The 225,506-nt window shown below is 40.0% G+C and overlaps 13 protein-coding genes across 31 annotated transcripts; 9 read left to right on the top strand and 4 right to left on the bottom strand.

Annotated features, from left to right (window-relative positions):
* Positions 1-1,643: 1,643 nt before the first annotated feature.
* On the bottom strand, positions 1,644-7,944 carry LOC119490527 (protein lifeguard 2-like). Its single transcript, XM_037773981.1, has 12 exons — positions 7,682-7,944; positions 5,933-6,023; positions 5,659-5,747; positions 5,442-5,506; positions 5,296-5,349; positions 5,152-5,202; positions 5,017-5,056; positions 4,751-4,788; positions 4,420-4,507; positions 4,200-4,295; positions 3,206-3,259; positions 1,644-3,101 (listed from the first exon to the last, which is right to left on the bottom strand). Exons 1-12 carry the CDS (start codon positions 7,694-7,696, stop codon positions 2,952-2,954), a joined length of 831 nt encoding a protein of 276 aa, XP_037629909.1. The 5' UTR covers positions 7,697-7,944; the 3' UTR covers positions 1,644-2,951.
* Positions 7,945-8,884: 940 nt separating this feature from the next.
* On the bottom strand, positions 8,885-13,872 carry mfsd5 (major facilitator superfamily domain containing 5). Of its 2 annotated transcripts, none has more exons than XM_037773837.1 (2): positions 13,749-13,872; positions 8,885-11,186 (listed from the first exon to the last, which is right to left on the bottom strand). In XM_037773837.1, exon 2 carries the CDS (start codon positions 11,098-11,100, stop codon positions 9,652-9,654), a length of 1,449 nt encoding a protein of 482 aa, XP_037629765.1. In that variant the 5' UTR covers positions 11,101-11,186; positions 13,749-13,872; the 3' UTR covers positions 8,885-9,651. The 2 variants fall into 2 exon arrangements, with proteins under 2 accessions (XP_037629765.1, XP_037629764.1); XM_037773836.1 differs by having other exon boundaries at positions 13,609-13,865.
* Positions 13,873-15,977: 2,105 nt separating this feature from the next.
* On the bottom strand, positions 15,978-28,301 carry LOC119489534 (nuclear receptor subfamily 1 group D member 1-like). 2 transcript variants are annotated; one of them, XM_037772090.1, is made up of 9 exons: positions 28,113-28,301; positions 27,585-27,662; positions 21,339-21,662; positions 21,161-21,249; positions 20,909-21,053; positions 18,170-18,768; positions 17,887-18,072; positions 17,560-17,770; positions 15,978-17,432 (listed from the first exon to the last, which is right to left on the bottom strand). In XM_037772090.1, the coding sequence occupies exons 2-9, from the start codon at positions 27,604-27,606 to the stop codon at positions 17,236-17,238; spliced, it is 1,773 nt and encodes a 590-aa protein (XP_037628018.1). In that variant the 5' UTR covers positions 27,607-27,662; positions 28,113-28,301; the 3' UTR covers positions 15,978-17,235. The 2 variants fall into 2 exon arrangements, with proteins under 2 accessions (XP_037628018.1, XP_037628020.1); XM_037772092.1 differs by lacking the exons at positions 27,585-27,662; positions 28,113-28,301 and adding an exon at positions 22,147-22,282.
* Positions 28,302-31,079: 2,778 nt separating this feature from the next.
* Positions 31,080-75,719, top strand: rarga (retinoic acid receptor gamma a). Of its 3 annotated transcripts, XM_037772093.1 has the most exons (11): positions 31,080-31,242; positions 31,355-31,457; positions 37,846-37,905; positions 45,750-46,102; positions 71,022-71,170; positions 71,852-71,993; positions 73,017-73,180; positions 73,533-73,709; positions 74,008-74,212; positions 74,416-74,574; positions 74,788-75,719. In XM_037772093.1, the coding sequence occupies exons 4-11, from the start codon at positions 45,934-45,936 to the stop codon at positions 75,150-75,152; spliced, it is 1,530 nt and encodes a 509-aa protein (XP_037628021.1). In that variant the 5' UTR covers positions 31,080-31,242; positions 31,355-31,457; positions 37,846-37,905; positions 45,750-45,933; the 3' UTR covers positions 75,153-75,719. The 3 variants fall into 3 exon arrangements, with proteins under 3 accessions (XP_037628021.1, XP_037628022.1, XP_037628023.1); XM_037772094.1 differs by lacking the exons at positions 31,080-31,242; positions 31,355-31,457 and having other exon boundaries at positions 37,755-37,905; XM_037772095.1 differs by lacking the exons at positions 31,080-31,242; positions 31,355-31,457; positions 37,846-37,905; positions 45,750-46,102 and adding an exon at positions 56,984-57,586.
* A 6,165-nt stretch (positions 75,720-81,884) lies between these two features.
* On the bottom strand, positions 81,885-95,642 carry calcoco1a (calcium binding and coiled-coil domain 1a). 3 transcript variants are annotated; one of them, XM_037772973.1, is made up of 15 exons: positions 95,386-95,640; positions 94,100-94,264; positions 93,907-94,009; positions 90,565-90,767; positions 90,162-90,374; positions 89,714-89,862; positions 89,562-89,649; positions 89,293-89,448; positions 88,564-88,818; positions 88,162-88,287; positions 87,789-87,884; positions 86,826-86,913; positions 86,391-86,638; positions 86,008-86,099; positions 81,885-83,936 (listed from the first exon to the last, which is right to left on the bottom strand). In XM_037772973.1, the coding sequence occupies exons 2-15, from the start codon at positions 94,229-94,231 to the stop codon at positions 83,909-83,911; spliced, it is 1,977 nt and encodes a 658-aa protein (XP_037628901.1). In that variant the 5' UTR covers positions 94,232-94,264; positions 95,386-95,640; the 3' UTR covers positions 81,885-83,908. The 3 variants fall into 3 exon arrangements, with proteins under 3 accessions (XP_037628901.1, XP_037628903.1, XP_037628904.1); XM_037772975.1 differs by having other exon boundaries at positions 89,562-89,631; positions 95,386-95,635; XM_037772976.1 differs by lacking the exon at positions 86,008-86,099 and having other exon boundaries at positions 95,386-95,642.
* On the top strand, positions 91,483-162,375 carry hoxc13a (homeobox C13a). 10 transcript variants are annotated; one of them, XR_005207287.1, is made up of 6 exons: positions 91,483-91,615; positions 93,010-93,104; positions 124,012-124,120; positions 124,771-124,842; positions 148,880-149,094; positions 162,231-162,375. XR_005207287.1 is itself a non-coding variant. In XM_037772979.1 (2 exons), exons 1-2 carry the CDS (start codon positions 141,957-141,959, stop codon positions 145,182-145,184), a joined length of 921 nt encoding a protein of 306 aa, XP_037628907.1. In that variant the 5' UTR covers positions 141,764-141,956; the 3' UTR covers positions 145,185-146,183. The 10 variants fall into 10 exon arrangements, 1 of the variants encoding a protein (XP_037628907.1); XR_005207292.1 differs by lacking the exon at positions 162,231-162,375 and adding an exon at positions 102,969-103,107 and having other exon boundaries at positions 148,880-150,722; XR_005207286.1 differs by lacking the exon at positions 162,231-162,375 and having other exon boundaries at positions 148,880-150,722.
* On the top strand, positions 151,180-158,627 carry hoxc12a (homeobox C12a). Of its 2 annotated transcripts, XM_037772983.1 has the most exons (3): positions 151,180-155,173; positions 156,313-156,565; positions 156,727-158,627. In XM_037772983.1, exons 1-2 carry the CDS (start codon positions 154,540-154,542, stop codon positions 156,549-156,551), a joined length of 873 nt encoding a protein of 290 aa, XP_037628911.1. In that variant the 5' UTR covers positions 151,180-154,539; the 3' UTR covers positions 156,552-156,565; positions 156,727-158,627. The 2 variants fall into 2 exon arrangements, with proteins under 2 accessions (XP_037628911.1, XP_037628910.1); XM_037772982.1 differs by having other exon boundaries at positions 156,313-158,627.
* A 6,392-nt stretch (positions 162,376-168,767) lies between the features above and the next one.
* hoxc11a (homeobox C11a) lies at positions 168,768-172,092 on the top strand. The gene is made up of 2 exons (XM_037772978.1): positions 168,768-169,631; positions 171,049-172,092. The coding sequence occupies exons 1-2, from the start codon at positions 168,872-168,874 to the stop codon at positions 171,279-171,281; spliced, it is 993 nt and encodes a 330-aa protein (XP_037628906.1). The 5' UTR covers positions 168,768-168,871; the 3' UTR covers positions 171,282-172,092.
* A 9,306-nt stretch (positions 172,093-181,398) lies between these two features.
* On the top strand, positions 181,399-207,985 carry hoxc10a (homeobox C10a). 2 transcript variants are annotated; one of them, XR_005207285.1, is made up of 3 exons: positions 181,399-182,261; positions 184,600-185,938; positions 207,855-207,985. XR_005207285.1 is itself a non-coding variant. In XM_037772977.1 (2 exons), the coding sequence occupies exons 1-2, from the start codon at positions 181,529-181,531 to the stop codon at positions 184,875-184,877; spliced, it is 1,011 nt and encodes a 336-aa protein (XP_037628905.1). In that variant the 5' UTR covers positions 181,399-181,528; the 3' UTR covers positions 184,878-186,207. The 2 variants fall into 2 exon arrangements, 1 of the variants encoding a protein (XP_037628905.1); XM_037772977.1 differs by lacking the exon at positions 207,855-207,985 and having other exon boundaries at positions 184,600-186,207.
* hoxc9a (homeobox C9a) lies at positions 193,257-195,903 on the top strand. Its single transcript, XM_037772985.1, has 2 exons — positions 193,257-194,005; positions 195,060-195,903. Exons 1-2 carry the CDS (start codon positions 193,438-193,440, stop codon positions 195,302-195,304), a joined length of 813 nt encoding a protein of 270 aa, XP_037628913.1. The 5' UTR covers positions 193,257-193,437; the 3' UTR covers positions 195,305-195,903.
* hoxc8a (homeobox C8a) lies at positions 199,892-204,404 on the top strand. Its single transcript, XM_037772986.1, has 2 exons — positions 199,892-201,048; positions 202,715-204,404. Exons 1-2 carry the CDS (start codon positions 200,610-200,612, stop codon positions 203,041-203,043), a joined length of 768 nt encoding a protein of 255 aa, XP_037628914.1. The 5' UTR covers positions 199,892-200,609; the 3' UTR covers positions 203,044-204,404.
* A 5,489-nt stretch (positions 207,986-213,474) lies between the features above and the next one.
* Positions 213,475-216,688, top strand: hoxc6a (homeobox C6a). 2 transcript variants are annotated; one of them, XM_037772988.1, is made up of 2 exons: positions 213,475-214,538; positions 215,545-216,688. In XM_037772988.1, exons 1-2 carry the CDS (start codon positions 214,136-214,138, stop codon positions 215,856-215,858), a joined length of 717 nt encoding a protein of 238 aa, XP_037628916.1. In that variant the 5' UTR covers positions 213,475-214,135; the 3' UTR covers positions 215,859-216,688. The 2 variants fall into 2 exon arrangements, with proteins under 2 accessions (XP_037628916.1, XP_037628915.1); XM_037772987.1 differs by having other exon boundaries at positions 215,542-216,688.
* Positions 216,689-217,205: 517 nt separating this feature from the next.
* On the top strand, positions 217,206-220,475 carry hoxc5a (homeobox C5a). Its single transcript, XM_037772989.1, has 2 exons — positions 217,206-218,111; positions 219,340-220,475. The coding sequence occupies exons 1-2, from the start codon at positions 217,631-217,633 to the stop codon at positions 219,546-219,548; spliced, it is 690 nt and encodes a 229-aa protein (XP_037628917.1). The 5' UTR covers positions 217,206-217,630; the 3' UTR covers positions 219,549-220,475.
* Positions 220,476-225,506: the final 5,031 nt, after the last annotated feature.

The following is a 225,506-nucleotide window of genomic DNA, read 5'->3' as shown; positions in this document are numbered from 1 at the left end:
AGGCAGTAAAAAAGTTAGTAGTGCAAAGTACAAAGTACAAAAAAAATATACCAGATATAAAAATACAAGGAGATGAAGAAAACTGTTAAAACTGAATATATAGTGCAGGGTAACAGCTGTGATACACGACTATTAAAAAAGTGAATATAGTGCAGAAGAGACTGTTAAAAGTGAGTATAGTGCATTATTATCTGTCCTGCAGACCGTCCTCCTTTATCCCTCCCCCCCTCCCTAGAGAGGTGTTGTACAGTTCGATGGCTCGGGGGACAAAGGATTTCCTGAGTCTGTCTGTGGGGCACTGGGCGACTCTATCAAAAAGTGAGCACAACTACAAGCCAAGTATACCTTTCTGTAGGCCTATAAGACAATAATACTCAATTATATGTTTCTTAAGTGTATCTCGATCAAAATATTAAGTACAAGTATACTTCAATTTTTCTGTATACTTGTCAGTATGAGCTAAGTATACTTAGACTTTTCTGTATACTTGTCAGTATAAGCCAAGTATACTTAGACTTTTCTGTATACTTGTCAGTATAAGCCAAGTATACTTAGACGTTTCTGTATACTTGTCAGTATGAGCCAAGTAGGCCTAACCATAGACTTTTCTGTATACTTAGACTTTTCTGTATAGGCTACTTGTCAGTATAAGCCAAGTATACTTACACTCTTCTGTATATGAATTCCTGTCACTCACTATTGACAAATGATGAAGTCGATATGACTTCATGTAGTTCACACTAAATATATCATTAGTTAAGGAATGTTAATTGACAGTTACATCATACATTAATTGATATGTGAACTTATTAGATGGTTTCCTCTTTAAGTTTATTTCAAGATTTGATTCCTATATGAGAATTAAATAGTCATAAAGGTATTTTGTATTAAGTATTTGTGTTGTGGTTGAAACTAGTGGAGTGTAGCACGGTTCATGATACATCCTGCATTCATTCATGCATTAAATCATTATGAGTCATGCATTAGTTAAGCATTACTTAAGTATATGATTATATGCTTATTATAAAGTGTTACCACAATGAAAGTTATAAAATACAAAACAGAGTAGTATATGGTATAGGTACACTAGGTATGACATGACATAGTGTCATAGGCTGCATATTGGGGAATGAGTGAGGAGGCCCAGGAAGATCATCAGTTCACTTCTGTATAGGAAATTATTACGCCACCCATGCATCAAAATACAGAACAACGGCTATTATCTGCCCAAGCAGCACTACATGACCTTTACGTCCTTAAATAGGCCTTCCATTATCTACCCTGGTTAATTGCGTTGACCAATCAATTGTGTGCAATTATGTGTTCACAAATCAATACACCTACCTACTGAGCTAAACATTAAAATGACCACTAGTTTCAGGGAAATACTTAAAAAATAGAACTATGGCTCCAAAATAAACATAGAGGGACACGTTTATATATAGCTGAAATAATCAGACACCAGACACCTCCACAACATTGAGATGTTTAAGCTGAAAATATAAATCTGAAATTAAGCTCCCTTCAGTCCTAAGAAAAGGACTAAATTAATTTCTTGAATTGAGTTTCATGAGTAAAACAGACTAAAAATAAAGGTAATGTGAAGCATTAAAGCCTATTATTAGAGAGACCCAGTGAGTCCATTCATACACATTCACCCTTTAATAAATCAATACAGTAACACCAATGCTTCGGTGAAATGCAGGGTGCTCTACAAACAATATACCGCATCAATATCATCAAATAAAGGTAGTCCAAGGCCACTTTAGACAACTTAAGGATTCATTTCAAGGTTCAAACTCACCATTTTATACCACACACTTTCTGAAATATATCACTCTGTCATAAAAAAATAAACTTCAAATGTCATGAAATATAGCATTTAAGCCCTTCCACAAATACAGGCCTTATCAAAAGTTACAGTAAATTCATGCATGTATGGCACAGTCATGTTTATATTCAATTATCATATGTAAACCACGTCACAAAAAGTTTAAATAATATTAAGACCAAAACCTATAATGCCAACAACCAAGGTTTGTCCAAACTAAATGTCTTTCATGATAAAAAACAATCTTCATTCAAACCATTTCAGGTTCAAACACACGTTGGACAAATTACATACTAACAATAAACAATACAACAATGTGAGTGCAATGAATGACAGCCTCAGAGTTAAATGGAATAAAACCAACACATAAACCATACAGTATACACAATAAATATGAGTAACAAATCAAGTCATAGATGAGAAACAACATCCCAAATCTAATAAATAACACTTCTAGATTGTCATTCAAAAGCCCCCCCCAAAAAACATGTCACCTACCCCCCAAAAACAGTAAAGGGGTTTCTTGTAATTCACAGTATTGAGACAACATTGAATATGCTTGAAAACACAGGGAAAGTATTTTTTTTTAAGTTAAATTTGTGCTTTCTGTCAGTAAATCAACACCCACAGCAATAGCCCAATGATAGGATGTCTACACTTGGCATATGGGGCTTTTTAAGAGTCATGCATAATGGATTATAGATCACATACCTCTTAAAGAGCACTGACATCTATTGTTTGTTTGTGATATCTAGGCAGGCATGGACATAAAGACACCCATACAGCTTCAGATGAACACTCAGTATGTTTTATCTTAAATGGAGGAAGATCAATGATTGTTTTCTTGCTGGTAAACCTATAGTAAGCTAACCCCATAATGTGGTGTGGGTTCACAACATGCTGGAGAGGAGGGAAAGGTTGTAGACGTTTTGGACATACATCTATGTACATGTATAGCTGTACAATAGATTCACAAAGTGTTTGTGGCCTTATCAGTATCAGGCAAAAATAACGCTGTTACAGGTGGAAGCATTGTCATCACAATCACCAAAAATTTCTCTTATCATGTCTGCCTAAATTTCCATCCCTTGTCTGTAGGTAAGAAAGGTGAGGTGATGGTTTACTCTTGTTTTGTTCCAAAGATTTGGAGGAAGAAGGAGAAGATGTAGATGATATCCAGGTAGATGTTGAGAGTGGCGAAAACGTATTCTTCTGGACTCATGGTGTAGCGCTTGTTCCCCATGAGGAGCTGGGTGTCAAATGCCAAAAACTGCAACAGAAATTTAAACAGCAAGTAAGACATCTTTTTGTTTATTTGTGATTCTGGTAGAAATGGTCATACATGTTGACTATCAGTGATAACAGTATTCTTACCATGGTAAACAGTATGGCTCCCAAGGCAGCGTAGGTGGCATCCAACCAGGGAACCTAAATGGCCAAAATGACTTGATTAGATGCGATGCTAGTGTTTAGATGAGTGGTTCCCAACCTTTTTCCTTAAGGGACCGCTTTCCTATCATTTAGTAAACTTATAACCCCCTGACCAAGTGACATATTTTGTGGATATTTCATATTATATTCAATGCATAACAGTAAGAGTACAGAACAACTGATAATATGAATAGTGAACGCAATAACTGCAGGAAGTTTGTGTAATGCGAACAATTTTGTTGGATTTTGAGCAGATTATTTCTGGTGAATATTGCATCAGAGATGAGATTTCATGCTATTTTCTTTTACTTTTAATACAATTCTCTGTCTGTATTATGTATTTTTAAAATTTTTGACAATCATACATTCTTAATAGTCTTCTTTTTTGAAAAATGTTGTGTTTTCTTCTCCTGGATGCTTGGCTATTGTTCTATCAGCTCTTTGGTTGTTTTAACTGCGTACTTTTCTAATGCAGGACGAGGCTGTTTAGCAGAGCGGGAAGGCTCTGTGAATATAACTTGTGTTCAAGTCTTCACCATGCCTTTATTCTGTTTATATCTTAAATAATAATCCAAACTTTAAAAATAATTAAATTTGCTAATTCTCTTCAAAGAAATTAATGAAATGCTGACATATCAGCCAACTGTATCTTTTAAACCACTTAAAATAAAGAGGGCCTCGTGACCCCACGTGAAGCTATGGTAACCCCTAGTGGGGGTCGGGCCCCCAGGTTGGAAACCGGTGGTTTAGATCACCACATGAAAGGTCCAATATGTAACATCTGAATGCATATGATGGTACAATTCTTAAATATGATCTCAATTTAGAGTTGAGTTTGCATTCGTCTCATGTCAAATATTTGTCAGACTTTAAATTGACATAATCTTTCACATTTCAGTCTTACATGGCACACAACTGGTGTATTGCTTATACGTACATATTGAAAAGGAAGGACGAGTGCCAGCACCAGTCCAGAGACGAACATGACCATGCAGAAGACAAAGAGCACGCCTTGGTATGACGTCACATCGAACTGGATGGAGAAAGTGCATGAAATCAAACCGTTAATCCAACTGCATGATTTTTACTCTCAATCATCCATTCAGTTTATCAGATAATATGTAAAGCACAGTAGAGGAAAATGTAATTTTTCTCACCTTAGTTTGGAAGCTGAAGACTGTGACCAGGAGACAGACTGCTGCTGTGATGCCCAGACACATCACCACTGACTTAGTGTTATAGAAGCTATTCAAAAAATGAAACATGCAAACAAAATTTACTGAAAATGTTTCAAGAATTTCAAAACAAAATAAGCAACACAGTTTTATACAGGCCTACATCAATGGCTACACACACAACCTCACATTCTGTAAAGAAAATACATTGCTGCCTAATTATATGGATGCTTATCATTCTAGGTAAGGAAAGCAGAAAGAGACAATCCACAAAACAGTCACATAAAACTGTGAGCAAACAAAAAAAGTGTACCTGGACAACATCCCTGTCATGTAGGAGAGTGAGAGGGTCTGTAAAGGGATATATGATAGTCATGGGAAAATGTCATGACTGCAGGAGAGCATTAACTTTTGTCAAATATATTCATAAATTTGTTTTAGGTCATTTTCAACTTGCAATCATTTATGGAGTGAAAGTTACACATTGACAAATATTATTAATCTATGAATGTTACTGCTAATAAAGAACACAAAATTAAGTCTACACATTTATTACACATATATTAAAACCATACTTACAAAGATGCCAAGCAGAATCAGATTCCATGGAAACTGTCTCCTGTAGGAGTGAGTAAAAGTTTGGAATTACAACCCTGAAGGTGATTCAGGTTTATTTTTTTGATGATAATTCAATTTTGAGAACTTTTAACTTACCTTGGAGCGGAGCAGCAAGATAGGGTCAGATATGTGACAAAGAACACAGCGCTGTGAAACAACAGAAATATTGTTAGATATGTAAAAATGTACAGAGTATTACTGTGCATTACTGACTTGAGACCGACTCAACCTGTTACTTACTAAGAGGCCCAGTACCACCCAGGGTTGCTTTGAATGTAGTCCTTCACTGGATCACTGAAAGTAACACAGTTTCAAGTAAGATCACTACCCAGAATTACTTATTCAATATTGTAGGAGAAAATTGAAAAAAAAGATTGCACACTCACCAGAATGTGAAAAGAGACACAATCGCAAGAGTCACCAAAAGCTGGATCATCAAGATGGTGTACACCTAAAAGAAAGCAACATAGAATGAAAACATATTGCACAGTTGCTAGTCAGGCCTTTAAAAATGTTCTTTTGAGGTAAATTATAAGTGATACATAGTATTCACAACAGAGCTGATATTTATTAGCATTATTGTGCTGATGAAGCTTTTGATACCTTACGGATGAAGACCCTCCTGATGTTGCGATCATCCCAGGTGAACTCTGTGAGCATCTCAACATCGTTGTAGCAAGGAGCACTGGTGCCTATACACAACACATTTATTTAAGACTTTTTGGTGGTGAAAATGTACAATGCATAACAGCCAACATATATACCACTGCAATCCCATCACTACCACACCATCCCAAAACATGATAAACATTATTTGTTAAAAATAATGACACACTAACTTTATGATGAAATATAGGAGGATAAGGTGTTGTCATACCCGCAGTGGCTTCCTCATAGCTGGGAGGAGCTGGTGAAACTAAGGCCTCTCCGCTGGTGGATCCATTGGTGGTCTTGGTAGCAAGTGCAAGCTGACACAGTAGCACAAAAGATGACACATTTTAGGTGAGAGTGAATCAATATGTAATATATGATGGGGGGGGGGGGGGGGGGGGGGGAGAACTTTAAAAACTGTAAAATGTTTCAGATATTACCAGTGTTGCATTTGCTTTAGGTAGGCTAGGAGTAGGAGTAGGAGTTAGTAAACTAACTAGTGTGATACAACACATAGGCCTACACTCTCCTTGAAAAAAAAAAAGTAAACATATGTGGTGCAAAGAATCACAATGTATAATGCATACATACTATTCAGGATAATTAGGTCTACAAGTGAGTCATATTAAAACTCTTGAATCTTGAATCTTGAATATTGCCGGAGCTTCTCTATCTTGAAAGTTCAACTTCTTTCAGTGCTTAGGCTACACTTCAACTGATATTTAAAGGTCCCGTAATATGCTCATTTTCAGGTTCATACTTGTATTTTGTGTTTCTACTAGAACATGTTTACATGCTGTAATGTTAAAAAAAAACTTTATTTTCCTCACACTGTCAGTCTGAATATGCCTGTATTCACCGTATGTCCGAAACGCTCCGTTTTAGTGCATTTTGACAGAATTGCAACAGAATTGCAACAGAATTGCAACAGAATTGCGTTGCTAGGCAACAGCTTGGGTTGATGCATACTTCCTGTCAGCTGATGACATTCACATTCACTGCAACCAGGAAATAAACTGGGACACATTTAGAATGTTTACGTTTAACATTGTGTCAAGGGTCTAAATATTGTATATTCGTGACATCACGAATGGGCAGAAATCCTGACAGCTTGTTTCAAATGCAGAGTTTCTGAATACGGGCTGTGTGTATTTCCCTGTGGATTGAGTGTTTCGATACTTTCACAGTATTTATATAGGACTTAAGCCTGCTTTATAATAAAAAAAAAAAAACATGTCACTTTTTTATAATATGGGAAATAACAAATATTGTAACAGGAAATACAAACAAAGGGGCCCATTTAGAACATTTATGTTGTCAAGTTTGAAAAAGTGTATTATAGACTGTTACATAATAGTTTTGATTGATAGGTTGACACATATCCCATTGATATATAGGCTACAGTAGTCAGGTTACAGATAGCCTAGACTTGTGACTCATGTAGGCTATTAGCATACATCAGGGTCACAGAGTTAAGGCTAAAAGATAATTAACAGACGATGTTTGAAAAATCCAGAAGGTCGTATAAAAACACTAAACATTATGTGAACATATAACATTATTATGAGAGGCACAAACTGGGACTATAGGAGACATTAACGTTAGCCTAGTAGAGCTAGAAAGAAACGGGTTGTCATGGTGACGCACGATGGTGAAACAGCCTGTGACGCATTTCATTCACATAAACTCAGGTAACACTCTAACTGCATAGAGTAGCATTAAACACCACAAAACATCTCAAATCAGCATAAAATGACAACAGGATTAAGACACCATTGATAGGTTATAGGATACTGTAAAAGCATATCATGCATTACATCTGGTGGTATTCACAGCTGAATAGCCTGCATTTCACAATAGAGAGACTAAAAGAGATGGAGTAGACTGTTGTGTAATAATCTAGGCCCCATACAGATGACCCAATTACAGAACTGTTATATAATATTAACTGAATGACATTAAAGCAAACTCCTACCTTGCCCTTTGTCATGATGCCCGTCTGTCGTCCTGCAGTATAGGTCGTCTTGTTATGTCTGCCAATCAGTCAATGGGGCTCTGGTGTCTCCTTTCTTGATAAAGTAGTTCTTGCAGAGTCTAGAGCTATAAAGGACTGACAGCTGTGAGAAAAGGACCTCAGATGGATAGTGCTCTTTTGGGCTGCTCAGACTGGACACCCTCTGACGATATAGTGATGTAATCCCCCAAAACTACGCAGTTCAGACTCGTGCAGATACCCCTCCCTCACCCACACAGAGATGTTCTAGCAGCATCCAGGTGAAGCTGCACCATAGAGAAAAGCTGGGACTGTACCACAGCAGCAGGAAAAATGGGGGAGGATGGATGCCTGCATAAGGAGAGAAGTCCAGAGAAATCTGGAAATAGGGTCTGCAGCAAAAAAAACTGAGGGGGGAGATTTACAACTTGGCTCAAAAATGTTTTAAGTGAATTTAAAGAAGCCTCTTGCATTTGAAGTACCTGAAACACATTCTGTTGGATTTTTTCGGTAAAGGTGAACAGCTGTAATTTTAAAATGAATTGCCATTATTATCCATATTTACTTACTTCCTCCAGCTGTCAGGCTCCACAACTAGCACCGCTCCCAGTAGACCACTAACACTTACACACCAAAAACTGACAATAACCTGATATTTTCAGGTGGAATTTCATTTCATTCTCACTGTGCAATATCATTTTCCACTTGTGCAATTTTGTTAATAGTCTGTTTATTGTCAATGCTGTATATACTGCTCCTATTTTTATACTTCCTTCTATTTAAATGGTTCATATTTTGTTACACTTCGTTTAGCTCTTTTTTTATTTTTTACTGTGTTAGCTGATGCATCTTGTTTTTTGCACTATCCCCTTTGCTGCTGTACACTGCAAATTTCCCCACTGCGGGACTAATAAAGGAATATCTTATCTTATCTTATATTATTGTATTTTATTAATAATTGATGCAGAATGAGACTTAATGCTAAGAAGTTTTGTTAAATTCAAAAGTATATACAATCCACTTGGTCGGCCTTTATGGGAATACATTTCCCTTTAAAAATTAGGTAAATTAAATATTTGATATTGCGCCACTTTGGATTATTTGGAACCCAAACTGATGCAACTGAATAAATATTATAACTCATCGATATGGCACAAAATAGAATGTCCGATTATATCAAACAAATAAATATTCATTATGTACAATATGTACACTTTTATTTAAAAGTGTAAAGAGCACAGAAATGTGAAGACAATACAGAGAAAATATCCTGAATTATGGTGCAGAAAAAGCATTCAAAGTAAAACTGACCAACTGTAGATTTCTCATTTCAATAAAAAATACAGATGCTGGAGAAAAACAACAACATACAGAAGTACTGCAAGAACTGACATTCAGATACTGTTCTACATGCGAGTCATGACCTTATTTCTTTGTATATTCATTGAGCTCTCTGTAAACTCTCTTCATCATGACTGTTTTTAAACCTGTGATGGAACTACTATTACTGATCCTCATGGGGATACATGGGAAATTAATTATATTCTGTCAAACACATCACCCAATCTCCCTATAGGTGGACACAATGAGGCAATAACATTTTATCTGGCATAGTTTATGGAATGATACAAGAGTTTTGGACAGTTTACTTGATATATGATTGATATGGCCATGTTCCCAAAGCATTTCTTCATAGACATGATCAGTAAAAGTCTCTCCCAAAAAAATAACACAGAAGTAACAAGGTAACATATTTAAAAACAAAAAGAAATTTCAACTGAATTTGAATCTAACAAAACACCCCCTTTGGACTTTGATTTTCTTCACTGATGCATTTTGGCAAAATATAAACTATTCCAGTGGAACACACAAGCTCTCTACTTGCAGTCACACAAAACTGGCACATTACATTCGAAACCAGTCGAGCATAAATTAATATGTGGTCCATCTCCTCAGAACATCTCTCCCTCCCCTGAGGTTTCTTCCAGTCTCAGGTCTGTGTCGTTTCTGCCCAGAGTGAACAGACTGACTACAGCCATCAATGCTGCCAGCATCATAACTGCACAGCCTCCGAACATGTGTCTGGTGCCGCTGCCCTCCTCCCCTCCACCTGTTCCTGATATCTCCCCATGAAGCGCCAGCAGCCCTAGGCAGGCCAGCAGGTGCAGAGGCAGTCGGAACCAGGCCATCACACTGGCCCGCTTCTCCTCTGGGATCACCCTGCTCTGGAGAAAACTGACTGCAGGGAAGTAGAGCCCACAGGCCAACTCCAGCAGCAGGAAGGCCAAGAAGGATTCATGAGGTCTCGGTTGGCCTGGGGTAGTGGAGAAGGTCAGCATGAACAGGGAGAAGAAGGCCATCAGCACAGCCAGGCAGAGAACATGGCCAGGCTGTAGCCTGTAGCGTGTGGAGGTGGCGAGGCGGTAGAGCAAGGAGCCGGCCATGCTGGCAGCCATAAGGCAAGAGAACACTATTCCCAAAGGAGGCCCATGAGGGTCCAGTACCGGGGTCCACAGGAAAACAAAAATGTAGAGGACACTTTCAAACAGAGCCTGCACGCCACCTAAGAGCATGACTCTCTTGTCTGACAGCAGGCAGCGCAACCCATCATGGCAGCTGCGTGAGAAACGGGCCCTTGCAGACAAACGGGTCACACCTCCATTTGGGGTACCAAGAGGCAGTTTTTGTTTGTCCCCTTCAGGACCTGCTTCGGCCTCTTCCTTGCCCCAGTCTACTATCACCACCCAGGCACAGCACACCAAGCAGGGGACGGCCAGGAGAAAGGGCGCCACTGGCCCCAGGTGGAGCCACTCAGCCAGCAAGTTAGCCACTAGCCCTGCTCCCACAGCGAGCCCATGATTCCAGGTAGCAGCTTTGGTGAAGGTACTGGGGATCCACTCCTTGGGGAAATCGTGGACGTCTACATGGCGGTGCACGTACCAGGCTTCAAATGTGGTGGTGAGCAGGGATGTGGACAGACCCCCCAGGATGCGGCCCAAAATCAAAACAAAGTAGTCTCTGGACAGCTTGGTGAGACAACAAGCAGAGTAGGACAGGCAGAAGAGAAGACATGTCTGTCTGCGGCCCAAGACTTGAGGGAGCCAGCCTGAAATGGGAGCAAACAGGACACAGGAGGCCAAGCCACACACATATAAGATGGCTATTTGGGATTCCAGGAAACTGTAGTGGCGGTACAGTTTGTAGAGGTAAGGACCCTGGAGCCAGTCTGCCCACAAAGCCAATAGGTATGCTCTGAGGAATATACTCTGGAAGCGACGGAAGACTGGGTTGGCTACAGCAGAGGGAGTAGACTGAGGTGGGGTGAGGCGGCGGGCTGTGAGCTCCAGGCCAACACACAGGGCAAGCAGGACGATGATGGCAAGATATGCTGTCACCAACATAGTGGGATAAACTGCACCCAACTTGAGGTCAAACCTGAGGTCCTGGGGCGTTTTCAACTCTCTTCTTTCTTTCTATTTCTCAGCACCTGTTGGAGAGACAAGGTGAACAGGAAGTAAAGACAGACAGAAAAGCACTGATTAAGTTAGCTAGTAATTAGTAATTCGTAATTAGCTAACTTGGCTAATAAACTTTTAGTTTAAGATAAGATAAGATGAACCTTTATTAATCCCCGGAGGGAAATTCAGGTGTCAAAGCAGCAACATCAGCAAACAGAGTGAAACACAGGAGAGGTAAAGGTATACAAAAATTATAAAAACAATAATAGATATAATAGTAGTGGTAGTACAATAATAGAGATATAATAGTAGTAGTAGTACAATAATAAAGATATAATAGTAGTAGTAGTAGAATAATAGAGATATAATAGTAGTAGTAGTACAATAATAGAGATATAATAGTAGTAGTAGTAGAATAACAGAGATATAATAGTAGTAGTAGTACAATAATAGAGATATAATAGTAGTAGTAGTACAATAATAGAGATATAATAGTAGTAGTAGTAGAATAACAGAGATATAATAGTAGTAGTAGTACAATAATAAAGATATAATAGTAGTAGTAGTAGAATAATAGAGATATAATAGTAGTAGTAGTAGTACAATAATAAAGATATAATAGTAGTAGTAGTAGAATAATAGAGATATAATAGTAGTAGTAGTACAATAATAGAGATATAATAGTAGTAGTAGTAGTAGAATAACAGAGATATAATAGTAGTAGTAGTACAATAATAGATATATAATAGTAGTAGTAGTACAATAATAGAGATATAATAGTAGTAGCAGTAGAATAATAGACATATAATAGTAGTACTAGTAGAATAATAGAGGTATAATAGTAGTAGTAGTAGAATAATAGATATAATAGTAGTAGTACAATAATAGAGATATAATAGTAGTAGTAGTACAATAATAGATATATAATAGTAGTAGTAGTACAATAATAGAGATATAATAGTAGTAGCAGTAGAATAATAGATATATAATAGTAGTAGTAGTAGAATAATAGAGGTATAATAGTAGTAGTACTAGTAGAATAATAGAGGTATAATAGTAGTTGTAGTAGAATAATAGAGATATAATAGTAGTAGTAGTACAATAATAGAGATATAATAGTAGTAGTAGTAGAATAATAGATATATAATAGTAGTAGTAGTAGTACAATAATAGAGATATAATAGTAGTAGTAGTAGTAGAATAATAGAGATATAATAGTAGTAGTAGTAGAATAATAGAGGTATAATAGTAGTAGTAGTACAATAATAGAGACATAATAGTAGTAGTAGTAGTAGAATAATAGAGATATAATAGTAGTAGTAGTACAATAATAGAGATATACTAGTAGTAGTAGTAGAATAATAGAGATATAATAGTAGTAGTAGTAGTACAATAATAGAGATATACTAGTAGTAGTAGTAGAATAATAGAGATATAATAGTAGTAGTAGTACAATAATAGAGATATAATAGTAGTAGTAGTAGTACAATAATAGAGATATACTAGTAGTAGTAGTAGTAGAATAATAGAGATATAATAGTAGTAGTAGTAGAATAATAGAGATATAATAGTAGTAGTAGTACAATAATAGAGATATAATAGTAGTAGTAGTACAATAATAGAGATATAATAGTAGTAGTAGTAGAATAATAGAGATATAATAGTAGTAGTAGTAAAATAATAGAGATATAATAGTAGTAGTAGTACAATAATAGAGATATAATAGTAGTAGTAGTACAATAATAGAGATATAATAGTAGTAGTAGTAGAATAATAGAGATATAATAGTAGTAGTAGTAGAATAATAGAGATATAATAGTAGTAGTAGTACAATAATAGAGATATAATAGTAGTAGTAGTAGAATAATAGAGATATACTAGTAGTAGTAGAATAATAGAGATATAATAGTAGTAGTAGTAGAATAATAGAGATATAATAGTAGTAGTAGTAGAATAATAGAGATATACTAGTAGTAGTAGTAGAATAATAGAGATATAATAGTAGTAGTAGTACAATAATAGAGATATAATAGTAGTAGTAGTAGAATAATAGAGATATAATAGTAGTAGTAGTACAATAATAGAGATATAATAGTAGTAGTAGTAGTAGTAGAATAATAGATATAATAGTAGTAGTAGTAGAATAATAGAGATATAATAGTAGTAGTAGTACAATAATAGAGATATAATAGTAGTAGTAGTAGTAGTAGAATAATAGATATAATAGTAGTAGTAGTAGAATAATAGAGATATAATAGTAGTAGTAGTAGAATAATAGAGATATAATAGTAGTAGTAGTAGTACAATAATAGAGATATAATAGTAGTAATTTAGTTAACTAACTATAAAAACGACATTTGCTAGTGGCAGTAGTGTTAGGTTATCTGCATAAATGGCAGTGTGTCAATTCAGTTGTTTACTTAGACAGGTACAAAGGTGAAATGTACTTACATGCTATTGTTGTCAAGCCAACGTTAGCCTACAAGCTAACCTGCTGTCGACGTCAAGATAAAGCCTGTTGTAAACATGCGTCACTATCCTACCATATGTTTCCCCACTATACTGTAAGATAACTATATGATATATCTTACCGTGGCGTTTGACAGCGGTCCCATATTAGTTACACAACGTACACAAATGATAACATTAAACATAACTAGCCTAAGTGATGGTGTATGACATGCTAGTAGTAGCAAACAAACGATTCACTTCCGGGTTCCAGAAGGCATTATTTCACCACGAGGTGGCATCATTACTTTACTCTTTGATTTCCAGGGCATAGGAGAAAGATGTGTTGCAACTTTCTCAGAGGGTCAGTATACTCTTAAGGTTATATATGATTCATTTACTAATCATTTTGTTATTTGAAGTAAATAGTTCCTAAAAATATTCTGTAGTTTTTCATGTTTTATGCCTTTTATGTAGGCCTACAACATGCTATAATGATAATGAACTAGGAGGAGTAGGAGAAAGATGTTTCCAGACATCCAACTTTCTCAGAGGGTATGAGTACTTCTTCCACAACTGGTTAGGACTGTATGGATCTCAGAAATGAGTAGCCTGAAAATGCAACTAAAAGTTGTGCATTTGCTCATCTGAATAAAGTTAGATGCACATTGTCATTATCTTTCTGCACCTCAACACCAGCTATATTAGTAAAATGCTGCTTGCACAATGATGCATCAGTATTGACATCTTATAATAACATAATATATCCGTCACAGAGGACATTTTGCTGCAGAACAAGTAGGCTACTTTTATTTTTGATATTTACTTTAGTTGAGTTTTGCATGTAGAACTTTTACTTGTAATGGATGAGTACTTCTTCCACCACTGGTTAGGACTGTATAGATCTCAGAAAATGAGTAGCCTGAAAATGCAACTAAAAGTACGCATTTGTTCATCTGAATAAAGTTAGATGCACATTGTCATCATCTAACACAGCTTTATATACCCTGTGTGTTAGGATGTGTGTTCACTTTAAGAGGTAGCTAAAAAATCTAGGTCAGACAGTATACAGCAAGGTAGTTCATTATCATAATAGCATGTTGTAGGCCTACACATCTGTAGGCTGTCATGAAACATTTCCAGGGGTAGGAGAAAGATGTTTCCAGACATCCAACTTTCAGGGTCAGTATATTCTTAAGGTTATGATTAATTTACTAATCATTTTGTTATTTGAAGTAAATAGTTCCTGAAAATATTCTGTAGTTTTTTGTGTTTTATGATACAGATGTGTAGGCCTACAACATGTTATATTAATGATAATGAACTACTTTGCTGTATACTGTCTGACCTAGATTTTTTTAGCTACGAAGGCATTCGCCCCTCTTAAAGAAAAACACACACCCTGACACACAGGGTATAAAGCTGTGTTAGATAATGACAATGTGCATCTAACTTTATTCAGATGAGCGAATGCACACTTTTAGTTGCATTTTCAGGCTACTCATTTCTGAGATCCATACAGTCCTAACCAGTGGTGGAAGAAGTACTCATCCATTACAAGTAAAAGTTCTACATTCAAAATTCAACTAAAGTAAAAGTAGCCTACTTGTTCTGCAGCAAAATGTCCTCTGTGACGGATATATTATGTTATTATTAGATGTCAATACTGATGCATCATTGTGCAAGCAGCATTTTACTAATATAGCTGGTGTTGAGGTGCAGAAAGTATAATAACTTATTTATTTATAATACAGGTAGTTAATGCCAGGGGTTCCTAACCTAGGTGTCGCGCCCCTCCAAAGGGTTACAAGATAAATCCGAGGGGTCATGAGATGATTCATGGGACAGGAAGGAAGAAAAATCAAAGCTCTGCTACACAAATTAGTAACCTATTTATTTTCTGGACCCTTTTTTCTAATCTTTGATATTTTTTTTGGTGAAATATTTAATAATTTTAAGTTTGAGGGGAAATGTCTCTTTAGTGCTTTTATGTAAGAGGTCAGTGGTTTAATTTAATCTTAACAATGTATTATATTTTCTAAGATCATGTGTTTTTAATGTGAAATATTAATCTGCAAAGTAACTAGTAGAAACTATGGCTGCCAAATAAATGTAGAAGAGTAAAAAGTACAATATTTCTCTTTAAAATGTAGTGGAGTAGAAGTATAAAGCAGAATAAAAGCAGTAAGTACCTCAAAATACTTATTTACTTTCTACCAGTGGTCCTAACTACATCTTCTTTAGAGCTGCAACAATAAATTGATTAATTCCTTAGTTGTCAACTATTCAATTATTCGTCAACTCTTTAATATCTATTTAATAATCTTCTTTATTGCATTTTGCCTCATTGGACACAAAAGAATCAGACACAATCAGAGTTATACATATTTCAAACTTTATATCATTATATCATTTCTATTTAGGAACAAAGATTTACAAAATGTACAAGATGTGCTCAATCAGCCATAATCAAACAAGCAGACCAATCAAATATGATCTCTCACCCAAAAATATCTTTTGTGTTTGTATGACAAACATTGGGGGCATAGGAAGGTTGCATGTGGAGTGAGTGCTGGTGATTTCAGGGATTATGCTGGTTGGTTACATCAACTGATAGCAGGAAGTGCATCTGAGAATCCCTACTACATATTCTCCTGTGCAAAGCCCCCTTGGCACAGCCAAACCCCCACCTATACAGGAAGCTCAGTACATTCTTCTTTACACCGAACTCATCTGTCCGATCCATCACATCAATTCAGTCATTGATTCATAGACAATAGGGTAACATAATATTTACAGCAACGAAAATAAACAAAGGAAGTACAAAATCAAACATGCATGAGGCGTCTCCATCAGTCCAGCTGTCATATATATATATAGAGACGCAGACATGTTTTTGTGAATATGAAATGCCATTGACTTATAAAGTTGGCATATTTAAACCCAAGGTGTGCCAATCATTTTTTTCTGGAAGATTAGTCAAAAATAGTAAGAGAAAGAATGCATCCTATTGTGTACAAGTGACACATTAAATAAGTGGTCTCATTCCAGTACTAATGCAGATGGTATGCCTGTGAAACAGTGATACACAATTACCTTAATATTTCAGATTTCTCTATGTATTATATACAGGTTCCCTTTCTCTTAAACACAGACTGACATCGTCAATCATCACTAATGGTCCCTACGTAATAACTGTCTTTGTGATGGCCTGTTTATACTGTACGGCTAAAGGAATAAACAGAAGTGAACTGGCTTTTATTCTTAAGTACACTGGATATAATGAGCAAGTGTGCAGAAATGATTCGTCCAAACGGGTAATACTAAATCTACATGATACTTATATTTTTGTTTTTACTGGAACAATGTCTCTCAAGAGGTATTGTGTGCATTCATGAGTTTGTATGTTGTCCCAAAACATAGCATGAAGATCAATAGTGAGTAAAAAATATGTTCTCTACTGCCCTAATTCATCCTTTTGAAAACCAGTCCTCAGATTGGGCAATTCTTCGTTCTTCAATTTTTAGAAAGTCCTGTCTTTGGAAGATAATATCTGTGTGTGTTTGTTGTGTTCTGTATATTTTTTGTGAAACAGTCTGTCTCTGTGTGCTCCGTGAAGAAGCGGCCTGCTCAAGGGTCGATGCGAAAGGCCAAAAGTTTGTCGGAGTGCAGATTGTTGAGGGTGCGCAGGTCTGGGAGGCGCAGGAGGAGTTTGGGGAAGAGGGCGGAGTCATCTGGGCGACGGCGAGTGATCAGGGACCGCAGGGCCCGGATCAGACCCTCCTGGAGCTGCTCCACAGCCCGCATGTCCAAGATGCCGGAACGATCTGAGGAGCACAGAGAGATGCTGGTGTGAGTGGTTGACAGACACAGTTACTAGATTATTTGTTCATTAACAAAGTCACTGCTCTGCAGCTTTTGTCAATATTTTCCTACTCATTAAGCGTCTCTCACCTGCAGAGACCAGCACCACAGCCATAAAGAGGGCCATTTCATCAGGCTCCAGCCCCAGGGAGCCCAACTTCTCACTGAAATCAAACATTGCATCCAGCAGAGAGCCCATGCCCAAGGCCCGCAGGGTGGACAAGGGGTAAGTTTGGCCATTCAGGAAAGTTACTGTACGCTCCTCGGCATTGAACAAGGTGCAGAACCTCACCATCAGAACCTAAACACACACGAAACAGAGAAAAAAACAAGACAAGTTAGAGACAAATACTTACACCATCAATACATTTGGGCTCACAAAGAACACATATTTTAAACAAATCATCTGATATGTACCTGGAAGGTGCCTGATTTGAGCAGCATGACCTGGTCTTGTTGGCTAAGCTCTTGAAATCCTGGGATGCCCTTGGCAAACTCCACCACCTCCTTAACAGCAGGAGTGAAGCACTGCGAGAAGGATTCCCATATCTCCTGACTCGAGCGATCTGCGCCTGATACAGGCCACGCATTGAGAGGACAAGCCTTCAGGGAAAGACATAGAAAGAATCATTAGTTGTTGGATCAGACAAGATATATCACAAAAAGTCTTGATCTAATTCAGTAAGCTTCCTGCACTTACCAGCACTTTAGCTCCTGAAGCTTGCTTCCATGGGCAGGAGGACTGACTTTGGGTACTTCCTGCATTGTGAAAACTGTTATGATTGGCAGAACTGCCACTTTGAGAGGTCATACTGTTAAACTGACCATGATTCTGATTTGTTGACACCGAGTAAGTGTAGCGATTGTTGTCCACATTGTGGAATGTAGATTGGTTGTCATTAGGGGCAACTGGGCATCGAGTGGCAGACGTAACAGGGCAAGACTGGTATCTCTGGGCGGAGGTGGGGTGAGAGGAGACTTGGGTAAAGCTGGCATCCTGAGAAAAGGTGTGGGATGTGTTGTTGTTGTTGTTGGTGGTGGTGGTAGTGACATTAGCCGTCTTAGCTGCTCTCTCGTGGTGGTTGTTGCTATTGCTGCTGGTGAAGATGTCATGGTAGGCTCTGGAGATGGCCCCGATGGCCTCTTTTGAGTCGCCATCTTCTGGGCTGCTGGGAGCTTCACTCACTGGCGGCGAGTCCATGTCCATGGCAGCCGACTCATTGAGGCTGTTCATGTAGCTCTGCATCTCATCCAGAAGTCGCTGCTTCTCTCTCTTGGGGATGCGGCCAAAACGCACAGCTAAGGGAGACACAAAAGGGGAGGACAGATGTCAGTCATTGTGACAACATGGACACTTACTCTGGGCATGTTTTGTTTTTTAGCACTCAAATGACACCCAAGACAAATGTATTTCTTATAGGTCAAGAGGCAGGTGCGTCCTACCTATACAGTGGTGCCACTTAGGAAAGACAGGACTGCTACTGTAACTTATGCTGGCTATAAATTAAAGCTAAGCATGGTGAAACAGTTACCTATTACACCTCTATATACACACACATCAAAAGCACGAAACCTCGAACGAAAGTGTTGAACGATTTCAAGGAGAATCACGATAAGTTGCTAGATGAAACTTTCCTCTCCCCCATCCCACTTCCCACAGTAACCATCAGCTGGAGAGGCTATTTATAGACTCCCTGCTACCATCTGCCTCATCCTCTCCTCTATCCACCCCTCTGTCTCCTTCCACTTGTAAGTAGGGCAGTGGGGCAACGTCAGCGTGATGTCACCGGCACTGAGATCGTGAGAGGAAGAAGGATGATAGAGGTGGGCTTGAAATGAGTCACGAAGACAGTAATGGGAACATGAAGAGCACTGACATGAGAGACAGTGATGCATAGAAAGTGAGAGAGTGTGAGTGCACGCAAGGTGGAGTTAGATAAGGCAGAAAAGTTGAGCTTCAAAGACTTTTGCAAGTATCTGAATCTTTTTTTTAACATGTAGCAGAAAATTTGTATAGCAGCAATAATATTTGTACTGTTATATGTTAAACATAAGCAATTTACATAAAAACATAAAGCCGCAGTAATAGGCACAGTAGACTTCGCTATGTTTATCAAATATACAGTAATCTGTTCATTGCAGCAGGATCCTTTGATGAGGATGAGGCCAATAATGTGGCTTGAGACTAATCCCTTTCATCATGGTTAAAAAGAGGCAAATGCGGACTTGCGAGCCATGGTGCTCTAAAAATGATGCTCTGGTTAGAAGAAGAAAAGTGTGCCATTATGCTAACGGCGTACTTACTAATGGGCCTATATTGCAGAGCCGAAGTCACACAGCTGCCTGGTGTGACATCAGGGTGTACTGTTTATTGTGGGCTGCAGGCAGTTGCGTGCGGTTTTCCTGTTTTCGTAAGGATTGAGGCAGAACAAAAAGGGGTTTCTAGGTTGTGGTCCTTAACGCTTTCGAAAATCTCCTCTAAAAGGGTCGACCTAACTGTTTGATCTCACATCGAGTCGTATTTTGCCACCCCATTTTCTCTGTGCACCAGAAGTGTCAAGCACATGCAGAAATAACACCAACCTGTTTACTAGATTAGACAATGCGGGGTACTGGAGGGTGGAGATAAGCAGAAACCATACTGAGAGGAAGAAGGCAGGCAAACTGCACCAAGTAGGTCATGAGTATGTATGAGTACACTAAAGACCCAATTCTGTATTGTTTTTCTAGGTCAGCCCAGCTGTTTTTTTTCTTCATCTGCGATGATAGGTGATCAATCAATGTTGAGCTATCAGAACTAAAACGAGGTGATGTGAGCATCACGTCTGATCAAGTGCGTCACAACGGCTGTTTTCTGCATCCCTTGCTTAATTGTTGCCGCATTAATTGCGGTAAGATGTTCTATGGGTGTACACAAGGTAATCAAGTTGACCCTGTTCCAATTTCCTAAAATAATTCCTGTGTTTGCTGCAGTTTTCCAGATGATAGATAGCTTCGGGGATTTCAAGGCTCCTCTTCTCATAAATCATTGTCTGAGAGGGAGACGCAAGAGGGAACATGGTGGGTACATGGAGGGGAGGGGCTGTGCTGAACAAGAGCGTAAAGAGTATTGTGGGAGGATGCTGCAAAGGGCATGAGAAAGACGCTTAAAAACTTAAGAGAGCGATACGAGGCCAGATGGTAGTTTTTGGCAGTGCAGTGACACAGAAGAAGGGCAATGCAGGTGCAGGTCTGCTGATAAAGTGAGTGACTGAGCTACTGGCACCATGACCTCAAAAGACTTTCCGCATTACATTTTTCACACAGACCTACATATCAGTACCATGCCTCTTTCGGGGCCGCCCATTTCCCGGCTGCTTTGGCTAATCAGAACACTGTGATATGAACTGCACAAGGGCCCTCTCTCTCTCTCGTTAAAAAATGTGTCAGGATGTCTCACCATCTCTTGACATGCCGACAGAGAGGCATTTCTTGAAGCGGCAGTGCTGGCACCGGTTGCGGTTCATGCGCATTATCAGACAGCTCTCGTTCTTCACACACATCTTGTAGTTGATGTTCTGCTGGATGCTGCGGCGGAAGAAACCCTGAAACAATAAAAACAAAAAAATCACGTGAATTGGTGCACCAAAAGCAACTGTTGCATTGTTGCATCACTCCAGATGATTTTTTTCTGATCTGATCAGGGGCTTACCTTGCAACCCTCACATGCATGCACTCCATAGTGGAAACCGGATGCGATGTCCCCACAGACTTTGCAGAGCAGGACCATTCCACCCGTCTCTGAGGAAGGGTAAACAGACAGTTAGATAAGCTGCAAAAAAAACTTCCATCAAATCTTTATGCATATCAACAGTGAGGAAAACACTTACTTGTGAAAGTTCCCGTGAACCCGTAGGGCCTCTTTCCTGCGATGGGATGTGCATAGGTGTTCTGTGGAGTGGCTGCCGCTGCTAGGGGGGCATTGTAGACCTCTGGGAACTGGAATATCAGTTTGGAGGATGGGGTGGTGCACCCAGCTGCCCTGTGTTTCAACGCCCCAATCTCTGTGAAGGTAACCTCCTCTGGAGACGAGGGCTGGGAGTGCATAGAAGGTGACTGTGTCTGGTAGCCACTGGAAGGGCTGCCGGGGCTGCCGGATCTGGGGCTGCAGCTGGAGCTGGAGCTGCCAGAGGAACCCGCATACAGGATAACTCCTGCAGACAAGGAAAAGAACGGAGGACATTAGAGAATTTTTACTTTTTTATTCTTAAAAAAATAATCGATTATCAAAATAGCTGCTGATTAATTTAATAGTTGATAACTAATCGATTAATCATTGCAGCTCTACAAATTTGAATTCAAACTCAGATATTGACAAAAAAGTAGCATTATTATTTTGTATGCCATAGGCCTATACATGTAATTGTTGGCTGTTGAATTATAAATTGCATCATGAACTAAAGTTGGCCATCCATATATCTTTTCTGCGTCTTTGGGTGTGCTGATGTGAAGTAATGTTGCACAAGTTCTGAGCATGCAGCGAGCAGCTCTGAGAATTTGCTGCGTCGTTGCCTCATCCTGAGTGCAACAGGCGTGATGTTGCGCTCAAGCGGAAAAGTGGGCGCTAAAAATACTGCTGGTAGCACAGCAACAAAGCATACATGGCTTCCAGTAGAAGCAGCAAACGAAAAGTAATACCTTTTTTGTAAAGAATCCCTGCGTCATGCTAATGCGTCATTTATGCATTCATATTGGCACTGCGTAAATACGCAGGAATGGGGTTTTTTTTTGTCGTTCAGATGTGGTTGTTTCTGAAGTTTCGCTTCCATATCGCATCCCCCCTCTCTCTCTCTCTCTCTCTCTCTCTCCCTCTCTCTTCCAGTCATGCGTTGTGGATGAGCTGAGACACGGCCTCCTCACGTGTCTGCAGGGTCTGCTGCCTCCTCCTCTCCAATAATAGCCTCGCTCCCCTGGCACCGTGCCCAGCGCGCACAGCAAACAGCACGACACCTGACCACCGCCTCACATGCATGGACTCCTGACACGGTTTACTGCTGCCGGAACCAAATCCGCAGTCTCGTGTTGAACTACGCAGTAATCTCAAAGTCAGATCTGTGTTTACAAACACACGTTGACTGGGAAGCTGGTGGCACCAAGTCTCTGCTGCCACTGCTGTTCATGCGCTACTCAACCAGTTGGAGAATGTGAGTCACGTTTTTGCAAAAGGAAAAGCCTTTCAACTGTATGGACATACTAACAATTCAGTATGTCCAGCAGAAAGACGTTCAGAATGACAAACTATATGCAAACCAAGTGAAATATATATTTTATAACCTAAGCAATTATGGGTCCAATTTAAAAGGTCATTCATTATTGACTTGGACATGCACCTGAGACATTTCCAACATTTGTATGGTGTCCAACATTTGTGCCATGGTGCAGTGGTTTAACCAATTCATGCAGCCTTGTATATGGAAATCATGCATAAGTGCAGTATAGGCCTGTGTTGCTGCACATGAAGGTATTTGTTTCAGCCTTCTAATATTTTGATAATCCCTCACCCAGCACGTGTTGGCCGTTTGTTGACTCATGCCAGAGACAGAACCAGCAGACTGCAGGCCTGAGCCTCACCTCTTCCTGAGCTGTACATGCAAGACAGTCATGGCCCCACCCCCACTCCACTCCACCCACACACATTGCATGTCCACCTGGAGACTCACATGTACAGTAAGTGTTTATGAATGACCCCTACAGAGCCACTGTGTGCTGTAAACTCTGTCAATTAACAATCCAGGTTTACAGTCTGCTGCTTTCGAGTAGTGTTGGACGGATGCAATAAAACCTACACGTGTCACAGTCAAAAGGTTACCATGGTCAAATACCACATAAGATGTTATCAGTCCTCAGAGGGAAAACATAGCATGATATTGCCATTTTCTATATTTTTAATGCAAACATTGCAGAGCATTTAAGTATCTAAAATAATATGAATAAAAATAGCATTACTGTTTTTATTCTTTGCATTGGCAGCTTGTTGTTTTACATGTATTCAGTTATTTCAAACTGCATGAAATTCCTCCCTCAACGCCCATGTTAAGCTTAGCCTACCCGTGCAAACACTAATCTTTCCTGGGACTGGAGGCAGGGCAGAGAGAAACGTGAGCAGTGAGCACTGAACACAGCAGCTCCTCTCCTCCCTGTTCCGCTCGTGTCCTTTATCTCTTTACTTTCACTCGTTCACCTTATAATGCAGGACATGGAGAGACAGCCACAGGTATAGCTTACAGTGAAGGTGACTCCCTTGTGGAGTAAAGTTTATAAATATGGCATATGGTTTGCTTCCTATAAGAGCAATGCAGAGTTTATTATGCTATGTAGGCTATATGGCCAATAAAGAGTTGTGCTTCTGGCCAATCTGTTATAGCACTACTTGGGCGTTTACAGTTCATTAACTCAGGCTTGAAATCTGTAGTCTAATAAGCTAGGTTTTATGGTTGTTGTGGCTAAAATGGCTTCATGCCTGGCACTGTTTGCTTGCTTGACTGTCTGGATATTGTAATAGCTAAAAAGTTCAAAAACATTGGCACTATTGCATTACGTCTCTTAAGTTGTGGTTGTTGTTTTTTTAGCAGCATTTTGTTCCTTTGTGGGGTTTTTTTTGCCAAATGCAAGAAGAGAATATTTAGTTTTTAAGAAGAAGCAAACAACTGAAGGCATTTTCTATTAAGATGCCAAAATCCTACCATACCAAGCAGAGCTGGAACAGTGTTTTACAGACACGTTAAAGACATTACCTGTTATGTTTTACCATTTGTTTTGTTTTTTGTTATTATGTATAAATTTATGTCTATCAGTCATGGATTGAAAAACATCTTTTTGCATTTGGATTGTGCAGAGATGCATCCTCTCTTAGTGTTTCTAATCCACTCTCTCTGTTACAGCATCGTTTTGAGAGAGGATGAGAGGAGAGATGTTGTGTTGGATGGGAGATGATGGGAGGGTGGGGGCTTTTCAATACAAGCAAAAAGGGCGCATGTGGCGGCAAAACGTGACGAGAGAAAAACGCGCATGCATGGAATCGCTGACCCACTGACCAAGCTCACCATCATAACCGCAGGCGGCGTCAGCACAGAGAGCGTCCGTGAGAGAGAGCGGAGCGACGGGGAGGCGGGAGGAGGGCGCGGGTATCTCACGCGTCGCACGCGGCTCTGCGAGGGGAGCCACGTGAGGAGGCTTTTTTGACGTAGCGTTCAGTGGGAAGACATGAAGCTGAGCTCCAGCCAGCAGCCAGAGCTTTCTACAGAACAGCCCGCCAGGGGCTTATAATTAAAGAGCCAAATTAAATAGAGCAGCATGTTATGCGGTGGGGTGGTCTGACTGTGCACCAGCAGCAGCACCAGCAGCACTGTGTCAAGTATAGGCTATCACTTCATGTGAGGAAATGCACATGATAACATTCCTCTCTGATATCAAATCACTATATATTCTGGTGAATTAGTATGTTTAATATAGGTCTATATTGTTTTCTTAAAATCTCCCTTTATCATATTTATAGAATATGGGTTCAGTTGTCCATTCCTTTGCAGAAAACCTCCACCAAGGTGACCATAGTGTTTGTTTGCCCTTGTGGAGTAAAGTTTATAAATATGGCATATGGCTTTGCTCCCTATAAGAGCAATGCAGAGTTTATTATGCTATGTAGGCTATATGGCCAATAAAGAGTTGTGCTTCTGGCCAATCTGTTATAGCACTACTTGGGCGTTTGCAGTTCATTAACTCAGGCTTGTGTGAGGTCAATATCAGGAACTTGATAGATTATATGTACGCGCCTCCAGTATCTCTCCAAACTGATGCTGCATCGCACACTCTGGCTCATGCAGGAACTATATATTACAGTGGATATCCTATTTATCATTTATAAACACCAAAGTATAGCTTGAAATCAGTAGTCTAATAAGCTGGGTTTTATGGTTGTTGTGGCTAAAAATGGCTTCATGCCTGGCACTGCGCGCTCTGACAATCATGGATTGAGGAAATGAATATGATAACATTCCTCTCTAATATCAAATCACTATATATTCTGGTGAATTAGTATGTTTAATATAGGTCTACAGTTTATATTGTTTTCTTAAAATCTCCCTTTATCATATTTATAGGTGAACAATTCAGTTTTCCATTGCTTTGCAGAAAACATCCACCAGGGGAGAGTCAGAGGAGGTATACTGTATTGAGTGGGAACATACAGTGCAGGAAGTTATGCAGACAGTGGGGAATTTCAATTTGGCCTAATTTGTATCAGCTAAATTGACAGCTAAATGTAATCTAGTTATAGGCCTAATGCAACTGAGCAAGTCAATATCTGTGTCATGAAAGACTAAATAGGCTTCTTGTTGCAGCTGACTCCCACATGGAAGTACAGCTGACCCCTTTACATGAGGACAAGGATGTACAAGTTTCATAACTCCCCTATAAATTACATCTATAAGGGGAAGGAATACATAATAGACCAACCGTTATGACAGTACATGTCAGCATATGATGTATTTGGGTCTATTTTGTAGTTATATGGTATATAAGAAATGCAATTGTATGAATGAATCATGACAATGATGTTTGGATGAATTCTGCATTTGCATTGCAACCCCACAACACAGTCATCTCTGCAGGAGAAATGAGGGCTCTGTGTCAACACACACACCACAAACACACACAGACACACACACACACACACACATACAATCTCATTTGATCTAGACTTTATGAGCCTTACAGCCCACCACTGCAGCCATATTTTTGCCAAGTTACGATGATGTTTATGAGCTTTGTATACGCCGTCCTCCTGAGTGAAATGAAGTCATGTGCATTCCAATAACTTATTGAAACATTAAAGGTCAGGGAAACCAGTTCAAGGCGGTCATTTAGATTTAGATCAGCGAGAGCAAGAACAAAAAAAAATGCACTGCCATTCAAATAGAAAATAAGCAATTATATAAACTGTAAAATACAATCAAATAAAAGCCCCACCACTATGCCAAACATCAAATACTAGCAGAGCAGCCCAGCATGCAGCCTTCATCTTTATTGGCTGACTAATACTACAGCTATTATCTATGATTACTCATTAAACAAACACTGGCCTATACTTTATCAACATGAACACTAAGTCATAATAACTAGGTGAGAGGGTTTAGTGTTGCTGCCCTCTGACTCCAGTAACTGTGCACACAGGGTGCACCCATCACCTGTGCTGGAACGTGACTGTCTCTGTTGTAAATGATTCACCTTCAATTAGGAGAGAGGAAAGCATCCACACCTTTGGCTGACCTCGAGAAAGCACTGCCTTAATGCCACTTAAAGGATGGAAGTCCTGCTGTTATCAACTTTTATGCTGCAGGCACTTCATATAACCTTGATAGTAGAAACAAACACACCCTTTACAACAATGTTTTTTTCCCCCAGTGAGATGATAAAGTGTTTTAGTATGGGTAGTTAAAGTTCTGGCTCTGAAAGATTGTGATTGCATTGACAGCCAGTAAAGCCTACTGTAGCTCCACGTGAGTTTGTTTTCATGGAGAGAAACAGGAAGTGGCCAGCCTCAGTCCTACAACCATGCAGCCCAGGCTCTGCGTTTGCGTAAAGTCTTACTTTGCGTTTTTTATTGAATTTAGGAACAAGCTGATGTGATGATTAAATGCCCAAAGAATAAACTCGTGCATGAGCCCAGTTTAAAAAAAAAAACCCATTAAAAACAACACTTGCATGAAAAACTGTATTTCGTGCACCTATTGATGCATGTAAGAACTCAGGTTTCACATACTTGCCAATTATGCATATAAATAAAACTGGAGGTTTAAGTGTTTTACACAGTCAGATAATATGGAAATGGCACTTTTTAACATTTAAATTAAAGTTATATTAAAGGTTTAAGTTGAATCAGCTATATAGTTGTCTCCTATTCCAATCCAAATTCCAAATTTATTTATAAAGCACATTTAAAAGCAAGAAAAGTTGACCAATTGACCTATTAATCATTGGCAACTGAATGAAAACGCTAAACAATGACCCGTTAATCACTCTTATATCTATAAATCAACATTGCAGTTATAATGGTTATAATGTCAAACAGTTAAACTTACCACCACCGGGGCTGTGATCCATATTTCTGCTGCTGATGTCGATCACTTTTACTTGAAGATCCGTGAATGTTACTTAAAACTGGAGCAAAAGTATTTTTTGGAGACAGGTGAGAAAGTCAAAAAACAGCTTTGCGTAAAAACACCTGCTCCATGGAGCGCAAAAAAAAATAGGAATGGAAGAAGTGGTGGAAATGTGTTCCAGTAAAGTGCGCTTAAAAGTTGTCTCTCCCAGTAAATTGCAGAGAGATGTTTTCCTGTCGGTGCTCAGTTCTGTTCTGACAAGAGGTGAGTTCAGGCTTCTCAAAGATACCTGTGCTCGAGCGCGTGTGTGATGTGTTGCACGAGCGGAGATTAAAAGATTGTCAAGAATTCCAAGAAAGTAGAGTCAGCACATCCGTGAGCGGTGTCAGCCAACATACACACCCACTGATACAAATCACGTTTTTGCAGGTGAGTAGGAAAATGTGACCGCCTTTTCCTCTTCGCCCAATTTGTGTTGTGTGTGTTTGTGTGGGATTTGGCTCTCACTCTTTGTAATCTCGCGGAGTCCCTCTCTTTCTCTCTCTCTCTCTCTCTCCTTCACGCTTTTGTGCGTTTTCATTGGCGGGGATGTGGAGCGGAGGGGAGTTTGATGCGCTTATTCGACCGTGGTGGATGTGTTCAGTAAAGCCACGCTAACATGTGCGCTCTGCATGTGCCGGTGGAGCGCGCGCTGCCCTACTGATACACATTTTATGCAAAACACCGAGCGCGTGTGGTGTGGTGCGCGCGGGGGATGGAGAGATTGGAGGATGGAGCACATGGACAATAGGCGTGGCTCACCGTGACTGCTTGTTCTCTGACAGGCAGGCAGGGGCTGCCAAATCGGAAGGCTCAAAAACTGAGACACACTGACATGCTAAACAACAAGCAAGTGTCAAGTTTAAAGCCTATGTGCCAAAGGAAACCGTTGATAGATGCCCCAACTAAACCCATGTCACGCAAACAACGTGCTGTCGGAGCGAGCTGCATGCAAACACTCAACCTCGACCATAACTTAGATTTTTCCTATATTTTCCTATATATAGGTCAATCCTATATTTGATTATTTCAGCATGTATGAATGTTTTCGTGTTTTTTTAAAACCATAGGCTCACTGTGCGTTTGAAGGTGAAGTTTTTTTTTTTTTTGTTGTTTTTTTTTTCTTGTATAAGCTCCTCAATTTTTGCGCAACAAGAAGTTCTATAACATTCAGTCAGCAACAAACTGCAGCCTGCTGCTGTGTGACTCTGAATATGTAGGTCAGCTAGCGCCCCTCAGTGGCAATGAATGGCATTGACCTATATCCATCTATCTATCTATCTATCTATCTATCTATCTATCTATCTATCTATCTATCTATCTGTCTATCTATCTGTCTATCTATCTGTCTGTCTATCTATCTATCTATCTATCTATCTATCTATCTATCTGTCTATCTATCTGTCTATCTATCTGTCTGTCTATCTATCTATCTATCTATCTATCTATCTATCTATCTATCTATCTATCCGAAATTAGAAGTTTCAATGCAAGAGTATACACTTTCATGGTTATATTGCAGACACACAATTTTAGCTTTTGAAATGATCAAATTTCAACTTAGTCATAAAATATGTTCTAATGATATGTATTGAGTTTTCATTCACTATATAAAAAAAGACATAGTATTGTTTAAATGTCTAAGTTCTTTAGAAATGACGTATTGAGTTAAGTGTGCCACTAGTAAATTAATGCTTTTTTATTATTATTATCAGGTTTTGGATAAAAACCTAAATATAATAATATAACAAACCTAATATAGGCCTAATGGTTTTATTACAAAGCTGTGATAAAATAAATTGTGCTTTGTATTATTATATATTTATATATTTGATTCTTTTCCATCTAATAATTCATTGTTTTAGTGACTCGTTAACTCACCAATACTCTTTTAATTGCCTTTCTCATGCTTATGGTGTGAAGTTCTGTAAAGACATTTTTAAAGTTGAATAGCCCAAAAAGTAGATTATGCTCAAATTAGGCATGATCACAAGCAAGGAGTGGCAGATTTAGTATTTATTTACATACGTACACATCTTGATTTACTTATTTTGTTATTTTAAGTAAATTCAAATTCAAAGGGGCTTTATTGGCATGGGAAACATTATTGCAAAAGAAAGCGTGAAATAAAATAAAAAAACGTACTTAAAATAAGTAAAGCTCTATTGGAATACAGAGCTGTGTAGCATTGCAATATTTGCAATACAATACACAAGTAAAAATAAGTAAGGCTTAATAATACAAATGGAGAAATTGGGATTTTGCTCTTAAAGATGTATATGTAGTAGGTTATATACAGATAAGTAAAGTTAACTGTATTGTTATTGTTGTTATTATATATAAACTGGGAAAAAAAAGTTCGGAAACTTGTGTTTGGTGGATTATTTCTCTGTTGTTACAATTCTAATTGGCATTGTATTTTACATCGTTGGAAAGCCTGTTTATTTACCTTCGCAATGATGTCCAACTTGTAAGGATCATGCATTTGTGGGATGAGCAGCACAACTGATTATGTGGGTAGCGCCCAAGAAAAATTTGCCAAAATGCTCCGTCAATGGTAAACAGTGTGTTTTCCAGTATATATATCGTGTTCTAATTGTTTGTTATCATTATTATGTAGTCATATTATTTCTTTATATTAATCTTGTCTCAAAGTAGAGGCTTCAGATAAGCCCAGTGGGTTTTTTGCCTCTTCCTGTACTGTATATTATTCATTTATTTTTTTTATGTTGTGTCGTCTTAAATTGTGCAAAATAAATAAACAAATAAACAAAACTTGACATAAAAATAGAAAATTGTAAACATTGTCAAAAAATATAAATACAAAGAAGTAAGAATTATTATTATTATTTTATATATATATGTATAACTTTTTATCATTTTATTTAATTTTAATTTTATTTTTATTATTATTTTATTTTTATTTTTATTTTATTTATTTATTTTATTTATTTTATTTATTTTATTTATTTTATTTATTTTATTTATCTTATTTATTTTATTTATGTTATTTATTTTATTTATTTTTATTTATTTTTATTTATTTTTATTTTATTTATTTTTATTTTATTTATTTTTATTTTTATTTTTATTTTTATTTTTATTTTTATTTTATTTTATTTTATTTTAATTTTTAATTTATTTTTTTTTTTTTATTTTAATTTTAATTTAATTTAATTTAATTTTAATTTTTATTTTTATATAATTTAATTTAATTTTAATTTTAATTTCTTATCTTATTTTTATTGTATTTAATTTAATTTTTAATTTAATTTATTTTTATTTTCTTCTTCTTATTTTTTTATTATTTAATTTATTTTTTTAATTTTAATTTTATTTAATTGGTATTTTAATTTTTAATTTAATTTTAATTTTATTTAAATTTGTTATTATTTGTTTTTTTGTGGGGTTTCCATCTCATCTCCTCATTGCCAGGTCGTGTGTTGCTGCAGTCTTCCTGTCCTCCACGAGGTGGAGTCCCAGCGCCAGTAATCCTCCCGGAGGCCCTGCAGCTCCCATCGACGCCCCTGAGCTGAGCTGAGCTGAGTTGAGCTGCAGCCGGTCGGGACACAGTGACGGATTGGCAACAAAAACAAAGGTAATCTGACAAATGACTGAAAATGATCTCTGAAGCATGAGACCAAATGTCGTGATCTCTGTGGAGATTTTCTCTCAAGACTGTCCCTGACTTTGTTTTGTCTCCTTCACAGAAAACTTGTGCGTGTGTCTCATCCATTATTTATTTATGTACCAAACTTCTTCTGGGGGAATGAGTTCGCGTTTGAAGCAGCCGAGGCACACGCTACTAAGAAGGTAGGACTGTGTACTTTACATAAATCATCTCCTGTCGTGATTAATTAGATGTGTCGTAAGAATAAACGTAGCTCAAGCTGCGTCAATCCGGGTGTGTTTACTGTATAGCCTCAGACTCTCTAAGCAGCAGCAGTCATCATCACGAGAACACGTTATGGCAGGGCACGAGATAATTACAGGCTGCTGGGACTGTTTGGGGGGGGACTGAGCAGAACAGAAGTCGTTGCCAACATACACACCTGAAAAGCACTGCTTTGCCTGAGGCTGAGAAGACAGTCTTCATCACTGTCTGTCTGTCTTTCTGTCTGTCTGTCACCCACCCCCTCCCTCCCTTATACTCACCTTGTTGAATGTGTGCTTTATGTGAATGGTGTTTGTGCTCATGAGCAGTTTATCCCCTGAATTTCTTTTAGATGAGCTTCCAGGTCTGGTTGATTAAACTCAGGAAAAAGCAAATGACTAAAGAATGCAGCAGATTTTCCAGTAGTAAACTTTGTGGAATTAGCCTCACTCATGATCACCAGGGATTTTGTTTTTCTTCTTCTGTGCAGAAAAATAGCAAAAACAGACCCCCTTAACATACTAAATATATACGATATACATATTTATATACCAACCCCACATGCCAAAAAAGCAAAAAGCAAACGAAAACGTTTTTTTTCATGTTTCCTGCTCAGTATTTAGTGCCCAAGTTTCTCACAAGGGCAGTTTTATGTGCAGGGAAGGAGGCATGGAAAAGAAGACCTTTCCTTTTGAGCTCACAGATTTGCAGTAATTACAGAATCACTTCCATATGTGGCTCTCTGGCTGCCTTCTCGCTGCCCCCACCAACCCCTCTCTTCTCTCTCTCTTTCCCTCTCCCCCTCTTTCATTTGCATTCTCCCCTATTCCTCAGCTTTTTTTTTTTTTTTTTTTTTGGCTTCCCCCTCATGCACTCAGAGCATTTTTTTTTTTTAGTAAAAACCACAGCTTAAACAAAGTTTACGATAATCAGAACATCCTGGCATTTTTGGCAAACGGTTGTGCTTTTTTGGTGATTCAATTAGACCATGCTTGCCAAAAAAAAAAAAAAAAAAAAGTGTGTGTGTGTGTACTTCAGTGAGAAGAGAGAGAGAAAAGAGACATGGACGGGAGAGGGGAAATGTTGAAGAATACGGAAATATGAAAAAGAGGAAAAAGAATGGGAGCTCAGTGAAGAATTCAAGAGGCAGGAGCGGAGCGTGAAGGAGGGAGAGGTGGAACAGAAAATGAGGCAGCGAGAGGGAGGGCCGGAGTAATGCTTTTTGACAGAGGTGGGTTCAAGATGGGTTCATGGTGACATCATGGCTGATTTTTAAGGAAAAGTATAGACAGGAGAGCCGTTCACCTTTCATTGGACACACATGTTGGGGAATAGGCAGAGCGCTCATATGCTGGCACACACGCTGGTAGCTGCGTCGACAGCCTCTGAATGCACCCCAAAATATGCACAGAAAAGCCCACACTCTCCTTCTCTTTTCTCCCTCTCCCCCTCTCGTTTTCCCTTTAGTTCCTCCTGCCGTAAAAAAAGTCTCTCTCTCTCTCCAACTGTTCCAAGCTTTGTGCTCATTTGTTTTTGTTAGAGGAGTACATAGTGGTGTATGCCCTTCGGTCCCTAACACATACATTTCTCCTTTTGCCATGAGTAACTCATTTTCCTGTGAGTGGTATTCCTCTGTGTATGTTTTTACTTCAAGGCGGTTGGACTCTAAATGAGCGCACTTTGCCAGGCGGGATGAATGAGCTCCTTCATTTCACAGGATGTGTGTTTAAGTCTGTAACCAAGAAAGTGCAAGCAAGTGTATATTTGTGTGTTGTGTGTGTGTGTGTGTGTGTTCGTCCTGCGTCCCCCTGCCTTGTCTCAGTGTGGCACCAAACTTCACATGACATCAATCTGAATGTGGGGAAATAGTGATCTCATTACAGGCATCTTGTTACTGATTAAAACCCGCCGCCACAGGCACCAGCCACCCCACCATCAACCCCCTCCTCTCCCTCCCTCTACGCTCCATCCCTCTCTCCATCTCACCCTCCGGTTTTCTTACTATTTCACACCCCTGTCTCTCACATTCCCTCTACCACTCGACTCTCCTCCTCCCTCTCTCCATCTCACTTTAACCCCTCTAACCTCACTTCCTCCCTCTCTTGCTCCCTCCATCATCCCCCCTTTTCCTCCTTCCTTTCCTTTGCTGCTTTTCCCTCCGCCAGCGAGCCTCGGGCCTCTCCACTACCACGGCTCTGTGAATGCAAATACATTCGAATCTAAAGTGGAAACACACGACCGAGTACAATGTTTCCATGAATATTTCATATCTTCATAAACACACCCAGAGAAGCCGAACAATGCCTGTGTTTGCCGGATGACTTCCTGTGAGGAATTGCCTCTCTCGCGTTCGACTTTTTGTCAGAGCACACTGTGTTAGGATTGATGTCGGGGCAGTGCGTTATGATGTCACAGGCTGAAGTTAATGATACGAGAACGGACGGGGCCATAGGCCATGTTTCCAGTGGTGCCCGGAGAGAGAGATAGCACCCTGATCTATCTTCATTATCCCCCACTCTGCAGCCTCCCAGACACAATGATCATAAATCTCTGCCTGGAGCACACTTCACTGACACTGAAACACAAACACTAGTAACCTCTGACCTCCACGCTGCTACTGCCTACGCGTACTCATCCATGCACACACACACACACATATTCACAAGTGCAGGCGTGCGTGCTGCAAGAGAACACACACACATACACAAAGCCTAAACACAACCGCTGCTCAAGCTCACTGTCATAATTTAATAAGGAGCACAGCATGCCCCGCGCACTGACACACACGCGACTATCATCATGTACTTAACTGCACATTCGGACACAAACGGAGTCAATCTCAGTCAGCCTGATGGCATCACACTGACTTGAAAGTCACACTTTACAGTTGACATCACTCTAATTGCTGATTTAAGGTTATTACAGAGGCCTTTGGCCGTATTTACCTTATCGTTTCATATTGTTTTCATATTGCTGATTTAGCACTGCTATGTAAACAGTTAAGGGATTTCTATTAGCCTTAGTGGTCTCATAAGCAACACATAAATCAAATGCAAACAAGATAAGGATCAGCTGAAGTGCTTTTTGCAGTATGGCTTAGATCTGGGCTTCCTGAATATAAGGTTTCTGCAAAAAAAAGGCAACACTGCTTGGTGCTTACTGTATATACCAGCAAATCCACATAAAAAAATGTATGAAAGAACATTTCAGTCGGCTACTGTAGACCATATGTGGCTGTAAAGATCGGAAGCTATAACGAGAGCGAGGCCAGGCACTTGTGTTTTTTATTATGATGGCTTGACTTTATCCTGGAGACATATTGGGGTCAGTGTGTTTGGGGATAACATCCTCGCCTGTATCAGGCCAGTTACTGTGATTTACAAACACAGTGTGTTGCAGTTATATCAGGTCATAAAGCTTAGGTCTGTAATCTTGAGACACTATCAAGAGTAAGCTTGATTTTAAAAATGATCTAACTGAAAAACCCAGCGTAGTGTTGCCAACTCTTTTCCAATGAAAGCAGCTAGCAGCACTCCAAGTGTCCCTAAATCTAGCGAGAAAGTTGCACAAATGGGCAACACTGATAATCCGTCGCTTCAGGTCTCCCGCCAAAGCCACTCCCCCAAAATGATCATAATGAACGTAAACAACAAGACATAGCTATTGTCAGTACTCAGAGCTGTCAAGCTAGCAGCTTGTGGAAGACTCAGGTGGACAAGCAGGTAGACCGTCCAATCATTTCATTCAATCCAAATGAAATAATTGGATGGGCTTATTACATTAACAGTCCTGTGACAGCCACAGATACTGAATTTGTTTTCTTTTTTTTTGTCAAAGCATTTGATTTATTGATTGCTGTCAGGATGTAATGAGAATTTCAACAAATATAACAAAAATGTTTTTGAAGATCATTACCAACCCTAGCTTTGAATGTACAGATTAGGGCTGTCAATCTTAAGTATTTAATCAGGATTAATCGCATGATTGTCCATAATTAATCACGATTAATTGCAAATGAATAGTTTTCGATCTGTTCAAAATGTACCTTAAAGGGAGATTAGTCAAGTATTTAATAACCTTACCAACATGGGAGTGGACAAATATTCTTGCTTTATGCAAATGTATGTATATATTTATTATTGGAAATCACTTAGCATCACAAAACAATGACAAATATTGTCCAGAAACCCTCACAGGTACAGCATTTAGCATTAAAAATATGCTCAAATCATAACATGGCAATGATTATCATAAAGTGGGCATGTCTGTAAAGGGGAGACTCGTGGGTACCCATAGAACCCATTTTCATTCACATATCTTGAGGTCAGAGGTCAAGTGACCCCTTTGAAAATGGCCATTCCAGCTTTTCCTCGCCTTAATTTAGCGTAAGTTTAGTGCGTTATTTAAACTCCTTTGCAACAAGCTAGTATTAAATGGTTGACCAGTGGATTCTTAGGTTTTCCAGTTTCATATGATACCAGTATCTTCTAGCTTTAAATCTGAGCCCGCTACAACCTAAAAGTCGCAAATTGCATTATTGTGTTAAAGAAATTAGTGCCATTAAAACAAATTCACGTTAACACGTTATTATCGCATTAACTTTGACAGCCCTAGTACAGATAGCTGGGAAGACCAAAAGAAAAGTTCCACATGCTGCATTGGTTGGCAATTTTGCGTCAGACTGTGAGATTTGGGAGACTGTGAAGCGATGCATGGCCAATATGCCCGAAGGGCATCCTTTTAGATGAAGTTTCAGAATAAGTAGTGCATGTATAAGCTGGCTATTCTGAAAATGCTTGCTGCACTTACTTGGTTTAGATATTAATTAGACTAGATTTCTTCTTATGCAAGTGTTAAAGAAGCATGTGTGTGTATTTACATTGACTTGTTTTGGTGTTTTTTCTTCATAAGGATGTAGCCTTTTGTTTATCTACGCTCTGCTGCCGAGGTAAAAGTGCCCGTTGAGTTGCCAGTTGAGGTGTGCCCTCTCCTCCCAGTTCTGAGGTTTGAGGGTGCTCCTCATAACCAAAACAACTTGAGAAACATTACATTCAGAAAAACAGGGCACACGCCCAGAACCACAAACACATAAACACAGATCTGAAACATATGATCTCATATGGAGAGAGGGGCACGTTCAGGGGCACACCCAAATCTGTCGCTGCTGCTGCTGCCGCCGCTGCACGCTCTGCCATCTCACACGGGACTTCCCTGCAGCTGACGTGCCACCGCTAGTTTCATTTCCAGAGTGATTTTAGGTACCGAAATCTGCAGGCTTTGATTTAAAAAAAGCAACAAAAAAATATTGCTTACTGCATAATGTCTGGCAGGATGTTGACAGATGTTGTGTATCCTAATAAAATGTTAGATTCCAGCTTTGAATGCCAAATTCTGGTTTTCATTTATCCTCATGAGGATGTTTTAGATATTCTATCAGTTTTCTTTGTTTTCCAATACCTCCTTAATTAGTTACACAAGGGTTCAAATACTCGCTGTCTTCAATCTATCAGTTGTAGTAGAATCAGCAATGGTAATATGAGTAGTGATTCATTATAACTGATCTGGGAAGACTGTCACAGAAACATTAGAATGAACAAAACACACAAAAACAACCTCTACATGTCTGTAGTGAGCACACAGGTAGGGCAAAAGTCCATCATGATTTTTCCTTAAATTGATCACACTGGAAATAAATGACTAGTTAGACTTTCTTGGAAGAATAAAACCTATTGGCTTGCCATTAAAGCATCATCTGTGTCAAATCAAAACATAACCTGTGTTCAGGATACTCAAACATCCTCTCCTATTAGACTGTGAACGTATTGATTAAACATGAATGATCTAAGATCACGACATGGCCGCGCATTTTCAAAACAGTTTGTAGGTAAACCGACTCTTTTAGCCAAGAAGATGAAGGAGCGAAACAAGAATTCACCCGAGAGACAAAGAAGGGAGAGAGAATTAAAAACAGAAACTTAAGCTCTCTGGGCCTTTTTCTTCCCTCCAGGCATTTTGTGGCTTGTGAAAAAATGTGCTGTATATTTGAAGTGTTGGGTCACGTGACAAAGGAAGGCTTTATGAATCAGAGAGTATAATTATTTCTTAGTAGTGAGAGAGTGAGTGTGTGCCTGTGTTTGGGGAGTGAAAGAGTGATTTTAAGAGGTAGAGACTGCGAGAGAGGAGGAGGAGGAGGAGGAGGAGGAGTGAGAGAGAGGGAGAGAGAGAGAGAGAGAGAGAGAGAGAGAGGCTCACTGCTACTCTGTCTTTGCTGTCAGAAGGACTCTGATGAACGTACACACATCTTTTTCTTCTTTTTTCCCCGGCTAGCTCCGCTCATCACACCGTTCCGGCTTCATCCGTCCATCTGCCTCATCAACACCAGATCGGGTGAGTAATTTATACTTCAAAAGTTCACAACCTGTAACTTTAGTCATTGTTTGTCTTCCTTTTCTCCCTCTCTCCCTGTTAACAGAGAGACAGAAAGTGAGAGAGAGAGAGAGAGACTGCATTTTTTTGGGAACGGGTCGACACTTTTAATTGAAGACAGAGACAGAGTGTGCAAAACACTTGAGAGGCTCTGAAACAATTAATCATTGTTTTCCCCGAAATCCCACCAGATTTTGGAAACACGAAAACGTCCCAACACACATGTTTGTTTGCATGCTGTGTTTGTTTCTTTCTGCTTTATTAATGGTGAGACTGACACTGAGTTTATATGAAAACATACTTGAGCATGTGTGCCTGCATGTGTGCTTATTAGCGAGTGTTTCAAGTGTTACCCAGTGCCTGTGGAGCTCTTTATTATTAGCACATGTGTGTGTGTTAGTGTGTATACACTCGCATGTGTTTGATGTGTATGAATGTATTCACCAGAGGACTCACCAGTCCTTGACCTGTTTTGTTTTTTTATAAGCAACATAAGGAAAAGAGAAGCATTGTATTCCACCTTTTAAAACAGCAGAGGGTAATTCCTGTGGAGTGAGGTGTGTCTGTAACTCTGGTCCTAGTTTACATGGAAGTTTATTCATTGTGTTCCCATGGTTAGCAGCAGTCTGTGACGATTATTTATCGATGCTGGTGTAAGTGCTAGGTTAACAGGTTCAACTTGTTACAACCATGTGTAGCAGGTTTTCAAATCAAACAGCATTTAGTGCTGCTTGATTTGGATATCAGACGATCATGCAGCTGATGTCAGAGTGTAGCTCTCCACTGTGTTTTTGGTTTATTGCTCCAGCACAGCACTGACTGGTCACTAGGTAAACCGCTGCAGCTGGACTGCCTCGGCTTTGCACCTGCTGTCCACCGCTTATTTCCCCTGGTGGACTTGACATAAGTGTGAGGGACAGTTTGATTGAATTGAAAAAACACACCCACACTGGCTGAGTGAGGGATGCCTGCTTGAAGGCCAGTGATGTCTGCGGCGCCCTCCGCTGTCATCTGCTCTATCAGTTTGACTCGGAGTCGGTGACATCTGGAGTGGAAGAAATGGAGCTCATCTCTGAGGCAGAGTAATATCACTACACTCTCCTCCTCCAGAGCACCACCCGTGGGTCTTTTTTTCGAGGACAGGCTGTCCATGCAGAGCAGCTTCACCTTCATGGTGTTCAGTCACAGCAGTTTTTGCTCGTCTTCACTGACAGTTTGGAATCAATTATTGTTTGTGCTTGCTGTTATGTGCTCCAGATGGGTATGTGTCATTACTCATGATCCATGTACTTGTGATCGTGAGTGTGTCAGCTTTATCGGCGTCACCAAAACATTTTTGTTGTTGTAAATATTTACACGTTAGGCAACAGACTAGCTTTGAAATTCTTTTAGTCAATGCTCACAGACTGTCTGTCAGTACAGATCAGCTATAATAGTGGTTCCCAAACTATTTCCCTTGAAAATAACAAATACTTTTCCTTTTTTTTTATTAAAATCAACTTTCTTTAATGAATATAACTTGTCAGTTTCATCAGCATAAATAAAATGACGTCTTGATGGATTTGCCAAGCGAATGCAGATACATAATATGATCTTTTTTTTGTAACTATAATAGCGTTGGAGCCAAAATAGAGTTATTATTGTTGTGGTTATTGTTTGTTAGATTGCTGTTAGACCGCCCCGTTTGTGTGCGTCATGTGGGAGAGCAAATAAAAAACACGTTTTTGAAAGGCTAAACGCCAACGAATTTGGATTGATGCAGAATATTTTGTTAGATTTTGCTACTAAGTAGCAAAAAATATATCTTTTAAAATAGTTTTATATACAGAGTTTCGTACAAACTATCCAGTAAGTGTGTTATTATGATTTTAGTTATACATGAGCAAATCTAATCTTGACAACCTCAGAGCAGACAAATCCTGGCGCACCCCCTGTGATCTTTGGCGCCCCCCTAAGGGGGGCCCAGACCCCAGGTTGGGAACCACTGAGCAATAATACACTGGTTAAACATACTGTATGTCCATGGAAATAACTACTTTGGAACAAAAGCACAAAAGAGATCATTTTCTTTTATTGAAACAGTGTAATCAGGGTTAGTTTTTCAGGTATATGTGCTCTAGATTTAGACATGTCATGGATGAAAAGGTTAAACATCATCACAAAATAATAAAAACAGGAGAAACACTGATTTTAATAACAACAATAAATAATTTCATTTATTAGAATCATCCTACCAGTAAAACCGTCAAGGTTTAAACATGTCACAAAACAGTATTTTATTTTTACATAGATTATTTTAAACAAAATAGCAAAACCTGGTGTGTTATGTGAGATTATTTTCCAGGTTTGGAAGCATCTGAGGTTTTGTGGGAACCATTAAAACAACAGTTGCCACATAAAAGCTTCTGTATTGCAAAATCTGCTAACAGTCTTCCTTTGTGACACGACTCTGAGCGGTAAATCTGGGAGTTGTCGATACCTGTCTTTTGCTGGAATTTCTATAGCAATTAAGGCCAAGTAGTAGGGAGGGGTTAGACAGGTGGTTTTAGGGGAATCGAGGGGCTCTCTGCTACCACTCTATAATTAACAAGGAAACTATCTGCACTCCATTTCCTATGTCTATTTTTGCAGGTGTGCTGCTCCGATTGGGAGGATTTACATGCTCAGCAGTGCCTTCGAGCTCCCATTAAGAGATCTTACGGCACAAAGTTAAACTTGAATGTGTGTTGTTTTGTATGTTGCGCTTGCATGTGTGTGTTTGGGCCTGCTTCTGTTGCGTTGACTCCTAAGGCTAAAAGTAGCGATGGTGAAACTATCCATTATGCATCTCTTTATACAGAGAAAGGATTGTTTTCTCTCTGAGTTGAGGAAGGGAAACACCGTCATTGCCGCCTGTGTGAATCCTCTCTTTGTAATTACAAAACAAGACGCCAACTTTACCTTTCAGATCTAGAAGAGGCGCCATCACACTGTCGCCACTCTGAACTTTCTTCTACTTGCTTTATTTCTCAAAATGTCTTGCCATCCTCTGCCTTTGCCTTTTTCCTGTTGTGTTTTCCTGTGTTGCTGGACCCTCTGCCGACATCTCCATGTTGAGTACTCCAAAGAGCTCTACCACATCATGGAAACAGCAAGCTGTCAGGATGACTTCATCATGTCACCAAGTGTTTTATGTCTCACTGACTTCTCACTCTTTCCATACTTTCTCTCCACCACTGCAAGTCAACACAGCCTGTTTTTGTGACATTATGTTTAAACAAAGAGAAGAAAGAGAGAACAAAAAAAAGAAAGACTTGGGAATTAACTTTATTATTTAAAGATACAAAAGCAAGGATTGCATAATGACACTCCCCAGTTGCACTCGTGAAAAACAATACCTCTCTAAGTGACAAGCGATTACACAGCGGTGCTTCTTTGCATTGTTGCTGTAAGCAAATACGTGTTTGTGCGATGCCAAGAGCAGGCAGATGTCAAACAAGTCTGAGGCGAAGGAATGCCGCTCTGTTTGGAGGTGCTGGACCGTCTGTCATTATAGGTGTCTCTCCCAGAGCCATTAGAGAGCCACTTGTTGAAAGACAGGGAGCTGTCAGCTTTGCATCAGTTAAAAGCGTTGAGGATATTGTTTTCACCGCCTAAATACTGCTAACGCCAACAAAAAGATCAGATAACGCTCCCATGATGTTTCGATATGAACATTTTAATTAGTCTGTGACAGTAGACAAATGGGTGTGGGCATATTTAGCAGGGCTGATCACACTAATTGTTCATTTCGCCCCGAAGCAGTTGGAAAAGACAGTGTGTCAACTCAGGACAAATGGACCGTAAAATCATTGTGTAACCGCTGTAGTATGACTTCACTCACGACCCAAAACTTAAACATAACCCTCTTCACGTCAAGTCGTTTCCTTTTTACAAAGTCGCTGAAAATAAATCACTTTATGATGTTGATGATTGAAGGACAGCACCTGGAAGACATACACGGTTTTCTGTCAAAAGAAATGAGCAGGCTAGTCAGAGGTGGAAAAAGAGCGAGAGGACTCAATGGTTCTGCCAAGCTTTCCCTGCCAGGATACATGGTACAGTTCATTTGTCTCGAGGCTGTGAATTTACAATTCAATCCTTCCAGTAAAAGGTTTTGACTTGCTGCTCTGCCCGGTCTGACTGACATATACTGTAGTTTTTTTTTATTTTACCTCGCAGGAAATTTCTTAAAATTGCATATTGTGGCCTTCTGGGGAGTTCAGGAAACCTAAAGAAAACGTGTGAACTCACTCAAGCGCAGAAAAGTGAAACTATAAGTCTCTACAAGAGTCAGAGAGTTTGACTTCAAAGTGAAAAATCAAAACATGCAATTATAACTCAATATAACATCACAGTTACTGTGATTTTTTTTTCTTCTCTTACTGCACTCCAGTTAGCAACCCAGGCCAGCCATGGCACCCAGAATCCTGCTCATATACGCAGAGTAATCACCTGTGGTTTCGTGTGCTGACTAAAAAAACCCACTGCCTTTCTTGGTCGTGTGGTGCAGAGCTTCCTGAGATGCCGTGATTTATTTGTTATGTTTGACTGCAGTTCTTATTGCCTGAGGGGCCTCACTCGCTCCGTCACAACGGTTAAGGCACAATTGTTGTTTTGCTCACAGAGGATTTGATACTCTTTGTTTGACAGACATTCAATCTGTGGGAACTGTTCTCTCTCTCTCTCTCTTTCTCTGTGTCTGTTTCGCTCTTGCTCGCTCTGCTGCGTCTTTTTGTTGAAACCCAAACTCTTCAGCAAACAAGATAATCTCATTCTCTGTAAGCGTGCCTCGTCTTGCAGCGCCGTCTCCAAATTGTCGTCTTGATTGATCTCGTTTCATTTGCTACACGCCGTTTTGTCCCGATAAAATCAAACGACTTATCTAAAGTAACCAGCGAGCATGCTTTAACGTGATGGACTACTGTGAGGTCTGACACTCCACTATTTACAGAAACAACCAAAGTAAATTTAAACTGGTGAAGCACACCTCTTAGGGAATGATGGAAAGTCCCAGCAGCAGCGGCGGCGGCGGCAGCAGCGGCAGCAAAAGCAGCCGTGAACCCACTCATAGCTGGCCCTGGTGCTCCTCGCCTGCCTGGCTGCTTGCTGCCTCCTGTGTGCCCCCCAGGCTCAAGGGAAGTGGGGAGGCCCTGCATGCCCATTTGGCCCTGGCTAACAGGGGATGAGGTCACTCCAAATTCCCCTTATCCCCTTATAGCCCCAGACGGGCTGGCGAAGTGAGCCTACCACAGGACCCGACATAAAACATAAATGGCTCTGTAAAAAGCTGCTGGGCTGATGTGACTCATTAAAAAACACTGGCGCCAACTCTTTTATTAATTCATTATTGTGTTTGGGGAGAGTGAAGTTACTGGGTTCTATTTTAAAAGGCTGTGTGTCTCTCCGTACGACTGTGTGTCTCTCCGTACGACTTTCTTTCTTACTCTGTTTCATTGTTTCATGACGTGCGAACGTACAGTGACACTGCGGTTTAGGTAGGATTTTCCGCCTGGGTCTGTTGGCTTGGAACTCATTTAAAGCTTAATTTTTTGATTAATATACTGTTGTTTCCCCACATGCGTGCAGTCCTACGCTCGGCTTCTTTTTCTCACACATCTTCCTTTTTCCTCTTTATTGTTCTCCCTTCTCCCAGCACTCTCAGACAGATTGAGCTCTGCATTTATGGGGCCTGGTTTGAGTTCATGAGGCAGATACCCAAACGGGCCGAACGCTGGCCAAGTACATACTCATAACACACACGTGCACACACACACACATATATACACATTACGAGCCTGTGCGTTGCTGGCAGTTTTGTTTTTCCAGTCTGTACCTCTTCTCCCATTAGGCCCACTGTGAAATCTTTAGTGATGTTTTTGTGTGTTAGCCACACAGTGGAACCGCTGCTGCACAGGGTCATGGTACAAGTTGTATAAGCAGTAGAGGGATGGAAATCGAGGGGAGGCGGGGTAGAGGGGATCGGGTATAAGGACGTGATTATAGAGAGGAGATGTGGGGTGGGTCAGAAAAGGGGGAAAAAAAAGAAATCAAAAGTAGTTTAGATGAGGGATAGACTGAATAAGGGAAAGAAAGAAAGACATACAGAGAAGGAAAGAAAAAGAAAGATGGCAGTATGGCTGTGTTGGCAGGATGGGGGTGGGTGCCTATCGGCGGCTGCTCCTTCCTGAAACGTGGCCACCCGAGCCTGCCTGGGCCCTGGATGCACATGTGGAACAGTTTACTGTAATGGAACTCTAAATTAGTGGTGGTTTGAAGCTGCCTGCAGCAGTAGGGTGTAATTAACTGGCTCTGTTGAAAGAGAAAGAGCCAGAAAGAGAGGCAGGGAGGGAGCCAGAGCCCTGGAAAAGGCAAGGGGTGAGAGGTGTGTGTATGTGTGTGTGTGTGTGTGTGCTCACACATGTGTAGAGTTTTTTTTCAGTGCTTGATTGCATGTGTATGTGTGGTGCATTTGTGTGCCGTCTTGGAAAGCTCCCCCTCTTTTTCCTGGGCACGGCGCCACCTCTTAGTGCCCCCCAGTGCCCAGACTCTGTCACTGTTCCTCTGTGCGTTTTTCGCTCAGTTCAGCAGTTCACCGGTTCAGCCTTAGATCTTTTTTTTTTTTTCTCTCCCCCCCCCAACTCCACACCCCACTCATTTCTTTGTTTATACCGAATTCATTACCAAGATTTTTTCCCTTTCTTTTCTCCCAGATTCACAAGCCACAGCAGTTCCAAATTCCTTGGCTCTGCTCTTTTTCAAAAGCCACATTTAAAAAACAAGCTGATCACACCACCCACTCATGAAATCACGCTAGGGAAGGCAAAAAAAAGAAAACATGAAAAAGAAAATGGGAGGCTTTTTTGCTGGGAATTTTTTTCCCCCACTCTTGTATTAACAGTCAACAGTTGGGGCATAACTGCAGCCTTGTCCACACTTGAGCCGGACTTGTCTGTGCCTACTGTGTGGAGTCAAAGTGACGAGCGGGCGGCAGGAGGTTAGAGCCAAAATGACTCTGTGGGATGGGAGCCTGACCTCAAGAGAAGATAGTTGGAAGTGACAGCAGCAGTTAGCAATCAGTGGATCTCATTTTCCCTACCCTCTACCCCCCTCCTCCCTCCCTTCTTCATGCTCTGGACCCCGTGTCTGGGCCTCTGGTCCTGGGGGAAAGAGGCAGAGAGGCAGGCTGCTGTGCTAGGCTGGCAGCAGGAACAGAGGAGCTCTTTATAGTAGAGTTCTGGTGATTTAAATCATATGGCATAGCCTGGAATCACTGTAGAAGTCTGGAAGCTCTTCAAAACTGCAAGAACAAGAGCTCTCTCTCTTTTTCTCTCTCTCTTTTTTTCCCCTCCCTCCCTCCCCTCCCGCTCTTCCCTGTTATAACTTTTTCCAAACTTCTTTCTTATTTTCTTTTCCCCTCGCCCAGTCCCAGTTTTTCTGGCTTTTCCTTCTCACAGCTCACTCATTCTTTTTCTCTCACGTCTTTATCTGTTTTGGTTCTCGCCGTCCTTCCTCACTTCCTCTTTTCCTTCCCGTTTCTCTCATACCTGTTGTTGCACATCCTTCTCGCATTAAAACCCGTGGATAAACTATTCTCCTTCCCAGAGCGGAGATGGTCTCAGAGTTGATCGTGAGGTGAATAGTGTTTGTGGAATCCAGCGAGGATCTCAAGTTAACCACTGATAGTATCATCATGTTCATGCCAGTCACAAACACTTATCCTCGCGTTTTATGTGGTGGGATTTATTAGAAAGAAATAACAACTTTCTCTGCCTTCTCTTCCTCAGAAAAAGCCAATTGGATGACCCTTTGAAAGTGGATTCACTAAAACCTTTCGTCACTCACCCGTTCCCCACATCCTGAGAGTCTTCGAAAGGACACAACTTTTCCCGGGGATTTCCAGGTGTTGTGCGAGAGCCGTTCACTTCCACCCAGCGGCCTGCTGCGGACCCCTGGGTGTGCTCCGTCGCCATGGCTACCAACAGGGAACAGCAGGTGGGTCACATGACCGGCTTCCCACCTGCTGTCTACCCCTTCGCCTTCAACTCCATGAGAAGCCACTCCCCTTTCGACCTGCTGGCCAACAGCAGCCTGTTTGGGAGGTTCGGTGCTGACCTGCCCAAAGAGATGGCCGCTCTCTGTAAGTCACTCTCGTTACTGTATGTGCGCTTGTTTTCCTCCCTCTCACATTTCAACTCTAACTAAATATGTGGTCCATACCTTCAGTTTAGTCAAGTCTCATTATACAATTTGGACGTGCACTGGAAAGATGAAAATACGGCTCTTTAAATTGCACTTCATTATGTGTAATTTTGTGGAAATGGAAAACCTTAGGGTCTGTTTGTGATATAGGATGAGTGGTATATAAAAAAGGAAAATCCCAGAAAGAAACCATGAAGAAAAAATCCACTTTCATCAATACAATGATTACTCTGCTCCTGTGGTTTCCGTATAGATTCTAGTAGATGGTGTGGTTGTGACCACAAACTGTAGCTCTGGCTTCACTGGTGTGTGTGTGTTTGTATAAGTGTGTGTGTGTGTGTCTCCGTGTGTGTATCTAGACCTCTCACAGAGCTTTTGTGAGGCAGGCAACCCACAAGTCTGCAATTAGAGACAAAACAGCATTCTTTCAGTGTGAGGTGATGAGTGCTCTTGAGCATCAACAAATATTTGACAATGAGCACAATTGCAATTGAAAGACTCATCTGACTGTTCAGAGTACCACACACCGGTTTGTAGGAAGAAAGGTGAGCTGAAGGCTGAAGATTCAAACAAGCAGACGTACGCTCCAGTGGTGTCAGACTTGTAGTTTCAGACCTGACCACAGGGGGCACTGTTGTATGCTGATGCACTTAAATGGGATGGTAGCACAGAGCACAAAGAGGAGATTGTTGGCAATCCAAAGTGTTTTTCTGCCGTGGAAAAACTAGCCAGATTACACACACACACGCTGCCGACATACATTGCTCATTGTTCAAAACACCTGCTAGATTTAAAAGTCAGTTTTTTTAAATCAGCATCAGGATTCTGGGTCAGGGAGTATCCTCTTAAAAAAAAAAGCATTCGGAGGATGTGAGTGTGAGAGAGGGAGAGAGAACATGAGGAGTGCTTTCGTTGGGGTTAGGGCATGAGGTAAAGGTAAAGCAGGAGTTATTTGAAATCTTATCTGGGTGTAGTGCTAAAGGGGGCGGCAGGTGGTGGTGGGTGGTAGGTGGTGGAGGGGCTATAATGGGTGTGTGGTGGCAACAGCTGAGTGCAGAGCCCCCCTGCCTGTGTGTGCAGTCCCCCTCTCTCCCCTACCACAGCATGCCTGAGCACCTCTCCAGCCTTTCAGCCGTCAATCACTACCTCACCCCCCCCCTCCTCCCTTCCTCCTCGCCGCTGCTGCCCACCTAATCCTCAAGGTATTTTCACAGAACCAGAGCGAGAGAGAGAGAGAGAGAGAGCACCTGGGGGTAATGTCCTAGTGTGGTGGAATCCAAGAACACGCCCTGCTAGGAAAACACACAGATACACACATGCAAACACACTACCAGAGACACTCTTCCCACTCTCTCTCTCTCTCTCTCTCTGTGTGTCTCTCTCTCTCGCTCTCACACACACAGAGCACTTCTTTCATCTAAAAACTAGAAACATACCCCTGACGCAGAGTGAAATCCCACCGCACTGACAGATGGATTCCTTTTTGGTTTTCTACACTGGCATGAGTTAAAGCAAAAACAAGTATCAAAGCACTAACAGACGCAGGCAACCACATGCACTGGGGCCCTCATACATGACTGCTTGTACTGACACATCCACGCTGGCAGTCGTATCGCTCACAAGGGTTAAGGACTGCAGTTATTCAGTTTAAGCTCTGTGTCATAGCTTCAACGAGGCCCGGGGGGTCAAAGATTAAGTCGGGATCATAGTGGCAATTAGTGTTGACTCAGCTTTATGTGTGTGGATTGACTTTTTTTTTTTTTTTTTTAGTTCTGCCTCTTTATTAGCTGATCAAATCAGTGTCAGTATTGGTCTAATTTTATATACTGTGAATATTAGGATCAACATTATTATGATTTTTTTCCCTCAGATTCTCTAAACAGCAACAAATTAAAGGGCAAGTCCATCAGTGTTCTGTTTGTTTTTTTTTATTTTCAAATGGAAACGCGCACTCAGCTGTTGCAAAATGCAGTGACGTAGGTTACAAAAGTAATTAAGTAATCAATAAGGTTATGAATAATGTGAACGTCGGCACTAGCTGAGCCAACGTTAGCTGTGTTAAGTTTGGAAATAACTGATTCAGATTTTTTGAAGTGGGGTTGTATGTATACTCCCGCATTCTGCGAGGTAAAATGACTTACATGCTTTATGAATTGAGTCTGGTGATAGATTGTTTGTGTTATTGTGTGACTTTAAGATTCAAACTAACATGGCGTCCACACAGCAGTACATTGCTTAGCTTCCGTGCTGGTACTCCTGTCTGCTTCTCCAAACTGGGAGCGTGCCGACCACCATCTAAGTTACTGTATGTGACGTTAATACACTGACTATAAGGCTGTCTATATACTGTACATATTGTAGCGTCATCATGCAGAAACCTACGTCAGGTTACATGGGGAACATTTTCTAGAAGGGCTTGTGAAAAATAGCATTTTGACAATAAAACATACATACTTTGAGCAAAATTTGAATGTTGTTGTTATAGAAAACTACTGTGAAGCTACAGGATGATAAAACCTCAAAAAACAAAAAGAATAATAAACCCGCCCTTTAAACAATTTGTGTCATTTTTACCCAATTAATTACCTTAAAATAGATATATCAAGAGCTGTGACTAATGAGTAGTCTTCTGTCCATAACTGTTTACTCTATAAAATATAATTAGTGAAACATGCAAGATCCCAGAGCCCAAGTAATGTCCTTGAAGTTTTTGTTTTTTATTTGATTGACTTATCAGTTACAGACTAATTGTTTCAGCACTAGACATGCCTACTGCTCCTTTGTACTAAAGCTCATTCAATAATACTTACTCAGTATCAGTTTAGGTTTCGTCCAGTGAGTGGAAAATTATCAGCTGTTATTATCGGCTATTAAAACATCCCTTTTGGTGTATCCCTTCACAAGGAATGTTACAAGTCATTTTACTGACAGCAGTCTCTCTTAAACATTAGCAGGGAAGACAAAAGGCCTTGGTTTGGACATTCCCCAGGCCCTGTTTTTCTTCTCCTTCTACTTCTTCTCAGGAGTTGGCTCAACAGGCCTGTTCATTGTTGTCAGGGCTGTCTGCAGGCCAGACTGAGAAAATACCTTCCACTTAAAGGGAGTAGCACCGTGGCTGTTTCTCTGTGTGTATGTGTGTGTTTGTGTGTGCAGTAAATAGCGCCGCATTCTTCAGTGCTCCGTGCGTAATTGTTGTTAGAAAAGGTAGCCCGGGTGACACTTACCTTTTTGTTGGGCGTGCGTGCGTGCTGCGCCGACAGGTCGGAGCACCTCCCACGGCGGCGCTGTGTTTTGGCACCAGAGTGTCTTTGGAAATACCTGTTTTGCACAGAGGTGGGAAGAGACAGGAGAGGGGAGGGATGGCTGTGTTTGCACATGTAGAGATAGTAGGCTTTTCTTTATTCTTAATGCATAGTGGACCCAGAAAACCCTTCTATTCAACGTTCAATTCTTGTGTGGACGAGGTTCACTGACCATGTGGGTGTGCTGCAAGACTCCCATCCTTACCACCCATATCTTATAAAGGCGTTTGTTCATCCATGAGAGGGTCTGACGGCTCTCTGTGCAGCGTGTAGCAGAGGCCGTTATCAGTTGATCCCTGTCATTATGGGAGCCCTTCAAACAAACAGTTGGAAGCCCATTAAGGCCACTTACTATGTGATAACATCGCCACTGAGCCCTGAAACACCTCTATAAGCTTTCACCAATCAGGGCCGGAGCCCTGGCCCCAAAGCCAGCCACAGGGATGTTTTGAAAAGCTAGTAGGTCATTTCCTTCAGCCCACATGGCTCGGACCAAAATCTGCAAACCCTCTGCTGCTGGGCTCGGACTGGACTCCATTCAGGTCGTAATTTTGGGCTTTATGTTGAGTGTTGTAACCTCATGAGAGGCTCAGCTGTGTGAACGTTTTCAGCTGCATCACAGTGACATTAAAAGCATTGTATTAATAGAAAGGAATGAATAGCGGGTTGGAACTTGTGTAAAAGCTGCCTGAGTCAGCTCAGTTGTGCCTCCGGTGGAGACAAAGGGAACTGCTGTTTATGTAAAGTGTGGTGTGTTGGGCCTGGATTTATACGCCACACATGCACAAACATTAGCATACTGGCAGCCAAGCATATATGCATGCATCCGTGTGTGTGTGTGCGTGCAGACATTAAGTCAGACAGACTGTGAAAAGGACCAAAATGTTCCAGCAGAAACGAATATCCTCATGCAGAGTGACATAATTAAAAACACTCATTGCATTCTTAAACACACATACACACACACACACACACCCACACACACACAAGGAGGTCATGTTGGCTTAGGGAGCTAGGGGAGTTGCGTAAAGGAGCCATTTTGGTGGGAAATGTGGTACGAGAGGGAACATTAAAGCGAACCTTTAAATGGAGGAGAGGGACAGCAGGGAAAGATGTCGACTAGCGGAGTGAAGCCGTCTCCACTGGATGCGGAGCACAAACAGCACATTGTACCGCTTTATTTATTTTCATAAAGGTTGAAGTGCTGGGTTTCAGCCCAGCCTTGATGGAAGACATACTGTAGGTGGTGCCTCACTGTGAAGGTTCAGATTTTGCATAACATGCATGCTTATGTGTGCATACTATATATTTGATTAAAGTGAAGGAGGAAGACGAAAATGAGCTATGTATGGATATGAAAATGATGAGCTCAGCACTGATACCCCTCACTTCCCTATAGACGCAGACACTCCCATCTCTATTTTTTCTTTTTTGCTCTTTACAAACTGTGATGTCACCTCTCTCTTTTTTAAAACTGTGAAAGGACCTCAGAGACACCTGAGAGTTCAATTTTCTGTTTTGCTCTTGACCTCTGTCAATTTCGGTGTCATTTACTGATCTCTGTTAGATTTATTGAAGGGGCAGGCAAAAAAATGGCCTGAGCCTGGGGTAGAAACAATATAAATGAGGATTTCAAAGAATTTCAGAAAAACGTCAGGAATGAGAGATATATTTGACAATGATAGTAGTGTTTTATGTGGCTTATAATCATTTAAAAGACTGAAATAGAGCAGTGAAAGGGATCTGTAGTGATGTATGAGGTATATTTAGATTTTGCATGATCACCTGCCAATATTGTATTTCTTTCTTAACAAGAATAGCATTTGTCATGTCAGCCCGTTCTCATTTCCAGAGCATAAATTACTGACGCTTTGTCACGCTCATCAGCGTGTGATACCAACACACGTGTATGAGACGCACCGGGCTTTCCATTATCAGAGAAAGTCATCCGGGAGTGTGGTGATGTAGTTTAAAGAATGAAAAAACACATATAGGGTCGTTCATGTCCCGTGTTCACAACATTAAGTCACATTTTCATTTCACATACGTATTCATTTTAAGCCCAATCATGTTGTTTTTTCCTAAACCTAACTAATTGGTTTTGTCGCCTAATTCTAAGCAAGTGTTTTTGTTTAATTCCCCAACGTTAACCTCATGTTTACTGCGACCGAAAAGTGACGCTGAGGGGTCTAACAAAGCCTCAGTGTATGATGAGTTGGGATGAGCCTTTATCCAAACCAAACAAGAAATCAACTCTGGATCATTTCAGTGTAAAAGAAAATGTTTGTATATGTTAAATACAAATATAATCTCTATCCAGCAACTGTTTTGAATTCTCAAATCATGTCTAAGAGTACTACATCAAATTATGAAGCACCCACGATATCAATGTTAGCGGTGTTTAAATGTTTGACCCCGGCGTTCACCGTTACGACTGTCAAAACTTAATCAGAAAAAAAAAAGCGTCATTATAGAGCCATCTGCTCGCTGGCATCTCTGCTCCTGTCACCGTGATCTACATAGCTAATTAGCAATGCTAGGACTGCACCATTTGTGTGTGCTTGTGTGTGATGACAGCACGTATAGCGCTGTTTGGCCGTGTCCTTGATCTATCAGTGAGACTTTAATAAACAGCCCTGCATCGTCTGACATCCCTGCTTTCATCTCCCCTGGCAACTGCTAGCCTCGAGATGACAGCTCTCCGAGGCGCTCCTCTTCTTTTTGGAAATCGATTCCCCTCACATTGCTCTTTTTTTATTTTTCAACCATTGCTGGCTGTGATTCAATAGATGTGGAGGGAAATGGACAGAAAGGCCCACTTTGTTTTTTCCAGTCAGTTTAAAGCACCCACTGAAGGAGTTTTTGTGAAACTGAGTGGAATATCTGCTCCTCCGATGAGATCCACCTAAAGCCTGTCGGCTTATGCACTCTTGAATTCCCTTGCTCTTTTCTCTCTTTCTCCTCAGCCTTCACCTTGGATTTCCTCTCGTTATCCCTCTGCGCAAAGTAGGAGCCAATTTGCCCTAAGTGCTGGAAACTTTCTGAAACTTTGTGTATTAAGTGTGTTCGTGTGTGTGTGTGTGTGTGTGTGTGTTCTTGCATGTGCCTGCATGCCTGCGTGTGTGGAAAGTCAGCAAAGGTTGCTGGTAAGGGAGAGGCCACAGTACTGTACTACAGCTCTGACACGATGACAGATGAAGATAAAGAGGCTACTATTAAAAATGGGAGGGGGCTGTTTTCAGATGGGCCTTTGTGGGGCACGTGCAAGATGAAGAGCGCGCAATGGCGAGAAAAAGAGGGATGGGCCCTGAGAAGGCGTGGGAGGGCACACAGGCGCAGGGCGGGCCTATGAGAACAAGGCGGGGGGTTTCGTATTTTTGGCCACACAACTAAAAGATCTTTTTTCCCCCCCACAAAACACGAGTAGCGAAATGTCATGACAGTGCAGATACAGGGAGAGAGGAGTGAAAAAGACTTTGCTGAAAGATGGCCAAGACTGATAGCGCTCTGAAAAGTAGCTCTGTTAGGCTTTCGGTGGGACCAGCATGTGAACAGAGGCATACATGGCCGCCGCTGGGCTCCCTCATAATTGTCGTGGGGATCGACGCTGAGGCGGAGAGTTGGTTTGTGTGGTTGATTTGAGTATTGATGGATTAATATAGAGTTGGGGTAGGACTAGACAAGGATGCTGCTTCTTCTACTTCCGTTTCAGACATGAAATATTAATTTATATTGCTTATTGAAAGTCTATTTTATATGTTTGCCGTTATTTTTATTTATTTGTTTTAGTTTTTTACATACACATTTCTTTTTAAATATTCGAAATATAAAGTATATACAATTTGATTCATGCGTCACCTTTCCGACATCCCTCCTCAGTGACCAGCCCGTTTTCATTCCCAGGGCGTCAAATGCCGAGGCTTTGTCACGGCCGTCGGCGTGTAATACCGCCACACAAAGCACCCTTTAGCACCAGTATGAGACGCACCAGGCTTTCCATTAACTACAATGTAAACCCATCCGCGGCAACCATAAACGCATAGAGAAAGTGCTGTGGTGACGTAGTTTAAAGAGCGAAAAGAGACACACAAGGCAGGTGAGAGGGGTGGTGGTTGGGCCCAACAAACACAAGACTTTCATCCAGGAGATGATGGTGTTTGTGTCCCGTGTGTTGAGTTTTACTTTCACGTTACAATCAGCTGTTCGTTTGTGTCCCATGTTCACAACGATCAGTTTCATTTTCACTGTTTTGAAACCTATCTATAGTGGTTTTGTTTCCTAAAATAAAGTGACGCCAAAGAGCGTGACAAGCGGCAGTATGTGACGAGTTGGGATGAGAACATGTTGCAGTGACACATCCGGTAACTTCCAGCGATATATTGTGAGGGAGTGAAGTCGATGAGTGGATAAGATTACATGTCTTGTCAGAGCTGAGCATGTGTTAAACCTGCGGCTGGTGGAGCAGTTGATGGATGTGATGAGTAAGAACGCTAGGACTGCCCTCAATGAGTCCATAAATGACAAGAATGGAAAATATTTTTAGTTTGTTTTTTTTGTAGGTCCTTCATTAAGCTACTTTATTTAAAAAAAAAAACAACCTATGTTTTGATCTCAGTTTGTGTTTCTGAGTGTGTGTCTGAGTAACCTGAATCTGGCTGCAGTGGGAGGGCGCTCTGAACTGGTGTTCAGTGTCTCTATCATCACCGGCAATCTGTTTCAGCACGTCCACACGCTGCACACATGTTCACATCAGCAATGAAAAAGCTCCACATTCCTTTCAAAATCACCGTGCTGCGTTTAGCACAAACACGCCGCCTTTTATTGCCTCACACACCACCGTGTTGTTGACGGCCCGGCTGGAACCTGAATGACTGTATACAGAGGAAGTGGCAACAATGTGCTGTATACGTCTTATCTGTAATCGGCATCAGAGTGTCAGACAGTAGTAAAGCCTGATTTTCTTGGGCTCAAACTGGCCCACGTGGAGCTATAAGCAGTCTGGGACCAGCTGACTGAGCACCTTCCCCGTCTAGTGTAGACATAAAGAGATGAAACATCATATCACATGAGAAACATTTAAATATTTTGATATATGTGTAGAAGTGCAATTAAACGTGATTGAACGCAGCAGTCACACAGAATCACCAGTGAGTTGGCAGCCACTGAAAATGAAACATTTCCAAAACCAGAAACAAAAGCAGAGAGCTTTGTCAAATAAAACAAATCATGCAGTCAGGAAAAAAATGGCCATAGGGAAGTTGATGAAATGGGGAGAGTATTTGCAGAAACAGAGAGAAAGAAGGGGGGGTTATTGAGGAGAGGGATGGAGAGACTTGTGAGCCAGAGAGAAGGAGGGAGGGCAGGATAAGTTTGGGGGGAAAGTTAGTGGCCCAGTGGGGGTTTCTTCTAGAGTTCAACCTCTCTGGCTGGGGAAGGAAGGGGAGGAGGGAGGGGAGGCAGGGACCGGGGCCTGGGTCAGCAGCAGTATGGAGTATGTGTAGATTAGATGTCTAAACTCACTCCGCAAACCCTCTGAAGCACTGGAAGACTCTCAGCTCACAGCGCCGTGTGTGCCAAAGAGTGGAGAACCCGGGGTTAGTGGTCTGAATTACAGTCTCAAACACAGTAAAAACGAAATGTCAAAACCAGCGGAGTCGGATAAGGTCCATAAATCTCCTGAAAAACAAAAGGGGTTTCAAAGTGTGAGCACATGATATTATAAATCGATCGGTTTGCAGAGCAGCCCTGGCAAACAGCGCTGATGTTACAAAGAACATCAGGGGGATTCGCCAGTTTTTTAAGTTTCCAGGATGCTGTTTGAAACTAGCAGTGAGAAAAAAAACAACCCACAGGAAACAGACGAAAGACGAGTGTGAGAAGAATGCTTGTGGATCATAAAAATGTGACTCGTGGCAGTGATGATTTAATCTGAAATGCATCCAGATCGGGAATGATTGTGTAAATGGGTGGAGTGGTAGAAAAAAAGACTCAGTATTAACAACAAACTGTTAGCAGGGGCATCTTTTGATAGATAACAGTTTGTCATCCAGACTCACTGTTCTGTTCCTGCTGTCATAAAGCTTCCCCTTTATGACCTGACAGCTGTATGAAGAAACACATAAAAACTACTGATGTTGTTTACTGTTTGATGCAACAAAAGAGCTGTTAAATGTGTGACTCAGTGTGTATCGACCCTCTGCATATGTGTGTATGTGTATGACCGCTTGCCAGCTTAACAAAATAAACAAGAGATCTCAACTGGAGGGGAAAAGCTTTAAGGTCAATAAACATTTTAATTGAAATCATTCAAAATGGCCCGAAAATGTGAAAGCATGGTTTCTTTCACGAGACAGGAAAAAGAGTGAAGTGTGAGACAGACGAGGAGGAGGGAGGAGGGCACTGTGTGTTTATGGAGAGCGTAGCCAGCAGCACAGATTGACAGGAAATGTTGTCTTTTTTGCCTGCTGGGCCATACCACTTGTACTGGTCTGACAGGGGGGGAGATGAATGTATAGGGTGCACAGACTAAAGTCATTGTATTATCATATATCTCCCATTGTATCAAGCTGTTTGCTTTAGCCCATGCCAGAGTCTATCTGTCTGCTGAGGAGCAGTTAGGAACAGTGACAGGCTTTTTTATTGACCGCAGACCGCCTATTGATTTCCTTTGATTTACCATCACTGTGAGGCTCTGCTATGTTATAAATTGAATTATTCGAGCCATACACAGAACAGCCTGTGTTAAAGAAAAGGCTAAATGTAGGCTAAATTCAGGTGTCACATTAAAATCCATTACATCTGCATCCTTGCATCTCTTCGCAACGGTTGCTCAGAGATAAATCACAAACAAGGTCAAGAGAACCTGTGAGAAGTGTGTCCAGCACATGGTGTGTTTGTATATTGGGGGGTATTTGTCTGTGTAAATGCACTGCGGGGATTGAGCAAGGCGGCCCTCATTCATCACTGTTAAAGCACTTCCAGAGAGGGAGAGACTGCCCATCCTCTGTTCCCTCAAACAGACCGAGAGAGAGACAGAGAGAGGAGGGAGGGATTTACCCTGGCATCTGGTTTCTGGGTTCAACCACAGCACAATGTTCTTTCTCTCTCTCTCTCCTTCTCACACACACATACTCACCCGGCCAGTGGCTGGACTTTAATATGGTTATGATTAGAGACGGGGGCTCAGAGGAGGGAGGGGAGGGGGGCTCATATTTACTGCAAGGGGGAATTGTGGGGGGGGAGGTGCGATGGAAGAAACGGGGACCAGATCTGAATGGGACACGATGGGGAGGGGTGTTTGTTTGCATTCTGGGCTGAAATATGAAACACAAAAGCAGCACAGACAAAAAAAGTAAAAGAAGAATGGGAATAGAGTTTTGTCCTCTAACCAGATCAGTTCTTCCTCCAGTGCAGGCTCTGCTGGCCGGCCCCCTCTACCTCCTCCTCCTCGTCCTCCTCCTCCTCCTGGGTCCCTCTCTCTAGCCCTCCCTCTCTGGCATTCTCTCTCTCTCTCCACCCCCTCTCAGAGCGTCATGCCGAGGCAGTTGGTTCGCTCCGCCGTGTCTGGGGCTCAGCAAGAGCTGTGAGAGGCTGTTATTTAGGTCTGTTACAGCAGACAGGGAGCAGCTCACCCAAGGGCAGGGGGAGAGAGGAGAGAGTCAGAGTCACGCTCAGCTCAGCTCAGCTCAGCCCAGCCAGGCAGGAACCAGATCTGCATTCCAGCTGAGAGGGGAAAGAGGGGAAACTCCAGCATCGGCAGGAAAGATCAGCAGCAGAGAGAGAGAGTGTGACATCAGAGAGATAAGTGAAGGCAGGGAGGGGAAGGTAGCAGATCCAGCTAGCTGTTGCTGCTGTGTGTTGTTGTCACTGCCCCAGCGAGTGACGTGAGCGGTGGTGGAAACGGGGCAGGACGCAGGCAGGCAGGCAGGACTGAAGGCTCGTAGTGATTTTTTGCCGAGGGCGGGGGGTGGGTGCCATGTTCGACTGTATGGAGGCTCTGGGAATGGGCCCCCGTCAGCTCTATGATGTCACCAGCCGCGGTGCATGCATGCTGCGGAAGGCGAGCCCCTTCTTTGCGGGGCTGGACCCCTTCGCTTGGACGGGCAGTGCCAGCATTCAGTGTAAGTGGCATCCTGTTTGGATTTCTTGTATGACACAATCATGTCTGTCTGTCTCTCTGCCTCTCTATCACACACACACAAACACACACTCTCCCTCTCTCTCTCTCTCTCTCTCTTATTGCTGGCTTGCTTACCCCTCAGGGCTCGACCAAAGGGGGCTGCTGTCAGGGGCTACAGAGCAGCACAGGAAAAGACTGGGACAAACAGTCTGTCTCCTCTCCCCCCCTCACAGCCCACAGCCAGTTTGAGCTGCTCAGCCATCTGAAAGAAACTCTCTGCTATGATATGATATGCAATGTGTGTGTGTGTGTGTGTGTGTTTATGTGTGTGTACTTGTGGGTTTGAGCCCATGGAGTCAAGTTTCAGTGACAATGTGTAGCCACCTGAGGTTTGACCTTGCCAGGTGCTGTACACTAAGAACAAAACTATGCCCAGATGAAAGAAAGAGGAAAAGAGTTGGTGTGTGACAGGAAGAGAAAAAACACTGACACTTCGGATACACAAACCGGTTTAGTTCATCTTTCTTTCTTAACACCGGGTTTGTTTCCGGCTGTATTTCTCGTGAAAAGGCTATTGACTAATATCCTGTTTAATATTACAGATGTTCAAAGTTTTGCGTAGTTTTTGCCTCATAGGTCAGAGGTTTGTTTATGCTTCTGGTTACAAGCATAAGATGGATAATGATATTCCTCTGGAGCTATGAATTAATAAGTAGATGAATTATTGAATGGATAAATGAATAAATTAGAAATGTAGAATGCAGGCACGGTCTGAAAAAAAAGCTGAAGGATAATCTGGCCAGCTTTCTTTTTCTTCCTCTGTCACACACTCTCATTTTTCCTCCTCTCTGCTTCCGCCTCTGACTCTAACAACAGGCCTGTCTCTGGACAGACAAAACTGGGGTCCATTTCCATACACTTCCAGGGGGCCGCTGCTGCTGTGAGAGAGAGCGTGTGAGAGTGGAAAAGGAGTGGGGGTGTGTGTGTGTGTATGCATGGTATGGTGGGAGAAGTGTGGAGGGAGCCAAGGCAGATATGACAGTGGAAAAACAATTAGGAAAACAAGAAGAGATAGAGCAGCGGGATAACTCTGGACTTGTTTTTGGGAAGCTTTTTGAATTTGGTTGTATTTTTCTGTTTGTTCATCCTCCTGCTTTTTGTTCCTTTTTACTGCCTCTTGGGGGGGGGGGGTTGGTCATCTGTCTTCATTAATCGTGAAGACACCAGCGTTTCAGTGGCTGTCATGCACACTGGCTGAGCTTTAATGAAGACAGATGCCCTGTCAGTGGAGGCCGAGGCCAGGGGGGACTCCAGCCAGCCCAGCCTGCTCTGCTTAGCTAGGGGAGCCCTGATGATAACAAGATGAGATTTGTTTATTTAATCAATCAGGCCTCTATGGCCTCTCCGTTTAAACCCATTCACACACATTTGAAAATCAGGATTCCAGAGGTACATTTTTTTTCTTCTTTGGGGCTCTTTGTTCCAGAAAATCAAAGAGATAAAAAAAAACAGTCCTCAGAAAGCTGCCCCGAGGGTGAGGGAGCTAGCAGAGCAGAGCAAAGTGGAGGCCGGTGTGGTGTACTGTTTCAAGCCCTCTGTGCCCAATAACCTTTGTAAACAAGGCAGCCCTATCCCCACACGAGGAGCCATAATGCCTCTCTTTGCTGAAGCGGTTGCCCCTCATTGTCCTCATCAATGAGGCTGATGAATTGATGTTTGAGTCTGATATCTCATTAAGCCAGCCCAGCTGCACAACAGAGGGACCTGTCTGGCCTCTAATGCCACGCTCACACAAGCACCCACTCTCTGCACTGCAAAATAACCACCGCCGGGGGTTTGTAAAGGGAGTCACCTGACCCTGGCATGATACACAACAATGAATTACTGTGTTTTTTAAAAAGTGTGGAAAAATGTGCGCTCTGAGGTGAATTTCCTGAAAACACGTGTGTCGTTAGGAAACCTTGAAATGATCCGTGTTTCTTTGAGAATCTGTGGAAAATGCAATAAAACGTGTGTCCCCCTAAATCTTACCCAAAATGAGTACATCCTATTGTCTTGGCAGTAAATCTCCTGCGGTGATAAGTGTCACCGTTGTTGGCCGTTAGACAGTCAGAGGACTTAAAAGTGTGTGGTCAGTTTTCCTGTTTTTTTGTCCACCAGTGGGAGACCTCAATGTCAGAGGTTAGTGAGAGGCTACGGCCTGGCCAATGTCAGATCTTACACCATGTGTGGCGGCCTTGTCAGCTCGCTGAAAAGGACTCCCTTTCAACCAGCTTGGCTTGTGTAATGCTCTTAAGTGCCTTATACCACTGGAGCTGGTACTACATCTGAGCTGCCCCTGCGCGTAAGGATAATGGACACTGATTTAGTCATACGTCAATGAGAACCGAATTAGTCAACTGTCAGGGAAGCCATTTCAGAGAGCCTATGCAGACCGATCCCCTCTCTGTCAATGTTCATTTGCTTAGAAGAATGGGGCAATTACGCTTAGCGGCTCTCCAGGGTCAGAAGAAGGGGAAGTGTGTTTTTCTCGCCCAAACACACTCGTCCTAGCTCGATCTTTCTGAACACTGTTTGGATATTAATTGTGATGCTTGCGAGCGATACATGCAAGAGAGTGATGTGGCAGTGACAGATTGCTCCATCGCCATGTGTGCAATCACACACCCACGCACGCACACACATACATGGGCACACACGCCTCTTTGTTTTCCCTTAATGTGCTGTTCAAATGTGAATTGAGGAGCTAATTGAAATGGGGGTATATCTCGGCAGCAATGGCAGAGAAATAAGAGCTTCCTGTGACCGCTGGCACATTCTGGCCCCCGATCATTTTCTCCCTGATGGAAGTCCGCAGTTATTTCATTATAATTACAAAAGATTCAATTAAAAGATTAGAATGCCTGAGGGGGCAGGACTGGGAATAGATAGTGGTATCTTGGGTAGGGGGGTGGTGTGTGTGTGTGTGTGTGTGAGAGAGTGTGTGTGTGTGTGAGAGAGAGCGAGTGAAGGAGACTTATAGCACCACGGTTGCAGCTCTAATGAGGACTTGTCAGTGCTGTTATATATACATAAACCTTGTTGATCCTTTCACGATAATGTCAAATGAATGTGCTGAAGTTAAAAGGCTTAAGTAGTCAGCTGGTCCAAGGTCACTGAGTCGTAATTGATATGACCGAGGGAAAGGCCTTCACTTGTCTCTGAAACAATTATTCCAATGCAGCTAAATGAGCTGTTTGAAGCAGAAAATCAGTTCAAAGTGGAAAGTACAAAACACTGAAGCATGAGAGAAACCTTTTTTCTGCTCTGTAACACCAAACTGTAATCGAAAAAGCACCTAATTTTAGTGTGCAGTTAGTAGATAAAGAGCCCATATTTCACTAAGCTGCTCTCGAGGGAAAGGCACATTACTATGTATGTATAAGTATGTACATGTAAGTGTGTGTGTGTGTGTGCATAAGCTGATATATGTGTGTGTGTGTGTATACTGTGTGTATTTCTTAATAAGACTTTATTTTGAAGTAGCTCAGGTAGCTGCAAAAGTCTTTTTTTGCATTGTACTCTGAAATGACAATAAATTGAATCTGAAACTATAATATCAGATATAATTTAAGTTAATTCTAATAGGACTGGGCGATATATCAATATTATATTGATATTATGATATGAGGCTAGGTATTGTCTTAGATTTTGGATATAGTAATATGGCACAAGTGTTTTAGGCTTACAATAAAATTACAGTGAATTGATGTAATTATCTGAACTAACTGTTTTAGCTGTTCTATTATTTGCCTTCATCCACTTAATCATTATATCCACATTACTGATGGATTATTTATCACAAATCTCATTGTGCAAATATTTTGTAAAAGCACCAATACTCAACCCTACAATATCGTTTGCAATATCGACATTGAGGTATTTGGTCAAAGATATTGTGATATTTGATGTTCCTCTATATTTCGCCCTACATTCTAACCACATAATGATATTTACTGTATAATATTACATTACAAGATGAAAATCATGTTCATAGCATGCAGCCATTTTCAGTAGAAGGCCTACGTGTGCTGCAGTATCACACCACCTTGCTAACAGATCCGTCTCAGCTCTGCAGTAATGGCCGAGCCCATTAATAGGCAGCGCCGCCTATAAATAAACAGTCCCAATCCCTGCAGTTGCTTAAAGTTATTTTCCACAAGCCCCCTTTTCATGCGTGGTTTTTGCTTATGCATAAATATGAGCGTGTCGACCCGCAGTGCTTGCGTGTGTGGCGCCTATATGCGAACTCCTATATGTCAATGTATGTGGTGTTTACGTGTCTGTTGGGCTGGCGTTGGGCACCCAGACTGCTGTGTCAAATCCAGAGACGGACAATGTGCCAGGCTGGATTCCTCGGGCCTGTGCTGGAATCCAGAGCTGCTCTAATAGCAGTTTATAGCCTCTCAGCAGCGTCAGTCACACCGCTGTAAATAAAACTCATCAACCAGCGTGTGCAGGCTGAATCTGTCACCTCGGACTCTCTGTCCACCTTGGTGAAATTCTTTAGAAGGATTTCACCAGAGTGCTTAATGCTGAAACATTACAAGGAATCCTGTTGTGAGGCAACCGGGCCAACAGTTTGCCCTTTTGTATCAGCAGAGTATAAAATGTGGACTTTCGTAAGTTCTTTCACAATATGGTCACGGAGGTATTGTGGTTTCCCACCCTAACATCCGTGTCTGGCTGCTACTATTGTAGCTGTTTACTGAGAACAGCTCTTTGCCTGCCAGGCACATTTTCACTTACACAAAGGCGTGGGCAGTTGGCAGGCATGTGCGTGTGTGTATGTGCATGTGCGTGCACCTGTGAGAGTTTATTTCACTAGTGAGCACGCAATGTACTGTTTCGCATGTGTGTTTTGTGTACAGTATATATAGGAGTGTGTGTGCATGTCAGCTCGGAGCCATGTGAGTGTGAAGATAGCAGTTCTGTTACCAGCGTGTTATTGACTGACGGCTTGGCTCGAGCGTTGCTAGGGGCTCACTGTTATGAGAAGCGGAGGGCTCGGACAGCCGAGCCGGGACTAGAAACCCAGACGAGCCCCGACTGTCCTCCCTCTGTGTGTGTGTGTGTGTGTGTGTGAATGGGCTGTGTTTACGCAGCCGACAGTGTTTGGCAGGGAGTGGTGGGCGGCTGGTGTAGTACAGCTATTATCTGGGCTCAGGGGTGGAGAGTGATGGAAGAGAAGTTGGCCGACGGACGGAGGGGAGGGGAGAGGAGGGAGGCCCGCTGGCGTTGTGTTCGTTCGGACATTAGTCAAATGTGCATGTGTGCAACTGCCGTGGCCACTTTTGTGGAAATGGGGCATGAGTTAATTTGAATATACTTGAATAAGTTCATTTGTTTGTGTGTGTATTATTTTGCCTGTGTGATCACTGAGAGGGAGCAGGTGTGTGTGCGCTAACATGCCTCTAATTGTGTGCTTTGCCGACTGTTTGGGAGTTTTTACTGGGAAAACATGAATGTCAATGGACTTCAAAGATACTTCATGCATGCATGTGTGTGTTTCTGCGTTTACCCACCGACTATGTTTACACGTGCACATGAAACCAGGTTATTTGGAGAAATCAGGTTAAGGCAGGAAACAGAAGAATGTGTTCACATCTTGAAAACTTTACTGGTCAGTAGTCAGATTTGTCTCCAACCTACGGTCATATTTTTGAACCAAGACTCTCTGAGGGCTCCTTGACTCAAGAAATTCTTAGTCGACTAACACTCGTGATTTTGTCGGCTAATTGATTAGTTGATTTAATCGACAGATCTGTAAAACTGAGTTTCTCCACAAAAAATCAGACAAAAGCACCACTTTAAATCTTGTGCTTACCAGAGATGTGCTCATATGTTTCTTGGAAATAAGTCATTCCGCATGAAAAAGTGAAAGTAAAAAATGACTAATTTACTAAAGAAATCTAATTTGACTCAAACCCCAATGACAGATTAGTCCGATAGGAAGGGGGAGCCTCTACGTACCACAACGTTTTTTTCTCTTACCATGCGCAATTCCGCACATGTCTGAATTTTACATAGTAAATAGTCTACTCTACAACTCTGGAAACTGACTTATTTATTCTACTTTCTGTTTCTGTTTTAGTCAGATTTTGGATGTATTTATTTTAGTCATAGTAATGACCTTTCCTTTCATTCCACTGCACTGCGTTTACAGTGATACATTCCCTGTGCCGTCTCTTTGTCATGCAAACATGTAAAATCCCTGTTGTAAACCTGTGTAAACATGGCTGTGAAATCAGGTTTCTCCTGTAGACATTTAGCTATCTAAATCTATCTATCTATATAATCTACATATCTAAATCTAAAAAGAAATCAGGTTACTGCAGAAAAACCTGACAATTACCAGGTGACTGAACTTTGTATAAACACACTCACTGTTTCAGTGGTTGCCTGCAGTTCAGATGTCTTGCTCTGAATCTGACACAAAAAGTGCATTCACACTTACACACATGACACACACTCACGAGCTGCCCTGCATGGACACAAAGGGGGGAAAAAAGCACATGCTCTTCAGTGGCTGCAACCTAGCAGATAATATGTCCATGTCTTCACTGTGTTTTGATTGAATGAGAGCCGGCTGTAGTCGTCCTGTCAGTCGGCCAGGATTTATCAGCTCCATGCTCTTCTGCTGGAGCACCTCACATTTGCCAGAAAGCGCAGAGAGAAAACCAGCCAGCCAGACAGACAGCCAGTTAGACAGGAAGCGATCCAGCAAAGGAGTTAGGGGCTGCTCGGGATGATTTATGACTCGTTCAGGAATGCTGAATGAGTTCAGGGTGCACTACTGTTATGGGAACTGACTGAATGGGCATTGCTTCGTTTTTCTCAGTGACGTATGTGTATATCCTTTGAGTGGTATAGTACAAATGTCAAAATGTGACGTTCTTGCCCCATATTAATGTCACATGGAACTTCCAACACATCGACAGATAGACAGAGAAGGAAATGAATCACTGTCGTGACCCAATCTGCGTTTCTTGTCAGTGCTTTGACAGTCTCCGCCCCGACGCAGAGGGAGTTGGGCAACCTGTTGGCGGTTGGTTGCCAAGCAAAAGTGAAAAACTTTGATATGCCTCATTGCTCCACTGAACCACTCAAAGCAGAAGTTTCACAGAGTGACTCCTACATCTGGTATGACTGATGAGTGTTTGTGCCAGTGGAAGGGGACTTTGTGCCAGCGTTTCAAAAAATCACCGCAAATCAGGAAGCCCACAGGAAGTATTTTTTTGGTTGCTCTCTCACTGTTGATCTGTCCATCTTACTCTCAGTCTTTTGTCTCTCTCAGAGTGCTGCCTTTTAAAGTCCTTCCAAGTGAAAAAATGGAGGAAAACTGTAAATGCAAATTGTTAGATGGAGACGTTGGCTCGCCCTATGAAAAAAAGCAAGAGGAAACGCTTAGTGTAGTGTGTGCCGACGCCTGGGCACACACATTTACATGTTAAACTGTGTGCTACTACTTGTGGGTGTGCTTGTTCCTTCCAATAAGAGGTTTGTGTTTGCATGCTTTGGTCTGCGGTGCTTCCCCAATGAGCTGGAGTGAATACTACTGTTGTTGTTTACGTTATCCTCCTTTCCCCTCACTTCCTCTGACAGCGCGAGGCTGCAGCCAGGGCCGGACTACTTCTACTTTTGTAGGTTTCTATTGTTGTGGAGAGGAAGCAATAGCAATTGAACGAGCGCTATAGTGGCCTTGCCAGAGACAGACAGGTGAGAGCCAGGGCTACAGATGGTGAGAGGAAGTCTGGGAGGACGAGAAACAACCTGAGGATCAAAGGGTTTGCCTCGATGACTCCTCTCTCCTCTCTTCTCTCCTCACCTCGCCCGGCTGTCGGCCTCCGCTCGCTGTCTGCTTCCTCGCCTGCCCGCGAGTTGTCCTGTCTTCTTGACATGATCAATGGCCCAGGCCTGCGCCGCATTGCCAGGTTTGGGTTCACTCCGCAGTCACCGGAGGAGAGCTGCGCTCCTCTCGGTCTTCTGGTGGGCAGATGAAGAGTCAGCTGGAGCTCACCACGGGGATGAGGGGGCACATTTTTTCCGCAGATCTGCACTTGACTATCTGCTTTTTTCCCTGCGCTCGCCATAAAAGGCCACTGACTAAAATGCTTTCATTGAAAGTACGTTTCCTTTAATTTCCCCGCTCGTTTTAATACCTCCTTCCTCAGGTTTTGTTCAAGGACATTTGAAGGAAACTTTTTTTTTAGCTGGGTTCATGGGGGACGGGCGGCTCGGTGGGCAAGTTTGTCCGTTTGAAGCCAACTTGTGTGTTTCTTGACAGGGTTGTGTGGTGCAGGAAAAGGGGGTGGGTGTGGGGGGCGCTTGCTGCCAAATGTTGGCTTGGCCGACTCCATCAAGAAAATATCAAAAGGCCCTTTATGAGGTGCTGTAAAGAAGAAAGGGTGTTTTGAGAGCGCCACCAGACTGCAAGGGTAATTCCACTTTTTAAAATGTGCCCTGAGGATACAGGCTTATCCCACCTGCTGCCTTTCCTGCTCTGCTTGTACGCTTTCTTCGGGGGAGTTAAAGAAGTGTGAAGTGTGTGTGTGTGTGTTGGCAGGAGTTTGTGCGCCATGTCACGTTGTGTCGCTCTCAAAAATCCCAGAGGTTTGTCATTAGAGCTCACGGAGGCAACTACGAACATATGCCAAACTCCTTATATCCGTCTGGTCTCACAGATCATATGTGTGCATCATGTGCGTTCACACATGTGTCCGTCTCTCTCGGTGTTTCATGACTTTCTGCTGGTTCTGACAGAAGGGTGTAAATTCCTGGAGGGCTGTGTGTGTGTGTGTGTGTGTGTGTGTTAATGTCTGGTTTCTCACTATTCCTCCTAGCCAGCTTGGTGTCTTTTCACTGCTCAAACCTGAGCAATCTCCTGGTCGACAGCCCGGTTTTATCATAGCATCTTGTTTTAAAAGACAGCTTAGCGGGACCTCTTTACGGGCGTGTGAGTGAGTGTGTGTGTGTGTCTGTAGGAGCCCAGGTAATGAGCTTTCTGACAGCTGTTGAAAGGTGTTGCTACTGCTCAGCACCTTTAATGAAAGCATCCCCCCCCCCTCCTTGTCAACACATTCCTCCCTCCCTCCCTCCACCCTTCGACTTCCCCACCATATAAACCATTTCTTTCTAGGCAGGTTACATTGTGAGGGCTTGTGTAACTTCACACAATAGAGACTTGATAGACCTCCCACCTCAAAAAGCTCGCAGATGACTCAACTGTGTGCAACAGAGCTCGAACAGTATTATTCAACTGAGAGCGCATGTAAGAGAGGTGTAGCAGCGAGGGACACAGAGAGAAGTGGCCGCAAAAAAGCGGTGACGGAGATCCTCCGGAAAGACTGGTACTGACAAGAGGAAGGAAACGAGCCTGTTGTGTGTGTGTGGGACCTTGTAGCAGAAGCCTCAGAGGGATGGCAGGAAGACGTGGGTAGAGAAGGAGAGTGAAACATGCTGGCACCGCAGACAAGGGTGTGGTACTTTCTTTTCCTCTTTCACGAAGCCCAGTTCTTCATAGAAACCTTTCGGGTGTGTTGCTGGTCACTCGGTAGAGCACCCTGTGGTGCTGTAGCCTCTGCCACGGGGTAGAGGGCCAAGGGCACCCTCGAAGGCCCCACCTAGTGTGCCAGCAAGTCTTCCAGCTCACTGTTCACCATCCTCTCTCAATCTGCTCCCCTTCTGCCACTGCTGTCTGCCCAGTGCCCACCCCTCTTCTCCACAGCGAGCCCTACTGTGTGCCCCCTCTCTCTCTCTCTCTATCTCTCTCTCTCTCTCTCTCTCTCTCTCTCTCTCGCACACTGCCTCCAAGTCTCACACACTCTTTTACTGCCCAGTGCATTTGACAAGAACACGCAAGCTTTACAGGCTGTTTAATGAAGGTAGAGATGGAGACAAAAGGCCCCACATGCCCGTGCTTGCAGTTTAACCGAAAACAGGAAAAAAAAACACACAATGAGCTGCACACACACACACACACACACACACACACACACACACAGGAGGTTATTTTAATGGGAGCTCACTATAAGGCACTGTTACGAACAGTCCTGCATTTGCAAATCAAATAGAGGCCGCAGAGCGCCGCCGGCTGGAGTCTGTGCCACTCACTCGCGTACTGTACGTACACTTTTCCTCACATCGCCTGTGCATTCGCCGTCACATGCCAAGCTTAGACTCACTGAAGATTCAATCACATTAACAGGTCACGTAGGCAAAATCTGCAGGCCTATTGTGAAAGAATACTTGTTACACTGCCAGAATGTCATATGCTGCTCAGTTAAAAAAGGAGGGTGTTGCAACACACAAAAACACGAGCCGCACAGTCACGGCCTTTGCTCACATACATTAGAAACACTCCCCTTTCCAGTCGAGTGAACAACAGGCAGCTTTCAGTGTTACCAGAGAGTCTCCTGTTTTTTCTTTATAATCTCTTTCCTATTCACTCTTTTTCCTCCTCTCCTATTGTATCTAAAGGGACGTCAATTGGCCCAGTTGACTTGACCTAGAATTTAATGTAATTGACCTAGTTGAGGTCACCTTCAGCTAAACAGCTATTTCTGTCGTGTGCAGTTACATTTCACATCTAATGAGGTTGTGGAGAATGATGTACTGCATGTCCCACTCACGCTGAAGCACTTTAGAGTAATGTAGGGGAGGGCGGATTGTCGTGTGTGTTTGCCAGTTTGTAGCCAGTGAATATTATCCTCCTGTGTGTGTGTGTAGTTTGTAGCTATTGAATGGTATCTGTGTGTGTATATGACCGGGGGATTAGGCCTGGTCAGTGCAGCTGGGCCACTTGTGCACAGAGAGCATTGAGAGAAGGGATTAGGGAGTAAACTGATACTTAGCAGGAAACGAACAGTGGCTACTGGTAACTCAACTATCCCTCCTTCTTGCCCCTCTTATCCTCTTCTCCTCCCCCAACAACAGCAGCCACCCACCTATCCCACTCCTCTCATCTCATCCGTCCGTCATCGGCTCACAGGCCTCGGCCGGCGGATTGTCATGCAAATGGTGCCCCAGGCCTCGGAGCGCTGATAAGGAGGGCCTCTCATTTCACAGGGCTTTGTTTTCTAAACAGTGATGAGCTGAGTTGAGGAGACTGGGGGAAAAGGGGCTGCCTGAATGGGCCCTCTCACTGTGGCGCCCTGGGGTAAGTGGTGCGGGGGGATTCGGACGGAGCGGGCTGAATGAGGCGAAGTCTGGGAGGCGGGCACAAGAGTCATGTTCTCTGGCAGGAACCAGGTTCAACGTGTTGACGGAGCCTGATGTATTTTCTCTCTCATCGCCGCCCGAGTTTTCTCCAGGATGGCCTTTCTCTCTCTGGCTCGCTTTTCTTTCCTCCATTTAGACGGTGTCAGTCAGTGTTCGTTACTTGACGCCACATATGGTTTGTCCTTTTTCTGAGGGGTTGTCAGCGCTCGGTCTGGAGCCTCATTTGCTGCTGTTATTATTGCATAAACACAGAGGTTCATGGCACGTTCAGAGGGTTTCTGCTCTCCCACTGACCCTGCTGCTTTGTTACATTCTGGCCGGGCAGATATGAGAACTGCTGCAGAAACATTCAGCGGGTGTAAACTTCAGGTTTTAGATTGATTTGCACATTTGGCTTCGGGATCGCCTCTTTAAACTAATGGAAAACATCTTTGCCTCCAGCAAAGTAAAAGGCTTTCAAAGCAGGAATTTGAATGTGGATTCGAATATAAAAATGCATATGAAAAACAGATGTTTGAACAGCAGGCAACAAATGAAAAAAAATGTCTGACATATTTCTGTTACTATCATTAATGAGGTAGTAGCCGGGCAGTCGCAGCAGCTGTAACAGGAGTGGTAGTAATGGTCATCTTGGTCTTGAACAAGACTTGCCCTCAGGAGAAACTCTCCTCCCTCCTTTCTCCCCCTCTCTGCCCCTTTCTCTGTTTTTTATCAAATTCCTCTTTTTATGCCCCCTTTTTTTCTTCTTTTTGAAGTCTCCCCTCTCTGGTAAAAAGCCAAGCTGGTGGTTTTTGCTTCAGCCTTGGGTGTGAGAGAGGGGAGGAGGGGGGGTTGTAGGTTAAGTTTAGGCTAGCCCTCTGTGCTTTCCATTGAAGGTGCTGGGGGGAGGTGGGGGCAGTAAAAGTTAGAATTTTAGAGCCTCCCTGTTTTTTATTTTATGATTGGCTTTTTTTACGGGCTGGGAGCTACAGCTGGTGGTGTGAATAGCTGCCCAAGGTGACCGAGTCCCAATAAAGTGTAGGCCAGCCGGGCTGGGGCCTCCAGTCCAGCCATGGGACCGCCTTTATAGGCCGCCTTACGAGCCTGGGCCTCTATTAAAACCTGGCAGGGCTGCACTGAGGAATTTAGGGCCAGGAAACAAGAGAAAAATAGGGTTTGTGTGTCAGGGGGTGGTGGGATGCAGAGCTGGGGGGGGTTGAAGTTTGAGGGTAACTACGGGTGAAAGTTGAAAGAGGTGCTGCTGTTGGGTAAGTGGATGTTCAAGTGTGCGGCGTATGGATTCCATACTCCCCCCCCCTGAGCAACATGTGTGTCTGTGAGTTTGTGCAGGCGAGCATGTGTGACGAGGGTCTGGTCCGGTGTGTGTGCTTCAGCTTATGTTTCTCGGGGGAAGTATGGAATCCATACGCCGCACACTTGAACGTCCAAAAGAGCCTGTATGTATGCGCTCCCTCTTTGGAATAAAGTGAAGTTTAATGTACCACAGCAAGTATGCGACTCGAGTTTGCGCTGACGTCACAGTTGTGTTGAAGTTTTCAAAAGGTGGAAGGAGAGCTTTGCACGCATGTGTGTTTGACGTGTGTGTCTGTGCGTGCAAGATGTCATCGTGAGCTGTTGTCAGTCTGTGGAATGAGGAAGAGCCAGCTTTGAGTCTCGGCTGCAGCAGCTCACTCTGTTACCTGGTCTTATCAGACAAGCTGTCGATCAACTGCACTCAAGCTTACTGCAGTAAAAAACAGTTTGTGTCTGCTGTCGTCCATCCTTTGTTTCTCTGTGTACACACGAAACAATAATCTCCCCAAACATGCACCTGAGTGCTGCCCCTTAGGGTGGTTACTGGTGCCTCTAGTTCACACTATTCATCTTTATCTCTCTTGTCAATTCTGTCCCATTGATAGGCAAGCTAAAAAGGAATATGTGATAATGTATCTCAATCCACCTCCAGGCCAACTGAACGTAACTGTTACTCACCATCTCCTGCTTGCTGGCCTCACAAATCAAATGGCAGCGGAAACGCTGTCAGCTGTCATATCATGTTTGAACACCGTCCATTATCCACATCTGCTACATGTATTGACAAGTGCACATTTGACATTTCTGACTAGCCGTAGGACAACGATATGTGACATATCATGTGCTCATGTGTTGTCTCTTTTTTTTTTTTTTTTTCTCCATAGCGGTGGAGACCCAGAGCACCAGCTCAGAGGAGATGGTACCCAGTTCTCCGTCTCCACCTCCCCCACCTCGTGTCTACAAGCCCTGCTTTGTGTGCCAGGACAAGTCCTCAGGGTACCACTACGGGGTCAGCTCCTGTGAGGGCTGCAAGGTGAGAAGAACCTGCCGGAGCCTTTTGAGCTCTGCTTTGTCTGGATTTATTATATGCATTTAGAAAAATGCTGGGTTGCAAGAATTATTAGTTACCTGCCTTTTCATCACAGTAAGAAGGAATAAGAAGGAAAGAGTCTGAAGCTACCTCTATAGAGTGCTACAGAAATGAGTCCTAAAACCCGCAAATAAGTTATAATTTTAGCACTTCCCGTTCCCTCGTCTGGAAGTCAATGGGTTTTTTGAATGGGTTTTTAGTTAGATGCCTGAAATAAGGTCTGTGGTTAACACAAGCTTAAGAGATTTTAACGTTTTGTTCTACAACATAAAAAAACATCAGTAAATATCCCACTTGTGAATTTTTAAGCTTTTACATGTCTTAAAAAAGGCAGTTGTTAACAGGTGGCGAAATGACACTACTAAACATCATGTGTGAAAAATGGAATCACTAAAAAGAAAGAAGTGAGAAAGAAAATGCAAAGGCCAAATCAGGATACTGCAAAAAATGCTTAAAAAGCTGGATTCAAGTTATAAAAAAAGAGAGGAAAGAAGAGCGATTATGAAAGAGAAACTGTTGAATGTCACATACTAAATTTGATGACTTGACTATAACACACAATCTCTCTCTCTCTCTGTCTCTCTTGCCCTGTCCCCTTTTGTCTCTTGCTTCCTGGTGCTCCAGGGTTTCTTCCGCCGCAGTATCCAGAAGAACATGGTGTACACCTGCCATCGAGACAAGAACTGTCAGATTAACAAGGTCACACGCAACCGCTGCCAGTACTGCAGGCTGCAGAAGTGCTTCGAGGTCGGCATGTCCAAGGAAGGTGAGCCCTCCCGAACCGGCGTCCCAAGAGATAGAGAGACCCACTTCCAAAAAACATGGATATTCACTCACATCACATGTGAATGTCCACACACACACACACACACACACACACACACACACACACATACAAACACACAAGGCTGCAGACTCTGCCTTCAAATGTCTCTGACATAATTCAAGACACAGTATGACACACCCATGTACCTTTAGAGACATTGTCACGCAGTGGATTTTTAATTACCACCGTGTGAACTTATTGATTTATTAATGTTCAGTCAGAGACTCTCTGGGAAACTATGCAGCAGATGATGAGCCTACCAGGGGTGGTGATCGGGGCGAGGCTGGGCACTATACCAATCATATGACTAATCCCTTTACGAAATGATTTCTGACTTCCTGTTTCACCGCAAGAACCTCGCCCCTCTGGCCGGCACAGACACTGCTTTCATTCATAAAGACAACAGAGCAGAAAACAAGATTTTGAGTTTTGACGAAGCTTAATGGCGACAGGATTCATGCCCGCATTAAACACACAGTTTCGTGTGACCTCTTTAGTTTGACCTTGTGCGTGTAAGTGGCAGTTTGTTGCCCTTCACGCAGCCCGTGGGACATGTATGTGGGTGTAATGTTTGTGTGGGATGTGTGTTAAGACCGGGATCACATTGTGCCTCTGCTATTACTGGATATCCTGAGAGGAAGGAAAGTATGGGAGGAGGAGGGAGAGGAGGCAGAGAGTGGAGGACTGGCTTATGTGCACCGGTCAAGTGGATAGAGAGATGGACAAGGAAGAGAGCGGGGTGATAAGAAAGAGATAGCCAATGTCCGTCCAGTGCTAAAGGAAATATGTTAATACTGTTAAGAGCAAACCTCCGTTCTTTTTTTTCCACTAGCGAGCCCAAAGTCCTTGACAGTGGTGAAAGACACAGAGCATGTGGATGTTTTTACATGTGATCGCAGATAAAGAAGAGGAACATTCTGTAGCTGATCTGTGTTGCATCTTGTTTTTTTCTCTTTACAAAAGCGGTGCGTAATGACAGAAACAAAAAGAAGAAGGATGTGAAGGAGGAGCTGGTGCTTCCAGAGAGCTATGAGCTAAGTGGAGAGCTAGAGGAGTTGGTCAATAAAGTCAGCAAAGCTCACAAAGAAACCTTCCCGTCACTTACCCAGTTGGGCAAATACACCACCGTAAGTTGCAAACCCCTACACCGCTGTTCACTCGTACTGTGTGTGGCGACATTCTTTGAGCTATGCCGTCACTGAGGGGTCCCAGATTGCATGCAAAGATGTAAATTCACCGTAGCTTTCCCAACATAGTGGTGGTTTAACTAATTCAGTTCCCCATTAAGCCATCTGTGTGGCCTCTGAATGATTGATGCAACATGTAAATGGATTTTTTTTTTTCCCCCTTTGATTGATGTAAAATGTAAATGTGTTGTGAGGCTCGGACACGCTCGCCCTTGATGCAAACAGGGTTACACACAGCACCTCTGTGACAACATACTGATCTGTGTGTGCATGTGTGTGTGTGTGTGTTCAGAACTCCAGCTCAGACCACCGGGTCCAGCTGGATCTGGGTTTATGGGACAAGTTCAGCGAGCTCTCCACCAAATGCATCATCAAGATTGTGGAATTCGCCAAGCGGCTGCCAGGTTTCACCACCCTCACCATCGCTGACCAGATCACTCTGCTGAAGTCGGCCTGCCTGGACATACTGGTGAGGGACCAGTGTCTTTGTTTTTCCCCTTTTGTCCTCTTCTCTTGCTCTTTTTCTTACAAATAAATGTACTTGACAGATGAGTGAATACTGGCATCTGGTGGTGAAACGTGGTAGTGCAGGAAGGTTTGCCCAATTAAAACTGAGCCTACAGTGTGAGAATAGTTACTCACACATGACACTTTGAGCTGATATCTATGTGTTTAGCTACTCCAGATATTTTGTGCGGTTGTTAAATCACCATTACATCATATTTTGCTCAATGCTTACAAAGTTTTCCGCCTTCTTTTGCTCACAGATGCTGAGGATCTGCACACGCTACACACCAGAACAGGACACTATGACCTTCTCAGACGGCCTGACTCTGAACCGGACTCAGATGCACAACGCCGGCTTCGGACCTCTCACAGACCTGGTGTTTGCCTTCGCTGGCCAGCTTCTACCCCTGGAGATGGACGACACAGAGACCGGCCTCCTCAGCGCCATCTGCCTCATCTGTGGAGGTACTGCAGCGTACACATACACAGTGACACTATCACCTGTAAAGAGGAAGTGGCTTTAGTAAATCTGTGTTTCAGCATTCATGTCACTACTTTGACAGGATTAATATTGCGAAGTAAAAGCGTGCGAGAGAGAATTGATTATGAAAATGTCCAATTCTGATAAATAATAGAGAATACAATGTGTTTTCTTCACTCTTCATCAGATCGTATGGATCTAGAGGAGCCCCAGAAAGTGGATAAGCTGCAAGAGCCTCTACTTGAGGCTCTGAAGATCTACGCCCGCCGCCGTCGCCCCAACAAACCTCACATGTTCCCTCGCATGCTGATGAAGATCACCGACCTCAGGGGCATCAGCACTAAGGGTGAGTGTGAAGAGAGTGATTTGTAGGAACAAATTCTGATTTTGAAAAAGGCCTCGGCGCTGTCATAACTAATTCGTAACAGCGTCTGACAGAGAGGGCTTTGTCAGTACGACACTGAATCACTACTCAGTCTTTTGCTGTTTTCATTTGTAGCAGAGGAGCAGTGTTTTTAAAATATGATTACTGATTATCTGCCATGTTCTCTGCTTCCAGGTGCAGAGAGAGCCATCACTCTAAAGATGGAGATCCCCGGGCCTATGCCTCCTTTGATCAGGGAGATGCTCGAGAACCCAGAGGCCTTCGAAGACCAAACAGAGGACAACGAGAGCCCGCCGCCTCCGCCACCGCCGCCACCTCCACCGCCGCCCGCCCAGGTCAAGCAGGAGGCAGAGGACGAGGACGACAGCTGGGCCACAGAGAACGGCAGCGAGCCGTCGCCGGAGGAGGAGGACGAAGACGACGACGACGACGTGGGGGATGAAGATCGAGACAGGGGCTCGGACAGTGACGGGGAGCCTTGGGGCGTTCTGGACGCCATAGACGGGCCGAGGAAAGGCCTGGTTGGGAGGGCGCAGTGAACAGAGCATTTCATACATACACACACAGGTTCAAACACACACATACATAAAGACAACACAACCTCACTCCTTCTCCCACCTCATCAAAATGCTGGCCTTCCCTCCCCCCTCCTCTCTCCGTGCTGCACATCACTGTGTCCTCCACAGCGGAGCACAGCAGAGCCTTATGTGTACAGACACCTCTAACTCAGGCCACATGGTCCATGACAAGTGAACTACAGAAAAATAAAGTAAAGGAGGAGATGACAATAAATCATATGAACTCCTGGCGTAGCCAAGAGGGAAATTAAACGTGACAAAAAGAACAGAACCTCTTTGAGAAAACGAAATGTCTCTTTTTTTCCCACTGTTGTTGTTTATATCGAAATAGGGGAACGGCCAAACCAGACACCAGAACTGAGCAGTTGATTCCGATGGATTACAACAAGCACATTTCTCAAACAAGAGTACAGGGCAAAACCAAATCGAGTATGCTAATCTTTTGTTTTTGTGGTTATGAATATTGTTTTCAGTTTTACTTTTTTTTTTCAATTTATGAATAAGTCCATACATATCTATATACCATTATATTTTTTGTCTTTATTTGTTATTCTGGTTTTATATATGAATCCTTGTAGTTTTTTCTTGCTTTCCTGAGAAGATATTCCGAGGGAAAGAAGGGTAATCACAACTGGCTGGGTCTTCCTTATCAGCTACTTAGCTGGGGCTTTTATTGGGCACTTTGGCTCACTGTGGATGTCAATGATAATCAACCCAGAGGACTATTGTTATGTTGCAGTGACTTAATCAGTTTCTGTTATCAGGGAATTGGCATTATTCTATTTTTGCTCTTGTTGCAGCCGACTAATGCTGTCAATGCGGAAAGTAAGTATCTTTTGTGCCAAAGTTAGGAAATGTCATCTTTGGAGCATGAGGCAGGGACTCTCCAGCCGCGATCTGGTGACCCTCACAGTAGCACGCTCACTCTCACATGCACTAACACACCCTCGATCTCACGCACACACACACACACACACACACTCCGTTCGCTCTAACCTCGGCTGTAGCAGATGTGCCGACATGGCATCGAGTGCCCAGACAGATTTACACTTGACCGTATATGTAGCACTTTTGTGATCCTCTATTCACGTAAGGCACATCTCATCTGCTGAGCGTATAGAGTTACTGTCTGTTAGGGCTGACCCAAATGCTTCGAAGCTTCAACCGTTGCCATGGTAATCGACCTCCAAATTAGTATTCGAATGCTTAATTTTTTTGTTTTTCTTTACGCAAATATCTAATAGGTAAGGGATAATGTACAGCGAGCCGGTCATTGTTGGGAAATAAACCCCGACAGGGCGATGCGGCATCCCGACACCCTGAAGGGATTCATTTCACAATAACGACCCGCTAGCTGTACATTATCCCGCTTATTACACGGCTACTTACTTAAGAATCAATAATTTGTAACAAAAACGATCCGCCAGAGTCCGACATCAGAGCTGTGCCCATAGCAACAGTCTGTTATACATAGCAACAGTCTGCTATAAAGAAATAACAGACCGTAGAACTCTGTGATTGACCAATCAGAATCGAGTACTCAACAAAGCCGTGTAATAATAAAGTATAAATCCCCAAATTAGCCCTTGAAATAAGGAATAATCTCACAATATTATTCATTATTCATACTATACTAATTATTATTAGTTATTGTCAGACAGATATCGCTTTTATATGTGGCAGTGTGTGGCAGTGGCGCTGTCTCGGGCACTGAAACGGGGGAGATGGAGACAGACAGAAGAACATGTCAGCCTGCTGCTGCGCTGCGAAGCTTCGAATACCTTCGAATATTTCTCACCGAAGCTTCGAAGCCCAAAAAAAAATGGTATTCGGGACAGCCCTACTGTCTGTGAGCTTATATTTCCGTTAGCAACTGATGACAACATCAACATATAGAATACAATCAACCTTAGAGCACTCCCCGATGATGTCAGTAGACGAATGCACACTTTCAGCAAAAAACATCCACACGTATAGTAGCAGCATCATCATGCGTCAACACAAACGATCAAAGACATATGCAAGTCGAAAGCAGGAATCTTTAAGGAAGACATTTTGGAATCAGACTCAGGGCTTTTCAGTAAAGGACCAAACCCTAGCTGCTCTCAGGCACGCTAGAAACAGGCAATATTTATGTGTGTGTTCTTGACTCCGTTTCGATCAGCTCAACCCCTCTGCGTGTAGCCTACATAGAAGTGTGAGAAAAACAGCATGGATGCCAGTCGGACTCTCCCAGAGGGGGGGGACAAATCATCACCCGTCATCATCGTGTGCTCACGCTGGCATCCATGCAGCAAACTGCCTTCTCATCCCAAAAGCCATTATATCATCTTGTCTTCTTGTGTACATCCTCACCTCTCTTTTAAAGGAGCTGTGGAGGATTATGTGTTCTCATGTATCATTTCTTTATTGCCAAAATGTCTCAGTAGGCGATCAGCTGGGAGAGCGCAGCTGATATACAGAACAGAGGTGTTTTTTTTTTCTGTCTCTCTTTCGAAGCAATACGGACATTCTTTCTGAGAGGTCCCATCTCCTGAATATGGGCAGGTCTCCTCAGTATGTGTGTGAGCGTGCATGTGTGTGTGAATGCTTTTAACGTGTTTTTGAGTCATTGAGTGAATGACCTCATCTTCTCTCCCTCTCTCTCTCTGCTGGGCTGTCATGATGTTAATGACGGTAATGCAGGCAGATCATTGAGATTATGTTGTTTCATGTTTTTTTTTGTTTTTCCAACATGGCCAAGGTGTTGTCCACCCTCTGTTTATGTCAACTCTTGTCATACAAAGAAAAGCCATATAAACAGTAAGAGGCACAATAAACTACTTTTGTGAGATTATTGGACTTTTTTATTCAATTTTCCCTGCAAAAAAAAATGTCTTATATGACCAGAAATGTCTATCATACAAGCGAAACAGTCACTGTAAAGTAGTAGCTTTGAGTGACTATAACCATGCATTACCAGATGTATCAGTAGAGGGAGCTCTTGCACTGTGACTGCAGGGTGCACAGCATGCAGCAGTGTTCCCCCTGCATGCAGGATGAGAGCAGGGTCTGTTAGGTCATGGAGAGCTGTCGGTGCAGAGGCCAATAAATCACAGCCTCCTGCTGAACAAGGACATCAGATAAAGGTCTGCTCCTAAGATTTGTTCACTGTGCAGTTGGAGGTATAGCATAAAGTCGTAGTAGAGTTTTGTCTCAGAGATAGAGCGGTTTAGAAGTTAAGAAGTAAATCTGTCTGTTAGGATTTATTTATTGGATTTTAGAAAGGTGGACAGAAAAAAGACTTTGCACTTTAGAAAGATGTACACCACAGCACGACAAATGAAAATGATAGATGGATCAGATATAATTAATGATAGATGATAGATAGATGAAACATATCAGATATTAGTAGTCGATTAATTGGTTCAGTCATTTTTCAAGCAAAAATAGAGAAAAGATGCCAAACATGCTCTGATGCCACCTTCTCAAATAAGACATGCTGCTTTTTATATCATTGTAAATTGAAAACATTGGACCAGTGTTGGAAATTAAATCTTTTGTCCGCCTGCCACTGTGTCTGGTGGATATCAAAATCTACCGGCCACTCAACAGATTACCATTGTTTTTTTGGCTGGTGAGTGATGAAAATCTAGCAGCCACTAGTATATTTTACCAGCACTTGGCTGGTGGCTGATGCTAATTTCCAACCCTGCATTGGACATTTGAATACATCACCTTCTGCTCTGCAAAGTTGTGCACTTTTCTCCTATTTTTTTATGTTTCATAGACTAAACCGTTAATCAAAGAAATATCTGTCAGATTAATTGATAGTGAAAATAATTGTTATTTGCAGATATCAGTCATGTCCATATTGGAGTTCTGCCAAGGAAAATGAAAGTGATGCTTCCAGCTAAACAGTCAGTACATGGCCCAACGTGGGCTCAGATTTTATTGGACTTTATGCGACATTCGATCTTGTAGAAAGAGAGGATCCAAAACTGAATGTGGTTTGGTAATGACCTGTGAAATGTGAAAGGACATTGGGGGCCTTAAACTCAACTCAAAGTCAACAGAATACATTTGACACAAGCAAATGAATAAAACCAGAAAACCCTTTTTCAGATTTCTTGTAAATGTCACCAAAAATCCCAAGTTATACATCTGTCACAACTTTATTACCTTGAGTACATCACTGTCACAGATAAGACCAGCTCTCTTGACATCCTGATAAAGAACAGGAACCGTCTTCGTAAAGGGCCACCGATAGTAAACATCTCTTTTTTTTTTCCAGCGTACCAGTGTGGGATACTAATGCCTCACCTTGATTTTATTAATAGAGAGAGAGGAGGGTGATAAACAGAGATGAGATTCTATCAATTATATGATTGCTTTAATTAACTATCATTAAAGACAGATCAATAACGCCAGACTGGAATTAAAATAAGGTCCATACATTATACACTATTTTACAAGGAACAATCAAATGGCCTCATATACTGACTGAGCCCCTGCAAGGTGTTGCCATGGGAACCCATGGGAGGGTTTGGGTGTGCTTGGGGGAATTTAAAGGAGCCGGGCAAAGATTTCTATATACTCATCCTTCCACATCATTGATGCTAGATTAACTAATTACTCGAGTTAAGAAGGCTTATTCACTTGGAAATGAAACAAAAAGGATGAAAATGTGTATAGAAAAGCCCCCTGGGGGAAAAAAAGGTATAACTGTACAATGAATTAATAAAGGGGAAAAATCCCTTGTAATATTCTTGCAGCCTCAGGACATCAATTATTCATAAAAAATAGTAAAGAATCCATAAAAGTAGGTCATGAGTGCGGCATACCAAAGAAATTAATTTGAATATTTAAACACACAGAGAGAGCAGCTGAGTTTGCTCTGAACGTGAGCAAACTGCAGGGATAATGGAGCAGGGGAGGCTGGCTCCTCGGAGAGTGATCGGGAGGATAAAGCTCACTGAACCCAGCAGCAGTTAGGGAGGAAGGGCCCGGGCTCAGGGTGTGATAAAGGTTGGGCGTGGAGGTGCATGTGACCTGGGTTTGATGTGGATCTATATATAAGACAGAGAGGCGTATATATGTGCTGGATGTATGCACTGTTAAGAATTTCCCAGTAAAATAACAGTAAAGAACTGGCAGCAGGGTTGCCTTTATGTTACTGTAAAATTAACATTATTATACTGTCGCTGAAATTTACAGCTTTGTACTGTTAATGAAAAATACAGTTTGAACTGTTTTTTTTAATTAATTTCACAGTATTTACAGTTAATTTACTGTTTAAAGATACATTATATAGCTGTTTTCACCTTTCTTACTGATTTGTTTTAATGCACTATTTAGGTTGTATTTTTTACATACATTTTAATAAACATTATTTTTTGCCTAGATGAATAGACGTAGCAGGTTACAGACATAAGAATAGTCACACTAAATACAATTAAAGGCACTTGTTAGGAAAAAGGCTATAATAGACTTGTTGACACTTTTCCCAAAAGTGTCTGTCTATAGCTGGCTACAAGCACAGAATGCAAACCATAACAACATGTGAATGAAGAACAGAGCTAATTCACTGATTTTACAATCATGTACAATGTACAAGCCTCACATGTGCAGATCTACTATATACTGCATGAAACTGTTACTGATGATACTTTAGATAGTTGATCAGCAGTAAAGTGCTGTTTTTTAAGAATGCATTATATGAGTGTAATTTAACAGGTTTTCTTTTGTATTAACAGTAAAGCACTGATTTTTTAGCAATAACAAGTTAATACTGTTGAAATCCTGCTGTAAATTAACAGCAATTGTTTACAGTGTGGAGTTGGCTCACAATGTGAAACAGCACATCAGTTACAGAGCACCCTCCTGCTTGGGTCAAAACAGACAAAAAGGACATTTGTTACATATGCAGCGAAATCCATGGAGGGTTGGGAATCAGTCAAGGGAAGAGAGGAGAGGTGAAGGGAAGGTGAGAAACGCTTTCAAGTGCAGCGACCATAAATTTAACACCTTCCCCTGTGCGAGCAGAGGGGTAGGCGGGCCATCTTAAAGGAAAGGGTAATGGAGAAAGTGATGAAGAAACGGGTAAAGGTATCTGTGACCAGAGTGAGAATGGAGGGTGTGCCAGCCAGCTGGGAGGAAGAGGGAATAAACAAGGCCAGGTAGAGGAAGGGGTGATTTGGGGAAGGGGGAGCGAGAGCTGGGGGTCATAAAAACTAGGAGATGTGTTCTGGCCTCTGGGTCTTCATATCTTTTACATTTCTAATTAAAAGAGATAAAGAGTGAGGGAGTCATCAATCCCACAGTGATTTCCCAGTTAAGGTTTTAGAGGGGGCTGTAAACTAGGCAGCCCGGCATCATTGATTTTATAATTAGCTATCGTCACCCCAGACTTAAGATGGAGGGAGTGTGGTATAGAGGGAGCTTAAAAGAGGGAGCAGCAGACTGCCGGAGGAGTGGCGAGGCACAAGGATGGAGATGATGATGAGGAGGTCAGGCCTGAGGGGAGAGCGCTGGAGAGCCAAAAGGTGAGCGGAGAGAGAAAATCCAGAATGAGATCTGAGACAGGCAATGAGCCAAAAGGGAATATAGGTTATAGGGCTGTGTGAAAAGAAATGGCATAGTTAATTACCAGTGAAATGTCATGCGAGGATCAAAATATTGCTATGATCTTTGGCCAGAAAAAGACACATTAGATCCAATAATGGATACATAAACCATTTTATTATGCAGAACCCCGCCCAAACCCTGTTACATGACTGATGAGAAAATACACGGCGGCGTACATGTGGGATAACCTTCACACACAAAACTTCAAAACAAACCATAACCACTGGAGCTTTATTGCAACCGGAGACGGTGTTCCCAACGAGGAGCACTCGTACTGGAGCTCTCAGTGGAACAACAAAAAAAAACACAACTTCCCGAAGACATAAAGTCAGATTACAACCACAAACAAGGACTATGGAGAATACATGTAGTGTACTGGAAAAAGAATAGCTCCTCAAAAACATTCCCACTTCTATACAAAGAGACTCAACGTGAACTGCAACACCAGAAGACCCAGTGACACAAGGTAAATGAGAGGTTTCATGACCCTGTTCCTTCTGTTTAAACACTTAAATCAATCATCTTTCACCTTAAACTCAACATACTGCTATCATTCCCTTTCATTAGCACCGATATCTTGCAACAATATAACTCTTATATCAAATCTTAATAGAGTCAAAGTATCTGAAAGCAGAAGGTAAAAACAAAAAAAAAGTGTAGATAAAATATATACGTAAACACAGCACACCATGGTAATGATTAAGATAATGATAAAAGGACATATTATTAAGTATCCATATATCAACTTTTCATCTAAAAACTCTTCTATAGTAAAAATAGGGTGCAAATACAGCAGATAAAATCAAGCATCAAAGTGTCTATAGCAAATCTTCTTAGCCAAGCATGTCACACATTGCACAGACAGCTGTGTGAGGAAAAACATCTATTTCAAACTAAACCTGAATATAGTTTCATTGCAGCGTAACTCAAGTTAATTATAAATAGAAAATCATGAAAAATGCATACGGTATTGATTAAAAGGTAGGCAGCGACTTTTTATTAGGCAGTATATTGCCATATAGGACTAGGTGTGGAAATACCAACACCAGGTCATGGTGTCAGTATATCTATAAAGATGATTTTGCTTTGACTCTTTTTTTAAAAATTATTTTAGGCAGAAATTTAGAACTGCATGAATGTGAGATTTCTGTACAATACAAACTGTAACAAACATTAAATATCCAAATGGCCGGCTAGTAAATTTCATTTATGAAATCCGGGATCATTAAAAAGTAAAAACTGCTTCTGATCTATAGTGAGAAGCATTAATTTTATAATAATGATGATATTAAGGTACTGAAGTAGAAAGTTGCATCTGGCATCTATTTAATAGACTTTAAACACAATCTGTTCAATAAGCTTTCTATTTCAGACGCTTGTCCGTCTCAGAGCGCCTCTGCATCACTAAATCTCCTTAACTGCATCCGCGTGACAACAATCAACTGCTAATGCGTACAAGAAAGTGCATATCAAATCTTACTTCTGAGTAAATGGAGGAGAAATATGATGTCATAGACCTACATTACTGCAATATAATTCTAGCATGATGCTGTATCATTATTACTTTATGCTGCCGTGAATATAGCGTTCAAAGCTGCTGTGGAGAATTTAATGCTGGAGGAGAGTTTTGCCATGATTTCCAGTGGAGCCGGGGCCTGCACAAAACATCATAATTACAGTGCCTGTCATGACTCCTAATCACAAATGTCATAAAAACGACATAACATCCGTCGTAAAGCTCTCGACGTTGCAATGATTCAACGGAAATCATTCTGCTACAGCCTGCAAAACTCTCCAAACGCCGGAGCGCCATGTCCAAACGAGTGAGAGAGAGTTTCAAACAGTCTTATGTCAGTCATAAACACGGTGCTGACCTGTCACCACAAGCATTATGTCATTCCTAACAACGAAACAGCAACGATAACACAACAGTCAAAGAGGGGGAAAACAAAGTTCACTGGAAATATTAATGTAAATTGCATATTACCATTTTTGTCTGTGTAGTGAGTGAGCTGTATATGTGCTTGTTAGTGGAAGTAATGTGGAGCCACATTGACTCCAAGAAAGTTCCCCTTCTTCTCTTTTTTTTTGATCGGCTGGATGTCCACCGGTTACCATAGCGAGGTGTCGGCCAGATCACTGCAGGAGGACACAAAGCAGAGTGTGCGTGTGTGAAAAAGTGAAAGAAACACACATTTCTGGTTGAAAGGGGAGGTTAGACTGAAGGAGCGGCTGAGCGGGAGAGAGAGGGCTTTAATGATGCTGAAAATTGGCCCGTGACTGCGGTACACCCCTCAGGTAAATCATTGCTACAGCTTGCTGTCAACTTATCTGTCCCCTTGTCCTCCCATCTCGCCCCTCCCACGCCCCGGCTCTGTCTCATACAGTCTCCCCCCCACCTCACCCCGACTCAACTTCTTTTACGACCACATATTCAAAACTTCCATCTTCCAGCCATACTCACCCTGTCACCATAAATAATCGGTCGCATGTGTCTGTGTGCATTAGCAAGCTTTGAATTCATTGTGTACGCCTCAAACCATTTCTGTGTGAGGTGGAAAACCCAGTACTCAGCTACTATGCTTGAGTACAACTACTTCATTTTTTCCTTTTTGATTTTTTTTACTTCTCTACATTTAAGAAAGAAATACAACACTTTTTTTACTCCACTGCATTTGTCTGGCTGCTGTGTTCACTAATTACTTTGCCGAGTAAGGTTGTACACACAAATCAAGTCGTGAGCTCATAAAATATGACGCATTGCTGGAGTTTAAAACCAGCCCGGCGTGACAGGAAGAAATTTGTTGGCTTGTTTGGCCTCAAAGAAATTTTCATTTTAATATGCAGCCAGTAAAGCAAAGCTCCATTTTTGAGCATTAAATCTTCAACTGGTGCTCGATTTGTTGTGATTGTCTTATCGACGCTTGCCTTGCCCTTCATTAATCTAACCTAAATCCTACGATATATTTCAAAGGGAAGGCAAGTAGCATGTCCATGTGTCCGGTCACATTATTTTCACCTTTTAGAAGCTATAACCGCAGTAGTATATGACATGGCTATATCAGTAGCAACATTAAATACTTCCATCTGTAACAGTGTGACATGCTGTGGTGGAGGAAGTACTCAGATCCTTTACTTAAGTAAAAATACCACTTCAGCAATATAAAAACACTCTACTATACAGCTCATAGACAACTACAGACATCTATAACATGACAAGACACTGCTTGTTTGTAAGAAGGCACAAGCCAATAGGGTTGGCAACCACTAGTTGAATAACATTGCATTATATTTTATAAGAAGTAAAAAGTACAATTAAGGCTAATATGGCCAAAATCTTCTATCACTATATAGGTCATTTCATATCTTGATAATGATATATGTGATGATATAGCATGCTTTCTGGTAATTCAATAAATAAATAGTCTATATGAAATAACCACATGGTAAAGCCTGTTGTTGTATAATGTAATACTTGATGAATGAAAAGTACTGGGTATTTTCTCATTTTAAGAACTTGAGTGCAAAATGAACATTAACAGTTTTAAGGGAAATTATAGAGAAAAAGGAAATACATATAGCCCTAGTATATATAACAATAGAATGATATTGAAATTGCACGCAATAGACAGTTTTATATTGTTTTGATGATATACTGTATATCGTCATATTGCCAAGTACAATATTTCCCTCTGAAATGTAGCCGAGTAGTGGAGTAGAGGTCTAAAGTTGCATAAAATGCAAACACTCAAGTACCTCAAAACTGTACCCTGATACTTGAGAGTAATGGAGAAAAGTACTTTCCTCCACACCACCTGTGTGTGTGCGTGTGTGTGTATATATAGTTAGGTTTAAGAAAGAACTACATGGTTGGGCTTAAAATTACTACGTTTGTCCGGTGAAAATGACGTTGAATGTTGTGAACATGGGAAACGAACAAACAGCTGATTGTAACGTGACGCACGAGACACACACAGTGATCTCTTGGATGAAAGCCTTGTGTTTGATGGACCCATCCATCTCCCCTCTGCCAGGTGTGTGCCTTTTCGCTCTTTGAACTACGTCACCAGACTCCCGGCGCACTTTCTCAGAGCATTTACTGTTGCCACGGATGGGTTTCCAGTGCGTTTCAGACGCTCTGGGATTAAGAACAGGCTGATATATTCTATGTATGAATATGTGTGTTTAATGGGGGGGGGGGGGGGTTTACCTGAGAACAGCGTCCGCGTGCTCAGGCAGCAAAAGTGCTGTTTCCTCTCCAGAACTGTGCCTTCCACACTGAAGTGTATCAGATTCCTCCTCCTAAACCCCAGAGAGTAACACACACGCACGCACGCACGCACGCACGCACGCACGCACGCACGCACGCACGCACACACACACACACACACACACACACAGCAGCCATTACACTCTAATAACTTGAAGACTAGCGGCCTAATTGCTTCTAGGAGATAATGTCGGTATCAAACGATCCACTGCCCATGTTTAACTGGTGTGTGCGCGGCTATCAGCATGAAGGCATAGCTCATTTTCAGTATCACATGCAATTAGACTGTGGTGACGCTGAAAGGTTCAGATAGCGCGTCTCACCGAATCAGAGCTGTGTGCCAGAGTGTCAGGGTCGGCCTGGTGTGGCGAGGAGAGCGGGGCCGGCTGGTTGATGACCACTGCGCTCCTCTCCACCTCCCTGGGGGAGGGAGGAGGGGTGGCAAGGAGCAAGGAGTCGGGCTGGCCCTGCTCACACAGGCTGTAGTGTCCCAGAGGTCTTGGTGGACGGAGGGGCTGCAAAGCCTCTGGGTTCTCGTCCTCTGAGTCAGATAACGCGCTGCCAGGCCGCCCTGCCAGATAGAAAACAGAAAAAAAGAAAAGTGGTCACTTTTCCTCAGGGCGCTGCTCCTGTCACCCCCCCACGACATACAGTAGGCCATTCGGAGCAATATTTAGTGCTGCTGTTGAATGATAGTTAACACTTTTATTGTTCACATCTGCAGGGTGTACAGTAGATTAATGTGCGGCTCCATTCACCTGTAGAGGCAATCGGGGCAGCGCTCCACTTGGCACTGGCCACTGTTCCCATCTTCTGCTCCAGCTGACAGATGTACTCCATCAACTCCTGTAGTAGAAAAATACAGCCATCATATCACACACACCAGGGCCGGACTTTCATCATGGCTTCAACAGCCGACACCCTCATGATGTCTTCTTCTACTTCTTCTTCTTCCACATAAAAATGGTTACACAGTAAATACACAAACACTTGCGGTTATATAAATATCATTATTACTGTTCAATAAGCATTTAAACATTTGATTTATGATGTGTTACACATTGGCTGCTACGCTCCCTTGCATATAGGCGGATGTTAAATTTAAGCTGGACACTGATTTTAAAAACATTGACCATCTACTCAGCCGGTAGCGGGCGAATGTGATGGTGGTTAGCCAACAAAAACTCTGCAGGCACTTTAACAGCGGCAGCACGGACTGCCCTGAAATCCTCTGATTTATATTGCACTATAAACAATTTATATTGTACAATAACAACTAAGAAGACAACAACAGACAGAAGATTCCCAACACCTGGGACACTCACAATCCCTGTATATTGTGTGTATATGTTCAGTAAGCTTTAGGATAGGAATACATTATTAATACAGAAAAACAAATATTATTCAGAAGTGCACTAAAGCTGGAAAGTGGTACAAACTGTAACTAAACTTATATTCAATTTGAATCTGATAATGACTGAAGCACTGCAGTTGTGAGCTGATTAGGATAAAACTGTTACGATTTACTTGTTAATCCATACAAGCCATTCATTAGCTCTGAGATCAGCTGATAATACTAATAATACCTGTGACACCACACATGCGGTGTTTTCACATGAATGTACCATCTCACAACAGTATATTTCCCCCCTTTTTGGACATACTTTCTGTCAGCATAGATTCAAGTTGTCCCCTGTGACTAATCAAACTGTTTTTCTGACCTGTTTCTCTGCGAGTAGCTGCTCCTTCTCTTTCTGGCCAACCCTCAGCATGGCCTTCAGCTCCTGGAGCTCCCTGCGGGTTTCACTCAGCTGGACCTGCAGGATGACAGCACAACAGGATGTATCAGAACCTAGATGGGTCACATACTGTGACTTCAGAATGACAACTGTGTAGTATACAGAGTAAATCTCAATAAAGTTAAAGGGACAGCTCTAGATTTTGGGACATTTGCTTAGATAAAGATCAATACTACTCTCATTTCTGTGTGGTAAATGTAGTTTTATCTACTGCAAACACACTGAGGTGAATTCACAAAAACGAACTTATAACAAGAAACACTAAATACAATAAGTTCTCAGTAGTCTTTCTCACCCGGTTGCAATCCTTTTCTCTCCCAAGCTCAACCTCAAGCTTCACTCTCTCCATCGTCTCCTCCTGCAGCCTCTCCTCCATCCTCTGCATCTCTGCGTTGACTCTCTCCAGACGCTCGTGGTCCTTCTGTCAGGATGACACACGCATGTTTACTCATTATATAACATGTTCACCTCATGTGTAAAAACTCAACTTCACAGCTGCAGTGCACAATAAGATAAACAATGAAAGCCACTTAGGAGAGTTATGGGAACATTTCATCTCGAAGCCATCATAAATTGTTTTGAAACATCATGACATCTAGACAAAATATATTCAAAACTTTAACTCTACCACAGTAAAAATGTATAAAAGTTTTGAAATCCTCCACTTCAGATCATATGTTCTGCAGAGATAGAGTACCTCAGCGCTGCGTTGCAGATTCTGCCTCTCCTGGGCCCAGCGGGCTCGTCCCTCTCTCATGGCCAGACTGGAATCTGCGAGCTGAAGGGTGAGTTGGGCTGCCTGCAGACGAGCCTGATGCAGTTCGGCCTGCCCGTGATCCCTCTGGGCCACCATGCCACTTAGGTCACTTTTCAAGCCCTCTGCGGCACGCTCACTCATGTTCAGGCGCTCCCGCAGGCTCCGCATCTCCTTCAGCGTGGCCTCGTTCTCCGCCTGGCCATAAAGGGACAAGAAAGCGCACGTTGGCTACATACTGTATCTGTAACTGTAGGTGATTTGCTACATACTGTCAGCCCATGTTTTAAGTCAATTCTATCAAAGTTTTAGAATGTGCTGACATATAACTCTTATTTATAGCAAAGCATATTTATGAAAGAAAGAGCCTAAATCACAAAGTAAAGGTATAATAGGAAACAGCATCCCATCCCCAGCAATTGAGACCATGTGTTTGCCTCGAATAAATTCTGGTGTCAGGTGCAAATACGTCTCCACTTATAGGAGGTGCTGAATTAAAAGCAAGTATTCTTTGGTAGACAAGAGTGTGCTGATGGTCACAGCGCATCACACAATTGAAGCCTCTAGCATGCATATTTGCCTATAGTCCAGCTTTAACTATCAATCCATACATTCATTTCAACCCTCCTTTCAATCCCGTCCACTCTGATTTCCAAAGAAATGACCTCAGACCTCTTTCCTGTGGGCAGTGGTGAGTTTCTGGGTGAGGGTGGTGATGCTGTTTTGGAGCTGCAGGACGCTTGTGTCTCTCTGGGCCAGCGAATTCCTCAGGCCCTGGAACTCCTTAGACAGACTTCGCAGTTCACCTTCTGTCTGTTCTAGCTTGGTCTGAAAGAAAGACATGACACAGATGGGAAAAGAGAGAGTTAGATGTGGAAGAAAAGAACAACGGGGGACACAGGTTTTATTATGATATACAGCATGTTCTGAATCATAATTACCTGCAGGCTCTTTCTCTCGCTATCCTCGTCTTTTCTCTGAGCTCCTGCCCTCTTTGCTCTTTCCTTCATCCTGCACACACAGATTTGGCTACTGATGATCAAAAGTATTCATGACACCCACATAAAAAACTAAAAGAAAAAAAATGTCTTACCTTTCCAACTCGGTCTCTCTTTCAACAGTCCTCTGAGTCAGGGTTTTGATGTCCTCCTCCAGCTCTTTGATTCGCACTTTGCTCGCCTCCCTTGCATCCAATAAAGCACTTTTCTCCTGGGCTAGTGATTCTCCAAAAGCCTGCTCCTCCTAACAGACCAGAGGCATTTTTAAGTTTTTATGAGGAATTTTAATTTATCATGACATAGCCTAGGCTACCCATATGAAAATATATTACATCTAACATTTTAATATAACAACCCAGACATTTTATTGAATTACTGTAGATTTTTATATTGAAAAAGAGTGGATATTGTTCGAGCAGAGACGTGCTTTTCATCAGAGAATAAGGGCACAGATACAGAGAAAAGTATGGAAATGGTAGCAGGCAAATTGGTCCTATAATCAAATGATCTTGCCCGTCATTTGCCTATAGCTCTATACACCACCTTCTGATCCATCTCCATCTCCTCCATCTTCTCTTGACTCTGCTTCAGCTCTTCCTGCAGCCTGGCGATATCACTCTCCAGCCCTCTGCGTCGTCGGTCCCAGGCCTCCCTCGCCCTCTTGTACTCCTCCTTCTCTTTCTCCCTGTACCTGTTCGCCGCCTCCTGCGTCTGCAGCAGCTCGGCACGCTCTCGCAGACATTCCTGCAGTCGACTCTGACAAGAGACAGGAGGAAGCAGACGGCGGATGGGGAATCATAATTGTGCTCTATAGTCTTTGTGTGCCATGCAATAAACAGTATTGATTCCCAAGCATATGTGTTTTATCAGCACTCATTAATTTTGCAAAACTGAAAACTCTCCTTCACTACCTCATCTCGTAAATCTATGTATTTGTTATGCTCACCTGCAGCAGTTCAGCCCTGGGCACTACCAGCAACATGTCTGTGGCTCCTTCCTCTCCATGGGGCTCCTCCTCAAGGGTCACCAGTTCCTCAAGTGGCTTCGGAGCGCAGAAAATGAATGTGGAGCTGCGGGAGAACACTTCCCCCTTAGCATCGATATATACAAACTCATAGTCATAGGAGCTGGGCTTCGGCAGGTAGGAGGCTGGAAAGTGGTAGAAAAAAAGATGAGACAATTAATTTTCAGTGAAGAATAATTGTGTTTCAAAGTAATCCATTTTTTTGTTGTTTTTGAGTTGGCTTCCCATTATACTATATATAGTGTTGAACAAAGAACAATGTGGGAGCTAAGTGCACTTTAGATAATTAACCTCTAATTTTGGATCATCTTTTAAGATTACTATAAATCTTTTCCATTCATACAATACGACCCTTTTAATGAGTTTACACATTTATTTGACATTTCTATGGCTGTGATATTGTAATGCATAAAACATTACATTTACAAAATTAAATTGTATTTCCAATAGATTTTTTGTTGTATTGCAGCAACATTGATTTATGAACAGAGTGTTGCAATACACCTTCCAACCACTAGAGGCAGCACTCAGGTGTTTAAGCGCAGGTGGGCCATGGATGTAACAGGTGAGCGAGAAAAGAACAATGGCGTCACGCGCCATCTTTGATTAGACGGCGGTCGCAAACATTTAACGCTAGAGGGAATTACGAGTGATTTAGCTGCTTTACACCTGCCTGGAGTAGCTTTTCCTCAACCTGATACATCGTGGAGAAGTCCAGCTTGTCTCAAAGTGAGTTCCTGTTGTCATTATTAATCCGTAGAGGTATTTATAATAAGACAGAAATAGTACTCCAACGGTCCTGTATCAGGAGACCTAACGTTACCTAGCAACCAACCTTTGGTCCTGTATCAGGAGACCTAACGTTACCTAGCAACCAAACTTTGGTCCTGTATCAGGATAGCTAACGGTTAGCTAACGTTAGTCTTTTATCAGGACTAACGGCTAAGCTACCAAACTTGTAACAAGTGTTGTGGTAATTATAAATTATATATTACATATTGAATATTATGTGGTCTTACTAGGAGTTAGCATTGAATGTGAATATTGAGTTTTAGCTAACTAGCTCTGTCTGTTCAGTAGAGTGTCTGGTCCACAGGTGTTATGTTGAAGTCTGTTTCCCCTCCTGTTGAAATGGGTTCAGGTTTCGGTAGAGGGATACCCATATCGACGGGAAACGGTACCAGACACAACACCGGGACATGTTTAGCATGACGTCGCAGTAATTAAAGCAGGTGAAAACGGTTAACTTCAGGAGAAAAATGGTCGGTGTATCTTTTGGTCATTTGATTTTCCTTTCACAAACGGATATTTAAAAAAACAAATTAGTGGTTATTTGATTTTCATTTTAAAATATAAAAATTAAAATTGAAATACAAGGTGTTTTTCTTTATCAGGGTCAAAAAGGGACGAACTAAACTTAAAAAAACGGGTTGCTTTTCTTTTTCCATTTCTAAAAACGGTGCTGTGTAAGAGAAAAAAAAGTACGGTGCTGCTGTGTGACTGAAGGTGATGGACACGGATCAGTACGTAGTTTTTTTTAAACAAAAGAGTGTCTCAGGGAAGGAGACATGACTCCAGTTTTTCTGCAGTCATGTCTTTTCCCCCTCTCACATAGCACCGTCCTCATACGCGCTCTTACTTTGTAAATAGCAACTTCCGGTCGTAGAATATGAAAAAACAGGCGTTTTTTCCGTTTCTGTCTTTTAGTGATTTTATTTTTTGTTTTTAGAAATAGAAAATGAAAATCAACCCGTTTTTTAAGTTTAGTTCATCCCTTTTTAACCCCGATAAAGAAAAACTTCTTGTTTTTCAATATTAAGTTTTGTATTTTAAAACGAAAATCAAATAACCACTTATTTTGTTTTTTAATATCCGTTTGTAAAAGGAAAATCGAATGACTAAAAGATACACTGACCAAAAATACATCTTCCAGTGGCTCAACATTTGTCATAGGTGCTGTGAGGAGCAGCTTAACAGGGCCCTCACTGTTCGGCTATCTCCATTAGACACAGCCAGCTTCCATTTAAGTAAGCCTAATTAATGCTATTAGTTACACCTGTGTTTTCCCTTCAATGCCATGTCAAGATGGCTGCTGTGAAAAGGGCCTAAATACTGTAGTTAGTATGCTCCAACAAGCTAACTGCTCGTTAAACAACAATGTTTCCCAAATTTCATTATATATATCTATATATATATCTATATATATAGATATATATACCCCCGTCACTTCACAAGACACGGGAAACCTCTGTTGGTCTGGAGGAGGTGCAGCATTTATTTCTGCACAAACATCCATACGTGTAAGAAGGAAGAAGTTACAAACAGTCCCATTTAATTCTCTTTCTTTTTTATCCCTCAACTAAACAGGCAACAACTGATGAAGTTATGCCTCCGGGTTCCAACCACATCCATACTTCTCAGGAGCAGCCAGCCACAGCCCATGACTTCATCCAGCCCATAAAGTAAGCTAACCTAATACTATCCTTATCTCGCACAGGCTATAGCTTCATGTTTAGAATGATTTACTTTTCTGTTTCACTACACATGTACAGTAGAGGGGCCAGATGGAAAACAGACAGGAAGAATACAGCAAAGTTTATGACCTGTATTGTAACTTAAAGCACCAGCTTAGGTCACGGTGCAGGCAACCTTCTTTTTAAATCACTGCATCGCTGATGATAAGGAAGCATCAGCACTTTCTTTAGACTTTCCCTCCTCTGCTCTACAACAAATGAAGAATGACACTGTCAGTATGCTTAAGTTAGTGATAAATCAACTAGAGGTCAATGCCACACCTGCTGCACACATGCCCCTCACACTGAATCAGGCTTATCTGTTGCTACTGATAGACAGGACAGAGTGAGCACTGTATACTTGACTAGTAGTAGTCAGAGCAGGCTTTGACAAAGGCATTGTCTTTGTCATGCCCATTACTCAACCTCCTGCAGCCTAAAGAAATTCATTCAAACCATGACAGAGACTGTGCCTGTGTTAGAGACCAAGCTGAGGGGGATATTTGTCTTCTGTACAGGATATTTTCCCCTTTTACATCTGTGGAAATACTCTTTTAAGATAGAAATAATTAACATTTTCCTCCATTCAATACACCAGTCGCTAGCCTTTAGTGTACAAGAGAGCAATTCAATTTACAGAAACATCAATCTCCCGCTGAAGGTTTTATGTGCACATCTAAGCACCGTACCAGTATAGATTCTGGCTAACTATGGGAAATAAAATACAATTAGAAAACAAGGGCATGAGTACCCTGGAAGTGCACACAGCAGTTGACATCGGTGCCCTCTTGATAGTCAGGCGGGGCCATTGCCCAAACAAATGTGTGGTAGTCCTTCACTGACGTCCATCCAACCTTAGGAAGAAAACATGCTGTTATTTTGCAGTTGAATACATCTACTCTTTATTCACTTAATTTTTGTGACAGTCGTCAGGTTAACAATACCTTAAAGAGCCCTATCCAGTCATTGCTGGCCCAGTTGTGCTCTGGGCTCAGTGTGTAGTGGCAATCGACTCTGCTCTGAGGGAAGTAACTGCAGCCCACGTTTCTGAACTCCACACTGCAAGCCTTTTCCATGGCAACACAAAAGAAAGGCAGGCTATTGTGCACCTACAGGAAAAAACACAATGTTCAAACTTCAGTGTTTTTTTTTTGTTTTTTTTAGGTTATTCAGTACAATTTCAGGGTATAAACAGGCATGCATGATTTAGATACGCTAATTGTGCAATAGGTAAGATGTAACCTCTGGTGAACAAACAAGACAGTCGTCGGCCTGTGAATATTTATTTAGTGTAAGATGATATCCTGACTGAGCGCACACTTGAGGAGAAGACACCTCAGCGACCGCATGGCCTTTGAGCAACATGACATATTGCATGTTTGTCACTAGGGCTATTTCAGTAGTTGTCAACATCACTTGCTATTGTACACCATCACGTGTACGCATGCAGTACAAGACGTATTGGGCCTTCCTCCTTCATGTATAGGGCTCAAATTCTACACTTTTTTTTTAGAAATTCCTTCCTGCAGTTAACCACATCTCATGGAGACATGTGTGTCTCCACTGAGGGCATTATTTATTCATTTAGCATTGTGTTGGGTTTTGACTCCACCATAGGTCATATGTGTGTAACTGTTGGTACTGGATGTACCCTGTCATGCCAGAAATTAGACTATGCCAACATGTGCAAGGACAAACATTTAAAGGGAACTCTAAAAGCTCCTATTTGGGTTTACAATGTACATATACTGCAAACTGTGGATTAACTGTGACTTTTCCCATACTTTATATTTATCTCATGTGGTACAGTCATAATCCAATAGGGTAATTACAGAGTTTTCTGTCAGTAATGCATCCTTCTAAATTTAGGAATAAGGGACGAAACTTTTACTGTGTAAATATTGCAGATGCTGTCAAAAAACCACAGATCAGTGACTAAAATATAGAGTAGCTTTCAGGAGGGTTCACATTACACAGCACGAGGCTTGAGGCCCAACAGTGGCACATGTCGAGAAAACAGTGTGCCATGCACGTCGATTGCAAGTTTAGGAAGACAAAACGTGTAAAGAAAGCTACTAAAGGTAGATCTGAACCAGTACTCGTTAATTATCATTATCCAATTAGTCAATGTCCTGCGCGTGCAAGTCAGACGAGACAATAACGGGCTTTGTTAACTACAAAAGACATCTGCGCACATTATCTGTCGACCGTCTCGGATATCTTCGCTTACCTTTTTATCGCCCTCACTTCTCTGTTAACAGTCTAGAACGAGCCGTCTTTCTATCAAGATACAAGGAGTCACAATGCGTGAGAAAAAACAACAAAAACATGAGCGACACAGACGCGCGTTGCTCCTCGGTTGCTCAGTTGCTCCACTAACACGAAACAATAACACAAAAAAAAAACACAAAGCAAAACACAAGCATGACAGCTTCACTTCCACTGCAGGGAATTATGGGAGCTGTTGTTCACCACGTCGAGGAAATTACGCTGTTACACCGCACTTTGAACTACAATCCCCAGTGCTCAGAGCAGAATAGCAAGGGGGACGCACTGGACGTAATTTGATGCTTCTCATCGGCAGCTGTTGTTTTTCTCATCGCATGTCAAAGCACAGAGAGCCACTGGTTGTCCGACAGAGATGTGCTGACTGACCAATGGAATTAGTATGTCTTGTGTGCGATGAGGAAAACAACCTTACAGAGGTGTGCAGAGTGGGAAACAGCAATTTGACCCTTGTTCAATTTCTGTTGTGATTTCTTTTGCATTTGCAACCATCTCATAAGCTACAAATTGTATATGTTGCTGTCAATATTATTATTATTACACATTATTTCCCATGCAGCTGGATATGGACAATGTAGCCTATACACTGAAGGATATTTAATTTGAATGGCAGTAAAATACTATCTGTAGAGCTGCAACGTTTAACCAATTAGTTATTAAATTAATTGCCAACTATTTTGATAATTGATTCATCTGTTTGAGTCTAAATTCTCTGATTCCAGCTTCTTAAATGTGAATATTTTCTGGTTTCTTTACTCCTCTATGACAGTAAACTGAATATCTTTGAGTTGTGGACAAAACAAGACATTTTAGGATATAGTCTTGGGCTTTGGGAAACACGGATCGACTTTTTTCACCATTTTCTGACATACAAACAACTAATTGATAAATCAAGAAAAAAAATAATCATTAGTTGCAGCACAAGTCATCTTCGTCCTGCACATGATAACCTATTTAATTTTATAGTTCTATGTTTGAGTTTTTACTAATCAGTTGAATTGATGTCCTGCAGTTGCTTGATCCAATTAATAAGAATCAGTTTTTATTTGCCAAGTACATACATACAAGGTTGACTCCAGCTTTTATGCATCTTTGCAAACGTACTTACACAGAATAGAAAAAACAGCTAGGGACTAAGACAATAAAGCTGGAAAAATAAAGTTAAAGAATAGACAGGACTGTTATGTACACAAGTAGTGAAAGAAATAGGTGTATATATAAATATTCATTTATCTCACCAATGACCAAAAATAAAATAAAAAATAAAATAAAAACTTCTCTTTAAGTGTAAACAATACAAATAGTGCAAAGAATAACTACTGAATGGATAGATATGGGCTGGATTAAGCAGGTTTACTGAGTTACCTGTATAACCAGAACAGATCTTTTTGACATAAATCCATGTTCCTGATTTGATGGGGATTTCCGGTTTTATTCAAACACGGTAATCCTACTTTTTGAATCACTCAGCAGTTTGCCAATTGGTTTGAGAGACGCCTCACATCTCAAAGCATGATGATGTTATGGCGCCGGACAGCAGATGGCAGTATACCATCTTGAAAACTCATTGCTTTCAATTCAGGCTGTCACATGCAGAGCATATTCCTAAACCATCTATAACACACAGTGCATGTTTTTAGCCTCCCGAGACTGTCCCATAGCCTTCTGATGTCATCTTGGCACACATTTTTCTGTATTTTTCCTTAATGTAGGATACATTACATAAAAGGAATAGTAATTAATTAGGGTGAAGCACGAGATCCAAAATAGAAAAAGGAAGACGCTGAAGGCCGACATCTCTTCAACTTGGCATTAATTAAGCCTGGTGCAATTAAGGTTTTGCAGATAATATAACAGAACAGTAAAGTATATGACTGGCCGAGTGAGTAAATGACGACACCCCTGGATGACGAAAATATCACTGTAAAGTCGTTGAGTGGGAGCATATTACAGTAATTTGATAAATTATTTGTCCTTGACGAAAATGCCCAATTGTGAGTTTTTAAATTAAATGCATCTTTAAATTCTGGCTTTGTAATTAAACGTGAACTTGATTTGAATAGATTTAAATCACTATTAAAAATGATAATTAAGGGAGTTAAAACATTGCAGTACACTCAGTACAAGGCAGTTGGCTGCCTGTGACCACTAAAAAAAAAAAAAGCAGAAACCCAGATCATAGAAGTGGAAATTTAAATTAGTATTTAAGGTCATCATGCCTCAGTAACCGCAGCTTAAATAATGCTCATCCTACATTATTATAGTTATTGATGTTCCTCCCGTAGCCTGCTTATTTATCTCTGCTCATTGACGAGTCAATCCAGTCACACAGTACTTTACTCTCCTCAATTAGTAAGTCCAGTTTGGCTAATTTAGTCTGTTGAAGACACTATAAGGACGCTTCATGTAATTTTATGCCGACGGACAGTCGATGTTGAGACCCTATAAATTGTGTTTAAGTGGATTAATAGTGTGCTGTGCCTGTGTGAGCAAAGTGGTGCTGGAGGTAGTGGCTCTCTATGCAGTAGGATAATTAAATAGGTTGTACTGCAATGACTGGCTTATCCAGTAGCTATTCTTTACATGTGTGTTTTAGGCTAGGATGTTAGGAAATTAAAAAAATACTCTTTAATTTGATTTTGTTGCAATTGTAGGTTGTAGGTTTTAAATGGGTGTCTTGCTTCTGCTTTATTATTTCAATTAACCCATATGAAAAGCCATATGCTTTTGCTAATTGTCTGGTGTTTTTTTTGTCACTGTTTTTTCAGAAAACAGTATGGCAGACATCAGTTAGCCTTGACTTTGAAGCGTCCCTGTTAGAAGTTAGAAGATGGCTGTGCAGTAGGAATGTGAGGCTTCACCCTAATAGAGACTAGACTGAAAGTGGATTGTCCATGAAACTGCTTGATCTTGACCTGGCGGCCTGCTGTTATGGCTCCTCTGTCTGTCATAACCTCCCACCCCCAACACATGTACATATACACACGCACACATAATATGAATGTATAGCCTACTTTTCTTCTTTGGGAAGTGTGAGCTGGACTAATATAAACACTTTTAAGCATTAAGTAGTAAAACACCCCGCTATCAAGTGTTCTGGTACAAAAGACTCTGCATGCTGTTTATTTATCTGTTGCAGAACTATTCCACACAAATTTAATCCCTCGTCGTCTGCTGATTTCTAGCAGCCTGGCTTGGAATTCCTCCCAATATAAGAAAATGGTACAGCCCCTGAGTGCTACTGCAGTTTTATTACCTGAGGTGGTCTGTCTGAATATAGCTTACCACATGTCTCATTCAAAGGGAATGGCAGGTATGTGTCACTAGTCATAAATTGTAACTTGCCTTCAGCAGTAATCAGTTGCCAAGGAAACCTCAAATGGGATTATGACCTTCTGTTGTGTATAGGAGAGTAAACTGTTAAATGTTGTCAACATCCAAGAGACGAACATTAAAGATTTATGTCGGTAAACAATTTATTTTCTCATCATACTAAATTAAAGTGACGTGTCTTGTGTGTGAATAGAGCTTTTAGAAATCTTTTTTTTTCTATCAAGGATATTGTTTAATGTAATCCCAGCATTTTTGCGTTAAATGATGCCTATCACTGTGGGGTGAGTGATGTTATCAGTGAGGGCTGTGTGACCATGTAGTCAAGGAAAGGCATTAGAAGGGTAGAAAACAAAGAAAGAGGGAGCAGGAGCAGAGTGCCTGGAAGGAGGGCAGAGTGTTGGGAGGGCGGAGATGGAGAAATGGGGGACGGTGGTATTTAGTATGCACGGCCAAGCTGCCCCATCTGCTTAGCGCAGCAGTCCCTGTCGTATAACTGTCTACAGGCCGTGGGCCACATAAAGAATGTCTCAGATTTGATGTAATTCCGCAAAATTAATGACAGCTTTACTCGGTATGGGCCGTGAGGGAATGATTAGTGTTTGATCGTCCATCTGATCAGATCCCTTGGCTGGCTGCAGGAGAGATGCTCCACTATATGACTGCTGCCTATGGCAAGCACACACAGATATACCTATCCCAAAATCATCCCTGGGCCCCCACGCTCTAGTTTAGGTTTGAGTTCTGGTTCCCGTTTCCCTCAACGCAGACAACCAATATCCCGTTAAACTCTCCGTGCTGTGACACTTCACATCAAAATGAACACCTACTGATGGGCTGGATGCAGGTCTCACTGGTGGTGTGATTGTGTACACAGGGCAGTTTTTATTTCAGGCTGTGCAGTATTTCAAAGGAAAGTGGGCCAACCAGCATCCAATTTAGAGAACTCAGAGGTCACACTATGACCTTTTACAAGATATGCTTTACTGCAGCTGTGATTGGAATTGGGTATTAGTTTTTAAAAGAGATGGGGAATGGATTGGGAATTTGAGAGAAGAAATTGATCCACTGGATGGATTGCAGGAGTTGGACAAGTGGAATTCCTCTCCTCCTTTTTAATTCAGCCCCACCTTAGCCGGCCCAACCCCCATCTCTTTCCTCCTCCTGGGCTGCTGCGTTTACAAGCGAAGGGGGCATTCTGTTTTACAAGTGAGCCTGGTGCGTCTCGGTGTGCTAGCAACATTAAAATTGAACCCGTCTTATCTGTGCAAAGCGTGAGGCTTTACATCAGAGGCTGTCGTACTGCTGCCATGAGGCTCCTGTGTGCTTTTATGTAATGTGGTGCAGTCAAAAACCCAGTGGACAATTAAAGTGAGCTGATAGATAAACAAGTGATTGAAGGCAGGGATGTTAGTTTGTGGAATGTAAGGTAGAGTTGGGGGAGGGCAACTTCATTGCCGAACGGTTTACTATTGTTAACAAGGCCAAGTCCAACACATGACATGCTTTTCTCCGCCAAATCAAGTGTCATCATTACTTTATAAACAGCCTGATCTGAGGAGAAATGTTGTTGTTTTCAAAGTCGTACCTATTTTGTGCTGAGTTGCATATGGCAAAGCTAATTTCCCATCTGACCATTAGTACTCTGGTCCAGTACCAAGCACAGGGAGCCTAATTCAGCAAAGGCTTGGGGAGGGTTGTGTTTCTGCCAACACAGATTGTCGGACAGATTGGCAATCCTTCACTGTGTATGGATGCAGTGTTTTTTCCCTGAAATTGTTGGCCATTATAACAAATTACTTGCAAAAACACCATTAAAGTAAACAAAAAACCTCTTGCATCTGTTTTGATGCTAGGCCTGTTCCAGTTCAATTGCAACTCACTTCATTATCCTTTCTCAGTTTTCCTCTTTCCTCAGTATTTTTCCATTTTTCTACTCTCTTCCATAACACTGTCTTTCCAAATTACTTGAACGTATTTCCTCCCGCCTGGGTCCCCCCTTCCCAATCGGCATCCTCTGATCTCCTTTCATTCTGCTTCTTTCTTGGCCCACTCCTCCTCCCCCACTGCTTTCTCTTTCTCCTCCACATTTTATATTTTTGGCTGAGCTGAGGACCTTTCTTAGCGCAGTGACCTTTCTGGTTTTAAATTAAGCCCCACTGCGGCATGTCTCTCTTCATAGACCGCCGGTTACGAGCCTTCAGAGAACCGCAAAAAAATAACGATTCTGATGAAATGGCCCCTTTAAAAAGCTCTTCCAAATTCCTTTTACATTTTTCTTCCCCTCTTCCCTCTTTTTCTGGTCGCATTAATATTCACACTAATGAGGAACATCCTAAAGACCAGACCATGGAAAATATGAGATGAGACACAGGCACATGCCTCCCCACATGCACATCATACACACACTGTTGCTCATTGCTAATGGGTTCTAATCAAATGCCATGTATGTTTGAAGTGATTTATGAAAACTGGGCAGCGTATGCTTGCAATGTGATTGCTTAATCAGAAAGAGACCATTTTTCAATGGATAACCCAGTTTGTGGCCTTTTAGAAGAGCCCATGCTTTACATTATGTGATTAATAGGCTTCTAATAAATTGTATTTAGATGATGAAGAGTTTTTTTTACTACACTGAGGTCATGCTGTTACCTGGTAGTTTGGAATTTGTTTCAATACTTCATATACAGTACGTCCAGAATTTCACAGTATGTCAACAGGTCTGTGGTGTGTTAAGAAACAAGGTGATGATAAACCTCAGTGCAGCATACAGGACCTCCCGGGTGCTGAGTAAGGTTGTAATGGCCTTGTTCACTATCATCATCCTCTGGTCTCCTGTGCATAATCCCGCCTTGCTTTCGGTAAATGAAAATGAGGAATCTGACTCAGTCAACCAAAGCGTGATCCATAAATTCCCCAAATTTAATTGAAACAATATGAGCCGTGTTCGCTTTCCAAATTAATTTAAACCATACCTGCTCATTGCACCCCTATAAAGATCAAGACGGAGAAAGCAACAGCAATCAGGGCTCGGAATAATCAGAGCAATTAAGCTCTCCAGTCAGGGCATTGTTTCGGGCCTCATGGGAAAAGGCTTCCAGTGGGTGTTGTGGAAAACAACAACGTTTTACTTATGACTATACACTGTAATGGAGACATGAACTTGGTTGCGATGCAGACATATAACCTTTATTTAATCAGGTAATCTTGAGATCAAGATTTCTTTCCAAGAAAGACCAGAGTGCAGCTGAAGAAATAAGCAAAGATAGAAGACATCCCACTGTGGAATTTGTATGTTGTATGAGATGTTTAAGTTTGTTTAAGTTAAGTAAATTCTTTGTATGCCTAATTTATCAATTTTATAGGGAGCATAGTATTTGAAGGCAGTCTTTTCCAGTTCAATATTTATCTGAGCAGTAGCTAATCCTGAGATGTGGTCTGGTAGCTTTAACTTTGAGAAGAGATGTGATATACAAAGGCAGCTTTATTCATAAACAAAGATAATGGTGTGTAATTCACTTCTTGTTGCTAATGAGGACCAGCCTGCTTTTTCATATAGTGCACCGTGATTACTGTATAATGAAGCATAAGGAAACAATGGTGCTTCCAACATTTAAGACTTTTTTTTTTTTAATTCTGGAAGAGGTTAGCACCATACTGGGTTTATTGCACTGGGAGGATGGCTGTATTTAAAGACATTAGAGCTGCACTTTTTCCAGTTACATATTTTTCGTCATAAAATTTCCACTGACACCCTCAGATGCAGACACCGTACAGAGAAAAAAAAAAAGAGTGTGGAAAAATTCAGAGCAACACGAGGTGGAAATATGCAGACATTAATGTGCTGGGTTTCTCTACTCAACAGATTGGTCTTCTCCACTAAGGGATGAGCACACGATAGCCTTGAATATTAATCCCCTCCTCCCCTATATGGGCTGCATCTAACAACATGCAGAGATGATTTCTGGGGCCCTCTCTCCTAAGGTGCTTCTTGTAGCCTTGGTAACCCTAATGAGTTATGGGCCAGCCCAGTTAAAACATGTGTGGTATTACCCCATTCCAGGGTGTGTCCTCCCGTGTGTCTATGAATCACTGATCTCATCAGACTGGTTCTCTCTCTCCTCTTCACATCCCTCCCTTTCTCTCCCTCTCTCACCCTCCCTTCGCTCCCCTCCCCCATTCCCTGTCACACTCCAGTCCCCTGGGGCGTCTGTCTGGGATCTGCCAGGCTCATCAGTGTAGGAGAGGAGAAGGCTAACTGGGAGCCTGTACTGGCTGTAAATCTGACCATGGGAGGGAGGGGAACCTGCAGTGGCCACACTTCCACTGCAGCCCAGTAAGTCCAGCAGCCCCCCCAGTACACTGGTAGTAAACCTCTTACTTGCATCAACATGTGCAGACACACACAAACCCAAATACTCAACAAGGCAGTTTTTTACTCAGGTGTTCAGGTGTTCACCGAGTTCAAAGCTCAACTAACTTTGTGTCACTGCAATTAGCTAGACTTGTCTTAACCTGAGAGTGATAATGAGCTCTCATGCTATATCTTTACCATTTTTTCACACAATCAACCATCATGCATATACATGCTAAAAGGGCACGTGCCTTCCTATAAAGGAAAAACACGTTGTAGAGCTTGTGGGATCTTTTGAGCGTGTTTTATTGTCGACCCCTTATACTAGTATGTCTGTTTTTCTTCATGGTAAAAACTAAAAATCAAATCATGCCTTGATATGCCTATGTCTGGGAGAGAAGAGTCTCCAAATGAATACACATATTGTGTTTTTACTATTTCCTGGAAATAGGATGATGGCAAATGTTTGCTGCTGAGGAGGTGATGAGAGTTGGGTGGCATGCTATGCAATGAATGAAAAGTATTATTTAATCCATGGTGCTATGCAGAGGTAATTTCAGTCTCAGAGTCGCTATAAAGCCCTGGAAGCCTAGCACTGATCTGGACTGCAATGCAGTGAGGTGGGCTCTTCTCTCTCATACATACATTTAGCTGGGTGTGATACCATTCCATACACATAGACACACACCCTCCCTCTCCTTATCTGAGAAATAAGCATTTTTACAGAGTTTGAGCTGTAAAAGGAGAGGAGCAGATAGCCCATAAATCTAACCATAAAAACGTTAAGTTGTCAGAGGTGCCATCAGCTATCAATCGTGTGCGGCAAGCTGATGAAGGGGAAATAGGTGATAAAAAACAGCATTTTAGGGAAATTATGTCCAGTCTTCCATTTGCGAAGTGCTGCAGTCGCATCACGGCAGAATCTTAATCACTGGCTGGTGTGGCCAGGGACTGTTCCTTGGTGTGACAGTGAGGAGGAGCACACCCTGGTGGGAGGGTTGGATATTGAGGAGGAAAGGGGAGCCGTAGGGGAAAAGAGGGGGGGGGGGGGGGGAGCAGCGTTGTAGAAAATTATACAACTAGCATAAATCACTTCTACACTACCGTTTTTCTCTCTCCCTCATTTTCTCGCTTCCCCCATCTCCCTCACACGCTCTCTCCCTCTTTCTCTGTTCCTTTCTATCCTTCATGGCCGTGCATCTCCCTCTCCTCATTTGCACTCCCACCGCTCCTCACCCCAGCACAGTCCCCCTGGCTTTTCTGCCCTTTTATTCTTCTTTCAGTCCCTGGCCATGTGCTTCATTTGAAGCACTGCTGGTCACCCTCACTACCCCACTCTCCATCCATCTCCAACTTCATTTCCACTGTGGTTTGTTTACATGCTTTCTTTATTGATCTGCTTTTTGTTGCCTACCAGGGATTTATCCCCTGTCCATGGGACTGTATTAGCGAACCTTAGATTGACTTGTCTCTCTGAGATGGTTCAGATATAGTCTGTACTTGAAATAACAGAAAATACCATCTGGGCTGACGCTTATTTCACACTTTATCAGACAGCGCTGTGACGTGATTCCCGGTTGCTTCTTTATTGTGGAATTTTCCTCCTCAAACAGAAAAACAACCGGTGATGCTTTTATATCCAACAGCATTTTAATACAAGGCGGATTCACTGAAACGGCCTGCGAGGCGAAAGTAAATTTTGCTATAGCCCATAGCTTTTTTTCTGTTTTTACTTGTGTATAATTCAGTGTGCGTCTTATTCATGTCACTGTATGGGATTGTGGGCTTGTAGCACAGAGAAATGATATACAGGCATCATGTGAGAGTACCCTTGCCTATTGAGGTGATGAATGCCTTCATTGTCTGATCTGTGACTCCCCCTTTAATCTAAGGTCATTTGTTAATTAATTTGAATAGCCTTACAGGCTCTGGTTCTGCTCCAGTGGTCTTGGTTGAGTGATGTCATCCTGCACTGAGCAGACTTTAAGCACTGCGAAATGGATGCAGTGATGCATGTTCATCTGCAGTGGCCCCTCTAGTATTTTCTGCCCTGTGTCCATTTATCAGGGGAAGGTGTTACTGAGCACAAAGCAGTCCTTAAGGAGTGAAAAGTGGCAACGTTGTATTTCACACTTAAAAATGGTGACAAAGATAGAGTGGGCTATTGATTGAGTATATACAGCTAATAGCTCTGATGAGTTTTTGAAGTTATAATGTTCATGTAGGACTGGCACAACGCTGCTGGCTTCATTCACCAAAGTTACTGGTCACCGACCAAGTGGTTCTCTTTGGTCCTGGTGGTTTATGTTGAGACATTAAAGATGCTTTCTGGCAGTGATCACAGTTAGCCAAGTCTTGTGTTAGGGGCTGTGCTGCCACCCTTAGTTAGACTGAGGTACTGTAATGCAGTATCCATTCCCACGTCAGTTTTTGGTGGGCTACTCTGCAGTTCAGTCACACGGCATGTGTTTGTGACAGAGGGTAGTTTAACAACACATCCAACCTTACTGCATTACAGCTAGTGTACCAGGGAACATGCAGGCTTTATGTAAAATGAACTGCCACAAAGATATACTGTCCAACTGTGTTAAGCTTTTCTACCCTCTCAGTGCCATTAATGTTTAAAAACTAGGCATAGACTTTGTGAGCAGTGCTGTATTCCCGTGCTTTTTAGGTTTTGTTATACATTTAGTCCGTCGTGTGTCCCTTACCATGCTCGTATGTTGCTATTATTTGTTGATCATTTGATTGAAATCTTTTTTACACATGAAATTAGGGCTGTCGACCAAAAACAATCGTATTCACTCATAATATTTTGTCGACTAATCGATTAGTTGGTTTAATGGACAGATCTGTAAAACTGAGTTTCTCTACAAAGACTCACACGGAAGCACCGCTTTAAATCTTGTGTTTACCAGAGATCTGCTCATAAGTTTCTTTGAAATAAGTCAGTTAGCATGAAATATATAAAAAATGACTAATTGACAAAAGAAATCTTAGTCGACTAAGAAGATTATAGTCAACTAAGAGGATCAGTAGATGTCATAGAAGTAACATGTCATGTTACTTCTATATGTATTGGTGTGTTGCTGCATTAAGACTGAAGTCGTATGTTTTTCCCCACCATGTAAAGTCGATGCACAGTGGTCCCTGGCTCGGATTGAAACAGTTCTCCATGCATATATAAACTGTGAAACTGCTCACCAGCTCTCAATTCTAAGTTTTTTTTTTTTTTTTTTATGCATCGCCAGAAAATCTGAATGAAAAGGAAAGACTCTGATCTCAGTGGTGGATTACCTTAATATGTTAATGTGCAAGACCAAAGACCAGGAAATTTGCCATTAATCGTGTCATTTGTCAAGGTTGCAGTTAGTTTTAATGTGTTGTTTTTGAAAGATGAAGGTGCCAAAATCTAGCCATCACTTAAAGGTGTGCACTTTTGCAAAGCTCTGAATACCATTATGTATCTTATGTTTGTATTCAGAAGCTCATTGTTGTTGTTTTTTAAATGTGTTGTAAAGATTTTAAAGAAGTGATAAATCTCTTCGAGTTTCTGATGGTGTGCTTCCTTGTGGATCCTCAGACAATTGCGGTCCTTCTTATTATCCCCTAACAATGCAGATGGCATAAATGAGAGGGAGAATATGACACATTTGTAAGACGCAGGACCATTTTTCTGAGGTTTTCTGTTGTAGGGAGTGGTTTTCCGCTCTGGTGATATGTTAGTGCAGTGACAGCTGCATCTGCCAGGGGGCAGTCGAGCACACACATCAAGGCAGCACAGATAGTCCTGCCTCTGCAGATCTCTGTTTCTCCCTTTGTGGCAATATTACTGTTTCTGTCCTTCTATCAGGAGACATTTAAAGCAAGTCGCTAATCAAGCATATCTGTGTAATGTTACATGAATCATTGTTGAGATTAGCACTACTATTTGAATTATTTTGAGTCGTGGCTATAGTTCTGTGAATCTCTGCTATAATTATAAGCACTCACTGGTTTATATCCTCTATTAATGTTCTCTTCATTAGCATTAAATCATTTTCCATTTGGAGGTCAGAGGAGGCAAAATGAGGGATGGAGGTCTTAATGGTCTTATCTATAGGACAATGTCAGGAAAAAAAGCAATGTTAAGACTATAACACATTAATGTTAAAGCATTCAAAAAGTTTAAACGGCATACATAAAAAGAACATTTATTCACTCTCCAAAGTAAGCTTGCCAGTTACAGTTCAATGAATTCAAAATGTGGAGTTGTAATTTTGTACCCATAAAACTGTTAAAAGAATTTCATTCATTTCACTACTACTCATTTCGCTTCTCGGCTCATTTATGAGCAATAAGAAATAGATACATTAATGTTATTGCACATTTGAATAATGGTGCTGCACTAAACTCCTTACTGAACATTCACAGAATGGTTTTGTTTTTTTTCCTTTATTCTAAACCAAAGAAAGTAAAACCAACCAACTAATGCTTCCAGGCCACTAATGATAAAGTTTTGGAAACAGCCTCCATTTTTTTTAGTATTATTTATATTCGTTGTAATGCTTCTTTATGTGTTTATAATAGAACATAATAAAATTAAATATTGCCGTTTGTTTTCATTCACAAGAGTAATTTGTTTCCTGCCTCTCAGCACTTTAGCTCAGCGGGTGTTTGCAGAAAAATATGTTGATTGCTGAATTATGGTTGCAAAGCACGCTGTGTAGGTCTATCGGTTATTGTGCTATAAAGGTGATTATATCCTAGGTAAGTAAACTTGTTTTCTAAGCCCAATGTCACTTCTGTTTCCTCAGCCCTCCGTGGAAGAAAAGCCATAAACCTTTTTTTTTTTTGAGCAACCGTGTTAAAAAGAACACCTGTAACTCGACACACAGACTTCTCCACTCAAATGCCAGAGGCAACTTTATGACTCACGAGAATGGGGACACACGGCTAAATAGATAGTTTGTGTACAGGCCTGTCTTCTGGTCGAGCATTCCCTTGGTTTCAAACAAAACGTTCATTTGGACAACATCTGAATGGAGGCCATTTTGGTTTGGCCTTATATTTGCACAGCCCTGGGATTGTGCGGGCGCTAGTGGGGGATGGGTGAGCTGCTGCAGCTACCCCTACCCTGAAGACTCCTGTTAATGTTTTAGTCATTCTGGAGCCGCTGGGCTGGGAGACAGATTCAGTCAAAAAGCATTTGAGCACCCTCAGGTCCTCAGAGTGATTTACTGCGTATTTGGACATCTGCAAAGAGCTTTTGCACCTTGAAATTCTCTCTCTCTCTCTCTCCCTGACTATCCCTCTTTACTGTAGTAAACCCTTGGGAATGTTCTGTCATACTGAATCACCTTGAAGGTATCCAAGGTAGAGTCACTTCCTGTCACCTTCTCGCTCAATAATCCACCCCTCCCTCTCTTCCACCCTTCCATCTTACCTCATTTTTCTATCACCTTCAAACCTTCTGCTCGAGCCCCAACCACACCCCTATCGTCTCGGCCATCACATTTAATGTGTGCTGCTCCTGTGTCTCTTAGCCCACCTCTTGCTCACCAGCTGGACACATCAATCCATGTGACAGGTGCTTGTCAGTCTGCTCCTTACTGGGCAGCATCCCAAAAAGGAAACGCAAAGTCTTAGACGGCACAACTTTACCAGGGGTTGACAAAATGTGTCAATATATGAACACATCTTCATAGGATATCTATCTCACTAACAAGACAAGGGTAGGTAACTGATAAGCAGTTATGAGTAAGTTATGTTACCTTGACAAGTTGTATTTACTGCTTTGTTGCCTATGGCGGCCACCCTGAGTCAAGTGAAGAGGAGAGCCGTCAGTGGTCATCAATAACAGGTCTGTGTGGTGTGGGTGGTGCAGGCTGTGTGGCATGTGTTTTGGAAGTGATGGCCAGAGGCCCTCTGTCTGTGCAGTTCTGAAAATATGGTGTCATTAGCATCTGTGTCTCCATAACTGGGACTGTTGCTGAAGAGGCCCAAACATATCTGGTATGCAGTGTTTAGGAGGCACGCAGACAGGATAATTGCTGGGCAGAAACTGGCCGTAGCTCCAGACTTTCAAGTGCTCGTTGCCTTTTGAGCGTTTTACACCCCAAGTGGCTGAATAGCCCAGGGGAAACAAGGTCTGCGTTGATTTATTGCTCACCCTTAAGTCTTTTGTTTCTTAAGACCAAGGACGACTCAATCAGACACCTCAAGTCTCAAAATTAGAGTTTGTAATATCATTAATGTTTGACTGGTGAGTTGCTGCACATAGGAATCCAAATGCCATAGAAGTAAACATACAAAGAGCCAGTGTGCTGAGCCTTTATCCCTTAGTAGTGCATTACCTCAAATGTTTGGCTGCATTTCATAACCACCGCCATCTCTCTCTCTCTCTCTGCCAGTAACCAGTGATTAAACACAAGAACAAAGTGTTCTCATTGAGGTGGAGCAACATATGGAACGTTGTCAGGGTAAATCAGAAACAGTATCCGCGTGTAAAATAATTTGTCGGTTAGCTTTTAAGCAAGTCAAGGGCTACATTGTTCTCCATTCGGTTTCTTTACTTTATATTTTCTTTTTTTTGTGTATGAATGCACAAGTGAGACAGCTAAGTAAAATTACATAAAAAGATTAACTGTTGTGTCTCCCTCTTTATCTCTCCTCTCCTCCCTCACTTTCTTGTTAAAGCACACAAAAAAGAGTTCATAATTAGCTGCATATGGTGCTCAACTGGCATACCCATTTATTTGTGTGTTGGCCAAGACATATTTACAGTAAAATGTTATGTCTGGCTGTAAACAAATTTATTGTTATATTATACACTTGTGGGGATGACACAGTGATTGACACCACAATGAGGAAAAGAGTAGAGAGGCTGTGTAGGACTTTTCATTCCATTAAGAGCAATTTTATACCCGACAAACAGCGAACATAAAGTAACGGCATCTTTGTTACAATTATGGTTGTGTCTGTGTTGTCAAAAATAAAGTTTTATTTAACATTTAGCATTTATTTCCTCAATGGGATGAAATACAGAAGCTGGACGCAATAAAAGCAACACTCGTACAATGTAACGCAAATGGGTTGTAAGAAATCTGCCTTTGTATAAGTTATAGTTTTTCTTCTGTCAGAGAAGTGTTGATTCTACCCCCACCCCCAAATAATTTGTTTTTGAATTATTTTTCTTCAATACAATGCCAGCCAGCCGCCATAAATTAGTTAAATCAACAGTTCTGACTTAGTCTTAGAAAGAGCTGAGATGGTAATATTCATTGCAGGTATATTCAATTGCACTATATTATACAGGGTTTCTTTTATTGTATCCACCAAGTTTGAATTTGTCACTCAAAGTAACAAACTGTGCTCTTTCACCATGTCAGGAGACAAAGTGACACATGTCTATGTACATTTCTGAATCCACAGTCTTTTGATGACTACAAGGATATTGCTCACTTTGGCAGTCTGACAGTGAAAGAAATCCGTTAAATTATCTGTGCACAATAAATGTATTGTTTTTGCCTCAGCCAGTTCAGTCCAAACTGGGAAACGTTTGGCTTGTCTCAGGATTTAGCTAACATTAGAGCTGGAGTATCCGTGCGTTTGAACAAACCCCTGCTTAGCCCTCTAAGGTATGACTTGAAGTATGCTAAACCTCAGCCAGCAGCCATTACTTGCCAGCACTATAAATGCCCAGATGTCAGTACCTAAGCTAGGCTTGACATGAGGAAAAATGATTAAGACGAGCAGAATCTCCGATACACACAAAGCACAGCTGCTGAGAGATAAATACTTCCTCGAGGTTATCGTATCAATTAAATCCATCAGAACTGACAGAACAACTAATATATTTTCAAACAGTAGCTTTAAATTATGTATATGTTCATGGGATCCACAATGCTCTACTATTCCCGTAGAGATTAATGACTCATTTCAAATGTACTAAAAAGTTTTGATGGAAACTTGTACGTGCTGTGACAGATTGCAATATACATTGACGTATGACTTATTCAATCTCCAGCCAGAAATAAATAGTGACACAAGCTTTCTTGCTATTTGATTAGAGGCTTCCTAATGGCTTCCATGTTGCTCTGAAATGGTTTGTAGTGGTGGCGGAGACATAGAGTTGGACAGCGGTAGTGAAAAAGAGTGACGTCAGCATATGTAACTGGAAACACATGAAGTCGAATTAGTCCTTCATTGGCGTCATGGAACGTGAGGTTGAACTCCTTCACAGGTGTCAAAAAAAGACAGGAAACATTTCTGAATAATTGATATGGAAAAATCGTTGAAGAAGGCAGGAAAGGCCTCGGTGGAACCATGTTGTGCAGAGGCATATTTCCTTCATTTGGTCAGACGTAGAAGAGAGAAGGTGGAGCCTTTTCCGTTGGGCAGTTTGAACTCCACCCACATGACCAAATAAGTCCCCAAAGCCGCACTATACTCCACCTTTCTTTGATGCACAGCAACGGGTTTTTGTGGTCTGATTAAAAATAATACTTTTTTTCCTTTTGCAAGGATTTTACGACAATGGTATATGCAATGTACTCGTGTAATTATTCACAGGGACACGTTAAGGCTCCAGACATGGGTGTGTGCTCATACAGACATGGAAAACAGTGAAGTAGAGGGAAAACTGCTTAGATGAAGGGAATTAAAGACCTTGTCAAATGACCGTTAGTGGTTAACTCCCTAGAGGTACAGCAGTGGCAGTCAAGAGTGATACACCACAGAAAGTGAGTCAGATTCACAGCTTTTGCAGTTTTTGACGACTTTAAGGACGCGTGCCAAATCCAATCATAAATAAACAGACAACCTCCCACCGAAAGTTAAAACAAGCGATCGGAGTAAATTTCATTCCTAAATTTATAGCCTGAGTTCTTTATACAAAAACTGACAGTAAGTGACTGTTAAACAAGATTAAAAAAACAGTTTATTGATTGTAAAAGGTCTAGTAAAGAAGAGCTTTATTTTTTGAGTTACGATGTGATGAAAAAACTGAAAAGCTATGGCTCATGAAATACTTATAATATAGCCAAAAACCAGAGCCTAGGCTTTGTATAATAGTTTTTGTTACACCTAATTTGAAACGAGAACACATACTAAAACACATATTCCATGTTATACTCTATGCATGTGTCAGTCAAAGAGTATGCTACTAAGAGATTTTTCCAGGTACAAATCCGTCTCTTCGCATTTGCCCAATCACTGTACTAAAAGAGAAGATATCCTGCACCTTAGTAGACATTTAACTACCCTATACAGAACTCAAGTGAAAAGCATCCAGTAGGTAACGCCACATGCTCAAAAGTATGTATGCAGGGTTCCCGCTAGAAAAGTGTTTAGGCCCGGTGGCAAGTATTTTGAAGGTGGCGTGTAACGTTACTACCAGCCGGCGTCTGTGATGGTAAAGTGTATTTTTTAAGACAAGGTGATAGTCGCATTTGATTTTTTTATAATTTAATGACTTAATCTTAAATTCTAAAATCATGAACCATCGGAATCGTTACTTTTTAGCTGCTAGCCGATAAAATAAATTAATTGAAAAATGCGCTACTGCAGCCGCATGTCTCCGTCTGTAGCCATACTCAATGTCCCGCCCACAACACTATCTGATTGGTTACGAGTAATAGCTAATCAACACTGAAGGCCACTGTACCAGAGATGGGCAAAGACGAATGCAGACGTAGCTGCTCCAGTGAGCGAGCGGAGCTTGTGTCGTGGCAGGAGATATTACTGAAGTTGTAAACATCACAATCCAATACGATGAAGTATGGTAACGTTCTGCCGTTAGTAGACCTAATAGTAGTTCAACTTCAGTTGTATGATGACTGCATGGAAAGGAAAGGAAAAGAAAGTGAGACGGCATATTAGTTTATGAAACTGCAACACAGTCATGATACAGACATTTCATACACCAGATATAACGCAGACCTGTTGATGCACATTCAACCCATGCTGGACCCGTCCAGATGAGTCTGCTGTCACTCTGTTTGTCAGTTAGTAGAGAATCCACTCTGCAGTGTAGTTCACACACTTCACTGATAAACCAGATAATTGTACAGTAATACTGGGCTTCATGATCTTAATAAAGTTTTTTTATCATATCAAAACTTCAGTCCGTACACTCACTTGTGTTATTTTAAATTTTGACACTAAGATTAAAAATGTTACTGCAAATGTATATTGGTTATCTGTCTCCTTGATTACTAATAATTGGAATCGGCCCTAAGAAAAAAACATTGGTCGATCCCTAGTACACTTAAACTGATAGCGATATTTTTTTTTAGGTGGGCCTTTCTTTTAGGAGGCTACTTGTGGTACAAGTCTGTCTCTTTGCATTTGCCCAATCACTGTAGTAAAGGAGAAGATATCCTGCACCTCAGTAGATATTTAACTATACAGAACTCAAGTGAAAAGTATCCAATGTTATGCTCAAAAGTGTGAGATATTTAGAGGTGTTGTGTTTCTGTTGCACGAATGGCCACCAGTTGCTCTGTTCATTTGAAAAGATTTAAAACAAGGACTGATAATGTACAAAGGAAAAACCTAAGTATGATCAGAGTACATATATTTGTTTTAGTATAGGAGGCTTGATTTTATCTGAATAAACAAAACAAAATAGTCTTTCCAAAACATTTAACCGTCCATTGACTAATAAATTCACCTGAAATTGTTTTTTTTTTTATCCATTTAGTCGTGTTATCAAATCATTACCAGTTTTTTTTTTGGTTAGATAGTAAAACACCTTAAAGTAGAGAAGAAATCTGGAATATTTTGGATCTAAACTGCATTAAAGCTGAATTATTACTGTTTTTAGGATTGTCCACCTCCGCAACTCCATCACTTCTCAAAACTGAGAGAAAGTTGGCATTTTCATAAATTCAGTATTAAAATTGCAAAGTCAGCCAATGTACATTTAGCACACTACTCTTAAAATAGGAAGTTTAATCAATCCTTCTATTCCTCTCCATTTTTTATCTCTATATGTCTGTTTATCTGTACTGTAAACCAATCAAACCATTGAAATCATTCTTCTTGATTTATGGTTTTCACTGCAGCTGGGTTGAGTCCTCTTCTGTGCATTTATAGCCATCTTGCTTTGTGTGTGCGTGCAGGCTGGTGTGTGGTTCCTACAGCCTGGCTTTGTTGGGAAAACCTGTCACGTCTTGATTTGTTTCTATGTAATTTAGTCTTGCTTGGATGGATAGATGCATTTGATAGAATGACATGACTGTTATCTGGCCCCCTATGGGGATATGATGGTCTGTTGGTACATTTGTGTGTTTGAGCTTATAACGGTCTGTTGCTGTCCGTGCAATACTCTACAGCTAGGGGTTGGCAATATGGCCCTAAAATAATATCACAATATTTTAGGGTATTTATGTGATAATGATGAGATGACAAGATAGATACAGAAACAAATATTTTATTATTAATTACAAGAACATACAATTGCAACAATATAAGTTTAACTTTAACAGTTTGACTTCAAATATTCAGTAAAAACTAAACAAATTTTAGTTTGTAAACAACAATAACGCAGACTGAGATTCAGATTCTGTGTAAAATATAAATAGTACAACAACATAAAATCAACCACAAATCTAAAGTGCAAACAGTTGCCAATTACAAATGGGAAAGTTTGTGACCCAGTCGCCATGTTGAAAACAGTCGAGCCAAAAACTCTCATTTTACAGATATAAACAGTACACTACAAGATGTTTCTGAAAACATTTGAGGAAAGTAATAGGCTTAAAGTAAGTTTCTTGATTCATATTTGATGGGCGCTGTCTAATTTGACCGTTTGATCGGAGTTCATGAGCTTCACGAGCAGTGATTGACAGCTGCTCTAGAGACAACTCGGCTCTGATTAGTTGTTTTCCTTTGGCGCTGTAAAGTGTTGCAAATGCCATTAGCAACACAGGAGGACACAGAGAAACATGATTTCTGTCTCATGCACTACTGTCAAGATATAGTGACCGTTTTATAAAAACATATTTGAGTAAATTTACCAACTTCATTTTGTATCCTCTGCCATTTCTCCTTTACTCTTCTTGCTGTATCTTGTGTCACTCAGCGCTGACCATCAGACCCCCCTCCCTAACACACACATGCACGCACGCGCATGCACGCACGCACACGCACATGCACACGCACGCACAGACCTGCATTTGTTTTGACAGGCTGTTGTGTATCATACATTCACACATATTTCGTTTTTAGTCATGCTTCACATAGGCTTTCATGCGACAACATGACCTGGCGATGCCGATTTCCGTTACCATAGTAACTCAATCCTGCTGGCATGCATATGGCGAGAGGAAAGGGATTGATGCTGTGCTGCTGCCAGAGCAGCTGCTGACTGAGATTACTCTGAGCAGCAAGTCGCTAAAAGGGTCTAAGAAGTCAAGGACTATTCATAAAACATTCTGGGCTGGATCCTTGGAGGCCCAGGCATAACAACGCTACTGGTCCTCACTACTGAAATCGCTCCCCTTTTTGGAACTAACTTCTCCACCTTGGAGCCGGTAGCAATTTCGCTTTCAGCCATACTTGTTGTTGCTGCGCTTAACAGTATGACATCATTACGTAAACAAAACGGAATATTGCCATTATCACGTTACGATTATTTTTATCATATTAAAAATGATGCTGGTATTACTGTGAACAATGTGATATGGCACACCCCTAGTCTACACCTCAGTAAGATGGGATCTGCCTTTCTTTCACAATAAGAATAAATGGCTTCAGATTCAGTAGTCATAGCAGTGATGTGGCGTACACCTCCTTATGATATTAGATTCAATTGTCATAACAAAATAACCGGCTACTGGGTCCAGCTACATATTAACCATACAGAAATGAGAATGGCATTGAGTTTTCATCTAACTCTCAGCAAGAAATTGAATAACTCTTCAGGTCTTGAGCTCTAGATTTTTAGCCACGCTAATGGCATGGCTGCAGGGGTGGCTCTGTCTGTCAATTGGTCCAGACTGAAGTATCTCAACCACTATCCAATGGATTGTGAAATTCAATGTCCCCAGAGGATGGTGCCTCCTGAATTTTTGGTAATATCCTGGTTTTACGTCCAGCATCACTAGCAGGTTGACGTTATTGGCTTTTAGTGAAATGTCTTGACAACTGTTGATGGATTGTCATGCAATGTGGTACAGATATCCATGGTGTCCAGAGGGCAAATCCTAATGACTTTGGTGACTCCCTTTTAATCCAATGCCCCAATGAGATTCACTTGGTTTATTTGTGTTTTTTATTGAAATGTTTTTATGTGATTATTAGATGGGATGCCATGGCATTTTTACAGACATTTATATCTCCTTCAGGGTGAATTGTAATCACTTTGATGATCCCTTAACTTTTCTTATAGCTCATCATCAGGTATTTAGTCATCACTTTGGTTTCTGACTAAATACCTGCAACACTAATGACATTCCCATTAGCCTCAGCTGCACTTTGCTTAGTGCTGGTTAGAAAATGTTAGCATGCTAAACTAAGATGGTGAACATGGTTGGGATATATCTACTAAACATCAGCATGCTAGCTTTATCACTGTGAGCATATTAGCATGCTGACATTAGCATTTAGCTCAATGCACCACTTGAAGTGCAGAACCACAACCATGGCTGTAGTCCCATAGTCTTGTTTAAATATGACTATAACATTGTCTCGGGTAATGTCCCAAAAAATATAAGAATATATTGAGAGAATGAGATTTTCTCTGTTTAATTAACCATTGCAGAGTTTCCACTTGAAAAATTGTTAGGCCTGGTGGCAAGTATCTTTTGACGTGGGTCGGTGGCCAGAAACAGGCAGAAGTAACGGCACAGTAGCAAAGCAATGACGGGGGCAGCAGCGAAACCTATATTAGTCACCTAAAATAAAGACCTACCTAAAAAATTCAATATCGGTTTACGTGTATGTCTTTAGAATACTTTCACTGCTTTACCTTGCCGTCAGACGGCCTTTTCCGACTATGAACTGAAGCTGTTATCTATGCTCTCTTCAAAGCCAGACTCCATTGTCAAAATCAGTCATTTTACCTTGCAGAACCCAGAAGTTGCTGGTCTACCTCTGCCTTGATCGGTTAGTGTTATTGTATGACTTTGGTGAATCCAAACTAATCCTTTAAAACACCAAAGTCACACAATAAGACAAACTAAAAATCAAGGAAGCGGTAGACCAGCAACTGCCATGTTTTGCAAGGTAAAATAACTGTTTCTTTTTTTAAAAAACTGGCGGCTTTGAAGAGAGCATAGATAACGGCTTCAGTTCCCTGTTGGAAAGGGCTGTCCTTTGGCAAGGTAAAGCGGTGAAAATATCTAAATATAGTGTACACTTTTTTTTAGGCGGGTCACTCTTTTTTAGGTGGCCTGCTCCCATCCACAGCAGCACATTGCTTTATTCCTGTGCCTATACTCCTGTTTATTTCTCCAAACTGGGGGCGTGCCAACCGCCATCTACTATAGGTAATACACTGACTATAAGTAAGTACCTCATAAAACCACACTTCAAAAAATCCGAACTATCCCTTTAAGCTTGCTCACGGGCCATCTGTCTGTCATCATCTGTTCATGATTTAGATGATGCATTCAGATTTATATCACTCATCAAAAGAGTGACCAAAACACTATAGTTTTTCTGTTAATCTTTTTTCTTTTTAATCTACTTATGAATATTTCAATGTTACAGCCATTGCTTAGCCACCAATATGCTGGAAATCTGAATCAGGCTTTCATCTCTGTTACGTCAATACTGAACTACATATATACTGTTCCCTGTATTAAGACTTGATTTTGAAGTCATTTTGTGTGTAAATAAAGCTCTTGATGGCCTAGCCTGTACGGTATTGCAGAGTCCTTGCTGTTTATGTGCCTTCATGTTCACTCAGATCTTCCACTGTGGGTTTGGTAGATGGTCAGAACCACCGCCATAAGAACATTTGAGATGCAGCTTTTTTTCAACTCTACTCCCAAACTAGAACTGGAACTATTATGGTCTTACAGTTAAAAGAGGTATTATACTACTCAAATAAAACTAATGCAGCTGAATGTCTAATCAGTCCTGGAGATGTGTTCCAGCGACATATAAAAAATGATTGCCTATCAAAAATAATCTTATTTCTCTTTTTATCTTTTCAAGGCAACGTTTTGATCGTTTGATTGAGGAAGATCTTGTAGATTGAAATGTTACCTTGAAAAGAGAAAAAAAATATTTATTTAGTATTCATTTGGTACACTTGAATTTCTCTTAAACTTGTACCTGAAAAGCAACAGATATGATTACACACAAGCAAGATATATTTCAAAAGCAACTGAGGGAGTAGAAATGAACAAAGCTGTTAGAAAGCAGCTCTCAGGGACCATTGGACATCGCACCAGTGATCTTTATTGCATTTCACTTTACTGATCCAACATTTAACATCTTTAAAAAAGAGTGGATGGCCCACCAATCCCACACCCCTTTATATTATTGAATTAGTTTTTCAGTCAGCAGGCAGTGGTGACATAAAGGAAATATACTATAGGAGAGTGACACGGAGTTGTTAGAATTTCATACCTCCTAGCTAGTTTTACAGTTTTTCAAACTGTGCAACTGTCTTGCCCAATCACCTGTTTTGGGATATATTAATGTTTTGGGTGGTCTGAGGACTTTCAAGAAATGGCTTGTCTGCCACACATTCTGTCTGCCATACATTCTCTGAAACTGAGTCAGCCAGCCCTACCTCTGCAACACTGAGTCAGAGGAGCAGGGAGCACACAAATCATTTACACAACTGGAGGTAGCACCACCGCCACAATAGTAAAGTGCTTCTGCTCAGAGTCCTAGTATCTCCTTTGCCCCATAAACTGGTTGTATGTTGCCTCATTCATTAACAAGAGTCTACAGCCATGCTAGCAGATCTGTGAGGCTGTGCTGAGGGACTGCAGTGCTTTGAGCTGATCACAATGCTCACACAAATGCTCACAACAGCATGCGGACTTGCTCACAATGACAATGGTAACATTGTCATTGTCTTAACATTGATGTTAAGCAGGTATAGTGTTTACCATGTTCAACATTTTAGTTTAGCATTGTAGCCTGCTAACATTTGCTAATTAGCACTAAACACAAAGTACAGCTGAGACTGATGGGAATGTCATTAGTGTTGCAGGTAATTGGTAATAAACCAAAGTGTTAGACTAAAAAAAAAAAGACCTGATGATGGTGCTAAATGAACGTAAAGAAAAGCTACCATTACTGGAGGTGTCCTGGTGGCCTAATAAGCATACTATATACTGTCTGATCGCAAAGTCACGGTTTGAATATTGCATGCCATTCCCATCTCTATGTCCCCTTCACTTCTCAACTGTCCACTGCAGTTTGAATATTGTTATACTGTATACTAGGGCTGGGCGATATGGGCAAAATCTTCTATAGGTCATTTTATATCTCTAACGATATATATCACGATATAGCATGTTTTTTGGTACTCAATAAAAAAAATAATCTATATGAAATTACCACATGGTAAAGCCCATTTTTGTATACTCCTTGTGTGAATTAGATACTTGACAAATGAAAAGTATTAAGTATTATCTCATTACAAGAACTTGAGTGCAAAATGAACGTACAAGTTTTAAGTGAAATTATAGAGAAAAAAATAAATAACTATAGGTCTAGTCTACAACGCAATAGAAACGATATAGAAAAATATATATGATACATATTTTTGTATCGTTTTGACAATATATCTGCATATTGCCATTTTTATGTTTCATAAATACAGGGCGGAAATACAAGACAATTCTAGATGATGCATTCTGATTTCCATACCAATATTTTGTAGTTTTATCCTTTTTTCTGGTTGACTAGTTGTGTACACAGATGATTGTGGCTTTATGGAAAAAGCACTTTTAAGTATTACTGTTCAGTAATACCAAACAAAGTAGACCTATCACATTATGTCAATTGCCCAGCAGTTTTTTCAGACTTCATATACATTACCTAGTGATTGATGCCTGCAAAAACAGACCATGGCTCACTCTCTGATTGCCTGTTTACAGGGCTCTGACACTTTTATAGCCCTCCTAATACCATTACAAAGTATTACTCCAACAGCAGGGCTCTCGCCTTTCCTGTAGAATTAGATACAATAGGGTGGTTGCTGTGATCTCTTGAGGCAGCACAGTTGTGAAAATGAGCTTTTGTTGAGGCTGCATGAGGACTTATCGACATTTTAACTACCACAATGTCAGTGGTGGTCTGGCCGATTTCATTTAACAACCAAAAACACACTTACATGCCTGAACACAAAAGGTTATAAGTATCTCATAGTTGAAATGTAAAAATATGCACAATAATATCTTAAAAAAACTCTACTGTCCTCACTGTATAGGGGTTATAAAAATGTTAATCATGTAATTGTTTTCATGTAATTAATTGTAAAGTAAAATGGTAAAAAGCTCACAATACTGGAATTGTCATAGCTTGGAAGATTTGCTCTATGCATGTAAGGTTCAAATTGATATATCGGCAGTAGAGTACTGTAATCGAACAAATGGGTCTGCAACTAATTTATTATTGATAAATTCTATTATTTTTCTATAAAATGTTAGAACGTTTAGAGTGCTATATTTAATTTGTATGCCTCCGAACTGGCAACAGCCGTGGCCAGAGGCATTATGTTTTTGGGTTGTCCGTCTGTACGTCTGTTTGTACGTCCATCTTTATGTACGTACGTACGGTCCATTCTTGTGGAGGCGATATCTCAGGAAGGTCTGGAGGGAATTTCTTTTAAATTTGGCAAAAACGTCCACTTGGACTCAAGGATGAACTAATTAGATTTTGGTGGTCAAAGGTCAAGGCCACTGTGCCTCACAAAACAAGTTTTTGGCCATAACTCAAGAATTCATATCCTAATTATGACAATTTCACACAAATTTCTATCAGGATAAAATGATAACATTTTGGACAGACATGGATGTGAATTGCAATTTCACCGGTTGGTGGAGGCATACAACTGCAAGGCGGTAATTCTAGTTTTTTGTCTGACCAACAGTCTCAAAACCCAAAGTATTTTGTATAATATATTTAAGAGTGAAAAGCAACAAATCCCCACATTTGAGAAATTGGAACCAGCAAATGTTTAGCATTTTCCCTTTTAAAAATGACTCCAATAATTAATGGATTACTGACGATTATTTTTTTTGTCGAAAGACTAATAGATCTCCTCAATTTATTGTTTCAGCTCTTGTCGCAAAGTTGATCTTTACGAGTCCTTAGTAAAATCCTAGAGTGCGGAGGAAAAGGTTGAAATTAATGATGATATTCTCTGGATTTAATGCTTGATTATTGTTATGAGACAGATGTAACCAAAGTGGAGCAAAGCCTTTTGAGCACTTCTGAAACAAATTAATAAGATTATCACAGAATGCAACCGCTAGCAGCACACAAAAATGAAAGGAAAATGGGTAATGATAGAGGTAGCTGTGTGGAAAACATGTATGACAAGCTGAGGATATCCTCTTGGTTTGTGGGAATCCTAGTGGAGATCTTTTGACCAGAATAACAGAAAAATATAGACTACTGCCACATAAATGAATTTATTAGTGGGAATGCTCTTAAATCATTTTTTGCACTTGTATGTGCAGAATGGTTTTAAGCAAACTTGAGCATGACATTTATTAGGATTCACCGTCTGGAAACCATAAATGTTTGTACAAAATGTTGTCAATCCATCCAGTAGATGTGGGGATGTTTCACTGGATAAATAAAATCTTTGACTGGCTGGTGGTGCTAGATGAAGAGTCAGAGGATCACTAAAGTCATTAGAATTCATCCTCTAGATACCCCGGATATCTGTATCAAATGTCATAGCACTCCATCTAATAGTTGATGAGATATTTCGGTCCGGACCAAAGTGGTGGACCGACCAACAGACTGTTATCCCTAGAGCCACAGTGACGCGGCAGTGTGACTGAAAAAATAAGTGGCAGTCGGTTGCTAAGACAACACTTCCTTTAGCTGCCTCACAGTAAAAGCGTTCCAGTTTGTGTTATCAATAGCTTGACACAGCAAGGGGCGTTACTGCAGCTCAGACAGCACATCAAAAAGGAGGGATCAGAAAACAGCGAGGTTCCTATTTGTGAGACAAATGTCAACACAGCAGCAACCCAGGAGTGAAACAAAAATCCAAATCACAGAAACTCAAACACAAAACTACTGAAACCAAATGTAGCAAACCATTGAAAAATGCAGAGTCAGTCATTTTGCTGTGACGGCTCAGTTGCAGGCCGGTACCTTCGGGGCTCAGTTCTGCCGTCTAGCAGAATATACTTGGGTCACTGTGGTTACCCCCTGCTGTGAGGGCACAGTGGAAATGCCCAGGAGCTAATGCCACACCACAGTGCTTTAGTATGCTATACTGAGCGACTAAAAAAGATTGTGCCATATTCCCACTATTAAGACGCTGCAGATAGGGTTGTAACGGTATACAGTGGTATGAAAGTTGACATACCGTGCACATTTGCACATACAGAATTGAAAAAACTGACATAAGTGTGTGTGTGAGTTCAGACAGGAGCAGTCTGGCTGCACTGTTGCACTCCTACAGTATATGTTGATTGTTAATAATCATAGGAAATTGTTTTAAAAGCTCGAAGCTGAGGTTATTTTTCATTTTGTAGTTAATTACATGCTATTGTGCTGCCAACATGTTATGCTTCAGTTTTATGCTATTTTTTTATTAGGTTAATAATAATTCTGTTTATTAAAATTCTGTTCTCATTCCTTGGGTCATTGTAAATATTAATAATAGTAGTATAATACTGTGATATTTTCTGAGATGGTTATCGTATTGTGAAAATCTCATACTGTTACAACCCTAGCTGCAGATTTACTGTAATCTATTTGGAATTTTTGTGAATAAAGCAATTTTGCGGGTTTGTAACCATGTACTTTATATACTGCAGCGCATTAAGTTATTTGCTGTATATTTTACATGAATTGTTGGTATTGAAATCCTTAAATGTGATTGTGATTGTTTGTTTGGTCGTTGTTGTGTATATTGCCCCTCTTCTTTGCATTACTGCCAGTGATGTCTGTAAAGCCGAACCAGCCTGACATCCTGAATTTTACATTGTGGCCCATGTCTTCATGTTTTCACTTTCCACTTCAGTCTCAGGGCTGACGATTTATTACACAGCTTTGTTGAATACTCTATTCTGATTGGTCAATCACGGCGTTCTATGGTCTGTCATTTCTTTATAGCAGATTGTTGCTATATATAACAGACCGTTGCGATGGCCGCAGTTCTGATGTTGGATTCTGGCAGACCGTTTTTGTGTCAAATTATTGATTTATGTAATAAGTGGGATAATGTACAGCTAGCAGGTCATTGTTATGAAATAAACCCCTTCAGAACGATATGCATGACTACGCTTCGCGTCTGGGTTTATTTCACAACAATGACCGGCTCGATGTACATTATCCCTTACATATGTCGTCAAAACGATATAAAAATGTCTATCATATATATTTTTCTGTATTGTTTCTATCGTGATATAGGCTTGGCCTATATTTTTTTTACTCTACTATTTCACTTAAAACTGTTGATGTTCATTTTTCCATCTTAAAATGAGAAAATACTCAGTACTTTTCATTTGTCAAGTATTTAATTCACACAGGAGTATATAATATAAAAATAGGCTTTACCATTATTGAATTACCAGAAAATGTGCTATATCATGATATATATCGTTATTGAGATATGAAATTACCGAAACCGTGATAGAAGATTTTGGCCATATCGCCCAGCTCTAGTCTCAGCAGTGACATTTAGAAACTAATCCTGTAAATCTGTACATTCTCTTAAAATGTTTTCTTGATTTTGTGTTTTAGCTGCTGCTGTGATTGCTGAAGGCCCAGACCAGTAACGGGCAGCTGGGACGCCATGTGTTTGAACAGCCCCCAGACCTTTTACATAATATCTCCGATCAGCTCCCAGCAGGTAACCGCATCTCAACTGTCTTTAACCACATTTTCAGGACTTTTGTTAACCTCTAATTTGCAGATTTTGACATTTTGATTATTTTTCAATCCAGTACCAATACTTTCAGATTAATGCAGATTTCACCAGTCATTTTGATTTGCCTTTTCCTCTGTTCTATGACCAGAACCACAGTCTTGCTGCTTCTAGTGTAACTAAATGGAAAGTCTCAGAGAGACAGATACAAGAAAAAATACTTGGCTAATCATTCCTATTGAGTGGCTTTTTTTCTTTAACTATGGGTTTTATTTAGATGACATTCTACAGTTTGTATTTAATTCTACATGTTCACATCTCTCCCGAGGTATAATATACTATTGATTTGCTTCATTCAGGATACAGATTCAGGAGTTTCTCCTCTCTCTGTTAAAAATCAGAGACCGACAACAAGCATTAAAGAGTGAATTTGAACGTTTTATGGAGTTTTTGCCTACTTTAATATATACAGTATGCTCACTGTTTTATCTGTAGGTCCAAAACTAGAGTCAGAGTCCTAAATTCAGAAACACTTTCTCACTAGAATTCTAGTTTTAAGGCTTTAGTAGAAGTATATTAAAGTTGACTTTTTGTAAAACTGCTATTAATTAAAGTTTTCCCTCTCAAACTCACAGCCCAGAAAATCAGCGGTGAAGAAGGCATCTATTAGAGAGAAGAACCCAAAGCACCGAAGTAAGGATTAAGAGGTAAGTTGAAAAGGGGGAGAAAAACCAGTCAGGATTTATTTGCCTTCTAGCCATAAAATGGATGTAAAACCTGCTGTAGCCACTTGGAAGTTGTTGTCAGCGAGGCTGACTCAGCTGGACTCGAAGTGCCTAAAAGTTTGATGTCTAGTGAAGTAGAACTTTCATAAAATAGAAGAACATTTTTCTCCAAATACTACTATTATTTAAAGTTGATTAAAATAATAAGAGATAGAACATGAATGATCTTGATATAAGGTGGTCATTATAGCAGTGATTTTTACATGGATATAGAAAATAAAAATATATTACCAGCATACAGGAACAACTTAAGCAAATCAGAATGAAAGCAGGATGTGTATAAATCACGGGCAACATAAGGGCAGTACAGTATAATGCGACACGTTTGGAAAGCAGAGACAGATGCTAGTTTAACTCACCAGAAGTCGGCATATAAAGAAATGATTTAATAATATACAAAACATGTTTTCTGTAAGGTATAAAATATTTTCTTCTTTCATTGTACTCACAGTACAATGAAAGAAAACAAGATTTTACAGATTGTATTTATTTGGATTACCAGGTCAACAGAAGGCAATGCATATGTACTTTTTGCAGTGTGTGTACAGGTTTAAAGGTGTACACCATACACATAATCACTGTATCAGTAAATATATTAACATGTTCGATGTAGGCCATGTACAGGACACAAAGATACTGTATGGTGTAGTTGTGTTACTCCCCTAAAAACACAAAATGGAGGCAAAAGTAAAAGAAATACTGGGCAAAAAATTGTTTTGAGGACAGCAGACTGAAAAGCACAGGTAAAATTGAAAACCTTAATGATGGCTCAGTTCCATTAAGTGTCACAGTAAGCTATTCCAGTGAGCCATCATGCTCCATACCAGGGCCTCCCCTAAGTGGAACGCAGCTCTCATTAATGTTATTAAATACACCTGTGCTTTTCCTATTATGACATGACGTGAAAAAGGTCTATCGTTTGGTTCTAAGATGTAAAAGCTTCTTAAACTTACTCTAGAAAATTGCACAAACGCAGAGAGTGGCAAAATGTCACTGAATGTCCACAAAAATGTGACTTTTATATTTTTATTAAAAATGTTCCATCAGGGGTTTCCCTTTCGTGCCATCAACAATCATGTGGATAGACTTTCCTTTTTTTCCCCCCAAATGTTGGATATCCGGTTTTGGAAAAGCTCCTCTCGTGGTTATTATACCCACACACAGTATGGGAACATTTTCCTCGCTTGGTTGACTGAGTGTGCATAAATAAACACAAACAGAATCTTTCTGCCCAGAGTATCCATCACTCTCCTTCAAACTGCTCCGAGTCAAATAGATGTTTGCGTGCGGGCGTAGTGTAGAGAATCTATGCAGATCTCATATGTTGTTGTTCTTACATATGTACTCATGATGTGCTTTATGTAATGCTTGTGCAACACATTACAAGATGGACACATTCATCAAATTAATGAAGTCAAAAGAAATGTCCTCATATTATTAATATAATAATAATATAACCAAACTGTATAACGGTCAAATATCTGATAATTATTATTCTGTATTTTAGTAATACAAGTTATGAATGGCGTACGGTATTTGATTAAAACATGGGTCATTGGGTAAAATAATAAAGCCATAGTTTTTTTTTTTTTTCTAGCAACCAACTCAGATGTTCCTTTGAACACTTGACCTACATTCACAACTCTGTTCTCTTTTACTGAATGGATTCATACACAATCCATTTTTAGGTTTTTAGCTGCAGAAACAACAGGAAACATTACAAATACTGTTCTGTCTGTGTACTGTTTGCATGTGTGATGTTATAATTGCTGCTCCAACCGTATGAAGACCCTTTTAAAGGTCAATTTCACCATTTATACATCCTGATTATGGTGCTGATGAGATGCAGCTGCCGACACGTAGACGTTGCAGAGTCATTGCGCTCCAGTATCTAAAAAAATATTTTTAACACTTTTCAGAAAATTCCCAGATATTTGTTTGACTTTTATAGGTTGCCCCATTCCAGTTTCTTATTACCCTACTAACACGATGCATGAACAAAGAAAGTACAAACGTTAGATCTGCAACACAAAACTGTGTTTTTCTTCTATGGAAGCAATATCAAAATTAATGAAATATGAACAACTGAACTGAATCCAGGGTCATTTTATTTATGATTTTCTCATCTTGCATTACTGACAGACATAAAATAAAGGCTATAAATGATTACTTTAATGAGAAACATATTCAGGTGACTATACTATACATATTATATTAGGCTACATTAGAGTATATTTTAGATCACATTTTTAGATGACTCGGCCTATATTTTAATGAAAAAGAGAGATAAAATGTAATGATTATTGTTAATGTTTACTACTATGGCTACTTTAACTACTAAATAATGATATTTGATTTGTAAAAATGTAATTATGCAGTAACAAAGAATTGCATGAATGAAAAAACTGTATTATAGTATTATTGCCAGTCTTGTCAGTATACAGAACATTTGGTGAAAGACTTACCACAAAATAAGGAGGACAGTGAGTCACGGCTGCAGCAAAGAGGTTCTTCGTGTGCACTCTAAATTCTCAACTTCAACCAAATAATGTTTGTAGTAAATGTTTCGACATCAGTGCGGTAAAGAACGGCACTGAGAGCGACTGTGTTGTACTGCAGCATAATTGATTTAAAACAGTGATGCTCATTTAGCAGCTTGCAGGTCACATATGGCTGCAGCTTAAAACTGCCCACCCGATCAATTTCTCAGCTTTAAGAGCCAGTGCTTGGTTGTCGATTCAATCTGTAGTTTTGGTAATGTCATATAATTGCAGTTTATACGGTAAGGTTTGGTGACTAAACATTGAAATGCATTTAATATACTGTATATCTCTACCAGCTCCTGGAACGCACCTCCACAGATTCATAGCCAAATTCAGCCAACCTAAATGGTCTTTTTGTGTTTACTTTGACCTTCAAGCAAGATCATGAACAAATATTTCTACTTCAGGATGTTTTCAGGATCCAACAACAGTCAAAGCAGGCTTAAGAGAAGTGTTTTTGTTCTGCCAGGGATGTGTTCTGTGGACCACAAGTATTCAGCAGGAAAGATTAGATGATTTTATTTGAACATTTGGTCTTCTTCCCGTCTTAAGGTTCTTTATTGACTCTCCATTTACAACGTGTGACTGTGTTCACATTGTCAGCTGAATGTTAAAATGTTAAATACTTGGATTAAATCTCGGAGTAGAAATTGCATGTCCCACTGAGCAATTTGACACTGAAAATATGTTTAATAGATGTATATACGTCTATTTGTCTGTAGATGTTTAGATTAGATTAAGCTTATTCAAGGTCGAAGAGTGAAAGTTTAGTAGATGTCTAGTCTTTGCCTATAGGCGTTGTTTCAATCTGTGAATCTGTATATGACTTAAAATAAAGTTAGACTGTAAATGCGAGTGTGTGCAGTGCTTACAGTACGTTAGATATTTACAGATTTGTATGCATTTTTAAAATAATGTTTTTAAAATATGGTCTAAAAACTTGCTTCCCTACTGTAGCCAATAAATCCTGTGGTCTATATCAGATCTAAAGCATAGAGGCTATATTGAAATGACGTCTATTGCTCAGTGGGGTCCATTGCATCAAAATTGTGCAGCTGCTCCGAGTTAGATGTTTTGTTTGCTGCAGAAATGCTAAAATATTAGATTACAGTTTGATCTGACAATGCACACACTGAGTCATTTTGCAGTTTTTGCTCATACAGTGAGGTCTATAACAAAGAACTGTCCAAATTAATAAAGGCTGTGAGTCAGATGAAACATTGCTTGTATTTTTATAGAAAAAAAAGGTTACAAACATTGAAAATTGTTAGATATCCCCCCAAAAATACCCTTGTTTTAGTTTCTCAAAACGGTTACATTGCCATAATTCGTTAATGAATAATGCCAGCATGTTTCCTGGAATATGGCATCTAATGTTGGGTAGATATAATGTGGAAATTCAATGATGAATATTAATTTTTCATGTGTTTATTATTTTAATTTGCATTATGCCACTAGAAATAAAGTTCTTTCGAACATCAGACCAATCATTAGTTTTTTTTCTTCACATTCCTGCTCTCATTTACCAGATTACATCTGACTTTATTTGACATTAGAAACGGATTTTAGTTGTTTTGTGTTATTCTCTGCATTATTAGTCAACAGGTTAAACCCAGTCAGGATGGCTCGATGCTGCATATTAATTTGTACCCTGTATCTTTGTCTTGAAATTATTGCCATATAACTACATGTAAAACCCTCTCACGCATTTAATATCTTACCGATGCGGATTATTTTACAGCCCCTTCAATCGTTAATTGTGCAATTAAATAGAAAATTAATTAAAGCTCTAAAGCGCCGATGCAATTTTTTTTGGTGATACAGTAGCACAAGTCAGGGTCCGAAGTTTTTGGAGTTTTGTTGGCCTCTCCATAAAAACCCACGCAGGAAGAGAAAAGTGAGAGAATGTGGTTTTTCATCGGCCTATTACTCCTCTGAATATGTTAATAAAAAGTGCTGGTTTGTATTTAAGTGTTCTTTATAGAATAATTCACAGAGAAAAAAAGCACGCACAGCTTTTTAAAAATCACCACTTTAAACAACAAAATATAGAAAACACGGATCAGCCTGGACAAAGTTTGGAAATCTGATCTTTTATTTATTGTTTTATGTTTATGCTGCGAATATTTGAAGTTTGACTGTATTGGTGTCTTTTTTTAATGAGTTCAGAATCATATGGATATTAATAATGAATGAATATTAATAATTCAGAGGATAACATGCTCAGACGCGGTTTCACATCCTTTTTCTGCGGGTGAACAAAGCATGACAAAGACATGTTTGGGTTGGCCTATTAGACCAACACTTAGAAATATAAAATAATCAAATTAGAATCAGAACCGATGCTTAAGTAAGGGGAAATTGCAAAATCCAACCAGATTTTCTGATGTCATTCAGACTCGAAACAACGTAAGATCGATAAGATACGCAGCTCAGCACAGAATTGATAAAGAGAATTAGACTTATCTGTCTCCAGCCTATACTGCTTTAAAACTGGCTGCTATTATTTACAGATAAAACAGGTCCATGATGAGTCTGCTTAAAATAAATTAATGCATAATCCGAATCAGAATCAGAATCGTGTTTATTGCCAGGTGTAAGAGGTATACACTAGGAATTTGGTTTTGCTTTGGGTTGTCAATAACTGCAATCCGTTGTGCAGAGGTTGATACGATTATTTGCAGTTTTATGTTTCGTTTCGTTGTTGGCTCACAGGTGGGATGAAGGTCTCGACTGTTCGTTCAGTAGGATCGGATTTGGACCCAGTTTATGCAAACGGCTACTGTTTTTAGTTTACGAGCGAGGTGAGGGGTGTCCTCTTCTCTCTTCTCCTCTCCTTTCCTCTCCTCTCCTGTCCTCTCCTGTCCTCTCCTTTCCTCTCCTCTCCTCTCCTCTCCTCTCCTCTCCTCTCCTCTCCTCTCCTCTCCTCTCCTCTCCTCTCCTCTCATCTCCTCTGCACACCCAGCTCCGTCTGAGCACACTGTGACTTTGAACTTGAACTCCGTCTTTGCTCATCTTCATAATGTGTGCAATACACCACTACAAGTGAACCTGCACTAATGTTATTCCATGATGGATAAATGTGCCATCTCGGTTCATTTAGGCCATGCGTAAAAAAAAAAAAAGGGAAAAGAAATCAGGAGCATCTGTGATTCACCAGACAGCAGGCGACAAACTTCACCATAATCCCACTTTGTTTTTTTCAATCTGTCTTTAATTTAACTTGAGCTTTGGTTACTTTGTTTTTGTGGTACAGTAAACTTTTGTGACCTGGAAGAAGCTTTTTTAATATGACATATAGGCTTTCAAAATATGGACGAATTGATGTTCTCTCTCGCTTTTTAAGCCCAATTGTCTTCAGGACAACCGGTCATGTACATGTTCTTTATTTTTTATTTATTTAACCTTTATTTAACCAGGAGTAAAAACTCATTGAGACTAAAAATCTCTTTTCCAAGAGTGTCCCATGGCCAAGATAGGTAGCACCACAGTTACATAGTTGCAGACATAAAACAAACATAACAATTGAAAACGAAGACAAAGAGCAAATTTCAAAATCATAAGGTATCAAAAAAACATTCATCAACATTCAAAACATCTACAGCCAGATGTGCCTGTTTCCAAATCTTTTAGAAGCACTCTAAAGATGTTCAGTGAGACCTGTTATATAGGCCTAGTCAATGTCCAATACACTTAGACATGTAAAGAGTCAGTCATTTTTTTTCGACTTTCAAGTCCACATACAAGAAAAGATCAGAGTATTTGTGCACATTTGAATGAATGTTGTCGTTTTGTCATGAGGAATCTGTTAAATGTGTTTAGTCGAATAGGATTTTTTGCTATTCCCTCCTGATTAACTGTCATATTTAATATTACGCACGTGTTTCTTTACTATCGAGGCCACGTAAGTTCACATTCTTGTGGTGAATAACATCGCGTGAAAACAGCATCAATGGGATGATCTGTGGACAGCAGTTGGCAAATGTTTGTTCATGCATGAATGCAAAATATTACAGTTTAAAAACACTTAATTTTTATCTCATGGCGTGTAAGCTGAATGGTGTGAGCCAATATTTGCGTAACAAACACATATGTTTGACTAGTTGCCCTGAGAAAAGATCACGTTGCGCACAAACACACTTCTGGAGCTATTTCCAGCGGTTTATTATTATGCATAATAACCAACACATTTTCATTTAGGCTTAGACGGTATCAATCAACCACGCATGTTTATTCTAGCAGCCTTCTCTAATTTTCTTCACAAACTCACTTTCACAAAGAGAGCAAAAACACACTAACTGATGTTATTGGTCGACTTTTCCTGTTTGTGAAGTCAATTTGAAACTGACTGAATTCAGATTTGCGTCAGTTTTCAAAATTAGTATACAGCAACTTCACGTATAACCGCATGCATTAGGACTATTGATGTATTTTGCAAGAAGTGAATCTCAATCAATACATCAATAATCCTAATATGGCTACTTTGCCAAATGCTTTGAGCTTTTTTTTTTGTGATGAATACGTTTTGTTGCAGCGTGGCCTCAGTGCTACTCTCTGTGTGTCCTGGAGAGGCTTCTCATATATAAGCTCTTATTAAACGATTTGGATCAATATATTAGGTGCCTTTTACTTTTTGCTCTTGTTGATATGATTCAGAGTATGACTTCCTGTGCACCATTTCCTCACATCACGGCGAGTTCACCAACAACAAGCAGGTGCAGACATCCTTTTTCCAGTCTCTTCCAAACCAACAGTCTGTTGACTCTAGGCTCTTCTGCACACTGAATGAGGAAGTTGTTCTCCTTAAAATCGCTTTCTGCAAATTTCTCGCATTTTTTTACTTGATATCTTCAGGCAGGCAAAGTGGGCTTCACAGCATGGACTATATAAATAATCCATTTGCCTATCTATCAAATATACAAATATAGTTGGCTTCATGTTTTACATGCTGTACAGCAAAACAGAATTTGTACTATTAATGAAGAAAGTAAAATAGCTTATATTCTATTTTATTCCATAAATTCTGTCTTTGCGTAAATGTAATGTCGCCTACATGCTCCAATGGGAAATATATGAGAAATTGTAAAGAACATTAAGGGACGTTTAAGTATGAATAGATAATGTAAGGGAAGATGTGCATCTCATAGATGTACAAGGTGATTTGAGGAATGAACGTTTTTTTTAGTTTTAATGATTATAAAGAAATAATTGAATAGGACAGATGTGCATGTGCTGGAATTGAATGCAAATTCGCATTTGCACACTATCAGGCAAGATTACAAACTGATATAATTAGCTTTTTTTTTTTATATACTCGGACTATTGTTTGCGTTCAGAAACAATTTTTATTTAACTGTTTTGGCAAAATAGTTTCTCATTTGACGATAAAGCTGCGCGTGAAGGTCACAAACATCCACAGCGCGTGTCCTCTGCGTTTTGGACACATTTTCTATTTGTGAACATTTGGAAAGCTGCACGGTGTTAAAGGCTGTAATGTACATTAAGTAGCGTGGAAGTATTGCCCTATAACGTAAGCCTCGAGATTTAGGGAAGATACCCTTGAAGAAGATTATTCTGATACATATTTTCCTTTTCCAGAGGATTTAGTTTCATTCAGCACAGTTTGCCTTAAAGCTGACAATGAGGTGACCTTCAAAAATCACAACATTGTCTAAATGTCCCGGTTTAATCAATTCATAATGACGGAAAATCACAATTAAAATATACATGTTCAGCCTTTTTTTTTTTTTTTTTCACTAAAATGTTTATTGGGTTTTCTTATTTTCACAAACACAATAAAAAACAAAACATCAACAAACACTAGTACAGCTCAGATAAAAAAACTGTATATAGGAGGTCATAGGAAATAGTCCATAGTGCAGGGAAGTCACAGGATATATGAATTCATGTTCAAGAGACTCCTTGTGAGATAATGGAAGAGAGTTCAGGTCCAATATAATTCAGATAGGGCTGCCAATTATTGTGGAACTGATCTACTTTGGCATGTAGAATATTTGTGAGATATTCCAAAGGGACCATCTCAAATATCACTTTTTGCCAGCCTTGAACAGAGGGTTTCTTATCACTAATCCACTGTAGTAATATATTTTTTCTAGCAGCAAATGTAAGAATGTAATATTACCTTTTGTTGGCTGCAGTATCATATTTGTACTTTGGATTCCTAAAATCAAAGATTCATTTCTAAATCCTTATCAAATATCTTTTCCATTTCACATAATATTTCAGACCAGTACTTCTGTAATTTATGACACGACCAAAGGCAATGGGTTAAGTTACCTATTTCGGTTTTGCATTTGAGACACAGAGGAGAAAGTGAGGGGTCAAAAAAATGCCTGCGATTAGGGGATGTTCAGCCTTAAAGATATTTCTATTTTCAAACCCATTTCTAAAAAATAAATCCTCATCAATAATAGTTCCACAAAGATCTCTGTTTCAGCCAACACATCGAGGCATAAAATCTTTTAAAATGCACCTATGCGCATGTTTGCTAGCTTGCATATTAGTCTGAAATATGCCTAGAAAGTTTAAAGCGCTTTATTCTGAGAGAGAGAAGAAGTGAGATGATTAATGATGAACGTGTGTGTCTTTTGTTTTGCTGTCTGGACGGATGGAGCGACCGCCTCTCTTAACTTGAACTTGGACTTCCGACTAGACGGATTTATTTTGTCTGCTTTCTCTCCTGGTTTACCAACCAGACTGCAGCAGGAACATTTAAGAATTAAACTCCTGCAGGACTAATTGTAGACAACGATAAACTAAAGTGTTGATAACATTTATACAATAAAAAAAGGCAATTTGTTTATAAATCATATTCAGATATAAGACAGGACAGGCTTATAGGCCCACAATACTGACGACACATGACTTGATAACGTGTTGGTATAATAGTATTAAAAGTATCTTAATGAAGTAACTTCTATCAAAAAAGTTGAAATAAAAACATTGAATCTATATTACTCATTTTGGTGACTGTGCGTAACATATGCGTATTATCTCATGGCGTCGCGCATTTCCAACATTGTCCATATTAGGATTCTTAATACACTTAATTTAAAATATACTCTAAAGTTGTAGACTATTGTTGTGTAGAAATATATATAATGTGTAATTGCCTCCCTATGAAAACTCATGGATGTTTATATATTATTTATATCGCCATGTTAATGTAGTCTGTCCTCTAAATTATACGACATTCTGCAAATGTTTGAGGCTTAAATGCTCGACTATACCGGCGTTGTTTTTCTAGTCCTTTTCCTAAATTAATAACACTTCACGGGCTTTTTTTCTCGTGATTGTGAAACTACACTTAGTTGTAGTAGTTGTTGCATAAATGGTGCGCAATATCTTCCTCTCAAATTTGGTAAAAATGTTGGTCAGCATCGAGTAATGAACAATAACAATATGATAAGTCCACCGAATAAAGCCAGTGTTGTATTTAGTAAATGCAGTGTGGCCTGGCTCTCTAGCGGTGGTCTGCCAGCCTGCCCTCCGTCCTCCCTGCTTTATTTTGCGGTTAAGCCACAGAACATCCTCTCCTTCTACCTGCTCTGGATGAGGTTAAACGAGTCAAATGCGAGGTAAAGTAGCCCTAAACTGTAGGCTAGGTCGTCTTTTTCATGCATTGCTTTCCAACAGTATAGACTACTCTATAATATTAGTTGTAAATAAAAAGATGGATTTACCTCGTAGTGATTATCATACAGAAACCATCCACCAACATGAACAGAAATGCCATAATCTCTGATTTTAAAGCCTCTACTTTGATAGCTTTGCTGTTCTGATACATGTGAGTCTGTGTCACTTATCACATATATAACAAGGTGTTGGGGGGTAAAGTGACTGTAAGGAGGGTTACTCCCTCCACTTCTATATGGCCTAAACTCAACACTCTGTCTTCTATTCACTGTATGTCGAATATTTACGCTAATTTCTATTTAACTTGGCAAATTACACCGTCTTACAGTGTTGTAATAGATTTATTTTCTGAAAATAAACTTGAAGGCTATACCGCTCGTGCTCGATAGAAGTCATGCTGCAGCAAGTGTCGGACCTGCATTTAAAGTGTGCTCATGCATACTATGCAGCAAAGATCCTGTGAGCCCTAAACTGTAGTGTAGGTAGTCTATTTCATGCATTGCTTTCCAACAGTATAGACTACTCTATAATATCAGTGGTAAATAAAAAGATGGATTTACCTCGTAGTGATTATCATACAGAAACCATCCACCAACATGAACAGAAATGCCCTAACCTCTGATTTTAAAGTCTCTACTCACATGCGAGTCTGTGTCACATTATCTGCAGTGAGACTGTGTTGACATATCACATATATAACAAGGTGTTGCTGGGTAAAGTGACTGTAAGGAGGGTTACTCCCTCCACATCTCTCTCTATGGCCTAAACTGAACACTCTGTCTTCTTATTCACTTCATGTCATTTATCACGGATAGTTTCCACTAATTTCTGTTTGCTTGGTAAATTACACTGTTTTACAGTGTTGTAATAGATTTATTTTTTTTGAAAACTTGAAGGCTACCGCTTGTGCTCGATAGAAGTCATGCTGCAGCAAGTGTCGGACCTGCATTTAAAATGTGCTCATGCATACTATGCAGCAAAGATCCTGTGAGAAATGCGACAAGGAATGTGAGAGCGAGCTGAAATAGGAAAACAAAATACAATCTATTTACGCATTTTTACGCACGGTTGTGTTTAAATGTCTCTGTTATTGTGTTTCATTCTACTTTGTCACGCACCAATACACTACTCTAGTTACACATTTTTGCATTTTTCTTGACAAAAAAATCACATGCCTTCGTGTGCCCTTGCTGCTGGCACAGAAGTGCAGTGGTCTTGGCTCATACGATTATGAACATTTTTGATCGTAAATTAAAGCCAGGCTGAAATGGAAAACACCAGATTGAGATGCTGTTTTAGTTTTGTAGGAATGTTTTCATGACAGTGGACTGCCCTGCTCTGCTCTCCCTCCTGCTTTGCTGAACAACAGCCCACTTTCTTTTACGCACACACACAGTCGCGTCTGTGGAGATGCACACTGGCAAGTAAAGCAATATGTAAAGCGAACATTCACTATTCTGCAGAGGCAATGTTGCATTAAACCTTAATGCAAAATACATGTAACGAGTCCTGAGCTCGTGAGTCACACGCTCAACTCCCAAATGAGCCCCAGTCTTGATTTACTATGAGATTTATACATGCACTACAGTCAGATTTTTGTCCATTTAATTAGTTCAGACACTTGATGGGTCCAAAGTTTATACCACTGAGTCAGACATGTTCATTCACTAAAAATCTTCGATTCCTCATTTTGAAAATGCACTTGGACTATTGGCCTTTTTATTTATACTGCTATAGTGTGCGAATCTATTTGGTCAGTTTGGTTGACGTGGTCCACTGTTCAGTGAATGTACCACTTGGTTAACTTTGATTATAAAAGATTTTTTTTTTATCTCGAGGCTAAAGCCTGAAGCTGGCTGGATTCTCGTAAACATAAACGCATCGTGATTTCAGCATGCATGGCGCAGACTCTTACCTGCAAGCTGTCAACACATTCTTGGATCGCTACATCTCCTCTTCAAAGACGTTGTATGCCCAGTGGATTTGCATCATTCTCAAGACCGGTGAGATCATGTTTGACTAGTAATAGTATTGCTTTTTACTGGCATTTTATCGGCGTTTGATACATATATGAAGAGACATGAAGTCATTTTGATGGAGGGACTGCACTGCATTGCAGAAACGTGACTAATATGGTTTCATTTAAATCAATGCAAATGAAAACTGACTATATTGTGATAATTTTTCCATTGGAAGTTTTTGGAGTTATTATGTGAATGGGATGATAGAGTACTTTGTAGTAGGCCTACTGCAGGCTCAAAATAACATATGCTACATGCATAAACTGTATGTATTTAAAGGCATATCTTGCGTGCATAAGATCTATTGGCTCAGTCATGTGCACATGCCAATAGGTTTCCTTTAAATCAAGGCAAATGAAAACTGACTATATTGTGATAATTTTTCCATTGGAAGTTTTTGGAGTTATTATGTGAATGGGATGATAGAGTACTTTGTGGTAGGCCTACTGCAGGCTCAAAATAACATATGCTACACATGCATGCATTTAAAGGCATATCTTGCGTATATAAGATCCATTGGCTCAGTCATGTGCACATGCAGTCAGTTCCTGAGAGAGGAAGCTGCAGGTATAGGCAGTATTTGTATGGTTGTATGGAGATGGATGCTTTCCCCTCCCCCACAAACCTCCGCATCAGACGGGCTCTCCCTCCGTCTGACAAGGCCTGTCTGCAAGGACATGAAGTCTGCTTGTCAAGATATTTACAGCAGCACATCATGGCTGCTTGTCAAGATATTGATAGTCGCCGTTTCAATTAACAGTTCCTGAAATAAGTGAAACTGCAGCTCATGAAGAAATATTTTGTGTGTGTTTAAAGAGTTTAACGCTTTTTAAAGAAACATATTTTTAAAATAAGTGGCATATATTTGTATTAAAAAAAAAAGGAATATTTGCTCTGAAGTTCCAACAACAAACTGTACAGAGTATAACCAGCCACACACTTTGAAGTTTTAATTACTTCAAATGCACTAAAATTGAATTGTAACTTTTTTTTAATATAACATTAATGTAAAACCATTTAGTCTGATGGCGTACTCTGTGTTGTTTCAATGACGCATAGTTAGTTACAGTTTCAGCATTTGACCTATAGCAGTATTGGAATTTGGTTAAATAATACTGACAGCCACACGACTATTTGCCTATTATTTGTCCTTGCGCTCATAGCTACTGATTGCTGGTCGATTTGTAGGAATTGTTATTCAATCTCTGGTGACTGAATTTGAAATGCAAACCCAGCTAATTAATTCTATATCAGTTTGCTCTTCGTAATTTAAGATTTGCAAATGCAATATCCAATAACCAATAGCATCTCCGCCGCAAAAAGTAAAAGTTTAGGGTGGATTATCGCTGAGAAAATATCAACTTTCATCCCAATTGGCTGCCTGAAATAGTGCATATTCAATAAATGATTAATACTGTATTAAATATCCCATTAGTAGGTAGTAACGTTAGATATAAACAGCCCTGTAATGGGAGACTTGAACATGCATAAACTTGGAAAAAAAAGTCATTTTCATCCTTCAAGAATCCACCTGTGTAACAACCTGCTCACAGCTGATGAAACATAAGAAAAACAAAAGTTAGCAGCAGTTAAAGTTTGATATCTTATAGAATTCATAGTGATTTTTTTTTTTTTTTGCAGGACGTGTATTAGACATTCGCTAAAATACCGTCGATGGCAAGTGTGTGGTGGAAGATAGGGCCGCATTTTCTGTAGTGGAAATGCGCCAGACGCTTAAATATTTAATATTAGGCTAATCATTTAATTGCTGGCGTAATAATTGTATTAGTTCTTGCAAAAGTTAAAACAATAATGTATTCGTGAATTCTCTAGTTGTCCCTATATTTAAGATTTTTTTTTTTTTACTAAAACATTAATTATGACAATATAAAAAAAAATCCACCTCTTTAATCGCATTTTTGGGGAAAACCAGATCCACGCTTGACGTGTGATTTATGGTTATAGCAACATAAAGTGTAACTTAATCAAATACCAGTATTTATTTTTTTTATTTAACAACTTCCAACTATTCTGTTTGACCAACGCTACATCATCCGTGCATCCCACAGGGCGAAACTATTTACCACACAAACATGTTGGCATAATGCGGAAGTTATAGGCTGAGTGAGAATAAAATGCACCGAACTAAAAAAATAAATAACATACTATCATTCATAAAGTGAAAAAAAGACTAGATGTTCTGAAGTCTGCAGAGCTTTCATGTGAATTGTTAGTTTGGAAAGAGTCGGTTTCCTGCAGCGCAAAAGCTGTCAAATTCCTGATCCTTGGAAGAAAAGAAAACACACACACACACACACACACTCACAGACACACAGAGAGAGACAGACACAGAAGGGATTATTTGGAGTTGTCTGCCTCTTCACACACAGCAGATATTTTAGAGTAAGGGTCTCTAAATAACAGCTATAGTTTGCATGCATACTCTAGTGTGAAGTTCATTCTTGTCTGTCTAGACTCTGATTACGACCCTGTTTGTCTGCGTTTTTTTTACCTTGACCTTGGACTTCCGTGCAGCTGCCGTTTGGATGAGCCCTCCAGTAGTTGTAATTTCCTTGAGACAAAAGAACTATAGTCTCTGTCCGAGGAAAGGACAGGAGGTCTAGCTTCCTTTTAGTATACAAGATACTCAACGGTGGCCTGATTATTCCCAAGGCAACTCAGCAGTGCAAGAATGTTGATAAACTAAGGCACCCTTCGTATGGGCAGCTTGCAGCCTGCTTTATGAGTGACTCATTGGATAGGCATTGCCATTGCAAAAAGTCTTATTTTATGGACACTTTGCAGGCCTATCCTGTTGGTAATATGTGAAACTCAAATATACAGTCAAGTTTTAAATATTAACCCAGAAGTATATTTTTAAAGAAAAAGAGAGGAATAGGGGATTTCTGCAATTGTTGTGATTGCATGGGCCTGGTGATGAGATGAACTAAAAATACATTTCGGGGATTTAAAGGACAGCTTTATCCAGTAACCAGTTACTCAAATCTGAAGGAGGATGCGTGTAAATTATAGTGGCGGATGATTTCCATGAGGAGGTCCGCATTTTCTATGGTGTCGCTTAAGGTCTGTACACAAAGTCCAGCTGAAAGCGGACCATTGTACGTATATTTTGGTCTGGATACGTCAGCATCCACTTGTAGTTATGAATGAATAGCTTAGGGAAACAGAAACATCACATGAAGTCTTTTTAATGGTCATTTTTAGACGTCACGTTATTGCTTTAGGTCTAATCTAGATCATCCAAACACATTGCGGATTTAAATTGTTCCTACATAAACTAAACAAGGCTATCATTCATTGCAGGCGATTACTGTAATTATGTCTTCATATGAAAGATGCACTATTACTGAAAGGTAATTTTGCAATGACGGTATCTTACCTGGAGCAGCTTTTCACTTCGTCCTGTGGCTTTAATGCTGAGATGCAACGACCCTCATTCAGCTTTTACCAAAACTCCTGCTTCTACCACACAAAACACACCCTGTAGATGCCAAATAGATTTTTTTTTTTTACCATACTTAATACAAATTAAACACATGCAAAAAGGTATAATCTGCTATATTTAGGCTCCATAATATCAACCTCTAAAATGCATCATTAATAGTAAACATAATTATAATGCACTGCTAGATCAGTGATAGTCCACAACTAGTCAGAGAATCTCATGTCAGCATGTTAATAGGTGACCCAGTGGCAGTTGTTTACGGGTTTAAAGGAAATTCGTCCTTCACAAAAGGAGTCTTGATAAGACTGGACCGGAGGCATATTTGCAGCTCTGTACTTCTTAATGCGTAATACTTTGAATCCATGATAGACATTAAATTGACTCCAGACCAGGGGATTCCTGATTAAATCCTTTTTTCTTATTACATTAAATAATAAAAAGTAAATCTCAGCCGGATCATAGGCTATATCGCTTTCATCAAGTGAAAAACACAAGGTGTGCGCACCAATGCAACACCACAATACAGTTCACATACTGCACGAAAAGAAGTAGAAATGTCAGGCTCCGTAAAAGGCGTGTGATCAGCTGCAATGCTACACTATAATAACAGAGACACAAAATAAAATAAAACGATTGTGCATTTATGTGTAATACTCGCTGACTTTTTAATGGTTTACAATCATTCCAGTTGCATGACAGAATCCTTCACTGACAAAGGAATACATACAGGTCTTGGATGCAAGTTGAAAGATTAGATTCAAAGATTTAATCAATAATATGTATTTTTTTTAAATATTTTCCATGTACCAAAGTGTGACATGTATCATATGCTGTTATATTATCATGCAGTTTCTCTGCAGTCGGCCAAATTTCACAGGTTATTTTCATTTGCCCCAAAGATTAGATCCAAAGATTTAATCAATAATATGCATTTCTTATTTTTATTTTCTATGTACCAAAGTGGGACATGTATCATATGATTTTATATTCTCATGCAGTTCTCTAAATCGGCCAAATTTCACAGGTTATTTTCATTTGCCCCAATCTTTGAAAGTATATCCAAACTCCCCTTTAAGGGTGTGGGTCTCAGTGATTTAAACCAATGATAGGAGTCGATGTTCTGCAGGAAAAAAAAACCTGTGACATGTGAGAGGCAGTGGGTCTTTAAAGGGCTGCTCTGCAAGCCCCAATCTCGTAGGACTTGTTAGCGTATCACGTGCCAGATTCTTAATGAAGTGGACGCACGAGGAGTCTCGCGTGTGCGCATGCGCTCGGTGTAAAAATGTAGTTGGAAATGAGGTGTCCGTCTTGGAGTAGTCGACTTTTTAAAAAGCATCGGCAGCCCCTGATATGACGACTTCGCTGGTTCTGCATCCACGCTGGGCGGACACCTTGATGTACGTTTATGAAAAAAGCCCGAATGAAAACAGCCAGAATAAAAGCCAAACAATGGAGGGACTGAGCGGTAATTGCCCTGCGACCCACTGCAGGGACCTGATGTCGCACCCGGCTCTGGGACGACACTCTGGCACTATCTCGACCCACCAGGGCTCCGTCTACTCGGATATTTCCTCTCCGGACACCGGCCGACAGTGCCCAGCTCCTCAGACATCCTCCAGTGCATCTTTGAGCTACGGTTATCCCTTTGGAAACCCATATTACGGCTGCAGATTATCCCATTCGCACAACGTGAACTTGCAGCAGAAGCCCTGCTCGTACCATCCCGCAGAGAAATACGCCGAGCCCAGCACAGCGCTGCCCACGGAGGAACTGTCCTCCAGGGCCAAAGAGTTTGCCTTCTACCCGAGTTTCGCCAGCTCATATCAGGGTGTCCCTGGATACCTCGACGTGTCGGTGGTTCCCAGTATCAGTGCCCATCCAGAACCGAGGCACGATGCCTTGATCCCCATGGAGGGCTACCAGCACTGGGCTCTCTCCAATGGCTGGGATGGGCAGGTGTACTGCTCCAAAGAGCAAACGCAGTCATCTCATCTTTGGAAATCACCTTTTCCAGGTATGTAAACAAATTTTGATATTTTTTTTTTTTCAAAGCTTGTCTCCCTCCAGGCTGTAATTCATAGGTTAGTTCAGCACGCTAATAATATACGTGTCATCACATTAAAAAAGCTATTTTAAAATGTAGATATTTTTACTGTGCTTGAGATGTTATTGCTTAGTGTACTAATTGTATTGTGTTAAAGTGCCAAATATCAACTTACAAAGAAAGTCCAGGGAAAGTCTAAAATGTGCTGAATAAACATATAACTTGTCAAGCCTTATGTCAGTTATCATATGTCCTTTATGGACTCTGTTAGTATAGATATTCTTCAGTTTGACATACAAAAAATCATCATGCATTTCCTTAGAAGTGTGCGTAAAAATCAGAATTGTTAGATGAAGGAGATTTTCAGTTGAATGGCCATTTTTTAATGGTTAATATAAATTCAGAATTGGAGTTTGCAGTTTTTTTCCGTATAGGAAGTCATATGATGGATGTAGTTTCAGTCACGTAGAATAGGGAGGAACACCATAGTGCATACCTTTGCCCCTGTTTGACAATATAGTGACTAAGCTACTGTGTTTGGATGGTGCCAATAAATCTCAGCGCCCACATCCTGCATTTATCAGGATTCATTTAATCCAACATTTACATTACATATACAGCATTTCAACAAATGCTTCACAGCCACTGACCAGTTCACATTATCTAACCTCGCCTTTTGCTTTATACTCACTATCATACATGCAAGATATCTGATAATGGACGCATGCAGGGGCCCGGCCAGTATGCAGTTTACAGAGTGTTTACTACTGCTGCCTCTTTTAACACAAGGGTTTATTATCGATGTTGAAATGTGTAGGTATTTTAATTTCACATAGGAAAGTTCTCAGATTCTCGACTGGGTCACTCGCACGATATTTGCCCCCACTCCCCATTTTATATCGAAAATACACCAAGAGCAAAAGCCACGCAAGCACGGGCACGCAGTCAAATGCGCGCGCACACATGCACAAAAACACAAGAGCGCGCTGTCCATTACATACCAAATACACACACATACACACGAACTGACTCACACTGCCATGCGAAACTATTTTGCTTTAAAATAAAAAAACAAAACAGTGAACTCCACTCACATATCCTTAATTTACTTATAACAAAATATTTAAGAATAATCATGAAGATAATGTTTGAAAATCTATTTTCCTAAATTAAAGAACTACTGTAATCTTATATCCACACGAACTGCGGATACATATCCATAACCCCTGCCTGTAAAATGACATGGGGGGTAAAAAAGCTCCATGTCTCACAGCTTGCCACTATTTCTCAAGGTATTGCTATACTTGTCCTGTCATGTTTCTCATTGGCTGTTTACACTCCAGCTCCAGTCTGGGCGAAAAGGTGTGTAATCCCAGAACTTTACTTACCTGAACAAATAAGATACCCAGTGCCAAAAAGAGTTTGGGGGAATTTAAGAAGAACGTAGTGGGGGAAGAAATGATGTCTAATTTTTAGGAAAATTCAGAGAAGTGTTTATAAAGTGTGAACCTTTACTTAAATTGCGTGTAACACATGTGATTATTATTCCAAACTTAAAGTTTTCAATTGTTATTACTTTAGTAACCAGGTTGGGATTTCTATTTTCTAACCAAGCACACACATTGAGACTTATTTCAGTTTATAGGCCTACTTACACACTCCGCAGTTCAATTAAACATATACGAGAGATTTATCCAAGATAGCGTTAACAAGGTTTGCTGTGTAGTTCAGTATATATAGCCAAGCAGAAGATTAAGTATCGACATGCAGCCTATATAAGGACAAACATTGATCACTGTCCATTGGAAACAATGCACAATAGTGGCTGTAACTTGATAGGGATTGTTCATTTATACAGAAAAACAAAGGATGGACCAACACTGTGTAACACAAAAACACTGGTGAACTCTGTTGGGACGGTTTTTATTATTGCGTTCCTATGTCAGGTGCAGGCTACACCTGAGATCCTGACTGCAACAAAAAAAAAAACACCACCACACACACACATGCACACATGCACACACACACACATCATCAGAGACAGAACAGAGGTTCGACCTTGACAATGGAATTATTTTGAAGCTACTTACTCATTTTCTGTCAGTTTAAATCAGTAATTACATCTGAACATTGCCCAGTTTTGCTCCAGAAATAGACTAGTCTTGTCAACTGTGGTTGCTGCTGATTTTTGTGAAGTGAAACATTGCGGTGTTTTGTGTTTTTGCGCATATAGTCTAATATTTTCCTGGCCATTTTTCCTCCTTTTTTCCTATACAGACGTTGTGCCATTGCAGCCTGAGGTCAGCAGCTACCGCCGTGGGCGTAAAAAACGTGTACCTTACACCAAGCTCCAGCTGAAGGAGCTGGAGAAAGAGTACGCAGCCAGCAAGTTCATCACCAAAGACAAGAGAAGGCGCATCTCGGCCGGCACCAACCTCTCAGAGCGTCAAGTCACCATCTGGTTCCAAAACCGGCGAGTCAAGGAGAAGAAATTTGTCAGTAAAACCAAGAGCAATCACATGCACACCACTTGATGTAGATCTGCGACCTCCTTGAAAACTGCAACTTATACCTTCCAAAACACACCATGCCATATATTTACCTCTTGCATCGAAAATCGTGGCTGAAGAACATTTTTGGCAGTATTTTTTTTTTTTAATTATTATTTAACCTCCATCATCTCCATCTCCATCTCCATCGACCATGCCACCACGTCCCCTCTGTTTTCAAGTTAGAGATAACGCTCTAAAAACTGTGAAAATATTGAAAAATTCACTTCACATTTGTTTTATATGAATGTACATATATAAATATATAATATTTAAAACGATATCTGTATTTCAAAGACAAGTATTACGTGTTTTTCTTTTTTCTTTTTTTTTTGTTCCAAGCCAAAATCTCAAAAAGGACTGATGACGTTTCTATGACTTATACAACAACAGAGGAAAAACTTGTTTGGTGCCATTTTTAGAAAGATCATCGCCACATGGACATAATTTGTGGCGTAATGACACGTTGACCTTGAGACTTCTTCAACAAAAAAAGCTCACAAAGAGGACTTTCGAGAGAAAGAAAATGATGATTTCCTGTTTTTAAATATTCCTTATGAATTTCAAAAGCTATGTTCCTCTGTGTGGGAAATGTTCTCTTAAGCCTGGGGTAAAAACAAAGGCTCCTATGTTGTTAATCTGTATAGTGCAATGCCTTTTTATTTAATTCATATTATCTAGTATGGCGGAACTGTAAGCTGGAATATCCCAAGACCTGTATGTTTTCCTTTGTCAGTGAAGGATTCTGTCATGCAACTGGAATGATTGTAAACCATTAAAAAGTCAGCGAGTATTACACATAAATGCACAATCGTTTTATTTTATTTTTTGTCTCTATGTTATTATAGTGTAGCATTGCAGCTGATCACACGCCTTGTACGGAGCCTGTCATTTCTACTTCTTTTCGTGCAGTATGTGAACTGTATTGTGGTGTTGAATTGCGTACTGGTAACGTGTTTCATAAATAAATGATGATTATGAAAATGCTTAAATATTCAAGTCAATCAACCATCCTCTGCTTGCAGTATTTCCTTTTCGTTTCAAGTTACACATGGTGTCATGAAGCAGCAGAAGCTCTAACCGCTGTCGTCTTTCCTCTCCATAACATCAGGAGGAGGATTTAATGTTGCAGAGTGCTTGATTAAGACTTATTGGGCATCCTGTTGTTGTTAATGGCGATGGGAGATGATACAGTGACTATACGCACGGTTGGTGAGCAGCAAGGCGCGTTTTCTCACACTGGAAAATACAAAATGAATCATGATGTTTAGACTCATTTCTATACCAGCTAGAAATATTATATTAAGACTTCACTGTTAAGAATTTCCCAGTAAAATTACAGTAAAGAACTGGCAGCAGGGTTGCCTTTATGTTACTGTAAAATTAACATTATTATACTGTCGCTGAAATTTACAGCTTTGTACTGTTAATGAAAAAAAAACAGTTTTTTTTAATTAATTTCACAGTATTTTACAGTTAATTTACTGTTTAAAGATACATTATATCGCTGTTTTTCCATCTTTCTTTTACATTATCTTACTGATTTGTTTTAATGCACTATTTAGGTTGTAGTTTTTACATACATTTTAATAAACATTATTTTTTTGCCTAGATGAATAGACTTAGCAGGTTACAGACATGGGAATAGTCACATTAAATACAATTAAATGCACTTGTTAGTGGAAAAAGGCTACAATAGACTTGTTGACACTTTTCCCAAAAATGTCTGTCTATAGCTGGCTACAAGCACAGAATGCAAACCAAAACAAAATGTGAGTTAAGAACAGAGCTAATTCACTGATTTTACAATCATGTACAATGTACAAGCCTCACATGTGCAGATCAGGTCCCAGAATTAAAAAAAATACTGCATGAAACTGTTACTGATGATACTTTAGACAGTTGATCAGCAGTAACGTGCTGTTTTTTAAGAATGCATTATAGTTCAGTTAACAAACGGCCTATGAGCGTAATTTAACAGGTTTTCTTTTGTATTAACAGTAAAGCACTGTTTTAAGCAATAACAGGTTAATACTGTTGAAATCCTGCTGTAAATTAACAGTAGTTGTTTACAGTGTTGATCTTTCAAATGGATCCGTTTAGAGAAACCCAGTCGGTGCGTAAGAGAAACTCACACACTGTATGTCCAAATCCTCTCCAACTCCAACCGCATCTTTAATCAAAGTGAATGCCAAACATGTTTTACCTGTTACTTGGCACAAGTTTATTTCCAGAATCATCGCAAACGGGCCGAAAGCCAATTAAGAACGATTAATGCCTCAGCTCTCACGGAAACATTCACTGGATGACATCCTATTGTTATTGTCAGACATTTTCATTTTCACAGGTACAAATTAGTCATTGTTGTTGAACATTATTATTATCTGCACCCTGCAAGAGTACAACGAGTACTTTTCCGTCACCATCTAGTGTATTTAAGGCCACACTAGCTACATTATGCTTTCTGTAAGATAATAAGAATACATGCGTAAATGCGTAAAATGGCAAAGCATTTGCGTAAATGTACTTTTTCCAGCACATCGTATATTGCATAGGGTTGCAGCCTCACACGTATTTAGATTTTAGTTATAGACCTGCTGTAACACTCTGTTTTAGTATGTAAAAACAGGTGAGTTTCGCATTGAACTTGAAGATGCATTTGATTCTGTCACCTCTATGAACTCCTTATTGTATTAATCTAAACACATATTAATGGTTATAATACACGTGCACTCTGCGCGTACAGTGGGCGCGAAAATATGCCCGCATTGCAGTCAGTCTCTATAGTTTTGTTTAAAGATTAGCCTCTCTATATATATATATATATATTTATTATTTAAAGATTGCATATGTATCGATGCGTAAAGTTTTTACATGCGGCCAGTGTTATCAAGCATAAAGGTCTTAATGTCTCATAGCATAGAGATAGTTAGGCTTCTTCAGTTATAGTTATGAAAGTGGAATTTAATGATTGTTCTGAGAATAATCAAAGTTCGAGGTTATTTACTTTAAGATACTTAAGACTATCTCAAGTTCGTCATTTTAGTTTTTATTCAGAATAAACATGAACGCAGATCTTTATATGTTAGACGTAAACGAAAATAAATAAATACAGCCTCTGTCTTTTTTCTTTAGTCTAAATAATTCACGTGAGGCCTGCATATTTTTGCATAATACGTCTAATGTTGTAGCTATTCCCGAAAACATCACATCCACAATGTAGTCAGTGTGCTAGTGTTTTAGTACTTTAATGTCTCTATATAGGCGACTCTTTGGCTGCACTCATGGTCACTTTTTCCAGCTCTTCTTCAGATCTTTTTGAGGTTGTTGATTACAATCCAAGCCGTCACACTTGAGAAGTTTTGTTGTTTGTCTGCTTTCCGGATTTTCAATCCTTGTGGAAAGTTCTGTGTCTCCAGCTTTTTTACCCTTGACCATGACTATGCCGTCACTTTGACCTTGACATCACAGCAGATTGTGAATAATAAATAAGGGGGCTGGACACCAATGCTGGCGGTTTGTTTGTAGGCAAACAAGGTGTTATTTCCCTGTCTAGACAGTTAATGACATGCCATAAATGCATAAAAAAGGGGAAGTGTAGCGATATCCTCTGACCTGCATTTCGGACCATCTCTGCAGAGCTTTTGCACTAACATTTGGGCTTCTTTTGTGTTTTGCAGAAGTCCAGTAAAAGTAGCTGCTGTTGCCCGTGAACTCTGGACCCACCAATGGTTTCATGCAATCACCATGAGGTGTGTGTGTTATTGACCACGACAGACAGGTAGGACTTTTTGACGTCTCACACCAACACCAGTAATCCGCAGCAAGCAGCCATACTGTCTACACAGCGAGAGGAAGTGATAATACGACGTCGCCCACAATATAACGATTAAAGGTATGGCCGTTTTCTTCCTACTATGGCAGCAGGACCTACGTGCACTTTGTTTTATGACTGTTTAGCTCACAACAAACGCTGAACAGACAAAACTAACTTAAAGAAATATGATGGATAATATTTCTACTTCATTTTTTTCAAATTATTAAGTAAAGGACAGCGGATATGAAGTTGAGAGAAAAATAGGCCTGCTTTAAATATAGTTTATATATTTAAACATTTAATATTTAAGAACATTATAGCAGAAATTATAATTTTGTCAAAGTTGTCTAGCAGTATATTACATTTCTCAAACAACATAATGTAATCAAACTATAGCAGAATATGCAATACATTTTTTTTTCAATGACAATTTTTCTTTAAAATGTACATGAATATTTAATTGTAATTTAAAGTTTATTTCTAAATAATACATTTCAACAATGGATAACTACAGAAATGTCCATATACGCATATTTAAAATAGTTTTAATTGTAGAAGAAAGTTTATTTTTTAAAGTTTTTATAGTTGTAAATCTGGAATTATGTTCACTGCAATATACACAAGTTTATTTTTTTTTTGTTTAAATTGTAACCTAAAATAATGAAGTAGCAAACACGCCCGGGATTAACACTTACTATGCCTAACAAAGGACGACTCAGAATAAACTCACTAAAGCAGACAGCATCTTCTCAAATAATTGAAATTAACAAATAGATAAACATAACTTAATGTTTGTAAACGCTGTGCACCCTCACCAGCTGCTGATTTTATCTTAAAAATGTATAAAAAGTTGCATTGCATTTGGTTGTGTGTGTGTGTGTGTGTGTGTGTGTGTGTGTGTGTGTGTGTGTGTGTGTGAGTGAGAGACTGTGTGAGTGGAGGCTGCAGGCTGCAGGCCGCTGTCAGCAGACACATGAGACAGGGGGCTGATAACCTCTGGTGGTGACCAGAGGAAAATATCAGGAAGTGCTGCAACTGTCTCTAATTTGGGGATATTTGTTAATACAATTAATTTGCTGTTTCATTGTTATGACTCATTTGGCTTAGTGTTGGTGCTTTTTTTCCACTGCTTTTGACAGTATTTATGAAATATGAAAGTTGACAATTCGTGTCACTTTAATGCAAAAGTTTTTCTAACTGTTAAAGATCTGCTATATAGTGAATGGTGCAACAAATACAGGAAGTTACATCTGAATCCTCGCTGGTCCTAATCGTTGTCATGTGTTTTTGTTATGTGATTGCTTAATTTAATAGTAATAGAATCCAGTCATTTCTTTGTGATTTGATTCGGTCAGATGTTGGATTATATACGATTATGTGGAAATCACATGTCTGAGCATAAAACAACAAAGATAACCCCGAATTTCAACTTTCAGTTTTTGATTTATTTATGTATTTATTCTTCTTTTGATGCCTCATATGATATACGGCTATAACAATATATATTCCACACGTTTGACAGCGGTGTTGTTTGAAGAGACAAATTGTGTTTAAGCGTTTTAAAATTTTGATCCCATCTGACTGACAACATGAGCCAAGTTTGTTTTGAAAATTCACAATTTATTGATCATAAACACACATTCCTAGTGGATGAGCAGACTACATTTAATATCTTCCTGATCACGCACACACACACACACGCGCGCTCACACACTCACACACACACACACGCACTCACACACACACACACACACACACACACACACACACACACATGAAAGTTGGTCTAAAATTGCAAATGAAAATAATAAAAAAAAACTCTATATAGTAAATTAAATAGTTCATATTTGAGCAAACACCTTGTGGCAAATTATAGCGTTATGACATTATACAAAATGACCGTCAAGTTCAAATATATCAGATGACGCAATAGCTTTACTATAATGTTTAATTTGCATATATGTACATAGGAATTATTCATACCTGATGACTAATAATGTGTGTTATATTTTTATGGAGACTTTTGTAATTTGATTTAATTTCCAGATGGATATCCTTAAACATTTTGAACTAATAGAATATATATATTTTTAAGCTTTAGTCAGAGAGTTTGATGTAGTGAAGCTGCATGAAATATATATTATAATATTGTAAACAAATGAAAAACATCAGCCAAAGCTTTCAACTAAACATTCCCACTTTTTGTAGCTTCTTTAAGCTTCCCTTGGTGGTTTGTTTCCCCTTGAGGGAAGCTTTAAAAGGGTTGCATATGGCTTTACTATAATGTTTAATTTGCATATATGTACATTGGAATTATTCATACTTGAGGACTAATATTGTGTGTTATATTTTTATGGAGACTTTGGTAATTTGATTTAATTTCCAGATGAATACCTTTAAACATTTTGAACTAATAGAATACATATTTTTTAAGCTCTAGTCAGAGAGTTTGATGTAGTGAAGCTGCATGAAATATTGTATATTGTAATCAAATGGAAAAACATCAGCCAAAGCTTTCAAACTTAACATTCCCACTTTTGGTGGCTTCTTTAGGCGTCCCTTTGTTTCCCCTTGAGGGAAGCTTTAAAAGGGTTGCATATGGCTTTACTATAATGTTTAATTTGCATAATTATTCATACTTGATGACTAATATTGTGTGTTATATTTTTAAGGAGACTTTGTTAATTTGATTTAATTTCCAGATGGATATCCTTTCCAACATTTTGAACTAATAGAATACATCATTTTTAAGCTTTAGTCAGAGAGTTTGAGGTAGTGAAGCTGCATGAAAATTATTGTAAACAAATGAAAAACATCAGCCAAAGCTTTCATCTAAACATTCCCACTTTTTGTGGCTTCTTTAGGCTTCCCTTGGTGGTTTGTGTCCCCTTGAAGGAAGCTTCAAAAAGGGTTGCACAAGGCTATAACTGTGGCAACCTGCCTGCAGAGAATCAAAGAGAGAAAAGAGGAAGAAAGGCCCTTTGTTGAGGCTATTGCCCTGTCTGGACAGGACCCGTGGATTCCAGGAGGGTAATTTCAATATCGAGCAGACAGTGTACTAGACAGTGACCTTGACAGTGCTATATGCTCGGTTTCTTTTCTTTAAACAGCTGATTTTGCTAAAAGAGAGCACACAAGGCCTGTATCACGGATCACACACATGACATCATCGCTATAGCTGAGCTACAGATGCACTGAGCAGACTGTTTTGAAATGCGGATCTGTTGTGGAGCACTGGATCGGAGGCGTGGAGAGAGAGAGACGAGGTTCAAGGAGGCGCAACACATGGCCTCTTTTCTCCGAGGTAAAGTGGCGATTTAAGACGGCACTGTCTGGATGAGCATTTGGGCCATTTTTGTTGTCAACATCACACTGTTTTGCGTTTTGGTTTGCTGCGCAGTGATACCAAGACGCCCCATTGCTCCTCCATAAGACTATCATATTGGATTGGTGTTGTGTGTTGCATTGCGAGACGCACTAACTAGATGCAAGAATGTGCAATGATGGGAGATGCAGTGAGACAGGGATCTCTGCGAGCTTCTCCAGTTTAAACATTTGATATTTGTCTTTCTATTTAAGGCTAGAGCCATGCAGGCCCAGTCTGTGCCTTTGGGTTAGATAGGATATATGGTCCCAAGTGACGCATGGCTATCAAATATCGGCTGAGTTGCAAATCGTTCCCAAACCAAATGTTTAAATGAATGTTCTCACATAACACTTCCTTGCAGTATTTGTAGCACGCAACCAGCAAGCCAGTTTTGCACGCATGTGCAAAAAACAGTTTGCAACTAACTCATATGAATTATTAATTCATGAAATCTTTATTTTTTATTATTTGGACTGTTATTAATTATTTTATGTTCAAGGGGGTTTTAAGGAAAGATGATATGTTGCTTTTTAAATCAGCTGCGCATCTCTTGTGAATATATTCACATTATTTTTATGACTCGAGCTGTTAGCCTTCACTTTAAGCTGCCACATGTTAAAAGGCTGTTTATTTCCATTTTATTGATTCTAAATTTCTATTTCTTTTATTTCATTTTAAATGGTAGTATTTGAGTTCAATATCAAGTTCAACCCACCGTGACTGTGCGTCGTGAACTTGAGTGGATTGACGGCGACGTACTTGTGTGTGTGCATGCGTGTTTATATTTAGGCATTGATGAGTCAAACTTTTTCTCCTTGTAGTCAGACTGTTTTTTTTTTTTTTTGAATTGCCATAATTGAGACATAAGCAGTTCCCCATACTGCTGAGTTATGAAAACTTTTGAGATCCATAAATTGATTTCCTTATATGTGGTGGTGGAGAGGAGGAGCGGTGGTAAATTATGAATTTATAAAGGGAAAGAGGGATTAGCAAAATAGTTGCTGGACTTATATAACATAATATAGAAAGCTATAAACGATTGGGAGGTGTTCCTAGATTTATTTTTCAATAAATGAGTCTGTATACCCGAGGGAGGAATGCAAAAGGCACAGTTATAAGTATATGTCTGAGGATTGACCACATTACAAATTCTTACGCCAGCTGTTTGCAGTGAATCCTTTTTTGCACATCATGGCGAAGTTTTCTGCAGAAAAAAAGTACCCTGTGGTGAATCCCTAAAAAGTTTTTTTTGTTAAAACACCCCTTTTTTATTTTATCAGAGCAGAGGCATGACTACAGTATCACATATTTGTTCAGTGTCTTCATCGCTGCATCTACAAATCAACTAATTAGCGAAGATATAAAGCAGAGAGACCGTCGACTTGATTGAATCAGTTAAGTGCCCTCTGATATCTTGTAAAATTCATATAAAAGAATTGTGAGAGGTATAACAATCCCACCAGAGTTTGGCTGTGAACGTTTATTGGAAGGTATCTGTTAAAGTTGTTCATGTGAGGTGTACTAGGGAATATTATGTGAAATATACCCTCTTAAAGTAACCTTGTAGAATATCGTTCTCCTTTTTTACTGAGCCAGTGGCTTCAACCTGCTGACCCTGTTACTGTAAATATGAGTAGAGTGCGGCAATGAGCATCAGTCTTTTCTTAAAACAAGCTTGTAAAATTGGGACATCACAGCTTTTATATGACATGGAATTCAACTATAATTTTGCTAGAAAACAAGATGTCATACTGCACCCCTTTCTCCTTTCAAAGAAAAATAGTTTTCATAAGAAATTGCATTTTAAAAACTTTTGCCAGCTTATAAAAGATATTAAACGAGGCCATGGACAGTTCTCCATGGGTGTAAAAGGAGAGGTCCTTTTGGACTGACTCAAGTGAAGGAAAAAAACAAGATTCTACATTTTTAATAAAAAGCTTTATGGTATTTTTAAAGCGCATATAAACCTCTAATACAGAAGTTAATGTTTTGTTTTGTCTGAGAATGAACCAGAGTGGGTGGTACCATGTGTATAGCAAGAAGTTGAGCCATGTGCCACGTGGTTTAGGTGCTGACCAATCAGGAGCCCCTCCAGGTTTAACTATGTTAAATGTCAGATTGCAATAAACTAGAAGCTGTTGGTCGGGCCCGCGGAAATGGGCGAGCATAATCTCCTTAATCCAGGGTTTGTGGGACCTTTGGTAAACATCCACACTGGAGACACATTTTACTTTCCGAATTTCCGAGCCTCAGGGGGACAACTGGCGGGGCTACCGTCGCTCTCCTACCCGAGAAGGGACAATGTTTGCTCCCTCCCGTGGAACCCATCGGAGCCGTGCAATGGATACTCTCAATCCTACTTTAGCAGCCCCGTGTCTATTAACCCTTCTTCTTTCAATCGCTCGTGTGAAATCAGCAGACCAGAAGAGGGCAAATGTTATTATAACAACAACAACAACGGGAATAATAGGGAGACCTGCTCAGGTGGTGGTGGTGGAAGCAGTGGAAGCAGCAGCAGCCTCAAACGTGAGGACAGGGGGGTGAGAGACACATCATCATTAATAACATCTGACCACGGGATGCACAGTGGACTTGGCAGCACAGCAGCCTTCCCCAAATACGATTATGGAACCGAGCAGCTCACGCAACAAGACCCGCCATCCTGTCAATCGATGGAGTCCGACTCCAGCTCCTCTCTGCTCAACGAGAACAGCAGCAAGCCTCCATCCAGCGACGCACAGACTCTGGTGTCACCGGGAAGCCATGCAAGCAACATAGCCATAGGAGGAGGTGGGTGCATGTTCTTCTTTTTCTTCTATCTTCTTCTTCACATTATTAATTATAAGAGACTTGCACATAGCGTGCACTTGCGGTATTACACTGTCGTTAGAAGCTCGTTATCTTGATGCACAACTTGCAGCCCTGCATGGATTATAGCCTGCAGGGTTACTTGCGTGGTGCGCAAACGCCCGCTAGGGGTTGCCCTAAAATGCCTCACCATGTGGTTGTGTACAGTTACAGATAAACCCCACCAAAAACCATAATGCCCACACCACCAGCTTCTGAATAAATGATCATCAGCATCTTAAAAAGCTGTGATCCGGTGCACTGTTTGGTTGTATTGTTGCACTTTTGTGTACAAATTAGCGCAGTGATTTAAAGAGGAGAGGCTCGCTTTGGTTGACTGCATTGAATAGAGAGAGTTTTTTCTCTTTTAATGACTCGTAAAACCGAATTAATATCTGTCGCTATGTACTCAAGAGTCATTTAATATGCTCCGAAACTCGCAAATAAGTAGGGGTATTTTGCAAGCACTGCTTAATTATCGCGTTAATGCTACTTTAACTGCAACAATAAAACTTCCCTGTGACACAAGCCGCTGTATACTGGTGGTCTCTAGACTATAGAGATGAGGGTTGGGAGAAAAATGCAAAGTAAACACGTGTGATCAGAAAAATGCACACAATTGTGCAGGTTTCTGGTGATCCTGATATTAGGATTTGAGATGAGCTATGTGCTCAGGCAGAGACCAAAACAAATCTGGCTCTGTGTGTGTGTGTGTGTGTGTGTGGAGGAAGTGAAAGCTTCCAGGGGCGCCAGTTCTCTGAATCCTAATATCATCTGGGATCTTTTACACAACACAGACATCTTCTCCAGATAGGACTGTGTTTATTTGCAGACATTTTTAGGAATTGCTTTATCATTATAATGTAATTTGACTGTCTCTGATTGCTCTCCAGCTTATACTGTTCAAACGAATGTTAATTTCACTTATAGCCCCACAATAAAGCTATTAACCCAAGCTCCTCTTTGGACAACTGGGCTCCTCATAACCTTGGATGTGACCGTGATTTTGCAACTGTGGTGACTAATCCCCCTCCTCTTCCTCCTCCTCCTCCTCCTCCTCTTCCTCCCCTCCTCTCCTCCAGGTGCCCCGTGGTACCCGATGCACACCCGGACCAGAAAGAAGCGCAAACCCTACTCCAAACTCCAGCTGGCTGAGCTAGAAGGTGAATTCATGCTGAACGAGTTCATCACCAGACAGCGGCGGAGGGAGCTCTCCGACCGGCTGAACCTCAGCGACCAACAAGTGAAGATCTGGTTCCAGAACCGCAGGATGAAGAAGAAGAGACTCATGCTGAGGGAGCAAGCCTTGGCCTACTTTTAGAGATGCGGCAGAAGGTGAATCGATAGGCAGTAAAAGAAAAAAAAAAAAAAAAAAAAAGCCCAAGCCTTCTACGCTCCCTTAGGTCTTATTTCAATGCATGCACTCATCTAATCCATCTTTTACATTGCAGGCATTATTATTACAACATTTTCTCATTATTTTTTTTCTACAAAAGGTGCGGGCAAACACACGCCCAAAAACAAGACACTCCTGATCTCAATAGTCTACATGTCAGTGAGAGACTGCCTTCATGTTTGTGGTATAATCGCACAAAAAGCTGTGAGAGTGTGTTTTTTTTTCTGTGTAGAGGGTGTGTTTTTACTGATTTCTCAAGAGAGAACAGCCACATAGTAAGCCACTGCGAAATATGCCCTCGTGGCAATAGCTCAGTTTTGGGGATGACACATAATAACATCCCCTTTTGTGCCATTTTTTTTTTTGTCAGAGAAAATGAGGAGGGAGTGGGGCCCACTTGGTGAAAATTATTAAAAAAAATAGGCCTAAAAATAGCAGTGAAGTCAGACAGACAGACAGACAGACAGACAAACAAACAGACAGACAGACAGACAAGAGAAGAAGCCTGACTTGGAACCGCATCCGCGCAATAATTTCTCTGGGGTTATGAACGGTTAAAGAAGAATCTCCCTCCCGGTTGCTTCATACATCCACAGCTATAGTTTGTTGTGTAAGAGGAGCGTCATTCTTATCTCCCTTTCCATAGTTTTACGCCATGCTTTATGGTGGGCACGTTCACGGTCACGGACAGGAAGTCTGGGGAGTCTGGGAGTCTGCATGAGGAGAAGGAGGAATCTGCAATCCTTATCGATATCTTTATGACTGCGCATTGGAAGAAAAAAAAAAGAATTGCCATGACTTCTTTGTTCATGTGCTAACAAGTTCCTCAAGGTATTTTTTTTTTTTTTACTTGTATTACCTTTCGACTTGTCTTAACAACAACAACAACAACAACAACCACAGAATCCTGCATGGGGTTGCATTTTCTTTTAGTTGAGTGAGATCACCGTTTGAATACGGGTTTTGAGCTGCTATTACGTCCAGATTGTTCCCGTTAATTATAGTGTTATTAAACAATAAACTCGCCAGGATCTGTAATGGAAAAATATTCACCAAGTACATTTTTTAAGGCCAACTTGGTTAAACAAGAGGGCCGCCTTAAGTTGCAACTTTGGAGAGGGAGGAGAGATACAGATGCGTTTATAGGCCTGAAAGAGCATTTTCTGAAATTTGGTGCTCATAATAAATAAAAATAAATATTGTAGTAATTTAGAAAAAGTTAATCATAGGCCTACGTGTGTCCCTTAATTCAGGGGAGAATGCAGTGCATCATCTGTCATGTATAACGAGTAAGCTATAGCAGTGAAATGTATTTGCAGCATGTTATTGATGTGAAATAGCTATAAGTCATGTTCTGCGGGCCACTTTTTTCTGTAGGGTGACTTTTTTAATACTTTGTTTTTTTCTGAACAAAATCGAAAGCGAAACCACCACCTTAAACATTTTGACACAAACGTCTACAAAGAATGTATTATTATTATTATTATTAGTCTATTATTATTAGGATGGGAGGACGTTGGAGGGCCTATTATAGGCCCATTAAATGTACTTGCTCTTTGCAACGTGCTCAGTGTTGTCCCTTCCCATCCCTTGTACTCGTGTATAACTTGAATTGAAATTACATATGTTACTTTTTTGCATCCTGTTTGAGGATCCCTCGTCGCTATGTAATAGTGCGTTATGTTATTGATCGTCTTGTACAATATCGCATTCCATATATAGCCTATTTGTGGTTGTAAGGGGTGGAAATGTAGGCCTATTATATCATACTACCAAGAGTGGATATAAAGAAATGGTATGCAACAAGTTTTTACCATCCATGCCATTTAAATAAAACCCTGTTTCAGTGTAATAGTTGTTTGTTATCGTTCTTTTTATGTCGTCCCTCATTGCATTCCCTTTCTTTTGCGCTTGTAAGGATTGCTAACGTTGTCTTGTAAAAGTAATACTGATATGAATGTATATGCGTAAGGTCTTCAATAAACAGAATATTGAAACGTTTATTGGTGTTACCTCAGTCTGTCATTAGGGTTGCCTCTCTGAATGCTTCTGCTTTTCTGAGTGCTGACTGGTGGGATTATTTTATTAGACGTGACCTGTAACACAGTTTAAAAATACATACATGTGTCCAGCGCAGTGAAATGAACATTAATGGGACATTTGGAAGTATTTGAGAGGGTGTTTTGTTGGCACATAATTGAACATGCTGTGAACTATAATCAATAGGAGCCCACACAGGTTGGCATTGTTTTATTGAGATGCAAAGGTGGGCTATAGGTAGATATCTTTCCATGCAAAATGGCGGCCAGATGCATATATATATATATGCTAAACCCCATCTTGCATTGAAGATTATTTCTATTTTATTTATACAACACCTACATTAGCTTTAGGAAAAAAAATATTTGTCACTTTTTTTTCTTGTGGATTCCCTTGAAGTTGAACCTAATCAATGTTACTGGTGTGCTACAAGCCTATAAGGACGCAGCTAAACACGCAATAGCTGTGTAAAGCAGTAATAGGGTTACACCCCAGTGCTCCATATAGTGGAGCCTCTTGGACTGTCTGTGCATCCAGTCTCTTCTGCTTTGCATTATAGGGATTCAAACACGTTATAATTACATAGCAGGTTTTGAATCACTGCAGATCAGATAGAATGGCATACATCTTTACAAAACGACACAGATTGTTGTATAATTAAATGTTTTATCTAAAATCCACAAAGCTGGACAGGCTGTGCATCCAGTCTCTTCTGCTTTGCATTATAGGGATTCAACCACGTTATAATTACATACCAGTTTTTTGGATACATGCACTTGCAGATCAGATAGAATGGCATACATCTTTTACAAAACGACACAGATTGTTGTATTATAAATGTTTTATCTAAAAATCCACAAAGCTCTCCCTACTGTACCCTAAAGGACGCGTAAAGCAATGCATGGAGGTTGTGCAGTGTTTTCCTATCAGCTAACTAAGCAAAGCATTAATGCGTTTGTTGTCCCATGTCTCTCAGTCAGTGAGGTGACTGAGGACTGTTGTGCTGTCTCAGTGTTTGAGATCAGATGTTGCTTTTTCAGTGAACTGTGAACGGGCTGCTCCTGCAAACCGGCCTGTCCATGAGGAAAAAAACACAAATACACACATGTAAGAAAATCCTCTTGGTTGTGTATTAACTAATGGCTTGAACGTTTATCAATTAAGATATATTTTAAGATTCAGTGCGACATATATGGCTTGCAACTCTTCTATATCTCATAGTAGCTCTACTGTAGCGTTGCTGACAGAAGCATATTTGTGCCTGTTTACCTTACTCCAAAACTCCACCTTCCCTACAAATACACTTCTTATATATTCATTAACATAATGCATATAATAGCTCTTTGTGTACTGTATATGCAGTGCATGTAAAGAATGAATATAGGCCTATTAATTTCCTCCATGAGAGGAAAAGGGCCGTCTGGACGCGCTGCTTGATCGTGCACAATGCGTCTGTTTGCGGATATATCAAAAATAATAATTATAAAAATGCTGCTTGCATTTGTAACTATTATGAACAAGTCATGGGATTAACTCAAATTGTTTGTGAATATACAATATCTTCTAGTTAAAATGAGACTAGATGTATAAATATATGGCACCTTGGTGGTTTTATGTTTAGGTAAAATGTCCTCAATGTACATTTTACGCATGTGATTAAAGGTGGTTTGAAGAATCATATCAGCTGAATGACCAACTAGAATTTAATTATGGATATCAGAGGAAGTAGTGGCATATTATTTTGAATAGTTTCCTCCATATAATAAGAGAAATACAGGCGTAATGTTTTGATATGCAGCCTTTTTACGCACCGACGACAACTTCATATGTCCGTGTATGTTTTAATCCAAGGAATACACAGTGCATTAGTTTGATGCATAGCATAACCAGCAAGTGTACCAAGTATTTGCTGCGACAAGATAATAACCCAGACTATGAAATAATACTGAGGGGATCTTAAATTGCGTGTATTGAATTTGATCATCCACAGGACATCATTCATAACAACTCCAATCTTTTTTTAGCCTATCAAACGCGCTGTTGACCATGAAAGGAGATAAAAACTAGTGTCTTATGTTTGTGTGTTGCCTTGTTAAATGGGTTAGATAGAGAATAATAGATGCAAAATGCACCATGACGCTCCTGACTGTCCTGCAGTACCTCAGCTATTATTTGTAAAAAAAAAAAAAAAAAACAATCCTCAAGGTCAGTTATGTTGCAAATATTGTTTAAAAACATCAAAAGGCTTCAAGAAACCTTGTCTGTATGTATACGCGCTCTTGACATTTAAACATCAACAATTGTAATAACTTAATTAGGTTCAATTATTTATATTTGTAGTTTTATACGCCTTTGTGCTTGTAAAAAAACGCGCAGGACAATCTGGCGAAATGGAAAAGAGAGCGAGAGAGAATTGATATTTACCAGGATCCCCTAATTTGTGTGTATATATATACATTATAATATATATATTATAGTAATTTAGCGTCCAGTTAACTGATTATTTGCACAATTTGTTAAAACAAATGTATTTTAACAAGGAGAAAATTAGTGTAAGCATCTAAGACATCGAGTAACATCGTGTTTGCTACACAGATGAAATGATGCAAACAGCAGTTTGTGCTTTTTACAGGCCAGTTATAGAGGAATCCTGTGTAAAACGGTGGGATTATTTGGCCTGTATAACATGGCAGGCTGCTCTTTGAACGGTGCCAAACGGATATCGGAACATGTAGTTTTAACTTGAACTTCAAACCAGACTTATCTGCTGATCTTTTCTCACGACTATTTCTGTGTATCCTATTCCTTCAGGTATTTTTTTCTTGTGACACACAATAAGCTCTCATTGTGCTGGAAACGTCTTTTTAAGAGCTTCCACGTCTAACAAACCACTAAACATTGGGGCTGCGTCTTTACCTGCCTTTTCCTTCTCACCAAAAGCTTAAAATGATCACTGCAGAACAGCTAATATTAGTTTTAACTTGTTTGCTTTTGTCGGCCTCTAATTACATCTAGTATTATTTGTAGGATATAGAAGGGAATTAAAAAGAAAACTCAGAATAAAACCACTGCGGAGAACCTCAAGATGTTTTGGATTGTAAAACAGGGATGAAATCCTTGCAGGTCTTTTACAATAGGTCTTTCACTGCTCTTGAGCACTTTTGACTTTGAGACTGGCTAAATCTGTTTATGGCAGCCCGTCTCCTCATGTCCCTAAAGGTCAGTGAGCTTCACAGTGCCCTTCGCAGAGAACTTGTGTGGCATGTGGTCTGCCGTTTATGGTACGAAGACTGGCTAGAGAAATAGAAAGCAATGTTATTCCTAAAGTGTGTGTGTGTGTGTGTGTGGGGACGTGCGTGAGAGAGCGTGTGTGAGCGTCTGTGTGTGTGTTAATGTGATATAGAGAAAGAGAGGATAGCCTGAAATGCTTAATATGAAAGAGATCCATATCGTTTCACTCCTTTCAGAACTGCCATATATTGATTTTGACATGATTTGAAATGAGTTCTCTATGAGCTCCATTTTTCTGAAATGTACTGTCTTATCAATTTGTTTTTCCAATAGCATCGCACGTCAAACAGCCCCTTAATACACGAGGTGTGAAGGTTTCATTGCCTGCGTTTGGAATTGCCGGATTCCTCTCAGACCAGTTGTCCCTGCATGATGGAAAAGAAACAGCTTAGAATTGATTAAAAATTGATTGAGGTGGCGATTGCAAATCAGTGCGTTTTCATTTTTGTTGTTCCTGCTTTAGCCTGTTGTAGAATCATTGCCATTTTTCATTTTTGTATTTTTGAAATTGTGTGACAACAAAAAAATATGTATGGCATCAGCACCTGAATCGATATTTTTGCTCCATAATATTTACGCAGGTTATTTTAATCTCAGTTTTTCAATCGCATTTTCAACGTTTTTCAGCGAATAGGTTGTTTTCTCTCTCTTTCTCTCTTTTTTTTTTTTGCTGCCTTTAGGGTATTCTTCTTATAGTATTTTGGAGGTGGGCTCTCCTCTCTTCTACCAGGCCGACGCTGAAGGTCAAGTATGCAGCACAGAGCTGCACAACAGGCGGTGGCTGCTCACAGCTCTCACGATTTCATCATACAAGATGGAAAATTCAATGTCACCTGTTCATATTTGCCCCTGTATCAGTTCAGTGCATCTCCAGTGTAGCCTGTTCTGTCTACAAGAATATCAACTCGGTTTAATGTCGAGAACAGCTTGAAAAACCTGCAGCTCAGACGGCAAAAGCAAACAGTATACCAAGTAATAGAGCAGGCATTTCAACGTTATCTGAGTGTGTAGCCTAAAGCTCCGGGCTTCTATTTTGGGTCGTCATACTGAACCATTCAAGGCTACTGCAGACTAAAATAATGCATTTTGACCCCAGGTGCATTTTCTAAATTCAGGTTGCATTCGCACTATTTGGAGATACAATAACAAATAAATGTTGTGCAATTTAAGGCACTTATTCCATTTGTTACCTGATTATCCCCCTGCATAAGCATTAAACATTTCTTATGACAAAAAAATTGGGTTACAACAGACAAGATTTGATCAAATTATGAAAACAATGCAATCAAGCGCGTCTAATGTCTGACAAAATGTGTATATAATTGCTGCACATACGCAAGTTATGTCAAAAATATGATCACATTTTTGTTTTTGTTATCATTTTGTAATAGTCACCAAACTAAGCATACCTGTAAGTCAACAAATTCCAAAACAAACCATTGCGTAATGGCTTGCAAGCCGTGCGTAATGTTGTGCCGTCTTGTGCGTAATTTCCGAAACCCTTGCAAAAACAGTTTAATTAGGATAGTTAGTCAACCTTGAATTGTTCTCAAACACTGGGCTTATTATCCCTGCTGCTTTTAAAAGGTAATTCAGATATTTTAGAAGATTAACTGTGCAGATAATAGAGGTCTAAAAATATCTTTTTGAATGTATCGGCATGTGACAGAGAGGCCATATAGCCTCAAGTACATTCTGCACATAAATGGTCTCTATTTTGATTTTTGTAGAGTGGTATTAACCACGAAACTAAGAAAACCCTCTGGCAAAAATATCGGGTACTATTTTATTTTTATCTTATTTGTTGAAAGATAGATCCTTGTTTACTTGTCCCTCTGCTCAAAGAACTTCCAGGTTCATCTAAATAACACACAAGGAGCTGCAGCCACAGCAGTCACTATTGGGCGATTTCTTGCGATGTGAAATCATTTAATACTTCTAATAAAAAAAGTTAACACATTGTTGTGAAAGCTTTATGTCCTAGTGGTTGAAAGAGAAATGCACTCTGGAGATTGCTCTAAATGTAGGAGAGCAACACACACATCCTTATCTTGTAAGCTATTGTTGCCACCACAAACGCTTCACGCTAAGGTGCATTCACTGAGACCTCAGTAAAAAAAAAAACAAGGCTCTTTAGTGTTGCTTGAAACTGTTCGCAGCTCATACAGCCAAGTTTAACTGCCCGACTTACATCCAATTAAACTTATCTAGGCCATGAGGGGACAGTAATATGATTACACAGGCTTTCCCACATTTAGCCTTGACTTGAGCTAACAGCAGTTGTGCAGCAGTGTCTTTGGTGAACTGCGCCCATTGTGCGTGTGTCTGTGTTTGTGTGTGTGGTGTGAGAGGTTGTATCGTTTGGCACAGGATTTATCGACGCAGAGCCAAAACACACTGCAATATTTAGGAGCGCCATTTTTGAACTGAGAGTTCCTTAACAAGAGGGTGACACCTCGGTTAACCATTGTAATTATGGTGCTAGGTAGCAATGGCTTAAATTCCTCAGACACTAGTCGTAAAGTTAGAGGTCCAACAGTGATATTTAAGCAAAAGAATGGACAACTGTTTACAACACCTTCTTTTTTTGGAGCTCTCAGGAGAACATTTTTGACTATTTCTTAAGAGTAGTTTTGGACATATTTACAATATCGTTGCTCATAGTATGAGTCCTTATAAGATAGAATAAGTACACTGTTAAGAATTTCCCAGTAAAATAACTGCCTTTATGTTACTGTAAAATTAACATTATTATGCTGTCGCTGAAACGTACAGCTTTTAACTCTTAATGAAAAATAAAGTTTGAACTTGATTAATTTCACAGTATTTCACAGTTAATTTACTGTTTAAAGATACATTTTATATCTGTTTTTCACCTTTCTTTTACATTATCTTACTGATAATGCACTATTTAGATTGTACTTTTTACATACATTTTAATAAACATTATTTTTTGCCTAGATGAATAGACGTAGCAGGTTACAGACATAGGAATAGTCACACTAAATACAATTAAAGGCACTTGTTAGGAAAAAGGCTATAATAGACTTGTTGACACTTTTCCCCAAATGTCTGTCTATAGCTGAGTACAGAATGCAAACCAGAACAACATGTGAGTGAAGAACAATAAAGCTAATTCACTGATTTTACAATCATGTACAATGTACAAGCCTCACATGAGCAGATCAGGTCCCAGAATTAAAAAATACTGCATGAAACTGTTACTGATGATACTTTAGACAGCTGATCAGCAGTAAAGTGCTGTTTTTTAAGAATGCATTATAGTTCAGCTAAAAAACGGCCTATGAGCGTAATTTAACAGGTTTTCTTTTGTATTAACAGTAAAACACTGTTTTTTAGCAATAACAGATTAATACTGTTGAAATCCTGCTGTAAAATGAACAGCAATTGTTTACAGTGTAGGGGACTTATAAGTCAGATGCAGACCCTTTTTTGCGTGCAAACTCTGCACACTTGGCCTGCTCATTTGGTGCAACCAAATCAAACTTTCCTGGGTCCTACTGCTAGCAGAATATGCGCTGCTGTGTGAGTCCATCCAGGGAAATTAACACATGGTAAACCTTATTTTTTTGACTGATGGTCTGAGCGCACCAAGGCGAGAATAACTAGTGTTTACACCCTCGGAAAGGCGGATATTGCCAAGTGATGGACGTTGACGGGTCATATTTTGTCACATTATGACAAACACTGCGACTTAAAACGCAGCCAGGAGCATTATTTCCCTTCCGTTTAAAACGCCTTAATTCCTCCTGTGTGTGCTGTGCAGTCTTTTTAAACTACTCCTTTTGCATTTTTTCAGTTTGTCTGGATTAGCTAGCCTTAACTTTTGAATTTTATTAGTGCATCACTTATTCATACGCTCACATTACTTATTTATACCGCGCTAATACGCATCAATGAAAATGATTATGATGAGGAAATGATTTGACAAAATGTTTTTGGACTGTCTGCCATGCTGAAAGAAAAGTTTGTAGTTTGCATTTATTGTTATGAGTCTTTTTTTTTTTTATTCTACACATGATATTATGATTAAACTAATGTTGACATGTGGATACATTTTAAATGTCATAATTCAGAATCTTTATTATAGGCTAATTAGTATGCCGGCTTTTAATTTTTTAGGAAATCAACTTCAGATTGAAGCCCTGCGTTTTATACTTTTTAATTGCACAGTGTACTATCTTTCAAAGTGTTAGAATAGGCAATGACATTTTGATGTGCGAATTATGATTATTGTTATGCAACTACACAGCACTAATACCGCAGCATGTGTCGAGCATGTGTCCATGCAGGCTACGGGCCAAAATGTTTGTACAAATATTTCCATAGCTGCGGTTGCTCATCTACCAAAAAATCACACCAGTAGCTGCTCATCACAGGGCACAAATAAACTCATATATTCTTCATTTCTTTGCGTTGTTTGTTACATTCACAATTTCTTTTATTTTGAATAATTTGACTGAAATGTTAATGTTCAAAAAAGCAGAATATGAGGTATTTATTAAGCTATTATCAGTGGTCTAAACGACACATTTCTTAAATGGACACCCGAAACCAAGTTGTAGAAAACGCGTTATGCTGTTCGGTGTGAAAATTCAGCTCACTTGGTGTTTTTTTTTTTTAAGTTGCAGAATATCTAGTTGCTGAAATCCAAATTCCTCTCATTCTCAAGTTTTATGGTTTTCTATAGAACAAAGGGATTTAGCGTTACTACAGCCATTCGGAGTTTTTATGGTGGACGTAGAGAGGATTTTAGTGGTCAAATTCAAGTGCTGTGTCTGGACAGCTGTCTGCTTTCTTTGTACTTGGATGCAGGATGCATCATGTGAGACAACCTTTTGTCTGTAGAGGTAGTAAACAAGCTAATGCCAATGCCACCTTTTTCCACAAATACGCCTGCAATGGACTCTCATTTCCAATGCTGAATGTCTGACGATGTTGCTGCTGGAAAATCCACCAGACACCAACTTTGTTTTCCATTATTTTTAAACAACACAGGTGTCCTATAAGTGATTGTAATAGAACGATATTGTTATTGGACTATTGGATAATAATTCAAAAGCCTATTGCAACATTTAGGAAGTAGCCTATAATCATAAACAATGGGGCCATCATATTAATTTCACCTTGTGATAGTATCAGTTAGTCTATAAAGATTCGAAGACTGCCCTCAATAGTATAATTAAAAGTTTACAATGACGCAGGAAAGAACACGCAGGCGCATCTTTTTCTACAAACCATTCGTTTATTACATTTTATTGAGAAAAAAAAAGAAGTCCGGAGGACATGTCTCTCTTTTTTTTAACAGTTACCCACAGATAAATGTCGAAAATAAAATGATCACAGCAGCTTGGAGCATCAGCTGGGACTAATTCAATTTAGGAGGGATACATTCATACTGCTTGGTCAGTCAGAATAGGCCCAGTGTTAGTAACCATTTTACAAGAAGACTACTTTAAAAACGACAAATAGACAAAAGCTTCAACCCAAAACATTTAATTTGATCGAATAGTGAGTCCAATGAGATCCCAAAATGTCAATTTGAATATTCTCAGAGTAAGAGGCGCACACACACACTGCGGTGATTTTCTCGTGTCAGTAACCACTCCAAAGTGAATAATGCTGAATCCAGCAATTAGATGGGGTGTAATTACGTTTTTCACAGTTTGTGTTTATGTCATCAGGGCACATTTTCCCACAGCTACAGATGCAAAGGTCCCAGTGCTTCACTGGTATAGCCTACTACTCCTGCAGAGACTCCAGGAGCTTGGCTCTTGAATTGCGCAGTTCGTCCTCCATGGACTCATGTCATGATCCAAAGTCAAAGGGAATAATGAGAGTGGTGCCGATTACTTCAGCTTGCACAGTCAACATGCATGCTGTGTCTCCTACATTGCCTAACCGTGTTATAGTCGCACACCACCAGTCTAGTGTAGAAATGTTTTTCATTCAGTGAATAAAATGCATGACGAATTAATATGTTGCATCATTTTAGACCAACTCATCCACACTGCTGTTTAATAATCGTGTGTGCAGCAGACTCATGTATGAAAGAATAAAAGGAAATTACATATATATATGTATTCATGCATATTCACACACTACAGTGTAAAATGTCCTGGGGATGTCTCAGAGATTTGTGAAGCACAAGTCATTCATTGTGATATGTTAAACTTTTTTGTAAATAGTGAAACGATGATTAGACTCGTGGGGTTGCTTTATACCTCATGTGGGCTCCATTCACAAGCGTCTATGCAGATGTTGTACTGTGTTTAACAGTGTCAGTGATAATAATTCCTCATTCTATGATAAAAAAATATATATTAAAATCACCAGTATAGTTAAATAGTTTGTGATATGGATAGTAACTCTCATTTAATAATAGTAATAATTTTAAATAATAATAAGTTAATAATAATAATAATAATAATAATCTGACATTGTAACATAACACTATGAAATGTTAGTGAGAGCAGTGTGCAGTTTGTGCTGTGCCTGTTTAAGGAGCTGTAGCTGTTTAGCCATAGCCTATACCAGCAGCCAGCCCATAAACATAAACGCACACAGCACATATCTCTCTAATTGTCATAAGCCAGCGAGCAGGAATCTGTTACTGGTTTTACTTAGTGCTGCCTGTGGTGTGTTTTGAAAATTATTCGTTACTTTGAACCCTCCTCGATCTTACCTAAAACCCAACCACTCCTACACATCCAACTCTTTCCAAATTGATATATGACAATATCTACTTTCGATCACGTGTCTCTTGCGAGGGCGACTTAGACGGATTGCGCGTCATCTCGCCTTCCCAAATTTCCCCCTTCTGCTGCAGCTCGTATCCCAAAACATCTATCTATAGTACGAGAGAAGGAGAGAAGGAGAGAGAGAGGAAAAAGATGTTTAACTCGGTGAATCTGGGCAACTTCTGCTCCCAGACGCGCAAAGACCGGACATCCGAGTTTGGCGACAGGACTGGCTGCGCGTCCAACATCTACCTCCCCAGCTGCACCTACTACGTGCCCGAGTTTTCCGCCGTCTCCTCGTTTCTTCCACAGGCCCCAGGGTCCAGGCAAATCAGCTACCCTTATTCCACAAATCTGTCCCAAGTACCGCCGCCGGTACGGGAAGTTTCATACGGCTTGGACGCTGCTAGTAAATGGCACCACAGCAGGAGCAATTATGCATCGTGCTACTCTGGAGAGGATCTGGTGCATAGGGACTGTCTTCCACCATCCACCATGACAGAAATGCTTATGAAGAACGAGAGCGTGTACAGCCACCACCATCACCATCACACCCATCCGGGCTCCAATCACCACCACCACCCCTCCACAGCAGGTTTTTACTCCGCCGGCGTGGGGAAAAACAGCGTCCTCCCGCAAGGTTTCGACCGCTTTTTTGAGACGGCATACTGCAGCAGCAGCACGGACAATCAGTCAGACAGTTGTTTACAAAAGGGCGAGGGTGGAAAGCTGGAAAGCGACTCCCAGCAGCAGCAGCAGCAACAGCAGCAGCAGCCCATAGCCTCTGGAGCAGGAGAAAAAGACCCAGAAGATGAGGGGGAACATACAAATTCAGGCTCATGCACTTCTTCCTCTGCAGCTACAACCACCAACAAGGACGGCACCACAGCCAGCAAGAGCAGCAGCCACTCGAGTAGGTATACACACCGAGAAAAAGCTGTAATAAAAATGTGGGGGAAGAAGGTTAAGGGGGACTAGCCCTAGTGTTTTGTCGGTCAGATTTTATGTGGAGTTTTATAAGCATTCAAAGGATTTTTATTATAACCCTACAAAGCTCTTTCTTGCAACGAGAAGAATTTTTACGATGGGAAAAGCGCTTTGAAAAAAAAAAAAAAGAGGGGATGTTATACACAGACTGCTTGTATATATGGTGAGAGTCTGTGAAATTTTTTAAGAGAGAGAGCTATTGTGACAAATGTTAACTTTGATCGTGAACTTGCGTTGGGCATTTTTTAAAGGGGATTTTTTCCTCGTTGGGTGCTGTCGTGTGTAAAAACCAATTGGGCAGAACATTGCTTTTGGCGTCTTGTGAAATTTTCTTTTTTTAGCACTGCTGAGTTTTTGCCCGCAAAAAGACATGCTGCACAGAGTATTACACACTTTACGGTTAAATGCGTTCCTCTCTATCTCTATCTATCCATATCCTGTATCCACCTAGATAGATATCATTCTATCTACTGACAGATTACAGCCGGTTCCTCCATTTACAAGCAGATAGTAGATTAATCAGTAATAGAGGATTTAGTGTTTTGCATCGCCCATATAGGAGGAGAATGCATATGTCTTGCAATTTATGCTATTTCCTCAGTGGCCGCTGAGAAAAAAAAATCCATTTCCATTTTTGCATTCCACCTCTCTACTACTAATCTGCATGCAAGCTGGCATTTCTGTTAACTTGCATGACCAGCATGAAGTAAAAACTTGATTTAAAAGTGTAAAAAGGCTCATATTGCAGCACACATTTAGTGTTTATCCTCCTGTATACATGGCATTGGCCCAACCAGGCTGCAGATACAAGCTAACTGAGTCTAGCCCACCTCTTCCTTTTGAAAACAATAAAAAAAAAAAAATCTATTTCCCCAGTCACCTGTTTGATAAGACATTATAGGGCCACAGAGGTCTGCAATAGGGCCATTGCAAACATGAGCGATGCATTGCAACTCGTTGCCAAAAGATTGTGTAAATTGTTAGTTTAGCTCCAGAGGAATGTGGCGCACCATAATGCGGTGAAATACTTTTGTTGTTGTATATTTATAACAGATAAACACGTACTTAAGAGGCTGTAAGTTGATATTATTTCCTCCCAAGCGATTCGGATATTTAACACTCTTTATGGCCGGTTTATCTGATAGCCTCAGCCACTTTACTTGATGAATGCTGACTGAAATGTTGTCATTAGTAATGCCACTGAAGCTGAGTTCTCAGCATCTAGTCTTATAGTCACCTCAGCATTAAAGCTTCTTTTTGCATATATTATTGTTCATTAATATGATGTTGTTGCTATTTCCCCCTGATTTTTATTTTAAATATTATAATTTTTTTTCTTCCAGGTACTCCTCGCACAAGGAAGAAGAGGTGTCCATATTCCAAGTTTCAGATTCGTGAGCTGGAGAGGGAATTCTTCTTTAACGTTTACATCAACAAAGAGAAAAGGCTTCAGCTCTCCAGAATGTTAAATCTCACCGACCGTCAGGTTAAAATCTGGTTTCAGAATAGAAGAATGAAAGAGAAGAAGCTGAGCAGAGATCGCCTGCAGTACTTCTCTGGAAACCCCCTCTTGTGAGCAGAAAAGTGTCACACTCTTTTGGTCAGTGACATTAAGGCCTACTCTTTATCTCATTGAATTGTAACCGTGGTGGGCATAACCGTTTTTCTAAAAAGGAGCCCATATCACCAACAGTGCAATGTTAAAAGTGGACAGTGGGAATAAATAGGCCTGCATGGGATAAAAAAGTCGCCATTTTCTTATTGCCCCACGGACGGCGGTGAATTTCTAGCAGAAAAAGGCCTAGAATAATCATTTATACCTATGCTGTTCTTTAAATATGTCTCTCTATTTATCACGATTCTCCATTGTGTTTTATTCTATTGTTCATATAGACATATTTGTTGTTAAAAATATGAAATGTAACAATGAATCCTTATTGCGCAGACAACTTTGAGCTCTTTCCCCACATCCCTCTGGTCTATGTATATAGTATATCATGATCTAATTATTTCTCGACCAGAGTATAGGGACAACTTCTATAGCAAAATCTCCCATGGCTAAATTTTTTTTTTTTTCGCCATTGAGAACTGTGACGTCCAATCTGTGAAAGTATATATCCCCCCTCCAAATGTACAGAGCAGCCTATGCTATGTGCATTCGTGACTGTAAATAGAAGTATATGTTGAATTTCCTTTCCCCTTATACCCCTGCTGCTATTTTTTCAGTACACTTGCCCCATACAAACTTTTAACAGCTTTAACGCCAAACACTCGTTAAATTATTTGCTTCAAACATTTGGATTCCAAGAGAGGAGGAACAGATTTGTTGGCCTGTGTATCATTAATATAATACCTATGGAATAAACAGAAACGTATAGGCAAAAAAACTCCACGACTTTGTGCTTTTTGTGCCCATCATTATCACAATTACCATTACTGCACATCCATTTCTGGACAGTTTGCTGTTTTTTGTGCTCGGTGAGTCAGAGCAATTTTTTTTGCAAATAAGCAACCACTCATAAATGTGCGTATATACTGCTCATAAACGTGTGTATAACCTAAAAACTGTTGGCCTGTACCAACACGAGCACACTTTTTTGCACACTTGTGTTAATGGCCAGTTCATGTTGATACACACATTTGTGCTATGTGGTATAGATTTGGTGGCGCTTGTGAATGAGGAATAGTGTCTGCGGGCCTATACACTTGTCTGATTTTTGGCTATTTTAAGGTGACACTAGTCTGAAAGATTAAATTTGAGAAAAACGAACATATAGAGGCCAGAATTGTAGAAATGTATAGAAAGAAGAGTGGAATGATAACCTCTTTTTAGTGCCCACTAAATGGAATCGCCACTCTTGGAGTCTAGACACTGCCATAAAGACAGAGGCACTAAATGGCTATTTTTTTCTCTTAATTGCACCGTCTGTTCGAGGGGGGAATGGCGTTCACTTCCGCAGTAAATAGTAAACAAGTAAGCCTGGATGTCCGAAGGGGGTTAGAACAAAACTTGCCAAGAGGTTTCGACCTGAACTCTGGATCTGTGTGTAGTCTGTAACGTCAAAACACCAAAACCCCCTCTCTGCAGCACAACCACCATGTATGTCCACCATTCTTCTAATCTGGATGTTTGGAAAAAAAACTCAGCAAATCCAGTTTTTACCACAGTGGAGAGATTTTTCCTCTTGAGTAAGTTTAATTTTTAATTATTTCTTGTTAAAGATCTGGCCTCGTGGAATGTTTTGCTGCACATTCAATTTTAAATAATATCTTATTTGTGTGAGCTGACCCCAAACATCAGCCTTTTTCCAACACTTATGAATAAATGATTGTTGACTAATTGAACCACGTGTTAGGTGTTATAATGAGATATAGCTAGGGGAAAGGAAATCATAATTGGCATGTTATTTTTTTTTTCCAACCCAAATGTGTGTGTGTGTGTGTGTGCAACTTTTTGCTGAGTGTATTTCGTACGTGTGTTCCTCCAACATATGTGCATGATGATTGCACGTGTGCATTAACTACAATTTATAATTAAATGTAGTCTTTGAACTTCAATAATGTCAAGGCCTTCACCTTTAACCCGCCGCAATAAAGTGGAATCAAGGAGACACTTTAGCCCGGAAATGTGCGCAGCGGCTGAATGGGCCAATGAGAGTGAGTGGGAACAGAAAATGTGGAATGTGTCCAGAGTGCAACTTTGACCTCCTCGCATTAAACTACAGCAGGTAACTTTGCCAGCTTTAGCACGCCCAGTAAATACACTTTATTGTCCTTGTAAAATGTATACATTTTCACGCATGAGGAGTTTTAAAAACATGTTGGTATAAACTGTAAGACCTATATTTGTATTCTCTAAAGAAGAAAAAACATGTTGGTGTGTGGCTGTCCTCGTAATGGGTGGTTCTGTTAAGTGCAAACATGACGGTTTGTTGCTTTGCGTGGGTGTGTGTGTGTCTGTGACTTTTTTTGAGATGGGACTCTCTGGCTGCTCAGGCTGCTGTGCATGGATGAAAGAGATTTTACAGTGCAGACTATAGTGCATGGTTCTGTATTTACTCCTTATGGTTGCAGGGTCGTTTTGGATAAGGTTTTTGGTCAGGGTTATATTATTTTAATATATAAGGAAAGGAAAAACTCTCCCAGGTTGTATCCACGTGATACACACAATTTTTTCCCTCTGCACATACTAATCAAGGGGTTATAGGCTATTGAATGGTTTTATACTACAGTGTACCACTCACATCTCAGAGATTTTACAGTGCAGACTATAGTGCATGGTTCTATATTTACTTCTTATGGTTAGGGACGTTTTTGGATAACCATTAAGGTTTTTGGTCAGGGTTATATTATTCTAATACAGTGTACCACTCACATCTCAGAGATTTTACAGTGTAGACTATAGTGCATGGTTCTGTATTTACTTCTTATGGTTAGGGTCTTTTTTGGATAACCATTAAGGTTTTTGATCAGGGTTATATTATTTTAATACAGTGTACCACTCACATCTCAGAGATTTTACAGTGTAGACTATAGTGCATGGTTCTGTATTTACTTCTTATGGTTAGGGTCTTTTTTGGATAACCATTAAGGTTTTTGATCAGGGTTATATTATTTTAATACAGTGTACCACTCACATCTCAGAGATTTTACAGTGCAGACTATAGTGCATGGTTCTGTATTTATTCCTTATGGCTGCAGGGTCCTTTTGGATAACCATTAAGGTTTTTGGTCAGGGTTATATTATTTGAATATATAAGGAAAGGAAGGAAAAACTCACCCAGGTTGTATCCACGTGATACACACCTCTCTTTTTTTAGAATTAACAAATATACCTGGCAGAAATTTTCTCTTCATGCTCAGTCAGAATCAGAATCGTGTTTATTGCCAAGTGTAAGAGGTATACACTAGGAATTTGCTTTGGATTTGTTGGTGCAAGTTAAACAGTATAATAACAAAAGAATAGATACAACGTTAGAATAATCTCAATCTGCATATGTCAGTGTAATAATATGTGCATGGATGAAAGAGATTTTACAGTGCAGAATATAGTGCATGGTTCTGTATTTACTCCTTATGGTTAGGGTCGTTTTGGATAAGGTTTTGGTCAGGGTTATATTATTTGAATATATAAGGAAAGGAAGGAAAAACTCTCCCAGGTTGTATCCACGTGATACACACTTCTCTTTTTAGTATTAACCAATATACTTGGCAGATATTTTCTCTTCATGCTCAATCAGAATCAGAATCAGAATCGTGTTTATTGCCAGGTGTAAGAGGCATACACTATAGAATTTGCTTTGGATTTGTTGGTGCAAGTCAAACAGTATAATAACAAAAGAATAGATAAAAACGTTAGAATAATCTCAATCTGCATATGTCAGTGTAATAATATCAGGAAGGACATGTGGGGGCCGTTCTGACAAAAGAAAGATCAAGGCTATAGGAGCCTCTCTCTCTCTCTCTCTCGCCACACCCACCAACCTTGGCCCTGGGACGGTGACGGTGACGTGCGTAATTTGTAGGTTTCTCCAACGTCACTAACGCAGAAGGAGCCGCGCTGCAGAGGCTTCTGCAAATGTTGTCTATCAACCACACGGGGGCCAGGAGCCTCCTGGCCTCCACACCACTGTTTTTGTTTCCTCAACGGGATCTTTGAAAACGTTTCCTGAGATGGATGCCTCGGTGACATCAGAGTAGTATTATTAGTCCTATAGCATCCTCTTCGTGATGTGACAGAAGTCCACTCTGCTGGTATGCAGCTCCTTGTGCCATGTCTCAGCCCGGTTGTGGTTGTGGTGAAGGAAAATGGCGGTGGGGTTTTATGTAGATGAGGTTGAGCCAGGAGGGAGAGCCTGGTGCCATTACAATGTAGAAAGGAAAAATTGATTAGTTCAGCTCTATAAAAATCTGAGGAATTGTTTTCAAGATTCTCATCTTTTTTCGATCTGCTGCTGTAAACTATCAATAAGACTTAATTTGATTTGATTTTTGGAATATAACTTTAGGCTATAAACAAATAATATTTGCTTCTGAGTCCATGGAAGAGTGTGTATGTTGTAGTGTGTGATTGTGTGTTATCAACTGGTATTATACTGTATATTGAAAGTTGTAAGATTATTCCCATAGGCCCCTTAAACCTATATAATTAAAATACTGTGGCATTACAGTATAATGAATTACATCGTACGTGTACTTGAAAATGAAAAAAAAAAAAAAATCTTGGCAATAAAATGAACAGCTTCGAAAAATAATAATAATAAATAAATAAAAATGAAGCTCGAAAAAATACCAAACGCAGTATATATTGAAATATATAGCAAAATGTTTAATTGTAAAAAATAATTAAATGTAAATAATAAATGTTTAATTGTAAAAAATAGTATATTTTATAATTATACTGTGTATATATATATACACAGTATAATTATAAAAAGCTAGAAAAAAAATACAAAACACAGTATATATACGAAAAGAAATCCGCCAAATGTTTAATTGTTTGAATACTATTTTTATAACATTTCCAAATATAAAAAATAATTAAATGTAAATAATAAATGTTTAATTGTAAAAAATAGTATATTTTATAATTATACTGTGTGTGTATGTATATATATATGTGTATATATATGTATATGTATATATATATGTATATATGTGTATATATATGTGTGTATATATATATATGTGTATATATATGTATATGTATATATATATATGTATATGTATATATATATATGTATATATATATATATATATACATATATATGTATATATATATATGTATATATATATAAAGCTAGAAAAAATACAAAATACAGTATATATTTATATATATGAAAAGAATGTTTAATTGTTTCAATACTATTTTGTAACATTTCCAAATATTTTTTGTTTCTGTTTTTGCTGCGGCTTTAAGGAAACTATTTATAATTGGTAAATTGCTATTGTGTTTTTAATAGTGATGAAAATGTGGAGGTATTCCTGTTTTGTTTTTTTCTTTCTCTGCACATACTAATCAAGAGGTTATAGGCTATTGAATGGTTTTATACTACAGTGTACCACTCACATCTCAGCACCTATCCTGTTCTATAGGGCCATAAAACAGTTCGACGCTGTAAAAAAACAACTCCTGCTATTGCTGCAACTCTCCAAAACGCATGAATTGAATTGACATTTGTTTGTATGTGTTATTTATTTATTCTTGCCATGCACCAAGTTTTAGTGTGACTGTAATTTATAAAAAGTTTTCAGTCAGATATGGCGGCTGGTGTGTGTGCGTATATTTGGTGTGGTCGTCTTCTTCAGTGACAATAATGTAATGGGCCTTATACTGCTGTACTTTGATGGTGGTTACAATTCTGGTTTTTAATTAAGAACTTACATGATTCCGACACCATAAATTTGCAGTTGCGCACGGAGTGGACAGCAGCATGAAAGAGGACACAAAGCAGAAACCTCCTCACGTCCAAACTGGAAAGATATTTCAAAGTGGCTGCCAGGAACAAATTAGTTGTGTCGCCCCAGTGGCTCCTGATTAGTACAATAAGGAAAAACCCCTTTAGCGTGCCTTCTGTCCTGCAGCATTCAACACCCATACCTGTTCGCAATAGAATAGAAACAGCCCTCCAGGTCTCGCAATCAATTCGACGACAATTTAGTGGCGAAAAGTGCTGGCTGTAGTTTAGACAAGTGTAAAGACCTGTGCTAAAATACAGTCACAGTCAACGCCATGTATGTGTGTGTGTGTGTGTGCAGCTCTTGGTACGTTTTGGCGATCAGTGTGTGTGTACAAGTGTGTGTGTGACAGGAAATAATTGAAGGTTTAATGCATTCAAACAAGGCCTACAGCATGTAGCCTAGACATGATTAAAAGCCTCAAATTTTGCATGTTAAACTGTCCTCACTGCAAACTGAGATTACACGAGAGACACAGGAGGCTGCAAAAATCTGCAGAAAAGAAATTCACGAATTTTGTAGGTATATGTTCTTTTTTGGAAAACAAGGTTGCGTTGGTGTTTCCATGAGTGAAATAGATTTGGATAAACAACAACAGAGTGCGCAGAAATGTGCATGCTCCGTGACATCTTTTCTCATTTTTTTAATAGCCATTTTATTCTTAATACTCATTGCAATATATACAAATGTATGTCTTATAAGCCCAGTCAGCTTTATTATATATTCTTTGGGTCTGTAGCATCCAAGTAGTTTGTTTTCAGCAGTAGTTTCGGTCACATCTGTTTCATAATACGGTGTCTATACCACACAATTGCGTGTGATCGTGTTCCAGACTCTGTCATTAAGTGCAATGATAATGTCTATTCTGTCACTGGCAGTACTGTCAAATCACATGTTAGTCTGTGACATCATGCACATTTGTACACACTGTTCTCTGCGTTTCTTTTTGAAAATGTAATTATTATTTAGAGCTCCTTGAAAAGTTTAGTTTGTATTTATGTGCTTGACTCTATTTCTTTTTGTGCTGCATGGGCTGAGTCGGACGGAGGTATAGCCTGCAGGCTAGGTGGGAATGTGCCATAAAGCAGTTTTTGGGTGTGGGTTTGTGAGGTGGGCAACATTAGGTGTGGTTATTATTATTAATGTGTCCCTACATGAGGCAGAACAGTGTGCGGATTAAAGAAAGATGGAGTGTGAAAAGAATATCCGTAATCCTTTTTATTCCAGGATTTTCTTCTTCTTGGGGTGGAAAAACTCCCATTCTTCAAAATGTATTTTTTTTTTTCATTGCTACATAAAAGTTTTTACTTAGGGGCGCACGCCAGTTTATAGTTTATATTAGGAGTTTTATAAGGTTTTCACGAGCCTAAGATGTTCTCCACACTCATAAGTCCACGTTATCCGCCCGTGTGTCCTCAATTAATATAAAAAAAATCACAAAAGAGGCAAGCTTTTCATCCTGTAGCTATATTTCTTTTCATAAATGTGGGGAATGTTGAGAATGACCACAAAGACACTGTTTAATCGGTTATTTTGAACATTTATTTCATTCATATACTCAGTGTATCACATGCAAAATAAATGTTCTATCTTGAAACATCACTGCGCACATGCAAATAAAAAATAGCAGACCGATATACAAAGACATACCATTCAAATAGATCCTATGTTGCCCTTGCCTTTGAGAATGATTCTGAACTGAACACACAGACATCACAAATCAAACCAGAGGACACAAACACACCCGCATAGCTTTGGTGGACGATTTCAACGAACGGTTTTTTAAACAGGGTAAACTACACATGCCATCATTATTTGCTTTAGGAGTCTTGAAATGTTTGCTAGAGATCTGTTAGTAATACAATCCCAAAGTGCTGAGGAGACATATAGCCTCGTGTTTGTGGCAGTGTCCTAAAACCTTATAGCCTCTGCGTATTTGGCATGTTGCATTACTGCAGCTTCACTGGACATTTTGTGGCCATTTTCAAATAGTATATTGGTAGAATTTCAATTTTTGTATTCTTATTTTATTCTAACGTTTTTATCTATTCTTTTGTTATTATACTGTTTACTTGCACCGACAAAACCAAAGCAAATTCGTCGTGTATACCTCTTACACCTGGCAATAAACACGATTCTGATTCTGATAGGAAATTATAGAAATTACACATCTAGAAAACGTGCAGTTTTATAAGCTTTGTGTGTGTTTATAATAAAAACAACAACAGTGTTTTCAATCTATAGCGAGAATCAGAAGGTTTCAGCTGCAGTGCATTTGTAGTCTTTCGAGCAAACTGCGGGTTTTGTTTGGACCGGATGTCCTAAAGCGAAGTCTACTGACTGCAGCACAGAAAAGCAGTGACACCAAAACAACACATGACACAAGAAATGGAGACAACGGAGCTTTTTCACTGAAGACGGAGTGAGAAAATAAATGTAGGCCTATCATGTTGTTTTTATTTTGCAAAATCCACACTCAGATTATCAATTTATCCTGGTTGCAATGAACATTATGTCTCAGTTGGTATGAGATATCACAATGACGTTAGTGGTCTCATGTGTTTTAATTGAGATGTTTTAATTCCCTGTCAGTTTGAGTAACTATTTTGAGTCTTATTTTGTCGTATTGACTGTATTCATGTTTCGCAATAGTACCTTTAATATTAAATACATTGCTGGTTTCGGCTGCAGCACAGTAGGCCTATATTTGCTGCACAGCTGTTGTCACTGATTTATAAAGGCTATAGCCTATTTTTTTTTTTTTTTTACCTGAACTGGACAAATTTAAACAAATTTTGATATCTGAATAGTTTTGAGGAGAGAAGTAGTATTTAGACTTATCAACGTTTTTTTTGTTTTTTTGTTTTTTTTTGTGCAAGTCTCTGTGCGTAAATACGCATAATGAGAGAGCCAGACTTAATTCACATACCAGGTCTTCTGGCCCACACCTAGTCTGAGAATGAAAACAAAACAAAGCGCCAAGTAAGTCTGTTAATTTCAGATCTATAACACATTGAAAGCAGGTGTGGAGCAACAAGAAATATCCTGTAAATAATACAGGATTATGTATAACAATAGCTCAGGTATGCAATGAATTATTTATTAGGCTGTAAGATGTTTTGTGCCAACAGTAAAAAATAAAAGAAAATACGGAAGAAAAGACATTACGCTTGACATAATTCTGCATGGGTTTCCTTTTTATACCACAATAATAAATATTCTCATAGGCCCACCATCCACTATAACGTACAAATCCCACCGTCTAGTTAATATTTTGTTGCTCATTTCAACCAGTTTAACAGCCAAGTGCGGCTTCACGACTTAGCCCAATCTAGTTAAAGTTAACTGGGCTAATTGGTCCTAATAAGATTTAATGTGGTTGCTTTTTAACGAATCCTGGTGTTATTCTGTTGGAGTAGTAAGTTATTTCAAGAAAAATGTAAATTAATAATCTGAGGGTCAAAATAAAAGATAAAGAGAAAAGGTTTTCGTAAATAATGCATGAAATGTGTTACTGTAAATCTACAAAAGGATGTCATTTCAGAAGGCATCACAATGTTAAATTTAGCAGGTCAAATGCAAAAGCGAACCTTTTAATTTGTATGCTACTCCACAACATCAAGGGTTAAACCCTCGTCTGCAATTTGACGATTTTTTTTCTGTTTCAAATTCATAAAGAAGTTTTTTTAAGCATTTCTCTTCAGATTTTCTTTTTGGATAACGCACCTGCGTACAGCTTACCTTACTATAAATCTGTGGCACCGACAAATCGATGAAAACAAACAAAAAGAACAGACACTAAAATGCACTCTTATGTCTCATGGCAGCTCGTCGATTCGCTTCACTTCCACGTCGCTTGTTCTCCACAACGAAACGAAAATCACACATTGCCTGCATTAATAATCATTTAAACACAAAAGTTCTGAACTTAAACCGAATTAAAACACCCCAAAAAGCCACGTATAGTAAGTGCCTTTTAAAAAAACGCTGCTGCAGCCGCCGCCCTTTGTTCCCCCTGGTTGTGGGCCTTACTGTCCTGACCCCACTTTGGCCGCTAGGTGGCGCTCTTGCTCCACCAAAAACCCTCCAGCTTCTCCAACTTGACCGCGCTGACGTCACGTCAGTCTGGAGCATCAAGGCCACTTCCACTCCGCTATTGGTCTTAAAAAATCACATGACATGTCTCCCACAGCATCCATAATGATGTTACTGATATTTTTTTTTTTTTGCACCCCCCTCCTCTCCAAAAAGATGTCAGCATCCTACTGTCCTTATTCTCCTGGAGGAATCCCATAGTATAGTCCAGACCAGTGAGTGGAGAACACACCAAAGCGATTATACTGTGTTGTTGCCAAATGCAAAAAAATGTCATGTCCGAATAACTTCCTCATGGATTCCTTAATGGGAGGATCATCTTCCTCCTTCAGGGGTGAGGGTTATTCCAGCAACCCCGGGATGTACCTCCACACATCTGCAGCTGCAGAGTACGGATATTCAGTGATGAGAAACATTGGGAAGGTTGGACCATCTCCACTCTCCAAAAGAGACGAGCTTCTTCTTCCTCCGAGCAGCTTCCAGGATGCGCCCTACCTGTCAACACAGCTGGCCACATGGACTCCTGCAGGCTCCAAAAGCAGTACTAGGGACGAACAACCTGTTGCCCAGCAGTGTTTACAACCCTGCTCCTCGTTTCCAGCGGGCAACGTCAAAGAGGAGGCGTTTTGTTGCCTCTATCAGGATCAGGATGACAGCAATAAGGGGAAACAACAGACAACAGAGTCGGCCACTTACATCCGGCTCGGAGACAACAATAGCTGCAGGGCGGCCGAGCAGAGCGCCTCGTCCAGCGGATGTTTCCTCCAGGTGTACCGCGGAGAGAGGCCGCTGCAGCAGCAGCAGCAAGAGCACCACGAGTTTCCCTCCGGCTTCTCTCTGACCCACTTGGCGACATCTGTTGAATCAGCATCAGAATCGACAATAAGTTGCAGCAAGGAGACAGCGAGAGAGGTCGCAAAGACAGATGAGAGGAGTCAGAGCAGGAAGGAAGAGAAGGCCAAGAGTGACAGCTGTTCAGATAACTCGGACGGGGAATTAAAAGGTAGACTTTTTACCCCCCTCTTCCTCCTCCTCCTCCTCCTCCTCTTCCTCCCCACTTGACACACATTCATGCATAACATACACACATCTGCAGAAAGAAATTCACGAATGTTCTTTTTGGAAAACAAGGTTGCATTGGTGTTTACCATGAGTGAAATAGATTTGGATAAACAACAACATAGTGCTGCAATTTATTATGGAAGCCGAAACGTGCAATGCTCAGTGACAGCTTTCCTCCATTTTTAATTTTTCATATCCATTTTCTTCTTAATACTCATTGCAATATATACAAATGTATGACTTATAAGCCCAGTCAGCTTTATTATATATTCTTTGGGTCTGTAGTTTGTTTGTTTTCAGCACTAGTTTCTGTCACATCTGTGTCATAATATACGGTGACCACACGATTGTGTGTGATTGTGTTCCAGGCTCTGGCATTAAAGTGCAATGATAATGTCCATTCTGTCACTGGCAGTATATACTGTCAAATCACATGTTAGTCTGCATGTGGCATCATTTGTACACACTATTCTCTGCGTTTCTTATGAAACATTAACATTAATTTGTAGTATATTCCACACGTGCATTAACTGTTATTCGTGCACGCTGTGTCATGGCCCAATAATGCAGACTTATGTTTGATCGCAGTCTTATGAGGCTGTATGGGCATTTGACAGCCTTCGCCTAGCAGGGGTTATAGTGCCTGTGGCATTTAACACCTTTCCATTAATGTGAGAATGTGAGATGGGCAGTTATCATTGAAATAAACACTCTCACACACACATACCCACACATATCACTGCACTCTCTTTCTCTTTTTGCATGGGTCATTTGCATTGTGAGACGTAACCGTTTCTAACAGCACCATTTTACGCCTCAAAATGCCTGGTATCAAGCCAACTTCAAATTCTTTTTGCACCACAGTTGAAAACCTTTTTTTGTCACGATGCCCTGGCTTATTACAAAACCCTCAGGGAACATTTCTCACTATTCTATTTATCATAAATACATTTGCACTTTTCTGCGTCGATGCAACGATAATTCAGGATAATTCAGTGCAGTTTTTTGCAACATTATTTAAAGTGAAAGTCCACGTCTGAGTAGTCATAATATTTTTTCCTTTATTCTACCAGTTAATAACAAATAAACCGAATGTATCCGTTTGACACAAATTCAGTAAATTAACGGTTTAAACAGAATTTTTATTAAACTGTAACAAAAGGTTGATCATATTTTAAACACCCACATATAATAATAATAATAATAATAATAATACTTATTGTTGTTATAGTTACGCCCCTGGTAAATTGATGGAAGCTAAAATATTGCAAATCCTTCTGCCGTTTGTCTTTAGCTCTTATTAGCTTCAGTTTATTGTGTTATTTATTGATTTAGCTTCATACATGACGACCAACAAGCTCGTTTTATATTATTTTAATTTAATTAAGAGGATATAGCCAGGCAATGTGACCATCTATTTGAGCGCGTGTGTGTTTGTGCGTGTGTGTGTGTGTGTGTGTCCTGTTAATCCCATATTACTGAATTAAATGTTTTGGTAATGATTAAATGTGGGGCCACACACTGAGTGTTCACATTAGGGTAATTATTACTGTAACCTACATTGTGTGTGTGTGTGAGTTTGAGAGTGTGTGTGTGTATGTGTGTGTGTGTGTGTGTGTGTGTGAGAGTTTGAGAGTGTGTGTGTTAGGCGTTATTCCCTAGAGTCTGCAACCTAATCAAGAAATTAACTGAATGTGCAGCAGTGTGTTTTCCCTTGCTATCACAGACATGTTTCATTGTCTTTATTTTTTCATTTTTTTTTTATAAATCTAGTATTATGCTACAGAGACTTCCTTTTTTTTTTTTTTTAGGATGAACCCCCCCAAAAAAACCAATTTTCATTTGGCTCCGGCGTGCAAAAGGTAATAACATTTTATGGGAGTCTGAGGTCCAACAGAGACAAAAGAAGTGCTTACACACCCCGGTTTGATTTGATCTAATTATAGCTGTACACCACACAAAAGCAATTTGCAAGCAGGAGTGGGAGTTGTAGCAAAAAGAAAGGTGGGATGTTCGGCATCCAATGTTCATTTATTCAAGTGAGAGTCACGGAGAGAGTCCACCACACCCAGGTAAATCTGTTCTTTCTAAACAACTCATTTTGATTTCAGATGAGCTGCTGTTGAATGTGTGTGTGTGTGTGATTTGGGCGTGTACATATCTGGCATCGAGTGCATTGATGGATGTTTATTTATAGAGCTGCATGTGATCTCTGCACACAAAAATGTCTGGATTTTTGGCCACTGTTGCTCATTGTTTGTCTTCTCTCTCGCTTGTAGATGATTTATCCGCGGAAAAGACAACGGGAAGCTGGTTAAAAGCCAAAAGTGGAAGGAAGAAGCGGTGTCCCTACACAAAGCACCAGACGCTGGAGCTGGAGAAGGAGTTCTTGTTCAACATGTATCTGTCTCGGGAGCGCCGCCTGGAGATCAGTCGGAGTATCAACCTGACCGACAGACAGGTCAAGATCTGGTTCCAAAACAGACGCATGAAGCTCAAGAAGCTCAGCAGGGAGAGCCGAGAAAGAGGGCACAGTGCAGTTTATAACTATTCCTGAAGACATTTACACAGACATACACATACACACCCACACACACACCCACACATATTACAGATACAGACAGACATGCATGTGTCATCTAGTAATACATTCACTCATTATCAAATTTTTCTTTCTGCACACACACATACACACGTCGTGCCTTCCTATATGAACTATAAAAACGCCTCCAGGTGAACACTTGCGTTGGAACAGTGAGATGCCATTACCTTTGCAATGATAATTATACTATAACATGAAGCAAACGGAAGGAGGAGGCAATCTCAAAGTAGTCTATAAATAAACTCATGGCATGCAAGCAGTTTTTTTTTTTTTTTTACTTTGCTGAGCTATATAATGAATGTTTTGCCACTTTGTGCAGCTTCTTCGTTTGGTATAGTCTGTTGCTTCGTGCAAGCGTTTAATGTGCATGCACGAGACGATATTAAGCCATAGTCATGGCAAACGATTCCAAAAAAACAATTAAAAAAAAAAAAAAGGAGGGGGAAAATGGGAAAAAAGGTATTAGCAACTTTGTCCTTCCTTTCTGGCATAGTGGTGCAAATGAGAAGGGAGGGAGAGAGACACTGCAGGATGAGAGAAGAAGTAGATCATGGCAGTTTTAATAGAAGTGAGAGACCATAACGTTGATTTAAATATTATCCAGGTGACCACAGTAAGTCAAGGTCATAAAATTCTAATGTCAGGTTCGCCCTGGAAAGCGTTGGGGGTGGATTTTATGATCTGCAAATATAATGTGCTGCAGCAGTAAAGATGCGTTTAAAGGTGTGTGTATGTGGAGGAGGGCTAATCCACAGCAGAGAGACCGCAATGTGCAAGGATCCAGCCGAGGCTGCTGGGCTGGAAGGAGCAATCCGCCTACCATCCACCGCCCAGGGATAATGGAGCTTCATGCATGGGAGCAGGAGATAAGAAAAGATGGTGGATAAAAAAAAGGGACAGCTATATACCGCGACTGGAGCTGCAGGAACAATAATAACAACATGGGCATCAGTGGCAAACACGTGGATAACTAAACGCACCGGTGGAAGGAAGGCGTCTGCAGGAGGCGACTGAAGGTAGGACCCTTTTTTTTTTTCTTTTTTTTTTTACGTAATCAATTTATTTCCTGTTTTGGAAAAGTATGCAACATCTGTCAGAGAGGGAGCTTGCTTGACAGCTCTTGTGGCACGCCTGGTGCACGCCTGCACACGTCGATAGTTTATAAGTTGTTGGTGATCAAAGAGCGTGCTGCTCATTTCTTTCTTCTCTTATTTCACTGCGATCAAAATGCTGCTGGTGGTTGAATATTTTTGCTTTATGTGTCTAATTGCTGACTGATTTTTTAAGCTTATTTGGAACAGCTGAATAAATGGCTGTGCAATGCTGGTGATGGAATAAGAACAATAGCATATTAAGTCTGATTTTTTTTATTTTTTTTATGAGCAAACAATTGATGCTAGAAGTTGTCTACAGGCAGTGATTAGAAAGTAGCTTCATTTTAAGCTATATAGTGGATTATGTTGTGTTTTATTGTGCTGGTACTCGCCTTTTCTCTCTTTGTGCTGAATAGTGTTAATCCTCTCTTGGCTTTTTTGCATGCATTGTCCTTTTTCCTTGGATTTTTAACCCCTTTTGCGCGAAGCTGAAGCGTGGTTTAGGTAGTTTCATGTTGTTGGGGTTGGCTTCCTGGCTCGGCAACAAGAAACTGCCTTGATTACGTCAGTTCGTCTTCATCAAGGGCACAATTTCCGCTGAATTACCCCCTATAGTCACCCAGGTCCAGGCAAATGGCATTGTAAATGAACTGGGGCTGCAATACCTTGGACAGAGACGTTTTTTCTTTCTTTGCTGTTATTTTTGTGGCGGGCTGTAAAACCTTCTGAGGCTCTCAGGAGGAGAATAGGTTGTAAACAACATGGGGTAAAGTTTTAGACTGCCTTATATTGCATCTGTCATCACTGACTGTCTGCTTAGGTTTAGTGGTTTCAGCTGCTTTATGATGAGCTCAATCTGGATGGATAGATAGTTACCAGATAGATGGATAGGATAGATGTAACATATTGTACTCATTCATTTATCTGACAAATTGACAAATTAATCTGTAACAGGAAATGGATGCGTGGGGACATTTCCATAATCTTATATGAGCATAAGTCTTGTTCTTGTAAATGCTAACACACTGCTGCTTGAAATGTATTATTCCAAAATGCCGTTCAATCCCAATTTCCGATTTGCTGCAAAGTTTTATACTGCGAAGTGGCCTAATATTAAAATAGATATGATACTATATGATCTGAAATAATTCTTAAAATGAAAGTTGAATGTTTTCCACAAACTTCGACACACATAACAACAACTTAACACTGACACTCGTGACAGCAATCATCTCATTAGAAGTCACATTTTGTTAATTGAGGCCTATTTTTTTTCCAGAGAAATTCCTGCGAATTATTTTTTTTTTCTTATTAAATATCTTACCTCATATCTTCACATCATTATTTGGTTGCTCTTATACTCTTGTTTTATTGCAATAGTTTGGATTTAAACTTCAATAGCACAGAGTTATTAGACGTATTGCTGGCACATATATATATATTTCGGTATAGCACGAAAGTGAGTCACTAACCATCACAAGTATAGGCCTATAACTTTATTTAATCCAGCCTAAACCAGTCATCAGTTTGTTTACTAACATTATTGATATACCTATTATGCAAAGGGGAAATTAATATAGGCCAATAACAGTCAGCAAAGTGATGAGTTTATCTTAAAAGAAGCACAATAAGGTATTTATGGAACCGTCTGTTCTTGTGGCTCAGTCAGCATCTTTCCAGTGTTTATCCTGGTCACTATTTTTATTTTTGCTTATTAAATATCTTAACTGGTATATCCATATCATTATTTGATTACTCTTATATTCTTGTTTTATTGAATAGTTTGGAGTTAAACTTCAATAGCACACAGTTATTATAGACGTATTGCTGGCACATATATTTATTTTGGTATAGCACGAAAGTGAGTCACTAACCATCACAAGTATAGGCCTAATCCAGTCATCAGTTTGATTACTGACATTATTGATATACTTATTACCTAAAGGGGAATTAATATAGGCCATACAGGACAATAACAGTCAGGAAAGTGATGACTTTATCTAAAAGAAGCACAATAACATATTTATGGAAGCGTCTGTTCTTGTGGTGCAGTCAGCATCTTTCCAGTGTTTATCCTGGTCACTATTTCCCCTTGTTTTCTCAGCCCCCCTTCCTTTTGGCGGTAGTGCAACTGGAAGAGACAGTCTGGAATCCAAAGTCACTTTCATTCAGCTCAGTGAATGAGTGTCTTCTCCAGGAATGCATCACTCACAAAGACTTTACAGCGCTGGAAACAGCCCCGAGAGCTGCACAGATTCAACCCTAAAACCATATACACATAAAGCAATTTATTTCACTTTGTAGTGGGCGCACAGTTAACTGAAGGCTTTAGTCAGCCACTTCCTTGGGACAGCTGAAGATGGGTTACTGCCACTGGCATGATCAGACATGAACCAAATATGCTTTCCTTCTTCTTCCTCTTTTTTCTTCTTTTTTTGACATACATTATTAACTTTTCTTGTGAGATTTATATGGGAAATGAGCTCCTCGTGCTTTATTTATTTATCAAGTTATAGTATAATTCAGAAGACGAGGGACGTTAACTTTCTTTCATTGGAAAATGTTAACCTTTTTATTATTTTGAACATTGTTGGCGACATAAAACTCACTTTTTATTTTTTATTTTTTTAATGGCAATTAATAATTGAGAATATTCCTATCCGCATTGCGTGGTTTGGTTTCAACTAAGCTGTTTACGCACAAAAATGCCACAAATAGCGTTTTTTTAATTCAAGGGATCGTGATCATTATCATTACTACGCCTTTTTTAACCAAGAAAAACTGTTCTGTAGGACACGATTTTGCAAAATGTACTGTATATCAGAGGATATACATATATATACATATATATAGAATATCTGTATTGATCAGCAATATGTCTCAGCTGAAAAACGGAGGGATTTCATCAATAGTTTTGATTTAAAAATGCTTTTGTGACAGTCTGAAAGGAGAATTTATCAGTCGTGTTTGGATGAAACTGTAATACGCACAGCGGTTATCTTGGATAGAGAACACTGTAATACAGTTTTGGGTAATACGGATAATTTTGTGGCATCTCTGAACACACACTAACTTTTGTTTGTTTGTGCGGTTCTTTCTGTTTAGTACATGGGTCGTTATAAATATATCATAATATGCACTTTTGAATTTATGAATTTTCAACATTGCAGAGTTTAAGCGCGTATAAAATGGCCCAAATGTTGCCTATGTATAGACTGCACTGTGCGTGTGTGTGTGAGAGAGAGAGGCCTGTTTGTTCTGGAGGTTCATGATCAAATGTCTTCTTATTTTTGACTATTTTTTTTGGACGAGATTACATTTAATATCTTCATTATTGACAGAATAGATCATGTGCTTTCGCCCTGTCAATCACACAGACACAGCCAGTAGATGCAACGGTGCGTGTCTGATGAAAGAAAGCCATGTTGCAACGCATACTTTGTTTGTTTGTTATTCATCCAGCCAGCAATGATACGAAGTGATTGTGGTGATGGAGGTGAAAACAAACAGACTCCTTTTGACAATGATGATGGATCATCTTTAATTAGATAATATGCACAGGAAGTTATTTGATCTGGTTTGTTTTTATTATTATTATAATAATAAGAACATTGAGACTAATTTGCAGCCTGTCGTAATCTGCCATTCACCCTTTTTATACTGTGAAGATTTTGGTTTTGTTGTTTAAACTGCGGACAGATTGATCTTAATTGAAGCTGCCTTATTCAATAGGTATCTTTCTTTGCATTTTTACCCTAACAACTATATTTAGGTGAAAAGCAAACACCAACCAAAGTGCCAGTGCTATTGAATTAAAGGCGTACTTGTTTTTAGCCAATGATTTCAAATGAATATGAAGCCTCTCCGCACTGCGGATGCACCCAGACTGTCTCACTGTTTAATGTTGTTGTCTGTTGGCATCTACTTGAAGTATAACCGCTCAAAGCTGCACATAAATATTTATATATCTTATATCCAAAACAGAAACATTGTTCTGCTCAGTAAAAGCTGCTGTGTCCACTGTGCGAACATTAGCCCTATAGGCCTATATCTGTCTGCGTCATACTGCTAAATATGTCTAGTGCGTATTTGTTCATTTTTATGAATAGAAAATCTTGTAACTGAGAAATGTCAGAGCCAGGCGTATTCTGTAGCGGAATGATAACATCACTTTAAATCAATGTTATCATCATTAATTGAGTTATATTTTGCATTTGAGTTGTATATAGGACAAATCCAGACCAGTACATCCCTGAAGATGGAAACAGATAGTAGGCTCCAAGAGGGAGTCTGAGGACAGATGGCGTCGTGTGTTGTACAGACTGTAATTTTTTTTGATTTTGGACTATATGAATAAAAATGGACTTGATTATAGACATAACATAGAGCCCATGTAAAAGTAAACCAACAGTTTCGTATCATTTGTCTCCTGCTAAACCTGTACTGTTACTTTATTCACCCATTTCTATAGTCGTTCTTTTCATATATTGGTGATTACTGGATCACCATCAGCTTTTACGCATGCACACCAAAGACGAATGTCTGCCTTTGGTACGCAAAAAGTAGACATTTTATATATTTTCTATTCTATTATATACGTTAAAAACGAAATAAACAAACCACTCCTTCTTGTTTACAGCAGGCGGTGTGTCTCTGTAGGTAAACATTTTGAGGAGGAAGTGAAAACGTGTAATACGATATGGTTTGGCGATGCAACAAAGAGACATGTCTTCGGCAGTATAATCTTAAATAGTCTAGTAGCAACTCCACTTGTGTTCAGGAAGAACAACGGAAATAAGAAACAACAACAAATTGATATTTAATGATGCAATTTTTTTTTTTATTAAAGCACAACAAAAACCTGGATAAACGACTCGAATAGATACATTGAAAAAAAGAAAATCCTCACTTGACATTAATGGACACACACACACACACACGCATACACACACACACACACACACACACACGCACACACACATACATACATACACACAGATGCACACGTACACACAAACACAGGCGCACACCCAAAACAGTACAAAGGATTATTCACTGGATTACTCTGGACATAGATACGGGCTATATAATGTATTTATATGACCATATGTTATGGTAATAAATGGCCTCTGAGCACTTTTTCATTCTGCTTTAATGGCAGCAGCAGAATAAACGGATTTAGACCTTCAACCTGCAGAAAACCCCTTTAAAAACACCTCTAATTTAAGATAAGTAATTTACCTTACTTAAATTTACTAAACATTTGTGCATTTCTGTAAACATGTGTTGAAATGTTTGACTCAACCGCAGACTCACGCGCATTCATCAGCGCGCACCAGGACGCCGTTTGGCGTGATCCGGGTTAAGGTCTGGCGTCTGGCCTTTTAAATTTCATGGTTGAATCTGAACTCATGCAGCCATGACAAACATCGCTCTTACTTATACTGATTCCATTTAGTTTTTACGTCACGGCGTCAAACAATATTGGAGTATCAATGTCAGTTAATTTCCAAGTACAAGAACTCATTTGAACTTAAATTGAATTTGGTCTAGATTAATTAGTGACGTCATGTGATCCTTGTAGCTTGGGTGATGACAAAGGCGAGATTTGTTTTTTAAAATGCCAACGCTTTTTCCTGTTTTTATTTTTCCTAAAGATCACTCGTAAATTGTGATTTATTTGTAAATTTGGTTTCCGGTTATGTGTCATTTATGGAACCACAGTGCATCCAGTTGGAGTTAATTCCAGCATAGTGAAGAGTGGTTGCACTACTTTAATTCCACTTCTGAAAGGCCTAAATCCATCCATATATTTCACATTCTTATATTAAGTTTGCAATAGTTTAATTCAAGTAGCTTTTTCTTCCACAGGAAAGTAGTGTAAAAACATATTTCCAACATGAAAACAGCAATTACGCACATCATCATACTGCATCACACAAAATAAATACACATCCAAAACATAGATAAAGCATACATACACACACACAGCATTGAAAGTCACCCCAATAACACGCATCAGCATCACCGTTTCTCCAAAAATGTACAAATACACTCCTGCACCAAAGTCACCACATCCCATAAATATAACGTGTGCAGCTTTTAGGATTTCCTAATGCACCAGCACCCAGTTGTTATCGACCCAATCCAGTCTGCACATGTGCATTAAACTTTCAGTATTTATGCCACAATTAGTCTAATTTGTGTTCCCTGTGACACTGCATGCATGGTCTTCGGTTATACTCAGCTGCTTCATCGTGTATTGTATTATTTGCTGTGTCGCTGCAGCCCTGCAGGGTTGTTTCACAGCCTACTAAATGACAAGTATATCACAGTAAAGTCTTGTCATTAGATCCAACAGTAACATTATCTGTGTTATTGAAAGCTTTCATCTAGTTAGACCTTTAACGAACCTTTTTACCTCCCTGCAGTCTTCTGTCTTCGGCCCTTTTCTGTTTGAATTGTTTCCCATGCATAAAGTGGTGGTGGTGGTGGTGATGGTGGTTTTATGTTGAGCGAGGAAACTCGGATGCAGTCTTATTAACGACACGTTTATGAACAATCAAATGGTCCTCGTTAAAATTTATTGATGGGGCATAAAAACATGGACGGTCACTAGCCGAATATAACCCTCTGTAGTGGGCTGCTTGTCAAGAATCTGAATCCCCTCCTCTCCTATCTCCTCCGCAGATCCCATTTTTAGGAGAATGGTTGGTGTGTTGCAGCCTCGTTAAAACGGTGCAAACTTAATTGTTGGTGTATCCTGCAGCAATGATCCAGTATTTTGAGTGTGTCTGTCTGGTTTATATGTAGCCACTGTGAAGCCTCACTCTCTCTATTAACAAATAAGGAAGTTATAAAGCCGTCACTTTTATCAAAACTGCTTTGATAAAGATAAAAAGGCGATTCAATAAACACTTTAATGCTGTAATACTACCCATTGCACTACGGATTTCGCCCAGACAGAGATTGATTACACCATCAAATAGTGCCTTGCTCGCTTTTAGACGTAATGTGCGCAGGTCTGTGCTGCGACTATAGAGAAAAAGATCCACCACCAGCACTCACTCACTCACAAAAAGGTTTGCTTTAAAAAAGGAAAGCATGCTTGTTATGGAAGTTACCTCTAATGCATCCCAGAGAAAAAAGAGCCAAAAAAAACCACTTCTTTAATCCGATTTATGTTGCATTGGAGGATCCCATGCAGGATAAGTGTGGCGCATTGATCCACTGTACAATTTTTTGTGTGGAGGGGGTAAATATAATCACGTGGTCTGCGAGGCAGCCAATAGCATGCAAGGGAAAGCGTTGAGAAATAATTACCTGCCTTGATTGTTCTATGGCTAGATAAAAAAGTACACATACACTCCATATAATAATCGGATGCATGTAAAAAAGAGTCAGGGAAGAAGCTTTTCGACATGTCGACCACGGGTCCCATAAGTAATTATTATGTGGACTCCTTGATCAACCATGAAGCAGAGGATGTCCTTGCTGCAGCTCGGTTCTCCTCGGCTCCCGGTTCGCACCCAGCAGCCGGCCCTCGAACGACGTCTCTAGTGCCGGAGTGCTCCGACTACCCTTCCTGCAGCTTCGCACCCAAACCTCCCGTCTTCTCCACCTCCTGGACCCCCGTGCACTCCCAGTCATCTGTGGTTTACCATCCGTACAGTCACCACAACCCGCACTTAGGCACAGACTCGAGGTATATGCGCTCATGGCTGGAGCCCATATCAGGCGCGGTGCCTTTCCACGGCTACCCGAGCAGCAGCAGGCACTTTGGGCTGAAACCAGACGCCTTTCAGGAGCACAGAGCCGCCACAGAGTGCCTCGGCTCCACTGGACGGACCTACACGGATTATCTGTACTGCTCATCCACTGACATGCGAGACAAGCAGACGCAGCAGCAGAATAATATCCCTTCACCCGAGGAGTCGGAGCTGCTGGCTACAGGGAAGCATAAAGACGAGAAGCTGGAGCTAGATCCGAGTAAGTTCAAGCTCCCTATACATTCTTTTTTACAACCAGTTTTTTTGCTTTGGGGTTGTTTTTGCTTTTTTGCTAAGAGGCATTTTAACGCCCTATATACGTAAAAGTGCGTTTCATCCTCCCTGTTTTCAGCTCAGCCCTAGATAGTATCGCCTCTTCTGCTATAGGAGGGGAAAAGCTTTAGGAAGTATAAAAGACAAACGCCACCAGGCTAATATTGGGGCTATAAAACCAGACAGGGTTGTAAACATGGACTACAGGAATTGGATTTGGAAAAAGCTGCTCCTTGATGTTTAAAAACATGCAAGGTGCTTATTTTTTTTACCCAAAAACCGACATATGAAATAACCCTATTCATCAGTTAAATGCTTTATGATGCATTTTTACGACCATATTTTTGACCCCGTGCCATTACACACGGCACATTCAGCCCCTATAAGCTACTTTCAGCCCTGTTTTATTTATTATTATTTTTATTCTAGGCCCTTCATTTCGGTATCTATTTGATCTACCCAGTGGTAGAATACATTATTCACCATAATAATATTAATGAGGAGATGATATGCATGTAGTTGCATATGAAAAAGTTTCTCTCTTCTCTTCTCTCTGGGTTCCAAAACAAATTCACATGACTCTTCCAGTCCAACTTGAGGAATGTAGGGACATACTGGAGGACTTTCACCACCACGGACCTGTAAAGGCTTGAACCACGGGCCATTTTATGGGCCAATAAAGTGAATAAGCGCATTGAGTATTTTACGACGGTGTTACTCACAAGTCAAGGGGACAAGGAAGCAAATCAGTGTAGGGTTGGATTAGTCTGAGGCTGAGAATCTGCCCCTCCAAATGTTTACTATCTGCTAAAACACTAAACTTGTGTATGTTTAAAAAAAAAAAAAATTGTAGCACCTTGTCATGAGCCCACAGAATTGTAAATCCAGAGGCACATTTTTCTAAATGTGCCAGTCATTTGTTTCAGTTTTGAAAAATGTGTCACAGTGTTGCCCCCATAATGTTCTGCCTTTTATTCTTATTATGGTTTTTATACTTGCAGATAACCCTGTGGCAAATTGGATACACGCTCGCTCCACGAGGAAGAAGAGGTGCCCTTACACAAAGTACCAGACTCTCGAGTTGGAAAAGGAGTTTTTGTTCAATATGTACCTAACAAGGGACCGCCGATTCGAGGTCGCGAGGGTCCTGAATCTGACCGAGAGGCAGGTCAAAATCTGGTTTCAGAACCGGCGAATGAAGATGAAGAAAATGAACAAAGAAAAGACCGACAGAAAAGAACAATAATGTGGACTTACAGTCACAAAAAAACAACCATAATAACCACTAGTCACATGGACAGCACAGATGCATCAAAACACACCATGATCCACCTCTTCTCCTCTTCATATTTATCACTTTGTTGGATTTTTTTTTGTATTAACCTTAACTTGATGCTGATTATGTATTTTTTTCCAAGTGCACATTTATGTGTCCACAGTATAAGAAAAAGAAAAAAACTTCCAAGGAGATAATTACATTCTACTTTCACTTCGAAATACCTTTTATGTTTTTTTTTTGTAAAAGAAAATGATACAAGTGCAGTTTGGACACGTTGCAACTGTCTGAAGAAAGAGAATACTTGAATTCTTTTGAATTTCACAAACCCATAATTTATGATGTGAATGTTTTTCTTTCATGTTTTTCTTTCCTTTGTACGTTGTTGTGCAGGTGCAGTATTTTGTACAGAAACAGAACATCTGCGATCGGACTTGTCTTGTATTTTTTGTGATAGTTGTTGCTGTAATTTGTGCATCTTTCCTTTTTTTGTTGTTGATTGTAGCCTTACGAGTTTAACTATAGAGTGTAGATATAGACCTCTGCAAATATAAACATAATCACTATAAGTGCTTGTTTGCTGTATTCATTTGACCCAACGTGGATATCGTGTAATTGTGGCTCTGCAGAGAGAGGGCCCAACAAACAGGATCTCATTCAATATCAACTTAACTTTTTAATTGATTTAAAAACCGCAGGAAATTTGGGTTTGCCAGATCACTATAGCTACATGTTGCAAACAGATGGATGTTTGGTAAATAATTATGCCTCCACATTTCTTCCTAACATGTTTTGCACGACGAGCATTCCTCCAAGTACAGCTAAGGCCTAAATGCAAACCGCAAATCTCATTTAAAGACTCAAGACAACATTGTTTTAATTTAGCTTTGCATTGCTTTCAATCGGGCTCTTAATTAGCCTTTTTTAAGCCTCAGACACGTACATTTATAGTTGTGCATGTATTTAAGAATATGTGGCACAAATAAACACAAATGAGCGTGTTTTGGGTGTGGAAGAGTGCATTTCTCCAAGAAAAATACGCACCGATTTTGCTGCAAATCATTCATTCTGCTGTTGTGTTTACGGTTTTTACTAATATGGGTGATGTGCAGCAATATATTTCACTTAAATTGTGCACAAAACATTCTTATAAGAGCTAAAAAAAAAAAAAAAAATGCATGAGGCATGTGTTTTATTGCTCCATGCCTTATATGTGTTTAAAGTACCCAAAACTATTTGTGCAGTTTTGCATATTCGTTTATAAATATTAACCACTGCTATGAGGTATTTTTACTAATATGGGTGATGTGCAGCAATATATTTCACTTAAATTGTGCACAAAACATTCTTATAAGAGGTTAAAAAAAAAAATGTATGAGGCATGTGCTGCATTTGTTTTATTGCTCCATGCCCTACATGTGTTTAAAGTACCCAAAACTATTTGTGCAGTTTTGCGTTTATAAATATTAACCACTGCTATGAGGTATTTTTCTTTTACCTTCTAAATAATCTTACAGATTGCTAGTTTTCTACAGGCGTAAACAGGGCGATCACAAGAATATGAGGCTTAAATTTAAACATTTGAGTGTTAAAAGTGAGAGACAATTTCCTCCCCAAGTCTCGCATTTGTTTCCTGGGATAGGCCTTTAAATTGCCTTTTTGTGGTGTCCAAACAATACGGACAGGATGCTGTGATTTCAAAGCCCCTAATCCAGTGCATTTCCGCTCCAGCTCGGACAAAAAATGCCAGTTTTACAGCCCCTGTTGGAGCTCGGGCTGTTTGTCTCAAATGCAGACGAACAAAGCAAACTCGACTAACTGGCTAGACGTCTGGGCTAAATTACTTTATGGTTTTAATGGACGGTGGTGGTGGGACTCCTTCAAAGGAGAGTCATGCGCACCGTTCAGGGGATTTTTTGCCTGATGGGCCAGGAGCAAAACCCCCTCCACACTTCATCACATGAGTGGGCTATTAGCCTACAATTAGATGGGAAAACGTCAATAGTTATTGAGCATAAATATGAGTGCTGCAGGAGCACTGTTATCTCCTATATGAGACAGGAAAAATAGATCCAGCACAAGAAAACGTGCTGTAAACCAAAAGGAGATTGGAGGCATGTAGTTCCAGATGTGGTGGCAAACAGCTTATTTTACTCTGCTTTATTTATATTAAAATAGACGTGATACATACACGGTTTTGGACAAATGGGGAGACCCTTTTCTGTCCACATCGCAGTTGTTTCTGATTGGTGGATTCTTTGAGGTTTAGGGACGCATGTGGACACTAGATGACGCTGTTGGTCCACGTTTTGAGCAGAGTCTGTGTGTTTTTGAAGGGCTTTCTTTGCAGCTCTGTGGCTTGGCTGAAAAATGAAGAGTAACCTATCGATGACAAAATGACAGATATGGTCACACACCGCATTTAGTGTAATAGGCCACAGAGCAAACGCTCCGGAATGCAGAGAGCTGGTTGTTGTGTCCGACACAGAGTGGGTGCATAAACATATTTTTAATATATTTTTTAAATATAAAAAATATATATTTTCTTTTGTCTTGTGGGTTACATTTTTATTTTAGTTTTTGTCATTTTTTTTGTTTTAAAAAAACAGCTCCAATATTCTTAAATTTGTGAGTTAATTGGGATGTTGTGGTATTTTTTTTTTTTTTTATTATTATTATTTTTCTTTTTGCTACCCATTGTGTGTCCATTAAAAATATAATCATTTTCCTCAGACAGGTTTTTAGTTTTGACAAAGAGCAATAATATCTGCATTTAGATGGGATAATACGTCATTGTGTGTTTGAATTGCTATGAAAACTGTGTCTGGATTAATATTATTTTTTTTGATTTATTGTTTTTTATTAATTATTATTATTTAACTTAATTAAAATGGGCCACCTAAGTGGAAAAACAAAGAAACACACATTTAACATAATAGCAAATAGCACAATTAATGAACAGCCAGAAACAATATTTAAATATATAAAGACTTTAATAACAATTGCATCAGTAACATCAATACTATAAATAGCAGCAGAAACAACAACATTATATATAAAACTCACTTCATGCAACAACATAATAATATTAATAGGCCCAATAATAGTGACAACAAATTATATTTAATTATGTAATAATTATAATTCCATTGTGAGAACAGGTTGGCACAGTTTGATGAAAGAACAGCAACCTGCTCATTTCATCATTATATGTTTCTGTTATGACGTCTGTAGCTCAAAGTCCCCAAGAAATGTGCGACAATGATTGGCAATCTGCATATTTATAGAGTGTGAAAGGTCTATAAATTCGCCCAGTGCGCCTTTCATATTTTACGATGATGTGTATAAAACGTCAGTAACCCCACAAAAAACCACACTGGCATATTTGGAGAGAGAGAGAGAGAGCACCATACAAACTATTGAGCTGGGAATTGTACCGCGCGCTCATTGTGTAGCTAAACATCCCATGTAAAATTTTATGAACTCCTCCACGTGGGGAGATTTACTGCTGATCCTCGTCGGTTTTTACAGGGTCAGTTAGTGGCACCCAGTATTCACAGGTCGTGTTTATGTTTGCGTGTGTCGGTATTTTAACAGCGCATGGTGCAAAGTGTGTCGCCCTGGCCTTTATATACTCGATTACACCAGGAGGATGTCTTGCTTTATTCTATTGTTTTGACTGTATGTCATAGTATTGTGTATATTTAGTGGTCTATGCAACATTTGGGGTTTTCATGAACTTCACAAATGCTATAAGGTGACCTCCTCCTGCTCATAAAAGCAACAGAAATGAGCATATAAGCTTTTAACTCATAACATCTTTATCCTTTTATAAAGAGGAAACCTTCCCTCTTTTATAACCTCCATGCAAAGACAACAACTGTAAAGTCTGACTCTCTATATATACAGTATAGTGGAAATGTACCATGTGTCATAGTCTTTTCTACTCCACAACTCCATAGGATGTTTTGCTTTATTCTATTGTTTTAACTGTAATGTCATAGTGTTGTCTTGCTTGTGTATTTGTAGTAGTTTATGTAACATTTGGGGTTTTCATGAACTTCACAAATGCTATAAGGTGACATAAAAGCAACTGTTTTCTAGAAATGAGCGCATAAGCTTGCTACTCCTAACATCTTTATCCGTTTATAAAAGAGGAAACCTTCCCTTCTTTTATAACCTCCATGCAAAGACAACAAGCTCAACTGTAAAAGTCAGACTCTCTCTCTCTCTCTATATATATATATATATATGTATATATATAAATATATATATAGTGGAAATGTACCATGTGTCATAGTCTATTCTATTTTAACCACTACACAACTCCATTGATAAGCTTGTGTAACAAAAGCCTTTTTGTGTGATAAACACAACATGGATCATATTTAAAGCCTCTCTGGTTGTTGGTTATGATTAGTGCAGCTCCTCTCTCTCTCAAGGTGGATATATATACGTATAGGGCCCACTGTTTTGCAGAAATGAGCGCATATAAGCTTCAACTCACGACATCTTTATCCGTTTATAAAAGAGGAAACCTTCCCTCTTTTATAACCTCCATGCAAAGACAACTGTAAAGTCAGACTCTATATATATATATAGTGGAAATGTACCATGTGTCTTTCTATTTGAACCACTCCACAACTCCATTGATCAGCTTGTGTAACACAAAAGCCTTTTTGTGTAATAAACACAACATGGATCATATTTAAAGCCTCTCTGGTTGTTGGTTATGATTAGTGCAGCTCTCTTCTCTCTTCAAGGTGGATATATATACGTAGGGCCCACGTCTGACCGGTCGTAGGAAGATGAAGGGGTGGGTGGAGGGTGGAGGGTGGAGGAGGGTGGGGGGTGCTTGTGGTGGGGGTGGTTCGGTGGGAAGCTAAAAAAAAAAAAAAAAAAAAAAAAAAAAAAAAAAGAAAGAAAGAAAAAGAGCAGCGACTGTGCCGGTGTGGAGCAAGCCAGCTTTAACCTTATATCCAAACGCACACATGCCATGATCCTGCGAGGAAACCTGGAGGAATAAAAAACCACGACTGTGAAGAGAAATCCGATGAGAGGAGCAGCTCAGAGAGAGTGAGCTCGCCGTAGATTGTCCAAAGGGGCAGCGTTTTTCTCCTAGTTCCGGTTTGTCTTTGCCTCCTGTGCGCTGCTGTCTGTCTGTTGCAGAGAGAGAGTTGGGACCCCTCTAAACAAAAGGCTGCACATCATCATCCTAAAGGGAGAAGATATTCTACTGCAGAAGAAAGCCCCTTCTGCTTGATGCAAACTAAACATGAGCTCCTATTTTGTTAACCCTCTTTTTTCCAAGTACAAAGGCGGAGAGTCACTGGAGCCAACTTACTACGACTGCAGGTTTCCACAAAGCGTCGCCCGCAGCCACACGCTGGTTTACGGACCCGGAGCAGCAGCACCACCGGGCTTTCAGCACCCGTCCCATCATGTGCAGGACTTTTTCCACCACGGGACCACGGGGATCTCCAACCCGGGATACCAGCAAAACCCCTGCGCGCTGGCTTGCCACGGAGACGCGACGAAATTTTATGGATATGAAGCTCTTCCGAGGCAAACGCTTTATGGTACCCAGCAAGACGCGAGTCTAGCGCAATACCCAGACTGTAAATCGTCGAGCAGCTCTAACCCCGGAGAAGGACAAGGCCACTTAAATCAAAACACCTCTCCCAGTCTTATGTTTCCTTGGATGAGACCCCACGGTCAGAATCAGCATTATTATTATATCATTATTTCCTATATTCGTTCCAATGTTACTGCTGTGTGTGTTTGTGTGCGCATGTGTGTGTGTGCTTATTATGCTTGAGTATACCTCCAGTGTGTCTCTATAGCTATAAAATAAGTTAGTGAACATGATGGGACAGATTCAACCTGTGTATACTGCACTGCAAGGCAGCTGTTTAACTCTGCAGCACATGTCCATACAGGACAGTTTGAATTTTTTTGCTTTTCAAAAGTGCCTTTTAAAAAAAAAAAACGCACGATCACAGCTCATGACACTGGCTCTTTTGAAGGCAATTATCGTTGACATAAGATATTTCACAAGCTCTAAGAGAGGGGAGAGGTGGTGGAAAGATGAATAAGTCATAGTTTAAAATATGGTTGTGGTAGTGCCACACACACACCAGTAGCATGCAGACTGACTGACAGGAGGGTTTTATAGCTGAGACACCACTATGTAGCCTAGATTATCCACAATCTGGGTTTAAAGGGTTTATTGGGGGGTAATTTCACCCACATGGGGCCCCCAATGTGTCTCTCAGACTCATATAGCCATAATCATAAGGGCTTTTGTAGATATTACCCTATACCTCCATTCATGGATCATTCCTGTTCAGGCTATCAGGCTACATGAACTCCACACAGGTGTATAAGCTTCATTTTTTATCTGCTCACATAGATATTTATCATTATAATCTGTCCCCATCTGTTGTTACACATGCAGTTTATAATCTATCCTCTCTTTTTCTCATAGTTTACCCTCCTCTTCTCATTTTCCTCATGTGTGTGTCACTGTGTATATGTGTGTATGTGTGTGTATGTGTGTGTGTGTGACTGAAAATCTCACCCAGGCTTGTATATAGGCCCTGTTGCTAGTGAAGGAAAACCATACTAATACTATAATATATAATAGTTTATATACTTTAATTTAAAACACACATGTATTGATTTTGTTTGTAGGAATTTAGCACCAATAAACTGCAATTTAGGACATTTTTTTGCTAAATTTATAGATGTATTAGTTAATAATTGATACGGTACGATACGATACAACTTTATTGTCAGTTTGCACTGAAATTCATTTTGCATCCAGCTCAGTTTGAGAAAAAGTACACATACAATAGACACACTATTACCATATAGACAGACAGACAGACAAGTAAGACCCATCAGACAAAAAAAACCCAAAACACATCACAATTATTCATACATAACCCATTAAAAAAATTACCATCTGTCCTCTGGATTTACATTTATCTTTAGCAGCAAATTAATTATTATTTAGCCATTTTCTATATATAAAAACAGTATTTTTCTCACACTCACCCAGTAAACTCTTTAGAGGAAGTGTCACAGTCGCAGCTCCTGCACAACAGATCTGTAAATGGTATAAAACATGAGTGAAAATTATACCTTTTTTTTTTTAGAAATCCCATATTCTTATTTGCTAATATATTTACCAATATCACACTTTAAATTATAGAGCTCTGTATGAGTGGATGTGAAGGAGCTGATTAGTATTCATGCTGAAGGGTGAAAGAAGCAAATGTTGAATTAATTATAAGTCATCTGAGCGTTTTCTTTTTTTTTTTTTTTTTTATTATGGAGGGTCAGTCCAGCTAATAATCTGGCTTTATTTCATTCAAGCCCCAGGAAGACGGAACGGGAGGCAAACCTACAGTCGTTACCAAACTCTTGAACTGGAGAAGGAGTTTCTCTTCAACCCTTACCTGACGCGCAAGAGGAGGATCGAGGTGTCGCACGCGCTGAGCCTCACCGAGCGACAGGTGAAGATTTGGTTTCAGAACAGGAGGATGAAGTGGAAAAAAGAGAACAACAAAGACAAGTTTCCGGGTCAGAGGGGAGAGGCCGAAGCCGAGGCCGAGGAAGAGGCCAACGAGGACGGTGAAGTGGAAGAGGCAGAGGCAGAGCAAGAGGAGAAAGAAGCGGAAGAGAAAGAAGAGACCAAGGAGTGATTTTTATGGTCCCTTTTTATGGTTATATGGCTGAAAAAAGAGAAGAAGAAAAAAAAGAGAGGCCCCCATAAACAGACGAAGAGTAACAAGGAAGGCAGAGAGAGCGTCAACTTTATGACCATCCTTTCATTTTGTCAAGAGGGAAACAGGAATCCCTCTCATATTGCTTATCATAAATAGACAAAATTCTCACTTATCCTCTAACATAATTTGGGATTTTTTCCAGTATAGAAAGCTACACACAGCTTGTAGCACATTTTTTATTTCATAGAAATTTTGCCCTTGCAAAAACAAAAAAAGGGTCAGCAAAAAAAAGCATGTTATAGATGGAAAATGCCTTTTTTTTCAAAATTTGCATTTATTAATAATAATAATAATAATAATAATAATAATATGAAAAAGCATAGCCAAATAAGATCAAAACATGACCAACGCCGACCTGTGTTGTAAATAGTTTATAGCCTACATTTAAAAACGTCATTTCAGAAATTGTAAGCGAAAAATGTAGGCCTATAACTTTAGTATTAAGTGTTCAGACATCATCGCAGCAGTTACACCGGCTATAGAAAACGGCCATGTGTGTAGAAGTCCACACGTTTTATTACTCTAATTGTTACTGTTACTGTTTTACTCGTTTTCATGTGAATGGCCATAGACAAAGATAGCCATTTAGCTCCTCAGACATCTTTTTTCTAGGATTACCAGGGAAATGCAATCGTTTGAAATCCTTTGATGCTACCTAAACCTGGGGGAATTGCAATAGAGATTTCTGAATATAGAGATTTCATATGGTTTTAATTTTTAAAAAAAGTGTTCTATTATCAACCTTATATTATTAAGTTATGTATATGTAGCATTTACCCGATTATACAGTTATACACTTTGTTGAAGACAATTTGTGAGTCTTGGGAAGACAATTAGCTCAAAGCCAAGCAAACAATGTTGAGATTGTACCACGGCACTACCTATAAACTCAGAGCTTTGCCTTTTTTGCTGGATTTCTATAATTCCTCTACTATGTGGCATCGCTCTGAATCTCGATTGCAAGCTATATATATATTTCCCCAACAACTAAAACTGCCTATAACGCACATTTTAAACATGTGTATGATAAATACCTGCTACAATTACAAGGATTTTAAAAAGTTAAAGGGAATTTTTATTTTCAATGTGCTGGTGACATAGCGTAGTTGTTTTTGCACTGAATATAATCTTTATGTATGTCTTGTTATATATTGATGTTAACAATATGCTCGTTTCCTGGTGTTTTCTCCTGTGAAAGACGGAATTGTGTGTCCTCCCCACCCCAACGCTGCCATTGTTGATGTAAAATCACGAATAAACAAGATGGCTCACAATCATTTCTGTATTTTTATTGATATTACAGCCCCCCATCCTCCCACACACACACACATAAAATGAGGTGCATACATGCATGCATGCATATGTCAATATGCAGTGTACATATTCTGCTTTTCTCTCGAGTTATAAACTTTGAGATTGCTGCAGAGCCTCGGTTTTTCATATCCGGATGTAATTTGATACAAACAGTTCAAAGAAGGAAATGGTTAAACGTGCAACAATGTTGTTTCTGATGATGCTTTGATTTTTCAGCCCATATACGCTCACATCACACATTTACTGGCTGCAGCAGCAGCAGCAGGGAGGAAGAGGAGGAGGCGCAATATAGCCTCTTGACTAAAAGTTTGCCTAATTTAAACTTTCCAACTTATTCGATTAAATAAAAAAATAAATAAAAAAAATAGAAAAAAAAACGCCAGACTTGCGTTTGCAGACGTATCCCCTTTACCTTTTAAGGAAAAAGATTGCGAGTCCCATTCACAGCGTGCGTCCTCTCCTAAAGACTGAGTCGTGTTTTGATTCATCCTCTTAATAAGAAACTTCCTCTCTTCAGGGAGGATGCGAAAGCTTTCCTTAATGAATCTTGGGGATGAATAATGGCTGTTTGAGATGAGATGAACAAACATCTGGCGTGATGTTAATAATAATCAGACTAAATAATGTGCAAAGCATGAGGGAGGCTTTATTTATCCGTCTATACCATATAGCAAGGTGTTGTGTGAAAAACTTGGGTGTCCATGCAGACAAAAAGAAAATCAAAGAGGCCAAGTGCAGGTAGTCTAACCTAACACCTTGTGTCTCCTCCTCTCATCTCCTCTCCTCTCCTCTCCTCTCTCCTGTCCAGCTGCTGCTGCTTTTATGATGGTCGGTTTAGAATAAAAGGAGGAAATGAGCAGTTAACATGAAATCAGAGTGTCATTGAAGTAGCACAAAGCACCGGTGCAGCCAATGTAGGTCACTTGAAGTGTTTGCCAAATAAAATAGTCGCTCGTTTATTTTGATAAAAATCTGATCCTTCTATTTCAAATCATGTAATTTGATCTCCTCTTATTCCACTCACTGTTGGCAACATTATTCCACCCACATTTCACTGAAAGACGAGCTGTATTTTTAATTTAAAAGGCCAATAACAGACTTTTTTTATTATTATTTAATTACAACTTTAATGTATTATTAAAACTACCAGTGCCCTCTTTAAGTGTAGTTGTTTCAGTGTCGTGCAGCTAAATTATTCAAAACTCCTGGTGTGTCTGTCTGCTTTTTTATCCTCTCAGTTACAGACTATTTGAATAAGCTGAGGTGATCCATTCGATGTGTATATGAGAAACTGTGCATGCAAATACTCCACCGTGCAGACTACTGTAAGGTGTGACTGCTATAGGAGACTGTTATTCCTTAAAGGGAATAATATTTAGTTATTAGGTCTTGAACTTTAATTCAAAAATGTTTTATTTTTTTAGCTTGAAGGTAGATTAAGAGATTTGGAAAATTAGGGCCTTTTTTTAGACAGAAAAAAATAAGCAAAGCTGCAGATTTCTTTCAATTAACAGTTGTTTCTTAATAATTGTATTTATTTAATTTAAGGAAAACGAACTTACTGATAAACATTAAAGAGCAATATTTATTATTATATTATATTTAATATTTATTAGTATTATTACTGGGAAAGTCAGTGCAGCCTAACGAATGAAATCGAAACGAAAGCACAGTTTCACATGCAGGCTTTTCGATTGCATTTGATTTGTGTAAAAAATGGTAGATTGCTTGCAAACTACTTTTTAATATCCCTATTTTTTTCCTCAACACAAGTCCAAGCTGATACCACAAAAGCAATCTTGCAGATCTTCAGTTCAGGTTTTTTTTTTACCTCCTTAATTGTGACTTGTATTTTATTTTCCCTGAATGAAACAATGGTGCGTAAAGACGCAGCCTTTTCATCCAGGGTGTTTATTTCTCTATTTACGTGCGTGTAGTCTTTAGAAAAATCCGGATGTGTTCCCAAGTCGCAGCTATTCTGCACCACTGTGTGTGTTAGTACTTTTACCACAGGGTTGACGTTACCAATAAAGTTTAGTGTACCTGTTGTAAACTTTTATTGGCGGTGTAAAGGCACGGCTCGGATGGGTCTGCATCTTTTGTCTCTTGTGTGCCGAGGCTCAGTGTGGAGATCACGGCCTGCAAGGACAAGATGCACCGCTCATCCAAGTATGTAACTCAACATTTCTTTGATTATTTGGTTTGTAGGCAATTTATTTTATTCTGGCATATTTTATGCCATATTTTTTCTTTATAAAAAAGCAAGAGGCATTGATCTAGTGGGAATTATGAGATAAAAACCTGCGTGTTGGGCTCAAAATGAAATGATTTCTCCTCTATTGTCCTCTGCATCTTGAATTATCTTCCTCATTTTTTTTTAAGATATATTTCAATGCAATATTTTTGTTGAAGACAATTTGTTGTAAACCCAGTGGCCGCCTCCTTATTTATAAAAAGTCCGTATTTTCAAATGCGTAATTTCTTCCTTCTCTCTGTGTTTGTTTTATACTCATATAGATCCTGTTGAAAGTTTGAACTAGATTTACATTGTATGTTTTGCTTGGCAGGTAGCTAATGTTGTGTGTGTGTGTGTGTGTGTGTGTGTTCACTGTAGGCTAAAACTCCACCTTTCCTGCTTTTCAAGTTTAAATAACGACGAAACCCTCCGGCCACTTCAGTTCAGTTTGACATAATCTCCATATTACGCATGTAGCTGGAGCATCAGTGGAACCTGATATCTGCTCACTTGTACTTGTATTCCAGCCTGAGAATCAGTCAGAAAGAAAGAGGCCCTAATATGGAGGTATAGTTTCGCTAATTGAAGTTTAATTAGACATCTCTCTCTCTTCATGTCTCTCTTCCTTCTCTCTGTCTCCCCTCCCTTTCTTCTTCCTCACTCACACACTTTTTATTTCCCATTTCCCATTTCCCGTTTGGCTTTGGCTACATCATGCCATACAGCTTGTCCACCAGGGGATCTGTCATATTTTTTTTTGACGCACGTCTACAATCTGTGACATATGTTGGGGGAAATCTCCATCTCTCCATAGCCAAATCGTGTGGCCATTTTTAGTTTTGTGCAATCGAGAAAGAAAAAAAAAAGCGAGGGGAAAAAAGATGGGTGCAAACATTCCTTGGTTGTTAAAGGGAGAAATTTACAGCTGAGTAATAAAAGTTTACGACTGAATCCTCTCTGCGATTGGCTGCGGCGAGCCACGTGGCACACGCTCTATGAACATGAACTTTATGCTGTTGTCTATTCTCTGCTCCTTCCCTTGTATCAGGCAGCAGACTAAAAGCTGGGTGCGTAGAAAACCTCTTTTTCTTTTTACTCTAATGTTTAAAAAAACTGCACCAGACATGTTGGGCGCTGCTTTAGTGTGATATTCATCCGATCTCCGACTCCCTGACAGAGGGATCTCCAGCTTCCTCTACCAGCCGCTGCGTTTATTCCCCCTGGAGGCAATAAAGCCGCGTCTGGGAAGGAAAGAGAAAAAGGAGCAGCCTGCTAGAAAAGACTTTTCTCGGCAAACAGACAGACTACAACCACCAGCAAGCTCCTCATCGCACACGGGAAGATGTTTGCTCTGTTGATATTCCCTCCCATCCCTTCAACCATCGTGACCCCTTCAGCTGCTGCGTTGAAGCTACAAAACTACGGAGAGAGACTGCTTGATGGAGGTAAGATTACACTTCTTTCTCTATATATGTCTGCATGTTGTGTTGGACGGCGGTGGCTTTGGGTTGAAATGATGAATGATGCAGAAAGAGTGTGTGGTTGTTGTGACCTGACCTGTAGCCTAGAGGGCTGCTGATGATGCCAATGCAAAAGCGACTGGCATTATTATTATACTGGCTTGCTTGTATAGCAGCAGCAGCACCTGCGTGTGTGTGTGTGTGTGTGTGTGTGTGTGTGTGTGTGTGCTACTGGCCTACATTAGCGGGGCATTTTTAGAGATGCTGTGCCAATGTGTTGTCATAAATTTGCGCACTGATAGTAAACTTTGTCATCACTCATATAGGCCCCTACTGACCAGGAAGTGACAAATTGCATCCAATGTGCTTCTAATTATTTCTTGTTTTCATACTTGCTGTCACTTGTTATATATCCAAGCCTAATGTGCCAAAGGCCTGAATATCATATGCAATGTCACACACACACACACACACACACACACACACGCACGCACACGCACACGCACACGCACACGCGCGCACACACACACACACACACACACACACACACACATATTATAGGGCTGCTACAGTTATGTACACACACACGTACACACACACAGTGTAGATCCCAGCAGTGCCCCCTAGCGACCAGAGGCGTCGCATGGTGGAAGTGGGCGTGTGTGTGTGTGTGTGTGTGTGTGTGTGTTGAGGCTTGTTGTTTATGGCTGCTGGTTTTCGGCGGCGGTTCACTGCGGATGTCAGCTGACCCAGCTGATACACGGGCTGTAAGCGAGTAACCGCACCGAGGAGTGTGTTTCTGGAGTGTCTGATTTGTTGTTGTCACCTCAGGAGGATGAGGGACTGCTCTGTTTTATTGTTTTTTTTATATATATATAATAAGATGCGGTGATTTGTTGTAAGGATGCTGTGACATAATCACTGACGACATTATGTATGATGTGCAGCATGAGATTTTATTCAGAAAAATCACAAATATTATCCTCATCATCATCATCATCATCATCATCATCATCAAAACCACCAGTAATAACAACAACACTCATTTTAATATTAGCGTTATGATTGAATTGCAGTAGTAGTAAATCAAACATGAATGGTGCCACATTGTGATGAAATACACTCCCAATTGTGAGATTTATTTTTCCAACATTTTGACCCCAAAAAAAACCCAGATTAATTTCTATATCTATTCCTTTATATAGCTATTCTTTTGTTATTATACTGCTTACTTGCATCAACAACACCAAAGCAGATTCCTAGTGTATACCTCTTACACCTGGCAATAAACACGATTCTGATTCTGATATAATGAAAATAATATAATACAAATAATAATAGTATTCTCAGCATGTGGAACAGCATATTTATAGTGTGTGAACCCCCTAAAAATATGTTTAAAATATAAATATAGGCTAAAGGGTAAAGGATACTAAATTGGCCCTTGCACCCTAAAACAAACTAGGTTATCCATTGCAGAAGTATCCAATGGTCTCTTAAATACCAGTGTGTGTGTGTGTGTGTGTGTGTGTGAGAGAGAGACTCAGTACTTTTGTGCGCGCATTTGAAGTTAAAATGAGTCGTTTTATCAAAGCTCAGCTTGCTCCCTGTGTTTTATTATTATCTGTGCAATAGACAAAATATTTGTCAGTGTTATAAAGTGATTTCATGTGTTTCTGTCTCCTGCTGAAGCTCAGACGTTTCAATCTTGTAAAACGCGATTACTGGCAACGCCTCGTTTTGGAAGCCTTTAAAGTCTTACAACCTACTGTTACACACGTTGTTTGCTTTTCCCCTTTTATGAAACATTGCTGTTGCAATGGCTCGTGTCTGCTGCTGCCCAGTATACTCTGCCTGCAGAAACACACAGAGAAAGAAAGAAAGAGTCCATTTAATACATGACGTCTGGGTTGTTCGGTAAATCTTGGTTTAGAATAAGAGGAGAAAAACCACAGTCTATTGTTTTGCCCTGCAGTGTTTTTTAAAAACCAGAGATAGTCTCGCATAAAAACTCCATGAAGTCATGAATCTGTCCGCATCACCACATTTAGAAGCTCACTTACAAATCCCGACAGGGCAAAAAATTTTGCCTACTAATGGTCATAATTTATGATGTGTGGATCAACATGCGCTCATTGGGCAACAGCTTCCTGAGTGCTTAACGAGCATAAAGTCGAACACTTCCGGACATTAATTGGGGTAGCCAGCGATGGTAAAGTGCTTATAGAGGGCTTTACATTGTTAGTATGTGAATTACTCCTTATTAGTAAGGTTAGAAGCGGGGGAGAGGAAAAAAGCATCAGGGGCAGGACCAGACTTTGCCTCCCTCGCTGTGTTTTTAATCATGGCTGATAATGTAGAAATTTTACAGGTCCCATAGAGCTAATTCTGACTGATGTTGTGCTGCTGGATATTGATGTATAAGAATGCGCAATGGACGTGGATATGGGCCCTGTTGTGTTGCAATGGGAGCAGGCTGTTAAAGTTAGGGCCTTCTGCAAAAGTAAAGAAGTGCACGTTTAAAACCGATCCAGCATGATTTATACCCAAAATATGGTGACATACATACTTATATTCATGTTTCATGTAAGGAAAATGGCAAAACAATTTAAATATTCAACAAAAAATCTAAAACTTTTTTATTTCAAATGTAACTTTTAGCAATCCAAAAGTATAATAATAATATTAGAATGATAATAATAACAATAATAATCCTGTTACGCCTGATCCATTTTCCATCAGGTTTAGCCATCATTGCGCATAACAACCAACTACAAATCAAGAGCACCATACTATTCATTAATGAATTATTAATGCTAATTATTAATACCCATGGTTAGTACCAGGCTTATTATTAATAATGTATCATTTTTCGTCTTAGACCTTCCTGGTTCTTTCGTTCGTCGCCGGTCAGAATAATCCTTTTAAAAGATGAAGTGGAAACCAAACGGCGTCTTTCCTTTCCTTCCTTGCATCAAAAGCCGCGCATGGGATTTTGCCTCACGGGCCGCAATAAAACACTAAAACACGACGCAAAGAATGACCTTTCTAATTCTGCACACTGGCACACAACCTCTGCTGCATTCCTGCCTCTCCAGTCCACACATTGGCTTTAGTGTTCAGGCGTTATTTACAGCCGAAACTTTATGGACCAGCGTGTTTTTTTGGAGGGGGGATATAGCTGTGAATAACAATTAAGGAAAAAAAAATCAGCGTTTTTAAAAACCCCAAATGATGTGGAATATAATTTCAGTTCAATGGTGCCACATTGTGATGAAATACACTCCCAATTTTGAGATTTTTCTTTTCCAACATTTTGACCCCCCAAAAAAAATTCTACATAATGAAAATAATATAATACAAATAGTAATAATAATATTCTCAGCATGTGGAACATGCAGAAAACAGATGGGGCTGTTAAAAAAATCAATTAATTTTAGTAAAAATCGAGTGAATTATAACAGCTTGCATGGTGACAACAACATAAGTTGTTATAATGAAACAAAGACTTGTACACATGCTGTTTCTGACACCGCGAGCATGACAAATCAAGAGAGTATAACACACTGACTGCCAAACTAAAACCGAATTCATCACATTTCGAGCTTCTTTTCTATTAGAATTTAAATTTCAAAGTGGTGAATACACTTTTTATGTTTTCTGTATTTTTATGTTTGGTAACTGGGTAAAAAAAAATGCATTTATATAAATAGGAACTCCCAGTAGTTTCACATATGTTTCATCATCAACTGATTCGTTTGTTCATATCAAAGAGAGAATAATCCCAGGATAGCAGTAGAGAGACATTACAACCTTTAACTTTTGCGCTTTATTTGCCTCAAATTTGTGCCACGCGGATGTCACATATGGCCACGAATAAGGCAAAGGGAAACTTTTATTGCACCAGCTACTTCCTTCTCTTTGTTCTTGTCTCTTTTTATGGGCTATTCAGGCCCCCAAACAACAGACCAAACAGTGTTGCACGTTTAGGCTGCGAGTATTCACCCTATTGAAGGAATCAATGAGCTGGACCGACAGGCTGCTGCGTCCGAACACACATTTTTCAATAACTATATTGATTATTTTATTGGTATCTATTATGGCCCTGTTGCACAAAAAAAGCAAAGATAATGTGAATTATATTGTTTCAAATGAATGTAGACTTTTTTATTATTGTATCCTGTCTAAAACGCGCTTGTTTGGTTTTAAAATGAAACGCTGGTGATGTTGTAAAAGTGCGCTCTTTTCAGCTGTAGAAAAAAAAGTAATTTAATTATATGGATCACAGAAAAACTGAGAGTGAGTGATTTCTTTTTTTATACCATTAATGTGGAATTTTTACGCATTTTAGAGGCGGGCAGATTTTGCCCCTGACAGACAGGCGCTCAAGTCTTGCTAGATTTTTTGTGCAGAACACCTCTAACGTAATTTCCTAACCCATAATTTGTTGCTGAGATAATTATCGGTTCCCCTTTCCCCCTGTGTGTGTCAGAGGAATGTCGAGGTATGATCAGAACAGAAGGGGGGGAAAAAAGACTGGAACATCTGCATAAGCATTTTGAACACGTTGCATTTTGCTGTAACTTCTGTGCGTAAATGTGATAGTGTGATGATTTAAAGAGTCTGTATACCTGAAGAGCTCTGAGTGAACACTGCTGTTGTGCCTGTGGAGGATTGTGTCTGACGTTGTGCTGCTGGACAGTCAGTCGCATAACTGATTAGATTTTCAGAGAGAGAGGGAGAGAGTGGCAGAAAAAGACGCAGTTCTTTACTGCCTGCTCGGATCTATACACACACACACACACACAACGCTATTATTCCCCTTCACTTTCTGCCTCCACGTGTTGTGCACAGTGCTTTCATTTGGAGATTGTGCTGCTGGTGTTGCAGGGCTCTCTCTGCTGCAGAGATAGAGATAGTTGTTGGTGTGCTTGTTTTATTGCCCCTCACAGAAGAAGAGAGACCATAAACGCATTCTTACCACCTATATACACCCTCCCTCCCTCCACCCCACCACCACCACCACCACCACCAGTTCACTGCAAAAGCATTGAAATTGCTCACATGCCAGATAATTCACACACAATGGAAACATTAACAGTATGTTTGGAAACTCGTCGATATGGCTGAGATAAACAGTAAATGTGCAATTTTCCCAATTTGTAGTCTTTTGCACACAAAAAGGCTGATCCTGCAGGGTTTGGTTGGGAGCATGCAGATTATTGTAGCCCATCACTGCAGCAGTGGTGTTGTGAAAATATAAAAACTGAGTTTTGGAAACACACACACACACACACACACACTCACATGAACCACAAGCACTCAAAAAAATCACAGGAAAAAAGGCTTTTTTTCTTTATATTCCTGTAAGTTGATCTAATAAGCTGATTTCCTGTGTTGCTGCACTCTTTAAGACACCTCTGGAGTTGTGTTCATATGTGTGTTTTTATGCAAATGTGCCTCCTTGCTTTGAGTGTGATCACTGTGCTTGAATGACATTGCCCACATTACGCATCACACTTTCTTTTATATTGTTAAACTTAAAGTCAGAAATGTCTCATGCAAGACCTGCTCACGCGTGTGCCATGCACTCCAACTCTGCGTTTGTGTTTATCGGCATTTAGCACTAATGTTTCCAGCGCTGAGCTAAAAGCTACAGTTTCTCCTCAACTCCCTGCCTCTCAATTGGTGGAGAGGTGGTCAGCTGACGTTGTCATATTGTCTCTCACCGAGCCAAGCCTCGGCTATAACACTCGGGTTTGTGCGTCTTAACCGGAGATTGGAAATTAATAATATTGAATCCTCCTAAAGTAGTCCAGTTTAGAGAAGGCAGAAAAGTCGAGAGGGTGGAAAAAAAAGAAGACCTTTGGAGAGAGAAAGGTGTGGTTGGTTGACACAGACGAGGAAGGAGATTTACTGAGGAAGGAGATTGAAGAGAGAGATCCGATAAAGAAGTGGAGGAGAGTTTGGAGAGAAGGGTTTTTTTACAAGGCAAGGTATGAATTCTTATTTCGCAAACCCGTCGCTCTCCTGCCATTTATCCGGTGGTCAAGATGTTTTGCCAAACGTGCCCCTAAACTCCACCACCTATGACACAGTGAGACATTTCTCGTCGTACGGTGCAGCTGTGACCCAGAATCGGATATATGCACCTTTCTACTCTCCTCAAGATAATGTGGTGTTTGGGTCTGGCAGGGCACAGTACGAGTATGGATCAAACGTGTTTCTTCAAGACAAGGACGTGCTGCCGAGCTGCAGACAAACAAACATGGGACTCAATTCACAAAGCCACATTGCTCAAGAGTACAGTTTGGATCAAGGGAGAGGAGCAGGAGGAGCGCAGGACCAGAAAGCCAACATCCCGATCTACCCGTGGATGCAGCGAATGAACTCACACAGCGGTGAGTTTTTTTTTTTTTTTTTTTTTTTTACTACGACAAATAAATTAAGGAAATGGGGGCCAGTTTTACGATATGTCTTACCAAGAGAGTAAGTTACTTTTTTATGGCCCCTCATAAAACATTGCTGTATCCCCCTTCGACTTGTAGATGGGGCCTTTTTACATGTGCAAACAAACAGCTTTCATATTAAGAAAGATATAAGAGCCATAACCAGCAGTGTGAGTGAGACAAGAGAGGATGATGCTTTCATTATTTTTTAGATAATAAAAGCAGAAGATGCACCCTTTGAGATCTATAGGAATTGCCTTTCAGCTAAAAATGTCTTTTGGATTATGATGATTTGAACAGCGAGGTCAAACTTCTGCTTCAAAAGTGTTAATAGAGCTGCAGACAGAATAAGCATGTTATTATTTTTTTCATTTCATATTAAGAAAGATATTGTAGCCATAACCAGCAGCGTGAGACAGAGAGGATGATGCTTTCATTATTTTTTTTTAGATAATAAAGCAGAAGATGCACCCTTTGAGATGTAGGAATTGTCTTTCAGCTAAAAATGAGTTTTTGGATTTTGATGATTTGTACAGCGAGGTCAAACTTGTGCTTTAAAGTATTAATAGAGTCACAGACAAGAATAAGCATGTTATTATTTTTTTAGATAATAAAGCAGAAGATGCACCTTTGAGATCTATAGGAATTGTCTTTCTGCTAAAAATGAGTTTTGGATTATGATTCCAAACAGCGAGGTCAAACTTCTGCTTCAAAGTATTAATAGAGCTGCAGACATAATAAGCATGTTATTATTTTTTTTAGATAATAAAGCAGAAGATGCACCCTTTGAGATCTATAGGAATTGTCTTTCTGCTAAAAATGTCTTTTGGATTATGATTCCAAACAGCGAGGTCAAACTTTGATGCTTCAAAAGTATTAATAGAGTCACAGACAGAAATAAGCATGTTATTATTTTTTCATCTGATTAAATTAGTGCTTTCACTTTGCATTCCAGCAGGAGTGGGCTACGGGACGGATAGACGCAGAGGACGTCAGATATACTCTCGTTACCAAACACTTGAGCTGGAGAAGGAGTTTCATTTCAACCGCTACCTGACCAGACGCAGACGCATCGAAATCGCCAACGCGCTTTGTTTGACGGAGCGTCAGATCAAAATCTGGTTCCAGAACCGACGCATGAAGTGGAAGAAGGAGAGCAACCTGACCTCCACGGTGACTGGAAGTGAACAGACAGGAGCCTCTCCGGAGGAGGAAAGCAGTAGTAGTGGCGCAATTGAAGAAGAGAAGGATGAGGACAAGAAGAAAGAATAGTTAAAGAGGAGGGAGAAGAAAAAAAAAACACCTGATGACCATTAAAAACCCAACATAACTACCTAAAAAAATATGGACTTGAGAGCGACTTCACTGCATGATGGCTAGCTCTCCCACCTTATATCCCATGTTGACCACAGGAGTGTTGAGCCTTAGAAATCCAGATTATTTCAGCCACAGTATGGCCCTTCTGTGACATTTTTTTTTATATATATATTATTATTATTATTATTGCAATGACACACTTGTATTGTGAAAATAAAAAAGAAGTATTAATTTCTACGTTATTTCTCATGCCAGTAAAAAAATCTATGTATTTATCCCCCCTACACCTCCATCCATCCATCACTGTGAAACTCTTTGATCACCTCACCAAAATACAGTGTTGGTCAGAATTAACTCAGTGTTGTACATGCACATTCCACGGAAGGAAAAGGAAAAAGGACCGGACGGACACTTTATTTCATCACAGTATAACTTGAATAATCCGCAGAAAAAAGTGTCCTGCATAAACATGAAAGTTGCACGGATATAGTCCACACATGCACACACACACACACACACACAAAACTGAAAATGCCTGTATATAATCAAAGTAACTAATCCTGTGAGGACTTATGTGCATTTAGCCGCTTTGATAGACGCTGCATAACATAAAAATTGCGCTTAGCCCCTTTTTTTGTTTTGTTTTTGAACATCATTTGACACAATAGGCTTTCCTTGTGAGATAGATTTGTACACTAGTAATTCTTCACTTTTGTTTGGGAGTTACAAAATTCATGTTTTTGTCATAATTGTGTATCATGGAATAAAAATATTTGTAAAAAGTTCACCCTCGTCTTGTGTGTTTCTGAGTCAGATGGTCATATATAAAGAAAGGTTTGTTAAAAAATGCGCACCAAACACAGTGCGTAATTGTGGTAGGCTTCTTATTAAATTTTAATTTTAGAATGACCTTTATGGTCAAGTGAGGCTGTAAAAGGCATGTGGGGCAACAAATAAACTAATGAAGTGATGTTTTTAAGCAAATATTGGCCTCTTTAATATGAAATATTCAACTTGGCATCACTCATATAGGAGCACGGGAATGAAATATAATCCAATATGCAGTTAAACACTATAACATTCCCGTATAAAGCTGTATATTACTAGAACACAACTATCAGCCACGTTCAGATTCCACGTCCATGTGCATAAATATAATTTAACCAAGTGGGGCACTTTAAATCCTCATGATTATAATGATTATTATTATTGTTGTTATTATTATAATATATTTATTATATATTTATTCTATTGGTGGACTCTCAGAGAGCTGTGTGTCCGGTCCTGACCGTCCTGCCCCATACCAGACACCAGATGACGCTCTTGTCTTACTGTCCTGCCCTTTTTTTGCGCTAAAAGATCCCCTTGCCTGGTCCTCAACAAACCAACAGCTCAAAGTTTACCGGACACGTTTCTCCTATTCATCAATATCCTCCATTGAGTATCAAAGCCAATTTATGACTGGCCAACATGTGCACGTGATCCCATACAAATACCCCCATATTTGGGCAGCGCACGTCGGATCAAGAATTAGAAAAAAAAAAAAAAAAAGATACCAAAAGCCTACTCCACCTATAAATCCTGGATTATTTTTTTAAGGGGAAAGACAGCACTGAATTTTCCCAAAAAGCAGCTACAAAGAAAAGATCAACAACAAAAAAAACAAGGAAATAACCCGCAACATAGCCTAGTAAAAAAGAAAGTATCGGTTTAAAAAAAAAAAAAAAATGAGCTCTTATGTTGACAGCTGCAATCTCAAGACAACTTCTCCTAACACTATGTTTAGTTTCGATCTCTCTGGGCGCGCGTCCAGCCGCTATGAGGGTGTTAATGTGAACGGGATATTCACGACCTCCGTTCAACGGGAGGAGATGAAAACTAGCCTGCGTGGCAGCACGGATCCTCCTCTGCTCCCGTCGTCTGGACCACAGATAACCATGGTCTCCAGCAGCTCTACCGTGGACGCAAACGGACTCAACTACTGCGGAGGCGCGCTGCTGCTGGGACGCGAAAGAGAGCCGGAGCAGAGGAGCGCAAAATCCGGCTGCAGCAACAACAACAAGAGCCAGGAGGTCGAGAGAAACGCGGAGAACACGCAAACTACTGCGAAACGACACTCAAATGTGAGCCAGCGTCAGGACAGTGAGCAGCAGCAGCAGCAGCGGCCACAGATTTACCCATGGATGACAAAACTGCACATGAGCCACGGTAAAGTTTTGCCTTGTTTTTCCTCTATAAAGTGCGACTAAAAAAAAAAGATGCTTTCACTCTGCAACACTTCTTCCTTTTTTTGCTCTCGTTCCACTTTCCTTTTCCTCCTCTTGAGTTTTATAGGCCAAACGCAGGAAATAATAAAAACTCTCGGTCATAAATTTTATGACAAAGGCATCCATTGCTCGTAAACCTGCTCTGTTACGGTGAAGAGGTGATCTGTGGGGTGATTTATGGTGGTATAATTGGATAAGAGAACGAAACTGTGATAAAAGTATGAAATAATATTCACAAATTCAAGCTCTAAAAGTATTAGTTTTTTGCCTTTGCCTTCGTTTTATAGTGTTAGTTAATGTTTGACATTATCACACACTCCACTGTGTGTGTGTGTGTGTGTGAGAGAGTGTGTGTGTGTGTGGGAGAAGCTTTAGCCTTAAATTGAACTCTGGGAAACACCAATGCCCTGACCCAATCATGAACTTTTCACCTCTAAAAAAAGATTTGAATAGGCGTGCTCCTTCTCTCCAATGCCTCGGAGCACACTGCTTGACTATTTAGGCTTGCAGATGGACAGGGAGCACATTTGCTGCACAAAAAAAAAAAAAAGAAGCTATACTTCTGTTTTGTGTTCCTCCATTTGGAAACATCCTGGAGCACACACAGCAGGGACGTTAAAAATAATCAAGTCCAACAGCAGCAGCAAAAAAAAAGGCCTGTTGTATGAGGAGCAAGTCTATAAATAGGAAAATAAAACATATCTGGAAAACATCAGATTTCATTTTCTAATCTTTTAGGTCTGTTTTTTCCTCCCACCATTACACTCCTGTACAGCGGTGTTATAGGCCGAGGCCAGTGTTTATTTACAGGGAGGCCAACACATTAGTCTATATATTAAGGCCTACAATAAGATCCTAATAGTCTTGTGTGTTTTTTATGTAATAATAAAGAATGTAGAAGACACTCCTTTTCTTTAAATTGAGGATTTTTTATTGCATCTACTTAACCATCCTTATCAGCCTCACATAAATTTTTATTACACAAATCCACGGGTTAAATTAGGTTATATAAAGATATTTGATCTTTTATATGAGGGTGGAAAGGGGGGGCATAATTTAATAAATTTGTGCTTGTAATTCTTATTTTTATGGATTTTTTTTTTTTCAAAATGTAATAATACCATTAGCCTATATTCTATTTATTCACTCTGATTTTAATGCCACTTCAGAATCGGAGGGTAAGCGGTCCAGGACCAGTTACACCCGCTACCAGACTCTGGAGCTGGAGAAAGAGTTTCACTTCAACCGGTACCTGAGCCGCCGCAGGCGCGTAGAGATCGCCCACACCCTGTGTCTAAACGAGAGGCAGATCAAAATCTGGTTCCAGAACAGACGAATGAAGTGGAAGAAGGACTCAAAGGTCAAAGTGAAGGAATAAAAAAAGTGCACCAGAGAAAAAGAAAAGGAGAAAGAGAGAGAGTGTGCACGCATGCAGCACGTTTTTCCCTGCACAGTGCTGCTGGAGTGCGCGCCTGACCTCCGGATGAACTGCTAGGAGCAATGACATCATGACACCAGCTCTGTGTGCTTCATCACCAATTATGTGTCACTCGCTGCAAGTTTGGGACCCTAATGTATTGAATATCATTCACTTTGATCAATCGGTTTACATTTTCTAAATTAATTTGCTGCCCATGCGATGATAACCTCACTTTGCTGCACGAAGAGGACAAGAGGTTGAGGGTCCTTCACGCTGCGAGGCTTTTCTGTGGTCCGCAGTGGAAAAGGCTGCACAATAATAGCTACTAATAATCTATTTTAATTAGGATAAGAGGAGTAGTGGAGGCTGGGGGGATCATTTCCAACTCTCATCATCATGTGATTAAAAAAAAAAATCTAAATAAAGACAAAATATTTCTGGTTTGTTGTTAAGCAACAACAGTTTCCCACTTCTTTCCTTTTCTTTTCTTTTCTTTTCTTTTTTTTTTAAAAATTCACTCTCTAATATGTTGCAGTGGTTGAGTGTGTGATGTGTCCAGTGAGCTAATATCTCTGTGAGTGCAGGTGTCATCCCTGTTGTCTGTTGTCATATCCTTGTGAATCTTAAAGCATTATGTATAATAATTCAAGCGACTGTATGTGATAACATTGTTGATGTGTGCAATGAAAGCCATTTCTCTGGTTTTACACGAGGCCTATATAGAAGAAGAACTGATAGATGGCTCAAATTGTCGATTGTAACCAATAAAGTGTCATCATTAAAAAGCAAGGAATTTTCCCTATATGGTCGGTATATGCACATTTCTGTTTTTTTTTTATTTTCCTCAAATCAGGGGGTAAATTGTACTTTAAAAAAAAAAAAAAATACTACTTTTCTTTTATTTCATCCTATACTGATGGTTATTTTTAGTCTGGCTCTGGAATCCACAGAATTTCATTGACTGACAAACGCGCTCTGAAGTTTAAGGCCCTCATAAAACTTTATTGCCCCTTTTCCAGCACTCACACAAGGCAGACTGTCGTTTCCTGTTTTGTCAGGGAAGTAAAAAGGAAGGGACACTAGCCTGTGATAACACTCACAACCCACAACACAACATGGATGCAAAACTTTTGGTTTCCTGTGGCTGCAGACTTGACGCGCCAGCCATCACTGTTTGAGGCCATATGGCAACTTTATGATATCTGCATGCATCTTTAATCCTGCAGCATCAGTAGATAAAACAACACTATATACTAGTATATAGAGGATATAAAATCATACCAGTTGCAGCTGGGTGCAGATTTTTTTTAGATATAGTAGTATGACGCAGCATAGCCCGAGGTTATGAGGTAATTTCTCTTATTAAAGAAAATAAAAATCAACTCACCTCTCAAAACTAAATAGCTTCCTATTCAACTCCCTTAATATGAGAACCGGTCAGCACTGCGTCCACTTTCTCTGCGCTCTGTTGGGCCTAAACCTATACAATGTATTGAATCCCTCCTTTTTGAATGTCTTTCTTTTAGGGGTATTTTAAAGTTTACAAGGTTACATATGCCAATTGCCCCAAGCAGGGCCTGTGAATGGTGCGCAGGAAGCACGTGGTGTCATTTAAGTGGGTTTTATGGCCTGGAAGAGCTGACAAACCTTCGATATATACACATCATATATAATCTTAACTGTCCGGAATCGCAGCTGCTGGCTTCCCCTTCTTATCTGAGGAAAGAAAGGGCTTTGTGGCAGTGAGGATGCAGTACCTTTCTCCGGACTGTGTAGTCGGGCGATGGTGGAGGACTGAGAGCTGCTGCAGTAAGTTTGCTTTTAACTTCGCCTTTTAGCAGGCCTGCGACTGTGTCATTTTCACCGTGGATAAAATTGTTTATGTTCTTATATTAGCGTGACTTTGAATGCATGGTTGTTGAATTGATTAACTCAAAAAATAATATTAATTGATGGTGAATGTGCGTTTTTTTTTTTAATTGCAGAATGCTGTTTTTAAAATAAAAGGAGAATATTTGTTTTTTAGATATTTTTTTTAAAGGAGATTTTTGGGTTGCATATTTAGTCCGACAGAAACAGGATTATACCGCTCATTGTTATTTTGTTGTCTTCATGGGGATTATTATATTTTCGCACTATCATCTTTATGTATATAGCATATTTTAATCTCTCGAATTTAAAAGCAAAAAAACGTCTTCTCAAAATATTTGAGAAACAGTGGCAGTACGTTTGATTCAACAGTTTGTTGCATGTTAGTAAGAGAATAGACAAATATTTGAAAGCTGTGAAAATGAAAAAATCAGCCAGAACTATCAAAAATCATCTCTCTCATCTCAAACATATACACATATTAACTCTCTCTTCTCTATCTGTGTGTAATATTTGTTTTTATTCTCAGTAAAGTCTCAGTTTGATTCAGCTTTTGTGTCATTGGAACAATGTGTTGAAAATAAAACGTGACTTTTTGTTCTGTGTGATGCTAAACTGTTGTCTTGTAGTTTGAAATACTGCACCATAAAAGCTATAAAATACCAAACCTCCTTATTAAAATGCTTCATCTCCCTGTGTCACCTTGACACCGGGTTAGTGTTTGTCCTCCTGTTGTTTTAGGGTCATGTCTGGGCCAACAGACAGGTTTGATTCAAAGGCACTTTGCAGTGTAATTATGGCATGTCCCAACTCAAAGCCTGTGGAGAGCATAGTGTGTGTGTGTGTGTGTGTGTGAGAGAGAGAGCTGGAGGCATGATTGTTGCATGTTGTACAAAAAAAAATGCACATTTTGTTGCACCAGTAGAGGAATATTTGTGTGACTGACTTGTCCTCACTGCAGGAGGAGCAGATATTACTGGATTGATCAGTTTGGAGACTGATGAGGCGATGTGATCTTTTAAGCTCGATAATTTTCTGTTGCTCTATAGGGCACAGCATTTAATTGCCCATATGTCTTAGGAAGCAGTTCAGCCTAGAAATACTGCTCTTTTCTTAATCAATGTGTGAAATTGCAAATGGCTCGTTTTGATATTAAGTCTTGTTTGGGTGAAACTGACAGAGCAAAGGTGCAGCAGAGCTGTGCATGATGCAGCATCACAGGCTATAATGTTAAATATGATGGAGTTTGCAGGCTCCACCTTCAGATATTATAAAAATATGTGCATCTCCATATGTGTCACACTGTGTGATGTTTTTGTTGTAGTTTTAACCTAAAAAAAAAAAAAAGCAGGATGACTTTTTCAGTGTTTGTTTTCAGGTGTGCAGATTGATCAATTATACACTTCCAATAGGGGGCACTGTGTAACACGCTCCTGTGTGGGTGATGTGTCCACGTAAAGGGCATGGATTAGAGCTCTTTTCATCCCATGATTTTTATTTTATTTCGCCCTATTTTTTTGAGCAGTTGTATTGTCATCTTTACTATTATCAGAGGGAGAAAATTGTCATTATAAACTCCCAAATTAAACTAATAAAGGAATCAAAAACAGACAGTTGTTTTCCTTCAAAAGCAGCATATAAAATAACTGCTCCTGTAAATTAGGAACAATATTGATAAGTGATATGACATCTTCATAAAGGATGTACACTGTAAACAATTGCGGTTAATTTACAGCAGGATTTCAACAGTATTAATCTATTATTGCTAAAAAAAGCAGTGCTTTACTGGTAATACAAAAGAAAAAATGTTAAATTACGCTCATAGGCTGTTTTTTAACTGAACTATAATGCATTCTTAAAAAAACAGCACTTTACTGCTGATCAACTGTCTAAAGTATCATCAGTAACAGTTTCATGCAGTATTTTTTTTAATTCTGGGACCTGATCTGCACATGTGAGGCTTGTAAATTGTACATGATTGTAAAATCAGTGAATTAGCTTTATTGTTCTTCACTCACATGTTGGTTTGCATTCTGTGCTTGCAGCTATAGACAGACATTTTTGGGAAAAGTGTCAACAAGTCTATTATAGCCTTTTTCCTGTGCCTTTAATTGTATTTAGTGTGACTATTCCCATGTCTGTAACCTGCTAAGTCTATTCATCTAGGCAAAAAATAATGTACACAGACAGTATAATAATGTTAATTTTACAGTAACATAAAGGCAACCCTGCTGCCAGTTCTTTATTGTTATTTTACTGTGGGATTCTTAACAGTATAGGACCCTTATTATAATCGAAATTATTGTATTATTGCATTGCATCTTGGAGAGGAAGTTTGAATCAAAGTTTTATGTTGTTGAAATCAAAGACACTCCAGCTTAAACCAATCTGGTGTCACTAGTAAAAGTGGAACAGTCCAAACATCCGTTTTCACTGCCATGTTTCTGTGCTGTAGTATTCCTTTCTTTTGACCTGTGGAGCTGACACTGTCATCATTCAATCTGCAAAGGTCATTTCCGGGTGAGCACAGACTTCCCTTTGTCTGAGCCCAAAAAATCAGAACCATAAAGTCCCATTAACATCGTCCTCGAGCTGCAGCCAGCATGTATTTACAATGTGAAGACAAAGTCGTGATTCTTTTATTGACTTGTTCGCCATAATTCAGCCCGCGCTGAAGTCCAGGGATTTCTATTCATAGAGAGATTCGCCCAAGGAAATACCAAGATGCTTATAAATTTAGTTTTACTCCGTCTGAAAATGACCCGTCCTAAATTTGTATGTCCCCGGTCCCAGTTTCTGCAGGAGCCCACACATGTCAGAGCTTTTCTAGGGCAGCCTCCCTTCAATTAGAGATAACAGAGGAGATCAGACGCACAGGGACGCACTGGAGGATCATTAAGATGAAATAATAACGCAGCATATCAAAACGGCTTCTGTGTTTGAACACTGAGATTAACCGGAGGAAAACTGTAGGACAATGTTTTGGTTGACATACATACATATGGCTTTTCGATTATTACTTTTTTTTATATATAAATATATCATTTGTTGCTCATATTTTCATTTTTTTTATTTATAGATGGATGGATGGATGTACTTTATTGATCCCAAATTGAGAAATGATTGTTAGAGTAGCACGTTATCCAGGCAATGCACAAGAACAGTTAATATACAATAAATAGTAAAAATACAATAAATAGTTTTAATACTAATTTATTAGTATCAATTGTGTGATATGGTGGCAATTTAAAATGGAGCAAAAACGAAATATACATCTCTTCATTTGTACGCCAGATGTCTGTGACTTTACTTGCTGAATTAATTCCGGGATTGGTCAGTGGGTCATTTATTCTTGTAATATATATCTTATTAAATATTAATTGAACATTGAATGAATGAATGCATTTTGGTTTATTTAAAAAAAATATCCAGTGTGGATGCAAAAAGTTATTTTCTGAACTTTTCTGTTCTTGATCTAATTTTCGTTTTCTGTCTTTTTCTTTCCAGACAGTTCATCGGGTCAAACTGAGTGGGAGCGTGGATTTCTCAGTAAGTGTTCTCCATCACCCCCACGCCTCTCCACCTGGCTTTAGTCAAGGAGATGTGACACTTCTTTGTGGAGCTTGTTATTTGGCCAAACAGCTGTACACCACTGCACTCTTAACGAACTGGTGCTCTGCGGCTTTAACAATCACACTATTCCATTTTTATTTTTCAATTTCAAACATTAAACACAAACTTAACCTCAAATGTACTGTCTTCCTGCAAAACTACCTTGTTTCTGGTAATAATAATAGCCAGAAAAGTTGCACTCTTGTTGCACAGGTGAGCTAGAATTAACGCTATGAAGTCCAATGAAGCACAACATAATGAACTTGCAAAAGCAACCAATGGTTTCTGAGGGGCATCTAGTATCCATCTAGTATCTGAAACCACCTCTGCTCCCATGGCTGCTGCTGTTATAGAGGGGTATTCACATCCAACTAGTCTCCAGTCTGTCTGCACTTCATTAAAACTTCTTTTTTTTTTATTTTAACTGGACGATCC

This window comes from Sebastes umbrosus, chromosome 6 (assembly GCF_015220745.1).
Source record: "Sebastes umbrosus isolate fSebUmb1 chromosome 6, fSebUmb1.pri, whole genome shotgun sequence".
Lineage (NCBI taxonomy): Eukaryota > Metazoa > Chordata > Actinopteri > Perciformes > Sebastidae > Sebastes > Sebastes umbrosus.
This window is presented reverse-complemented; position numbering and strand designations above follow the sequence as displayed.

What these genes read in the sequence shown, in the direction of transcription:
- mfsd5 (XM_037773837.1), bottom strand. Translation starts at nt 11,100, where the DNA reads ATGTTGGTGACAGCATATCTTGCCATCATCGTCCTGCTTGCCCTGTGT.
- hoxc9a (XM_037772985.1), top strand. Translation starts at nt 193,438, where the DNA reads ATGTCGACCACGGGTCCCATAAGTAATTATTATGTGGACTCCTTGATC. An exon ending in GAAGCTGGAGCTAGATCCGA is followed by an intron (nt 194,006 to 195,059) that starts GTAAGTTCAAGC and finishes TTATACTTGCAG; the next exon opens with ATAACCCTGTGGCAAATTGG.
- hoxc8a (XM_037772986.1), top strand. Translation starts at nt 200,610, where the DNA reads ATGAGCTCCTATTTTGTTAACCCTCTTTTTTCCAAGTACAAAGGCGGA. An exon ending in TCCTTGGATGAGACCCCACG is followed by an intron (nt 201,049 to 202,714) that starts GTCAGAATCAGC and finishes ATTTCATTCAAG; the next exon opens with CCCCAGGAAGACGGAACGGG.
- hoxc5a (XM_037772989.1), top strand. Translation starts at nt 217,631, where the DNA reads ATGAGCTCTTATGTTGACAGCTGCAATCTCAAGACAACTTCTCCTAAC. An exon ending in AAAACTGCACATGAGCCACG is followed by an intron (nt 218,112 to 219,339) that starts GTAAAGTTTTGC and finishes ATGCCACTTCAG; the next exon opens with AATCGGAGGGTAAGCGGTCC.
- hoxc13a (XM_037772979.1), top strand. Translation starts at nt 141,957, where the DNA reads ATGACGACTTCGCTGGTTCTGCATCCACGCTGGGCGGACACCTTGATG. An exon ending in TTGGAAATCACCTTTTCCAG is followed by an intron (nt 142,621 to 144,927) that starts GTATGTAAACAA and finishes TTTCCTATACAG; the next exon opens with ACGTTGTGCCATTGCAGCCT.
- hoxc10a (XM_037772977.1), top strand. Translation starts at nt 181,529, where the DNA reads ATGTCATGTCCGAATAACTTCCTCATGGATTCCTTAATGGGAGGATCA. An exon ending in CTCGGACGGGGAATTAAAAG is followed by an intron (nt 182,262 to 184,599) that starts GTAGACTTTTTA and finishes TCTCGCTTGTAG; the next exon opens with ATGATTTATCCGCGGAAAAG.
- hoxc6a (XM_037772987.1), top strand. Translation starts at nt 214,136, where the DNA reads ATGAATTCTTATTTCGCAAACCCGTCGCTCTCCTGCCATTTATCCGGT. An exon ending in GCGAATGAACTCACACAGCG is followed by an intron (nt 214,539 to 215,541) that starts GTGAGTTTTTTT and finishes TTTGCATTCCAG; the next exon opens with CAGGAGTGGGCTACGGGACG.
- LOC119490527 (XM_037773981.1), bottom strand. An exon ending in GGGTGGTACTGGGCCTCTTA is followed by an intron (nt 5,203 to 5,295) that starts GTAAGTAACAGG and finishes GTTGTTTCACAG; the next exon opens with CGCTGTGTTCTTTGTCACAT. An exon ending in TCTTCAGCTTCCAAACTAAG is followed by an intron (nt 4,296 to 4,419) that starts GTGAGAAAAATT and finishes TTCTCCATCCAG; the next exon opens with TTCGATGTGACGTCATACCA.
- hoxc11a (XM_037772978.1), top strand. Translation starts at nt 168,872, where the DNA reads ATGTTTAACTCGGTGAATCTGGGCAACTTCTGCTCCCAGACGCGCAAA. An exon ending in CAAGAGCAGCAGCCACTCGA is followed by an intron (nt 169,632 to 171,048) that starts GTAGGTATACAC and finishes TTTTTCTTCCAG; the next exon opens with GTACTCCTCGCACAAGGAAG.
- calcoco1a (XM_037772973.1), bottom strand. Translation starts at nt 94,231, where the DNA reads ATGGAAAAGGCTTGCAGTGTGGAGTTCAGAAACGTGGGCTGCAGTTAC. An exon ending in CCAGGGCTGAACTGCTGCAG is followed by an intron (nt 90,375 to 90,564) that starts GTGAGCATAACA and finishes GTCTCTTGTCAG; the next exon opens with AGTCGACTGCAGGAATGTCT. An exon ending in TGGCACACAGCTCTGATTCG is followed by an intron (nt 86,100 to 86,390) that starts GTGAGACGCGCT and finishes TCTGGGGTTTAG; the next exon opens with GAGGAGGAATCTGATACACT.
- hoxc12a (XM_037772983.1), top strand. Translation starts at nt 154,540, where the DNA reads ATGGGCGAGCATAATCTCCTTAATCCAGGGTTTGTGGGACCTTTGGTA. An exon ending in CAACATAGCCATAGGAGGAG is followed by an intron (nt 155,174 to 156,312) that starts GTGGGTGCATGT and finishes CCTCTCCTCCAG; the next exon opens with GTGCCCCGTGGTACCCGATG.
- LOC119489534 (XM_037772090.1), bottom strand. Translation starts at nt 27,606, where the DNA reads ATGGATCACAGCCCCGGTGGTG. An exon ending in ATGCATGTGAGGGTTGCAAG is followed by an intron (nt 21,054 to 21,160) that starts GTAAGCCCCTGA and finishes TTATTGTTTCAG; the next exon opens with GGTTTCTTCCGCCGCAGCAT. An exon ending in CTTCAGGAGCTAAAGTGCTG is followed by an intron (nt 18,073 to 18,169) that starts GTAAGTGCAGGA and finishes CTTTCCCTGAAG; the next exon opens with GCTTGTCCTCTCAATGCGTG.
- rarga (XM_037772093.1), top strand. Translation starts at nt 45,934, where the DNA reads ATGGCTACCAACAGGGAACAGCAGGTGGGTCACATGACCGGCTTCCCA. An exon ending in GGTCGGCATGTCCAAGGAAG is followed by an intron (nt 71,994 to 73,016) that starts GTGAGCCCTCCC and finishes TCTTTACAAAAG; the next exon opens with CGGTGCGTAATGACAGAAAC. An exon ending in AGTTGGGCAAATACACCACC is followed by an intron (nt 73,181 to 73,532) that starts GTAAGTTGCAAA and finishes GTGTGTGTTCAG; the next exon opens with AACTCCAGCTCAGACCACCG.